The sequence below is a fragment of the Musa acuminata genome, chromosome BXJ3-4 (genome assembly GCF_036884655.1).
Source record: "Musa acuminata AAA Group cultivar baxijiao chromosome BXJ3-4, Cavendish_Baxijiao_AAA, whole genome shotgun sequence".
NCBI classification, from domain to species: domain Eukaryota; kingdom Viridiplantae; phylum Streptophyta; class Magnoliopsida; order Zingiberales; family Musaceae; genus Musa; species Musa acuminata.
Window position 1 is genome coordinate 34922738 of NC_088352.1, and position 207818 is coordinate 35130555.

The following is a 207818-nucleotide window of genomic DNA, read 5'->3' on the forward strand; positions in this document are numbered from 1 at the left end:
ACCCAATCATGAAATTGATCCTACGACAAAGTATATTGATACATCGTATGCCATTGATGCATCAATGTGGTGATGATCATAAGTTGATCGTCATGAATCACCTTTGTTCGAGATAGCTCCTTAGGCATATATTGGTGAATGTCAGAACTTCTACTTGTGCTACTAATATATTGCTCTGCATCATAATATTGCTCAGAGAAAGATGACCAACTATCACCGTATTGCTGTTACCCGTATGATTCTCCATAATACGATGGTTGTGAATATGACGAGCTTCTTTCTGCATCTACATCTTGTATGCTCTATCGCATCTGCTCAAATTCATCCACTGCCTTCCCCTTCTCTTTCCACGAAAATGTGAGAAAAAAAGAGTTTGAGATAGTTTAAGAGAGTATGAGAATGAAATGGAGTAAAATAATAGAGAAGAAGAGTTTAAAAATCTATGAGAAAGGGCTCTAATAGTCAATTTGACCATTGGAGCACTATTATCGAGCAGTAACGGTCGATTTTGACCATTACCGAGCTGTGTCGGGCGGTAACAATCAAAATTTCAACCACTACCATCCGATATAACCCCGTATAAGCATTCTGCCCGATAGAGGGCAATCCACGTATCGGTATATTGTCGGACCGGTATGTACCGCTCATACTATGTGATATCATTTGAAATTGTATACCTTGCTTTATATCACTTAATTCTTTCTTGAATTTACATATATTGGGAAATCTAGATGCGACATCATATACGCAGCGAAAGAACATAAAACAAAAAACCTCAAATTTCCCAATACGTGTTCATCATCGTGCATAGATTAATGCGCAAAACCCGCGAAATAAAAAACCACATGTGAGATAGTTGTGTTATATAGGAAGATCGTATATCCCTGAATCACTATAAATTTGTCGGAGTAGATGAATGAGGTTAAGCGTCCTCCTCTCTAGTAGTGATCGACACAATAGGGTTGCAACGACGCTCTCTTATTAGCTCTTATTGGATCTCATCCATGGGATTCAATAATTCATGAGCTTATTGAATATCCACTAAGATAGGGGCTCCAACGGATATCTCATATCTGAATCTCTACTCGTCACAACACCTACCATATGTGTATGACCCTCTAGGCCCAATATCGAGCTGGTCGTGAGTCATACCTGTCAGAACTCCTTATTGCTTAGTGAATTATTATCTCCATAATAATTCATTCGACTCATCGATTACGGATGTACTATGTCACTACGCCGTAGTCCCTATACGATACAAGGGAATCCAATCCTTTGGACCTATCTATTCTCAGTTACCGTGTACATATAGTCCCTCAATCATCTAATATCCCAGCGACCATATATCAGACATGGTGCTATCAGGCCCATACGGTTTCTCCTTGAGTCTTGCTCTAATCGGATTCTCTCGGAGAACTCTTTCTCTCTTAATCCGAATGACCTTGGCCAAGGATTTGTCTAAGCAAGAACACACGGGATATTCCTTTCATGATACCGAGAGCGGATGATCCTCTATCGACACTCAATAACCCTCGTAATGTTGGTTGCCACTCCCAATAACCGGTTGTACTAGATTTGAAACTTCAAAATCTATAAGTCTAGTATTTAAGAGTGGAGTACTTATACGGGACATTCTTTGTGTCTCAAGTCTAAGGACTAGATACACTATTGGGACTACGAAATCGTTAACTGACAATAAGGCATCGTCAACCATCTAGTATTCCATGAGCAGATCAGTCAGTGAACTCATTCTCTAATTGACACCTACATTGTATCCCTAGTGTCCCCACACGAGTAGTTATGAGACCAGCTGCATCCATTATATGGACGGGTATACAACACTTATGATCTCGATGTCCCTCTCAAGCAACCTATGATCAAGATTATTTATGATCTATGTTTAAAGGCAAATCGATCTCATTATCGTGATCTCATCACGATACGATTCTTATTGCATATATCTATGGATATCACAATATATTAAAGCAATATGTAATATAAAATAATAAAAATATCAAAATATAATAGTAATAAAATATATATCACGTCACATGTGTTATTATGATTTTTTTTTTTTACAGAATAACATTATTGGAAGGCATCTTTGCTAATGAATTGCTAAAACTTATGAAACAATTGATTTAGAGGTTAGCACACTGCAAAAAATAAACATGCTAGCTTATATGAAGGCAAAACGCAGGCATATTGGACCATAAGCTATAGAAACAAATTGTCATTTTCTAAATCTGCTCCAATTGTAGGCATCTAGCGACATCCCAACTTGGGAGAACATCCAACACTAGCCTGGACATAAAGTTTGAGACGCTTTTAAGTCAATTATTTCTGGAGAAATTCTATGATCTTGCATATTGGTATTTTTATTGCTAGATTGACCGATAGTTATAAGCTAATCTGTATGCATTGACCTTCAAAAGAATTAAGTTGTTTTGACATTCTTTTTCTTTCTTATTTTTCATCTTTCTCCTTTTTGTAGGTATTGGAATGAGGTTAGTTGTAATAGGTTCACAGGAAGATATGACCTGAGTTATGATTATGCATGCACAAGATTCCATCAAATTCTTGGAGATGCTATATTTTTGTGGCTGCCTCTCTTCAGCTGGTGGCTACAGTTATGCAAGCATCTGTTTATGTAAGCCTCGGGCCCTTATACAATCAAAGTTTTGAGCAATGTTCGTATCTTTGGTGAGTTTCTACGGAAGACCAACAATGTTGTGGTAAAATATGGAGGTATCAGTTTTTTCCTTGTTAGGATGATGGGATAGGAGAAGAAACTGCTCTAGTGAATCTCTTATTCGGGCCTTTTGTTGGCCTAATTCCATTGCAGTACATCATAAGCTCATGGGATATTCTGTCCATTCCACTAAACATCACTGTGCATTTTTTTCTTACTGAGCATGTTACCGAATATTTTTATGTTGAAGTATTTAATTTCATTTTGTTGTCTGCTAGTAACCTTGAATTAGAAATAAAGGTCAACTCAGTAGTATTGGTCCAAAAGAGACAGCAGCTTATATGATAAAACTAGAAGCCAAATTCTATTGAAATAAAAGGGTGATTTTGTTCAAACTATTTAATATTTTTCTTCATTTTATTTTTTTAAATAATATTTTTTTTTAATTTTAAAATACTTAAATTATATTTTAAAACATTTTTGTCACTTATTACAGTGTTTTGATCTCTTATAGTGTTTTAACCACCATAATAAAAATATTATAAATAATCTAAATAGATTTCTAATCTCGACCAAACTAACTATACGTGTAAAAATATAATATCATAATGATAAATTAAGAAACACGATATAATATCACTTACCATTTTTTGAATAATATTTACAGTATTTTTAATATATCAATAGAACACTATAAATATCATTGAAAAATACTATAAATGAATCAAATAAAAACACTATAATAATTTATAAAAGTAAAAAAAAACACTATAATATTTTTAAATTAAAATATTATTTTTTTAAAAAAAATAAAATATGGATATTTTTTAAAAATATTTAAAATGTAGATATTTTTTAAGAAAATCCCCCAACAAAATAAAGCCAAATAAAAAGAAGACCAATGCGTCCAGCGTCCGGTGTCCTCGCACGCACTATGGTACGTACCCGTGAACCAAGGGATCGCCAGTGGGACCACGTTCACTTGTCTCACAGTGACTGAGAGAGAGAACACGAGTGGGCTACGGCTTCACGTGGGCTCTGCAAGCACAAGAATTGTGCTAAGAACTTAAAAGCGACTCGGGAGAAGCACACTCCCATCTCCAAAGTCTTAAAAGTGTATACTGTCAATAGGAACAGTGATTGACAAGTGGTTGTGGTGATAAACCAGCGTGCTATAAACTTCGTTGACCTCACCGTCCTTTATAAGACCTGCATGTGGAGTTCTGTCTGGCCTATCGAGTGCTCTGAATTATTGGCCTAACAAGTGCTCTTCTTGGGAGCTCTCCTGCTGTATTTATTGGAGTACTGGTGTCAGTTTTGTTAGCTTGGTTTGCTTTGGGGCCGCTCATAGTTTTGTTAGCTCGAGTTGTGGCCAGTGATCGAAGGAATTATTTCTGTAATTATAGTTTCTAAGAGACTTGTCTTGGTTGGGTCTTGAATCATACTGTCTGTCTGTCTTCATCTAAGATGACCTTTGCGTTGAGCTTTTTTCCCTCCTTTTACTTGGACCAACTTCTCTGGTTTTGTCTATTGCAATGATTGCAATTAAATACGCATGTTCATGATATGCGAGAAATGTTAGGTATAATGTAGTAATTAAGAAGACCAAATCCAAACTTGACACACTCCATAGGCAAAATTTTAGCCTCTATAAGCATTATTATGCAATATTCTCTCAGAAATTAAAATTTTCTTTGTTCATATAATTTCTTTTTTTAGTCTAATTAACGTTTTTGATGCTTATTATATATGAATTGTGCTCCCATTAATTACAAAATTATAAATGATGGAGATTGGCAACAAAAATCTCAAGTCCCACTGGAGCATCTAGACATGTAAATGATGAACAAGTGGATAAGGTTTGCTTACTCGAATGCATTTCTTATTAGAATCTGATTGGGTCTTAAGTTAATTCCAGGCCATATTTTGTTTAATCCAATGTAAACAGACACTTATCATCTGTGAAACCTCAAACAGCGGTACACTTTTTAGGGCAATGCCTCATTTTGATTTAGGTGGGCCACACCGCCGTTGCATCATTTCAAATATGATATGATGTTTGCTGCACCATCGTGATGAGCTGTACCATTCACAATCTACAAGTGAGCCTGTACCAGATCCCATAGTCCATTCCCCTGTGAGTAATTTTGTCGTATCCTTTCGCAACCCAGCTGTTCACCTTCCGCTCTCTGACAAATAGGTCCCGAGTGGGTCCCGCATTTTTCCTTGTCTCCGCTAGATCAAAGGGTAGGTGGGCCACACGGGTAAGCCATGAACGGTGAGATGTGTGTTTTTTTGTTTTTTCCGGCGCCCGGTTCGACCGGGTACCGGCTACTCCCGGTCGCTCTATCAGTATACAATGGGAGCTGCTGGAGCTCTTTATTAGTCCATTGCTATTATTGCAGCGGAAGAGTCGCATTCGGATTGGAAGAGAAAGAAGAAGAAGAAGAAGAAGATGCCGATCCCTCGAATCGCCGTTGGAACTCAGGAGGAGGCGACTCACCCGGGCACGCTCAAGGCCGCCCTCGCCGAGTTCATCTCCACCCTTATCTTCGTTTTCGCTGGCCAAGGCTCCGGCATGGCCTTTAGTACGTCCCCTGTTCGCGCTTGTTCATCATCACCATGCAATGCTGGGTTTTCGTGGGATCTCATGCAGTCGTTTGCTTGTTTTCCGTGCCGCCGCAGGCAAGTTGACGGGCGGCGCAGCCACCACTCCGGCCGGCCTCATCGCGGCAGCCCTAGCGCACGCCTTCGCCCTATTCGTGGCCGTGTCCGTGGGCGCCAACATCTCTGGTGGCCACGTGAATCCGGCCGTGACCTTCGGCGTCTTCATCGGCGGCAACATCACCCTCCTCCGCAGCATCATATACTGGATCGCGCAGCTCCTCGGCTCCACCGTCGCGTGCCTCCTGCTCCGCTACTCCACCGGCGGCCTGTCCACGGGCAGCTTCGCTCTCTCCGGCGTCAGCGTGTGGGAGGCGCTCGTGCTGGAGATCGTCATGACCTTCGGCCTCGTGTACACCGTGTACGCGACGGCGGTGGACCCCAAGAAGGGTAGCCTGGGCACCATTGCGCCCATCGCCATCGGCTTCATCGTGGGCGCCAACATCCTGGCCGGCGGGGCCTTCGACGGTGCGTCCATGAACCCGGCCGTGTCCTTCGGCCCCGCCCTGGTGAGCTGGTCCTGGGACGACCACTGGGTCTACTGGGCCGGACCCCTCATCGGCGGCGGCCTCGCCGGTCTCGTCTACGAGTTTTTCTTCATCTCCCACACTCACGAGCAACTCTCCTCCGCCGACTACTGAGACGCCACCCTCTTCTTCTTGTCTACGTTGTGCACCTCCACTTCTGCGCATTCAAAAGCTGGCCGTAAAAAGCCCACCCCTTTTGCGTCCTCGTCTCTGTGGCTTCTCTTCTCCTCGTGTAATCTTGCTCCTCTGTTCCTGGATCTGGCTTTCTAATCCTGCTTTGAGTTTATCTCCATCCTCCATGGAATGTTTTCCTTTGTGTACAACGTTGAGAACAGCTAAATGCCCACTGTTTGTTGGATCTCTAATTCGCTAAAAAAATACCATATTTTTACCGTAATCTAAGACAAACAAAGCATCTACATGTGTAAAACACTTTTTGAGATCAAGAACTACTATAATCTGAAATAATTGAATCTTCTGCAGACTACAAGTAGATCACAGCAAACTTCTACATTTGCTTTGCAGTCCATAAATGAAAGTAATCATTAACAGTGGTTGTCAACGTTGTATGTTGATAATATACAGAGTTTGCACTTGAAGAAGAGAATCCAATTTCATTAGCATTGAGCCCATGGACAATATATGACCTAATCAAACTCTTCCCAACATAATCCTACATCGTGTGACAGTAATCTACTGAAGCAATAATCATTGCTACATTCCGAACTGAGTAGGCACATGCTAAAGGACACCATCTTCTTCCAGTTTCTTCGTTCTTTCTTGGACTATGTATGTCATGATTCATTCCTGTGTTATCCTGTGTGTGAATTGCATGTTCAGAGACCAGTTGCTATAGTCAAAATACTTCGAGAGATTTTTGCACAATCTCCTGGGCCTTTTCTAGTGATAGATCTTGGCCCGACTCCTTGCTACCTTTGCCTGATATCACATAAATTCGATTGGTAATTGGAATATATGTATGTTTGCCATGTCTGACACTTGCAAGTCCTGCCCACAGGCGACACAAAGCTCGACAAGAAATAATGGAGCAGTTCCTCTGTCCTACCAAGGGAATTGCTCCTTGCCGTGATTATTATGCCGAGCCCGTTTGGTACAATCCTCACAAGGTTGTAATGAGGCAATTTGTGTGCAGCTTTATGACATCCACACTGTCATTTGTCCCCGTGAAGATGGTGCCTCCACATGTGACACAGCATATGTCATGCCTCATTTCCGTGCCTGGCATATTCCATGTTGCAACTATCAGTTAAAATCTCAGTTGTTGAACTGAGATTAATTGGCAGGTCGAATTCATTCTTGTCTTGTTACTACTACAGAAAATATTGATGGTGATAACAAGAACTCAAGGTGGACAACACATCACATGGAAGCTGGCCACATACCAGCCTGGTGTATATAAGTTTACTGGAGGGATTACTGACAAGGGTTTGGCTCATCATGGACCACATACTCATTTTGATTGGTCATCTGATTCCAATTCGACCTCCTAAGATTGAAACAGAGATGATATATGAGACTGTAATTGAGCTGAATGCTTCTGTTGTTCGCAGTTGAACCTTGCAAATGCACATGTAAATGGACTACAATGTTCGTCAATATAAGATCAAGCCTATCTTTTTTGTGATGCTATATAACACATAAACCTCATGGTTCTTCTAAGCTTTGACACTCTTCTTTTGTTTTCTAATAATGTATGATAATGTCTTTTTTCCTACTTGTGAACTGTTTTATGCATGGAATGCAGATAACCATTCCAGCAACATCAATGATCCATCTGAAGATGGTGAAATGGCCCTACATTTCAGTCTCTAATCATAGCTTTCATATGCCCGTCTTGGCTTTCAAAAATCTGGTTGCTCTACACATTCATTCTATCTCCGGTGAACTGGGAATAGTAAGATGAGTCATCTTCTTTCACCCACTGTCAGAACAATCATGTAGCTTGAGCTCATAAATGCAGAAGGAGCTCTTCCTCTTTATAATGCCATGTGTTTCTGGCTTTTTATGCCTGTCTCCTACATACATTCTTCTTGAATTTTGAAGGACATAGAGTTCCAATATGTTATTGTACATATATATTTTGTTCTCCCTGATGTCTGCAATATTTGCACAAAACAGATTATATCTTATGTACACAGATTATATATATATGTATATATATATAACACTTCAAGTGCTCCTTTATCAAGCCTAGAAATTTATGGAAAGGTTTGTACAAATTCATCAATGCCAACCATAATCTGTACGTTGCCAATTGCAATGACACATCTGTAACTGAGTAAATGATCAACTCTAGGTATCTTGTTTAGGTTGTAGAACATGATATAGAAGTTTGGGATGTTTTAGCAGCAGCTGCCTCAGATGCTTTGGCATTTCAGTGAGACATGGACATATGGAGGCCAGCTTTGCTGCAGCCTTTTCTTTCACAAGAAAGTGAATCTTCTGCAATATGAAGTGCGACTAGATGTGCTGGTGGTTTTGTAACCTAGCAAGATGAAGTGCAGGTTGGTTTCCTTTGTTTTCTTATTGTATCAATCAATATATTTACTTTTGATTGGAGAACATGTATTTACTTTTGATTGGAGAACATGTATTACCATACTGGAGATTGTTCTTGCTTGAACTGTGCAGATCATGCAATAGCTGTATACTTTTGTCACTGGCGGCAATGGAATTTCTCAATAATTTATTACATTTGTAACTTGTTTGTTATCAAGATAACTTTTAGGGGCATAAAAAGGCTAGAACTAATACCAACACTTCATCACATAGACAAATGCATGAGAGTTGCTGATATCAATAGGATTGCACAGTCACAGAACAAGAATAATAACTTTGCTCCTCTGCAAACCCAGTATCAAAAGTTGTGGTTGTCATTTTTCATGACTCTCATCTTTTTGATTATTTTGCTTCAGCAGTCATACATAGGCTTGCTGTTGATTTGCAAACTTCATATACTATTTTGCTACATCAAAGTATGATAATGTAAATGCTTTTCCTAGCTTCATCATCTTTGTTATTTGCTCTGTACATTTGTGTTGCTAATAAATTTTCATTTGTTTACCAACTGTTTGTGCATAATTTTCTCCACTGTTGATACTGCATATAAATCTCCTAACTTTTCAGTTCATCCAATGAAATAGAACCCAAGAGTCAGATGGGGTGACACAGCTGAAAACATTAACTATTAGCGGCAATCACAGTAGTGAGCACCCATAAACAGAGCATGCATCCTCACTGTCAAGGTGGTCAAGCTGTTCTTCCTTGATGTATACCTAATATAATAAGCAGGAAAATAAATGGACCACTGTAAGCACAATGTAATGGCATCCCACATGCACATGTAAACACCCACCTTCAAGCAGTAGGAAAAGGTGAAATGGTCAACTCTTTCCTTCTTAGATAAGATACAGTCATGATGTTATCTCATGAATGGGTGTGAGCACATGATATATGGGACTGTATTAATGGATACATTCCATTGCTCTATCTTTATGCATAAGCTTGATGCAATCATGCATACAATTTTATACACTTGGCAAGTTTTGTTAATCCAAGAACCTGCTCTCAGATTCCTCATCTCCTCTTCCATTGACTTTCCATTGTAAGGTTCACAATGCACAACTTCCAACTCTCTCTCTCTCTCTCTCTCTCTCTCTCTCTCTCTCTCTCTCTCTCTCTCTCTGTCTCTGTCTCTGTATATATATTAAAGCATCATAGTAGCAATCCTTATAGTTGATGCAAGCCATGAATCCAGTGACTAGTGATGGAAAATGGCTCTAAAAAGATCATCGAATCCAACACCAAGTCAGTCATGCAATAAAGAGCAAATGGGATTGGTTGGTGGCATGTAAGCAAACCAAATTGGCAGACAACTACATGAACTAAGTCAAGCTATAACACCAACTCTGTCCTTTTTGAGTAATGCATTCTACACCATAAAAGAAGCCCAAAGGATAGATCAGAGACGCAGACAGTCATGACTCGTCCTATGATTTGAGTCTTCTTTTTTTTCCTTTTTACACAGCTATTCTTGTTCTGGTTTCTGTATGAACCACAATGCATATTGAACAAAAACTAATAGTAATTTTGAGACATTAGTAGTAGTAATCTTGCTTTCTCAAGAGTCTACTAAATATGTTGATAAACTAATATGTTAGAATGCTGAGCTGAGAGGATGAAAACACTATTCAGATGGCATGTTGCTATATTCCGAATGCCACAAAAGTCAACCATTCTAAGGCTGATAGATTATATTGCAGATAAAGTAAGCGATGAAACAACAACTAGTCAACCCAAGGTTGCAAGTGTTTTCGTTGAAACAATCTTCTTAAGCAAACAAACACTCTGCAAAACACAGGGGATGCATATTGCAGGATGATGAACAAGTGTAGCTGTCAGCTACCATATCATTAGCAGTCTCAAATATAATTTAGTCCTACTAGTTTTGTAGGGTGATTGGAGCTCCTTGATTCAGCTAAGTCAATCAATGGACAGATAGAAAGAGAAGATGAACTGTTGATTGAACTAATCAGATAAAAAGCAAGAGAGAAGGACAGCATTCTGCCCTTCTCTCTCCTTCCTCTTCTTTTCTCTTTTCTTTCTCGTTTCCACCTCACATTTTTACTGACTCGTCTCCACCACTTCCATCACTTGTGAGGGAAGGAAACGCATGACTTCCTTTCCTTGTTCTGCTAACCTTTTAGTCTCATGATAACCATTCTCTACCTGTGATTGTTTGGGTGGCCAACTCCTCCCAACAAAACCTGAGCTAAGTGGTGCAGACAAAGCACCAAAACAGGCCCTTTTCAGTTAGTGTTGCACAGTCCTCCTCCCCTTCTGTCCTTTTCTATTGCTCCTTCTCACTCTTTTCCTGTAACTTAAGCTCCTATGTGTGTAGCAGTACTATATATAGAGATGTGTTGTCCACCTTATTCTCTATATCGGCAACCATTTCCTCCCCTTGCGCTCTCTCTCTCTCTCTCTCGTTATCTCCACTTCCTCTGTTTTCCAGTCCTGAGAATTTAATGAAGCTGGAGGATTCAGAGGAAACCATGGGTTCCAACGCCAGTGGCAGCATCTGCAACAGCGGGTTCATCCCCGCCGTAGTCATCGTGAAGGGCAAGCGCACGAAGAGACGGAGGATACATGTGCCGCCAGTCTCATCAGCCGTGGCGGTCGACTCATCGTCGGATGCCTCGTCTGTGGAGGTCTCAGGCTGCGTCACCGAGGAGGATGAGGACATGGCCAAGTGCCTTATCCTTCTAGCTCGGGGACGTGCCTCCGATGCCGGACTTAAGGCAGAAGGCCTGGGGGGTGAAGACGGTGGCGCCGGCCGCAATCTTTACGAGTGCAGGACATGCAGCAAAAGCTTCCCGTCGTTCCAGGCACTCGGAGGGCACCGCGCAAGCCATAAAAAGCCCAAGTTGGCCATGACGACCGCGACCATGGCGGAGAACAAGAAAGCCATGGGTGACGAGGATTCGCTTCAAATAAGCATGAATTCTTTCCCCAGCATCAAGCCAAAGATCCATGAGTGCTCGATATGCGGATTGGAGTTCAACTCCGGTCAGGCACTCGGCGGCCACATGAGGCGGCACAGACCTCTGACTACTTCGACCATCCAAGGAGCAGCCAATAAGGAGAGGGCCTTCCTGTCATTAGATCTCAACCTTCCGGCACCAGCCGACGACGAGCAAGACGAGCTTCGAAGGCCAACGTCACCAGCTTTCACCTTCGTCCTCGCGGCACCGTCGGCTTTGGTGGACTGCCATTACTGAAAAGCAACTAGTGGAAGAAACGCTACCCATTCTTTTCGTCACTCCTACTCTTCCTTCTTCCATGCATTGAAATGATGTGAACTACTCGTATGTTCATGATTTAAAAGGTGTCCATAATTCATTGAATTCTTCGATGTCTATGAATCTTTAATGTGTGAATTCTTGAAGAGGATTGCATGTTTCGGCATGTGTGAGGAGATCAGGTGCCACTGCCTTTCACGCAAAGCGAAGTGAGTTCCTCTCTCTCTCTCTCTCTCTCTCTCTCTCTCTCTCTCTTCGTAAATAGTTAGCTTGGTTGGTTTGTCCACCACCAAGAAAGAGGCCGTGTGGATTAGGTTCGTCCTCCCACTAGTATTTGTCGTCCTTTGCACGATGACTACTCAACTCCTCACTAAATGCTATAGAAAATGAGTCTTCAACTGCCTCACTTTTCCTATGAGTTTGATGACAGTAGCCTCAGTAGTTAAACAAGTATTTGTCTGCATGCTTTGACTGTGTGAAGTCCAACACAAAATGTACATTTCCTGAAATCCATCATCACCCTCAAAATACACATTTTGGAGTTGTGCTTGTTGATCGAGAGTGCTAACGCATACTTGAATCACATGTATCATTTCTTTATTGTTTGAAATAATGGTAAAACATGCTCAATGGATCCTTCCATTGAGTGACCACATTGCATCATATTGGTCCACACAACTTGTAGGCCATTAGGGCATTGGACCATTATGAAGCCTTTTAGCTCAAAGACGCTCCTTTTCCCATCTCTATCTAATTTGACAGTGAAACAAAGGCATGTGAGAGTTCAGTGCCACAGCTTTCTTAATCCATCCACTTCGTCACTCCCATAACTTGACAAGTAGAACAGCTTGTGATGCCTTTAATTCAGATCAAAGGCTTTTAAGAGTGATGGGGCTTCTCCTCTCAATTCTAGCTGAAGACAGTCAGCTGCTAGTGGATGGTGCAAAGCTGTAGAGTGCTTCACACTCACAGTGAAGTCAGCTTCACTCACCAGCTAGCGGCAAGAAGTTGCTGGATACTTAAGATTGGGCCACTTTTGGTTCTCCATCATTTATAATTAGCTTTTCATTTTCTGATCCACCATAAATACAATTACTGAGTTCTATTCAGCTATTGGATTGGAGATATTTGAAAATAAATAAATAAACATGTCTTTTTTTTTGTCCTGCTTCAGTCAATCTATCCATGCTTCTAGTTTTTACTTTTGTGTGTTTCTATCCATGTGTGAATTGGTGTTAACGGAAAATATAACTCTGACCCTAACATGAGTTTTGGAAGAGAAGAGAAAAAGGGACCATCATATATAGGGAAGAAAGAGAGGTTTTCATCTGTGGAGAAGAAAGCATCGATGATTGGATAATCTAAATTAGATCCCACAAAAGACAAAGTGAAAATGAATAAATAGAAAATTCATTGGTTTCATCAAGATAGATAATAGTGTATTCCATCATGTATCTCATGAAACAAATGTAGATTCTTTGTGGATGAAGTTGACAAACCTTTATGAGAGAAAACCTTTCCAAAAAAAATTCTTTTAATTAAAAAACTTATTCACTTGAGATATAAAGATGAAAGTCGTATAATCGAGCATTTGAATTACTTCCAAGATATTGTGAATCAGTTGAGCAATCTGAAAATTTTATTAACAAATGAGTTGCAGGCATGTGTTTTCCTTCACACCTTACCAAACATTTAGAAAAAATTATTAGTAATTATTAACAATTTTCTACTAACAGTAATTTATCTATGAGTGCAATAAATTTTTTTATTCAATTAAAAAATTAAAAGAAACAAATACACTTATTACAAAAAAAAAAGAGAAAGGAAAAAAAGAGGAGGGGGAGGGGTTGTAAGCAGGGGAATCTAGATTAAGAATGAAATAGTATTATTTTAGTAAGTTGAGGCACATAAAAGAGATATTAAGAATGAAGAGATCAAGAATGAAATACTATCATTGTGATAAGTTAACGCACATGAAAAGAGAATGTAAAAAATATTGAAAAGGGAATGATTAAAAGAACATAATAAAGAAACAAAAGAAAAGAAGAAAAAAATAACTACTGCAACTGCATTTGATTATGATGTTACTATTTTAAATTATGTCACTATAGTTAATTTCATATTGTTGATTTGGCTCCTCCTTTCGTGTTATTTCTTGACATGACTTTTTTACATCTTATATGACGATTATAGTCTATATTAGTATGGGAAATGAGAATTATATATGTGAAAAATAATATTAGATTTTCAATAATGTTAAATAATATGATATGTGTTTTTAAAAATATATATCCAAAGGTTCTTGATAGATTTAACATGAGCAAATCAAAATTTGTCTGTCGTCTATTTTCATGTTATTTAAATTGAGTTTTAATAATATCTTACAAGTAAAAAAAAAGAATATATGAATATAGTGTCATATTCTTCTGCACTTGAGAGTTTGACATATGATATAGCATACATAAGGTAAGGTTTAATATTGCTCATGTAGTTAGTGTAATTAGTCGATTTGTCATAGTTATGTTAAGCATGGGTGATTTTTATTGTAGAATTTCTATTTTTGACCACTTGATATTATTTTCAAGGAAGCAGTAATTTGATAGTCAAAACTATAAAAAATATGTTCCTTTTTTCCTTTTTTTCTTCTAGTGAGTTTAAGTATATTAGTGTAATAGAAGCTTGTAAAGAACACTTATAAATGAAAAAGCATATTGAGCTCAATCAAAAAAAAATTATTGTATAATGTGACACTTAAAATGTTATCTATCTTAGTAAGAATCTAACTTTTTATTCTAGATTCAAACATATTAATGTCAGATATTATTGGATCAAAGATATTTTGGTGATAAAGTTATTACGTCTTAAGAAAACTCATAATGATGTGAATGGATCATATGACTAAATTATTATCTTAAAAAATATATTACTTGTAGAGAGATATCAAATATGAACGAACACCCATATGGTTAAGAGAGAGAGATTTATTAGATGATCTCACCCATGTGTTAAGTAGTGGGACACATAGGGCTAATTAAAAATATACCCCCAACCCAAATATGTGGGTTAAATAAGAAGATGACAAAAAAAAAAAATCTTGATACAGAAGGTAGAAGAGAAAGGTTTTCTTTAAATGAGAAGAAATCATCGGATAGCCAAAATCAAACATTTAATTGGATAGCTAAAATCACTTCTGATTATTATGATATTCTAATATGTTAATCTAAACATCACAAAGATGACTGTTTAATTGCCTTGCTCTTGTGAATCAGTATCAGGTCAGTATAAAACTATATATTTCAAATGGATATGTGTGAATTTTTTTGATCTCTTGTTGTTTCTTTAAGTTTAGCTAAAAATAAAATCTTATATAATGTGTTTTCTCTATATATCAATTTAGTCAAGGGTTGTAATGGATCTGAAGATGAGCTCCATTGTTAAATCAAGGCCTGTTTAGAATAAAATCCAATCCATCATGCCATCTGCAGCCCATTTGCAGATGTATATGAGCATAAATGATGGGAAGACATGCAAGGAATTTAAACTCCTAGCAGGAAAAATAATGATACTCTGTGGTGGAAAAGTCTTCTGAGCCAAAGTTCCAAATCTAATTGTTGGGAGCTTCACTCACTCATCTAAAGTAAGTTTAGTGTCATGTGTGGCCTTGATTTATATTCCATGATGATATTATGAATGGTCTGGATTAGTTATCAGTCATAAACAGGAAAGCAATGTAGGGGCTGACTTTGGCACTGCTACAAGTGAACATTTTTAGTCTTTACTTTGAACTTTATTCCTTTTCTTTAACATATATTGGTGACAGAATCACTGTTTTCATATTGGGATTTTCTCATAGATATGTCCTATAAAAAGCTATGCTGAGAGGTGAGTGGTTGTGCAAAGTTCTGTATCAGGTGAAGCTTTTTTCCTTTTCTTAGAGTGTCCTTTATACTTTTTTGCTCTTCCAGTTGCCATGATTCCTCTATTTTTCTTTCCAAGGCTCAGGTTTCTAAGAATATTTCCTTAATTGTGGTCTTTATGATCATATGAGGATGAAGGTGATTTAGAATTGCAACATGCAAAATATACATGCTTTACATGTGGTGTTTTGTCTTATAGTGACTCCCAATTTTTCCATATAACTTAAGTCTGTTCCTTTTCTAAAAATTAACTTGCATAGGCCACATAAAATCTATGAGTATGGATTGATTTATGAAAATGGGAGTTGTGTCTCATAAAGACATGGAGAAAGGGTGGACAAAATGCATATCGATCCGTCTCTCTACTTTGCACGCCACCCTATCAAAGAGAGTGAGAAAAGTGGTGGTATTAGCTAAAGGGAAAGTGAAATTGCACGGCAGGGTGTATGTAATCTTGTATGTGCTCCATGGATAACAAACAACCAATCTACTGTTTCGCTACAGTCGAATGCAGTGAGAAATATAGTCATCATCGCCTATCGTTTCAGATACATTATTTGCCTCGCGGTGCCTTTCCATCAAGTAATTTTCATGCGCTGCATCAGATCACGAATGGGGTTATTGGCTGTCTGTGTCACTCCTTGTTCATCATCATGTCCAAGTAGAAAAGATGTCTCCTTCGTAGTTTGGCACCAAACATGACAGCCAATTCTACCTTTATGTTGGACTCAGGGAACGGTATCCCTGCGGCTACGTAGGTATTTTTCATGCCCAAAGTACCTGACAGCTGTCTGACAAATGTCTGGGTCTTCCCTCGGAACAATCCTGTCGACAATCATCCGCAATTTGCAAGCAATGCAATGAGCCACTTGGAGTTCTGTACTCGGTCTTCTCTTTTGTGACGGATGGCCTTGAAAACGACATTCATGTTCTTCGTTGTGCTCGATCACTGACTCACGCATCTCTGGTGTGATCGTATCCAATTTACTGATGATTGAAGCACAGTTTTCTGATGCACCAAAGTCCAGGGTAGATGATTAAGACAGAGCTCAATCGAGTGTTTGGTCCTGGACATGGTCTAAAGTGGAGTTTTAGCATCATCCATAGAAAGATTGGTCCCTCTCCCTGTCAGATCGAGATTAGTGCTTTGGTGAAGAACCTTTTTAGTTTGAATCATCTTCCAAAAAACAAATTCTGGAAGGAGGCAAAGTCCGATGGTTGCAAGAATATGTAGAGCTGGACTCAGGCTTGGAAACACGAGGAGTCTCCAACTTGCAGGTCCAAGATGTAAATGTTGGATCCTAGTGAAAGATTTCCAGGTCAATCGTGCCTAACAGGTCTTGGATGCTTGTGAAAATTCTTGTGTCAGAAACCCTGTGGGTGTTCTCTCACCTAACTTTTTTGAGTTGAGTTGTTCTTTTGCTTGTCATGTGCATGGAGCCATCTCAGCATAACATTACATTCAAAATAGCAGATGGCTCAGAGGTGTGCAGTTTCCAGCTTGGTCAAGGAAGCTTCTTTTCAGAATAACTATTTCAATTAATGCTTCATGCCTCCAGAGCCAAGAGAGGGGGTGTTAATACAACCTAGCAGAATGATTGCAGCAGATTGGCTATCTTACTTATTATGGTGATGGAGTATGGTAGGTCAGAAGAAGAGGCATTTAACTCCAAAAAAAGACAAGATTTGAGGGACTATCTTTACTCTACTTGTAATATACTTCCTAAAACTCTTTGCTGGCACATTAGTGATGGTTACTACGGGCACATTTTTCTTCCAGCATTGTTGACACAAGTAGAAAGGTTCTATATAGGTTTGGAATGAAAAGAATAAATACAATCAAATCTCTTCTCTCCTGAAATCTTTGAACATGAATCTTGTACACAAAGACCCTGAGAAATTAATTCCTTGATGCCATGCAAAAAGGCGAAAAACTTGAATCATTCAAACTGACTTATTATTATTTTTCGACGGTCAGCTCTGAATAAAGCTCTTTATTATGATACAAGGGGATTGAAATGGACATTAGATTTTGCTAGAGAAATATAATATTCGAGAGGCCGTCTTCGAATCAAAGTCTTCATCTCTTTGAGCACTCCACATGATATTTTGACTGAAAAGACTTCATATATATATATATATATATATATATATATATATATATATAAACACACACACACAAAGACCTGAGAAAAATAAAATGGAAGACAACGTGAATCACACAAATCTGATTCTTTTTTGTTTTTCTGCGGTCAGCTGAATAAAATTCTCAATGAGACTTGTTACTTCTTCCATGTGATATAATGGTGATGATGGACTAGACTTGGAATTGCACCGCACTCTGTCTGCTTCCTCCCCGAGCTAGTAAACGAGGATGTTTCGTCTGCAGCTCTTATCTTGCCATGGCTTCATTGTTTCCCATTACAACGAGACGTGGAAAGAAGCTACAGGTGATAAGATGGGGACATGTCGTCATCAAAGCTGGGGAACACATCGAGCAGCCTAGAGTCCAAGCAAGTGAACCGTTGAATGATTCCCATGATACTCTTCTTGTCTTCTGCCCTTTACGTGGCAGCTTTAACCCCATGGCTCCTCATCATTGGATCTTGCCAGCAAATTGATCGGCTAAGAGCCAGGGCGAAGAACACAAGTCATATTAGCACCCGCCCATGCAACACGCGTTGGATCTATTCCCACAATTTACGCTGCTAGATTAGCTCTTGGGGCTCTCGATCTCCTCGGTCACCTGTTACTTTTGCAGCTGAAATCTGACTGTTCCTTTTGCACACCTCAACAAGTCGAATGGGGGGAGACACATCTTTAGCGGTCACAAAACCGCGTGACGTTCCCCACCTCGAGAAAAAAGAAACGGGAACAAGAACGCAAAAGTTCACGGTGGCAGTGAATCCGATTCCAAGGTGGGAGTGGAGAATTCTCCATATCTATTTCCCACACAGCATCGTCTCACACTTGCTGTTCATACGAAGTGGCAATGTTTTCTTTTCCCTTTTCCCATTTGCTACGTACACAGTTAATCGGAATAAGAAAACATGGCAGCACTCATCACCCAAACAAAAAGCACAAGAGAGAAGGAAAAGGAGGATTTGGGAGGGGGGGAGGGAGGGAAGCTGGTCACACGGATTTCAAAGAAAACGTAGCGTTTTGCAACTCGCTTCCGAAATTACAGTTGCTGCCACTCTCCAGTGATGAAGACGAGGAGGAGGAGTTCCGAAGGGAGGCCGGCAACGGCGACAGGGACCCCTCTCCGTCCTTCTCCTTCTTTGGGTTTGGGTTCAGGCTGATGGCCACAGGGGGGATCTCGGAGCTGCGGAGGTCCGGCGGCGGGTGACGCCACTGTGGGAGCGGCCCCGCCAGCAGCAGCGTCTGCAACAGCGGCCCCGCCCCCATCACCGCCTTCACCAACCGCCCTTTCTCCGGCAGGCCCCTCCTCGCGGCCGCCGCCTCGACCTCGGCCAACGCAGTCAGCGCCGGCGGCGACGCCCCGTTGCTGCTCTCGCCCACGTCCTCTGCGGCGGCAGCCGCCGCAACGTCGCTCCCGTCGTCGAAGGCAAGGGAGTGGGCGGGGTTGGTGTTGGGGTCGAGGTTGGGCTCGGGGTGGGAGGGAAGGTGGGGATGGTCGCCGTGGTGGAGGAAGAGAACAAGGAGGGCGTGGCGGGCCTCGTCGCGCTCCCGGGTGGCGACCTCGAGCAGGCGGGAGAGGTGGAGGGCCTGGGATTCCATCCTCCGGAGCTCCTCCTGGGCTGTGACGCGGGTGGACTCCAGCTCCAGGGTCGTCCGGAGGAGCACCTGCTTCAGCTCGTCTGCGGCCGTGGTTCCGCCCGCTTCCTGCGATGCATTCTGACACATCAAGTTTTTGAGAGGTGGGAAGAAAAGAGAGGAGGGCGGAGGAGATACCTGAGGCTGCTGCCAAAGAAAAGAAGCGCCGCCGGCGACAAGTGTCGGAGGGAAGCGATGGAGTTGGTCCATGCTGACGGTTATAATTTGTTGGCAGTGGAGGGTGTTGCTTGGCGTGTACTGCCTTCCCCGCCAGGGGCTATATAAAAGCCGAAGCCATTTGGTTTCTACCATGTGTGAATCATCCCGGTCCACAGTGTAGTTAGATAAGGGTCACACCTCATATGGAAAGTCGATATTTAAAATTTACATAGGCAAACATACTGTTCCTCTGCATTGCCAGGATATATACGTAAAACCCACTTCTGAAGAGAGATTCATGTCCCGATCGGTCAGACCGGAACACAACAACAGTTACCGCGTGAGAAGATTACAAATAAATACAAAATGATTTATAAGGGGCACCCATCAGTTTGTAGGCTTCAAAAGCAGCTTATAAAAACTCACTCTGCAATAAAATTGAAATAATGATGTTAATTTAGTGATTACATTGAAGCAGATTCTCCTTGTCCAACCTCAAAAACAATAAAAGAACCAAGATACAAAACAGCTGCTACAATGATTCTAGACTGATAAATACATTCACAATACTTCATTCTCTGAAACTGGCCCTTTTCCATCCAAAAAATAAAAAGAATACAATTTTGAAAGCAAAATTTGGGTGTAAACATGTATATATTGCAGTGACGTAAACTGCGGTGGAGATATAAATAGCTCCCACGCTGGAAAATTATTCAGAAATCCTGAAGGAAAACCTGCTGCTTGGAGGATCACAAGCATCATATACCAACCGCGTAACCATTTGGTGTACTGAAGCATGCATACAACAAGAACGCTTTTGCTGTCCGTTGCCAACTTTGGAAGAACAGAAGACCTTACCATCTAACTGCTGAGCCGACATTTTCAGACCACCACTGCTGAGCCATTTCATAACTGCTTAGATGACCTTTGTTCGGCATCAGCTGCTGCTGGCATCGCTTCTCCCATTCACACACTATATTATGTATATGCAACAATTATGGTTCCTCACCATCTAACACATTTTACTCCATGCTGTTCTGCATAAGCTCAAACCACTGCAGGAATAGCCAATGCAAGATAACAGTCAGACTATCAACAATATGAAGCACTATTAATTTTCCTAATTGATTTTTGCTACTAGTGATATCATGTAGTATGACTACTACACCAAATAACAGACCAAAAAGTGGAGAAAGAATGCAGCAAAGACATAACCTGTCTCAACAAATCAGCTAGTGTACGTGGAAGTGTTTCAATGTTCCTCAGTATGATATAGTATGGAAAAGGGAAAGTTTTTAGATACTTTGTAAAAGAAAGTTTCTCCCCTTCAAATGACGCTTCCTGAAAAAAAAAAATTATATACACAATAATAAGAAAAAAAAAAGAAAAAAAAAATTAGTAGCACAAAGAGATCGTCCACATACCATTAGATCCTCAATAGATTCTTGGGGGCTATCAAGAAGTATAAAGGCTATCAATCGCTTTCGATTTAAAACATCCCTTACACAGCGCTTCAAGTTTTCCTGCCATAATTGCTTTCTAGTAGTCAGGAACAGGGCTACCAAACAAGAAAGAAGAAAAGGTGATGGGGCATTATTTTCATACTAGTGCTTCATCTTTGTTATTTGCACATGAATCATGATTAGCAATATCATGTTTTTGTATCAATCCCTAGTATCTCAAACCAAGTCCAAAATAGTGGCCTACTAATTAACAATGATGCTAGGGCAATTATGGAGACAAAGCACTTTTATCACTTATTATACTACGATCTCAAACCATGTCTTCATTAGGTGGACAGATTTTCTTTTATAATTTGAACAAAGGTTTCAAGGATGAAGAAATTAATAAATGTTATTCAACCATGACAATTAACTATTCCGAATATAACACCTCGTTTTGATTCTATGATATAAATATTGTTTGTAACGAGTCGCAGGATATATATGCAAGCATACAAGTTTTATTCAACTGCATAAAAACTAATCAAGATCTGTAACTTTAAAATTCACACCTTCTCATGAAACCTTCCATCAGCTATTATCAAAACGAGCTGGTTCAGCGGGTTCTGGCCTGATGGCATGCGTGCTTTTGATACTGCAGTGTCAAGCATATCGTTCAAGTACTTTAGCAGATCAACTACTGGTTCATCAGCTATGGTGTTGTCTTGCTTGAATGACAAGCTAGAAATCATCTGTTCCAAGTAAGCATATATATGCATAAGCAACACAAGACTCATGAGGTTACTGAAACCAGTATTAAACTGATGATAACATGTGACCCACCTTAACTCCAGCTTCTCCAGTAAATGGCTGATCAAAATCGTGAAGTAACCTAATATTCCCCTTCCCACCAAAACTTGCAACTGCAAATTGGCCAACTTCTAGTTGTGACATTGCCCGACACACTGTTACCAGTGCCTCAATAGCTACACTTCCACAGTGGCTTTCAGACATACTGCGTGAATCATCAACTGCAACCACCACTTGATAATTCCTTTTATTGGGTCTGGTTCTCCTCAACCAGATCTTATCTTTCCTGAAATGGCTTGCAATGTATGGTACAACCTGGACATATCAAGAGTTAAACAAGGATCCAAAATTAACAGAAGATACAATCTATGTTTGATTAACACATAATTTTAAGGGGTAAGTGATGAATGTGACGATCTATCAAGGATGGTTAATATACACTTATTTACCTTCTTCATGTTAATGCGTTTTCCAGTCTTATAATCCCCCTGAAGCTTGCTTGCGAGAGTCGGTTCCATCACCAGGCGCAGCTGTTCGGCCAATTCCTGAGACAATCGTGTTGTGACCACTTCATATCTTTTCCATTCTGAGATAGCTTTTTGCAGCGCCTCATCAGATATTGATTCAATTCCCAAGGACCTGGATAACACCTTATCATCTGGTGATGAATCAAGTGGCAGTACTTTTTCATACATGTATGAACTTTTAAATGACACCATGTCCTCATAGAGATTATGCAAATTACATTGTTCCATTTCTTCTGCTGATGTATCACCTTCAACTGCCATGTCGGGAATCTCATCAACTTTTTCCCTGGGAATCAAATATTGTCTGGATTTAAGATTGCTCGTTTCAGAACTCTCCATCACATTACTTCGATCATTATCTTCATTCTTCAAATTGTGACTTTCATCCCCAGAAAACTTGCTGCCTTTGAAGTCGTTTTTGATTTGGTCAGATGTTGCAGCTGCAAGAGCCTGAGAAGTGCTCTTTTCAGCCTCAGACACAAATCCATATTCTTCTGCATTCTCACCAGCAAGATCCTCAACTAATTCTGACTGATGTTCCTGAGTATCAACTGACACTTTAGCTCTTTCTTTCCAGTCTTCCATGGCATCTCCTAGACTTCTGTATGGATTTGTTCTAGTTCTTTGCATGGACAAATTACTGTCCTGTGAATTCTCAGGTTTTGACTGAAATTGATCATAAGAAACCCCTGAACCATCAACAGAGTTGGGAATGGATATTTCCATTTTGGGCACTTCGTCAGATGGTAAAGACCTTGATGGAGCAATGCTACTATTCATGTCATTACTGTTGGCCCAAGAAATCTCAGCATCCATTGTGAAGTCTACTCCATGAGAATTACTTGCGGACTTCAATGATTCAGTTCCATCTGCTGGATACTCCAATGGCTCAATCTTATCTGATTCCAAAGTTTCTTTATTCGACTCTAAATTCATATTTGCAATTTCAGCTTCCTCTTGCCCTTCTTTATTCTGTGAGTTTTCATCAACTTGATTACAACTGTCATCAACATCAGTTTGTTTGGACTTTTCATCAACAACATCATTTTGCTTGGACTTTTCATCATCCTTCATTTCTTCATCAGACTCACTGGGTTCAGAATTAGCTCCATCCACGACATCTGAACCTTGCGGTTCATCCATGTCTACATCTTCAAAATCTAGTGCCTGTTCCTGAAATTGTATTCCTGTTGAATCTTCAAATGCTTGATTTTTGTCCAGCATCATGTCATCAGCATTTAAATCATCATCACTTTTTTCAGATTCCTTGTTGTCCTCAGTTAGCCTGTCACTTTCATCTCTGTCCATCTCTTCTGAATCCTCCTTAGCAAGGGCATTATCATCTTTTGCTCTGAGTTCTCTACTACTTGAATCTGTCTTCTTGACAGCAGGACCTGACTCATATTTCTCAGTTAAATTTTCAGTATTGCCATCTTCATCCCTATCCCAAGGCTTCTCATCAACTACCTGATCACCATCTGCTGTCTGTCCCATCCTAGAATCCAGGTTCAGGTCTTCCTCATCTTCAAGGTCAGTATCATTGGAATCCCCACTCATGCTAAATGTTTCAGCATCAAAATCCTCTTCCATTTCTATTCCTTTATCTTTGTCACTGGGTCCTTTGTCCAACTTATCCTGTCCTTCCTGCTGGAAATTGACAGCACAACTGTTAGAAGCTAACTATATCATAATATGCTGCAAAAACATTAAGCGCTACTACAAGTACCTTCTCGGAGGAACCAAGGAGCTGATCTTCATCCTCAATCTGATCACTTACATCATTAATGCCTTCACCCTCCCCCATACCAGTTCCACTAGCATCTTCAGATCCATTGCCAGTGGTGGTTTCTATTTCTTCTTGAGCAGTGCCAAATCCTTTAGAAAATACCAAAATAAAAATGTGGGCAAGCACATTTGTCATTTCAGCTATCTGCACAGAGTAACAAGTCAATTCAGTACACAATTGTTTAACGAAAGAAATGAAAGCTGATAAATGAAGAGACAAAAAAGCATACCGCTACATGTGCATCTAAAAACTCAGAAAGGATGCCGTCTCCAAAGGTTAGAATAAGGTCCAAAGGATCACGAAGATTCTTGAGTTGCATCTCTATGTTAGAACAAACTTCAGTTTTCCTGTTCGCAGCAGAACTTGCAAGTTTGCTCTGCAAGATAAGTTATATGTGTAAGCACAAAGGTGATGTCATGGTTCAACAAAATTGAAATTGACAATAATTTCAATCTAAGATTGTGAGCAACTAACATTGAAAATGGAGTTTAAAAGGAGAACATACCGCTGCAACAATTGTGATGCTAAGAGAATCATGAATTCTGTCTAGATGGAGATTCATCATATATAACTGAAAAAGATCTTTCCACGATGTTATATTCTCAGCAGACAATTTTTCAACAGAATTATGGTCACCATAGTATGCATACAGCTTAGCACAAACATCCATCATGAGTTCAGATGTTCTCTCATAATTTTCGCTGTAAAAAGGTTCAATATTCTTGGCATTTTCTCTACAGACGAATTGATTACTCTCATCACGCTGACAAATGAATTCCTTCATTATCATCTTGCCCTGCAAAATTTGTGCACAATTTGAAGGAATGAGCATTTCCAAATTGATTCAGAAGCACAAGCAAACAAAAAATTTTAGCCATAGAGGTACATATCTAAAAAGTAATCTTCCAAAGAAAATTGTGCATGCAAACTAGGCACAGTATCAGGACATAAAAGAAATACTTGTAGGAAGAGTTCGTCAAGTAAGATTTTACACAAAATTGAAATTAGGAAAAATGAGCGGAGCCCAAAAAGCAATTGTCATCAGAAAAAATGGTAAGTCATTAGTATAGACAATCTTTATTTATATTATTATATTCAGACAGAATCATAATAAGTCTGAATATTTAGAAATCAAATAGTTGAACATTGCATCCAGGACAGATGAAAAATCCAATGCTACAGACCTTGTTGATTAGCTCTTCAAAACGATTAAGCAAGGTTCCCTCGACAGATCTCACAACCTTTTGGAAACCCAACACTCGAGTAGCTTCTTCAAAAGCATTAATTGTTTCAAAATTGGACATAACCAATTGCTCCATTTTCTCAGAGACAAGACAGGGAACTTCTGTAGCAGTTGTCACAATCCCATCATTGCCAAGTAGGTACATGTCTAGTATTTCCTGAAATAAAGATTAACCTCAGATGAGGATGTTAACTCAAAGTATATAAGTAAAGCATGCTTGGATGCATGAGATGACTACCTTTGATTTTAAAAATCTAGGAATGAACATATCAATGACAGGACACACAGTGTCAGCTCCATCCCTAGTAATCTTGCAAGTATTCAGATGACCATCTTTTATGCTTCCAAGCAACATACTTGTATCTCTTGACATGGCAAGTAAGCTGTCAAATAGTTGCTGCCAAAAAAAGGAGTCAAACTAAACCAACATGTACATAGGACAAAACTATAAATTAATTTACTCATAACCAAGACCAAAGAAGAATTTACCTTTTGTTCCCACATGCATTTGAGTAGGAGATGTTGGTTCCTAGCTATAATGAAATCACCACTTACTTCTACAGGAAACAGGAAAATAACATAAAAATGTGCTAGAACAGAAGAATAGGAAACTATAAGTTCTCCAGCATGTTACCTTTGCTATGCAACAGAAGAAATTGCTGATGAAGTTTCTTCAGCCGCTTATATTCACTATATATAACAAATCTTTGCTCTTGTTGCATCAAAATTAAATGATCAAGAAAAGAGAGTGCTCGATTTACCTGCATAAAGGTGAGGTAGGAACACGAAAGTGAGGAACATAAAGCATGGCACCATTACAGAACAAACCTATATTACAATAACATTGCTAAATTGCCAACACACTGACCTGCTCTAAACTAAGATCTTTACTAAAACCAAGGCAAATCTCTTTAAGTTGCTGCATGCTAGCCAAGTTTCTGAAGTAGAACTGATTAGCAAACTTCCATTTCAATGCATCTTTATCATCTTCTGGCCTCTCTGAGTGGCTCTGGGAAGTGATGCTCATATTTCCTGGATATTTGTGCCAGAACTCTTGCAGGAGCAAATGTAGCATTTCATATGAAGGCTGAAGGTACAAGTCACTCAGATGGCCTGATTTGGTTCCAATCTGTATGAAACATAGAGAAAGGGGGAATACCATGATCAAACAACAGGAAAAGCTCAATAATCATGAGGAGGTGATGATAGTAGCAGGCTAATTTTCTTCTACAATATTTAACTGAATAAAGCAAATATAATTTATTCCACCTAAAAACTTCCAAGTACTCCCTTGAAAGATCAAAAACAAAAAGATAGCCAGTACCTCATTCAATACAGATCTATGCCTTGATAACCCACTCTCTTCAAGAATCTTTAGCAAATTGCTTAGTGCCCTTCTCTTTCTGAGATTTTTAGTTCCATGTTTCCAGATATGAGCAAGTTGAGCTGCATTTTGGCAAACCCTTTCGAGCGAAGACCAACCTTCCTCCCATAATTTCTTTAAGCCTTCATATGGAGTTTCAGGCATCAAAGACTGTTTGATATCTAACAAACCTGCAGCATTAGCAGCACATATTGCAAAACTTTAATTTGGCAAAAAACTCTTCAACAAACCATAATCCAAACACAGAAGAATATATGCTATCAGATATGTCATACCTCGAGCTTGTAAGAAATCAGTTTTCAGTACCAATTTAACCTTGTCACTCCAGCCATTACACCATAGGAATCTAGATGAAAAGAAGCAGATAGATTAACAATTACCTTGAATTCAATAAAATAAGTTCAAAATAGAATAATTGAGGTACAAAATAGAAAGGGAACCTTTCTGAGTTTCTGAGTTTCATGGCATCAAGAGGAAACTGCAACACATCTAGACTTGTTTCATTGCAAGTACAATTCTCAAGCCAAGCAGGAATTTTCTCTCTCTTCAATGTTACTTCTCGGTTAAGAACAACCATCAAAGGTTGTTGTAAAATATCCTGACAAAGAAAAGAGCCTGGCAGTTAGCACAGAACAATGAATCCAATTACAATAACATAAATATGATATGAATCTACAACAACAAAACCGTAAGTCCCAACTATTTGGGGTCAGGTACATGGATCTTTTGCCACTATTTATATCTCTAAGAAGTCATATATTTAGTTAAATTTAGAGTACTTAAATATTTACTTATGATTTCTATTAAAGTCGGTTTAATCTACTTTTACCTCTCCTCGTACCACTAACGTTAATCATTTCATGATAAGAATCTAGTGTTATAAAAAAAATGTTTTGTTGATGGAATAAATAGTTGTTTAGTCTATAAAAAATTCTTCTCAAAAAATAAATTGAAATAGAAGATCCTTTTCATTCAAGAAGCATGTATCTATTATATATTGGGAAATAATGATTCTAAAGCATTATTTTCAGGATCGATATACAACCCAATCAGAAATATATAATATTAATCATGGATCATAATTTCATACTGTACCGAAGTTTCGAGCATAGCTCGGTACGGTATGGTACAGAGTACCGAGCGATACACCGGGGTGTGTGTGTGTGTGTATATATATATATATATAAGTTAAAAAGAAAAAAAGGCGACGTCGCCCCCTTTTTCTACCCACATGGGGAGAAGAAATGTTGCCTCGACAACGCTTCATTTCTTCTCCCCGTGACGTCGTCAAGGCTTCTTCTCCCCGCACGAATGAGAAGTCGTCGACGACGCCGAGGCTTTGTCACCTCAAACGAGAAGAAAGCAACATCTCATCTGTAGCGTCCGACGAGGGAGGGTGGCGACGGATCGAGATCATCGAGGGAGAGTGGCGCCGGATCTCCAAGTTCTCCCTTTTCTTCTCCCTCTTATTTCTTCTCCCTTGGCTAATACCACCCGATAGCGGGTGGCGACGATCAAAATCGATCGTCACTGATCGATTTAAGGTGGTAACGGGGCGGAAACAGCCCCAATTGACAGTACCGCCCGGTAGTGGGTGGTCCGCGTATCGGTCTGTTGATGGATCAGTACGTACCCCCTGGTACGAGCAGTATTATTCAAAATTAAAATCCTTGGTATTAATAAACAACAACAATAATAAGAGATGGGCAAATTATACATTAAATTTTTGAATAAGTTTCCGCATCTTCTGCCTGGCCCTGCTGAAGCTTTCTATGGACGAGTAGTTGTGAGGATGCTCCCAATGTAAAAGCTTAAGATGCTCTTTCAAATCTTTTTCTATAGTTCTTCTACCATTCTCAATGTGCTCCAAAACTCTGAAAGTGGAGAAGAAATAGTTACAACTTGCCTTAATCTTTTAAAAAGAATAGTGGAAATCAAACTACAAAAATTATTAAGTTTTTTTCTGAACTTACAATGGCATGAATTGCACATAATAACCAAAAGCATTGTACAGGATGTTCAGATTCTCTCTCATAGCAGGACTGCCATAAATCATTTAGGAGTAAGTACTTGACAAATGTATAATAAAAAAATAATTTCCCTAAGAAATGGTATAAAGAACATTACTGACATCAGAATAATAGCTTCAAATTTATGCCTGACAATCAAACAAATGAAGATTTGCATCCCGACATCCACAAGAAGGAGAAAACAAAAAAAATATTATGTCCACACTCCACATGTACTGGGCCACTAAAGTTGCTATAAGAAATATGTGAATGATAAACAAAATGAGTGCAAGGATACCAAAGCCCACAAGCATGAACAACTCATGAAGAAATACCTCTCAAAGCTCAAGTTAAACCACTACAGCGCAGGAGCTCCAAGTTAGTAACAAACAAGTTTTACAATGACTCATAATTATCATAATCGAATCGGAAAGCGATCCAGTCAAGCCTTTGGTCACTACGTCAATGGTCGAACCAATGGATCAACTTATCAGACCGCATTTTTAATTAAAAATATTATAAAATACATAAAAATAATTTAAAATTAAATATAGTAAAACTAATAATTTAATTTAAAAATAATTTTATACAACTGAAAATAAAACTTTAATTGTATTAAAAATGATAAAAGTGCCAACATCAACTAACATTATAAACATAAACATTTATCCATATTAAAAAACATGTCACAAAATCAATGGTAGTAATAATACCAATCCAATTCAAAATCAATTATTTATTGATATAGGAGAAATAATTTATCCAATATAATTGTCACGATTTAAACAGCATATACACCAATTCTTGATCAACATGGATACCTTTTTAGTAATCAAAACAGCATTTAATAATTCAAGCCCAATTAGTCAATTCCATATTATAATCTGAATTTTTAAATTCATTTTTGCTTATTGCAATATTTGTTTTGTTCTACAAATTTAATTCTGTTTAGATAGATTTTGCAAGCTCTGACTTAATCTCTCTCATCTTCTTCTTCATCATCAATAAAGTCATTAATTATTATATCCTAATTTATTTCTCAATGACAAATAATAAGAAATATTTAATGTAATATCCTCTTAAACAAATAATAAGAAAGATTTAATTTAAGGTTATTTAAGTAATATTTTGTTATACAAAACCTGATCATATGTAACCCAGACAGTTCATGCAAGTTATCCAAAACCAACTGGGTCAATTCTGGTTTTTCAACACATCCAATCCATTAAGTGAATCAGACTGATTAATGGTCTAGTTCTGGTTTTTCCAGTCCAACCACCCGGTTTGGTCTGGTTCTAATAACTCGTGTAACGAATTCTAAGTAGGCCAAGGTTTAAACACTAGTTGGATTGATATAAAAATGATACAAACTTTGCTTAATTTCTCACGGCATGGACTACTTAACAAGCTAATTTCTGGATTATTATATGATTTACACAGAGCAATTTGACAAGTTATAGTGCCCTATATAAAATTTTACATTAAACTTTCTACTAAGCTTTACAAACTCCAACTCAGGATAACAAGAACACAAGCAGATACTCATTGATAAGTAGCTGAATATTTTCCACTGTATAATTTACATTGATTGGAAACAAATAAGGTGGAGCCAATTCATTTCATCAATGTTATATTAATCAATGAGCCCGATTTCATAAAAAGAAAAAAAAAAGAATACCCTAAATATGTAGATGGCCACTATTTACCTACGTGCCATGTCTTGTGCTAATGCAGGATGTTCGTTAGCACCAAGAGTGCCAACATTGACAGGACAGTGTAAATCATGCAGATGCACTCTATAATTCGATAGTGATTTATTAGCAACAACTAAATTCTGAAGTTCAAAACCGGTTTGTTTTAACATCACGACAAGATTCATCTAAAGGAAATGAAAATGGGTCTTATTCATGTGCAATTATGATCATTTATACCAAAGTGACAGAGTTTAGCAAATATTTTTAAGGCTATTGTTACTAATAGAGTTCAGCAAAATGTTTTAGGGTACTGCACTACTGCTCAAAATTAATTAGTTTAAAATTTTTATATTAATAACTAACACAAAACAGATTTACATATCATAATCTTATTCCTGTTGGATATAGATCAACTCAAACATTGAAGTTTGAAAGTCATTTCAAATATTTCTTTTTACATTTTTGGGATTTAAAGGGTTTAAATTTAGTAAGATTTAAGGTTTATCTAAGCATTTTGAAAAGCGTGAAAAATTACCTTGGGGATAAAAGTAATGCTTTGATCTATCTGAAGATTCTGAACTGCCATAAACATTGGAAATCACAACCTTTCATGCTTGCTACACAAGCCAATATAATAATGGAAGAAGATCTTAAAACTTTTAGAAATAAGGCTTGCTAGCTTATAAATAATGTTCCATTCCATTTTCTCTCCTATTTTTAACAAATACAAAGTGTTTTACACAATCATGTCATATTTTAGTATATTAAGACAAAAAGAGTAGCCCACCCTTACCTATGAAGCATGGACAAAATATTATGCATTACCAATTTGCAGAATATGTCTAATCTCAAAGTCAAACAAAACATAGCAGATATTACAATAAAAGAGAGATTTTTGTGTGGCAACTTCTAAAATCTATCGAGGTACACTTATATATCACAATTAAAATTAAACAATTGACATGAACTTATTCAAAAGAAAAGAAACAACTTATATCGACACATACTTCAAAAAATTCGAGAAAATAACAAGAATTTATAGTGCGAGAATATGATATCATCATTTTACTTATATTAACCGCAAAATGATGCTCAATATAAGACAACAAAATATTTTACAAACTCACGAAAAGTATCAATAGTATCCAATTTCTTACAGAATTACACAGTTTAAAAATGTACCAACATATCCCAAAAGTACCCAACACCGGCTACTGATGTGACAACTGCCTTAAAATTAAAATTTGAAAACTAGCATTTCCACACCTAAAATAGAGCATCACTTCCTGGCCCCAATATGAGAGAATGTCCATTTAACCTATTTGTTTATTTCCTATTTAGTCATATGGCTACAGTATCACAGTTCTCACCCTGTCAGAATCAAATTTGCTATCCACAAGTATCATGCTGGTTCTTTCATCATTCAACAAAGTACATAAAACAGTACACAAAATTGGGAGATGGGAGATGGTTTACAGAACTGCACCTGGAATACGCTTTCAAAACAACACCATGATTGAGCTGACCATGGAAAGCAAGAAGAAGGTTAAGACGTTTCTTGAACTCTCCAACATTGGAACTTCCAACAAAGTCCTCAATACTGCATGTTATCATTTGCTTAAAGCCAAGTTGGAATTAAGTTTTATTAAAAATGTTAATATAAGGTGTGGTGCATGCCTTTGCATAGTGAACAGTTTATCAGCCTCAGCATCACCAGATCCTCTACGATGGAGAACTGCATATAAAGGGAACCATAGCTGCACTCAACCAAGCAGAAATTCAGTAGGTAGAAATGTGTCTGACCATCGAAATACGATTCACTTAAACAAAGAATCACATATGTATCTATGTATGTCCACATGTATGTACATATGCATACACATACAGGCGCGCGCGCACAGATTTCTAACCTTTCCAGCATTGTTCTCATATTGTTCCACAACCTCATCAAGTAAAGTAGGCCAACAGTCTAATTCAAGTTTTTGCCATGAAGAGATCAAAGAATAAATTGGATGGAGCAGATCTGCAGGTAAAAAAATTAACTAATTTTACAACAATAATCAATGAGGAAAAAAAGGAAAAAAATTAAGTAGGACAAATATATTACCCGTGAGAGAAAACATGGAAGCATTTTCCTGCAAAAATTCGGCTCTGCCAACTAAAAGTTGCAGACTGAGTAAAGCCTTTAGAACAAGATTACATTTCACATGCAAAAAAGGTAATAATAGCCATAAGATATTGATTAAAGCCCCAGACGAGTAATCTTGGTCACGAAATAGGATAAAACAAATACAAATGAAGTACCTTAGACAAAGGTGTGCTAGGATGTTCTGACAAGAGTTTGTCAATAGCATGCAATAAATTCTGGAGACCAGGATGCTCTGGCCACTCTTTCAGAAAAAAATTAACCCGCTCTTGAATGACAGTGAGTGGTTTCACCATTTTATGTAATAATGAAGCATTTGAATCCTGAAAAGAGAACCAACTACAGCTTGAGATGCTAGATGAAGATAGCAGCCTAGGAGGAAAGTATCATAACAAGCATAACCTTGTATATATTGTAAGCATGAGATGATTGGGAAGCTATGCCTAATGTTTCTTCATGCTCCAAGCATACACGAAACAAGTGCTCTGGCATAAGTTTGTCATCCAAGATGGGCCTAAATACATCAAGGTCTGAAAAAGAAAAATAGCTAATAATGAACCATCTATACCATGGAATTAAAGAATTCGTAAGCATCACAGAGATCTCGCAACTGACCTTTCATAATTTTGGCCCCCAACCTATATGATTCCAAGAAGGAGCATATTTTATCTTCTTTAGCCAGAAAACAAATGCCAGGCTGATATCATTCCAGAAACAAACAGTGACAAGTCATAAGTTTATGTAAACAGATTTTGAGACATAATAATATATTGCATTCCAACAACATAGCAGTCAAATTAAAAAGGATTATCCTAAACACTGAATAACCCATGACTGACTTTATATGTTTCTTTCCGAATTAGGACAAAACAGTTGGAAGGTTAATACTGGACTTATTGTAGTAATGTCCTTTTCGTCTGATAGGACTGTAATCATTCGATAAAGATTGAGTGTTGCTACCAACTTGAGTTTCTCCATCATTTTATAAGAGTAAAATTGGACATTAGATATCGAAATTCCATAATGCAAAATCAAATACTTTTTTACTCTTTTAGCACAAAAATGAAAGTCAGTGCTATCAAGATGGTTTATAACACTGAGGCTCTAAATCTTGTTCACTGTGAAAAATATTAGGTGATAAAACTAACTATTCTAACACAAGAAAAATCCAATAAACTAGTACAGCAAGAAAAACCTCCACCTTGTAGAATCATTTTCTAGCTAGTGATAGAAGAGTATATGAGAAAGATGGGGAGAAAGAGAAATGAATGGATTTACTTTTACAACGAGACCAATTGATCCAAATAACTGATCATGAACTTTTACCAAACTCTTCAAAATGGACTCTGGAATAAGGTCCCATTCTTCATCCATATTTTCATCCTCTTTAGCAGGTTTCTTCTGAAAAGCAGAAATATTAAGAATTGGGAACCAAGGAGAACCTTAGCAAGCAATTAAGAAAAAAAAACTTGATACCATTTCGATAAACTCCTGTTCCACTTTGTTACTCTCAGATATAAGACTCCCATCAGAATCCAACTGACTGAGAGGAGATACATATTCGTCCATAATATCTTCTAGTTTAGTTAAACGTGGTCGGAACTTAAAGTATTGAGCTTCATCACCTTCCTTGGCTTTCAATTCTGATTTCATACTCATCCATAGCTTTGAGAAGTGATCAAATGTACCATTCAACAGCTTGGAAGCAAAGGAAAAAGAATCAGGTTCCTTGTTCTTAAAGCTGCTCAAAGTTTTGAATAATCAATTAAAACTAAAGAGCCTACCAGGAAGCAGTTCTCGCCCATTATTCGTGAATAGGAAATTTTATCAGCTGTTCGAATGAGAACAACATATTGAATTGTATTCTCAAGCTGTAGAGGTGAATCCTGTTACAAAGGGTGCACACTTGAGTAACACAAGAATTAAAAATGTTATTCTGGATTGACAAAACAGAAGAACCTAGAAACCTCAGTGATAGAAAAGCAAGTATATTACCACTTTCTCTGGATTAATCACACTTGAAGCATTAACTAACTTTTTCAGTAAACCAATATCAAACTCAGGTTCACTATCCTTCATATTTACAGGATTGGTCCCAGCAAGCAAGTCTCTGGGAAATTGCATAAACGAATAGACTTCATCCTGCATCGCAGAGTATTTGAAAATGTGAATAACAATTACTGGAGTACTAATTTAAATGTCACAAACTTGATAAAAAAAACCCATAAAGTAAATGTTGGACTCGGGCCTAGTAAGTATTTAAGCAAGAAAATCAGAAAAAACTAGTAATACCCAAATGAGACAACACTTATTTCTGAAATTGGTTGTTACAGAGAAATTAGAATTTAGTATATTGAAAAATTGAACCAAACACCTACCAAGATCTTCTGAATATCCTCTCCATCAAGCTTCTCCAGATAGTCTCTTTCCAGAGCACTAGATAGAGCCAGTGATAAACCCAACTTCATTTCATAAACAGCTACTTGAACTGGTTGAACTAGGTCAATATACTCTGCATACTCTTCTGATAGTCGCTCAATGAATGAGGATGATGTAGCCTGAATACATATCAATGGTTGAAGCAGAGAGCCAAAACGCCAAAACCATATAACAAATATACATATAACAAAAACAAACAAATTGAAAATCTTGGCTAAGCATGTGGTATACCTGCCAGTTGCATGCCATATCAACCATTAATGGGATATCTGTCTTGTGTTTCAGATTCTCCACCAATGCCATGCAGGATGATAGAAGCTTGCTAAAATCAGCACAAGCTGATCGTAAGTTCCGATACCTAGAAGGTTCAGGGCGAAACACAACCTGTAAAACAATAAATTGTGTAAAAGAAATGTCTTTTCAAAAAGTTGCCTTAACTATCACACTGATAATAAATCATTATACTCAACAGGAGAGACTTTTGATAGATTTTCAAGAAAGGTTCCAATGTGCAAAAAGAAAACATCTATACAACTACCCTAAAATAAAATAAGAAAGTATGTGAAAATTAAATTGGTGTTGGAGTATATATATCGCCTGAAAAAAAAATACTGCCAAGAAATTATTGGAAATATTTCTAACAATATGCCAGAAAATGTATTTTTTTGTAAAATGTGATTAGATAACTAATTTGAACATTATGGATCATAACCAGAACGATTAGTGACCCCAAAAGTATCATGATCCAGATATGTATCACGCTTAAAATGAACAAAGCTTGACTATAATTTTGAATCTTTAGTATTGACAATCAGCCACCAAAGTCGGCCAGGAACAAATGGAAACTACTAAGAATGCATACCATAGCAAACCCCATTCTCTGATAAAAGTGTCATGACGATAATGATGCAAATAATTAGCATATGGTAATATCCATGACAGCAGGCAGACTTTTAAAAGTAATTTCATCACCCATATATTCGTAGAAAGTGAATTCTACAGAGAACATTCAGCTTCTGTTTGTTGTGTTTGTTGGATGAGACAATGACAAGACATGAACAACTAACAAAAGTCTATGCGAGTTACCTTCAAGTCAAACAAAGAGTTCATAAATTTAGCTTGTGTTTTATACTATAGAAGGTAAGTTAAAAACACGACCTTTGCCCGTAATTTTTTCTCTTCCGCCTTGAACTTTTGCAATGCAAGTAATCTCTGATTTTCATCATAAATCATTAAGTTCCTTCCAGATAAGCGTTCACATTCTAGGCGGACCTGAAGATATTAAAGTAATGGCAAAGAAGAAAATTTCAAAAAAAGCCTAGTCAAGCATGGTGATCAATGAGGTGCTAAGTTACTGCACCAACCAACAATGTTGACAGGAACCTATCATTCACCAATCAGAGGCATTGGTAATAAGTGAAACAATATCACAGATGAAAATATCCAACTTGAGTAACAAACATTGAGTTAATCAATTTCTTTAAAATTTGCAAGATCCGTTTACATGTTTCGAAGAGAGTTATTTATGACGGTATAATACACATTATAGATGTCAGATACCGTGCACTGGAAGATAATTTCTACAAGATGATAAAATAGGAAAACACATTGAGCATGCTTTTAAATGTCACTGGGACAGGTATAATCCCTCTGATTCTTGCAGATCTGAGTAGCAGCATGGACTACTACAGACATCTTTCCATAAACTCATTCAGCCTGCTTAGGGCTTTTAAGAGTGGTCCACACATGGCTTTCAACCTAAACCAAATCAAAAACAAAGAAGTTACCCCTTGAGGGGCTCAGAACACTTAAGTTTGATGTTGTGCCTCATATTGTTATCTTCAAATGAAGGCAAGAAAGAACCAAGGAAGAAGAAACGAAAAAGAGGAAGACCTCAGAAATGCTAAAAGGAGGAGATATGGGATATGTCACAGTTATTTAAGTACAAAAAACAACATAGATTATCCATTTCATGGAAACAACCAAAAAATACACCAGTACCTTCATTTCAAGGTCAAGGAAGGAGATCTTATGTAACATATTTGAATGTTTGAACGAGTACTGCAACACAGGATCAGGACCATCTTGGTTTAGCAGATGAAACCGTAGCATGCCAATATGCAACCATGCACAACCGATGTTATAAAGAGAATCTGTTCAAGAATGCAATTAAAGTAAGAAAGCAAAAAAAACCATCAAAGCAAGCAAATATAAATAAAGAATATTTCTGAAGTAATACGATACTAAGACAATAAATTCTATATATTTGAATTGCATAATGTTCTCAGTTCTTGATTAGGACAGACCAGAAGATGGACTCTTGATGTAAAGTTCCCTGAGCAAAGGTTCTACAAGTGAATCCACAAGTGAAGTCAGCACAGCATGATTTGATGATGAAATGAGCGACTTCAGAATCTCTATATCTTCATGCTGGAGCAACAAATATGACAATTACAACTTAAAACTCACATCTTGATATAAATCAGGAATTAAGCTAAAACAAAAAATTTTAGAAAATCGAAACTAAGATGGGTGGATCAAGTCAAATATAGATGCAAACAATAAACGTCGCATACATTGCACATGGGGTATGGCCTCCCAAGACATAATTTAAGTTATTTCCATCTTGTTAGTATTTTATTCTGTTTTAAATCAGGTTAAAAAGAACAATAGTATATTTCAAGAACTTTGAACTTGAAGATACTTTCAATTGTTTTAGTTCTCCATCTTTTCTTAGATATTCTTGAGTGATCTCGGAGTGGATATGTAATAGTTTTGAGACTATAGAACAATACATCATTAGACCAAATCAGAAACCACCACAATTCTGAATACTACAGTACCATGAATCAAGACACTATCCTTGGATCATAGTTCGGGTAGGGGGATAATTGGACTTTTGTATTGTGTCATATATCAAGACAACATTGGATTTGCAAGCAGTCTCCTGGCATGCCAATTTATTCTTCTCATAATACTATGACTCTTGGAAACCATTAAACCGACAAATACAATGCAAATACTTAACCTGCATTCATGCTACCACAAAAATAAAAAAAGAACCAACAACCAAAAATATATCATCAGATATTAATTTAATTATGGTGTCAATGAATTTTTGATAAAACCCATTAGAAATGAATATTTTCATTTTTCTCCAGTAGAAAGACCATTAAGACAAACAAAGAAAAAACTATATAGGCACAAAAACTTTGGAGTAAGCATAATTTACTGTTTCCACAAAGTCATGATACTTTGATATGGAAATTGTTGCCAGACCAATTCACTTTATAATACATAAATAGTTTCTTTAAAACCTAAAACGAAAGGGCCTCTGTTCCAATCTTTGCATCTTACATACTGAAAGAAGCTGTCTAAAATGTGATTCATCCAAGTCATTTTAGCATTATTGTCAGATTTCCTAGAGTACCCGACCACAAGCACATGATTCCATAAATAAAAATCTTAACATGTGATGAACTTAATGAAGAGATGAAAAGACAACTGCTTTGAGTTGCAAACATAATATCAAAAAGTACAAATAATTATACAACTGCTTTGAATTGGAAACGACTTACCCTTGTACCACTTCCAAAAGCTGAACAAAGAATTGATTTGATCTTGCTAAATACATCTTTGTCAAAATATTTATAATGCACATTTATGACCTGTAACCATCATAAAGAAAAATAATGAAACATCATGTATGCAAAGCACCAAAATCAACAAAATAGATTACCTGTCTGAAAAGAGAATCAGCGACCGAGTGAAGAAAATAAACCATATCTCCTTGCAATAGTCTCGCTTGCCAAAGACTTCTCGAAGCAACTCTAAGCTTCAAACAATGAACATCATAGTCCTTAATAGACGAATTACTTTGCCTGTAAAACAGAGAATATCATGCCACTTAATATTCTAAAACAGTTAAGATCGTGTATGTAACATACAATAAAAATTCAGATTGTTGCAATCTTTACAAATTTCAAAATTCAAATAAGTAATCAAGAAAATAACTAGATGTAAATATCTCATGGACGTCACATGATAAAATGCATTTTAAGATCCAGATAGTTAGCTTGAAAATTATTGACACATCTGTGCAACAACGATATAAAAAGCAGCAAATATAATTTTATAAACTAATAGATGATTCTACAGGATCTTGTCGATTATCACTGTTCTTGATGGAAGCACAAGGAGGCAGGATTCGTCAAAATGGCTCTTTGACATCTGCATGAAAAGGTAAAAAAATGATTGAATGATAGGATAGAAATATCATATTAAGGAAAAAAACCCAAGAAACGTTAAGTACCAGGAACTGTTTCGAGCAAAAACTCCACATGGAAGTATGAAACTTGAACCACATGTCCAGAAGAAAATTGGCAAGCTCTCCATGAACTATTAAAATTTTCATGGATCAAAGAACATGAACAGAAAGTTAACTTACTGTGATAATTAAACAATTTTAGATAAGTACTGACAATGTTATGGCAAGTTCACTCACCTGAACCCATCGACTTCCATGCATCTAGAATCCACAAAATCATTTGATGAGGTGTAAAATCACTAGGTGGCCTTGATGACAAGTTCAGCGAGAAATTCAAAGCATGTACAAGTCGATCAGATGATTTAAGGAGAACCTAATGTCACAAGCAGAGAGAGAAGAAAAACAAGGGTCAACATAAGAGAGAATGAGAGATGAAGAGAGAGTTCACGAAGGAAGTCTCCAAAATGAAAACAACTAAATAGACAATTACCAGAAAATTAAAGGATTCACTAATAAAAGCTATACAATTTTGTATTCTGTTTGGCAAAATACACCACATCAAAGTGCAACAAAGAGAAAAGCAAAAGTATGACCAAGAGAAACAAAAAAAATAACAAGTAACAACAGCATAAATATCATTATAGTAAGTAAGACTTCTTGAGATAAACTACTATGTTACCAGATGCAGTCATATTAAGCTGCATATGGCATACCACAAATATGTTTACATAATTGAATGATCTTTGGTATATTTTTTACGTAAAAATCAACTTTCAACTTAACGCAAACAAGAATCCATCCAATCATCTATAGATGATGATATTTTATCTCTCAAAGAGGCAACACATTAGATTATCTGAACAGCATTTGCTTAGATTGAAAATTATGATGCAAATGGTGTGGCAATATCAATACGCAACTAGGATACTCTACTGCTTTCCAAGAAATATACAGATACACATGGCATAATGGAAAGATTAGTCGAAGGTAAGAAAAATTTGAGAAAAAAAGATAAAAATAACATCAAACAGATCTTCTGATCATGTGTGGTCTCCTCTTCTTGAAAACAATGTTGACAAATGTAGATGATGATCATCATAAGGAACTGCTTACCTGACTTATAGGAACTGTACTAGAGGGCTGCTTGACACATGTATAATGGAATGTGCATTCAAAAAGAAATCAAATTGATTCAAATTTCATACCATAGTTTGCAATACCGTACCGCTCGGAAAGGGCAGTATATACTGGTCCGATAGAGGACCGGTATGGGCAGTACATCAGTACACCTTAGTGTACCGTATGCCGATACACTCAGTACAGCTTAGTAGATACCATACCGACAGCTGATCGGTACACCAGTTCAGTACGGTATTCAGAACCTTGGTTGAAACATGCATCAGCTAAAAACTACTGGATTTTTATAAACAACAAAAAAGAGAGCTACTGAAGATTATAAAGTGAGATATTGCAACAATCATAGTCCTCAAAATGCTAAATAACTAACTCATTATAAAAATTACTGGTATCCATTCTGAAATTGAGATCTTCTAGTAGCTTCTAAACTCAATCATATGAAAAAGCACAAAAGTGTCAAAGACTTATTACAAGGCCTTATGAATGGAATACAAAGAATATTAATTGACTGAGTTGTACATGCTAAATAATTGTTGGACCAGGACAACTGTAAAACGACCCAACAAAAATCCTCCGAAACTAATCAACACTAAATTCTTAGTATTTCAAGAATAATATTAAAGTGGATACCTCCACAATTAATATGGAAGCTGGTCCATTAATATTTGTTTTTCTACCATAAATTCCTTTTCTTTTTCCAAAATTAGATATAGATCAACAAAATCTTGAACTAAGCACCATCTTAGAAACTCAACAATCAAACACACAAAGTCCACATTATGAATGCACTGGTCAGCCAAGAAAATAATTTAACATTTGATTACAATCATAAAAACTAGTTGAAAGAGTATAAGAAATATGTTTTGTCACTAAAGCAATGGGTTCCATTTATCTTCGTCTAGATTTACAAATGCAGGTCAAGACAACATGAGAAAGCAAGGAAATGAAGATAAAGTAAACTAAGACCTTACCTCATGAAGTTCAGAAGAATCTACCAGGGTACTTCTAGATAATTCATTAAACAACTCTATATCATAGGAAAAACTCATGACATCAAACAACGGAAGTGTCACCAACCAACCCTCAAAGCCAGGTTTCCTACATAAATCCTGCAAACAGAACGAGCAACAAGTAGTTGAACATCTCACTGCTGCAGCATTATCTTTTGCAGCCGAGCTAAAAACTAACTCAACATTTCTCCTTTCATGTTCAAAACGTTGTAAAAGCCCCTGTAAGAAAGAAAAAGTAAAGTAAAAAAATCCATTTTAAAATCAAAATTCTACAGAAAAAACTTCATTAGCAGATACCTGATATAACTCATCAATCTGGTTCACCATGTTGACATCATCCAGACCACCCTTATTTCCAATATATGATGACATGCAAAGGGCTAGAAACATGAAAAAAGGTAAAAAAAATTAAAGTCAAATGCAACACAATTGAGCTAACAAAAATATAACATAAATAACTCATTTACTCAAAAAGAACAGAACATGGTGAATTTCATGAAGGATCATATGAAAACTCTTCTGACACAGGATACATTATGAGAACTGCATATGACAATGTCTTGGAATGAGCAATTTTAATATGCTGCAAAAGACCAAATTCTAAAATTTTGATACCCTTCAAATATACTTATGGTGAATACCCAAAATTAGGTTTCTAAATAGCAAAATATCGCCAGTAAAACTATCGAACATTCTCAATATCACTAGAAGATAAAATGTTAAAGAAATCCATAAATGTGTTAAAGACTAAATACAATCTACTAATGGAATCTATCCACACAAAAAAAAAAAAAGCAAACCAACCAGACAAAAATCAAAGCAAAATAAATAAGAACAAGCATTGTTTCTCAACAACCAAAAATTTGTGTCCGATCATTCACATCAAGATTTAGAACTCAAATATCTTGTTGAACATCAAAAGTTGTTGGGACTTCAGCGGTGTTCCAGATTTACTCCAAACTGAGAAGTGACAACTAGAAAATACAGGTAGCAAAACTGACAAAATTATCTGGTTAAAGAGAAAGAGGGTATATATTTTGTTTCTTTCACCTTATAATAATCCAGGAATGCAAGATCAACTAATGCAGATATTCAAATTGTATATTTAAAGATAAAAGTATCATGCTACTTAAATGGCATTGGACTTTACTAAAAGCCAAGGAAATTTACTTGCGTTGCTGTACAGGCATATAAATTCTCTCATTGTGATGCTGCACAAGAAGGATCTCTTTTATCATTTCTCATGCATTAAGATAGGATACATAACATTACTTTTGTCGAAAAATATACAGTTAATTCAAGAGAAAAGAAAATCCCAACTAAGAGTATGAATGAGGGAGATGTTTTATATACAGTCTAGTATTATACTACAGGAACCTAACTAACTCGGTTTTAAAACTCAACCGTACCATGGACTGATATTTATATGTCCTACCAAGTATTGGAATTGAAATATACAGCTTGACAGCAATACAATATTGTTCAATTTTAGATTTTTAATTCAACAATACCGGGGTGTTTGTGTATATTGACTGATATATTGGTACCATACCAGTTTAATAAGTTAATGAAACTGGTATCAGACCAAGATTTTAATCTTACTACCACTTAAGATCAATGACTTGTCAAACAAGAAAAATTATAATGAAAAGTGTTGATCTAATATTCAAGGTTCACCTTACTAGTATACCGACCACCCATCAATGCGATATCTACCGAGGTATACCGACATACGGTATGTCAATATGCCTAGGCGTAACAACTTTTGACAAGTGACACATCTTTTTCAAGCTTTGTGGAGCAACTTTATGGTACATTCCGAACCTTCCTTCTGTTAATATTGAATTATTTATAAAGAATAATTTGAATTATTAAATTATTTTTTAAATAACTTAAACTTTAAGATTCAAATAAATCAAGTACTCAATCGACGGATATACTTGATTTTACCGCCAAAAAGAACGACGAGACTCCATGGGTGGTGAATCAAGATCTTCGATCCTATGTATCTATATATCAATTTGATATGTTTGTCAGATTCAATCTTGAAAATGATCCCAAAGCATAGTGTACTAATACACCATATGTCATTGATGCATCGATATGATGATGGTTGTAGTCCGATCGTCATGAACCACATATGTCCGAGACAGCTCTTGAGGCAAAGACGATCGTGGCATATATTGGTGTAGAGCATGGATTGGAGAATGTCATAACTTCTACTTCCGCCACTGATCTACTACTCTGTATCATAAGATTGATCATCGTACTGCTACTCGGAAAAATATGCAATACAGCTCGATATAGTGAACCCAATGATTTCAATAGGCGCTCAGGCGCTCGCCTAGGTACTCAGGTGAGGCGAGGACAGGCCCAAGCGCCTCTCTTTATTTCCAGGCGACGCGCTTCAAAGAGGCGTCGCCTCGACACTCGCTCGAGCCCAAGCACAAGGCGCTTCGGGCGAACGCCTGGGTTAAACCAAGCGACCGAACCAGCGTTTTAGGTCTGGTTCGATCTCTGATGCTTTAGTTGGTTCAATCGAACCAACTAAAGCATCGATATCAACGCGACTTCCCCAACCCTAACCCTGCTCACCGTTCACGCTGTCGCTGCCACTGTCACCGCTCCCGCTCCAACTGCTCACTGCTACTGTTGTCGCTGCCACTATCGCCGCTCTCGCTACTGATGCTGCTGCTCGCTGCTACTACCACTGTCGTCGCTCGTCGCTCCCGCTACCGTTGCTCGCTGCTACCGTTGCCACTGTAATCGCTCCCGCTCCCGCTGTTGTCACTGTCGCCGCTCCAACTGCTCGCTGCTACCGTTGTCGCTGTCGTCGCTCGCTGCTCCCGCTTTTCTCAATCAGCACCCTCGGTCGTCCCTTACACTTTTCTCTTCTCTTTCGACAGTATATTGTTAATATTATACTAGTAACAATATTTATATTTATTAGATTAATAATATATTATTTTAATTTTAATACTGTTAATTTTTATTTATTTGAAATTATTGTTAGGTTTCAGGATAAATGACAAGTGTACAAAGCAACTCAATATTGTCTCCAATGGCATCAAAAAAAGATCCTACATAAAAGTATAATTATCTTAAGGATCCGAAAGATCCTAATATAGCGACTTGCATGTTCTGCGATAAGACTACTAGAGGTGGTATTTTTCGTGCAAAACAACATATAGTAGGAAATTTCAAGAATGCAGCATCTTGCAAAGGTGTCTACTTGAGGTAAAAGAAAAATTACTGAGTTATATGAATGAAAAGAAGACGCAAAAGAATGAATCTTACGGGAATTTACCAGAAGACAATATTGAACATCTCAGGGATGAAGAAGAAGATAATTCTATGAGTATTAACCCAAGTGAAAAAAAAATATACAACAAAAAGGGAAAAAAAGTTATGAGTACTAAGAAGGGTAAAAAATGACCGATGGATCTATATATGTTTCAAGGATCACAGACGCAACAAGGGCAAGCAGGAGGCTCAAAATTTAGACAAAAAAATATAAGTGATGCTTGTGATAAATAAATAAGAGGAAGAACAATTCAGCACATTGCTCGCATCTTCTATCAGGCTGGTCTTCCCTTTAGTACAACTCGTTTAGACAGTTTTAAGAAAATGATTGAAGCTATTGAAAGATATGGTGCGGGATTAAAACCTCGCAGTAATTATAAGATACGAGTTTCATTGTTGTAAAAAGAGTTGCATTATACAAATGACATACTAAATGGTCATAAAGAATTATAGGCAACACATGGTTGCTTTATTATATCATATGTTTGAACTAATAGGAGGCACAGGAGTATAATTAATTTTATGATTAACTGTTCTTTACAGACTATATTTGTGAAGTCAATAGATGCTTCATCTATTGTAAAATCTGAAGAACGATATATGATTTACTTGACAAGTTCGTGGAAGAAATTGAAGAACAAAATGTCATTCAAATCATAACCGACAATGGAAGCAACTATGTATTAGTTGGAAATATTTATCTTTTGAATTTTGAATTTTTTAATTTTTTAATTTTTTTTATTATTTTATCTTCAGTTAAATGTGTTAAAACCAAGGTATGCAGTACCGAATGGTACTGCCCGGTACGGGCGGTACATACCTATCCGATGGCATACCGGTACGCGGACCGCCCGGTACCGCTACAGTGCTACAGTATTACACTATAGCACTGCTACAGTGCTATACTGTAGCAGTGCTATAGTATAAAAAATTATAAAATTGTTTGGTGCATCAGGGTGTACCGCTCGATACGCCCTGGTGTACCGCTCGGTACACCGGTACCGTACTGTACCGAGCCAACCTTGAAACACCGGTACGGTACGGTAAATTGCTTGAAAAAAAAGACCACTTATATTGGATTTCATGTGCGACACATTGTATTGATTTAATGTTGGAGAATATTGGAAAAATCTTAGACATCAAGAAAACCTTAGAAAGGATAATTTTTATTGTTGGTTTTTTTATAATCATATTAGGGCTTTGAATATGATGAGAGAATTCACAGGAAACAAAGAATTAGTGAGATATGGTGTCACCCGATTTGCTATTTCATTCTTGTCATTACAGAGCGTGCATCGTCAAAAACATAATCTAATAAACATGTTTACCTCTGAGAAATGGGTGACTAGCAAATGAGCAAAAGAAGCAAAAGGCAAAAGGGCTACTAATATCATCTTAATGGCATCATTTTGAAATCATGTAGTTTATATATTAAAGGTAATGGGCCCTCTTGTTCGAGTCCTTCGGTTGGTGGATAATGAAAAATAAGCTTGCAATGGGATATATTTATGAGGCTATGGATAAAACAAAGGAGACGATTAAAAGATCTTTAATGAAAATAAAAAAATTTATAAGAAAATTTTTACAATCATTGACGAAAGATGAAATTGTCAACTTCATCGTCCCTTACATGCAGCAGGATATTATTTGAACCCTGCTGCATGTAATGAAAATAAAGGTAATGGGCCCTCTTGTTCGAGTCCTTCGGTTGATGAATAATGAAAATAAACCTGCAATGGGATATATTTATGAGGCTATGGATAGAACAAAGGAGACGATTAAAAGGTCTTTTAATGAAAATAAAAAAAATTATGAAAAAAATTTTACAATCATTGACGAAAGATAGAATTGTCAACTTCATCGTCCCTTACATGCAGCAGGATATTATTTGAACCCTGCTGCATGTAATGAAAATAAAGGTAATGGGCCCTCTTGTTCGAGTCCTTCGGTTGATGAATAATGAAAATAAACCTGCAATGGGATATATTTATGAGGCTATGGATAGAACAAAGGAGACAATTAAAAGGTCTTTTAATGAAAATAAAAAAAATTATGAAAAAAATTTTACAATCATTGACGAAAGATAGAATTGTCAAATTCATCGTCCCTTGCATGCAGCAAGATATTATTTCAACCCTGAATTATTTTATAAGATTAAATCTGTTAGGTTTGATGTAGAAGTTTTGGATGGGTTATATCAATGCGTTGCAAGATTAGTTTCAAGCCTTGAGGTGCAAGATAAGATTATTCGTGAATTATCTTTATATAAAAATGTCGAAGGTATTTTTGGAATTCCAATAACAATTCGATCTATAGTATGTTAATAATTTGATATAATTAATTTCATCTATAGTATGTTACTATGTTCTTACTAATAATAACATAAATTTTACAACTGCATGGTGGAGCCTAATTGAAAATTTCACCCCGAATTTATAGCAATTTACTATCAAAGTACTTAGTTTGACATGTAGTGCTTCGGGTTGTGAGCAAAACTGGAGTGTCTTTGAGCATGTAAGGATTATTAAATATTTTTGTTATAATTTATTTAGATAGATGAATTAATATATTTTTAAATTATATGACATGACAAATTCACTGAAAGAGAAGAAATCGGTTGGAACATCAACGATTACACGATCTTGTTTACATAAAGTATAATCAAGCTTTGAAAGCTCATCATGATTTACAAAATATAATTGATTCAATCTCATTGTAAGATATTAATGATTCAAATGAGTGATTGGTGAGAGAAATGGATGCCAACTTGCAAGATGCCGAAGACGAGCTTGTATTTGAAGATGATAGATTGGTCTGGGGAGATGTGGCAAGAGCTTCAGGTGCTGAAGAATTACAAACATATACAAGACAGATGACAAAGAGAAAAATGAATGCAAAAACATCAAGCTCGGCTCCTGCTATTGTTGAAGACATAGAGAATGAAACATATTTTGATGAAGAGAAAGGACAAGAGGAAGAGGACGAATTCAATGAAGATGATTTGTGTGAAAATGATGATAATATTGATTATGATGAATGACTTGGATGTAAAATTTTATTATTTTAAATTTTGAAACTTTTTGTTAATGTGACATTGTGATTTTGTACTTTAGATTTTCTTAATTTAATAACATATTTTTATTTAAAATTTTAAATAATCATATTTATTAATTATATTATATATTTTTATATTTTAGCGTCTCACTTCGCTCGGGCGAGCCACTAGCGCCTCAAGCGTTTTTGGACCTTGACGCCTTTTGGCGCCTAGCGCTATTTAAATCACTGAGTGAACCCTACTAATATTAAAGTCAAATTAAGCTATATAGATAAAAACAACTTCACAATGCTTATTCTTTCAATGCTTCCACAAGTTTTTGAAAGCTTCACAAGGTAAATCCTAGTTACTAAGGTTGGTGAGGGCAATAATTTTAATGTTTCTTGTGCAATAATTTCGATAGGAAATTATCCATAGAGGCTTTGGAAAAGGTTTACTTCCTCATAGGAAACATAAGAACATTGAGATCCTACCGTCAACAACAAGTGCATTGAATCAATTATTTAGCAACTGTGCTTTGTGCAACAGCTCAGATTTCAATTCATTAAATAAGTAGACCTATTCATTTATGTCCTAGGGAAGGAAATATTCTTGTTTTGTTTAGTTTTATGCTCCAAGGACATATTCATGTTCTCTATCACAGAAAAATGAGAGGAGCACACGTAACCCAATCACCAAGGGATATTGCTATCTAGAGAACTTGTAAACCATGTGAAATAAAGCTTGAGTATGCTAACTTGACATCTTAAATCGCTAAGGGCAACACCCTTGATGGTCCTACTCTAACACTCTTCCCTGATGTTCTTTCAAAGTGTTCTTCCTTGAGTCATACTCTTCTATCTATAGGCACCTTTATATTGAATCCGCTGACACATCAATCGGATCAGTATAACTCATCATCCATCAGCATTGAAGCACCAGAGAATAATGATGACCAAACTAACATAGAATTATCCTAATGAGTAAAGTCTATAATTACAATATCAGGAATGAATCTTCTTTTTGTTTTTGTGAACTGATATTCTAAGACTTTATGCATAACTTTTATCAAATCATTTTATCAAAGGCATCCACACTTGACAAACCTGGCCTTGTAAATGGATTTCATGCACTTCCATCTCTTATAATGAAGAAAAGTATGAGATGACTTACCAACAAAATTTAACTAAAAAAGTGTTCTTGCAAAAGAAATCCAAGTCAATAAGCACCTTGTAGCGCCAGCTGTCGAATATCTAAATCGGATGATAGAACAGTCTTCATGATCACAAGATTATCTGCATGATCATTGCAAATTATTAATTTACTACATAATTGCAATTAAAAAATGTAAAGCCAAATTGTGAAAATTCATACCAGTAAAATTTAGCCTTAATAACTTGGTCCTCGTCCAGACCACATTACAAAATGTCAGAAGTTGCTGCATCTTGTAGAAGACATCAGCAGATGCTGGCAAAAATGGATGACCTCCATAGCGCCATAAGGTGGGCTTTTCCATGTGAAAAGTCCAAATTGGAATATGGTTCAGGTTATGAATCTCAACCTAACCACAAACATAGTTAATGAGAATTCCAAAATGGATTATTATTCAAGTTAAAATATCTCAGCCTATCCACAAACATAGTCAACCAATATGAATTTTTTTAAAAAATAAACATAATTATAATGCATGAAATTTACATACTAATATAGATTCCACAGCTTTTGAGAAATGAGGCTGCAATTTCATAACTTTCTTCCTCAGAAAATTCCAAGTTACTGACGACAAATCATAATCAGATGCGTTGATACTCTTCCAGAACAGCATATGATATTCAAGAAGCTCAGCATATATTAGTTGGAGTTCCTCCGACTCCACAATTACTTCAAGTACATCAGCTTCCAAGCATCTCAGAGTGTTCAGCACTGGCAACAATAAATACTGCAAAGTCTCTTCACCACATGAAGAATCCCTTTCCATAGTCCATTGCTGATAGGTAAGACTCAGCAATCTCACACAATTCATTGCATTGTGTAGATATTCATGACAATTTTTCAACATCGCCTCTGAAGCCAATCTAACTACCTCTGAAGACAACACTGGTAGGGGCCTAGCACTAATATCAATCTTATAATGAGAAATTACCTCCTTCCAACAATTGCGAATGTATTTCCAAATGGGATGATCTCTTTCTTTTTCAAGAATATTCAGAAAAGAATTAAAAAAATTGCAATATGGCTGCACCTTTGAACTGTACCATTTGAACAATAAAACATATAATGCAACATCACTTTCTGTAGCCTGCTCCAGTGACCAGTGTGCAGCAAAGAAAAGCATCTTATTGGCTAGAGCCAAGTCAAACTGTTCAATATCATTTGTAGCCTTGACATCATGCTCGCAAAGAAGATCTGGAAACAGAAGATGACGAAGCATATTTATCGGTAAAACATAAGGCTGGAATTCCTGGCTCATGCATGATGGAAGCATTCCATAACAGCTCATATTAGCTTTAAATGAAGCACATTGCGATGCCAAAAACTCCAAAAATATGCAATTTTGTCTTACACATGTCTCTCTTGAGTACCACAACAAATGTCTCAATGTGAGAGGAGCTGGCCATCCTCCTGGCAAATGCAAGGAATATCCAGACAGCTCATTGAAGCTGTACCAATCAGTATCGGACAAATAAGAGAGTTTTGCTTGCATAACCGCTTCCATTCCCTCAGCTTCACCCAAAGATGACAAGTACGTGTGCTCCCAACTTAGTTGGAGGCTCCATTTGGGCTGGTTACCCTTCATAAGTAACTGCTGGAATAGCTGAACCCAGCGTGTGAGCTCAAGAAGAGTGATACGCACACCAAGACATGATCCTGTACTTTGAACATGCATATGCGCCTTGCTCATTGCTAAAACCAACTTGCTACAAGGAATACCAGAACAAATTAAGAACCTTTTCACATCATTTACATTGATTTCCTCATCTTCTTCTTCATCAGGCAGCCAAGTTGGCTGCATTAGGAATATTTCCACTCCTCTATTACGCATAGCCCTAGAAACCTCACCGTGCTTCGGATCAACAGTAAGAAACATTTGAAATTTTGGATGGGCATGAAGTACCAAAGGTTTACCATCAGCAAGCCCACACTCATTGATTGTGATAGAACCATTGGGCTCCACCAATGAATTGATCCTGTCGAGAACCTAAGTTTGATAGACAAAAAATACAGTGTCAAACCATAAGCATAAAGAACACATTCAACACACTTCGCAAAATTAAGAAGTGAAAGTACAGCCAACAAACCGTGGGATTGCAAAGATTTGCATTCTCCAAAACAACCCATTCACCATTTTCGATGGCTTTAATCAAGATTCCAGATACCCATTCAAAATTAGCTGATGGCTTCATTGTCCCTTTTTTCTGTATATATAACAGAGTTTTTACCAACTTGTTCAAATCATTTGTTGACCATGAAACAGGTAAGTCGAACATTTCCAGATCATGCTCCAGCTGTTGAATAATCTCAACCAATAGATTGAGTGAGCTACATAAATCGTGTTTCCACAATCGCGGAAATAGCGAAGTTGGATGAGAATTGCAAATTTTCGATGCCAGAATTGCAAACCACTTCGAGAATAAATTCCTCCTTTCATTAATTAAGCCCTTCCAATCTCGCTCCAATCGTAGGCCAAAATACTCATTAACATATCGCTCAACCTGTTTGATGACATCTCTATAGCTACGAAAAGAATTGTACTGCTCAAAGCAACCAAGTAAGTCAGTGACATCAGTTCCAGAAGAAAGATTCAACTCATGTAATACATTTCCAGTGAGATGAGCAAGTAAACGAATGAGTGATGTTTTCCCTGATGAATATGGCCCAACCAAGATGCACAACCATTGCCGCTGAACACAGTGAAGAACAGCTTCTAAGTTATGCAAAATGCCTGGCAGTATATTTAGCTGGCTTTTTAATACTTTTGAAGGTTGGAAATGGTTCCTTTCAACACAAGCACTTCCCAATATCAAATAATTAGGATTGACATGCACTTTTGGAAACTGAGTAACTGATGGTTTCACCCCAAACACCTCCATGTAAAGCTTCATGACTTCATGGCGATCAGCCACAGTCCGCATCCTTTGAAGGTATACAATACTTAAAAACCTGTCCATAGAGGCTTCCTTTGAGGTATCTGCAAGTCAAACCAAACATTTCAGAATATCGTTAGCCAAAAAAATATGAATGACATGTTGCAGCACATTATAGTATTACTTTTTACTTAATTAACAATTGACAGATAAGAAAAGATCAGAAATTTTATAATTTATATAAGAAAAGATTGCACCTTCTATAATCTGGCACGATCGCATCACATCACGCAGATTGAACTCCCATGGAGAACCTTCTTGACCATACTTCCGAGAAATCATAGTATCCTCATGAAGTCGGTTATTAAAACATATAAGCTTTGTAAGAAGTGTTTCAGGAACTGATGGATATTGTGATCGACAAATGAAAAGATAATCATCAGCATCTAATTCATCAACATACACCTGTAATACCATTGTATAAAATGAATAAATTGTTGTCTTTCAAGAAAAAAACCTGTGCACATAAAGATTCACATCACAAGCAACACTGAGATGATGATTTTGTTCAGTTCATCCTACCTTGGTGAATCGATTGAGAAATGACTTGGGTAGACATTTCCTGCCACCACCCTGATGTGAGGGGTTTTGGCATGCAAAAACCCTAAATGAAGGTGGACATTTAAAGGTCAATCCCAGCTCAGGGATGAAGACCTCAGCACGATGATCTAAAATAGCATTTAAACCCTGAAATTCCACGATTTTGCATCAGCAAAGCATGATAAATGACATGACAAAAAAAAATCAATTGAATCAGATAAGGAAAGTGCCTCTAAAACAGACTGTGGAGCAAGATTAAGTTCATCCAAAAGAACCCAACTTCCCTTCTTTAAAGCCTGCAATAAAATATATAGACCTTAATAAAATAAGTTTCATACATAAAGCATCAACTTTGCCAAGAAGAAATTAGGTTCCCCAACCTCAAGAAGTATGCCATCACACCAAGAAAATTCCATTCCAGTATCCCTTTGAATAGGCAAGTCTGATCCCAAAAGATCCATCATGTCGGTCTGGAATAAGATTATGAGAAACCAGATGACAGATTTTCTGGAAAAAAAAGTAAACCACATCCACACAGGCAACAGGTATGATTTATACCTGCTCGGAAAGGTTGATTCGCACCACAGAATGTCCTGAATATTCTGCCAACGCGACTACTAAGCTAGTTTTTCCAACACCAGGACTTCCTTCCAACAACACTGGATAATGTTGTACTGTTAGCTCAATGATGTGTGAAATATAAAGAGAATAATCCTCACATAGTGGTTAGTAAATTGTCAAGACAACTACAGACCAGGCTTTGAAAGTTGCATTGCACGTAAAACCCGCAGAACATTCCTGCTCGTAGTGGGTGCCAGGAACTCAAACCCCTTATGCTTGCACTCATTACAACCTAAAATGAGACATGTCAGAGAGATCTTTCAGTTTTACCACAAAGAAAATTCCACAAAATCAGACCCAATGCATGAGATGAGAAAAACTAAACTTATTTTCATTTATAATGATTCAATATTACCTTAAAAACAAAATTCATTATCCAAACTAAAAGTTCCAATGGAGACAAGCAAAGAAATTTTCATCTGGACAGGCAATTTGACGAGCATAAAGAAGGCACTTACACTTGATTTTTTTTTCTCTTTAATCTTCTTTTTTCCATAATGACCAAAAGAATATTGGATCCAAATCTATGAATTTAGATCTAATTATCTAGGAGACTGCTATTCACAGATCCATTCAATTTTCTCATAGAATTTTCAGTTGTAGATATAATGTAGTTATTAGGCCCAGAATCCATGATTGAGAAAATTTTAATGTCTATCCAACCTTAAACTTGATTTTAGCTTTCAGTGTTTGTAAATAACTTACATTTCAACAACATGTAGTCATTATAATTCTAAGGTCAGCCGACAGATAAACCTGGACTTTCATTTGAATTGACTAAGTTGATAGATACATTAATCCACATTGAAATATAAGTTGGTAGAGATACATTAATCCAAATGGAAATACAAGTTGGTAGATGTTAACTTATATGTTAATATTTTACTGCAGCCAATTCTGAATTCAGCACTTGATATCAAGGTTTTAAATACATATTGGTATCAAAACGAACAGCTCAATACCGGAATATATACTATTCATTTTTTATTATTTTATTCAATGAGGATAAAGCACTACAGGTATATTGCTCAATATGCCAATATAATACCAGTCCAATAGATTGCCAGGCCTATATCCAAAACCCTATTTCTTGTTGCTGCTCAACTGATCTTCCAACCACAGTGACTATTGGTATTTGGGAATTACTAAGACTCTGGAACAAACGATACCTGAAAATCTTAAAGTAGTTCTTCTATAGACTCAACCTTGTTAAAAACAATTCAAGATCACAAATCGTCAAAATGAGATGAATGGCAGGCAGAGTATGCATGAAGCATTGTTTGCAGAATTCACAAATACTTTAAAAACCATAGACGGATATGAGATCCCGCTACATATACAGAAAAAAAGGCCAGTGAAGTTAAAAAAATTTATATTAAACTGGTGTTAACAGAACCTATCAATCAAGAGTCATAATGTTGTGCACTGATACTGTACTAGTGTACCCACGGTATATACCAAAGTTTGGAAAAGCAGGAAAAAACTGAATAAAAAGAAAAAAAATATACTACCTGGTAAAGGGACTATACGGTGCTGTACCGGTCATAACAGTCAGTTTATCCTGGTCTGTTGACCAGTAAGCAGTGAATACTGGTTGTACCAAATCGTACCAAGTGATATTGCAAAGTTACTATTAATATACAAATTCCTACAGTTGATCAAGAAGATGACTAGAAGCATCCAAGGAGCAATCAAACAGAGTACATTCTGAATTTTAGATCTATAAAAGCTTGGAGAACATGAAACCTAGTGCCAGCATATTAGGCAGGTCTTTCAATGTTAAGTGTCATAAAAAATATAGTCAACCTCACGGAATAGATATATTATGCCAAAAGAAGCAAGAAACCAAAACTTGACACCAAAAGAATAGAAGGCATAAGAAAAAGCGTAACATAGGAAAAGCAATTTCAAAGTTCCATGTCCACAACAGAGTCCAAATAACATTATAAAAGTATTATTTGACAAGTTGATCCAAGGCAGATGGAGATAGAGTAAAATACATGTTCAGTTAACGAGAAGTGTGAGTATGAGATCAGATGCTTTACAGCTCAACATCATGTTCTCATGATGATTTGTTATTGAGAGGACTTGTAAGTCCAAGAGCTGATGACGCAAGCCAACTCCTTATCTTTTTTATGTTGATTTAAGATTTGAGTACTATCTCCATTTGAAATATAAGGTCTTAGTTGTAACATGCCGCACAATGCATCAAGATGCATCAAACGAAAGTGAACTAGATAACTATGCTTAAAAGGAAAGATGTTTTTTTTTACTGAAGTTGGGTGCCTCACTTAGATACTAGTGCAGTAAATGCAATATAAAACATTACAAAGAAGATATTAAAGCTAACTAAACCAAAAGTGTAACTAAACCAACTATAGTTACCTATAGAAATGTAAAATGGATTGATGCCAAACTGTTCTTTTGAATCAATGTTATTGCAAGTAAGAATGCTCATCTGCTTTACACCATCACCCCAACCATAGTTTTCCAGCTTGGTAAGTTGTGAATCAACCAGCACCAATGTGCTATCAGCCATCTGTTATACCAAAAGATAACTATCTAATTACCAACAAAATTTGCTACAAAACCAACAATAATATTAAAGAACTGGAATGATGTGAATAATGATGTTGAATTCAGCAAGCAAACATCGGCCTAAAGAATTGAACATTGGTGACGTGCAAACAATTTAGACAGTCGAGAAAGCCCTGGCTTCAAAATATGGTTGATCCAGCTTTCTATAATTTAACAAAGAAGAATAGAAATGTCAAGGATGACAAAAGGATGAGAGGCAGCATGGCATTGACATCGCCAAGGAAACGTGTGGGATTGAGGCTTTTCAATAAATTTGACCACTTCAGATGGCATTTTTATAGCACATATAAACAAGAATTCAAATATGAAGCCACTTTGCACAACCAATGTTATATAACGGTGAAGCTTTAAATTATAAAATAATTTTAAAAAAGCATACAAAGAGTTAAAAATATCAGCAAACAGTATACAAGCAACAAAGAGGAGATCAGAAGCACAGTGAAAGTTCTGCAAAGAAATATATAAAATTTTGAATAATGGTCATAACTAAATCAATGTATATAGGGATGACCCAATGCATAAAGCCCCTGCCAATGCAAGAAGGGAAAATAGATGTTGACAAATGATACGATGAAAAAAAAATTTCTCATGAGAAACATTGTAACAAAGCTTACACAACGGTGTACATCTGTAATTCTCGATATCATAGGCAAAACACATCTGATTATATGCATGGACTAAAAAGATATACAACAAATATTTTATACATGGAATTGACAAAATGTAAATATATGCAGTAAACAGTCACACTTTCACCTTCAATTCTCCTACAAGAAACAACAAAGAGTCCTCTCTCAACTTCTTGGTATCATGTTTTGAAATATTTGTCCCTGTGAACAATCAAAATGCAAGATCAATCACATAGAATGCAATATTTTGCAAAGACTAGTACATAAAATGTTTCACAAGCAGTCGAAATGTGACTACTACTTAGGTACATCCATGGAATCAAATCTCAGTTGTACTGGTCAGTAAAAAGCAGTATCTTCCAGTACAATGGTTAACAAATACGTGGACTATGCAATTTTGTATATCTGACCTGCAACCGAGCTTAGTAAGAGCACTGTACAAGACCATGCAGTAATTTAAATGGTACCGAGTCTTATCAGACGATAAGCCTATAGCCCATTGTATGTATGGGATCCCTCTTTTTTGTTCTAAGTCCAAACATCTATAATTAGCTGTCCTCTCTTATTCCTCGACCAAGTCCTCCTCTGCTGCCACCGGATAAGCCTCCATCAAGTCTCAGTTTACTTCCCCTACATCCATGACAAGGTCACCTTTATCTCCATCAGGCAAACCCTCAAGTGTAAGCTTTCCTCCCCTCATATCTCTCTTGTTCTCTAACTCTTCCTATTTGTTGTGGTCCAACCAGTATCAACCCATATAAATACACAATTTCATCCTGGTAGTGGACCAAGATTTTAATCCATACCAACATGATAGAACATAATGGAATCCATAAATATATTTCATAAAGAATAGGCATATAAAATTGATCTACATAGCAACACGATGTGAAATTAATTAGCAATCACAGCGAGCAAGACAGATCAAATCATCAAACATCCAACCTAGATTGCATCAAAGCCAAAACCGGTGGTGTCAGCAACTACCCTATACCACTTCTATATCATGCTACATGAAGACAAGAACAAGAAAATGAGAACCACACACCACAAGATCTGTGGGCAGTTTCTTCATAAATATTAGAGAACCTTCCTACAAAGAGAACGACATCCATCACCAAGGAAAAGCACCAAGTCCAAAGAACATGCTGTCATCTAAATTATGAACCTTCATCTATAAGTTAAACTAAAAACCAACAAGACAAGCACATTCCATGCACAGCTGACATGAGCTATCAACAAAGCTATAATAAACAAACCTTACAAATGCTGTGTCCTGAGCTGGTTTCATGTCCTATTCAAAAGAGTAAAGCAAATAGAGAACATTATAATAAAGTTCACTAGAATGAGCATCATCAATAATATATATATATATATATATATATATATATATATATATATATATATATATATCATTATGAACAATTTAGATCTGTGTTCTCCTAAATGTTTGCACAGCAGATGATGCCAAATTATGAATGTCTGGCATAATCCTATTGTACTAAACCAAAGACAACCAAACAAACGCAATCAAGCAGAGGTCAACCAAGGATATTAGTTCATGTTCTGGACCCTGTGCTTGTCACCACTTCTACTGTGTAACACCAACAAATCAGACTCAGCTTTAGCCCTTACAATAAGCTTAAAAAAAGTGAGGTACGGTATACAATACAAGCCATGTACAGGTTTGTAGTCTTTATAGGTGTACTGGCATACAGAGTCCATAACACCTAAGGCCCTGTTAACATCAAAATCAGGTATTCCAGCTCATATATCACAATTTTAGAATCCCAAATCAAAGCATCATGAGTTAAACTGAAACAAGTTTTCTTTTTTCATTTCTTTTAAGCCCCTCAAAGAAATTGAATATTCATAATGTCTCTAATGCAACGAATAGCATTCAGTTAACCAAGGATTTTAATTTTGAATAATACCGCCTGCTATCGGACAGTATCAATCTGGCTACGATGAGGGAAGAAGAAGCGTCGAGGGAGAAGAGGGAGAAGGCGCTCGAAGAAGAGGGAGAATTGGGAGAACCTCGACGCTTTCTGATCCGACGCCGCCCTTCCTCAACGATCCCGATCCAAAAGGTAACGAAGAGGCAGCACCTTGGCTTCTTATTTTTCGCATTTGTCGCCAAAGGCCGAAGATGCCTGCGACCTTCGCCGAAGGCGTCTACGGCCTTTGACGCCTTCATTGAACACCATAGATGAGGAGGCCTTCTCCTTCGCATTTTTCAATGAGGAGGCCTTCTCATTGAACACCATTGAACAGCTCAATCCTTTTTTTTTAATATTATATATATATATATATATATATATATATATATATATATATATACACACATATACATATACATATACATATACATATATATATACATATATATATATACATACATATACATACATATATATACATACATATATATACTATATATACATATATATACATACATATATATATATATACCAAATGGTATACCCTAAAGTACCACTCGATCCGCCTGTACCGTACCTTACCGAGCAAAGCTCAAAACGCTGGTACGATACGAAATTACGAACCTTGGGCTCCATAACCTATCAAGAATAAACTGGTTGGTTAATTCAAAAGTTACAATCAAAACTAAGTGCATATCAATATGGGAACTTATCAGTATGGTCAATTTTATGAAATGGAACTCCTTTGGTACTTTCATGTCTCAAGCCACATGTTCTATATTTGCTAGATCCTTATATCAGGTTGAAAAAACAAGACGTAAAAAGAAAGCATACATAACCTAACATAGTAGTAAAAAGCATTGAAACTCTAAGCGTTTGCATAAACTGGTTGGTTAATTCAAAAGTTACAACCAAAACTGAGTGCATATCAATATGGGAACCTATCAGTATGGTCAATTTTATGAAATGGAACTCCTTTCGTACTTTCATGTCTCAAGCCACATGTTCTATATTTGCTAGATCCTTATATCAGGTTGAAAAAACAAGACATGAAAAGAAAGCATACATAACCTAACATAGTAGTAAAAAGCATTCAAACTCTAAGCGTTTGCAGGTATGACACAATTATATTAAGAAAGAAAAAGGAAAAGTACCCAAACTTAGCCCATCAAGTAAAACGAGAAATATTCCATGGAGAAAAGCATATATCGGTCCAAGATTTTGCTCAGCAACATTCACAAAAGAAACCCATGATAATAGATCTCTCACTGTAAGAGTTCTTCCAATTTGCAACTTGTTCAACCACTGACCTCAATGACAAAAAATATCAGGTATTAGATCAAATATGAAATATAGCCTGATCCAAATAAAAGCAAAGTAATCGAATAAGGTTTTTCCAGACAAAATAGGAAGATTGGAACATTAGGGATCAACTTACTAGTTCATCAATAATTCAGTAACATACATCAAGCCTCACATGTTAAAAAATGAGACAAACAAGAATAATCTCTGTTTAATTTTATGATTAAAAGCCACCATTGCCAAACAATTATGGTTAGAAAAGATTTTTGCCTCAATAAAAGAGTCTTTCCTCAGGACACATTAGAAGAAAGGTCACAATCAACTTGCAATCCAATCAAATCTCATCCAAATGAGACATGTCATCCTAACTTAATACAAAAAGAAAATGTCAAAAAATATGAGGGAGAGCAACAATCGACGCATTGCATGGGCAAGTGTATGTCAATACATCTCCAAAGAAAATAAGGAATGGTATGGGGAGAACAAACTTTGGAATCAATCAGAGAAGTGGTTAAGGCAAATATTCAACAAAAAACAAAGCCCTCAGATAAAAGAAGCTATTGTGGAAAATTTTAAGAAAATGGAAAGTTGCTATCAAGCTTCTTGAGATCCAGACCATCAAGGTACATTAATAACCAACTATAACTCAGGATGAGAAGGCGAGCAAGAGATCTGTTTGATACCATCAACTTCATACTCATAAAAGCAGGCACCACCATTTTGCAAAGGAAGGGCAGAGGCAGTAGTCTCAAAAGAAAAAAGTAAATGAGTTCCTAGACAATAAGAGAAGGAATCTCTTAAATAGTGTCGTATTTGCCCAATGTCAACAAAAATTTCAAATCCTTCCTTTGTTGACAATGTCTTTAGGCCAAATGATTAAAACTGTAATCAATATAGCATGAGGTAGAACTGTATATAAATATTTTACCAACCAGAAGCATGTCAACTAATCCTTTGGTGTTGATTAACTATCAATGTTAATGGTCAAAATGTGTGAGCTTTAAGAACATAACAATATATCAGTGCCAAATTGCCCTGATATGTATATGGTCAAAGAGGAAAATGCAATAGGTCACAAAATCCAAAGCCAAGCTTATATGTACAATTACACTGTCAGCCACATATGCACAATGACTTGAGAATAGCTTGTCAAATCAAACAAACAGCTGATTCCTCAAATCAAGACATAGAAGTTGCTATGTACCTCCCAGAAGCTTAGCATATAATTGGCAAAGCCTGACAAATCTGGCTTAATGAATCTGCACAAAAGTAAAAAAAAATAACAAAATGTCATCTCTATTGTCACTAAAGAATAGCACAAAATAAGGTAACTGGAAACAGGATGATCAGAATCAGAAATTATCATAGGGAGGAAGGAGTATATACCTCTCTACAGCAATACTTGTAAGCTCTTTTATATCACTCACAGGAGGAACCCATATCTCCGTAAAACGGTTTCGTAGTGCTGGCGATAATTCCTTCTTCCCGTAATCACCGCCAGGATTCATTGTCGCAAGAAGGAAGAAGTTTGGATGTGCCGTTATCCGCTCAAGAATAGCACCACCTTTCTCAGCCAATGACTACAAGTATATATATAAACTAAATAAATTCTGGAACCAAGATCTCAAATACGTAATTAGATTATAAAAACATGCAGGGGCCCAAATTAAAGTACTACACTCTGCTGATTTAACCATTTTTACCCATAAAATGATTTCAAAGATGATGACACCTAGTACCAGGTCAAAAACACCAACTTATATTTACCTAGTTATGTTTGTTGTAGGAAGTGACAACATTAGGCCACAGAAGAATAATGCAATATGATGTAAGCAAAGAGTGACTTGCAGCTTTTACATACAGATACATCAAGTTCCATACAGAGAGTTTACACCAAAAATTATCCTAATTATAGTAATAGACATATCATGCAAACAAGCAGCAGTCATCTGTACACCACTACTGCAATTCTACGACGCAAGAGACATTCAGGAGGTGTTCTCGCCAAAATTATATACTATCAAGACGAGATTGCAAAGCGAGAAATATAATAAATTGGATGAGAAAAACACAAAATATATGGAAGTATTTGCAATGATCAACTTTAAATATTTCTCCCTGAAAGAATTAGAATAAAATGCAGCTAAAAGTATAACAACTAAGTCAGTTATTTAATATGAATTACAACCACTCATACCTGAAATGAACAACATTTCATGAACAATACGATGAACAATATATCGCAATAGCCTGTAGTTACAACATACATGAAAGGCCTTCAGGTAAATATTATGTCTTTTTTTACTTCTAGAAGCAGTAACCCTAACTGACATGCCTTATTTCACCATGTATAGGTCTCCATTGAACATCTAAATACCATCTTAGATTATTTTAGAAATGAAAGATGGTCACAAATGAAATGCCTTGTTTCACCTTAGTAACTCTATTAAGTAATCGAGGAAGAATAGTAAAAGATGGTCACAAATGAAAGTAATTGAGAAGATCTGATGGGAAATATATCGCCATAGCCTGTAGTTACAACTTACATGAAAGGCCTTCAGGTAAATATTATGTCTTTTTTTACTTCTAGAAGCAGTAACCCTAACTGACATGCCTTATTTCACCATGTATAGGTCTCCATTGAACTTCTAAATATCATCTTAGATTATTTTCGAAATTTTTATTTTCAATAATAAAATAGTATCCCTAACTGGCATTCCTCTTGCTCCTCATTCTAGTAATACACATCTCTCTCAACATCCATGTACTGAAATATATGTTGTTCCTAGCTACCCAGTAATCAGATCTATAAAACATCATCAATCTTACAATTGTATTTTCAATTTAATCCATCGGTACACAACAATCACATAACACATTTGACATTTGAAACCCCCTTCCAATTTAATCATCCAAATTCTGTTTATGCAAATATTTACATCATTCTTTCCCTCTAAAAACTTTAACACAACTTCACTACAAAAGGGCATTATTGTCCATTAATTTTAACAAAACCCTCAAGTTTCTCTTGATATAATCTAGCCTAAAACCATCCTAAAGTTTGTCGTGTAGAATTTATTCCAACAAATACACAGGAACAAAGTTTACCGAGAAACAGAGACGAACAAAATTGAAAAAATTCATCTGAAAAAAGTTAGCACCACAAACAAGAATTCACGTAGAGAAAATGATGTAGAAACTACAGACAACATCTTTAATGAGGTAAGCTGGAGTGTTGAAGTACTGAGAGTGTCAACTAAAATAAATTTTAAAAGATCAGGTCAGTGATGTTTGGTCAGTGAATAGTAGGATATTTATATAAATATGAACTCAATGCCAAAGGAAGGCATGATAGGCCCAAGTAGGCATTTTGAACGTAATTGTGGCAATAATAAGTGTAATTCCAAATGTCGCATTCGTTACGAAACAAAGTTCAGCATTAAGTCAGCATATATAAATATAAGTAAACATACAACTGGCAAGTCAACATGGTGCATGCCTTTTTTATGCTCTGCATTTTATTATTGCAATGTGGAAATAGTTGAACAGTTGTAACCACAAAGGAAGCATAGGGAATCTAATGTTGAAGGTAAGGAGATAAGGACAAAACCTAATCAGAGTTGCAAGAATGAAGAAAGAGAGTGTCAAGAAGAAAAAGGAAAGAGCCAATAATAAGAACAACATAGGCCCCAGAACATTCAATTTTAATACCACTTCTGCTCTGATTGTTGTATTGGCGTCAAAGATCATCAGGAACCCTAAACCATCATGTCCATCAAAACAGCTTCTGGCCACATTTTGGCAAATACCAAACAGCAGATATTTGAGAAGAACACAAGACTCAGATAAGTAGAACAAAAAAAAGGAAATACTGGAAATATAGAATACAACAGAGTACCGGGCATGCAAGTCCTAGAGAACACTCAAAAGAAAGGTGCCCAATCAAGTGCCCAAATTGAAAGACAACTGTCCAATTTGCAGCAGAATATGCAGAAGAACAAACTAGCTTCTGACAAGGGTATCGTACAAAGGTTCATTTAATAAAAAAGAAGAACCATCCTAAACAAGAGAAGTTAGTTGTAATAAAGGAAAAGGCTAAGATTTCACTATCAGGTCAACAAGTAAAAGTCAATAAGCTTCACTTATAAATAAACCTAATCACAAATGATCAGTTTACCTACAAACCTGAACAAGGCCTTTTATCACATTTGTCCAAACATGATCTAAGAAAGATAAGTATTTACTAATGAAAGAATAAAATATTGGGAACAAATTGATGTTCCACTCTTGGGGTGGTGCAGTATATCTTGATATATTGTCGATAAATAAAGTGCATATGTTTCAGTACCGCAGGGTATTTTGCAAACTGGTGAGCAGTCCGACCAGATCAAACATTCTCCAAAAAAGCAGGTTTTCACGAACCTCACTTCCATGATTCCACATTCTTGTGCATCAGAGACTGGACATACTTCGTACTCAAAACTAGATTAATAGACATGGAAAGTAGGTGAATATCCAATAAACTGGTCATTTGGTTTCCAAGTTCTTTGAATAACACAAACTCATATCAGGATACTACTTTTGCCCATAACTTCTATTTAAATTTGTTTTAATTCATTCAAAGATCTCCACATACTATAATCAAGCAGATTCCTTTCAGGTTTATTGGATTCAAAGATCTCTCAAAAGCCAACTTCTGTTAATACAAATAGCACAAACATGTCATCTCGTATGAGAAAAACCTACCAGTTTCCTTTCAGGTTCTAAGACACTATTCAAACGTTCAAGAACACTGTCATCAGCCAAGGATATCTCATCCACTAGAAAAAGATCTCCATCCTTCATTGCTTGCACAAGGGGTCCATCCTGCCAAAGGAATATGGTCTGCCACTTCTGATGGAGCTGCATTAGACCCAATTTCAACTGCTCAAACACATCAAGATCTTGTGGAGCAATAGCTGCATGCAAGGTTGTCTTTACGTCATTCAAAACGTTTATAGTCAAAGAAGCTTGTGAAATGTCAGATGACAATTCCTGCATGACAAGTATAATGCATCAGCAAGCAGAAGCCATCAGTAATAAAGGTTCATAGAAAATTAAGGCACAAAGTATATGAAAATTCATACAACATCTCTGGGAAAGAAGCAAAAGAATTTGGATGTTTTGATCTGCTCAACCAGTTGTTTGAATTGATTGGCCAATTGTGAACGATCTCGTACAGGATAGAATCCCTGACAGTAAAAAACATGTCAAACAAAAAGAATTGTCACACAACAATTGCATAAATTTCATAAATTACTGTCCCTTGTAACATGCATGGAAGAACACAGAGAAAGAGGAAAGGTAAGTGAGAAGTCGAGCCCACCCCAATGAAGTCAGCAGTCTCGGTATACTGATGGCAATTTAAGATATGCAACTTCGCCTTTAGAAAAACACTTAGCAATTGGCATACAGTTGTCTTCCCACCACCAGTTTCACCAATAAGAAGAACAGGCTCACGCAATCTGTAGCAGCGCTCAACAAGAAAGAACAACCTCTGCATACTGTTAGTCCATGTGATACTGCAACAGCAGGAACAATGTATAGTATAAAATCCCAAGAATAAAAAATGATTGCCACAAATAAGAAATTAAAGAAATTAATGAGTCACCTTCCAAAGCTTTCCTTTACTCCAGGGTTTTCAGATAATGCATAAGAAGTTTCATCTTGATCTTCTTCCTATTACCCCCATAAAAAAGTCAAGTAACATTGTCTATCAGCACAAAGATGAACAAAAAAGCAAGAAATTTCTCTAGTTAAGAATTAAAAATCAGAAGTTTAATTGAGTCTGTGTTCCTTGGCATGCCTTCTGCATGTCCAGCTTCAAAGTTCTCAAGGAAATATATTCAATGTAAAACAAACCAATGGCTATATACAAAGATATAGCAAGAAGAAACAGCCCAACGCAAATTATCCTTCCAGATGAACAATAAAAAAAGATAGCATCCAACATTTTGCTTTCAACAAAACCACAATGCGATCAAAGTTGAAAAAAAGGTGTTGTAAGAACATGCAAAGATTGTTATGGATTACAAAAGGAAAGCTCATCTGCCAGATCATTATGATAATAGGTTACCTCATACAAAGCGTAATAAGAAAGAGGCAGTTACTGGTATAAACTAAGCTTGGCTATGCTTACGCACCAGCCTCCTGTGATGTAGGAGTTCACAACAAGAGGTTACATTTCACCATAGGGAGAGAAAATCAATGGGATGTTTATAAAACTAAACACAACAAAATAGAATCAAACTAGCACTAATCAGTGAGCCAAAATCTAAAACAAAATGCATTTATTTAAGAGCAGAATATAGGAAAAGCATAGACATACACTATACAACTTATCCATTATCATTCGCACACGAAGATGACGCTCCAACGTCTCTCGTACCACGTTCTTTTCATTTTCATCCCTCAGTCTTTCAGCAAGAAGAAGATACCCATCTTTTGCCAAATCCTCATAGGTCCTTCCAAACATCCTAAACCGATTTGCCCATCGAAACAAATCACGTGGTGTAATAAAACCATGCTTTCCAGAAAAAACTTTGCTGTGTTGCCGATGCAACTGCAAGTCCTTCATTACTTCAACCATTTTTGAAGCATAGCTTGCAGGAATCTTACACCTCAACTCCAAAATTTTAGTTAGTTCATCATCAGGAATTTCATCAACATGTATTTCCAAAAACCGATTGCGAAATGCTCGAGACAGCATTTTTCGCCCCCCATATAATGTAGGTGGATTTTGGGTTGCAAAAAGCATGAAATTAGGATGTGCAGGAATTGTTTCTTGAAGTTCAGGTACAAATATTTCTCTATTGTCATCCAGTAGCCGGTTTAAGGCTTCCAACACGTCTGATGGAGCAAGATTTAGCTCATCCAAAACAATCCACTGTCCATGACGCACAGCTTTTACTAAGACACCTTCTTGGAATTGAAGTTTTCCTTGGGAATCAGTTATATAAGTGCCAAAATACTCCTGTAGATCAGTATGCTCGTGATTGTTGATTCGTACAAATTCATGACCAGAAACTGAAGCAAGATAATGCACAAGGCTAGTTTTCCCACTAGAAGTTGGGCCCTGCAGAAGAACTGGGTATCTTTTAATATAAACTGCACGTGCTAGGTTACTAAGATTTTCTTTGACACTTTTAGTAAGGATATAATCCTCCAAAAAACCATCCGAATCTGGCACATCTTGACATTTCGATCTGTCAGTGAAATAATCATCAAAAGGAATATTTTTGGGTATAGTTCCTCCCAAGATGCAAGAAACTATCATTTTATGCATAATTTTTGCACTGGGGCCATCTAATAAAGTAAGAAAAAACATGCAAAACCCATCATAAAGAGCTTTCTGGAAGCCAAAGCTTTTCTTTGCCATTTTAGTATATTCCAGTGCACGAGCGAGAGACCTCAAACTGAACTGTGGCTTCTGGTTAGCCCCATCCTGCAGCCTCTCCTCTGATTCTCGTTTGGCTGCTGTGTAAAAGTTAACAATTCTTTTAGACAATTCTCTGTCGGTGTTATCCTCATCCATATATTGAGTAACAAATAGAGTCAAATCATCATTGTCCAATACATCATCTACAAAATATTCAGTAAACCTGCTTCTGAAAAAATATGGCAATTCTCGTTTTCCGGCATCCGTTGCAGGATTCATGCAAGCAAACAAGCGGAAGGATGGATGGCGTTCTACATGATCAATATCACCCCTTTCGGACAGACAAAGGGTACCCTTCTCGCTATCTAAAACACTACTAATTCTCTGTAGAGTTTCCGGAGGAGCAAGATTGACCTCATCGAGTAAAATCCAATAACCATTCCTTAGAGCAGTTATGAAAGCTCCCTCCACAAATTTAAATGAGACACCCGCAGAGGTGCCAATCTGCTTACGTGCAGCATCAAGTCTTGAAGAAAATGATTCCCACTCATGCAGAACATTTTCAGATAAAGGCCTCTTCCTCTTTGAGCCAGAAGTTATTGCGGCCTCCTTACCAGCACACTTCTGTACAAACTCAACTGATTTTTGACATGCATGTAGTAGCTTTTTCCAATTCCTTTGCATAGCATATATTTCATAGTGGCGAAGAAGGGCTTCATTATCCTATTCAATAAATTACAGATTCATCAGTTTTACAATTGTTAATTGATAGAACTAAATTAAGATAAGTGGTCAAGACCTTCTCGGAGAAGGTTCTGCAAAACAATTCCTTGAAATCTTGGTAAAGGGGAATGCATATTGAGCGTGCATCAGCGGGCTTATACCCCCCCAAAAGATCAGCAACATCACTTTGCTGGCTCAAATTCTGCACCAAGAAATATTTTTGTATAAGAATTACTAGCTAATACTAATGATAAAAGACTTAATAGAAATGGCAGATCGTCTTTTTTTTCACAGACCAACACAGTGAGTGGTTGTCCAAGTCTCATTGCCAGATTCTGCACAACTGTTGTCTTCCCAGTACCAGTTTCTCCAACTAGAAGAACAGGTTGATTGTGCTTAACAGAACAAGCAATCCTCTCAAGAACATGCAAGATACTGTGAATACCAACAAAAGGTCGACTTGGATGGAAGTTCTGGACAATAAAAAAAAGTATCAGATATAAAACCAAGAACATATATTAGATAGATATATTTTGAGTTATTGAACAAACTGCAATCTGAGTGAATGGGAGAACAACTCTTCCAACTCGTAGACCCGACCGTCCACTCTGCAATGAGCCATTGATTATAAGCAGGACAACAAGCCGTGAAACAGAAAAACAGTAAGTGCCGAATAAGATAAACCTGAATGGTGGGCTTGTTAGGAGGATAAACATTTTCCACCTCTGGTAGAGGAACACCCCAAATCTTAGCAATTTCTCTCATCATCAACAGCCTTTTTTGTGAACAAGGGAGATAAGCAGCAAAAATATCGACAGCCTAGACCACACAGAACATCCAACATAAGTTTCAAAAGTTCATATCTTATAAAAGATGTATAGAGGAAGTAACGAAGACCTCTTGGTATATATCTTGACAATCAGTACTCAACAATCCAAAATTAGAGATGGTGATCTTAATATCCAAATCTGAGATTCTCTTGCACCATTTCAAAAGATCCCTAACAAAGTCGGCAGAAAAAATGAGTTACCAGGAATGACAAGGTATTGTTTTTCAGAAAGCCAGAGAGACTAATTACCTTAATGAAAACCTAGTTAAAGCACAAGATGAATCAACCCCACCACCCTGGGTTGCCCCCAATTGGGAGGAAGCAAAAGAGCGTGCTATTTCGTAAGTATCTGCAGCATTAGAAGCATTTAATAGAAGTCCACTCAGCAGGCACAAATAAATCGAATATAGAAAACAGCCTACCGATAAGCTTCGGGATAAGTGGTTCCAAACTTGGATACCACGCATTTACAGTATCTATCATATCTACACGATTAGCAGCTTTAACCAGCACTTTCCTCCATAAGGCACTGAATGAGAGCCTTCCTATGAAACAGAACCAAAGATGTACATGAGGTAACAACTCATATCTAGCAGTTACATTCTGTAACGTGGTTGTCTCCCATAACTACACAACAACACTCATAAAAACTCATTCCTGGAAACAATTTAGTCCAAAATGAGAAGCAATCAGGCTTAGAAGATCAGACACCAATGTGAAAACAAGTTTCCAGCTACAATATAATATCTGGTCAGACTACAGTACATTACCTGTTTAAATAAATAAACACAAAACCAAACTAGAACGTAATTTAGAACTTCCAAACCAACATAAACCTAATCCACACGGAAGACTGAAAAGTCATTTGCAACATCAGTAACAGTACCAAGAAGTTATAGAGCACTTCCATATATAATGTGTGCCTGAGCCTAATCCTATCATCATTAAGAAAGGAAAAAATACCCTAGCATCGTTAAGCAAAGGAAGACAAGGTTATTAAAAGTTGTTCTCGCACAACAGGGCAGCAACATGATACTAAAGGAATTATAGAGCACTTCCATATATAACATGTGCCTGAGCCTAACCCTAGCATCATTAAGAAAGGAAAAAATTGGTTATTGCAAGTTGTTCTCCCACAACAGGGCAGTACCATGATACTAAAGACAGTCTGCCTCTACATGGCAACAACTATTGTACCAGCAACAGTAATATGAAAGAAAATATGAATAACCAAGTCGCCAATCAAGCATTACAAGATATGATAACATAATCAAACATAAGAAAGTTGGGGATCAGTGCATTATGCAAACTCCTCATTCTATATTCAGAGTACTGATCAAACATAGAACCAACAACCATAGATCCGGCACAGGAAGGTTTTACTAACAGCTTAGGACCAATTAAAAAAAAGATCAGAGATATGGCCATTTTCAAAATCAGAGAGAAAAATCGTCTACTTTAAATGCAATGTAAACTGAATGGAATTTTGAGTCTTAATGAGAGGCAATGCTTGTAATTCACTAGAAAATACCATGAATTTGAAGGCTCAGATTAAGGAATAAAACAATGGCATCTTCCTTCAGAGAGATATTGCACTCTAACAGGGTAGAGAGTTATCATTTCCTAAAAAAGTATTATCCAGTTTTATTAAAGACAATCAATGAAGATGGCGTTGAAGTCTACGAAATCAGTCAGGATAAGGAGGTTGGGCACGTGTTTATCCATGTCCCCTGGCAACCTCATGATCATCACACCTTGAAAAGCCGAATTTTATTTGTGCCATTGTTTCTAATTGAAAGAAAACCCGATTAATGCTACTTCCACAAGCCATCCATTTCTTTACACCTAAGCACAATCGTTCAAGCACCTAAAAAGTTCGAGATCTCTCCGGAATTTAAGCAACTAAAATTTGTTTCACACATTTTTCTAGAAGTGGTAGGTAACCGGTAGGCATTACCACTGTCCTAAAATAGCAGCCACCTCAATAACTACGGTAATTTAATAACCAGCAGACTACATGTAAAATAGCACCTTCAAGCATTTTGGGTAGGAAGCGACCATCATATTGGGTTTTTAGGGCCTGTATGAATTTGTATCAATTTGGGTTTATATCTAAAAGGTCCAACTCAGCTCAAAATACTAAGTAATATTTCTTAAAACAGTTAATATCATGTGAATTTCCACTTAAACATATTTTTGTAATGTTCATTTCAAGCAACATTGTCCATAGTCGCAATGGGTTCAAATTGTTTTATTCACTGTAAGACTGACACCCATTGGGTTGATGCTGGTGACAGTAGTTGCTATACTAGAGGGGAACAAATTCTTCAAAAGTGATTCTAAATGAAACCTAGATCATTGAAGTACAGTCGTGTAAAGGTCTATCAACATTTACAATTCCATTGGCAGTTTCAAGAACATAGTTAATTTCCCCCACATTTCACCCTAAAGTACTGTCAAGATGGAAGGCACAAAAGTTTCCAGAATTTGGTAAAATTCAAAAAACTAGTAATTACAAAGCAACGATGAATTGACAGATCCCTCTGCCTTTCTAGCCCATCATAGAATGCATTAGCATTAAAAAAAGGCCAGTTCATGCGACTCCGATCAATCGCCCTCAGAAAATAAATGTATATAGCCTTACCCCAACAAGCAAGGAGGATGTTTTCATTATGCATGCCCTGGTGACCAAAGTTGCACAGAAGCAGCCTAGTACTGTGGCCTAGCACACAACCTTCCAGCAATGCAGAGAATGAATAAGGAGCCTTAACCCAACAAGAAAAAAGTTTGTCCCCTGGCTTCCACCTTGGTCACTCGAGTATAAAGGATCAACCTTAATATGGCACCACAGAAAACTTTGACACAACCTAATAATTGCCAAGGGACCAGCATAAAGCTGGTTAAACATTAAACTAAAATGTTACAGATGCTGATGAGTGATAAGTAGCAAAATGCGAAACCGACTAATAATCTTTAATAAGACATCACCTATTTCCTACTCTAGTAAAAAATAACTAAAGTAACCTAAAAGTAGTCCAATAATCAGTCATACAAGAGGCAATATCACTAACAATTCCTGAACAAGGTTGTCCGCATCATCGATATAGGTCTAAATGGTACATACCAATTAATGTAAGGCAAAGGACCTGCATACGAATTTCATTGAAAAGAAGCAACCTGTTTTACCATTATTAATTGACAATAAGTTTAACAACATCACACAATACAGGTATTAAAAAGGTTTGAAAATGTAGGGATTGGTTATAATCGACATATAATGAGCACATGACATCAAATACCAGTCCAGAGGGATTGGTTGATAACACTTGGTATATATGAGATTACTAGAAGAAGAAAGAAATAACAAAGCCATAACACCAACAACTACTTGAGATTGCCTACACAAAACTTTTTCCACAATTTAGGCCTGTTCAGGTCAACATCACTAATTCACACGTAAATATGTAATTTATGTCTTTTGAAAGGGAAGAATAAAATATTACTCAAATGTATATCCACCTATACACCAAGCATGAATCAAACATACATAATTTTATATGTCAAAAAGATCTTTAAAAGCGAAATAGAAAGTTCAAACTGCAACATACAATAATCGAAAAATCTCGATTCTTATTAAATAGATAATCAAAAGCCTTATTCTAAATCAAAACCTGCATTACCTTTAATCTCATGAGAAACTTCATGCTTTGAGGTTGATATTGTCCCGAACAAACGAAAGTTTTCACTTACACTAATTGCCTGTGCAAATCAACACACATCAATGAAAAACAAATAAATTGAATGCAAGAGCCAAGTATGTATTGCCTATATATCAACATGATAAGTGAGATAATTCGAATAGACAAAATCTAATTCCTAATTTGTGGCATCAAAATGAATCACATCAACTGCGGCAAAGCTGGTACTAGAGCCTATCTAGTCTCATAATATACTGATCAAGAAGAAAATTTTTAACAAGCAACATGTACATGTGGAGCTTGCTTAAATATCTGCCACAACAGAACTACCGTATAAAAGATGATATGTCACATGTAACATGATTGAATTTATCTGTGTCTGGTTCACCAGAAATGATACAGAACTCAGAATTGGGTTTCAAAATGCCTTAAACTTGAAAAAAAGGTTGATTTCAGTAGAGAGAGATCTAAAGTCAATTAATGGGAAAGTGGGAAGGGCCAATATTTAGATTCACTTTGGTGTAGTCCACTTACATTGACACACTTGCAGAAGTTCGAGTCCATGAAACTCACTTCAAATTCCATGAGACTCACTTCAATGTTGATTTCTACCTTTGGAATGGATATGGAGTTCAAACCAAATCTATTGATTAGGACTCATATAGAGTGGAAGAAGCTTTTCTCAATATAACATAGACAAAATGCAGATAAGATACTTTATTCTATCGCAAGGAATTCAATTTCGAGTATGAGACCCACACTTGGTTCGTAGCCGACAGGTACAAATCCGATCCATGCTGGCATACTGACACACTATGTACCAAGGGACCGACCAATTTATTATAGAACAGTGATTTAAAAAGCACTAGGGGCCAAGATCCCAAAATGCTCGAGGTGCTAGGTGCTCACTCGAGCGAAGCAAAGCACTCTGACAGTGAAACTTTAGAATGGGGAGAAAATAATTGTTAAGAGGGGGTGAAGAGAACTGTAAATAGGGGGAGAAATAGTCAATGAAAATGGAACTTTTGAACGACAGCGATGGCGGCAGAGGAAACTGCGGACGATAGCAGCGATGGAAGCAGACTGTCACAAACAGTTATTGCGCACCCGCAACAACTTTGTTCAACGAACCGTTTGTCGCTCTTGCATATATGTACAGAGGCTTGGTAGCACGTTTTGCCTTGGTTTTGTGTGCTTTTACTTGTAAAAATGTAAGTTCGAACAGGTTGCAGTGCTACAGTGCGACCGCTCATCGCGCTGGGCAAAACAGCCCCAAAATGGCTCCATTTTCACGTGCCACGACATGTTTTCTGCAGACCGTTGCTGCACACGAAACTTCAACCATCTCAACACCCTGGAACCACCTGGGTGGCACCATGGGGGATGGGGCTTCGGTATAGTGTCGGGCGTTGATCAATCTTCATAAGTTCACACGTTTCTTGACGGGAACTTGCCTTCGCGTCCGACACCCGGTGAGCAATTGTTTGTGGACTTGCAACTATCCGTTTAACCTTCTAAGGTCCTTGTTTTCCTCCTTTCTCTCTTTTCTCTCATGCACCCAGAGTGCTCGCTAAATTGCTTGTAAAGCTTCCCTTTTCGCAAAACGTCGGGACTTATCCGCCGCTCGTTCTTGAACTAATCAACTTTCTCTTTTACAGGTCTTTCAGGACCTGAGTGAGGTTGTAAATTGGCTGACCCTTTGCGGACGCATATCGCAAGGGTGCGTCACGACTTAGGCAATCCCAGCTAAGTTCGAGAAGTTGGCGCAAGGGTGCTTCACGACTTAGGCAACTCAAGCTAAGTTTGTGACTTTGCCACAAGGGTGTCTCATGGCTTAGACAATTCTAGCTAAATCCGTGATAAAACGACGACGTTGTGGGCGGAGGAAGCTTTAGAGGTGTCCATCGGTGGCGAAGGAAACTACGGTCCTCTCCCTCGACGATAGAAGGAGCTGCACACAGAAGCAACGATGGCAGAAGGAAGCTACGAATGAAGGCTAGGTCGTTGGACCCGTTCGTCAACGATAGATGAAGCCTCGATCCACTGCATCTGCGGCAGAAAGCATCGACAGCAAAGCATCGACTGTGGAGGCAGAAGCTACGCTAGAGTTGATGGCTCAGGGTCGCACAGGGGTACGAGGGGTGGCTTTTGCGGGTAAGAAAGCTAACCTTAAAAGTCTAGTTCGATTGCTTCATTTGAACCGAGCGCTCGGGCGAGCGCCCAATGCTTGGGTTCAGGCAAGCACCCAGGTGGCGCCTTACTGAAGCGCGCCGCCAGGTCCACCCTTGAGGTGCTCGAGCCTCGCCTCGCACAAGCACCTAGGCGAGCGCCCAAACGCCTATTTAAACCACTGCTATAGAAGGGAGAACAAAGGAGGGAGGAAGGGAGGAGGAGAAAGATGCAGATGCAAAAGAAGAAGCATTAGTGGTAGAAGAAAAATAAGGGAGAGGTGTCGGAGGAGGAGAAGAGGAGGCGGAGATGGAGATGGGGGAGAAGCAAGACGATGGAGAAGTAATGGTTTAGTGGCAAACAACAGGCATACATGAGCGAGAAAGTGGCATGCAGGCGATAGGCAAGGACCTACAGGCAACTCCCAAAGCTTTTGAGAGGATGTTGTGTGAGATAACATAGGGTTTTTAAATAATGATAATAAAGTGGCTTGGACAGTCCGAAAAGAGACAGCCAGCAGGCTCTTGCTCGGACCGATAAGTAGTGTCAATATGAACTAATCAGACGAAATAGTATTCTTTGCTCTAGATTAAGTACCAAAGAGACAATCTTTGGCCATACAAAAAAAAAGTAGATGATTTTTAAAATATATTTTCCCTCCCTCTATTCCTTATTTTTCCCATTGTTCCCATTGTCAAGATGTTTGTGCCCACACCACAACACACAGATCCCAACCTATAGCATATACGGTGTCGATGAATAAGTTCGTGAACCAATCATAATCTTAAAGCAATTAGATGCAATTTACAGTTACAAACAATTAAATTACATGGGACACTACCTAAGATTGTACTAATACATGAGTGAGCAAATGCAAATGACATAGAATGAATATTAAACTAAAGGTGGTGGCGCCTTCTATCATAGACCTCTTCAATTTTGTTTGTTGTATATTTAAGTCCCAAAGCAACACATAGAAAGAAGGAGAATAGAAATTTGTACCTCATATATACAGAAGTGCAAACAGTCTATACCAAATAACCAATCATCACTGCAGACTTATTGTACTTTTTTTAATTATCATTGATTACCCATCTTTTGGTTTGTTTTGTGACTGATAAGTCTTGTTTCTTAATATATCTGAACTTCCAGGGTAAAGACCTCACCTCATCCCTGTGCCGGTCATAATCATTTAGTATTTCCAATATTTTGAGCCACAGTTTACACAGTATAGAGAGAGAAGCAAAGTCACTATAACATTGCATGGTGTGAGAAAAATGCCATTACAAGCAAAAGTTAGTTCATGGACACATCTTATATAGAGAAACATTGACAAATCTATCGTATTGCAAATGTATTAGAAAAATGCTTAATCATTATTGACCTTGTTGTATCCCAATACCAACCGAATATACATAAAATCAGTATTGTTGCTTTACAGTTGAAAAAAAAGGAAACATGAGAAGAACCACAAAATTCAATAATTCATCTTCGTCCTACTCGTGTCAAATCTTCCAACACCTTCATAATATTCACTTCATAAGTTCCTCATCAGAATTGAATATTTTATCATCAACACACACTGCAATATGTTTGCATTGAGGAAAACTAGTCTATGAAATAGTTTCAATTATCTAGTATCTAGCAAAAAACATGCTCCATCATCATAGATTAATATATCACTGCAACACCAGAAACTCATTATAGTCATCAACAAAAAATAAATATCCAAAGATAAAAGATAAAATATCACATTATAAGATAGAAGCTAAACACACACAATAACAAAACCAATTTATCAATTAAGATTTAGTTATCCTTACCCCATTTTGAGCATGAAAGAAAATCATTACAAATCAAAAACTCAACACATCAAAATTCTCATTAACACAGAAGCCATTTGTACATAACAGGTCCTACAACAAATTAGAAGTATCTAGCCTAGAACAAACCAGAATAGACATAAGGATCTATGCAGTCACCTTGAATTGTTAGTAGAGATATCGTAGTCCAATAAAATGAATTGATAAAATTATTATGTAGCTTTATTTAAGACAACTTTCTAGTCTGTGGATGATAATTTGCAACATTGATATGCTCAGTACTATAATTAACATGTCATCATATTTGATATTCTGCCATTCATTTGTTCAAAAATATAATGAAAAAATTAACATATATGTATGAAAATGTGTTGGAAGACCCACACAGTTTATTTCTTGAAACATTGTTAAAGTAAACAACTAGAATTTTTTTAGTTATAAATTGCGAGTATGTTCTTGTGTCGAAGATAAATTGTGATTACTGGCCTGATTCAATGTGATCACTGCTTGCTATTTATAACATTGTGCAGAACAGCATAATTGCACAAGCACGTGAATTTGCAACTAATCCACAAGATGAAGTTTTACATGAAAGGGAAATAACCACTGAGTAGGACAAAATATAAACCATTTCTTTGGAAAAAATTCACAGAGAAAAAAAATTACCTCCCCATGACCAGTTATAAAAGTAGTGGAACCTTCCAATAACGGCAATATGATTGATTGTACTTCACTTGGTGCTTTGTCTATGTCTTCAAAAGTAACCCAATATCCTTTTAGAATGGCCTATTAAAAGAACAATCATGAAGAATGTTCGAACAACATAAATAATTGTCTGCCCTAATTCTTAACATAAAACAAACCTGGGTAAGTGAACCAGGATGCCACCGAAATTCACCAGGTTGGTCAGCACAAATGTAATTCCCAATCAATGTTTTGCTATCCATTTGTTCATCAGTGTGAATGAACAAAACTAAACGATCACAAAAATTGTAGAAAAATTACCAAATCAGCAAATAGCAAATCCCATAATAGAGTATACATCAGCATCATATTCAATATCATAGATGGTGAACAAATGATACTATTTGACCTCCCCCACATCCCATCGATTTACCACCACAATTTAAAAAAGAGTATACAAGTGTGCATCTCTTCTCAGAGAATTTCAAATGCAACTGATAGCATTTTAATTACTGGGAACTTAGGACGTAAATGAAGCAAGATGATATAAGCAATCACTTGGATTTTGCACATTAATCAATTTGATTTACACACATTTGAAAGTAACGACATCTCCCTCCTTCTTTGTCCCTTATGTGGGGCTTATTATAGTTTATTCCAAAAAAGAAATTTAAATTGCAAGTAACACAAATATTATATCACATGTAATCCACATATATGCAACTACTCTGATATGATAATATACATCACAAATACCCAAGCTAATTCAGTCCAAAGCAGAAACTCTTTAAGTGCATGATGAAGTTGACATTATGTTTTTGCACGTAACTTATGATCCCAAAACCATGAATCTCTCAAATCTTGTTTCTCAGTTTGATGAATGGAAGAGTAGAACTTGAAAAACATGAATTGAGTACCTTGATTTTCACTCATCTCTGCCAACCTATTAATTAGAGCAGTTTTTCCGGCACCTGGTGGGCCATGGAGAAGTATTGGCCACTTTTGACTTACAGACATCAGAATCATCTCATAACTCCTCTTAATTGTCGAAGTCAAGACAAAGGGGCTTCCAGGCACAACAACAAAAGAACCAAGTAGAAACAGCTAAAATATAAGAAACAGCACTGTTTGCATAAAAAATTAATAATATTGCTCTGCATCCAGGAATTATGAAACACCACATACCTTGGAACCCTGTTCTGGCAACCCCACATTTTAGACTCAATCTCAAAAGAATTTGATGATGGAACTAGAAAATCACAGTCAGACTCAAGCAATTGACTAAAATTATCAATTCCAACAGAAGAGCTGTCCTTTTCTGCTTCAACTGTTTGGAAATAACATCCAGCCTTTTCTAATGAAGTGTCCTCACAGAACTCCTCAAACCTATATGCACAATTAGTAACATAAAGATGGTTACATGCTAACTATCTTGTGTATCAGCGAAAACACTTAAAAGACTTACCTAAGTAAGCATGCAAAAGCTTCATCTGAACCGAGGCCAAAATTTTCAATAGCCCTATCACTTATTTTTAGAGCAATAGAGAGAATTTGAATCCCACACCATCTTATGTCAAGTGCATTATGTAGCTGTAATGAAGCACAAACTGACAAAAGATATGAAGTCTGCTGCATGAGGTCTAAGAAACAGGTCCAATCCCATAGTTCAGAGAATACTGTAGGTTCCATCACCAAAAAACGATAGGATACACGAATTGCACCAAGCAGTTGGTTCTCACCCTGAGATTACAAAGGCAATTGTGAAGCACTGTAAATAAGAAAAATCAAACAGTCATGCTTAAAAACATCTACAAAACTATGAACCAATGAGAATCAGAAAATCAAAAAAATTGTTAAGGCATAGCACTATGTCATACCACAAATATAAGATATGTAAAATGTCAAAAAAACACACCACATTCTACCAGTTTTCATGTGATAAGAAATAACTTGTGATTTGTGAACATCATGAATGTCACAACTGAATTTATGCTGGAAAACAATATTGATAACCATAAAATCAGAAAACGAATACACTAAGCAGGCATTTCAGGTAGTGAACCACAAAGCTTTGGTCACTGGAAGTCAATGAAAATTGCTAACAAGGAATCATAGATTTTAAAAAAACAATAAGATATGCTCATATTATTGTTGGAAAAAAAAACCAATAATGTCACATCAGCCAACCTAAACAACAAAACCCAGAGCCTTGTCCCATAGTACCAAAGCATCTCAGGAAGTTCACACCAAAGAATCTTCCAAACATCCTATATTGCAAAAAGAAGAATCTTTCACATAATTAAACCAATTTAAAATACACATTTACAGGTTGAATAAAAAATACAACTAAAACTCAAGAAATTTTCACGTAAGAATGGACAATTTCATGATTGATAGAAAAACCAATATCAATTTCTAGAGACGGTGTAGAAATGCTAGCAAAAAAAAAAGATGGGAAAAGAAAATTTTCCACAAAATTCAAAGACCAACTGGAAGATAGAAAACATGAAAAATTTTTAGTGTTTTAACTTTTAAGGACAAACAACCAGTTAGCAGGTCATTCATATTTTGTACTTAAAATGACAACTATATGAGGCTTGCTAAAGCACCACAATGTAAAGTATCTAGAACTTGAAAACCAACAATGATAGCATGTAACCAACTAAAGCATTTAGCTTAGGAACAACTCAACTAGGACACTAAAACTTTATGTTTAAGAAAAGAACTGCAGTCCACAAAGCATCAAAAACAATACCTTCTCTGAGAGCTGTGAAGAAAAACCCACCAACTGAAGGCGTACGAATGGTTGAGGAGAAAATTTGAAATAATTCAAGACGCATCTACAACAGATAACATGATGATTCAGTACATCAATTGCAGATTAAAAAAGGTTGGATGCACTGACCACACCAACAACCATTGCATTAAAGTTCAACCAAATGATAGACAGCGGGGAAAACAAAATACAAAAGATCCTATTAGTTAACTTCCTGCAGTCTGCATACACATTGTAGTTATGATAGACATTTAAATGTATCATTACCTAATCAAACCTAAAATAAGTAAATAAGTCACTAAGAACGCAGATCAGAGTAGTGCAACCCTACTCTGAGATCACTAAGGATCAAAGATCAAAGTTTCTCAATGTACTGGCTCATATTTACTACTCCAAGCATGAAAGGAGCCACAGTCTGCCACTTCTCAAAAAAGTCTGCTCCAGTCCGTTATTTCTTTTTTAAAACTGCCTCTTTAAAAGAGACATGCTGCTCTGGAATAACAGATGTGAGACCCTAATCACGTCTCTCCCAACCAACGCAAGACCCCTCAAACCTCATGCCGCCGCTGCCAAACTGCCTGGTCTTCCATCCTACTCATCTCCTCCTCCACCACCACCCCTATCTATGCCGATACTCAAGTACGAACAGGACAAGTACCAGTGCAGCCTGGGACCCGTGTAGCACCAATATCCGGAACTTCAAACCTTGCTGACGATCCAACTTCAAAATGAGCATGCAGTACATATACCTCAATTTGAACTACTAAAGTTGTTCTATAACGATGATTAGTGTTTCTCATTCATATCATGTGAACCAAGTACCAACTCCATTTCATCAAGCATTGTTACTGTTGAAGGAAAATTACAAGTATCTGCTCCATGATGTGACGCCTCAATTCTAGAACAGCATTCACAGAATCAATTGCACATCCAAACCAATACAAGTTACTTTCCATGTGGCATGCCAAGATGATTTTAACATAGTAAAACTACTACATAAAAAGCGCATCAAAAGGCAAATAATTCATAATGAAAAGCACCCACATCAAAGTTCTCCAGCCAATAGATCTTTTTGTTTATCAGAATAACATCTATAAGAAACTGCTCAAGCATCTTCCTAAACAAAAATGTAGAAGGGGAGTGGTGTATAAAACAAGATGAGCTGACTACGGGCAATAAGCATATTGAGTTAGATGATGAAAAGACTGTATGTCCAATTTCCTGTGCCACTGTCTATCAGACCAAGTTGTGAAAATTGGCATTAGATTGAACCTAGTACTTGTTGGGAAATCATAGGGGGCGACATCATATGCGCAGCGGAAGAACAAGAAAACAAAAAATCCCCGATTCCCAAAAAGATGTTCATCGTCGTGCGAAGATTGGTGCGCAAAATCCGCAAAAACACAAAACTGCGTATAGAGATTGTGTTACCTAGGGAGATCGTATATCCCTGTTTCCTTGCAGATCCTTAGGAGAGGGTGAAGGAGGTCAAGCGTCCTCCTCTCTAGCGGTGATCCACACAGCAGGGTTGCGACGACGCTCCTCAAAACTCCAGGCCTACTCTGAGGGGAGAGGGAGAGGAGAATAGGAAGGGCAAGCAAAGACTCTAGCCTATGAGGCTGTGAATCCCTCCTATTTATAAAGATCCCGTGTCAAAACCCTAATGGGTCCTTTCCCTAGTGGGTATTGGATCTGCATCCAATAAGACAAGGGCTCCGTCGGATATCTCATATCCGAACCTCTACTCATCGCAATGCCTACCATATGTGTGTGACCCTCTAGGCCCAATATCGAGCTGGCCGTGAGTCATACCTGTCAGAACTCCTTCTAACTCAGTGAATTATTATCTCTGTAATAATTCACTCGACTCATCGACTACGGAAGTACTAGGCCACTACGCCGTAGTCCCCAGACGATACAGGGGAATCCAATCCATTGGACCTGTCTGTCCTCAGTTACCATGTACCTATAGTCCCTCATCCATCTAATATCCCAGAGACCGTATATCGAGCATGGTGCTGTCAGACCCATACGGTTTCTACTCGAGTCTCACTCTAATCGGATTCTCCCGGAGAACTCTTTCTCTCTCAACCCGAATGACCCTGGCCAGGGATTTGTCTGAGCAAGAACACATGGGATATTCCTCTCATGATACCGAGAGTGGATGATCCTCTATCGACACTCAATAGCCCTCGTAAGGTCGACTACCACTCCCAATGACCAGCTGTACTAGATCTGGGAACAGCCAAACCTATAAGTCTGGTATCAAAGAGTGGAGCACTCATACAGGACATCCTTGGTGTCTCAAGTCTAAGAACCAGATACACCACTAGGACTACGGAATCGTTGTCTGACAATAAGGCATCATCAACCATCCAGCATTCCGTAGCGGATCAATCAGTGAACTCATTCTCCAATGAGCACCTGTACTGTATCCCTAGTGTCCCTACACGAGCAGCTATGAGACCAGCTGCATCCATCATATGGACGGGTATACAGCACACCAGTCTATCCGGTTATCACGATGTCCCTCTCGAGTAACCTATGACCGGGATTATTTAGGATATGTGTTTAAAGGTGAATCGATCTCATTATCATGATCTCATCACGATCCGATTCCCATTGCACAAATCCAAGGACATCACAATATATATGCATTTATGCAATAGTTATAAAGTGATATACGCCAAAATATAATAAGCAAAAAGATTCTGTATCAAGTCACACGTGCCATCACTCACGTGATTGGCTTGCTGGGCACTTATGACTAGCAATCTCCCACTTGACCTAAAGCCAATCACCTATGTGTCTGATCCCCATCAGACCCCTGTGACGCTCAAAGACAATCTGAGACAATGGCTTTGTTAGTGGATCTGCAATGTTATCTTCGGATGGAACTCTTTCCACTGCTACATCTCCTCGGGTCACGATCTCTCTGATAAGGTGGAACCTCCTCAGAACATGCTTAGATTTCTGATGAGACCTAGGTTCCTTCGCTTGAGCAATTGCCCCGTTGTTGTCGCAATATAGTGAAATCGGCTCTTCACTATCCGGCACGACTCCCAAATCTGTGATGAACTTCTTCAACCAGACTCCCTCCTTTGCTGCATCTGATGCAGCAATGTACTCCGCCTCTGTGGTCGAGTCAGTAGTGGTATCTTGCTTGGAACTCTTCCAGCACACTGCTCCTCCATTCAAGGTGTACACATACCCTGAATTCGACTTGTTATCAGACTGAAAACTTGAGTCAGTGTAGCCTTCAACCTTAAGGCTATTACCTCCATATACTAGTAAAAGATCCTTAGTCCTTCTCAAGTACTTAAGGATACACTTTACTGCTTTCCAGTGCTCCAAGCCTGGATCCGCCTGATACCTGCTCGTGACACTCAGAGCATGCGCTATATCAGGCCTAGTACATAGCATGGCATACATGATAGACCCTATTGCTGAGGCATAAGGTATCATATCCATGTTCGCCCTTTCTTCTGGAGTCTTAGGGGACATACTCGTAGAAAGCGATATCCCATGTCTCATCGGTATGAGACCTCTTTTGGAATTTTCCATGCCAAACCTTTTGACAATAGTTTCTATGTACCTGGACTGGGACAAGCCAAGCATCCTTTTGGATCTATCTCTATAGATTCTAATCCCCAAGATATAAGATGCTTCTCCTAAGTCCTTCATGGAGAAGTGTCTAGATAACCAAGCCTTTACTGTGGATAGCATTCCTATGTCATTCCCAATGATGAGGATGTCATCCACATATAACACCAAAAAGCTAATAGCGCTCCCACTTACCTTTCTGTATACACAAGGCTCATCTTCGTTCTTAACGAAGTCATAAGATCTGATTGCCTCATCAAATCTTATGTTCCAACTTCGGGAAGCTTGCTTTAGTCCATAAATGGATCTAAGCAACCTACACACCTTATCTGGGCAGTTCTTGGACACGAATCTCTTAGGTTGCATCATATACACCTCCTCCTCGAGGTTCTCGTTGAGGAATGCGGTTTTCACATCCATCTGCCAGATCTCATAATCATAGTATGCTGCAATAGCCAATAGAATTCTGATGGATTTTAGCATTGCTACGGGTGAGAAAGTTTCGTCGTAGTCAACACCTTGCCTTTGACGATACCCCTTAGCCACTAGCCTTGCTTTATAGGTCTCTACCTTTCCATCTACTCCGATCTTTTTCTTAAAGATCCACTTGCAACCGATGGGTACAATACCTTCGGGTGCATCAACTAGGTTCCAAACCTTATTGGAGTACATAGAATCCATCTCAGAATTCATGGCTTCTTTCCACTTCCCGGAGTCTATACTCATAATAGCCTCCTCGTAGGTCTGAGGATCAATATCCTCTACATCCTCTGCTCTAATATGTCCCACATATCTCTCAGGAGGATGGGATACTCTATCAGACCTGCGTAAAGTTGAAACTTGTGTATTAGATACCTGAACAGACTCGGGCTGTAGAGTGGTGCTTGAGCTTGGTTCTCCAACCTCGCTCAATTCTATCATTCTCCCACTGTCTCCGTCAAGAATGTGTTCCTTCTCAAGGAACACTGCTCTCTTAGCTACAAAGACCTTTTGGTCCTCGAGATGATAGAAATAATACCCACAAGTTTCCTTGGGGTGTCCCACAAATTTGCATCGCTCTGTCCTTGATTCTAACTTATCGGGGTTGTGTCTTTTAATGTGGGTAGGGCAGCCTCAAATCTTAACAACCTTAAGATCAGGCTTCTTCCCTTTCCATATCTCATATGGTGTAGACACTACCGACTTAGTTAGAACTCTGTTCAGAAGGTAAGCTGCGGTTTCTAGGTCATATCCCTAGAATAAGATGGGTAGGTCAGCGAAATTCATCATGGACCGTACCATATCTAATAGCGTACGATTCCTCCTTCCAAAGACACCATTGAGTTGAGGTGTATAAGGAGGTGCCCATTGGGATAATATCCCATGGTCCTTGAGGAACTGAGTAAACTCTGTACTTAAGTACTCACCTCCTCGATCTGATCGAAGAGTTTTGATACTCTTTCCAGTCTGGTTCTCCACCTCATTCTTATACTCTCTGAATTTCTCAAAGGCCTCGGACTTGTACTTCATTAAGTACACATATCCATACCTTGAGAAATCATCAGTAAATGTAATGAAGTAGGAGTAACCTCCAATGGCATGAGTTGACATGGGTCCACATACATCACTATGTATGAGTTCCAACAACTCAGTGTCTCTCTCTCCAATTCCACTAAATGGAGAGTTGATCAGTTTTCCACGAATACAAGGCTCACAAGTTACATATGACACATAGTCGAATGGATCTAGATATCCATTATTTAGTAACTTTTGAATCATTCTTTCATGGATGTGACCTAGCCTACAATGCCATAGGTATGCATTGTTCACCTCATCTCGTTTCCTCTTAGACACTTATATTCATGATATGTGGAGTAGTGTCTTGCATAAACAAACCTTTATGCAATATTCCTCTCATCAATCTCCCCTCGGCTTTGCTAGAATTTATAATAAATTGTAGATGTAATAAGCAATACTGGTATCCAATACCAATGCACTATCACAAAAATCTGCCAATTGGAGATTGATCATGAATGTACCTGAAGCTTCATCAAGCTTTTGTTTCGCCCTTTCTGCAAGGTACTCTTTGCAGTTTCTCTTCCAGTGCCCATCTTTACCACAGTGGAAGCACTGGCCTTTGTCCTTTGTTGGGTCTTTCTTAGCAACCTTTGCTTTACCTTGTTTGCCCTTGCCCTTTCCCTTCTTAAGGGACCTTTCTGCTTTCCTTTTCTTTCTGGTCTCACCAGTGTAGAGAACTGGCTTCTCTTTCTTAATAGTACTCTCTGCCTCCCTCAACATATTGAGGAGCTCTGGGAGAGTCACCTCAAGCTTGTTCATATTAAAATTCATTATGAACTGTGAAAAGGAATCTGGTAGGGACTGAAGCACAATGTCCACACACAAGTTATCCTCTAGGACCATTCCTAGACCTGTGAGTTTCTCTATCCACTCAATCATCTTTAGGACATGGTTCTGAACCGGTGTCCCCTCAGTCATCCTAGCGCGGAAAAGGCTCTTGGATATCTCATATCGTTGAGTCCTTCCCTGTTCCTCAAACAATTTACGGACATGTAGGAGAATGGATCTGGCATCCATCTTTTCATGTTGTCTCTGTAACTCTGGAGTCATAGAGCCCAACATATAGCACTGAGCAAGAGTGGAGTCATCAATGTACTTCACGTAGCGAGCGATCTCATCCTCGCTTGCCCCTTCTTCGGGCGTAGGCATCACTGTATCAAGGACGTACACGATTTTCTCCGCTGTGAGAACAATTCTCAAGTTACGGAGCCAATCCGTATAATTTGGACCAGTGAGGCGGTTGACATCAAGTATGCCACGTAAGGGATTTGAAAGCGACATTTTCTGAAAATAAAGATGTAGCAAAAATGAATAACATGCAGATTTTGCAAGAAATAAACTATCAAGATATGGACTTCTATCTTAATATGCTCCCACTATTTTACTAACGAGTCACGCGACACCCTCAGCACGTGAAACGGAAGTCTCCGGCAGACTTCTAGTGGGGATCAGGATCCAATCAGCGTCTTAGTGTAACCTCGAGGGACTCGACCAATCACACTAAGCCTAAAAGGTAGACAACTCTTGCCGATCACAACTCCTTGTGATTCCCGTCCTGTTCGGCCTCCGAATCACCATGGCCTCGAGGGACTCGACCAACCATGATGCTCGGTTAAGTCAACACCTTCGTTACAAGATGAGTCTGATTTGATGATATACCCTCGAGGGACTCGACCAAGCATATCATGCCCTCAGGTCACCGGTGACATCTCTATGTCGTAAGCAAGATAGCGAATCGCGATATAGGTGAGTCTCGAGGGACTCGACCAACTCAACCTACACCGGGATTCGGTTCCTACTCATAACGATGGAAGGCCACGTGGGTCAATCTAATTGCCTCACGTTTACCGACTTAATATTATCGAGAGATGTTTCTATGATTTGGTCTCCTAATATGACATGTCACACATATACATATTTAATATATATCTACATCGCATGCAAATATATATACATATCTAGTATGTGTATAAGCAATCACACCAGATGATCATGGACCACAACCTAATATGATTAGGCCCGAGCCAGTAGGCCTAATCACTCACATCAAGATCTATGTGTGCAACGGTGCATCTCCATGCCTTGTGATCGTCCATCTCGTCCTCGTCGGTTCCGTCGACATCTTGATGCATCTCCATGCATCACGATCGTCCGTCTCGTGGGTCCCGCTATGGCTTCCACGCTCCCGCTGCGCCTCCTCATGTGATTACAACTTAATCATAGGCACGCAGGCCCGACAATAAACGAGAAATATAATGGAGGTTCGCAGACCTCAATAATAATAATCACAAGTACACACATCACACGGTTCATGATCATCCGTCCACTCATCATACATCACATGTATAAATAATCATCATCATGTAGGACTACTAGATAATAATAAATAATAATAATCAACTAAACCTTTTAATTAATTAATATTTTCTGAAATCAGGGATATATAGGGAATTTCTCAATTCCTAAGGGTATTTTCGTAATTTGGACAAAAGACAGAAACTGGAATTTCTCAAATTCCGAGGGGCAAAACTGTCTTTTTCCCAGAAAACCCTAATGCCCTTTCCCCTTTTCGCTGCTGCCGCCGCCGCCACCCTGCCGGCGGCGACCTGTGCGGCGAGGGGCGGGGCGCTGCCCTCGCCTGCGGGCGGCACGCCCGCTGGGGTCGCTGCCGCTGCAGGTGGGCGCCCCCGCGGGCGCCGCCGCCTTCGCGGGCGGTTCTGCCCGCGAGTCAGCGCCCGCAGGTGGTGCTGTCTCGCTGGCGGCCGCCCCTGCGGGGTTTTTGCCCGTGGGAGCAGCGGCCACAGGCGCCGCTGCCCTGCGGTGCCTCAGCCCGCGCTGCTGCCCCGCGGCGCCTCTACCCGCGGGCTGCCAGCCCCGCCGGCAGCAAGCCTGCTGCAAGCAGGCCGCCGGCCGGCTGCTGCAGACACAGCGCTTGCGCATGCGCCGGCGCTGTGCTGCCTGGCTGCGACTGCGGCTGCCGCTGCAGGTGGCTGCAGGCATGCAGATCGAGGGCAGCAACTGTTGCTGCCCTTCCTCGCTTTTGCGTCAACGATTTTGACGTCAATATTCTTCCTAAACACAACACACGCAGTTCAAAAACCAATCATTCGCACGAACAACCTGGCTCTGATACCACTGTTGGGAAATCATAGGGGGCGACATCATATGCGCAGCGGAAGAACAAGAAAACAAAAAATCCCCGATTCCCAAAAAGATGTTCATCGTCGTGCGAAGATTGGTGCGCAAAATCCGCAAAAACACAAAACTGCGTATAGAGATTGTGTTACCTAGGGAGATCGTATATCCCTGTTTCCTTGCAGATCCTTAGGAGAGGGTGAAGGAGGTCAAGCGTCCTCCTCTCTAGCGGTGATCCACACAGCAGGGTTGCGACGACGCTCCTCAAAACTCCAGGCCTACTCTGAGGGGAGAGGGAGAGGAGAATAGGAAGGGCAAGCAAAGACTCTAGCCTATGAGGCTGTGAATCCCTCCTATTTATAAAGATCCCGTGTCAAAACCCTAATGGGTCCTTTCCCTAGTGGGTATTGGATCTGCATCCAATAAGACAAGGGCTCCGTCGGATATCTCATATCCGAACCTCTACTCATCGCAATGCCTACCATATGTGTGTGACCCTCTAGGCCCAATATCGAGCTGGCCGTGAGTCATACCTGTCAGAACTCCTTCTAACTCAGTGAATTATTATCTCTGTAATAATTCACTCGACTCATCGACTACGGAAGTACTAGGCCACTACGCCGTAGTCCCCAGACGATACAGGGGAATCCAATCCATTGGACCTGTCTGTCCTCAGTTACCATGTACCTATAGTCCCTCATCCATCTAATATCCCAGAGACCGTATATCGAGCATGGTGCTGTCAGACCCATACGGTTTCTACTCGAGTCTCACTCTAATCGGATTCTCCCGGAGAACTCTTTCTCTCTCAACCCGAATGACCCTGGCCAGGGATTTGTCTGAGCAAGAACACATGGGATATTCCTCTCATGATACCGAGAGTGGATGATCCTCTATCGACACTCAATAGCCCTCGTAAGGTCGACTACCACTCCCAATGACCAGCTGTACTAGATCTGGGAACAGCCAAACCTATAAGTCTGGTATCAAAGAGTGGAGCACTCATACAGGACATCCTTGGTGTCTCAAGTCTAAGAACCAGATACACCACTAGGACTACGGAATCGTTGTCTGACAATAAGGCATCATCAACCATCCAGCATTCCGTAGCGGATCAATCAGTGAACTCATTCTCCAATGAGCACCTGTACTGTATCCCTAGTGTCCCTACACGAGCAGCTATGAGACCAGCTGCATCCATCATATGGACGGGTATACAGCACACCAGTCTATCCGGTTATCACGATGTCCCTCTCGAGTAACCTATGACCGGGATTATTTAGGATATGTGTTTAAAGGTGAATCGATCTCATTATCATGATCTCATCACGATCCGATTCCCATTGCACAAATCCAAGGACATCACAATATATATGCATTTATGCAATAGTTATAAAGTGATATACGCCAAAATATAATAAGCAAAAAGATTCTGTATCAAGTCACACGTGCCATCACTCACGTGATTGGCTTGCTGGGCACTTATGACTAGCAGTACTATGTGTGGATGATTGGAGTTAAGAAGGAATGGTTAACTACAAGGACAGCGGGAACAAGAAGCATACATCCATACAGAGCTACCAATGGGTCGTGGACCTCAGATGTCACACACTAGGGAATAATTTTGGGTTCCATTGAGACTTAACACAAACACCTAGTAAAGTAGAAGGGGCTATTGTGATACATGAGGCAAGAATGTTCCCTAGATATTAACACGAGCTTAAGCATTTTGGACTACATAAGAAAAAGCCCCATATTTGAAGAGCCTAAACCATGGTTCGCCTTACCGGTCCGTACCGGTGTACCGACCAGCTACCAATATGGTACATATAAAGCTATACCAAGTCATACCGAGCATACCGACACATGGTACATGAGCACATCCAATGTACCGCCCCTACTGATCCTCATTCAGACTGATACATACTGCCCATACCGAGCAGTACGTCACGGTACAGTGAACCTTGCTTCAAACTGTCTTAATATTCTTCCTAAAGACAACTAAAGGTAGTTGTCCTAATGATCAAATTTCCTCTAAAATAGCCACTAATAAAAAACTAAAACTCAAATGTCAAATCCTTGAAGCAGCATCACTCAACCTGCAAAAATTAACCTCCACTAAAGCTCAAAGTACACCAATTCGAAGCCTCAATCTGAAGATAATTACGATTCATATTGATCACCATATCATGTTAGGGAGATCCACCCTATTTTAAGAGTACGCTGACATTATGAGAGCTTCAAATGGAATAAAACACATGGTGCTCAATTTCAATCAACATGAAAGAATCTAGTTGAGGCGACAAGTGAAAATATACACTTGGCAATAGGTTGAGGGAAAGAATATAGAAACTAATATTTCATGTCAGTACCTTTGAACACAAACCAGGGATGGGGCTTGAGAATCTAAATCATTCCTGCCCAGAAACATTCAGTGCTCGACAGCGTCCATATTCCAGCTCATATGAAATGAACAGAAGCGGTAACACGTGCGCACAAACAAACAACCATTGATTGGAAAAGTGCTTCTTGTAAAACTCTGTTTCTTTGGAAAGCACTTCCTGGAATTCACTACGCTTAATCCAAGTCATTTTTATGTTTATTATGATTCTAGATCATTGTACATCGACAATCAACATTTCATGACATGCCTACAACGAAAACATGCAAACTCTAACAACTATTATAACAAAGAAATTCGCTCATTTCTATCAAGAACTAAGTCTTTCGAAAGAAGATAAAATGCACGCGACGAAATGAATAACCTCAACAAAAATGGTGCCAAGTCTAGCGCCCGACACAAGGCCAACGATGCCAGCTCATGAAGCCTCAAACCCCTCCCTCTGGTGACATAAAAATCGATCACGTGCAAATCGTCCTCTCCGACGTCGTCAGAATCCTCCTCGGACACCGACTCCAGGCAAGGGACGGCACGAAGCTTCGCCACAGCCCTGTCGGCAATCCTGCGACAGAGTGGGCGGAAACATCCGATGATCGGAATCGTGTAGGCTGGATGAAGAAACGGCTCAGCCATCGCTGCCACGACATCGTCCGCAGTGGCAGCTCCGCCCTGCGGAAGAATCAAGAACGTTACAATCAAGAACGTAGCGGTAATCAAGAACGATAGCCGAAGATAGGGAAGAGGAGGTTACCTTTTGATGGAGAGCGAATAGCTTGGGATCGGAGCGGAGAGCAGGGCAACGAGAGAGGAGCCGTTTGAAGGCGGATTCGCAGGAGAAGCTCCCGTCGTACGACATGTTTGACGACGGCGGAAACCCTGTGAGGCGGCGAAGGGAAGCAGAGGTCGAGGAATGGAAGTTAACGTTTGGAAGGTGGTCGCTGAGGCGGTGAAATCGGGGGTTTATAGCGGCCAAGGTCGGTCGCGTTTTAGGGTTTTACGCGGCAACGTAAAAGGAGATCAAAGGTGGGCTCAAAGGAAACCCCTGGCCGGAGTTCCGCGGTTCGACTCGGCTGACTCGGAAAAAAACCCCGGGCGGATCGCGGCCGAGGTTATTGGCGCCTCGCTACTGTAGGGTTTACCTGTCTTGATTAGGGCAGACACCGCACGATTCCTCCACAAAATCCAGTGGTCTAGACTGACGAGGACACGTCGGACTGTCACAAGTAAGGGGCAACCGGTGTTCCCTGAATATGCACAGACTGGTGATCTGCACTGCATGAATGCTTAAGTTAGCGGTAGCCCTATCAGAATAACACGATAATTTCTTGAATAATAATCTTGCGTTTGTTATCTTAACAAGATAACTGCATGTTGTTTCTAAGTCTTGGGCTTCTTGTTCATCTTCCATCTACGTTATTTATTTTCATTAAAATAAAAGTTTCAGGTTTTTTTCTCATGACATATTGTCATTTTAAATTCAAATTGTGCATCACATATATTAAATTATTCATTTAATTTTGATGTAAATATTTTTTTATATAATAATTTATCATCTCAAGAAAATTTCTTACCTCGATTACATTAATCGATCCGGGTCAAATACATTATTATGTCTAAGAAATATTATTTTTTAAAATACTTAAAATTATTTTTTTCTCTATAATGTGAGTATATTACAAATTTATCTATATACTCTTTGAATATTCAGTTTCATTCAATCTATAAACATAATTGGTGCATTTGTTAGACCAAATCAATTTTAAATAACATGGATCAATCTTATAATTGATCAAATAAGTCATCGATTCTATAAAATAAATATTTATTCAATTATTTATAGTCTATATAGTCTATATATCTCTAACTCATTCCATTCTACTAGAGTTATCTCAAACTCATTTCATTCTATTCCATTACATTCCATTCAGTGTTAAGTTCATAATAAACTCAATCTCTCTAAACCTCTCTAAATGGTGATAGTGAAAGATAATCCTCTAGAAACATATTTAAAAATTCATTCAGAATAATCGCAATCACTAGCTTCTTTTTTTTTTTTCATATCGGTATCAATCATATTTGTCAATATCTTATACATAACTCTTATATCATTAATGGGTTGGTGAATCATTCTTACTAAATCTCTTATTTTATGATTTTAAAATATCTTATCCTCGAGTTCTATTGCCATCATCTCTTTTGCATAAGCCAATGCCTCGATTATTTAGAGTGTCACTCAACCCATTAATTATCACATTTTGTTGATCTCAACGAGATGATGCCTCTTTACCTCAAAGAAGTCTAATCGTAAATATAAAAATATTGATACAATAATAAGAAAAATAATAATAATAATTTAATTATTAAAACTTGTAAGATGATTAAATAATATATATAGTCTATATGACTCGAGACCTAGGCTCTTATAACATTACTTGTAAAACTATACTTCTAGTTTCATTTATATTATATATGCATGATTAATATATAATACTCTATTGTAATTTGCTTATGCTATCGATGATAATATTATCTGAAAGCTACTATACTGTCCGGTATAGCTTTTCACTTATTTTTTAAAAAATGTTTTTCTGATCTAATGATAAAAAAAAGAGGTTTAAATCCACAGTAAAGTTTTCTAAATAATTCAAGCATTTTAAAAAAAACAGAACAACACAATTAAATATAATTATGTAAACAATTCTGGTAATTTGTTGGCACATCTCATCTTTTAAATCTCTTTTCAATGGTTGTTTGAGTGTTACTCAAAGAGAACTAGTAATCTTTTTCCTCAAATATATTTTTCCTTTCCCTTTAGATGTAATTTCATCTTTCTCTCGTCCTTCTTATTTTCATAATTTAACTTTTCTATTTCACAATCTTTCTAATACTGATATCATTTGTTTTATAGCGCCATCAGACATACTTTTACATGACTCAAATGTTTAAAATGGTAGAAAACATGTGAGATTATCTTTTTTCATAAAATATACATGTAACATTTTCTGAATTATTTTCATTCAATAATAAGTTAATTAGTAAGTTGAGTATATGTGATGATTGTATAATAAATATCATGGATGTCGATGAAGTAAAAATAAAAATGATTGATGGAGTGTGTATATTTTGGATGTAGTGTGTTGTAAAGATATGAAAAAATTTAATTTTTTAAGTCTTTTAAATTTTCAAGGGTTAGATTTTCAATAATCGTACCATTTGAAGTGAAGTACAATAAAGATATAAAGGAGTTGAAAATTGGTTACACGTGTAAGAGATGGTAGGTATGGATGATAGTGAGATTTGTTTACAATGTAAAAAATAAAGGATAATATTCATAGTTTCCAATACGTAAAGGTCTCTCTCCCAAATGAAATAGCACCATTGATTTGTTTACAGCTATATAACGAGGTAATTATATATTATCATTATAATTAGCTATCTTTAGTATCTTGCACTTTCAAAAGTTATATTGGGATTTCTACATTTATTTACAAAAGTAAAACATTTTGATCCCAGAATTAAAAAGTAAAAAATAAATAAAAAAATTTATTGGAACAACGAGATTAAATGTTTTATTTTTATATGCATAGGGATCTCAATGTAGCATTTAAAAGTATATATATTAAGATACTAAATATAACTAATTATAAAGGGTAATATGTAATTAGCCCCTATACAAGATACATCGGCGGGCTGATTGAAATTAGGTGTTGGACCATGAACTTATTCAATTTATATAGTTGTGATGATTCTTCGGGTCCATGATTTAATTTTTGTAGCAGGCACGAAGTGAGAAAATACTCACCGAGGTTTAATTTTTGTTGCAGAAGTGGGAAAATACTCACCAAGGTAGGTAAGTATTTTAAAGAGTCTTAATCATATTCAAATTAGTTGAGAGAGTTTTAATTAATTGAAACACCTTAGTCAATCAAGGTTTGTTCCTATAAATATATATCGAATCTTTAAAGTTTTAACGAGAGGAAGAGTCAACACATTTTAGTTGCTAGAGATAATTTTTTTCATATAATAAGTGTATAAGAAGAGTTATACTTGAGCTATGATAAGTCAAGCATCTTATAATTGATCTTATATATTAAAAAATTTAATTTTTTTCATAAGATTATGTGAGATTTGTCCATCATGTTAAATGTTATGTTAATTTTTTTTATATGTTTTGATTTTATGATTTTTATTTTTTATTATACTTTTCTCCCTCTAAACAAAAAGAGATGTATAAGCAGAAAGGAAAGCCTAAAGAAGAGATGGATGAGCGGGGAAGGAAACATAGAATATAAAAAGAGAGGGTTTAAGAGTGGAGAATTTATACGTCTTCTCATCCCTTCTATGGACTATCGAAAAGATGCGACAATGACTCTTTGTCACTATTGATATGTTATTTGATTGTCGCTATTAGAAGCTACATGAGAGAAGTAATAACATTAAATGATAGGTCAATAATTATGGGGGTAATTCAAGAGAAGCAACAATGACTCTGGAGAAAAATAGTGATGTTGAGCGAGTGATCTATGGCGTTTGCTACGCTCTTTGTCATTCCCGTGGGGCATCGAACAGAAGCAATAGTGTATCGTTGTTGTTCTTATTGGCTATAGGAGAAAATCAATGATGTTAAATGGACAATCAATGATGTTCATAGCACTCCTTATATCTCGTGCGAGCTATAGAAGAGAAGCGACAATGATTCTTGTGACTCTTGTAAACTATGGGAGAGAATCAACAACGTTCGAAGCACTCTCTTGGCAGTGAGTGCTCATGATTGTTTCGTTTATTGCTTTTATATAGTCAATTGATTTGACTCGATAAACTCAACTCGACTCATCCAAGTCGATCGATGGATTTGATCTGACCTACTAGAGCTAATTTGGACTATAAGATTATACAATTGCATTCGTAAATGTTTTTCCATCTCATTCTCTACTTTTGAAGGTATACGATCATAGAGCGTACTCGAGTTACTAAACTCGAAATAACCAACGTTTCTTGACTTGCATACTAAGTTGGCGAGGTTGATTATCGAGTAGGAGAGCGAGCAGAATAGGTTTGATGGAATTCATTCGATACCCACAAGCAATCGAAAGTAGAGTAGAAGCGTCACAAAATCAAATCAACAAGATAATGCATTAACTTAAGTATCCTCTATTCCTATTTATGTAAGTATATCGCTTATGCGACGAGAGATTACTGGATCTATTGGACGAATAACGATGATTTTTATTAGATAGTCCCGAGCTTGTATCTATTAGACTAATAACATCTCGATTTTTAGTAGATTACTGGATCCACTGGACCAATAACATCACGATTGCTACCGCAGTCTCGAGCTTCGAACTACGAGTGTAAAGATAGAATAGAAGAGCAAGACTGAATGAATATTCCAATCATTGGGTTGGGTCAAGCGGGTTGAATTTGAATCGAACCCGACTCGATTTAGATCCGGGAATGGACGACTTGAAACATATCACGCGTGTCATTCGAAATGCTCATCTTCTTTTCCCCATAAACGGAAATAATGCCTTGGAAATACAAGGAGAAACGGATTTCGCTGATTCGCGCGTCGCGCAGTCTCTTCCTCGGCCATGTGCCATTTCACAGGGTGGTTAGGAGGGTATTCGGAGATTAGGTACGTAACAATTTCTGAGATGGAGATAAACCCGACGGAGTGCTGCGCTGGGGGAAGCGAGCTATCTCTCCACTCCGCTTCGGAGCCCCAAATGGCGAAGGCCGCGACTCCTCTCGCGGCGAGAGCGAGCGCGCTTTCTCGCTCTTCTAATCCCGTCCTCGCGCACCCCCCGCCGTCCTTCCACATACTGCCCCTTGCCTTGCCCACACCTCCCCCTGTCCATCTCCCCGTACACCCATCAGTTGGTAAGCAATCTCTCCCCTCACCTCGCTTCTTCTTCTATTTTTCTTTGTTCCTGTAGGTGTGTTTGGGCTGACTCGAATTAATAGTTTGGACTATTCGGACTTGTTTACTTCGATACCTAAGGAGTATGGTTATGCTTTGAATTGGTATTTGGGTTTCTTTATTTTTCTGTTTGATTGATGTTCCGTCGAATGCATGGCTTTCCGATTTTCTTGGCTTAAAGTGTATCTTTGACCATCTCTGGTTAGGGTTTCTTGAAAACAAGAATCTCGTGCTCGAGTCTGAGTAAAATACTTTTGCCGGAATCTGAGTGTAATTGTTGTTTGATTTAGGTGTGTTGGTCACTCCTAAGTGTATGGAAGCGCTTATTTTGTTCGCGGCACTGGTTTGAGCTCTGTAGTTCCTTACTTTGTTTGAATAAAGAATCTATCGCCGTCCAAATTCTAAAGTCTTCTTAACAAAAAGAGGACATGCTACTCAAAAATGGAACCTGGTTGACGTTGGAATTATGGTGGTTAAAGGAGAAAAAACAGCACATCAGATGACCCGATGAAGGCCAAAACTTTAAAAGCATCAGTAAATAATCAACTAGAAAGGCAATGATCACACAGACATCAATTATCTTATAACATCTGGGATAAAATGATTTATCCAAAAAGCAAGGAACAAGCTAGGATAATGGTAAAACTAGGCCATTGTGTTGTTGGAGATCGGGAGGTTAATGTTGACAATGCATAATAGAAGCTGGATATGGGACTAAGCCCTGCAAGGGTATAAGTCAGGTATAAGTCAAGTAGGGTTTGGATCGTGAAGGTAAATCGATGAGTGGTCTCGAGTTGGCAAACTTCTTTCATTTTGGGTGAACCCTCGTACCCGGAGAGTATATAAGCCACTTCATATTATGGTCATGATGATCAAACTAGTGTCATATTAGTAATCTATCTCGTACTGCATAAAGAGGTGGTCTTTTCACTTAACCTTATGGAAGGTTTAGAATTTTATATACTGATTCTCATTCCATATCTTCTCTTTAACATGTTTGCTTTGTACACCATTACCACTTTTGAACCATGCATCAGTGAGGAGCTATAGCAAACCGGTCAAATTTGCTTAAGCTTTAGATTTCTGCTCCTCTTTGCCATCTAATTTCTCCTGTGCTATGTGTTTGTATGATGCAATCTGCACACACATTATTATGGTGTTACCTGGATATTAACTTGTGTTGATTCAGGAATACACATGAATTCTTTAGATGACAAATTACCTTCGAAATCTTTTCTCCTCTGTAGTTAGATATAGATGCAAATCAAGGTTGAAACCAAAAAATTATGGTATCAGAGCTCAAGCATCCAGTGTTGGGGCTGGGAACTATGGAGGAGAGAGAGAAGAAAACAGCCACAGCAATCTCATGGACGGTTCTACCAGTGAGAATTCATCTAAATAGTGAGTTGTATACTATTCATTTTTCTTGTTATTATTTATCCACCATAGTTAATGGTTCATGAAATTATTATTTTTATCTTTTACCGAGTTTGGTTGTAGTTAATGGTGCATGAAAGTTCACTAAGTAATACAATTTCGCAAAAGACAATAATTAAGCACTTCAATGGATTACATGTGTTTATCATTAAAAAAGTCCGTATGAAAACCTCTGTTTTCTTTTTGTTTGCTTCATAATGTTATTTTTGGATTTGACGTTTCTCTCCCATAGTATTGATCTAAGATGTGTGAAAAAAGTAAATAAAGCAAAAAGAAAAAAAAAGAAGGTAAGTAGCTAAAAATTTCATCTGCTTTAAAACATAAACCAAGTAGAATCTGTGAACTTTCGAAAACTTCTACCAGTATTTTTGTTTTCTGTGCTCCATAGCATATACACCTGATTTTTATGTGTAATTCACAAAAATCTTGTAAGCAATTGTACACTTCTTGATAACATTAATTGACTTTTGTATTCACTTAGGGGATACCTTTGTAGGACTTAATATCTGTCTAGACACAAGTGATAGAAGATTTACTATTTGATATTCTTTGCAATATTTAGATGAAGAAAATTGTATATTTTTTTTGAGCAACGTAGATGTAAGTTAAGAAACTAATTTATGTATGACTTAATTTGTATTTTATAACATGGCAGCCAAAAGTCTCTTTCTGGAGTCAATTACCAGCTGTCTATTGCTGGTGTCCTATTTGTTTGTGCAATAGCATTTGCACTTGTTGTTTCCTTGAAGGGTGGTCCTTCTGCTCTCAAAGCAGCGCTTGCAAAATCAGGATTTACAGCTGCATTCACACTCATATTTGTTTCAGAGATTGGAGACAAGGTGATCAATTTATAAAATAGCCACTAGACCCCTTTTTTGCTTATGTAGTTATTGCTCATGTAATATCAGCAATAATTTGTAAAACTACAATTGTCCTTTGATTCGTTCTTTTTCAAATTTATCTAGATACCGTTTTTGTTATCTTGAGTTTGAAATTAATTTGCTTTCTCAACCAAGAATTCTAGGGTTACATGCCAGTGAACTTGGTAGGCTTGTTTGAGTATATATATCAAATGTTAATGTTGTATGTCTGTTCACATAATTCTGGAATTTACATATTAATTGGTTTGCACTGTTGTATATTAACCTCATTTTTGGTCTCATAATTATGCATTCCTTGTAGTTCTTTTAATTTCTGCTAGCTTCTAGATCTCTAGTTTTGCCTATGTAATGGCTGAACCTGCTGAGAGAGTGTGTGTGTGGGATGTCTATGATGGTTCCAGTTAATCAGTTTCTTTTAATGTTTGAGTTGCTTCTATGAAACTTGAAGTCTCCTCTTGATAATTAGCTTATTTCTTAAACCGGTCAAGGAGTATTTGACAACGTCAACTGAAAGTCATTGCGTGCATGGTTGGCACATGCCGGCATTGTCCCTTAACCTTGCCTGCACACTAGGTGCAAGTGCTCATGTTCACTCATTAAGTGTGTGGCATGTGACAAAAACAACTACCAAAGCACATTTAGGTACCAAAGCCACAACAACCTGAACCTGCTGCACCATGCCATTAGGAAAATTGGCGATGAAACTGCTGCTATAAAGTATAAAGTTAACATTTTTTAAATGATTATTTAGGTTCATAATTCTTCTATCAGTCCCATCTAGTGCCAGTTCAGGTGCCTTAACTGATATTCCTGACTATACCTATGGATATCCATATGTGTTTCAACTTACATTTATAGGATGATTTACTTCTTAAATGATTATGTTATGGGCTCACATAGTTACATTTTCAAGAATTTGCATCTATAGTTGTTGTATTCTTCTTGTCTGGTTTATCTATTATGCATCTTAACTTCAAATTGACTACGTTCAGATTATGTTACTGATATACAGAAAAAAAGTGATGGACTCTACTCTTTTTTTGCAGACATTTTTTATTGCTGCATTATTGGCGATGCAATATGACAAAGCAATGGTATATTACTTGACCTGTTAATTGTGTATACATTCTTATCTAGGTGCTTACCTTGGGCTTTGAGTTAGATGCATGTGCATCCGTTTTATGATAGTGTCTGCTTCAACTTTGAGTGATCTAATGCTTAATATCAATGCAAGATGTAGAAAGGGATACCTCTTGATACTTTCAATTAAGAGAGCCTTACAGAATTTATAGGGGTACAAGTTTGACAAATGAAGAAACTAAAGCATACGAAATCAGGAAACTAATCTCCCGAAAAAAGGGGAAAATTTACAGAATCTGGAAGGTAATCTATTTGAAATAAAAAAAAATCTTCAAAATTGGGAAAGTAATATCCTCTTGATGAACGAAGAAACTAAATCATAAAAGTTAGGAAACTAATCTCCTGAAAAAGGGGAAAATTTACAAAATCTGGAAGGTAACCTCCTTGAAATTAGAAAAATAATTTCATCGAAATTGGGAAAGTAATATACTCACATAAGATGAAATAATCTCATCAATCAACACTCCTCAAGCTGGTGAGTAAATATTTTCCATTCCCAGGTTGCCAGTAATATCTTGAAAGAAACGACTTGGAAAATCTTTAGTCAGAATATTAGCGAGTTGCCGAGTTGTCTACTTATGGATACATAGGTCCTAGGAAATATAGATCATTCCATCATCAAGCTTTTCTTTAATAAAATTTCGATCTACTTCAACATGTTTTGTTCGTTCATGTGAACTAGATTTTACACAATGCTAGTAGCTGACTTATTATCACAATATAGTTTCATATTTCCGTCCCATCTTACTCCCAATTCATCAAGGATTATTTTCAACCATAATAACTCACAAATACCATGTGCCATGTCTCTGAATTCTGTCTCTGCACTAAATTGAGCAACTACCGACTTATTTTTTACTTCTCCATGTCACCAAATTTCCTCCTAAGATGGTACAATAGCTGGAGTTTGATCTTTGATCAACAACTGATCCAATCTAGCCTGATCTGTATCGGTGTAGGCTTCTACAATATTTTCAACTGCCATTTCTTCTAAATAAGATGCATTTTCCTGGAGTGAACTTCAAATATTGTAGAATTCTAGGAATGACCTCCAAATGAACCTCTTTAGGAGAACTCACTATGCTGATTACATAAGCAATATCAGGTCTTGTATAAGATAAATAGATGAGATTCCCAACGAGTCTTTGAAATCTCCCGTCTGCTGACATGTCATCTATAGCATCTCCTAACTTGTGATTTTGTTCAATAGGTGTATTAGCTGATTTGCATGCAAGTATTCCTGCTTCAATGATATATTTTTGTTAGAAAACAAGAATTCCTTTCTGAGCTATCTCAACAGCCAAAAAATATTTGAGCTTTGCCAAATCTTTGATCTCAAACTCTTTGGCTAGTAGATCTCCGAGTTTCTTAATTTCTTCAAGATCATCACCAGTAATAATTATATCATCAACTTATACAATCAAAGCTGAAATTTTACTAATCGGTGACCTTTTAATTAAAAAAGTACGATCACCTTGATTCATATCTTACATTGCCTGTGCGAATCTACCAAACCATGTTCTAGGAGATTGTTTTAGTCCATTTGATGTCTTTCTCAATTTGTAGACATTATTATTTTTAAATCCTTAATCAAATCCTGGAGATGCTTCCATATACTTCTTTCTCGAGATCACCCCATGTAAAAAAAATATTTTTAACATCTAGTTGCTGTGTAGACCAACCAAGATTAGCCGCTAAAGATAATAGTACATGTATGGTATTCATTTTTGCAATCGGAGCAATAGATCTTGTATGTTTGAGATAGCCTTTGGCTGCAAACTTAGTCTTATACCTTTCTGAAGTACTGTCAGCTTTATATTTTACCCAAATACACATAAGAGCTCGAGGATCAAGTTTTACACGATGTTGAGAATGACCATGAATAAAAGAGAAAATAAAAAATCTTTGGTGCGACATGACTAAAATCATGAAATTGAGTTTAAAAGGGAAAAAACTCTGATAAAATAGTAATTAAAGTTTTGTTTTCCAAAACCTTCGATGGTAATCGATTTATTAAATAAGTAACAGCTAATACTACTTCTCCCCTATATGTCTTAGGCATCTTTTTTGAAATAGCAATGCATATGTTACCTCAAGAAGATGACAATTCTTTCTTTTAGCAATCTTTTGCTTTGGAGTATCCATGATCATACACTTACGTTTCGCCCAGACTGGTACGAAACAGGCTGCACGTATCGGTCCGAGTGCCAACCGATATGTAGACCGTCCCCGGTTTGGTCCACCATATAAAGGGAAAGTGAGAAACCCTAAATCCCACTTCTATGTCGCCTTCACTTCTCACGTAGTCATGACCGATGTTGCAACTTCTCGCTATGACTTCCCGCCTCCATCTTCTCATTGCGACCGACGATCACTACTGGCAATCTCTGCTTGCTGCAACCTTGCTGCACATCGCCACACACAATCTTTGCCCTAATCAATGTTTGTTGTGCTGCTCGAGTCGGTATGGTACAGGCAGTATGAATGGATCTGACTGGTGATTGACACATGGATCGCCCGAGTGCTCGTCGACATGCCTCAGCATACCATGTGTTAGTACACTGGTACATATCAGTATGTATCGACTTGACAAATCATCGAGATGAATCCGGTACCTGAAATAACAAACCTTGCCCCTAATCAAGGTATGCAATACCGTATCGTACCGGTGTTTCGAGGTTGGTTCGGTACGGTACGGTACTGATGTACCGAGCGGTACACCAGGGCATACCGAGTGGTACACCTTGGTGTACCGAACAATTTTATATATTTTCTTCATTACTGTAGCACTGCTACAGTATAGCACTGTAGCGGTACCGGGCAGTCCGCGTACCGGTATGTCGTCGGGTCGGTACGTACCGCCCGTACCGGGCGGTATCGTTCGGTATTGCATACCATGCCCCTAATCACTTCTCAGGTATGCCTCTTCTCCTCTTCCACTTCCTCCTTCCTCCTACATCGCATCCTCTTCTTTCCTCTTTCTTCTTCCTCCATTGTCTCTTCCTCTTCTCCCTTTTTGTCTTCCTCTCTGAAACACTAATACCTATCGGTGTATTGTGTGTTGGTACATTGATACTAACCAATACGTATTGGTCTGACAAATCTCAGAAAGGGGTTTGGTACCTAAAACAACAAACCTTGTCCATGACAATTGATAGTCTCTTCTATTACCTGACGTATGACTTTTGATTTGAACGCCAAAGTGGGTTTGAATCATTTTATGAAATTTAATGAAGATTGAACTAAAATAAGATTTTTTTTCAAAAGATAAAGCCATGTCACTCGAGAATAATCATCAATGAAAGAAACAAACCAATGAGCTCCAAGAATATTTGGGATCCATGAGGGACCCCAAATATCATTATGAATCAATGAAAATGGATGAGATGATTTCTTATTACTTAATAGACATGAAACACCTTGTTATTTAGGCAACTGACAAACGAACATCACAAAAAAAATCATTAACATCTAAGCCTTGAAATAACAATGGGAACATGTTTTTTAATAAGGAAAAGATGGATGTCCAAGACATAGATGATGAAGCCAAATTTGACTTTTATTTAATGATTTTTTTTTTCTGAAAGATAGGATTATGGTAAATAGTTAATGCCATTACGACTGCATTATTCAAGATAGTAGAGCCCCACCTTTTCTGTGGCATATCCAATCGTCCTCCCCGTAACTTGATCCTCGAAAGTATTACAGGATTAGATAGAAAAAAAGTTACACTATTTCAAATCTCTAGTAATTTGATGAATTGACAAAAGGCATACTGATAGACTAGGCATATGCAATCGAGACTTTAAGGAAATAAGGCTGTTAGTGCAGTTATACCTTGGTCTGCCCTAGTGGTTAAACCAAGGTTTGTTGAATCACCCGAGTCGATACCGTATGGGGCGGTATGTACTGGTCCGATTCGTTATTGAGTTGCAGCTCGCTCAAGTCCTCATAGGCACGTCCTAGTGTATCATGTGTCGGTACACTGGTACAAATCAGTACGTGCTGTACCAAGCGCCAACAAATCTTTGAGATGAGTTCGACACTCGAAATTGTGGACCTTGGGTTAAACTACCATTAGCTATAACTCCCTGATTTTAGGACATGGGCTATAGGATTGAAAGTGGTAAGATGAGTCGGTCATATGGTCAGTGGCTCTTGAATCAATCACCCAAGATTCGTACCAGTAGTCTTTAGAGGCATTTAAATCATAAGAAATAAGAAACTTACTTGATTGAGCTAGAGAAACAAAAGACACCATGTTTGTTTAGTGAAGTGAGGAAACTTTGAAGCTTTTCAATCTTCTTTTTATTTAACCCCTCAATCTCAATGTTATCAGACACCAAGCTTCTATGGATAGAGGTATCCTCAGACTGAGTGTAGTTTACTTGGCCTCCTCGTTGTTCATACAATTGTTGAATTCCATTCCCACCATTCTTTTCATAGAATCGTGGTTTTCCATGTAACTGCCGACATGTCTCCTTGTTATGTCTTGGTTTCTGGTAATAAGTACACCAAAGACCATCTTTGTTGCGTGGCATTTTAGATGACTCACCTTTTCCAGGATCAATGTTAGACGTTGAACCATTATGAGTGATCAGATGACTCTTGATTGTCTAACATGACATTCCTCCTTCCTTCCTCGGTTGATGACCGAGAAGACTTCATCTAGGGGTGGTAGGGTTTTCTAAGTACTTAAATACGTTCTTGATCATATTCCACATTAATTCTAGCTAAAAATTCAAGATACTTTTTCTTTCAACAATTATTAGTTACATAGCAACATTTTTACTATGCTCCATCTTAACATTTTGGTAATAATTAAGTTCAAGCCATGATCCTTTCATAATATTGTAGTACTCAATTACAGATAAAGTACCTTGCTTTGTGGAATGAATCATGATCTTAATTTTGTAGATCTGAGCAACATCTTTGACTTTAGAATATGTTGTAGATAGAAACATGTACATTCCTAATCTCTGGATGCATTGGCTTCCAAAGCCATGTCATGATCATCGAATCTTCGTCGCCTAGGCATCGAACTTTGGGTCATCTTCGCTTGGTATTGGTCCAATTAAGTGCCTCAATTTTCCTTTTCCTTTTAGAAAAGTGGACACAAGTTGGAAGATACCTAATAGTTTCGAGCCTAAAGGAGGGATGAATTTTTTGAAGTTCACTATGGAATGGTTGAAACATGGTTTGATTAAGGGCAAAACTGGCAAAGGTTTGGGTTGAAGAAGACACGAGGAGAAAAAGAGAGATTTTGGGTCAATGAAGGTAAAAAAGAGCTTTTGGCCTGGTATCAAATAGACTCTAATTCCATGTATAAAAAGGAATACTTATACTTTCAATTAAGAGAGCCTTATAGAACTTATAAGGGTACAAGTTTCACTTGTGAAGAAACTAAAATATGCAAACTCAAGAAACTAATCTCTTGGAGAAAATTAGGAAACTAATATTTACAACGGGAAGATAATCTTCTTGAAATCTGGAAAATAATTTCTTCGAAATCGGGTAATTAAATTTCCTCACAAAAAAAGAAATAATCTCCAAAATCACCACAAGCTTTTGAAACGGATCAAAAGCTTTTTTAGTTAAGTTGCTTTTTTCCAAACAATTACCAAATTTCATAAATGATAATAATTGCTGATGCTGATGCTGATGCCTTTGTTCTCGTAGTTTCATATTTGGTGAATATGTGAATTTTTGTACCTGTATATCTTGTAATGGTTCATATTCTTTTCTTTTCTTTGATGTCCACTTGACCATCAGGTTTTATTTGGTTCGATGGCTGCTCTTTCTCTTATGACAGTCTTATCTGTGGTAATAGGACGGCTATTCAATTCTGTACCAGCCCAGTTCCAGACAAGTAAGTTCTAGATGATGGTCTGGTAAGGTCCAAAAGACCAAAATTATAATACGAATAAACAGAAGAATGTATGGTGTTTCAATGAATTGAATATTTAAATTAGAGACACATTTTCTTATAGATATTAATAAGATGCCTAAGTGACTGTAATTTACCAATGGCGTACATAGATATTTTTTTGCCAACAGATGCCTAGCATGCTACTCTTGTGATTCTTATCCATCAGTGCAATGCTTTATGGTACTTACAAACAAGCAATTTTTTTAGCACTACCCCTTGGAGAGTATGCAGCAGTGGCTCTTCTAACATTCTTTGGTTTGAAGTCAATAAAAAATGTATGGGAAATTCCATCGGATGCTAATACAAATAGCAAAGAGAAATCTGAACTTGGAGAACTTGTTGAAGCTGAGGAGCTTGTGAAGGAAAAGGTTAAGATTGCGTGAGAAGTTTATATTTTGTACTTGTTAATACATTAACTTAATCTTTTTTCAAATTTATCAGTTCTATGCCATGTTGTGCACCATGAGGGAGAGTTCACTGCCATCTATCGTTATGTTTGTTGTTATTGGAATTAACTACAATCCTTGGTATGATAAACTAATCAAATCTGATGTGCCTTTCAGTAGAGTCCATTTAGCAATAGGTCTTTGAAAGCAAGGGCTTGAACCAGGGAAACTATTTCAAATTAATTCACAGCTTGACGGATTAAATAATTAAAAGGAACACAGTTGATTAGTTAATATGATATTTGCATCTTGTTCTTCTAGGTGACATTTAAAATGACATATAAAAGCAACACAGTTGTAGCCCATGTGCTCAATTTGATAAGTTTCATGTATTCAATAGTATTATGGGAAGCAAAAAATTCTCAAATTTTATTGTTTGTTGTGGTAACTTCTTTGTCTCATTTTGTTGAATATGAAAAATGAGATTACCAATGCATGGATGGAATTTGATTTTGTTCTTACAAGAATCTTTTGCTAAATGTGCTTACTTATGTTTAACTTATTATTGTAGTTCATCTGGTAGAATGTATGATCCACATCGTAGTAGTATTTTATGATTTTACGAATTAGACTAACTTTCCTATATTATGTCACATTTTTCCTTTCAGATCATTTGCTTTTTGTCTCGAGCCTGGACATGTGCACTACATGCATTCAATGAGACTTCTCTTTTTTCTTTCTTGTATTTTGCTTTATTACCATTTGATGATTTCTCTTTTTTATTTTACATGCATATCAGCTTGTAAATATTTTCTGACTGAATGATGAGAAACGGGATATCATCATAATCCCTTTTTAATTCTGCTTGATATTTATTTTCATGAACGCATGAGGACAGACATGAAGAGTGTTTTCTCTAATCACCTTCTTTTCTGTCTCCTCCCTTTTGGTGTTCTAATTAGGTCTTTAAAGTTCTCAAAGTAAACGAGAAGAATCTATTTCTGTCATGATCCTTTCTGTGTCTCTACCATGTCGTCAACCATGAACTTGTGATTCTTCGTAATTCTAGTGGATTGCACTGGCTCTTTCCTTACAGTATGAAAGCCCTAGAAACATGTCTGACCCTATTGCTTATCAGTGCTGTAAATCTTCTTTCTTTAGAATATCTAAACCAATTTAATAAAGGTGATGATTTTGTATGAAAAGCTTTCTCCCCGACATAATCCAATTTTTTCCATCTCGAACTGACTTTACAAATGGAGGGCTGTCTGAAGTAGCTCCACACTTCTACGACTTGGAGACTGGGTCATGTGGATGCCATTCCAGAATTGAGAATACTGTAGGTTAACTTTTATGTCAACCAGAAATTTATTTTGTTGCTCTCCTCATTGTAATATAGCTTCCTAGATAACAATTTAATCAGTATAACAAATTAAGATGCTATCCTATTGGGTCATGTTAATGCTGATTGAATGTACCCTTTTCAAGAACTCATACCTGATTTTTGTTTATATAGGTAAAGAAGTAAGGCCAATCACTTTGGTGTATTCATGTGGAAAAAGTTATGATTGGTGGCTTGATCCTTTAGTACAAGTATTAACATTAATCTAATTGACATTTTTCATCCATGTGGTAATGGTGGCACTATTAATTGTTTATTTAAGTTTAGTGTTACGGTACATGGCAACTGTAAATGAAACTTATTTGATTTTATTAGCTTATTGTTAACAAATTGAAGCAAATGTTTTTGTTGACATTGTTAGGCAATTCTATACAAGTAATTGAGAAGGTTGTTTGTGCTTGATCATTACAATTACACATATTACCAATTTGTATAATGGTGAGATTCAGGAAGCTAATATTTCAATCTTATTTTCTTCATGATGGTTGTATGTTATAGTACCATGTGATATAGATCTGTTTTTAAAGTGATATAACATTTTCTATTGTTTGATGGAATCTTAATGCACTCAGGTAGCAAAAAAGCTTACGAATCCTTTTGAAGTCCTATGGAAGTCTTTCAGCCTTGTGTTCTTTGCGGTGAGCATTCTTTTGACATTTATCTTTATCTTCCTTTGTGAAGACATCGAAATCGAATGCATTTTATGAAAAAACTCAAGCGGCAGCATATTTAAACATATCATCTCAGTAAAATGTACATTGCTTGTACAAATTGTTGAAATATGTTTCTAGGAATGGGGTGACCGCTCAATGCTGGCAACAATTGCTCTTGGGGCTGCACAGGTGTGGTTGTACGAATATGCATATGATTATCTTAAATATCCAGCATATATAGCAGCAAATATCATCATTCCAAGTTCATATTTTTTATCAGTCTCCTTGGGGGGTAGCTGGTGGAGCTATTGCTGGACACCTAGTTGCCACATCTATTGCAATCGTAGGTGGAAGTTTTCTTGCCAACTACATTTCCGAGAAACTGGTAGGTCCTCATCGTTTATTTTTTATCTCACAAGTTGTCTGGTTGAATATTTAGGTTCGGATCTGGTTTGTGCTGCTAAAAGATGACATTTAATTTTCAGGTTGGTTATTTAGGTGGTGTCTTATTTCTAATTTTTGCTGCGGCTACACTTCTTGGAGTTTTCTAATAGCTGGAAAGACATGACATTTTATTCTAAATCCATTGAAGAAACATTCTGTGTTCCAACGATACAACACAAGAATAAGGGGATTGTAAGGTGAGGTATATGTTCTTCCCCATGAGTTTAATTGTTTGGTTTCATGGTCAGGTTATTAGTTCTTGTGAGTTTAAGACGTTGGTTTCACCTGAAGAAACACACTGTGAGGTAACCTGTAGAGTAATATGATATGTTACACCAATTTTACCTTTCAATATGGCCTGAGACACTGAGCTTAAGCATTGTGTTGAAACAAATGGAACTGTGACCAGAGCTTGGCGGTCCTTTCTTTTTTTAATTTTGATCTACTGAGATGTTCATGTGAAATGTATGGATTTAGTCTAATAAGAGAAGATACGTTCACTTTCTAGCACCTGTAGGGTTGTCTCGGACAGATGTTGGCTTTGAGTTGGACTAATTATCAATAGGTTACGTTGCATGGGGCTGTTTGTAGACATTGCTATGTTATTTTACTTCCGTATGTCAGATTTTCCCGGTTATTCATATGGTTTATCGTTGTCTTATATTTGACTGTGAAAACTTAAACGAATAAAAAAAAAAGAAGTCAAGCCCACTTGATATCATTTCTGATTTTGATATTTTTTCTTAGTTTATAGCATATAGTAGTAGAACCTCTTTCATCCTGTTTTCTTAGAAGTAACATGTCTAGTGGTTTTTAATTTTACTTATCTAAAGATTGTAGACTGTTTCAGATATGCATGGTCCAGCGGGTTGCAACTATACTTCAATGTGCAAATATTGGGAAAAAAGTGAAAGTTATTATTATAATGAGTGAGATGACTTTTCTTTAGAAAAATAGTAAAAAAAAGGGGGTAACTTTAAGAAGTTATTATTATAATGAGTGGATAAAAGTTTCATATTCAAAGTCATAAGGTCGTCCTTTGTTACTCTTAGATGTGTGGTCAATCATACCAAAAAGGGAAAAAAAGTATTTTACCTTAAAAAAGGTCCTCAATTTTAGTCAAATGACCTTCCTTAATTAGTTTTTATTTGAGGTATTTTTTATCATTTTGATAAAAATATCCCTTGGTTCTCCATCAGTTGTCTTCTTTGTCGTCGCCCTGGTATCTATCGTGAGTGGCGTTGTCTCTTTCCTTTTTTCTCCTTCCTTTTTTCTTTTTCCTTTCTTCTCCTCCTCCCTTTTGTTGATGTTAGTCCTTCCTCATTCCCTTCATGTAGCATCGCATTTGAGTGTCACTCTTATCATTCTTCTTTATTGCCTATGTAACATCGGTAGAATGTGGGCAAGCATATGTGCACAAGTGGTGAAGGCAATAGAGAGGTAGGACCTGTGCCGATCGAGAGGAGCGCTTGGATGTGGTGGGGACGGGGGGCTCGTCGGTAGGTGGTGGCGTAGAGGATGGCTAACTAAGCAGCAAATGAGGGAATAAGGAGGTCGTTGTGGCTGTGGCCTTGTGAGGGGGTGTGGGGGCTCATAAGGTTGTCACAATTATACCTTAAACTCTTCTCTAATTATCGCTTTGTGGGCAGTGCTATATAGGCAAAAGAGGAAGGGGATAAGGTTATCGCCATGGGCAACACTATAGAACGGTAGGATAGGAGGAGAAGGGGAAAGGGAGGAAGCAACGGGCGTTGTCACTTACGGTGAGAGCAGGAGTTGGCAATAGCACAAGTGACGATAATTGGGTGCTATTGGTGGAGGGTAGAAGGGTTTTTTTATCCAATTTATGAAAAAAGCTACTCTTAGGGTAAAAACCAAGGAGATTATTATTTGCAACCCATTTTTACTATTTATAATCTCATTTAAAAAAATTAAAGATCACTATTTGTAATCTTTTTTTTATTTATAATTTCATATTAAAATTAAATATTTCTAAGATAGGCTTTAGTAAATAAACATATATGTTCTTAATTTATAATTTAATTGTAATAAAATCTTTTCACTCGGAACTTATAACCCCATTTCTTTCTTTCTTTTTTTTCTTCTTTATCTCCTCCTTCGATTAATCATGAGGTGATATAAAATGATAAAAAAGACAACTAAATGAGATGAATTGAAGATTGAATAAGGTGAGATGAGTAGTTTTTGATATTTGTTATGATGATTTAATATTTTTAGGATTATGTCCATTATGTAATAGTCGAAAAGATATCATTTTTTGTGTCAATTATATTAACTTAAAAGATGTTATGTTTTAGACTTTTGCGAACTACGCAGGTGTGCAGGAGAGTGCATGAGCAGTGGCAAGAGCAAATGCTAGTAGAGTGGTGAGGTTGTGGGGAAAGAGAAAAAGGAAAAAAAAAGGATAAAAGTGAAATTAGAGGGGCTATAAATAATAAAATATTATTTTGTTAATTTTCAAGGCTTGTAAATAGTAAAGAGATTGTGAATAGTAAGGAGTCTCAAAATAATAAGCTCATCAAAATATTTAATATTTCTAAATTATCTATTTGTAAATTGATATAATATAATCTCTTCTTCCATCACCTTTTCCTGTTCTTCCTCGGAGGACGACATCGAGGGGGCGATGAGTGAGATCAGATGGTGTCACCCGGCGATGAGTGATATTGACAGTAAGCGACATCGATGATGAGAATAAAATAAGAAATTATGAGAAAAAAAAACCAATAATACATGGACGATAAATAATAATATAATATTTTTATTTTTTTTAAATAAATTATCAATAATAGAGCGAGGGTTGTGAATAATAATATTCAAAATTAATTAGGGAGTCATTCGTTAAAAACAACACTCAGAACTTTTTTAGGTAAAAGAATGAAAGGCATGTGAGATTAATAGCCTCCTGATATTCAAAGGAAACACTTCCTTACATTCGAATTAATTAATTGCTCAATCAATAATAGCACGTAGAAAGCTCCGTTAAACTGGTCACTATATCACAAGAAAATGCTGATACGTTGACTTTAAAGAAAAAGATAAAAAAACTTTATGGTAAAAAATTCATTCATTTCACTTAATCCAAATAAAAAGAATAAAACAGGGTTATGCTGGGAAAGATTTATTTGTCTGCAAAAGTTTTTTTTATTTGGAATTTCACTGAATCCAATTTCACATTTGGTAAAAGACTTACTTCACATTTGCAATTGCAAAACAAAAAAAAAAAATCACAAATATGTCTAAAAAAATATCAATATTTGCAAGTTTATTTTTTAAAAAATATTGGTTTATTTGTCAAAGAAAAAAGAATGCATTATAAAAAATAATTTAATATCATTAATTATATCATTTGAATTAGTATATAGTTATTAGATCTTTTATTTTGATTAACCTCTTTTTTTTTTAATTCATAAATTAATAAATTAGGGAAGAAAATATATAATTATACCTGCTAAAAAACAGATTCCTTCATAGTTAATAGGGTCCTCACCACTTATCCAATTCTCCCAGTCCTCGATTGAATTGGCATTTTGGTCTTTGATATTTTTGAACGTATAATAAAATATTTTGGAAGTAACGATAGAATTCCTTTAAAATATTAAATATAGAATAAATTAAAAAAAAAATGAAAAAGTTCTCGTGCGACAAAACCAGAAGACAAGGAAACAAAACAATTCGCAAGCCTTGGTCTTGGAATCTTCGTTTAAAGAAGCAAAAATCTGGCAACAAAAACATCACCAAAAGCGTTTTCACGGAACGAAAACATAAAACAAGGAAACAAAACAATGTTTGGAGAAGCAAAAAGTTGGCAACAGAAACATTGCCAGACCCTCGTGTCCCACGCACGGCTAATCTCCCTCTGTGTGTGCCTGTGTGAAATCCAAGTTCCTATTTCTCCCCTTACTTGGTTATGATTGTTATGATGGTGGGTTGCTTTGCCTTACAGGAGGAGACAAGAAAGACTCTTGAAGTCAGAATCAAGTCCTCTGTTGGGGAGTTTGCTCCTTTTCCCGTGGTCCGGAGGGTGAAATCTTCGCATTGTGTCGCGACGGATGATGACATGTTGGGGAATTTGGTACGCATGACATGATCCGGCCCGACCCAATCCTGTGTCTTCAGCGGACCCGAACTCGACCCAATCGTTCGCTCCACACTAATGAGCTACTCCAAATCTGAAGGCGCAACCAACCACGATTCCCTTCCTCGCTCGCACGCCCGATGCCCTGCTCTCTGTGGAGGCGCTCCGTGCAGTCCTCCCTCGCCCTCTGCCACTTCGACTCCATCCCCATCTCCCCTGGCCTTCCTCTCCTCCATCGCCGGCACTGGGCCCTGCCGTGTGAGTCCCTCCTCTCCGACAGCGAGTCCTCGTCCGCCCCCGAAGACTGCTGCTCCCACCACTACCACTACCCGAGAACCACCGAGAGGATCAGCTACCGACCGTGCAGGCTCGCCGCCTCCCGACGAAGGTACTACTTGTCAAGACAATGGTTCTGCAGGGCCGATATGATGAAGAGGATGCGGGCCAACCTCTCGCACCGGGGCTGGATTCTGGGCTCTCCGAATTCGCTCGAAGTCGAACTGTGCGAGCGCAATGTGGTCGCCCTGCTGAACGATCTGTTCGAGGGCAGCTCCGACGCGGCGCTGGCTTTCTACTTCTTTCGGCTGTCGCAATGGTACAACGGTTCGAAGCACGGCGTCCGTGCGGTTTCCACTATGGTGCACATAGCGGTCACCGGGAATATGAACCACATCGCAGTGAAGCTTCTCCGAATTATTGCTAGGAATGTTGACGAGCACAGCGACGGAGTACAGCATCAGCTGGTGTTTGGTGTACTGAGAGAAACTTGCACTAATAGGAGAGTTTTGGAAACTGTATATAGCATGCTCGTTATGTGTTACGTAGATAAAGGAATGGTCAAGATGGCTATTAGGTTGGTGGATGATATGAGGAACCTTGGCATGTACCCGACCATCCGTGTCTACAATTCTCTGATCAAGCTTCTGCTGGAATCCAAGCAGTACGAAGTTGCATGGCAAGTATTTGTGGAAATGCCTAGTAGCTCGTTTGGCTCTAACCAGTGTATCGTAAGGATCGTAAGCTTATTTATCCGGGAGCTCGGTGCTCATGGTGACTTCGACTGTGCTTGTAAATTGCTCTTTGAGATTCAGAAATACGGTGGCCAAGCCGATGTTGTTGTGTATACAACGATGATAAATGCCTTGTGCAAATGGGGGCTCCTCAAAGAGGCAGCTGCTCTATTATATAAAATGTTGCAGTTGGGCATCTCTCATGATGATGTTTTGGTTTCTTCAGTTGTCAATGGCTACTGCAAAGCTGGTAGGTTGGTGGATGCCGCACATCTTTTGAACTCTCTAAGCGGCATTCCTGATGTTTTCGTGTATAACAGCTTCATATTGATGTTATGTAAAAATGGCAATATGGTAGAAGCTTACGAGCTGTTCAAACAGATGTTTGAGGTGGGGTTGGATCCTGACTCCTTCAATTACACAGCTATTATTGATGGTTACTGTAGAGCATGTGAGCTAGATCAGGCTTTGAAGACATTTGCTCTAATGCTGAAAAGAGGGGTTGAACCAACTTGTATGACATATACAGTGTTGATAGAAAGTTACTGTGACAGAAATGATCTTTGTGGTGCAGAGTACATGCTTTCTGTGATGAAAATGGAGGGTGTGCAACCAGATGTTGTCACTTATAATACATTGATCAATGGTTACAGCAAGAAGGGTCACATGCATAGGGCATATGAGTTGAAGGATGTCATGGAAAAGGATGGTGTATCCACAGATGTGGTGACATATAATATTCTCATGCATGGCCTCATCAAGAGAGGCTATGTCAAGGAATCAAGAGAAGTCTTTAATGAACTTGTTAGAAGGGGGTTTTCTCCTGACAGAATCACATTTACCAATGTAATCGACAGTTATTCTCAAGATGGAAATTTGGAAGAAGCATTTCTCATATGGTGTAGCATGAGCAATAATGGAATAACACCTGATGTTGTCACTTGTAGTGCTCTCCTTAATTGTTTCTGCAAAAGACAGCGCATGCAAGATGCAAGTGTTTTATTTCACAAGATGTTGGATGCTGGATTGGAGCCTGACCTAATATTGTACAACACTCTCATATGCGGATTCTGTAAAGAAGGGAATATTAGTGAAGCTTGCCGTTTTATGTTCATGATGAATGAAAATGATATTTTTCCTAATAATCTTACATATGAGGCTCTGGTTTGCTGCTTTGAGAAAATTGGAGTGAAAAATGCAGCTGAAAATGCTGCCATGAAGATGCAGGAAATTTTCTTTGAAAAATATAATGATTGATTCTTGATGAATTTTAGATGTGCTTTGATGTCATTATATTGATTGGTGGAGCTTTAAAACAATTGTTTCACCTGCCATCTTCAAACTACCATGAGGGTGAAGTTCCTTAGAGAAGCTTTGGTGGACATGTCTCTATTCAAGCCAGTAAGGTTGTCAGCCAAACAAAAAGACTAAAACTGCATGGTATGTTCCGGTATTTGTCATATGCATTTGTACATTTTTTACCTGGAAATGGATTTTTCATTTTAAAAGAAGAGACAATTTTATTATCCCTTTAACTGATTTTTCTTCTCCGTTTAATTGTGTCCTAGATATGTAGCTTATTTCTTGCAAGTTCAGATCTAATATCTTCCTTTGAGTTGGTAATTCTTTTCTGAATTCAGAAGTTGGTAAAGTTATTTTTGATCTTGATTGTGGTTGGCAGGAATATACATTTGTTGTTTGTTTGAAAAGAACATAGGATACAGATCCATTTGGTAATTGCACCTATATTTATCAAACCTTTTCTCGATTCTGTGGTTCTCAGCCTTTTCTAGATTCAGTGGTTTCAACTACTTTGGGGTCATTCATGTTAGCCATCGTATAATATCTTCCATATGTTTTTTGAGGTATCTTTTTTTTTTGTCCAGACTTTTAATATAGCTTTTTCTTAAAATTTGTTGCTTCCCATTCAGGAGTATACTTCCATAGTGTGGTAAATTCCTCCCTGTGCAAAGATCGAAGACATCTTGATTTGCTACCTCAGTCACGATTTCCTTCGATTCTTCGTTGATCCACTTTCAATTCAAACGGAGGAGCTTTTACATTTAGGTGAGCTTTACATTTCACAATCACACATATATTCTCGGAAACATGAAGGTGAGATTTTACATTTAGGTTGTGTTCATAAGCTTCACAACCTTTGGTTGTTCTACTTCATCAGGTACTTCATTGGATAGTGAAGACATTTCACAATCACAAGAGACTTGCTAAGAACCAAGTAGTTGTATGGTAACCTCTTGAGTTCAAGAGTTCTGAATTGAGTACTTGCATTATTAGCTTCATCCTCTTATCATATGCAGCATTACATGATGCAGTGATGAATTGTCAAGGCTGTCCATGGCCGAGCTTCCACCAAGACACTGAGAAGATATGTGAGGAGAATACTGAGTTCAGGGTTCTGCAGAATGATACCTGTGACAGAATACTCTTCTACAGTGCATTGTGCTTGAGACTTCTTGGTAGCTTTTAATGTAGTCAACAGCAGTTCCTGAGATGGAAGAGCTTGGTTACGATGGATACTGCAACAGTATGGATTGTTACAGACATTACCTGCTCAAGGATGATCAGAGAAGGGCAGTTTCGAGGGTGAGGGAGCTGTTGAGAAGAATTGAGGTGGTGAAGTCACACAAAGGAGGAAAATAAGGCACAGAAGTGCAACTCTGCAACCTACATTGTGAACATGGTATGCTGTACCATGACTTGATCTCCCTTGTAAAGACATAAATTCATGTTTGACTTCCTTTACAATCTTATTTTTATGAACCATTATAATGTGTGGACACATTAATATGAAATGTTTCTTCCATGCATCTGTGAACACAAAAATACTCAGAATATGAGAATCATTACCAGTTTTTGGGTTCCTAGATATTTACGGGGTCTTATCTGATTCTTCTGGTTACTAGGGTGATTTGTGATGTTACAAGCACCAGCATGCTTAGCACAGATATTTATTGAGCTTGAACAGTAGCTTCATTTCTTGAACAAAAAGTCAACCAATTCCAGCATGGAAGAAATGAATCATGCCATATGCCTTCCCTTTTTGTACCACAAGGAGAAATGATGACTGCTGATGGAGTTCCAAAGGTCAAGGAAGCTTGTGATGACATGGCAGAGTGAAAGATCAAGTTTGGCTTATCGAACTAGTTAGTGCTTCAAACAGAATCCACATTTTATTAGCAGTATTTGGACATTGGAGAATAAATTTTTACAGAACCCAAATCTGATGAATTGAGAACTAGAATTACGTATTCAAAAGCTGAGTTAACAAATAAGGTGATGCAATTATTGCGGCTCCCAAATTGAAAATTGGAGATCAAGATGTGGTTTCATGTTTCGTCATAAGGGAGCAGAAGATGCGAGAGTCACCTGCCAGAAAAGAAGAGGACAACATTGGCATTCAGGTGGAGGGATTGATCAAAAGACAATATATATTTGAGAGACATGATTATATGATAAACTAAAACAATAGTGACTAAAAGCATGAAAAGATCTTATCATCTGCAGAAGATGCAAGAGTCACCTGCCAGAAAAGAAGAGGACAACATTGGCATTCAGGTGGAGGGATTGATCAAAAGACAATATATATTTGAGAGACATGATTATATGATAAACAAAAACAATAGTGACTAAAAGCATGAAAAGATCTTATGACAGTTAATGTACCTCATGCATGGATCACCTCCATATACATTGTTGAGAATGTAGCTTTCCATCCGGCAGAAGATCTGAAATAGTCTTTGCAAGCTGTGCTGCTCCATGTCGAGGAATTAGAACATCAGGATTACACCAAACAGCACATGGGTCCCCATGGCTTCGACCTAAACACCAACCTCCAGGAACTATCCTACCAGGACCCAGGCTCAAGTTTCCTTATCAAATGTGGTCAAGAACAGGATCATTCTTAGAGAACCTAGTACCAAATGCTGCACCACTTAAAGTAATGTTTTTAAGGTTATCAGCAGATGGGTTCCATCTTTGGAGGTGCACCCCATATCATACAGTGTAGGTGATGATTGACAATAGTCCTATTGAATGCAGGCGAGTTACCAAGGACAGTTTGGAAATAGTTTGTGTATGATGACAGTGTATTTGCATAGTCCATCATAAAAGTTCTTGGCAAATTGTTGGTACCCAATATGCAGTACCCTGTAAATTTCCAGCTGAGGATAACAGAAGCAGAACCTGCACCAGAATGCATAGTAACTTTTCTTGCATCTCCTCTCTCTCTTAAACATAATTAGAAGAGAAAAGCAATAGAATTGCATAATACAAACTGCATGATGAACATGCCATGACTTTGTTTATCTCAAATGAAATTATCTTCAAAACATTATTCAGATATTTTCTGAAATTGTCTGAAAAAGGAAACTTCAGCAAATGAAAGTGGATTATAATGTAACAGAAGGTTTTAGAATTACATGACAGAGGATGTTCTGTAGAAATTAAAATTTCTGGGATCTAGAATTATAATTTAATATTTAGGATTAATATTTAAATGCCTGTTGGATCAGTTTCAGTCACCCGATATTTACTGGTTTGAACAAGCACAGGTATTGAAATCTATAGCTCAATAATGATGCACTATAGTTTTTTTAATTTTTAATAATTTTATTCAATAATGCTATGTGTTATAGGTTTGTATATTCCTTGGTATAATGATACTGTACCTGTCTGATAGGTTAATGAAGCCTGAATTTTATTGAGACTTAAAACCTTCTTTGGGATGACCACTCTCAAATTTTTACTTTGTATTTGTTCTTTTGAGCAATAGGTATTTCAGGTACTTAAATAGTACTTAACATACAAGTTTACACAATCCTTCTCTAGATATTTGAAGAGCTGTCAAATAAATTTTATAGCTTTGTATTGCTCATCTCCTATGACTTCATGTATCTTATGATCTAAATCATCTACTTTGTTGTGGATAATCATTTGAAGCATTACCATGATTCTTATTTGCTTATTGCCATTTATACTATAATATGATATCTGTAAGATTGTTGCCAGGATTGATTGGAACCACCTTATAATTTTAATTGTTGCATATTCATGTGAATTTTGTACAGTTCTACAGCTTAGGTGGGTTACTTTCTTGAACTCAATTCTTGTATTCTGATTCACCTCTTCATTCCTTTCTCTCCTGAGTCCTCTTAACAAGTGGCTTAAAGAATTTTGACTAACTTTAAATGTCAACCTTTCATCATGGATGCTGAAATCCTACTCAACACGTTATACATATGGTTTTCTCAAATTATCGATTACATTTGTAAATTCGAAATTGGTCCTTGAGTTTCAACTTGTAGAAATTAATAGATTAAACTTTCAAAGCGATTTCAGTCATGTCCTATGATTAGATTTGCTGGAGTGTTGATATGGAGGTTGAGAAAGTTGCCAAAAATGGTTGGAAAGTTGTCATAAGGGTAGGAAAGCTAACTTATATGGCAAACAAATAATAGAAAAGAGGAAATTTACAAGGATAAAAGGAAGAAGGCATCAATCCTCCTTTCCTTATTGTTCGCCTATGGTTAAGTAACATATTCAAATATCAATATAAAAGTGTAATACCCTGATTTAGACTCACAATTAAAGACTAAGATTGACTTGTAAGGATCTTATGGGTGTACTATTATTAACTTTGACTTAAGTATTTTAGGTCGATGGTTTAGGCCTAACGAAGTTTACAGACCAATTATCCTATCAGGTCGGGTTGCGACAATTGGCATCAGAACCAATCTAATATTGGGGCATGGTGAAAGGCTCGAGTGGGAAAGGCCTACTCGTGAACAGTGTCAAAGGGCACATCACAACGTGTATCCACCACTGGAGTATGCCTCGCATGGTAGCTATGCTAGGCCCCAATCATGATGTCAAGCCCTTAACTAATGGAGATTATAATCCCCATCGATTTAGTCCTACACTGAAAGTGGGTAAAGACTAAGATTGACCTGTAAGCATTTAATGCGTATACTACTATTGATTTTGACTTAAGAATTTTCAATCAGTGACTCAATGAATTTAATAGATCAGTTATCCCATCAAGTTGGGTCGTGATAATTGGTATTAGAGTCGACCTACAATTGAGGCAAGATGAGATGCTCGAGTAGGAAAGGGGCTATCATGAATGGGGCCAAAGGGTCAATCACTGTGTGGAGCCATCACTGGACTATACCTCACATGTACTATACTAGGGTATGATTCTCGGTTATGCTAGGCTTTGATGAGGACGTCAAGCCTTAAGTGGGCGAGATTGTAATACTTTAATTAAGTCCCACAATGGATGTGGGCAAAGCTAAAATTAGCTTCTAATGATTTGATTAGTGTACTTCTAATAGGACTTTGACTTAAGTATTTTAGGCCAATTGTTTAAACTCAATGAAATTAATAGGTTAGTTATTCTGTTAGGCTAGGTTGTGACAAGAAGACATTGTTTAATTAATGCAAGGTTTGCAATTTTGTGCCGTACCGGAGTTTCGACGTTCGCTCGGTACGATACAAAACTATATATCGTGCGGTATACCGTTCGGTATATATATATATATACATGTATACATTGATACATTGATACATATACATACACACACACATATATATATATATATATATATATATATATATATGCATATATATATATATGCATACATATATATATGCATACATATATATATGCATACATATATATATATATATATATTTAAAAGGCGACGTTGCATCGCCTCGGCAACGTCGCCTTTTCCTTCCCCTACGTGGGGCGACGTCGCCTCGTTTATATATATATATATATATATATATATATATATATATTTATTTATTTATAAAAGGCAACTTCGCGTCGCGTCGACGACGTTGCGTCGTGTCGATGACATCGCCCACACACACACACACACACACACAGGTGGTCCGTGTACCGGTAAGCTGATGGACCGGTACATACCGCCCGTTCCAGACGGTATTATTCGAAATTGCATACCTCTTCAATGCCCATTGATAGCTTAATGTGCCATGTGCGACCACCATGGCTAGTTTCATACAGAATATTCTGACAGGGTTTGGCTGTAACACTTGAAAATTTTAAGCTACATTTTGCTACAAATTGAAGCTTAGGGACCAACTTGAATTTGGTTGATGATTCTGAGACTGCCTATATAATTTTTTCTATCTGCAAGGACATTTTTAATTTTTTGGTATGCATACTTTAAGTCGTTGTAGTCTGTCTATCTAGTCAAACATGTTACAAGTGAATAGAAAGACCATGGAGGCTGTCAAAATAATTAGAAAAGATCGATTGGTCAAGTTTATACTGGGTTTGAGCTAGATCTAGAACATGTTCTAACTTGGGACTTATGGATCTTGCAAATTTAAGAAACCATACAATCTGATCAGGAAGATGTTTGAGTTGAATGGTTATACAGAACCATTAGTGAGATTTTATGATTGGTTTTCATCCTTATATCAAACATCATTCTAGTGACAAAATTCTAGTTTGGGCAAAACTAGGCAAGAAGAACATGGTTTATGGATGGGGATTAAAATTTGACTTAATTCATAAAGAACAAGGTCTTGTTAATATAACATTCTATCAATTCTGTTTTAATCATGTAAAGATTTTCTTTATATGGCGAAGATCAAACATCTTATGCACCATATAGAAGAATAAATTGAGTTACTTTTGGGTGTAACATTAATCTGAACCTGATACCAAGCTGGACCATCAATTTATCCCATTTTTTGTGAATAGTCATTCATTCAAGTTTTGCATTAAATGATAGGCTTAAGGTTTTGCCTACTAATTCAGGTTATTCTGGATAACTCCAACTTGCTCACTTAGAAGTCAAATGTTTTGGCTCCAGAGAATAAAATTTCTGTTGCGTTATGACATTATGAACTCATGCGTTTCTTACAAATCTTAACATGAACCTCATGCTAAATGAAGCCTTTTTTTCTATGCAGATCCATCTGGGTTTATATTATTCCCTCTTGTTTTTCATTCTTTTGACCTGGTGGTATCATCTATTGGAATACTGTCAATCAGGGGTACACGTGATCCTGGACTTATTGACCCTATTGAGGATCCAATGGCTATCCTTAAAAAAGGCTATTCTGTCTTGATTATTTTGGCTGTTTTGACATTTGGTGTGGTAAGCAATAAGTAATTAATCTGTACAAATGCCTACCTAACATGTATATCTCATGCTCACTTCATCTTCCACTTTAGTATTTTTTTTCGAATTTTGTATTCTGGTTGCTCGACTATTTATTATAACCTGAGATATTAATATTTTGTTTACTTGTTTGGCTTTGATCTTTGACAGTCTACTTCATGGCTCCTTTACACCGAACAGACACCTTCTGCATAGCTAAACTTTGCCTCGTGGATTGGTAGGAACAGTTACCGCATATGCTTTTGTTTGGATCACAAAATATTACACTAATTCCAAGCATGAGGCTGTTCGTGTGTTAGCACATTCTAGTGCTATGGGTCATGGAACTAATATAATTGCCAGTGTTAGCTTGGACTAGAATCAACAGCTCTTCCTGTTCTGGTGATAAGCATAGCTATTATCACAGCATTTTGGCTGGGACATACATCAGGTTTAGTAGATGAAACTGGAAATCCAACTGGTGGTTTATTTGGCATAGCTGTAGGAACAATGGGAATGCTTAGCACTGATTGATATGTTCTCACCATGGATATGTTTGGTCCTGTAGCTGATAATGCTGGTGGTGGAATTATGGAGATGAGTCAGCAGGTACATATCATTGATGAGTATTTTTATATGGTTGATTTAACATGTGTGAGTGCTTTCTTTTTCATGTGCTTTTGTGAAATCAACTTCTATCAGCTCCTTTGAAACTTTGAGAGAGATGAGAGGTCGTACTGACGTTAAAGCATTAAATTGGTCACTTTTTATCTAATATGTTGCAGCAGTAACTTTTTTTCTTGCAGCCTGAAAGTGTTTGGGAGATCACAGATGTTTTAGATGCTGTACGCAACACTACCAAAGCTATTACTAAAGGATTTGCTATTGGTTCTGCCGCACTTGCCACCTTCCTTCTTTCCAGTGCAATCATATCCCTTTTAAACAGGTACTAATATTTATGTTCTTTAGTTTGCATAACCTTTATAAACATCCTTGCTGGTGGATTTGTAGTTTGACATTACAATTCCAGAGGTTTTTATAGGAGGCTTGTTAGGTTATATGCTTATATTTGTATTTAGTGCCTTTGCCTGCTCTGCTGTTGGAAGAACTGCACAAGAGGTTAATAATGAAGTTCGTAGACAATTTATTGAGAGGCCTGGTATAATGGTGAGTAGCCCAACATCTCATGTCAGGTAAAATTTGACGATATAAAGAGTCAGGATATTGATATAGCATGCATATCCGGGACTCCAGAGAAAGCCAGACTACATTTGCCATTGTGGCATCTGCATCATTACAAGAAATGATAAAACCTGGTGCTTGGGCAACTATATCTCCAGTGGTAATTGGTGAGTCTTAGGTTGTAAAAGTAGGCAGCATCTCAGTTGGTTCGTGCATACATTATCGTTTATTAAAGCAGAAAGTTTCGCCTGCTATTTCATGATTTGAGGTTGGTCTTTTATTCGGTTGGCAGGACTTTTCTTCAGGTTATTGGGCCACTATACGGGTCAGCAGCTTCTTGGAGCCAAAGTTGTGGCTTTGATGCTTATGTTTGCAACAGTTGTTGGTATTCTTTTGGCTCTGTTTCTAAATACTGCTGGCAGTGCTTGGGATAATTCAAAGAAATATATAGAGACTGGTGCACTTGGGAGGCAAAGCCAAAGTTCACGAAGCTAAAGTTCTTTTTCTTGCCTTTCTTTTTCAGTTTTTATTTTGTATTTTTTGCAGGCAACATGTATATAACTGAGTTTTCAATTTGTAACTAAAAACTGTATATCTTTTTCCAAGGTTATAATTGTTGTAGATGTTTTCGGAGACAGATCTTTGTTTAAACTTATAAAGACAAATAAAGAACAGAAAATCAAGATAAAAAAGCTGAAATTATAAACAAAGAAAACCTGAAATCACTAAATTTCATTCCTAGGATTTTATCAATTTTTGGTCACTTGGTTATACTTTCCAGTTAGCAGAGGTCTAACGGTGCTATTGAATTAATGTATATATGGGAGTATAATTACTGGGAGATCTGATTCTTAGCGGTTTATGGAAGAGTACCGTGCATTTGTCCCTAGATGCTGAAATCTATATTAGGTGCAAGAAATATTAAGCATATTTCTTATTTAAAAATAAGTCTTCAGGTCTGTAGGAATCATTTTTGGCAAGTTATGCTATATAGTGTTTTCAGATCTTTGAAAAATCAAGTGCTTTCAATTATGCTGTTTGAAGTGCTGAACTAAGTTTCTTATATTTACAGAGTTGGAGATCCATTCAAAGATACTTATGGTCCTTCAATACATGTTCCCATCAAGATGCTTGCCACAATCACTTTGGTCATGGCACCCCATCTTATCTAGTGATATCCCACCTTTATTTGTTCAAATATACAAAAACCCTCAATGCATTCTTTGAAATGTGGGTAGTTACTGGATTGAAAAAATAGTTGTTATTTTTCCTGATATAGAGCAAGATTGTGAGATACACTGCTTACATTCTTTACTAATACATGGATTAATCATACATACATGCCTTTTAAGGTCAAGGGTTTCAGATTTAGGTAAGATACAGATCTATTTTATTTTTTGCAGTGCATGACTGGATGTATTTAATTGATCCGTAATCACTGCTCTCATTATTGGAACAAATTTGTGATGGGTGCTGTTTTCTTATTTTCATGATGAGAAAGGATTTAAAGGTGACTTGCTTGATAGTTACTCATCATCCTGAAATTACATGAGGTTTTGTCCGGCAGGTATGCTGAAATTTGCTGGTAAGCATCCTTAATAAGCATCAACCCTTTTATAGGTTTTATATTGTTGTCATTTACATGTTGTAAGCTACTGCTACTCTCTGCAAATCCTCTTAAGTATAATGTGGATCCGGAAAGCTGTGTAAAATAATACTATCTTAATCCAGCATAAATCCAGCTTTTTTCGTTAAGTCTGCTTTTTAGGCAGACTTGAGATAGTATTTTGAATGAATAAACTTCATGACATGTAAACATTTCTCTTTCCAGGCAAAGTAGCTGGGGCCTAAATCTGCTTTTTCTCAGTCGATTGAGTGGATGATGTTTTGATGCATCAGTTTTCCTGCAATTGCTGCACCTACCGGGAACATTGTAGCAGCGTGTAATCCCAGGTAGCTTGTTTGAGCGTCTGTGTTTTGTGCAGCCTGCATGGTAAATCTGATCCTACGTTTTGTAAGATCGACAATGGGACTAACTGAAGCAAATGCTTGCTATACAAAAGGGATGAGGCATACTAATCTGCTCTGATTTCACTAACCAGCCTACTTATTCATTAGTGATGATTCAAGCAAATTTCTAAAGAAATCATTAAGGAGTTGTAATAGTGGGGTGAGAGACATTGTTACCAGAGCTTTGACGATGATACTGGGTATGCTTCAATTGTTATTCCCATATTTAATATGAAGTAATATAAGAAATTTTTATATGATTCATGTTCTTTACTTTCTGAGTTGCAACTATTTCTTTTCAAGGTCTATTTGGGATTTTGAGAAGAGAGAGATAATGAAAACTTAAAATAGGATGTTTTGTGATAAAATCTCTTCAATCCTGATAAATCACTAATCTCATAGCATCTTATTTTTCTCATCTTAATTAAAGTGTAGAAAGGTCAGGGACCTTTTCAAAAATCTACTCCTTTTATCAAGTTTGATAGGCATAATGTGATCCGATCTGACTCAATCCATAAATATTAAGATTAGTTCGGTTTGATAGGTGGAACTCAATCCGATCTTTTGCTCGTCCAAATTTAAAGACAACCACGAATCCCTTCCTTGCTTGTGCATAGGATGCTCTGCACTCTTCGGAGGCACGCTCTGAGCAATGAGTCTTGAGGTCCTCTCTCGTTTTTTTCCACTTTGAATTCATTCTAATCTCTCTAGCCCTTTCCTCTCCTCCATCGTAGGCATAGCGTCCTTTCGTGCGAGTCCCCCCTCTCCGATAGCGAGTCATCGTTCGCCCTCGAAGGTTGTTGCTCCCACCACTACCACCAGTCGAGATCAATCAAGAGGATTAGCTATTGATCGCATAGGCTCGTCACCTCGTAGCGAAGGTACTTGTTTAACAATGCTAGCTCGTCACCTCCTAGCGAAGGTAGGACAATGATGTAACAACAGTAACATGATAAAGAGGATGTCGTCCAACCTCTCAACGTTGGATTATGGATTCTTGTGTTGAATTATATGATACTATTTAATTAGATAAAATATATTATGAATATAATTGAATTTTGAGATTATTGATTAATAGAAAGGAATTTCAAATTGTCCTTTTATTTACTTTCCATGAATACACATATATAAAGATACGTAAGTATTCATATGTTTGAATACGTGATATAATTGATAGATTACATATATTAATTGATAGAAGTTGATTTTATCACGTGTTTTGAGATAACTAATTAAGTTTTATGACTGCGAAATTCTATCTCAGGATTTGATGTGATTGGACTCAATTGTTAAGTTGTTGATGTTTTGTGAGATATCGTAGTAGTTTTCTTTAGTAAGAATATGTATTATAGTATAAAGTACTTGATGATTAGAGAAAAAAATAAAAAAATAATAATTAATAATAATTAATAATTTAAGTTTTATTATATTGATTGTTAATAGTGTTTGAAAAAATATATTCTTATAATTGAATTTGTAAGCGATCCATAAAAAAAAAAATAAAAAATGATGATGCATATTTGAGTTCATTAACTTTGGCTACTTAAAGTTATTACGTTGCAGTGATGAATTGTCATGTCGATGGCCCAACTTCCACCGAGACAATGAGACCAGCAGTTCTCTCGGCCTGAGACCGAAGAGCTCGGGGACGATGGACACAGCAATGGCGTGGCTTGTGATAGTCGATGAGCAGAGAAGGACAGTTTTGAGGAACGGGGAGTTGAAAAGAATCGAGAGGTGGTGAAGTCACACGGAGGAGGAAATAAGGCACAGAAGTGCAAATCTGCAATCTAGAGTCTCATTTTTACGAACCATCATATTGTATGGACACATTCAATATGAAATGTTTCTTCCATGCATCGGAGAAGACAAAAATACACCACGAATTTGAGAATCATTACCAGTTTTTGGTTGTTCAGATATTTACAGTCTTATCTGATTCTTCTGGTTACTAAGGAGCTTTGTGATGTTACAAGATTCAGCATGCACAGAACATATACTTACAGAGCTTGAACCGTAGCTTCATTTCTTGAAGAAATAAACTCCAGCATGGAAGAAATAAACCATGTCAGATGTCTCCCCTTTTTGTACCACAAGGAGAAACGCTGGCTGCTGATGGAGTTCCAAAGGTCAAGGAAGCCTGTCATGACATGACGGAGTGAAAGATCAAGTTTGGCTTGCCATACTCTCAAGCGCTTCAAACAGAATCCACATTTTGATTAGCACTATTTGGACATTGAAGAATAAATTTCTACAGAACCCAGATCTGATAAATTGAGAACTAGAATTATGTATTCAAAAGCTGAGTTAACAAATAAGATGATGCAGCTCCCAAATTGAAGATTGGAGATCAAAATTACAAAACCAAGATGTGGTTTCATGTTTCCTCGTAAGGCCAAGGAGCAGAAGACGCAAAGAGTCACCTGCTGGAAAAGAGGATGATGTTGGCATTCAGGTTGAGTAATGGATCAAAATGACAGCATATAATTGAGAGACATCATTATATGATAAAACAAAAACAATAGCGACTAAAAGCATGAAAAGATCTTACAGCAGTTAATGTACCTCATGCATGGATCACTTCCATATACATTGTTGAGAACGTAGCTTTCCATCCGACAGAAGATCTGCAATAATCTTTGCAAGCCGTGCTGCCCCAGGTCCAGGAATCAGAACATCAGGATTACCCCAAACAGCACATGGGTCCCCACGGCTTCCACCTAAACACCAGCCTCCAGGGACTATCCTACCAGGACCCCGGCTCAAAGTTTCCTTATCAATGTGGTCAAGAACAGGATCGTTCTTAGAGAACCTTGTACCAAATGCTGCTCCAGTTATAGTCATGTTTTTAAGGTCATCCATAGTCAGCAGACGGGGTTCCTTCTTTGGAGATGCATCCCAGATCATATAGTGTAGGTGATGGTTGACAATAGTCCTATTGAATCCAGGCGAGTTACAAAGGACAGTTTGGAAATAGTTTGTGTGTGATGACAGCGTATTTGCATAGTACATCATAAGAGTTCTTGGCAAATTGTCAGTACCCAATATGCAGTACTCTATAAACTTCCGACTGAGGATAACAGAAGCAGAACCTGCACCAGCATGCATAGTAACTTTTCTTGCATCTCCTTCTCTCTTAAATTAATTGGAAGAGAAAAGCAATAAAATTGCAAAATACAAACTGCATGATGAGCATGTCATGACCTTGTTTATCTCAAACAAAATTCTCTTCAAAACATTATTCAGATATTTTCTGAAATTGTCTGAAAAAAGCAAACTTTAGCAAATGAAAGTGGATTATGGAAACAAAATATCCAGACTTCGGAGATGACAGTAGTCAGAGGACCATTACCACAAAGAACCAGTGCCTATAAAGTGATTTTACATACAAAGTACTCCAAATATAAGAAGAAACATAACAACAGAATAAGCAATTTACTTGTTGCACATCAATCCTTAATGTATCAAGAATTTCCGCTTGATTGTGATTCTCAAGAATCTTGTGTCAGATTGCTAGGTTTACTGAAAGGTAGACTAGATCTCTGGAAAGACTCAAAAACCTGGATAAACAGTCACCAGCTGCATTGACTTCCTTATATATTTGGACTCAAATATAGAGTCAAGAGATCTATCTAATCAATATATTTTATGAAAGATTCACATGTATCTAACATACACATGGATCCTAAGTACTATAGTCCAAATCATGATAAAAAAATTGTATTGCCATGCCCTAACAACCTAATCAACCTAAAATGCAATTAGAGTCTTTTCTATGAAGCTCTACAGCAACCAAATCAACCTATTAGCACAAAATCCCATGCAAAATCATCCTTGCGGTGTGACCAAGAAGCTTAAAGCCAAATTATTGACAATTCACCTTTCAAGTTTTGTATACAAATACATTATTTCTTTCCCAGTGCAAGACAACTCATTTTTACATGACGAAGTCATGCACAGAACCATTCCAACAAAATGCAACCAATATTCCATGTATTCCTACAACTCTCACCAATTCAAGTGCAAGCACTTGGATGGCCAATTTATGAAGCATGGACAGGAATAAGACTAGATAAGGATACATTGACAGGTCAAAATTTAGAAAAGTTGGAAATGACATGGTATTGACATAAGTCACATGACAGTTAATAAATGTATATTACTGTCATTTTATACATTCAACTTAGGATCTAAGATAATCATACGTGTTTTGTAAAAAGTATAACAATCATTTATATTAGTAGCAAAGACTACCCCAAACATCAGGATTAGATTATTATCATGGAATTGACATGAGTCACGTGTCAGTTAATAATTCTATGATTAGATCACTATCACGATTAGGTTACATTGTACAACTTAGAAATAAGATCATCATTCATGTGTTCTGTAAAAAGTATAACAATCATTTATAAGAGTAGCAAAGATTCACCAAAATACTCCAAATACATATATAAGAAGTCAAATGTAAAAAAAAACGTAAAGTTGTCGATATTAAACACATTATGAGAATCATATAAAATATGTCCTATATGTACAATATATTAACATAAATAAGTGTAAACAGTCTGAAAAGCCTAATATGCTCTGTACCAAGACGTGGGTAGTTTTTTAACAGTGTCGGTATTTGACAACAACAAAAAATGAAGACATTAATGTTTTCAGTGTCAATATCCGTATAGGTCAACCTGGCCATAAATGTTGACCTCACTGAAAAGAATTGATAGAGTAATTTCTTAGCATTTGTAATAATCAAAATAACCTACAAGTTATATGATTTACATGGAGCGGGGCTTGTGACATGGTACAAAATAAATCTGAGGGCTAGTAGCTTTAAGTTTCATATACAGCATCATCCTTTATGATTTTTCAGATCTGAGACTGCTTGGAGATCACAAGCTCAATGCTTGTGGAGTATATTTGTACAGAAGAATAGTTGGGGTGCAGTTTCTATAATAATCATGACAAAGGAAATAATGTTCCTAGCATTGTCAGCTTCATTAACAGGAAAAAGTTTTGACCCACCAATTACATTGTTCTTCTTCAGTATTTTCAGATTCATCCTACAAGTTGGAAGGCATGCACTACATACACGAAGTCTATGTACAAACACTAGAGCCCATGTACAGATTAAGCTTTGATTTAAATTAGTCACACTGTGAAGTTGATTTGAGTAATTTGACAAAAGAAGAGAGGTTCTCATTTGAACAGTTATACTTCCTCTTTCAAAGAGTTGACTAGATATGATTGTGTAGGATTCCATACTTGATGAGTTATTTCCTCATTTGAAGCAAGTCATTTCAAGCCAGTGCCCTTGAAATAGAATGTTAGGTTAATCCATATCTTAGACTATATGCTAATTGAGTTACTTTTGGGCACTTCTCTTTCCTCGATATTCCTCTCCCTTTTGCTTGCCTTATCTATAGTCTTTCATCTTAAATGCTATTCGAACCCAGATGCAGGAGCAATTTAGTTCATATGTTATTTGAATACATTTTATTAGTTTAGAGATATTTAGTAAATAAATAAATATAAAAAAGAAGAAATCAGATTAATTCTTAATTGAAGATTGAAAATGTTGACCGAAGATTCATCTCTTCGTGGATGGAAATTTATAAATCAAGAATATCATTAGAGGAAGATTGTTCCTCAAATCAAGTCAAAATTATTACCTTCTTCAAAGAGAACATATTATATACTTGATTTAATACGATTGTAGTCTTTTTTTTCTATATTTTTCTTTTTATTCTTATACTTGAGCCTAAAAAAAAGGAATATAACATCGTAATATATAAAAATCGAAAGATAATCAATGAATTGAGTTGGTTCTCACCTTGTGTGTGAGTGGTGTGAGGTCACAATTGTATTTCCAATGATATGATTCCATCGTTTGAGACGTGCCGTGGTACGAGACCTTCATCCTGAGAACATTCTCCTTGAGCCAGAGTGAGTCTGGTAGTTATCTTTCATTTTCTTATCATCTCTTTATTATTTTCTTTCTTTTCTCTTTTTCTATTCCTCTATTACTAGGAAAAATTTTTGTCACTACTCATTCTACATCAACTACTCTAGTTAAACCATGGCAATTACTCTCTGCAGTTACTTCCTTTTCCTCTTGTTCCACATCTGTTTTTTTGTCATTGCCTCATTAAACAACTTTTACTAGTCTACGGATTTATTATCATAGAAATAGTAATATGTTTTCCACTAAAGCTGAGAAGCTATTGGCGATAGGTTTGCTAATTTTCTGGTTGATTCTCAGTAAAGCAGGTGTTTTCTTTGTCTCTGCTATTTACTGCACATGTGAAGATCTTGCTGCATCTAACCTTTAGTAGTCTTCTTGCTAATTCCATTGACAATAAAAGTGAAAATCTGATTTTCAGGGAATAGTAATCTTTTCTGCAATTTGGACAACAAATAAATTCTAAATTTTAATTGTGTTAGTTGTGGTCCATTCATGCATCAGAAGTTAGCATATAACTTGTCTTGCAACAATTTTCTTTCATGATGGACCCAAAGTTTTGTTGAGTTTTTAGAGGTTATTCTCCTCTTTTTCTCTCTGCTTTACTACTTTCTCCTCCCGCATCCCGCATCTTTCAGTCTCTCATGATTTAGAAAGAACATCGTCTTTCTGAAGAGGAGATTTTTACATAGCTAGCTAGGAAAGTATCCTTCTATTTAGCAGCCTAAGTAATAACTCAATGTGCTGCTTTCTAATTCTCGTCAACAGATTTTTACATCAAAATCTGCAAGATCATAGGATGGATGGGCTCCATACAACAAAATCTGGGTTAACTATAATGAGGATGGGAATTTTAGGAAGATGCTTAATTATCATCATCAGGGATTGGATTGAAGATTTAAGATTATGGATGTAGTCTTATCAGTCGACTAATAAATGAAATGAAATTACTGAAATCTTATAGTACCTCTTACTCATGAATTTAGGTGTCGAAGAAAGACAATTAGACACCAAACAATGAACAGAAAAGGTGGGTACAATGACATGCTCAAAACATGTAAAGGTGGGATCGGACTTGATCCGATCAAGCCGACTTTGAGTCAAACTCCGATTCAGTTCAATCAGAGTTCGAGTTGAACTCCAAGCTGATCCCAATCCAACTGAACAAAGCTTGAATCTGAGCTCAAGGAATAGATCCAACACAGCTCAAGTCTCACTCAAGTTCAGCTCAACTCAAGTTCGAGTCGAACTTCAATTCAACTCAACCAGACTTCGACTCGAACTCCGATTCAATCCAAATCTGGTTGAACCCAACTTGAGGTCAATCCCAATCCCAAAAGTCAGATTCAACCAGCTCCAACATCAGCTCCAACCTGCAGATGATTCAATCCAAACGTCACTTGGATTGGGAGAAGGGCATGAGGTTAACCTAAAGAATCAGCTCCTTCAATCCGAGCCCTACTCAGACTGGAGGGGACTTGCTCACCAACCAGACGGCACTAAGGGGCTGGCCCTAGCCAAAGAAGGGAGTCCTAACGTGGTTAGAGCTCTACCCTCAATCTATATATTGAAGAGTCGACAGCCTCCTAATGCATAAAGTCACAACCACAAAGTTCTAGCCTTCGGCAGCCCCTTGTAGAAACTCTTCATCGAAAGCAGCAGCCCTTCTCAGCCTGCCCTAGCAAAAGCCCTTCGGCCAAGTGTAGGAAAGGGAGAGATCAGAAGAAGGTGATCTGCCTCAAGTCCTCCTCGGCAGCAGGACTTGTGAGAGAACAGCCACCGGTCTTGTTGCTGCTGCGCCTTCCTCGACTTCCAGCAGCAACCCAGTGGCATCGAGTCTTTCTTCCGTTTCAAGCAGATATCTTCTGCAAGCTCCAACTGGTTTAGAATCACGTTCTGGACGAAAGAGAGAGAGGGAGAAGAAACAAAGATAACCGAAATTAACAGCAAGCTTTCTGCCATGAGAAACCTGCACGTTGAGTGCAAGAAGTCCGAGCACCTGTGCTCCCAAAGTCTTTGCTCAGTTCCTTGTTTAAGGTACTTTGATCCCAAGCAATAAGGGTTGTTTTCTTTTTGGTTTTATAACTTTCTATAGTAAAAGACACAACTCCTATGTGAAGTCGTAAATCTACTCGGGGTAAGGTTCAATGTCGTCGAGTCCTTCCCCCATACAGATCAGGACTTGTCAGGCTGCCCTATATCTTAATGAATCAACGTAACACTATTAGAGGAGGATGAGGATGATGGAGAACATGATGACAATATCAAATACGAGAAAGAGAACAGAAATGTTAATTTGGAAAGGGAGGAAATGGAGAATTTTTTCAATCTCTAGAGGTGGAAGTAGCTGGAGGTTGACAAGGAAAGGTATTACACTAACCAAATCACAAGGCACAAACATGGTTGCTGAGTTGTGTTATTTCTTGTCCAAAAATGAAAATTATATTACATGACACGTGTGAACATGCAAGCACCGAAGAACAGTACACATCAATTTTACAAAAGCACTGCATGGTATTTTTGAGATAAACATACTACTCCAAGTTACATACTTTGATGGAACTTGATCGATACCAACCTGTGAACAACTTATATGCATTTGGCAACTCACGCTTCTGAGTAGCATAAAAAATATCTGTCCTGGAAGAGAGGTAAAGTCCAGGGTCAACAATAATGGGTCTCAGTTGCCGCGACCTGACACAATAATCTCATTTAGAATTTATATCATGAGAAAAAAAAAAAAACTTAACACATCAGACAAATACAGAAGGGGAAAATTAAATATAATAAATAGGAGGTGAAGCTTCCGTACTCTCTCCAACCAATATAACTGGAATGCTGAACAAAGTTGAGATCCCTCGGTAGGAAAGAGAATACATGAAGAAGATCTGAGAAATAACAAAAGCAAAGTCAAATAGCAAGTATTGCACCTAAAAATATGCTTAGGGCAAACTTTAGCCATTGCGAATCTTTATGTCAATAAATTGAAGAGCTTCTAAGAGAAAAAGAGAGTGACGAAATGTCAGATTATTTATGGTTTGGAGTTGCAACTCCAATTACACTGAAGCACATTCTAGCAGATTGCAGCACCTCCGCTTAAATTTGCCTAGAAAGGCACCATTTCTTGCTTGCTATAAGACTAACAGCCAGTTTTTAACACAGATCTAATAAAAAGAAATGCGATCTACAATTCTATTATGTTTATTTCCTGGTAAAAGTGGATACAGTTGCATGGTGAAATATCAAGATTTTCAAGCCAAACGAAATGTTAGTCAGACCTCATGTCATAAAAGAGGAAATTTATCATCAACTACAACCTTCGAAGTCATGTTGTGTTGAAAGATTACTGACGCAAGCAAGGTTTGGTTCTTGAATGTCCTGAGCAGTAGTAGTAGTAGGAAGAAAAGATAAGGACACGGACGCACCCCCACACAGAGAAAACCCAGAAAGGAGAGAGTGTTAAACATGGCATCAGGTGCAAAAATCCAAAATTTTCACGAGAAAACTGAATCTTCGAGGCAGGAATAGGAGCTATTCATACCATCTTGGGTCACTATAGGGTATTCGGACGCATCAAGGGTGACGAACCAATCCCAATTCGCTCCAATCCGGAGCAAGATCGCGGCGCCGTGGAGGGTGGCGGAAAGTGCAGAGGAGCCGCGAGGGTTAGCGAAATCCGGCTTCCCCACGACGTGCACGTTCCGGGCGGATCGGAAGGCCGGGACGTTCCAGGCGGCGAGGGCGAGGCGCTCGCGCTCGTCCTTCGGCGCGGCGCCGTCGAGGTGGAGGAGGTAGAGGTTCCTGGGGTGGTAGACGGCGTGGAGGAGGCGGAGGAGCCGGTCGCCGTCGCCGGCAGAGCCGGTGAGGAGGTAAGCGAGCGACGGGGGCGGCGGGGAGGAGGACAGGAGGGCGGTGGCGGTAGCGGAGGCGGATCGGACGTGGGAAGCGGCAGAGGAGGAGGGCGAGGAGGCGGAGGGGGAGGAGAAGGAGAGGATCAAGAAGAGGGAGACGAGGGAGGTGACCAGAACGCAGTAGAGGTTACGGGATTCCTTGGGGAAGCTGGGGAATGACGGAGGAGGAGGAGGAGGAGGAGGAGAAGCAGCAGCAGGAGATGCTGAAGAAGAAGAAGAAGAAGAAGACTGCATTCTTTCCTTTGAATTCCTTCTCTCTGTCTTGTTGGTTTATTCCCCTTCTTGTAACTCCTTCTTTCTACCTATTTTGAAGCCCGTGGCCTGTCAATTTGACATCATCGTGGCCTCTCCTCTCTCTTTCTCTCTCCCATCTCCCTGGGAATTTAGTAGGTGATAGCGAGGTAGGAAGTAGCAATTCCAAAAGGCAGTTAATTTCTTATATCATTATAAAATAAGTCTTTATCATCATAAAATAATCTACTTTGTCAAATAACATTACAAAACAGAGAGAGATATTTGGATGCAATGTTATGGGCAAACAAACGCCAAGGTTTCATTCGAATGCTTAAGGTATGCAATCAAATTTATGCTTGATGACATTCTCCTAACATTCTACTTGTGTGGGTTTGTTTCTATTAATCCAGCCAAAAAGAAAAATAAAAGTAATGACCAACTCTTTCGATTCCCACCTTTCTTAGAACTTGTCCTATATAATATTATAATATAGTATGGACATATAATATTATAATACTATGAATTAAACTCCTATATAACAAAAGAAAACCTCTCTTAGGGTTATAAAAAATCATGTGGCCCGTGGACCCCATTAAGCTTGACAGCTCTTAAATATCAATCAAGAAAATAATAACTGTAGTTAGTATTACTAATGATTGATTTTTTAGATGAAATCAAGAAAACTTATTAATAACTATAGTTAGGATTGCTGATGATTGATTTAGATGAAATGGTGATATATTTGTATTGCCGACGGATTGACAGTGATTTAAGTTTAAATTAGGAATAATATACCGATCGGACCTAAATCAATCTATATTTTTTTGTCTTCTTCCGATGAAACGAGTTGTTACATGAGATCCCTGCGTATATGCGAGCCGAAGGGAGAGAGAGAGGCAGGCTTTTGGGCTTCAACCAGACGGTCTGGAACTCAACTTGGGCTCACTCACCGGCATGTTTGACTCCGGCCGTCGTCCATCTCGTGCCACCGTTCTCAAGAACAGTGTGACAGCTTTTACCATCCCTCTTCTTCTCAGTGCGGTGCCATGCAGACCCTCCGTGGGAGGGAGAGACGACCCTACCAAAGGTTAAACAGTCCTCCGGTCGAACCATATGATTGATGCGGGCCCCCATATCTGGCCACTTCATGTTTTGGCGTGTCCTTCGGTGCTCTCTGAACAGGAAAAGGGAGAAAGGAAGTCATGTTTCTTCTTCCTCGATACCCAGTTTTACCGTCTCTCTCTTTCTCTTGCTTTGGTTGGTCCCATCACAGTTTATTGATCCTACCAGTTATGAGCTGCAGCATCATCTCTTGTATGGGGGCCAAAGGGGGAAAGAGAGGTGGAGGAGAGCATAACTTTTATCTACAGAAGCTTTGAACTTTCCACTCTCTTTCTTTTTCTTTCCGTCTCTCCTTTGGATCGCTTTTGTTCTCTTCTTGAGGTCATCCCTTCCTTCGATTCCCCTCTCCTTTTCTCTCCCTCTCTCTATTTATATCTCTGGTTCACATGTACAAATGCACATACAAGATGGATATTTTCTTGGAATGAGAAGGCCCAACAGCATGCACTTGTCTGCTCTGTATTGCTGGGATCAGATCGCTTTGCTGTTCCATCTGTCGATGTTGTTGCGTCTCTCCAAATTTGAGCTGAAAAAAATCCAATTTTTTTTAAAGATCGATTTCTCGTATCTGCTTTCTTGATAGTTGAACAGTTTGAGGTGAAACCCTGAAGGAGAAAGAGGAGGAATTCGAATGGCAGGGATGGATCCGTCCAAGTACGCGCACAGCCCAGCCCACAAGGCTGTGCTCGCGCGCGATTACGCCGGCCTCAAGCGCGTGCTCGCGGCGCTGCCCCGCCTCGCCGACCCCTCCTCCATCCGCACCGAGGCGGCGTCGTTCGCGGAGGAGGAGAAGGCCGAGGCTATCTCCGCCGTTGTCGACCGTCGCGATGTCCCCGACCGGGAGACGCCGCTCCACCTCGCCGTCCGCCTCGGCGACGCTGCCGCCGTCGAGATGCTAATGGCCGCTGGCGCGGACTATAGCCTGCAGAACGAGCAGGGGTGGAGCGCGCTCCAGGAGGCCATCTGTGCCCGCGAGGAGAACCTCGCCAAGATCATCATCCGCCATTACCAACTGCTCGCCTGGGCCAAGTGGTGCCGCCGGCTGCCGCGTGTGGTCGCCACCATGCGCCGGATGCGGGACTTCTACATGGAGATCACCTTCCACTTCGAGAGCTCCGTGATCCCCTTCATCTCCAGGATCGCCCCCTCCGACACCTACAAGATATGGAAGCGGGGCTCGAACCTGCGGGCCGACATGACGCTGGCCGGATTTGACGGCTTCCGGATTCAGCGCTCCGACCAGAGCATCCTCTTCCTCGGGGACGGATCGGAGGACGGGAAGGTGCCGCCGGGGTCCCTGTGCGTGATCTCTCACAAGGACAAGGTGGTGATGAGCGCTTTGAACGGAGCGGGCACGCCCCCCACGGAGGCGGAGGTCCAGCAAGAAGTCGCTGCGATGTCCCAGACGAACATTTTCCGGCCGGGGATCGACGTGACGCATGCCGTGCTACTTCCGCAGCTGACGTGGAGGAGGCAGGAGAGGTCGGAAATGGTCGGGCCGTGGAAAGCGAAGGTGTACGAAATGCATCACGTGATGGTGAGCATGAAGTCCCGGCAGGTGCCGGGAGCCATGACGGACGAGGAGTTCTTCTCGGCATGTGATGACAACGATACCGAGAGCGAAGAGTTCGAGGATGTCTTGACGGAGGAGGAGCGGAAGCAGCTGGAGAGTGCGCTCAAAGTAAAATCCCCGGACATGCTCGACCAAGTCCACTCAGATGCCTATGTTGCTCGCCGGCATAGTTGCAACGAGCCGAGGGAGAGGGCCGTCGAGGATGCTTGTAGTAGTAGCAGCAGTAGAAATAGTGAGAATAGACAAGACAGGAGAAGCTGGTTTGGTAACTGGGGAAAGAGGGGCAGCAATCACAACCAAGATGGGCAGAGGAAGGCTGTGCCTCCAAGCGTTATCCTCGTTGATTCTCCACCTGGGCATCAGAGTAGGCCCGAAAGGCGTTCGATAGAAGTCGTGAAAAGGCCTGCAACGAGCAAAGAGAGCGAGTACAGAAAAGGCTTGAGGCCTATTCTGTGGCTTTCTCCTGATTTCCCACTGCAGACGGAAGAGCTATTGCCTCTTCTCGACATTCTAGCGAACAAGGTCAAGGCAATTCGTCGACTGAGGGATCTTCTTACGACGAAGCTCCCTCCTGGAACATTTCCGGTGAAGGTATGGGTTTCTCCTACCACACATTCTTCTCATTCCATGAGTCGCTTGTGCATTATGTGAGGGTAGTCTATGAATGCATGCAGGTTGCAATTCCAGTTGTGCCTACCATCCGTGTCCTGGTTACCTTCAGCAAGTTCGAGGAGCTACAGCCATTGGAAGAGTTCTGGACACCTCCCTCAAGCCCTGAGAGCAAGACCCCAGAAACACAGGCATCAAGCTCCTGGATTCAATGGATAAAGGCGCCCTATCGTCAAGCTTATGCCGCCTCACCAGGGCCAGGTAGCCGTGTGGAGGACGTACAAGATCCGTTTGGGATTCCACCTGATTACACTTGGACTACTGCTGAAGCCAGAAGGAAGAAGACGCAGGAGGGTACGAGCAAATCGAAGCAGGTGAAGGGCCGGAATCGGTGAATGGTCGACGATCCATTCCAACAGCTGATGACAAGGTGGCCTGTCCATGCGCTAAGATTTGTTGGAATATTCTTTTGCAAGTTGAACTCTATTTCTTGGGCAGGCGGTGATTTAAAGATCTTGAAAATTTTTAGGTTCATTGTCATGTCATGCTAATGAGGAATTCTCCTCTGTTACTTCTTACTTATTGCCTCAACTCTGAAGAAGCTGGCTTAATCTCCACCATTGTCATTCCTTAAAGTAAACCCACAGGTGGGGCTCTCGAGATCCTACTTAGCCTTCACGCAGTTATTTATATGACACAACAGGAAGACATGGTGAGGACTCTTTCTATTTCTCATGGTCGTAGGGTTGGTTATCTTTTACTTTCCATGAAGTTACTAAGATCCAACAACCTAATGTCCAAAAGATTTTTCTCCACTCATCTTCCATATTGAAAGTGAGTACTGACATCAACCACTTCACAGCTCAAATCTTGATGACCCATTAAAGCTAAAGACAGCAAGATGGAACAGCTAATGTGATCTATCGATCCGAACGATGATACAAGATAACCATGAACCAGGATCTTCAAAATTACTTTGCTCCTAAACAAAACAGAGAGCTCGTATGTTTGTGCCATTGGACAAATCATTATTATGCTTATAGAACAGAAACATGATGGTCCAAAGAGTTCCAATGGATACCTGCAGTTCATCACCTTGTAGGAATGTTGAACACGATCGTGCAATGCTCAAGTGATCAACATAGTTGATTCTGGATAGTTCGATGCAAGTCTCCCAAATCTAAATCTTGTGGCTGCCTCATTGATGTGCATCTTCTCAAGCGTTACAAAATGATTGCAGACTTTTGTTGTAATCCAAGCTTTCGTGGAAAGACCTACCAGAGCAACATCACCTGCTCCTTTTATGAGAACAATAGACCTCTTGGAAGCTTTTTGACATCATACATAATAATAATAATAATACTAATTTGAGATCGACTTTTGTGGTTATTAAGATATATAAAAAAGTATATATTTAATTAAGTTTAAAATACTTAAGTATTTATTTATGATTCCTATTAAGATATTTTTAGATTTTTCTTTATTACTCTTCATCCTAATAATATTAATTATCTCACCTTTTATTACTATAGAGATCTCGTAAGTATATACTTATTTCATTTAAATGATTTTCTCTCATCTTATCCTTTATTAAAATAATATCTAATTATTTACGAATAAAAATATATTTTTTATTTTTCCTAGTAATTCCACACATTCGTCTCATCTTAACAACATAAATCTTTTGTATATATTATTTTTTAATTATTCAACAAACTTTTTGACATTATATGTTGCATAGCAAAAATTTGTTTATCTTGTAAGCATTACACCATATATTTACCAGGAAAGAGACACTAACAAAGAATCATAAACTTGAACTTTCAATGACAAATTCTAACTTTTAATTGTAAATCTTGGTATCTTCAATCACAACAAACAATATATTCCATCTCATGTACGGAGTATCAATTTATATTAGAGTGTTTTAGTTAGTGCTTATAGCAAACAATAATATATGATGATTAGTCAGAAAGAATAATACCCTTTGCAGCATACCTCTGTCATAGACAGGATAAATGCACCTGGAACATGATCCATTTTGCTAGATTTCCTGCAGAGAATTACTGAAAGAAGGTTTGTGGCAAGGATTTATTAATGTCTCATAGCAATTCAGTAACAAAATACCTTGCCTATAACAATTCATATAAAATATTCTTTCAAAATGGATGGGCAAACATATTAACATCCATGACAAGAAAGGTAAGATTTTGGCAGTTTTTGGTGTATCTCTATAGAGAGATTGCATCTCCTCATGCATAAATGTTGCAGCACTTGGCAATGAACATTGTCAGAATCCTGTAAGTCTTCCATCTTTACTTCTATGAGTATGATGGCTATATATCATCATGCTTAAAAAACGTTTTGAACAGTTACCACAGTTAATAAGCAAGCCCAACGCTTAATAGTCCAAATCATATTGAGTTGAGTTTTGCCATTAAAATACATTGACAAAATAAAATCTTAAAACCTTGTGCAAGACCAGATATGCATGTAAGTTCAAGAAATGAAGAAAAGCACTTAGGCATAAAGAATGCCAATACCCTACTTCTTGATCTGCTTAAAACAAACAAAGAACATGACAGACAGAAAGTGTAAGAAACCAAGAGAACTTGTATCTCATAAAAAGTATTGCTCCGACATTGCACATAACATAGCATTATAGTCCATTAAAAATCTTCTTCCCTGGCCTATTAGTTAACTCTCTCGACCAAGAAATCCCTGCAGGTTTCCTGGTTAGCTTTCGTTGATAAAGATATCTTTCTCTTGCATTCAAATCTCAACATCAATTACCTAGAACGAAACAGAAAAATCAGTAGTTTATATATTACCAAGTCCTTAGTCTCCTTATCAAAGATCCTTGTTCAAATTGTACCTCCACCTGAGGACCATATCACCATTTCCAAGCTATAGAAGGTATAAGAAACTAGGAAGAATTAGATGACAAGCAAGTGATTAAACAAAGAGCTTCTTACATAATGCCCATAAGGAAAATATGTTTTTGAAAATTGAGCCAACTAAAGTTTTAAATACTGATCTAATACCAATTTTGATAATTAGTCAGAGAAAGGTGAAATAAAACCAAGCAATATACCCACCTGGAACATCCAGTATCGCTGAAAATATAATAAAAATGTAGTATGCCAAGTGGTACCACATTCTATGGCCCATTACTCGTACCTTGTCAGACCATTAAATCATGATCCATATGTACCAGTCCAATCATATTTAAATTCACAGATTCATCTTTAGCCCAGTATACCTAAATAATATTTATTTAGATCATTTAAAATTCAATGTAAATGAATAATGCATCCCCAAGGTATATTCGTCATGTCAGCAGCTGTAAGTGTATATGTATGTCAAATGATGTCATAGATTAGCCCCTTACACTGGTAGATTAGTCCCAATGAAAAATCTAGAGAAGGTGAATGATCAGAGTTCCACTGGTAGGTTATAATTTATTGTAGAGCATGATAAAGTAAAGAGTTATCGGAGAATTAACAAGATGAGAATTCAAGACCTGAACATTTCATTATGTACTTTTCTCTTTACAAAAAAAATCATGTAATAATTAAAAAATGCACTAGAAAGAGCTTCCTACTATGTTAACATGTTGAATTAAATAAACATATATTAGCATGGTTGAAAAGATCCATGCAGGCAACCTCATATAATTGGGGTTTACATGTCCAATAAAACAATATAGAGAAGGTGAATGATCAGAATACCACTGGTAAGTCATAATTCATTGTGGAGCATGATAAAGTAAATTAAAAAGCTGAGAATTCAAGACCTGAACTTTTCATTATGCACTTTTCTCTTTACAAAGAAAAGTCATTTAACCAATTCAAATAAGTTTCTATCTAAGAAGAAAAATGCACTTGAAAGAGTTTCCTACTTTGTTAACATGTTGAAATTGAAAAAAAATATATTAGCATAGTTGAAAAGATCCATGCAGGCAACCTCATAAAAATGAGGCATCATGGCTTCTTCTTATTCTTCTTATTGATGTCGTTGGGGATAAAAAAAAGCTAAATTCTATACACATATGAAGAACATGATAAGTCGAAACTCTTTGTCAGCTAATATCCAAAGAGCATCATAGGTTTGCCATCTGCATGTTTTAATTATGAATTCTAGATATGCATGAGAAAGAAACAGCTATATAAGCATACCAATTGAAGAACTTCTAAAATTAAGGGATAGGCTTACATCACCACAACAATTAATATAGACACTAGAGTAGATAATTCGGTGCATATCCTCAAACTTGATAATTAATTAGTCAATTTTCCAGGAAATTAATAAGGTAAGAGAAAAGATTCTCCAATATGTAACACAAGATTGAGAAAAATTACCAGCGAACAATTTGGTCATTCCTTGGAAATTGCTGACACGCTCTCAGAAAGAGCATTTGTGACTTCAAAAATTTATCACCTTCTAAACAATAATTGGCTACATTGTTAACTTCCCCACAGGTTCATCTCCAATCCCATAATCAACACTCAGTTCCCTTAATGGAGGTATGTTCTCCATGGCGAAGATCATAACATGCGGATATAATACATTATTGTGATCAAATAGCACATATTGCACAAACACATTTGGGCTACAACTATGGCTCAGATAACAAGCTACATTCCTTGATCGTGAAACATCTATTGAGAAGTTCAGGCCTGGCAAGCATGGAAAGTTTGGTGACACATAATTGGGTAAGACATCAGAGATGTCTCCCCATTCCACCCATCTTCCTGGAAACTGGCCAGGATGCACCAAACAGTGGCCTTTTGTGGATAGGATTTCAGTTTGCTGCCTAGTTAGCACAATGCCACTAAATTCACAAACAAATTCCCCAGCCTGAATCAAATCCAATGATCTCACTCCCCACCCTGTCTCTTTTGATCGGAACACCTCCAACTGATGCCTCACACCTTTCTGGCTCACCCGGTTGGGACAATTCGGTGGGCACTGGCACAAGGTGCCACACTCATAAATTAATGGCTTCCCCCTCGATAGAATCCCATGTCTACCATATGCAAATTCTCCACCATTTTTCTGGGCACAGTAGCAGCTGGCTGAGCAATTGGAGATGCATTCACACCCATTTCCTGCATCAGCATTTGCCTTCCCTTGAAATGCTTCGACAGGAAAAACTGGACTAGTGAGATACTCAAAGAGCAATGGTTCTCGGTCATCGTCAATATCATTAAACAAAGAAACAGGAAATTTCTCCTTCCCCATCGAGATATCGAGACTCAAGTAACCGGCTGGCCTCATACTCAATGGATTCACTTTTAAATCCTCAGCAAGCTTGAGAATCCCACTGCCCATCTCTTCCTGGCCTTCAATTCTCAAAAGCTTGTACTTGTATATGCCGAACCCTGATTTGCCTACATCCATCCAGCAATTGACAATCTTGTAAAGCCCATCGTAGACATAAATCTTTCCGATGGGGCTGCGATTGGACTTTATACCACGAATGACTCGAATTTCAATACCATACTTCATGCTCCGTTCCAGTGCAAGATTTCCCCCTTCCAGCTTCTGGTCAGTGCAATGCTTAAACATGCTGGGACCGCGGCCACCATGGCCAGTGTAGACCAGCACAAGCCCACTGTCCTCGTCATCCTCGTAGCCACCAGATACAATAATGCTGGTGGCTATCGGCTCGCCGGTAGAGCTCCGGCTAGCTGGAACATAGTCAATCCCAGCCTGGCTCTGGCCATGCAAGCCGAGCACGCATAGCTCCATGCGAAAGAAGAAGACATCGCCGATGGTGATCCCGGGGATCGCGCCGATGATCCTCCTGTCTCGGTTAAGCCAGAGGTCGCGGTCGCCCATCAGGGTGGCGGCCTTGAGGTCGGCGCGGCTCCTCTTGCCCCAGATCGCCTCGAAGGCGTCGCCTTTGTTCTCGTCCCGGAGGAGGAGGGAGCGGAGAGAGTCAAACGTGCTGCGGGTCCGGCGGACAACGTCGCGGAAGTAGAGCCGGTCGCGGAGGCCGAGGGTGGAGGCGCGGACCATATCCGCCGACCGGATCTTCCGCTTCTTGCGGGCGACGACGGCGGAAGAGTTGGCGGCCCGCGTCGGCGCGAGCGTGGGGGCGGTGACGAGGGAGAGGTGGTGGTGGTCATCGCCGGAGGCAGCGGCGGCGGCAAAGAGGCGGGCGAGGCGGAGGTACTCGGCGAAGAGGGCGGCTCTCTCATCGTCGACGGCGTCGTGGTTGGGGCTAGGGCTCGGACCGGAAGTGGAGTGAAGGGGGTCGAGTAGACCGATCGGGCCGGGCAAAGCCGGGTGGTGATCGGGCGGCTCGGGTTTGGGCTCGACCTTGGGGAACGGCGCGAGGTTGAGGTTGAGGTCCGGGAACGGGGCGGGAGGCGGCGACGAGGGGGTCATCGCAGGAATGCAGCAAATCTCAGGGACCTCAACTTAATTTCGTCGAACAGGAGTGGGGAGGAGGAGAAGGAGCAGACAAGTGGCCGGCCATGGCGAGGGGCAAAACGGGAAGAAAGTGCAGGGGGAAGGACAAATGGCGAAGGGAAGGTTTTTACGTAATTTCGGTCATGATCGACGTCCGACGAGTGTGGGACGGCACTCGTGCGGCCATCGAATATCTGTCTCGGACCAACCAGCGAACACAATAACTCGAAACGTGTCTTACGCCATCGGCTTATCCTTGTGGATCCCGCAGCTTTCTCGTCGAGTGGGACCCGCCACAGCTTTCTTGTGAAACGTGGCATCCTCAGGCTCTCCCGCGAGCGCCAGATTGACCGGAGTCGTGCTCATACATGCTCACTGGTGCTGACGGGGTCACCACTTAAGTTACAACGATTTACGACTGCCGGACCCCACGCGAAATGCGGGAGAGCCGCCCTTCCATTGGTTCGGACACGTAGGCCACGTGCTTCTCGGATCAACGACTTCAGTCATGACATGGAACATGAGCATATAAATCAGCTGATGAAATGGATAGGTTATATCTCGATGCTCAAGTCAAATCACGTATTTGTTTCTGTAGAATTTAACAAAATACTATGTTGTATCACATAACAAACTTGATTGTGTGACAATATGCAGAAGCGGATGCAGACATTGTCACCTTATCCATTCACATACTATGGGATATGCCAATGCATTATCCATCTATATTTGATCCAAATTAGTCAGCTAACATTTATTAGTGCGCTTCACTTCCTAATGCGCATCAACTAATCCACTACATCAATCAATGTTGTCATCGGAAGAATAGTGCATGTAAGTTGTTCGTTTTATCATACATTCACTTAATTAACTTTATGTTAATCGGGTGTCATAATCTCGGTCTTTTCGTCCTTTTTTGTAACATACCCTAACCAACATTGTGAAAGAATTTTTTTAAGGCAATTTAACTTGTAAACACTTTGATTGTTGAATCAAGATTTTGATATTAAATCTTATCTTTATCATTTTGAAAATAAAAATCTTCCGTATTACCCTTCACTTTTAAGCCTAATAGTAAAAAGGATTGGTTAGATCAAAATCCTCCGCTCGATTGGATTAGGTGCTGATTTCATATGCGAGCCTACTAATGGTGCAGTCTATGGTCATCAGCCATAAAATTGGCTGACCATTTATCTTAATGGCCAAAGGCATTGATGCAACTTGGGCTTAAAATTACAATTTAGATTTTGGTTCGAGATTATAATAATTCCCGTTTAATGAGTGAATTAAACAATCAATCGATTTGAGTAAGACAAATTTTACTTTATATTTCAGAATAAATAATAGGAACAATAATTTGGGGCCGAATTGAACCTGGTTATAACAATAAGACATGCTGATTCTAAATTCTGATGGACCTATGAACCCAATGGGTCATCTTAAATGGGCCTGATTTAGGTTGGATCGGACCGGCCCTGTGAGTTTGGATCAAGACGGCGGAAGCTCAATCAAGCAACATTATGAACGACATAAATAACAACCTTACAGGCAGCAAAATCATGGCAAGAAAGATCAAACGTTTCAGTCAACAATAAGAGACGCAATCAATGGAAGAGAAGTCCTGGAGGTCAAATATTTTTTATGAGTTTGTATAGCCTTTATAAACTCAACTAATTTATTTAGTAAATTATGTTTTAACTTTCTTTTATTATTATCTACTCCTCTAGTATCTTAATTATTTGTAAATACATAAACTAGTAAGCTTATTTTATTTTTACTTATCCTTTATTTATATTGTAATAAAGTTTAAATGAGTAAGGAAGAGAATTAAGAATAAATTATACTCGAAGAGCTCACTATGTCTAATATTTTTGATATTTGTAACCTTCTTAGTCATAATGAGGATATATTTTAGAGTTCCTCGAATGACGTAATATTAAGTTATAGTTAATTTTTTTATTAAGGTGTCAACCAATGACTTATTAATAAATTTTAATATAAATATTATTTTTTATAATAAAATCTAAATATTATTAGTAATTATCAAAAAGCTAAACCTATCTTTTCTAATTATTTATTTTAATTATTTGTTATATAAATTTTTTAGTAGTTAAGTTTGTGATCCTTCCAACAAGTTTAGATAAGGTTTATCATACTTAATATAAATTACATATGTTGAAGTCATTTATAATAATTTAATTAAAAATATATATAGACACTAGAAGCATAGTAATATAATAAAAATTACCATAATAACAATAAAAATATATAATATATAATATTAATTTTTTTAATAAATGTTGAACTACTAATATTATTTCTATTTCACCTTTGGGTGAAATATTGATATATACAAGATTCTACAATTATAAAAGACTAATATCATTCTTGTGAAATAGTATTGCTATATTTAGGTATACAACTCTAAATTACAAAGATATCCAAAATAGTATCATACTATCATATCATATAATTATTTGAAGTATATATATTTTTAGGATTATCTAAATCTCTTAATTATGTGTGTCATTATGAATATTATTTTTGTTAATATCATTAAAGATTAATTCTATAATATAATTTTATAAATTTATTAGTCCAAGCTATTTTGGTGGTTATAAGGCTAATATAATAATATAAAATATATTTTAAATATCATATAAATGGTAAAATATTTATTATAATTTACACCCAATAAGCCTATTATCTTAGGTCACTTTGGCATCTACAAATCACATAAAACTTATGAATATAAATTATAAATAATATTTGTTTTTTAAATATAATTTATAAAAAAAAATAGTTCAATAATAATAAGATAATAATCATAATAATTATTAAGCATTAATCAGCATAAAAGAAAACTTATATGATGACTATAATCATGATAAAATAAAAATCATACCTTTATATGAAAATAAAATATTATTTTATATTTTTAATATGCATATAAATAACTACATAAATAGCCAAAATTAATAATTGAAATTTAAGTACCACAAGCAAATAAAAAAATTATCAATATTTCATGTGAGAAAAACTATAAAAGAAATTCATAATTTATATTTTTTAAAAATTCTATATGGGACCCCAAATTAGATCAATTAACTCTATTTAATTGGGCTATTCAAATTAAGTTTATAAATTTGGGATAAACATCAATTCAACTAGGTCAAGCAAAATTAGAGTTGACTAAGGTCAAAATTAAGGTTCAATCAAATGAATATTGACTGAGGTCAAAATCATAAAAAACTTAAATTCTGATTAAATTAGGTTTAAATTAGGCTGTGGTCAAAATCAAATCAAACTATTGTCGAAATCAAGTTCAATCAACAATTGAGAATTGACCAAAATTGATGCTAAATTTGAGGCTTTATCAAAATTAAAGTTTGATCAATAACCAAGTGTAATGAGTCAAATTAGGACTTTACCAAGTCAAAATTAGCCAAAAGGGTCAAAAAAATTGAGTTGATTGAATCGACCTCTATCCTAATTTTGGTACTTAGGCCAAAATCAATTAAGTTTGATCAGATGGACAAAGGGATCAAAATTGATCATAGAGGTCAAAATTGGATTTTGATCGATTATGTTAAAATTGAAATAATCTAGAGTCTAAATTTTGGTTAAAGTCAGGTCAAATTCTGATCAAACCATATATATCCCCATTTCGTCAATATCTAATTTTAATCAAATTAAGTCAAAATCGTTTTTGTGAAAATCCTTCCACTATGCAAGTCGTTGTGTGACTTCCTCACCGGTGGACCTTTTTAGTAAATTACTGGTGCTTTCTTATGAGTTGTGACTCTATTCTACGGTTAGTAGTATAGGAAGCTACCACCATTCATTGTGCCATCACATAGCTTCGCGTTTGAACATCCATTGTGGGAACACTACCACAATAAGGTTATCAATCTTGCTTGTCGGTTGCTTACTAGTGGGTGTTCCTCCACCGGCACAAGAGCTCTAGTGGCTTTTGGTGAAATAACACTATCATTTGCCACCCACCTATTCCCTTTTAAAAGCCACCGTCACAATATGCTTATGTCAAATCCCATTATCACACCTTTCATCCATCATGACATCTAGCGGCCCCTTTGTTGTTCTCTCTTCCCCATAAATTCCTTTTATAATGCCTCATTCATTACGCCGCCACCCTATCGACCTCTTTTCTATTGCACCTTGACCTAAGGTCGATAGTGTCCTTTCCTTGGCTGATGACTCGTTTCCTGTATTTGCCCAATAAAGTCATCTTTGCTCAAGTCATACATCTGCTGCGACATATAGTGATGCTTTCGCCCATTTGTCAAGCGATCATGCCCCAACCTAGTTGCCAATGCCTGTACCATGTGATGCATTGCCATTGTGCTCAATAGTAATCATTGCAAGTAGTGATGCCACCTGCGAACGAACCCCTTTGCCATTGAGGGGGTTGGTCATTATAGTGCCCAAAGCGTTATGACTAGCAACATCCAAAGTGCCACGACCAGTAGCACACTGCCTTATCAAGGCTATTACCCCCTTTGCTGCCACTATTAAGAGAGTCGACAAATGTAGCACTACCATAGTATATACAGTCATTGTATGTAATGTTGTTGCCTATATAGCCCGTGCTTATGACATGACCGATGAGCAAAGTAAGCCTCAACCTTTGATAGTGTCACCATCAATAATAAGTTATCGATGTATCCCATCGACCAAGATATGGCATCAACCTTCCATCGGTTGTTTCATCTTTATGAGCGAGGAAACCTTCATCGCTCACAAACAGGCAACTAGGGTGGACAAGATAAACAAAATGGATCGGATCACCCTTGGCAATTGAAGGGCGATAACATAAAACTAATATAATGCTTTTATGATATAAATTATTTGATTTCAAAATAGGTTTTGATATCAACTATAAGCATAAAAAAATAGTTATGTAATTATACAGAATATATTTAATGTTAGAATTTAAAATTAAATAACAATAGGTTAAATATATGATATATATATTTTATTATCATTCAGAATATCTTACTTTTAATATGCTAATATACTGTCATTCAATCCAAATTAAGCAATGATATCGATCTGTAAGGAGAACTAGACTCAGCTTCTCATCTTTTCCTATTCTTCGTAAGACTATTATAAGCGATAGAATAAAAAACTAAGAAGAAATGAGAGTTGATTTCTTATCTCTCTTCTATATATAGTTTTGAGGAAGTCCTATTTATTTATAAGCGAGAGTAGAGAGTCAATAAATAATTAGGATAGTTCTTTCTATTAAGATCATCCCAATAAAAAATCCTATCAAAATTAAATTTTTTTTTTTCTACTGATAGATAACCCAAATTAAAATCTAATCAAAATTATAATATATCTTATATAATTAAATAAGATGATAGTGATCCTAGTGAAGGTGTTGCTAAGACACGATGACTTGTCAGGTGGACTTCGCAGGAGTGCTCTTGCTTGGGATCCTAGTGAAGGTGTTGCTAAGACATGATGATGTGATAGTAGTAGGGTGGTGGAGAGAAGCCTTCGGTGAAGATTGGGTGTCAAGAGGGATGGTTCTCTTATAAAGTAAGGTGATAGTGATCTACCATTATTGGATGAGTCAAGTCAAGCCGTATCATGTCAATCATATAAGCTTTAATTAATCCCTTTTTTATATCAATTTATTCTCTACTTTTGATCTCTGATCATATAAAAGAAGAAAAGATTAGGCTTATTTGATGGTACTTGTCCTTCGTGATGTTACATGCATACTTCTTTTCCTTATCTGATAAGGACAAAAGTGCTCATTATTCATCGACAACTTACACGTGAATGCCAACATTATCACAAAAAATCAAAGGGAATGAGTGGAACTCTCGCAAACATCCAAAGAAAATAATTGAATGTGATCTACCATATTAGCCTCAGGTGAAACTCTTGCTCTCATTCACCTTATCCCCTTCATCTAAAGACTATTTAGATATGAAAGGGACCGAGCTGTCTTTCTTACAAGGAGGTTCATGCAAGTTCAACTCCTCTTCTAAGTCCCATTTGCACTTGTCTCCCGAATCCCCATCGAGGGCGAGTTTGACTCTGCATTCATCTTGACCCAATATTAAGTCGGATCATCTTTATAGTTTAGTAAGAGATCAACATTACGGAAAGAAAAAAAATAAAATTTTATGCATAAAAAATTAATACAATCTCAGAAACCATCCGCAGTGTCGTCTTCTTTCTTGAACGGGTCATTTCAAAGGAGGAAAGAAAAAGCTATTGTGACTGTACTTTATAAATAAAGTCGACCTTATCAGCTTCAATAATTAATGGCTTCTTTAAAGAAGAGAAAGACCTGCGTGATGGTACTCCTCCAATGATATTGTTAACGCTTTTTTGTTTCCAAAGAAAGTGGGAAGAATTTGTGTAACTTGAGGAGTACTTGAACGTCAAACGGTGCTGATAGATAAGTCTCTAGATTTCTTAGTAGAATGTGATAATGATACAGCTCATTGCATGCACACTCTTTTGGTCCTCCGATGGTTCCATGTGTAGTCGCTTTCAGCATGAAAACCATCTGCGTGACCCTTTGTTCGTAAGAATGATATTTTCTACGGTGTTAAAGATCTTCCTATAAGCTAAGTTAAGATTTGCGTCTCTTTTATGATCGTTCAAGCCTTGGATAAATCACCCTCTTCTCCGGTATATTTTTCAATCCTTCGATAAGTCACTTTCGTTACGACATCTGATTTTTCAATGTGATATTCAATTATTATATGATTGGATATATTAATTTTTGATCAAGTATTTTTTGTATTATTTATCTTAATAATATATTAATTTATCAAATTTATTATTTAATTTTATTATCAAAACATGTGATTCAATATATATTATTTATGCTTTTTTAGTTATAGGTACTTTTTTCACGAGATGACTATTCTTATGAAGTTGTAGGCATCCTCGAAGGACTACGCTTTGCTACAACTCAAATCAAAACAGACGCTAAATTATTGGTGGATCCTCTTTGCATGCATACAACTCCACCATGAAGAATCCTTTCGCTCATTCAGGACATTCATACTATTATGCTTTAATTTTCTAACCTTAAGGTCTCTGATGTTTTTGGTGAAGGGAATGTAGTTGTGAACTGACGAATCACTTAGATAGGGCTAACTTGATGTTTTGGTTTGCTCTAACACAAACGGTTGCACTTGCTTTTGATTTCCTTAGTTAAGTCTTTTATTGTCATGAAAATAAAAAAACTACATGTAAAGAAGAAGAAAAGTAGAGGACCGAAGGAAAGAGAAGAGAAGGGAGAAGAAAGAAAGAGAAGAGAGAAGTGGTCACACTGAGGCTAATGACTAATGAGTTAGTTCAGTTTGATCCTACGTTGAAAGTGTAGATCTTTCTTGTGAAGTTGACATAGAGGACTATTGTGAAGAGTTGGCCTGAGATTAAGGCGTAGAAAGCTTCTTGTATGTGGTGAGAGGTGAATTGATTTTGGGAAAGAAGACGATCTGCCTTATCCATGAGAGTCATAGAAGTATGATAAAGATGTATAATAGAAGTATGATGAATCCATTATTAATATAATTAATATATTGAACAGATTATGAATATCTTGGGGTTGAATTAATTATTGATTGACTTGTATGATAAATATTTTATAGAAGCTATTTAGTCTATTATTCACCCTACATTCTTATATGAAAATATATATGATTATAGCATCGTATGATAACACGAGAGTTGTTACACTGGCTCTAATATTTTTAAGAAGTATATTATTGATGAGTTAAAAAAAATGATCAAAATTAATATACATCAATTAAGCATCAATTAACCTAAAAAATTAAACTTTTAAATTATATATCAAACCAATCATTTTTTCAATTATGTGATGTGAGATTATCCTTTTAGTTCATCTCCTTTCTTCTCCTACCTATAAAGGAGGCCTATAGGTTGTCTACACTTGACTTATGTGATATATAGTTCCACCCTAGTAAGTCATGTCATATCATATCATGTCATGTGAATCATATCTTTAATCAACAGACCAATAATGGGTGTCACGATACTTATCAATCCGAGTTTCTGAGATTTAGTAAACTCTTCTTTTGAACCGCTTTATATTCAACGAAGTAAAAGGTACGTTACACACATACTTGTTTCTTTGCTTCATTCAAAGAAGAAAAGGACGTGTATGACTGGAAGAGTAATCGAATTACACGGGACAACTGCATGTCACTAGATTTGTTGGAGTGATTTCACAACCATACAATTCATCTCACATTTCTTTCCCTCCTCTGATGACTCCTTGCCTTGTAAGCAGTCATTGTCTGCTTTACAGCTTCACAAAAGGTGAGATGCGTAAACCTTTATGATGGGACCTCTGAGAGTGAAGTCAATTCAAGTCAACCAAACTACCTTTAGGAAGCTCTTTATGCCACAGCAGAATGGGCAGGTCTTTACCACTCGCCTCCACTACAGCATCAGCTTCATACTACGAAAAATGCATGGTCATATGATGTGAACAACAACCCCTAATTTAGCCGACTTGATGACGTGATGGCACGGCCGGAGAACGGAGTCCATATAGTCGATCATATTTTAGCATTCATCAAGTCAGAAAGCTTGAGCACATCGAGAGAAGGGAGACTTGGTGGTGTGTTGAGAGTCGATAGGGTTCCAAAGACCTGCTTCATTGTTGGGCGTGACTCTGGGTCGTGTTCCACGCAGCAAAGTGCCAACATGAAGACTGCAGCTACCTCGTCTGCAACCTCCGTCGTAGGAAGTGATGGACGCTGGTCTAATACATATTTCACAAGCGTGTTTTTCGGCGACGAAGGCAGTGACAGAACGGAAACGAGTTCTTCCCCATGTCCTCCTATTAGCAACTCAAGCGTGACCACTCCGAAACTGTACACATCGCATTTGGTGGTCACTCTCATCGCATAAGCAAGTTCTGCAAACAACAAACGGTAACTGAGAAAACCTTATATCGAAGAAGGATCTCCAAAAGACAGCTATGTTAGGCTACTTTGCGCCTTGATTGATTAATAACTACGTGTACAGTAAATCGACTGCTGTTTTCTTTTTCTAGATTGATGAATAATTCATGTAAATGAGCTACAAGCTGATGGACTTTAACTTGCAAAAAATGTAATACTATATGACGTCGGGGGAGAAACTTACCCGGTGCCAAGTAACCATATGTGCCGGCAAGCATGCTCCAATTTGATGAATCTGGTTTCAGGAGTCGAGCAATACCGAAGTCAGAAACACAAGCCTTGAGTTCTGAATCGAGCAGAATATTGTTGGTGGTTATATCTCGATGAACAATGGGCTGATCGCAGTCATGATGCATGTAGGACAGAGCACGAGCCACATCTTTGACGATGTTCACCCTCTTCACCCAGTCCAGTTCGGCAGCTGCTGCTTCGCTTCTGAGGAGGGATCCCAAACTTCCTCTCTCCATGTACTCGTACACCAGAAACTTGTGTCGAGCAGAGGAGCAGAATCCGTAGAGCTTGACGATATTTCGATGTCGAATTTGAGAAAGAGTATGTATCTCGTTTTGAAAGGATTGCTCATTCGATGTAGTTTCGTCTTCCTGCAGGTGAATTTTCTTCACTGCTAGCATCTGCCCGCTTGCTAATTCTGCTCTGTAAACGCTGCCATATGCACCACTTCCGATACAGTATTTTTCATTGAAATCCTCTGTGGCTGCAACGATATCCTTGTATGCATATCTTCCATCAAAGTTAAATACACAGAATGCAATGCCTTCTTTGTTGCCATTTTCTTCGTAAGGTATGGAATGTTTCTTGGTCTTCTGGAACAGTAAAAACGCTCCAAGAAAAACGAGTAGGATGAATAAGACGACCACGGAAGCAATGATAGCTGAGATAATTGCTCTGTGGTGCTTGCTTCCATCATCTTTCCTTGCAGTATAAGAAACACATGGAGGCAGGCCTTTGACGATCCCACACAAACCTTTGTTGTGGACAAACCACTTCGCTGGAGCTTTACGGAAGACTGGGCTCTCAGGCACAGCCCCCTCCAATTCATTATATGATACATCAATGATTAATAAGCTGATCAAAGCACTTAAGGAAGATGGAAGACCACCGGACAAATTATTATGTGAAAGATTCAGAATTTGCAGCATCGTAAATTTGCTGAACTGTGAGGGTATCTCACCCGTTAGTGAGTTGTGGCTGATGTCCAATGCGTCTTGAAGGTACTCCAGGCTGCTGATCTCTGCAGGAATTCCTCCGCCGAACTTGTTGCCATTAAGCTTCAGGGAGCGGAGCTTGAGACAATTGCCTATTTGAGACGGTATTCTTCCTGTCAAGCTGTTAACTGATAGATCAAGGATTTCAAGGTCGGGCATCCTTCCAAACTCTATTCGTACCTCTCCGCCGAGTCGATTGCAGCTCAGGTTCAGCTTGTAGAGATGAGGTAACCTGCCCAAGCTCTTTGGAATCTCCCCCTGTATGTAATTGGAAGAAAGGTCCAGTTCTCGTAGTCCTTTTAGCTTGCCGAATTCTGGTGGAATGGCTCCGGTGATGTTGTTATTTGAGATTGCCAGGAAGGTGAGATTGTCCCATCTTCCCCAGTCCGGTGAGAGTGCACCTGACAGCCGATTGAAGCTTAAATCCATATAAGAAAGATGTGGATACACTCCAAGATGTTGTGATACATCCCCCGTGAGTTGGTTTTGCTCCAGACGGACTCTGAGCAATCCCGTACAGTTCTTTAAGGTCTCGGGAAGTTGACCTCTTAATCTGTTGTTTCTCAGTGCGAGATACTGTAGGATTCCTCCTCTGCATATGTTTGGAAGCAAGTCACCGGAGAAGAAGTTGTCTGACATAAGAAGCGCTGTCAAACCTGTGATGTTGCTCAACTCGGGAGGCAATCGACCAGACAACCGATTTATATAGAGAGACAAGTGGTATAGATTCGTTAAGTTCCCAAAACTGGGAGGGATGAAGCCAGAGAGTTGGTTCTTCCCAAGTGTGAGATACTCCAACTTCTGAAGTCTTCCAAGCTCCTCAGGTATGAAACCTGTAAACTTATTATCTCGTAGGTGCAAGTGCAGAAGCCCGGTAAGATTGCTCAAGGATGGAGGGACAGAACCACTTAACTGATTCTTATTGAGATATAGGAACTGGAGCGCCTTCATAGATCCGATCTCGACCGGGAGTTTGCCCGTGAAGCGGTTGCCTATGAGATCAAGATATACAAGGTTGGAGAGAACCGAGATGGTTGGAGGAATGATGCCATCGAGCTGATTGTAAGGGAGGTCGAGACTGACGAGTGATCTCAGCGTTGAGAAGTTGAGAGCATCGAGTGTCCCTTGCAAGCTCATACTCTGCAGGGATATGTCGGTGATGACGGGGCGGCCTCTGTGCGTAAGGTTGCACGTAACTCCAGTCCAATTGCACGGATTAGAGCTGAGATTCCAGGATTCAAGGAATTGCTGGCCTTGAAGGGTGGACTTCCAGTGGAGTAGGGTTCTCGCTTGTGACCCGAGTGAAGCTGTCACCGAGACAAGATGAAGAGAGAGTAGCAGTAGGAGGAGAGTGGTGGAGAGGAGCCGCCAGTTGTGCAGCTGGGATGCCATAACTGCGGTCTAGCTAATTTGGAGAAGGATGTTGTACTGCGAGCTAACAAAGGGCCCCCTTATATAAAATGTATGAGATGGATGTGAACTATCGGGAACCGAGTGGGACACATTTGAGTCTCGAGCATCCTCACCAGCGGGGCTAAAGCTGGATGGTATCACCCGTTCTCATACTGTCCCCTCCGCAAAGATGTGGTGGAAGGTTAAGAACCATTCCTTTCGATCATCACCACTGATCACTTTTCATTTGTTAAAGCATAAAGTGGACTCATATTATTACTTGGAGAAATCAATGTCGTATAAGAAGAAGCACAAGAAAAACTTTGTAGCAGTTGATTTCTGAGTCAAGTCAGCTGATCTTATCAAGTTCAGCATATTCCCTTTGCCAACTGGAGTCATTTTATAATGTTAAAGAAGAATAGCTTTTGTGACATTAAAATAAGAAGAGTTTTGCTGATGATTAATTTTCTGCAGGTGCGGCCAAATGATCAAGATTCGGACCAAACCAATATTTTATTTTGTGCAGTTAAAACTATCGTCATTTATTAATGCATAAAGAGACATATGATTTCATGGCTATCGAGATCAGGTTGGGTAGAGATGACAATGGTTCATTTTAAATGAGTTGGATCCCGATTCGATTTGGTTGATCCACAGTGGATACGGAACTTGATAGTGAAACCATCAGAGCCAGGAGATTTATCGAGGCAAATGGAGGAAAGAGTATTCAAGATTTGAACGATGGGCATTATCAAGAATACCTCAACCAATGAGACTAGGCCATATGTTAGGCTTCAAAGGATAAGGATCCTACTTCCCAAAGTCATAATAGAATGAGACAAAGGCAATAATATATAATATATATTTTAATATTTTTGAATAATAAAGTATTTCAGAAATCAATAAAAATCACATAATTCAATAATATATATATATATATATATATATATTTCATTACTTCGAAAATAGATTAGACGGAGTTGTTCGAATACTTATCTAGATCTTGGACTATAAATCCGACATCAGAGAATCCTTCCTCTTTTTCTATATCATATGAGATATATAAATTAAAATCTTATATGAAATCTTACAATAAATGCATTATTTAATTTATTTTTTTCTTATAATTTTCTCTTATCTTTCTCCCTTTATTTATTTATTAATTTTAATCTCTCGATCTTGTTCTTCTTCCTATTTGACTTTTCTCTCCTTTGCTTTAACTTTTTTTTTTTCTATAATTTCTTCTTCCCTTCGTCGCCCACAATCTGTGGTTGAGTGACAGCAACGAATTTTTTTTTTTTTTTCTCCAACCTACTGATCCCATCATACTCGGAACATGATTGGCACTTTCCGTATGTCACCATGTGGCCTACACCACCACCTACGCTGCAAGGTTGCAACATCATAATCTCCTCTCCGCCTCTTTGCTATTAAGTCATCTGCCAACAGAAGCCTTAGAGTCACCGAGGCGATCAAGCTTTTTATATATAAATATATGATTTTCCTTTTCTACTGTTCACTTCATTTTATTCTTGCATTCTAGATTTTCTTTTTTTCCTAACTTTCTTGTCTTTTTCTCTTGATCGGTACTCTATCGATCCCCGTTAATTTCTCTTTCTGTCTTCTTCTTAAACTCTTTTATTTTTTATTTTTACTTCTCTTTAAGAATTGATTCGTAGTAATTATCTAGTTATCATGTTCTAGGTAGTTTTAGGCATGTTTCAAGAAATGACCCATGATTTAGAAGTTATAAGATAGTTTCTATAACTACCTCAACCATGGGTGACATAGTGGAGTGAGGTAGTTACCACTAGGTTCTATAAATAGGACCATAGTTCATGAAGTAAGATAGAAGAAGAATATACTTGGGAATATCTTGTAAGTGTTCTATGTCAATCATCTTGTTTTAAATACTACATTGATTTTCTTGATCGAAAAGATTATTTTTACTAATATCGTACTATTATGTTTTTATTATTTCCTTACTCCTTAATCCCCAATATTTATGGTATCAAAGCTAAGTTTCAATTTAAACAGGGTATTATGACTTTCAATGGTAATTTCATGTCTCAACCCCTTATTCATATCTTCTCGGGCAAATGCTATGAATTTTGGAGTATCAAGATGAAGACTCTATTCGAGTCTCAAGATCTTTGAAACTTAATAGAGAATGTATATGCGGATCCAGATGAAGAAATCACGTTGAGGGAGAATAGAAAGGACTCAAAAACATTGTTCTTCATTCAATAAGCTGTACATGAGACAATCTTCTCAAGAATTGCAGCAGCGACAACCTCAAAGCAAGCTTTGTTAATATTTAAAAATAAATTTCAAGGCTTATCAAGGGTGATTACGGTAAAACTTCAAACCTTTCGTTGTGAGTTTAAAATTTTATTCTTGAAAAACAATGAATCGATGCAAGATTTTCTTTCTTGAGTGACTGAAATTGTTAGTCAAATGAAATCTTATGGTGAACATCTTCCTGATCATATAATTGTTGCAAAATTTTTGAAAAGTTTAACTCCAAAATTTAATCATATTGTTGCTGCAATTGAGGAGTCAAAAGATTTATCTACATTTTCATTTGATGAACTACTGAGTTTCTTGCAAGCACATGAAGCAAGGTTGAACAGGTCACTTGAAAAAAGTGAAAAGAAAGCATTTCAGGTTAAGGGAGAGTCTTCTACTTCAAAAGAAGACAAAAAATCAATAGGAAGAGGACGTGACAGAGGAGGATTTCATGGTAGAGAAAATGTAAGAGGAAAAAGAAGAGGACACTTTGATGGGCATGATGAACAAAGACAATCAAATTATGATAAAAAAAATTATACGAGTGAAATTCAATATCACTATTGTAAAAAGTTTGGTCACATGAAGGTAGATTGCTAGAAAAGAGAAAAACAAGCAAGCTATGTGGAGGAAAATGAAGAAAATAGTAAGTTGTTTAGGACTCATTCACAAGTTAATGATATCTCAAATGATATTTGGTTTCTAAATAGTGGGTGTTCTAATCATGTGTCAAGCATAAAATCAATGTTTAGAAATATTGTAGAAACTCATAAGTTAAAAGTTAGACTTGGAGATTACAAGCAAATCTAAGTGAAAGGAAAATGAACAATTGAGGTGAAGACAAATCAATAGAAGGTAAAATACCTTGATAATATTTTCTTTGTTCCTACTTTATCACATAACTTGTTGAGTGTTAGTCAATTGATAGATGATGGATATTCAGTTATATTTGATGATGGTTCATGCACTATTAAAGATAAAAATATCTGGTTTGATTACGGTAAATGTTTGCATGATGCAAAACAATATGTTTCCACTTGATGATTCAAATATTGAAAAGCATGCTTTTATCACAACTCAAAAGACTGAGTTTAATTTATGACATTTAAGATATGTACACCTTAACATTAAGGGTTTAAGGTTGTTAAATAAAAAAAGAATGATTTTCGGATTGTCCAAGATTAATACACTTGATGTATGTGAATGTTTCATTTATGACAAACAAAGTAAAAAATCATTTCCTGTTTGGAAAAGCATGGAGAGCATCTAATTGTCTTGAATTAATTCATGCTGACTTATGTGGACCTATGAATACAAAATCATTTAGTAGAAGTCAATATTTTCTATTGTTTACTAATGATTATAGTCGCATGAGTTGGGTATATTTTCTGAAACTGAAATATGAAATATTTGATAATTTTTAAAAATTCAAGACACTTATACAAAGGTAAAGTGGTAGATACATAAAGATATTTCGGTCAGATAGAGATTAAATTTTTATCTAATAAGTTTAATTCTTTTTGTGAAGAAAATGATATTCGTAGAGAATTGACAATATCATACATACCAAAATAAAATAGTGTAGCTGAAAGTAAGAATCAAATTATCGTTGAAATGAGAAGAAGTTTGCTTAAAGGAAAACAACCATTTATAATTTACTGTTCACTTCCTTTTATTCTTGCAAGATAGATTTTCTTTTTCTAACTTCCTTATCTCTTTCTCTTTCTCTATCGATCCTCATTAATTTATCTTTCTGTCTTCTTCCTCACTCTTTCATTTTTTTTTTCACTTCTCTCATGAACCCTTTTTTTTTTTTTTCTTCGTTTCCTCTTCTTTCTCTCTCCTTTCTCTTTACTGTTCACATAATTTTCTCTTACGTATCTTCTTCTCTTCCTCTCACGGGTTGCACATCTCTCTCTCTTATATTTTTCTTCCAACATCCTTTCTCTCTTTTCCTCCTCGAGCATGGTTGCTTGACCGTGACCTTGCCGTCATGGTACCACCACACACCGACGACCAAATGGATGAGTATCCGATCATCATCCTATAAAGATATATCCTTACAACAACATTCAAAATCCATATCAAACAATCAATAAATTTCTTATAGGACTTTAAATTATGACTTATGAAAATCTTTAGATCTAGGTATTCATTATATTATATATTGTTAAAAATATTTATAGATCAACTCACATATTTAACTCTATAACATAGATTTGATAGTTGATTTATGATATACATGATGAGTACTTGGATATTATATGATAGTTTCATAAAATAAAATATTTGGTAGCTCATTCACCCAAATACCTCTGGCTTCATAATTTTTTTTTAATAAGCCTTCAAGGATTGCTCGGTTGGTGACTTCGATTTGACAATTGGTTTAAGAATAAGCCATCGAATTGAATTTTAGTTGGATCCTCAAAGATGTCATAAAATTCTTTGAACCTAACATTACTGAACTATATCCTATTATCAATAATCAGTGCTTTAGGAACTCTAAATTGAGAGATGACACATAAATCCCTCCACCTATCTTTCTATGATCGATGTCATAGGTTTAGCCTCTGCCCATTTGATGAAGTAGTCAGCTCCAACCATAGACATTTCCTTTAGCCTGAAGTAGATGGAAAATATCCTAAAATATCTAGCCCCCATTATGCAAAGGGCTAAGATGAATCTATCAAGGTTCATTCCATTGTTGGGAGTCTTTAAACTTGAGCATTACGTTAACATCTATCACAGTGTTAGATGTATCTTACTACATCGTACTTGGGAGTTGGCTAGTAATACCCCTGTGAAGAACTTTGAAGGCCAAGGATCTTCCCCCAATGTGCTATTCGCAAGTTGCCTCCTAAATTTTAGATAGTAGGAGAGATGCTTGGTAGGGTGTAGACATCATAGTAGTAGTCGCGACATTGATCAACTATAAAATACACCGTCAAGGATGCAATATCATGCTTGCTATCTTCATACTTTTCTTTTCTTAGTTGGATTATATGGGAGAGTTTCAATCATAAGATATTTTAAGATGTCTATAATACAAGTAGTCATTATTTGACTTTTGTTTATGCTCCCTAGAACTTTTAAGATCACCTCTTTTGATGGGCATACATGGTTTCTAGAGAATATCTTAGATAATGCATTTACTGTTATGTTGTCTCTTTAGAGGACTTGTTCAATACTGAATGATGGGATGTTAGTTATCATTTGCTTTGCCTCCATAAGATATAAGGATATGATAGAATCACGGGCCTCATATATACCATTGACTTGGTTGATAATCAATAAGGATTTACTATAAATTTTTAGGCTCTAGATCCTCATTCCTTTATTGAGTTTTAGACCCGATTGCTGATGTTGTAGAGCTATTCAGTCTAGCATTGGAGCTCCTGCGAAGCCTCTTCAACAAAAGTCTTTTTTACCATGATCGGCCAAGGCTTGAGCCTTGATGGCGATCTATGGTTTGTAAGAGATATCAAACTCGCTAAGCTCCACTACCTAGTTAAGGAGTCTCCAAGTTGCATCAGGCTTTGAGAGGATCTGATGCATTGGTTTGTTTGTCATGATAATAACATGATGAGCTTAAAAGTATAGGCAGAGATTCCTTGCTACTAGCACTAATATGTAAGTTAGCTTTTCGAAGTTATGATATCGAGTTTATATTTTATGAAGTACATGATTGTATAGTATATTAGTCTTGGACTCGATCTTTTTCCTATATTAATACTAAGCTTACAACCATCGAAGTTATTGCCAAGTATAGGCATAATTCCTCTCCAGAGAAAGGACTGGAGAGTTAAGGTGGAGTTGTCAAATAGACTTTGAGTTGGTCGAATGCCATTGGCACTATTCGATTCATTAAAAATCCTTCAATCACTTTAAAGTCTTAAAGAATAATAAACATCGATTGCTTATTGTAAATAAGAAGTGGCTCGGTGTGGTGATCCAGCCCGTTAGCTACTGAACCTCTCTTATTGAGGCTGAGAGCCGTATGTTAATGATGGTCTAGCCTTACTTAGGGTTTGCATATGTTCTCCATTAATGGATCATGAAACCTAAAAAACTTTTAAAACTCACATTGAAGGCACACTTCATAGGATTCAATGATATTTAGAATTTTTTAATAGTCACAAATGTTTTCCCTAAGTTAGAGAGATAGGTGCTTGCAACACGGCTCTTCATTAGCATGTCATCAATATATACCTTTATTTTCCATCTAATTTGGTATTAGAATATCTTGTTGATTGTTCTTTGGTAAGTTGCTCTAATATTTTTTGGCTCAAATAGTGTTACTTTGTAGCAGTACAAACCTTTGTTAATAATAAAGGCAGTGTACTCTTTATCTTCTCGCACCATCTTTATCTAATCATATCTAGAAAAAGCATCTATGAAAGTTAATAATTCATAACTAGAGGTCGAGTCGACCAATTGGTCTATTGGAAGGAGAGGAAAGTTATCCTTTAGAAAAAATCAGTATAATCAATACACATTCTTCATTTTTCATTATTTATTTTAACAATGACTAGATTTGCAAACCACTTATGATAGTAGATGTCATGAATAAAATCAACATTTAACAACTTGCTAACTTCTTCTTCGACTACTACTTGTTGATTTAGGGCAAATCTTCAAGGCTTATGACAAGTTGCTCAATATAGTGAATCGATAGTGGTTGTCTTGACGATATGTTTTGGCCGCTCAAGGTCTAAGAAAATTTCTTCCTATGGCTCCTTCTTGGAGATGAGAGGATGTTGGGGATGGATCTCTAGAGGCCATTTGTTGTATAGGGTGAGCTATTCTCTTAGACAAGTTGATCCACATCAAATAGCATTGCCTTGACTATTTGGGATCACTTCTTAGCTCTGTCACTCCTGAGCTAGTAAATTTTTTTGATGTCATGTAGTAGGTTGATACTACCGCTCATATATGATTAAGCGAGGGACACCTTATGATGGCATTATATGCAGACAGAAGGTCAACCACCAAAAACTTGATCTTCATAGTTTTTGAGCAATTGTCAGACTTGAAGATGACGTAAAGATCTATGGTCCCTAGCGAAGTGATGGAGTCCCTTAAGAACCCAGTAAAGGTTGAGGAGATCAGTTATAGATCCTTGGTAGATAGACTAATTTTTTGAAAAGCATCATAGTAGAGTATATTTATTGAGCTTCTAGTGTCGATCATGATCATTTTCATTAATGCATTAGTGATCCCAATGGAGATTACCAATGCATCATCATGTTTTGGGTATGGGTGCTTATCCTATTCCTTGAACATAATTGATTGGTCTCAATTATGATAGAATCTCTTGCATAGGATTTTTGGGTAGATGAACTTCTAGCACTCGCGATTGGCTCTCAATGATCATATTGATTTGTCGCTCAATGGGGCCTTTGGCCTCGATAATGTTTTATGAATCTTAGGTAGAAACTTATGAAGATGACTCCTTTTGATTAACTCTTCAATTTGCTCCTTTTGGGCAAAGAAATCTTTAGTATTAAGTCCATGGTCTTGATGGAAGTGACACTATTTTTTTTTTTTTTTATGTCAATGGGGCTTTCATGGGGCATGGTGCCGTAAGAGCCCTTCTTCTGGGATTTGCATGAATAACTCTATATGAGAGGTGTTAAGTGAGGTGAAATCTTATTGTGGTAATCAGTCACTTTTTGTTTATCATTTCATGGCATTTCCATAGGGTTTTGTCATCAAGATCTTTCCTCCTTTGTCATCTTTTTCAGCTCAACCTTTTTGTTTCCGGTAATTATAGACTCAAATACTATATGATGGTTTGCCTCTTATAAAAGCTCTAGGAATATGGTCGGAGACTTAGTGATGACTTAGTGATAGTTGGAGTTCGCTAATGTATGCATTGGTGAGGACAAATGGAGTTGGATTAGCAATTAAGTTAACCTCATCATTAAATTTTCTATATAACTCTCCAAGAATTCCTTCTCTTCCTATCTGATGGCTAGGAGAAAGGTGGTGGGCTTCTTTAAAAGTTGATAACTAATAAAGTTAAGCTTAAACTCTTTAGTCAATTGCCCAAATAAGAAGATTGACCCTCATAGAGCTTAACAAATTATTCACGTGCAACTCCCCCTTAAGGTTGTTAGGAAAGTTAACATATTAGTGAGTTGATGGTTCCAAATAACATCATTTGAGACATAAAAGTTATGATGTATTCCGAAGGGTCATATTTTCTCTTGTATACATTGAGTGATGGGAATTGGATGCCTTAGTGGATCAGCTCCTCATTGTTACTTTTTGTGAAAGGAGACCACAGGTATGATTCTATTTCTAGCCAATTTTCCTATTTTATCTTATTTTCCAATTACTAATCCATTTTATTTAGTTGGTCCGAACCTCAACTAAAAGTTTGGTTGATTTAGTAATCGACTCGTTGGGAAGATCTGGAATTGGTGTTGGAATAGGGATTTCAGTCAAAGGGGGAGACTATACTTGTTGTTGGGAAAAACCTATTATAGCAGAATAATTCATTTTCCCTCTTTGTGTATCAAAATGAGTTCCTCATCAAAATATCAACTTGATATCAAAAGCATATATCAACCAAAATAGCATAAACAGTAGAGCAATAAATTAATCACAAAGTGAGACTAAATTTTAATGTAGAAAACCCAATGCAGGAAAAATCATGGGACCGTAGTCCACTTCAAACTTCTACTATCACTAATAATGATAACATGTTTATAATAAGTCTTCTCTAAAATATCAAGGGGATCAAAATAACCTCAAAATCATATATCTTGGCTCAAGAATAACATATCATCATCATAAAGAGAATTTTATGTCTCACAAAGTGGGTATAGTAGAAAAGTACCTTAGAGATGGTAAATTATAAATCAGCACCGTTAGGATTATAGAGATTATTGTAAGAATTTTTCATATATAATTTGGGTTAAAACTGATAAAGTTTGGCCACTAATCGTCAAGTAGAAAAACTCAAAATCCTAATGGTCTATTTTCTCTTTCTCTCTCTGCTCTTTTCTCTCCCTGTGCATTGTCACCATTCGTTGCACGCACCGTTCGTTCGCTGGCCTCACTGTGCATATCTGATTCTTTTTCTTTTCATTTTTTTGATAAATCAGATTTGGGCTGACTGCTCAAATCATCTGGTCAAAGCCCATATATGGGTTGAACCCAACAATTCTCCCCCTCCAACTCATTTGGTGGGCTATACTAAGCCCGCTCTTCGCCTACGTACTTCAAGCTTCTCCTTAGGCAAAGACTTTGTCAACATATTTGATTAATTCTCATTGGTATACATATTTTTCAAGTGTAATTCTTTCATCTCAAGCACATCACGAATCCAGTGATATCTCACATCAATATGCTTTGATCTAGAATGATATGTTGAATTCTTGGAGAGGTGAATGACACTTTGACTATCACAGTTAATAGTATATCATTCTTATTTCAAGCCCAATCCCTATAGAAACTTTTTCATTCATAAAGCTTCATTGTAGGCTTTAATAATTACTATGTATTCTGTGGTTGATAGAGCAACATAATTCTATAACCAAGAGATTACTCCCCTTGCAAATGTCATCAAGAATATGGAAGTGGACATTTTGGAATCAATATCACATGTCATGTTTGCATTTGTGTACTCTTCTAGTACAAGTTTATCACTGCCAAAACATAAACACAACTTGGAAGTACCTCTTAGATATCTTAATATCTATTTCACTACTGCCCAATGTTCCTTATCAGGATTAGAGAGAAATCGACTGACAATTCCAACTACATAAGCTATATCTAGCCTAGTACAAACTATAGCATATATCAAACTGTCTACTACAGATGAGTAAGATACTTTGGAAATTTCTTCTTTTTCTTTCTCACTTGTAGGATATTATTTTGAACTAAGCTTGAAATGACCTACAAGTGGAGAACAAACTACTTTGGCTTTACTCATGTTGAATCTTTCAAGAACCTTTTCAACGTAAGTCTCCTAAGATAGCCAAATCATTTTTTTCTTCTTATCACGAAGAATCTTAATGCCAAGTATTTGTTTCATCGATCCTAAGTCTTCAAGAAATACAACATCTCTACTTCTAATAATCTTCTTATTCACTAGATCTCTATGTACTCAAACTCTTCATGATCATATCCTAAGAAGATACATGCTTTTGCCTTATTATTAAGCTTGGACCTCTCATCTTTAGGAATATAAACAAATACTTTACACCCAAAGACTCTCAAATGATTACAAGATATATCTTTTCCTTTTCATACTCTTTCTTTAACATCACCTTTCAGATAAACTGATGGAGAAAAATTTATAAGATTAACTATAGTTCTCACAACCTCCTCCCAAAATGACTTAGGTAACTTGGCGTAGGAAAGAATACACCTAATCCTTTTTTCAATTGTTTTATTCATCCATTCTACAACACCGTTCCGCTAAGGAGTTTTAGAAACTGTTTTCTCAAGCTTGATACCATAAACCCTGTAGTAATTCTCAAAAGGACCCCTGTACTCGCCACCATTATATGCTCGAATACACTTTAGTTTTTTGCTAGTTTCTCTTTCAACACTAATATGAAATTCTTTGAAAACATCGAGTACATGATTTTTAGATTTCAAAGCAAAAGCCCACACTTTTCTAGAATGATCATCAATAAAAGTAACAAAATAAAGAGTACCTCCAAGAGTTCTAGTTTACATAGTATAGATATCATTATGAATTAAATCAATAACATCTGATCTTCTATATGATGGATATGTATGAAAGACAACTCTATGTTTTTTTTCAACTAAGCAACGATCACAAGATTTAAGAGATGTACCTTGCAACTTTGGTAAGAATTGCTTTCTAGCAAGAGTTTGAAGTCCCTTCTCGCTGATATGACCAAGCCTATTATGCCGAAGATCTATGCTTTCACCCTTCTGAATTGCATTAATCTCTCCTTTGTGTAGCTTAGCTTCCATGACATAAAAAGAGTTAAGCTTCTTTCCTCTCGCCACAATTAGAGAACCTTTAGTGAGTTTCCATTTACTTTCACCAAAATAGTGTGTAAATCTCTCATCATCAAGTCTACCTATAGATATCAAGTTAAGATGAATATCTGGAACATGTCTAACATCTTTGAGTATCAATTTGCTCTCAATACTAATCTCCAAGCAAATATCTTCAATACCCACAATCTTAGATGTACCACTATTTCCTATTCTAACACTACCAAAATCACCAGTAGTGTAAGATCTGAAGAGATTACCATGAAAAGTAACATGAAATGAAGCACCAGAGTCAATTACCCAATTACTATCCTGAGCTGCAAGATTGACACAACCGTCATCATAAACAATAATGATATCACCTGCAACAATAACTATATTGATCTCTTTCTCATTTTTCTTCATTTTATTCTGTTCTCGCTTCCAAAACATATACTCTTTCTTCTTGTGACCTAGCTTATTATAGTGGAAATATTTGATATCTCTTCTAGACTTGGATCTTCCTTTATAACCATGTGGATTTCTACTATGACTTCTTCCACATTTTTCTTGATTTTCAGAAACAAATGCACCAGAAGAAGATTCACCTTGTTCTTTCCTTTTAGCATCTTCATTTAGCAAATTGTCTTTAACCATATCTATAGTTAGAGTTCCCTCTGGCATGGAGTTATAAATTGTCACAACATACGTTTCCCAACCTTTTGGTAAAGAGCTGAAAAGTAATAATCCTTGTATCTCATCATCTATATTTATTTTCATAGCAACTAACTTGTTTGCAAGACCCTAAAATAGACTTATGTGCTCAATAATATTACCACCATCTTTATACTTCAAATTTACAAGTCTTCTAAGGAGAAATTCTATTTCCCACTGTCTTTTTCGCAAAGTGATTTTCTAACTTTTGTCAAACAACATCAGCTCTGGTTTCATCAGAAATATGCTCATGCAAATTTATATACATCCATCTTCTAATATAAGCAATAGTTTTTCTATGTTGAACCTCTCATTCCTCATCTTCTATAGTAGAAGGTTTATTTTAACCTTGATGGGCTTATATAAATCTTTACGATAGAGCAAATCTTCCATCATACACCTCTAAGTGGAATAATTTGATAAGTTCAATTTAATCATACTATCTGACTGTTCCATTTCAATCACACAAGAAAAAAATACTAGCACCAAACGACCTGTTAAAGCGAAATAATTATTTTCTCTCTTTGTGTATCAAAATAAGTTCCTCATTAAAATACCAACTTGATATCAAAAACACATATCCACCAGAGCAGCATAAACAGTAGGATAATAAATCAATCACAAAGTGAGACCAAATTTTAACGTGGAAAATCCAATGCGGGAAAAACCACGAGACCGTAGTCCACTTCAAACTTTTACTATCACTAATAATATAACATGTTTACAATAAATCTTCTCTAAAATAACAAGATGATCATAATAACATTAAGACCATATATCTTGGCTCAATAATAGCATATAATCATCACATGGATGAATTTCATCAAAAAGAGAATTTTAGATCTCACAAAATGGGTATAACAAGAAAATACCTCATAGAGAATAAATTGTAGATTAACACCGTTAGGATTGTAAAGCTTAGTATAAGGATTCTTCACATATAATTTGGATCAAAACAAAAAAACTCAAAATCCTAATTATCTCTCTTCTCTTTCTCTCTCTGTTATTTTCTCTCATTGTGCATTGCAATCGTTCGTTGCACGCTAAAATCGTTTGCTGCCCTCAATTGTGCATGTCTCTTTCTTTTTCTTTTTATTTTTTTTAATAATTCAGATTTGGGTTGACTACCTAATCATATGGTCCAAGCCCACATATGAGTCGAACCCAACACTTAGTGAAGTTGACACATAGGACTATTATAGAGAGTTGGTCTAAGGCAAGGGTTTAGAGAGCTTCCCGTCTATGGTGAGAGGTAAGTTGATTTTGGGAAGACAGATTTATCTTATTCGTGATAATCGTATAGTAGAGAGCTCCCTGTCTATTTGCTCATATGATTATCTTTTAATTGTCAGATGTATAATAAGAAGCATGACGAATCCATTCTTAATGTAATTAATATATTAAACAGATTATGAATATCATAGGTGTGAATTGATTATTGATTGATTTGTATGATAAATATTCTATATGAATGTAACATTGTACCATCCTTGATTTTTCAAAGTTGTTACACTAGTTCTAATATCATTAAAAAGTCTATTATTGATGAGTTTCAGTTAAACTAATCAAAATTAATATACATCAATTTAACCTAAAAAATTAAACTTTTAAATTATAGATCAAACCAATCTGATTTTTTCAATTCTGTGATGTGAGATTATCCTTTTGATTCATCTCCTTTCTCCTACCTGTAAAGGAGGTTTGTCTACACTTGACTTGTGTGATGTGTAGTTCCTCTCTAGTAAGTCGTGTCATATCATATAATTTGAATCATATCTTTAATCAATAGACCGACAACGGGTGTCACGATACTTATCAATTCGAGTTTCTTGGATTTAGTAAACTCTTCAGTTGAACCCGCTTCGTATTCAACGAAAAAAAGGTACGTTTCACACATACTCGTTTCTTTATTGAAAGAAGAAAAGGACGTGTATGACTGCATGTCACTAGATTTGTTGGAGTGATTTCACAACCATACAATTCATCTCACATTTCTTTCCCTCCTCTGATGACTCCTTGCCTTGTAAGCAGTCATTGTCTGCTTTACAGCTTCACAAAAGGTGAGATGCGTAAACCTTTATGATGGGACCTCTGAGAGTGAAGTCAATTCAAGTCAACCAAACTACCTTTAGGAAGCTCTTTATGCCACAGCAGAATGGGCAGGTCTTTACCACTCGCCTCCACTACAGCATCAGCTTCATACTACGAAAAATGCATGGTCATATGATGTGAACAACAACCCCTAATTTAGCCGACTTGATGACGTGATGGCACGGCCGGAGAACGGAGTCCATATAGTCGATCATATTTTAGCATTCATCAAGTCAGAAAGCTTGAGCACATCGAGAGAAGGGAGACTTGGTGGTGTGTTGAGAGTCGATAGGGTTCCAAAGACCTGCTTCATTGTTGGGCGTGACTCTGGGTCGTGTTCCACGCAGCAAAGTGCCAACATGAAGACTGCAGCTACCTCGTCTGCAACCTCCGTCGTAGGAAGTGATGGACGCTGGTCTAATACATATTTCACAAGCGTGTTTTTCGGCGACGAAGGCAGTGACAGAACGGAAACGAGTTCTTCCCCATGTCCTCCTATTAGCAACTCAAGCGTGACCACTCCGAAACTGTACACATCGCATTTGGTGGTCACTCTCATCGCATAAGCAAGTTCTGCAAACAACAAACGGTAACTGAGAAAACCTTATATCGAAGAAGGATCTCCAAAAGACAGCTATGTTAGGCTACTTTGCGCCTTGATTGATTAATAACTACGTGTACAGTAAATCGACTGCTGTTTTCTTTTTCTAGATTGATGAATAATTCATGTAAATGAGCTACAAGCTGATGGACTTTAACTTGCAAAAAATGTAATACTATATGACGTCGGGGGAGAAACTTACCCGGTGCCAAGTAACCATATGTGCCGGCAAGCATGCTCCAATTTGATGAATCTGGTTTCAGGAGTCGAGCAATACCGAAGTCAGAAACACAAGCCTTGAGTTCTGAATCGAGCAGAATATTGTTGGTGGTTATATCTCGATGAACAATGGGCTGATCGCAGTCATGATGCATGTAGGACAGAGCACGAGCCACATCTTTGACGATGTTCACCCTCTTCACCCAGTCCAGTTCGGCAGCTGCTGCTTCGCTTCTGAGGAGGGATCCCAAACTTCCTCTCTCCATGTACTCGTACACCAGAAACTTGTGTCGAGCAGAGGAGCAGAATCCGTAGAGCTTGACGATATTTCGATGTCGAATTTGAGAAAGAGTATGTATCTCGTTTTGAAAGGATTGCTCATTCGATGTAGTTTCGTCTTCCTGCAGGTGAATTTTCTTCACTGCTAGCATCTGCCCGCTTGCTAATTCTGCTCTGTAAACGCTGCCATATGCACCACTTCCGATACAGTATTTTTCATTGAAATCCTCTGTGGCTGCAACGATATCCTTGTATGCATATCTTCCATCAAAGTTAAATACACAGAATGCAATGCCTTCTTTGTTGCCATTTTCTTCGTAAGGTATGGAATGTTTCTTGGTCTTCTGGAACAGTAAAAACGCTCCAAGAAAAACGAGTAGGATGAATAAGACGACCACGGAAGCAATGATAGCTGAGATAATTGCTCTGTGGTGCTTGCTTCCATCATCTTTCCTTGCAGTATAAGAAACACATGGAGGCAGGCCTTTGACGATCCCACACAAACCTTTGTTGTGGACAAACCACTTCGCCGGAGCTTTACGGAAGACTGGGCTCTCAGGCACAGCCCCCTCCAATTCATTATATGATACATCAATGATTAATAAGCTGATCAAAGCACTTAGTGAAGATGGAAGACCACCGGACAAATTATTATGTGAAAGATTCAGAATTTGCAGCATCGTAAATTTGCTGAACTGTGAGGGTATCTCACCCGTTAGTGAGTTGTGGCTGATGTCCAATGCGTCTTGAAGGTACTCCAGGCTGCTGATCTCCGGAGGAATTCCTCCGCCGAACTTGTTGCCATTAAGCTTTAGCGAGCGGAGCTTGAGACAATTGCCTATTTGAGACGGTATTCTTCCTGTCAAGCTGTTAACTGATAGATCAAGGATTTCAAGGTCGGGCATCCTTCCAAACTCTATTCGTACCTCTCCGCCGAGTCGATTGCAGCTCAGGTTCAGCTTGTAGAGATGAGGTAACCTGCCCAAGCTCTTTGGAATCTCCCCCTGTATGTAATTGGAAGAAAGGTCCAGTTCTCGTAGTCCTTTTAGCTTGCCGAATTCTGGTGGAATGGCTCCAGTGATGTTGTTATTTGAGATTGCCAGGAAGGTGAGATTGTCCCATCTTCCCCAGTCCGGTGAGAGTGCACCTGACAGCCGATTGAAGCTTAAATCCATATAAGAAAGATGTGGATACACTCCAAGATGTTGTGATACATCCCCCGTGAGTTGGTTTTGCTCCAGACGGACTCTGAGCAATCCCGTACAGTTCTTTAAGGTCTCGGGAAGTTGACCTCTTAATCTGTTGTTGCTCAGTGCGAGATACTGTAGGATTCCTCCTCTGCATATGTTTGGAAGCAAGTCACCGGAGAAGAAGTTGTCTGACATAAGAAGCGCTGTCAAACCTGTGATGTTGCTCAACTCGGGAGGCAATCGACCAGACAGCCGATTTATATAGAGAGACAAGTGGTATAGATTCGTTAAGTTCCCAAAACTGGGAGGGATGAAGCCAGAGAGTTGGTTCTTCCCAAGTGTGAGATACTCCAACTTCTGAAGTCTTCCAAGCTCCTCAGGTATGAAACCTGTAAACTTATTATCTCGTAGGTGCAAGTGCAGAAGCCCGGTAAGATTGCTCAAGGATGGAGGGACAGAACCACTTAACTGATTCTTATTGAGATATAGGAACTGGAGCGCCTTCATAGATCCGATCTCGACCGGGAGTTTGCCCGTGAAGCGGTTGCCTATGAGATCAAGATATACAAGGTTGGAGAGAACCGAGATGGTTGGAGGAATGATGCCATCGAGCTGATTGTAAGGGAGGTCGAGACTGGCGAGTGATCTCAGCGTTGAGAAGTTGAGAGCATCGAGTGTCCCTTGCAAGCTCATACTCTGCAGGGATATGTCGGTGATGACGGGGCGGCCTCTGTGCGTAAGGTTGCACGTAACTCCAGTCCAATTGCACGGATTAGAGCTGAGATTCCAGGATTCAAGGAATTGCCGGCCGTCAAGGGTGGACTTCCAGTGGAGAAGGGTTCTCGCTTGTGATCCGAGTGAAGCTGTCACTGAGACAAGATGAAGAGAGAGAAGCAGCAGGAGGAGGAGAGTGGTGGAGAGGAGCCGCCAGTTGTGCAGCTGGGATGCCATAACTGCGGTCTAGCTAATTTGGAGAAGGATGTTGTACTGCGAGCTAACAAAAGGGCCCCCTTATATAAAATGTATGAGATGGATGTGAACTATCGGGAACCGAGTGGGACACATTTGAGTCTCGAGCAACCTCACCAGCGGGGCTAAAGCTGGATGGTATCACCCGTTCTCATACTGTCCCCTCCGCAAAGTTGTGGTGGAAGGTTAAGAACCATTCCTTTCGATCATCACCACTGATCACTTTTCATTTGTTAAAGCATAAAGTGGACTCATATTATTACTTGGAGAAATCAATGTCATACAAGAAGAAGCACAAGAAAAACTTTGTAGCAGTAGATTTCTGAGTCAAGTCAGCTGATCTTATCAAGTTCAGCATATTCCCTTTGCCAACTGGAGTCATTTTATAATGTTAAAGAAGAATAGCTTTTGTGACATTAAAATAAGAAGAGTTTTGCTGATGATTAATTTTCTGCAGGTGCGGCCAAATGATCAAGATTCGGACCAAACCAATATTTTATTTTGTGCAGTTAAAACTATCGTCATTTATTAATGCATAAAGAGACATATGATTTCATGGCTATCGAGATCAGGTTGGGTAGAGATGACAATGGTTCATTTTAAATGAGTTGGATCCTGATTCGATTTGGTTGATCCACAGTGGATACGGAACTTGATAGTGAAACCATCAGAGCCAGGAGATTTATCGAGGCAAATGGAGGAAAGAGTATTCCAGATTTGAACGATAGGCATTATCAAGAATACCTCAACCAATGAGACTAGGCCATATGTTAGGCTTCAAAGGATAAGGATGCTACTTCCCAAAGTCATAATAGAATGAGACAAAGGCAAGGGACATGCATGATGTGTTGGTCCGGGACAATTTGGTTTTGGACATTAAAGGTGCTTAATGTGGTTTTGATGGCTGCGAATGGCAACCCCGGCATGGTAGTATTTAGTGTTGAGGTCCCCATCATTAATCCATTTAACCTTGGTGTGAGACCACCATCTAAGATTAACGTGGCGAAGGAGGGCATTATATTTGTTACGAAGACAAATAAGTGCTTAAGAGCAAAATCACATTGTTTAAGAGAGTATCTATCAGCTTGAGTGGATGCAAGAAGGTCTTGAATCCTTGAGTCTATCAAGATTATTTGAGATACTTGTTAGAGGGGAAGTGAATCAGGAAGAGCGAGACCAAGATCTAGAAATAAGATCATGGGACTTGGATGTTCAACCCAAAAATTCTGGAAGCAAAACATCTTGTTAGTAGGTTTGTGTACCGGAGAGATGAAAACAAGAATGGAGCAATGATCTAAAGCAAACTAAGGGACCCTCCCAATTGTTACATGATATTTATCTTGGGCCAGAGAAACCAAGATCCTTAACTCTCACATTTTCTAAAAATCATAGAAAGTTTAAAGAGAAATAGCAAGAGAAATGATGACCTTCGTATTTGTCTCAAGGCAAGAAAATACAAATGAAATCTCCCAGAAGAAGCCATAAAAAATCATCAAGATCTATCAAGTTCAAAGTGCTCAATATAAGTTTACTTTTCCAACAAAGAAACACTTGCATATACAATTGAGAGAATGAGAGAAGCCACGAAGAAGAGTTTTTGAATTGAAAAATGACATATATAAAATTCTTACGAGAAGATAGAATCTATATGTTGATACAATCTATTTTTTAGAGAATGAGTTAGCTAGTAAAACCCATCGAAGAGATAGCAAAGGAGTTGTATCGTCTTCCTAAAAATTTGATAGTTAGCTGAGCACGGGAAGCAAACAAATTTATTTCCTATTAAATCTAGAGAGTTCGATCTAGATAAATGTGAAAGATAATGTTGAATATGTCTTCAGATATGTTGACACTATATATTTTTTAGAGGAATTAGCTAGTAAAATCCGTTAAAAGATAAAGCAAAGGAGAAGACATAAAAGACCCTACAATAGATAATGCCTTAATGGCATAATTAGAGTTAGAAGGTTGATCATGAGTGTCGTTAAAGAGTCTTGGATGCATGCCCTTAGTAGGTGACATTATTGGAACACTAGTGAGATGAGTGACATTACATGTGACATTGAGTCATCAGTCACATGGAATCCTTTTGGATCAACAATATAGGAATCCTTGGTAACAGAAGCGATTGCCTTATTATCTAAGGCATCCAGGTTTCACCAACCATAAAGAGCCTCTAAGGGTTTGGAAGAACATTTGAGTATCTTATGACTAACACATCCACATGAGAAGTAGATATAAGGAAGGTTTTCATAGGAGATAACATGAAAGAACCCAGCATTGAGTGGGTCAATCCAAATACCATGCTTCATTTAAAGTGAGATATCTAGTTTAACACAAACACTCACATACTGTCCATGATTAAAAGCTATGAACCTTTCATCTATCTTAAGAAGGTGACCAAGGATAGACATATTGGACATAAGGCTCTCAAGCTTCCATTAGGAGGCTTGGAAAATGATGCATATAAGAGCTGTTCAAAAAAAGAGCTTGAGAGTTAGGGCATCATGGCATAAGGTGGATGAATTCACCCGAACAACCCAGGGACCATTGGTAAGGATGAAAAGAACATAATCCTTTTATGAGAAATAAAAGAGAAAGTAACTATTAAGGGTGCAAACCACGTCAAGAGTAATAAACAAATTGTTGGGCCATTGTTTTCTCTTTCTTACTTCAAGCTTTTAATTACTTTCATTAGCATGCTTTACTTCCTTATGATTGGACCAAAATATTCCTTGTTTTTATTTTCGAGTGTCCTAATCTACTTGACGTAAAAGACTTTTGACCTATCTTCTTATGCAACATGAACTATCATATCTTAACAAAAATCTTTGCCAATAAACTTAAGGGCTACTTGAACAATCTATCTCTAAAAAACAATCTGTCTTCATTTTTAAATGTAGCATTCATAATAACAACCTTGTGTCCCAAGAAATGGTTCATAAAAACCTTTATATTATGATTAAAATTGATATGAAAAAGACCTTTAATAAGCTCTCTTAATAGGTCATTATTAAAATGTTATATACTTAACTCTATTCCCAAACACTATAAGAGTGTTTTTTAGTTTTATTATACTATTATTAATAAAGTATCTTCATTAATTTAGAAATTCCTTTATACTTTAACAATGGGAACTCGAAGAGCCTTCACTTGCTTTCCTAGAACATCACCCAGCCTAAGTCTCTTGATAGGCTAAGCATTAAGGACATGCATCTTACTAGATTTAATTTATAGGACAAAAGAATCTCCTAACACTTACAATACTAATACCATCTAGGTCATAGTTGCATACACAAGGTATGGCATTGTCCAACCTTGGAACATCACTTCTTATATCTTTATCTTGCGCTAGAAATTATTTGTGCAAGTTATAGATCTCTTGAAATATGGGTTTTGCAAATTTTTGAGAGATAGATTCTTATATAAGTAAGTTTCATGCTTGCTAATTTTTTTATACTTCTCTTGCTTTAAAACTGACTTTTTTAAATATATATGCTATGGTTTTTGATGTAAAAGTTTTTGATCTTTTGGTCGATAATTTTTTTTATATTTGGTATCCCTCTTGTAAAGAAAATCTCCCTTGTTGAGTTTTTCTTGTCATGTAATGATGATTTTTTATTTTGAAACTCGATAATAAAGGTTTATCATCCTTTACACTTTAGCTAATTTCCGTCTCGTGAGAATTAGTGGTGCCGATTATGGCAACTTCTAGTTTACTAGATCAAATTTTTTGCTTATAAATTGTTACACCACTACCTTCTCACTTTGAATATATTTGTTATATTTGGTTTTTCTAACTCTAATTCATGTCATTTCATGTCAATACCAATGGGAATTTCAATATCACCCCTTCTTCTCCTACCTTACAATAGCTATACTATGTAAATCCTTTGAAACCCAACTTTGGATCTTTTCTTCCTTTGATACTTAGGCATGGTAATACCTGCTCCATGAAGGGTCAGATGTTGACTCTAAAGTCTTCTCTACTTTGAGAGCCTTGGTTGCATTCTTTGGTGGTTTTGGAAGGCTAAAAATAACTAGATCTTCAAACAATACAAAACTTCTCCCAATAGCATCATATTTAGGATGACTTTCTCTATCTTTAACTATGAGGAGGCCTATACTCCTAAGGGTTTTAGGGCAAGATCTCGATTTCTTGTTCAAGGTTATAATCTGAGTGACTTAAATTTAACTATGATGTTCCTTAAATAAAAAACAAAGATAGAAACACTGTTTTCATTTTGTGTCTCGATACTAGTGATACGTAATTTTTTGATTAAAAATATTTAAAGCATCGAAGGGTTCTCTTCTTGGCAGCAATTGTCATCCATGAAAGCATATCTAAAGTTTTACTAGATGGTACCTGTTGACTTTTATTTTATCACACATATTTATCATATTAATCGATTAGCAATTCATGCTAGAATATATCTATCTATAATTTTTTTGAAGAGGGGAGTGGCCCTTGGATCTTTTTTTGCTTATTACCTTTAATCTTTGGAGTGATTTTTTTACCCATGCATTTTGTTAATTAACTTTTTTTAGAAAAAACTTCATGTTTAGAAAAATTATAATTCGGACAACTAACTTCAGAAGAAATAGAAAGAAAATAACAAGAACAATAATAAAATAGTAGTACATATAAATGAAATCGTTCAAATAAAAAATATGATTTCAAATAAATATTTTTATTAGTTTATGAACAAGAACAACCAAATATAAAGACTTATATATCGATTATAGTATTTTTTAATAAGCTTTTCAAAACACTTTAGTTTTAACAATACTGTAATTTAGGAATTCAGTCGATTTACCTATGGATCGATTCATATGATATAATTAGGTATTGCTCTAATTATCTTGTCAGAAAAATATTTCAAGGATTATGATAAATAGGATACTCCTTGTGAAATATAAAAAAGTAATAGGTATTGGAAAAAGCCAAAAAAAAATTCAAGAATTCATCATAATCTTTTCTCTAACTGTGTGATGGCTTCAAAAATTGATGTTATTTTACATTATTTTTAACCTTCACTTACAAACTATCTTTCGAGTAAGTCAAGTCAAGTCAACCATTCAAGTTGACTATTTAATAAAACTTTTATAATAGGAGGGACATCCCAAGTCAAGTCATGTCAAGCCAACCATATAATAAAACTTTTATAATACGACAACTCAAAAGTCAAGTCAATCATATTAATTCATATAACATTTAGAGGAGAAAAACTTATATAAGGGCATATTTCAAGTCAAGTCAAATTTATCTTGTCAAGTCAAAGTCAAGTCAAGTCAAATTCTTCTGCTATAGAGGAGGGTCATGTTACAATTTAAAACAAGAGTAACTAGTGTGACATTGCAATAGTTCTCGACCACTCTCTAAAGATTATCTCAAATCAAGGCCATACCAAAACTTAAAAAATGAAAAAACAAATATTTTAGTTAAACCTGAATGAATTCCTGAGATCAACCATATTGAAAGAAGAAAAATGTGTATATAATGAGACATTTCTATGAGTAACCCATTCTACATGACATCAACCTATCATAATTTCACGTCCATGGTAGATAACGTACTTTGCGTATGCAACGAAGTGATCACTATTTCACGTCCCGTGGTTAACATCGTATTGGTTAGTTGCCACACTAATTAATTCGATTCATGGTGGCAACTCTAGAATAGGCCAACAATATGGGCCGAGTTGGACTTGGCAAAACCATGCCACTTGAGTACAGAGTTGGACTCGTCTTACATATATATATATATATATATATATATATATAAATATATATAATTCAAATTTCATAATAAATAACATACAATTAGATACGATAGGAACACACATATACATTATATTAAACATCATGATCTTAGACATATCATTACTAAGATCACAACAACATGTAATTAGTGATAAAAATATGCATACACATTAGTACACATCATAGGAACACAGCAAAGAAATCATCCAACTTTCACAACAACTATACATGATATGAACAATATTCTCAACACTCAATCACATCACAATAAACATATATAAGTATTCGTGATAGTAAACATAACAATATTCACAACAGTAATGCATAATAGTTCACAACAATAAATATATACACATCATAGTATTCACAACAAAGATATGAACATACATTAATATCACAATAAACATATATATATCAAATTTCATTACAGCAAATAACATATATAACGCTCAAAGAACTTTACCAGCAACAGAAACTTGACAAGGAAACCATGTACTACACACATATCAAACCTTTCAACTGCCAATAAAAGATGCATCGGATGGAAGCGAAGTCCACTTGGTTGATCATATTTCTCGAGTCATCAAATCAGAAAACTTCAATGCAAGGAGAGATGCCGGGCTCGGCTGCGCCGATGACTTTTCAAAGATCTGCTTCATCGTCGGGCGAGTTTCTGGGTTGATGTCAACGCAATGGATCGCCAATGTTAAAGCTGCAGCTACTTCATCTGCAACTTGGTCAACCGGAAGTGATACACGCTGGTCTAATATATCTTTCACAAACAGGCTTTGGCCGGAGGAAGATGATAGGGTAGAAATGATATCTCCTGGGTAAGTTCCCACTAGCAACTCGAGTGTGATCACCCCAAAACTATACACATCGCATTTGGTGGTCAGTCTCATTGTATAAGCGAGCTCTACAGACAAGAAGATCGATGATCAAACTTACTTGATACAGAAGTATGTCCTCTAGTTAGAAAGTTAAGAGTCAAGGCAATAGGCACATTTGCACTTTTACTGAAACAACAATCTACGTTTCTAAAATACCATAACATGTCAAGAAATCTTCGTATGGTGTTACAAAATATTAATCAAAATGTTACCTGGTGCCAAGTAACCATGCGTGCCGGCAAGCATGCTCCAGTTTGAGGTATCTGGATTCAGGAGTCGAGCAATGCCGAAGTCAGAAACACAAGCCTTGAATTCTGAATCCAGTAGAATATTGTTGCTGGTTACATCTCGATGAACGATAGGTGGAACACAATCATGATGCATGTAGGAGAGAGCACGAGCCACATCTTTGACAATATTCACCCTCTTCACCCAGTCCAATTCTGCTGCTGCTGCTTCGATTCTGAGGACGGATCCCAAACTTCCTCTCTCCACGAACTCGTACACGAGAAACTTGTAGTGAGGAGAGGAGCAGAATCCGTAAAGTTTGACAATATTGCGATGTCGAATTCGAGTAAGAGTTTCTATCTCATTCTGAAAGGGTTGCTCGTCCACCGTGTTCTCGTGTTCGGACAGGTGAATTTTCTTCACTGCTAGCACCTCTCCACTTGATAATTCTGCTCTATAAACACTGCCATATGCACCGGTTCCGATCAAGTACTTCTCATCGAAATCTTCTGTTGCTTCGATGATATCCTTGTATGCAACTTTTCCATCAAAATTCAATACAGAGAATGTACCCTGTTTGATGGGATTATTGACAGCTTGCACTGTGTGTTTCTTCCTCTTCTGGAATCGCAAAGCAATTCCGACGAGCACAAGCAAGAGAAGTAAGACGACCATAGATGCAACAATAGATAAGATAATGACTGTGTGGTGCTTACTTCCGTGGTGTTCATTTGCAGTAGATGAAGCACATGGAGGCAAACCTTTGACAACCCCACACAAACCTTTGTTGTGGACAAACCACTCTACTGGAGCTTCCTGGAAATGCTTGTTATCGGGAACTGGACCCTCCAATTCATTGTATGAGACATCGATGATGAACATGCTACGCATATCCCTAAAAGTTGATGGAAGATTACCCGTCAAGCCATTGTGTGATAGATTCAAATTTTGCAACATCAACAATTTACCGAATTGCGTTGGTATCTCCCCTGTCAATGAGTTATGGCTGATGTCGAGTGCGTCTTGAAGGTACACCAGATTGCCTATCTCAAAAGGAATGCTTCCGCTGAGGTTGTTGTTGTTAAGCTTCAGCGAATGGAGCTTCATGCAATTTCCTATCTGATATGGTATCCTTCCTATCAAGCCGTTTCTCGACAGATCAAGAAGTTCAAGGTTGGACATCCTTCCCAGCTCTGCTGGTATCTCTCCAATAAGTTGATTGTTGCTCAGGTTGAAGTTATAAAGACGAGCCAGGTTGCCCAAGCTCCTTGGGATCTCTCGTTGGAAGTAGTTTGAAGAAAGGTCCAGTACTTCCAGCTTTGATAGCTGTCCAAGTTCTGATGGTACAACTCCGGTGATATTGTTATTTGAGATTCTTAATGACTCCAGATTGTGCCATCTTCCCCAGTCTGATGAGATTGCACCCGACAATCTATTGAAGCTTAAATCCAAATACCAAAGATTGGGATATACCCCAAGGTGTTCAGATACATCCCCGGTCAGTTGATTATGATGCAGACGAACATTCTTGAGGCTCGTACAATTCTTCAATGTTGCGGGAATGGGACCTTGGAAGCTGTTGTTGCCCAGAGAGAGGAACCATAGGGCTCCTCCTTTGCATATCGCTGGAGGCAAATAACCAGAAAAGTTATTATTTCTCAATTGAAAAGTAGCCAGACCTGTAATGTTGTTCATCTCCGGAGGCAAAGGACCAGACAATTGGTTATCGTATAAGCGTAGATCGAAGAGGTTCCTTAAGATACCAAGTGATGGTGGGATTTGGCCTGAGAGATGGTTAATTTGGAGAGCCAAGTCAGTGAGTTGGTGCAGCTTTCCAATTTCTGGAGGCATAGAACCTGACAATTCATTCATCCAAAGGTAAAGGATCTCCAACTTGCTCTGATTTCCCACCGATGAAGGGATGGGACCTGTTAGGCTATTATTAGAGAGCGACAAGTGCGCCAGGTTTATTAGGTTTCCTAGTTCTCTAGGAATGAATCCCGTTAATTGATTTTGAGAGAGTTCCAACGTGATGAGGTTTGTTAAGTTTCCTAAACTAGGAGGGATGGAACCACTGAGTTGGTTTGCCCAGAGATCAAGGTAGGTCAACTTTCTAAGTCTCCCCAACTCCTCCGGGATGACACCCGACATATTATTTATTTCTAGTTGCATTTCTGTAAGCCTACTAAGGTTGCTCAGAGACGGAGGTATAGGACCACTTATCTGGTTCTCGCTAATATTTAGGAACTGAAGCGCCTTCATGGAACCAATCTCTACAGGAATTCTTCCAGTGAACCTGTTGGCAGTCAGATCAAGAGATACGAGGTTGGAGAGAGCCGAAATGGTAGGGGGAATGTTTCCGTTCAGTTGGTTGTAGCTGAGGTTGAGATTGGCAAGCGATCGGAACGCCGAGAAATTAAGAGCATCAAGTGGCCCCGCTAAGCTCATATTTGGCAGCTGTATCTCGGAGATGACCAAGCGCTCATTGCGTGCGATGTTGCATGAAACCCCAGTCCAATTGCATGGACTGGAGTCGACGTTCCAGGACGCGAGCAACTGCGGACTTCGGAGTGTGGACTTCCAATGGAGTAGAGCTCTCCCTTGGGACCCCAGCACGGAAGCTGCTCTTACAAGAACAACAAAAGGAGAGAGAAATACTAGTAGGAGTAGTGTGGTGGAGAGAGAACTTCTGCGTAGTTTACATGCCATGATCGTAATATAGCTTAAGAAAGGATTGCAGAACTTTTTGTCGTGGGTTTGGGCAAAGAGATGAGGGAACTTTTATAGGCGATACTCCCCTGTGAAAATAATGTCTTTACATTTACATCCAACAATGTCGTGTTATGCACGTTGCCTAGTAGGCTTTTACTGTCCTCATCCAATGTTCTTAGAGTGAGACTTAGTTTACAGAGTCAATAGAAAAGGGAAAAAAAAAAGATGAAGCACCAATTGGATAATTGTGGTTGTATATACTTAGTTCATAGAGTCAATAGAAAATAAAATAAAAGAAAATAAATGTGGTTGTATAATGTGGAAATATTTGTGTCTCGAAGGAAAAAAGACGAGTGATCGGAAATAGCCATTTCTTTGGTGAATCCAGTCTCTTGTTAGTGCCTATGATCATCGGTTGAAGTCTTCGTTTTGCTGTCGACATTTAATGTTGTGCCACCTCACTGTTGGATGATTGATTTGTGCGCCTGTCCAGAAGAGAAATATTCCAAGAACATTTAATGGTTGATGATTCTATTTCTCTTGAGGTTTGACACCATTGACTTGACCACATCCTAGGTATACAAATCTTTCAACGAAAAGAATTAGTCTTGTCGTCGTACGAATTAAGATGGCTGTTAATTATATTTTATTTATTTATATTTATGTGTATATATTATGATTAAATATAATGATAGAACTATTTCACAAGATAAATTACAAAGATCATTTTAAACTATATTAAATTTTTTAATATTATTATAATACATTGATAAAAGCATAACATTGATAATGTATAATTGTTATGATTCATATTGCTAATCATACTTAATATATTATTATATTTATTGACTTTTTTTAATTCATATGTGTATAAATTATTTTCAAAATTCAAAATATAATTAGATAAAATTATTTTTAAATAAATTTTATTTTATTTTATTTTATTTATTTTAATTCATTTTTATCTTATCAATTAATGGGCAAAGTGAAAATTTTTTAGATTATATTATCCTATCTAATTTGGTAAGATATATTATGGATATAATTAGATTCTAATTATGATTATTAACTAATATAAAGGAAGTCTAATTATGATAAAATTTCTTATGAGATGACTTTGATAGGTTAGACTCTTCTAATTACTTATCATAACCTTTTCTGCTCTCACCTATAAATAAATAAATACATAATATATAGATACATAGATATGTGATACATAAATGTGTAAATAGGTAAAATTATTAAAAAAAATAAATATTCTCTTATTTTCCTATAGTCATGTAAATAAGAAATTATAAATATTTTATCATATTCCTTTGTTCCTAAATCTATCCATTATAGTGGTTATGTGAAAGATAGAAAGAGAAGAGAAAACACATCTAGTTTTTCTTATAAATTGATATTATTATAATTTTTAAATTTGATGATGGTATGATTACTAATCAGATAAATATTTTTTGAACAATATTCAAAGGTACACACTATAAATTTAGAAATATATTATTATTTAATTTTAGATTAAAGTTTTTTTGGTGATAAATACGAGTGATCGGAAATAGCCATTTCTTTGGTGAATCCAGTCTCTTGTTAGTGCCTATGATCATCAGTTGAAGTCTTCGTTTTGCTGTCGACATTTAATATTGTGCCACCTCACCGTTGGATGATTGATTTGTGCGCGAAGAGAAATATTCCAAGAATATTTAATGGTTGATGATTCTATTTCTCTTTAGGTTTGACACCATTGACTTGACCACATCCTAGGTATACAAATATTTCAACGAAAAGAATTAGTCTTGTCGCCGTAAGAATTAAGATCGCTGTTACTTAATTATATTTTATTTATTTATATTTATGTGTATATATTATGATTAAATGTGACGATAGAATTATCTTGATAAGATAAATTACAAAGATCATTTTAAATTATATTAAAAAAATTAATATTATTATGATACATAGAAACATAATATTGATAATATATAATTGTTATGATTCATATTGCTAATCATACTTAATATATTATTATTATATTTATTAGATTTTTTTAATTCGTATGTGTATAAATTATTTTCAAAATTCAGAATCTAATTAGGTAAAATTATTTTTAAATAAATTTTATTTTATTTATTTTTGATTTTAAATCATTTTGTATCTTATTAATTAATGGGTAAAGTGATAGAATGTTATATTATATTACCCTATCTAATTTGGTAAGATATATTATGGATATGATTAAATTCTAATTATGATTATTAATCAATAGAAAGTAAATCTAATTATGATAAAATTCCTTATGAGATGATCTTGATAGGACAGATTCTCCTAATTACTTATCATAACATTCTTTGCTCTTAGGAACTATATACATAATATATAGATAGATAGAAATGTGATACATAAATGTGTAAATATGTAAAATTATTAAAAAATTATAAATATTATCTCATTTCCCAATAGTCACGTGAACCAGTCAATGAGAAATTATAGATATTTTATCATATTCCTTTGTCCCTAAATCTATCAATCACAGTGGTCAATAGAAAGAGAAGAAAAAACACATCTAGTTTTTCTTGCAAATTGACATTGTTATAATTTTCAAATTTGATGATGGTATGATTACTAATCAGATTTTCTGAACAATATTCAAAGGTACACATTATAAATTTAAAAATATATTATTATTTAATTTTAGATTTTGGGATTAAAATTTTTTTGTATAATAATAACATTTTATACTTACGAGATTGATAAAGAATGGATTAAGTTAACATAATCAGGTATGATGAATATTAAGAAAGAATGATGGAAAACATACTAAGTCGATGTGATTAAGCATAGTGGAAACCAATAGAAAATGGTGAAGAACACATTAGACTAACATGATCAAGCATAATGAAGCGTGACGAAGAATGATAGAGAATGCACCAGGTCAACACGAACAAGCGGGATAGAGAATGCACCAGGTCAACACGAACAAGCGGAGATTGATGGAGACCATGGTAGGCAATACTCGCCCATGAAAATATCTTTATATTGGATTTAATGAAAATATCTTTATATTGGATTTAGCAATGGGGCGGAGTGGGTGCGTGGTTAATTCTATACCGTGTTTTGCACGTTGCTCGCTAGCAATCTTCTACGCTCCTTGTCCGATGTTCTTAGACTAAGACATAGTTTCAGAGTCAAAAGAAAAGTAAAGAAAAGATGGAGCACCAATTGGATAGTTGTGGTTGTTTGTACGTTGCTGTATTAAAAATTAATGTGGATATATTAGTGTTTCTCGACAGAACAAAAAAAGAAAAAGAAAAATCCAAGAGAGCCATTTCTTTGGTGAATTCTCGACAGAAAAAAAAAAGGAAAAAGAAAAATCCGAGAGAGCCATTTCTTTTGTGAATTCTCGACAGAAAAAGAAAAAGAAAAAGAAAAATCCGAGAGAGCCTTTTCTTTGGTGAACACCGTCCCCAGTTAGTGCCTGTCGTCAGTGGAAACGTTCGTCTAGCTGTGGACATTTAATGTTGTGTCACCTCAGCGTTGGCAGAAGATGATGACCCCTTCTACATTTAACGGTTGATGGTTCTATTTCTCTTTAGTTTCACACCATCACGTCTATGTGAGAATTAAAAAAGAAAGAAGAAATTTACATTTTATTATATATTTTCTGTTCACAACTCTATTTATAGGAGGGAATGAAGGGAATCTATGATGGAATATAAAAACTTTTGATAGTTTTTATACAAGTCTTTCAAGAGAAAGACGAAGAATTAGCCTTGTCGCCATACAAATGAAGATGGCAACTGCTGCTCAATTACCTGTTTCTTTGCAGACGCAGGATCCAGCGTGTGACAACCACAACAAGCGTGAAGCCTTCAGATGCCATTTCATTGCTCTGGCATTATAACAAAGTGAACCCAATTGACGTCAGATTTAATTTATCAAGTGAATATGAATTCGTCTTGGCAATTAACCCGACGACGACGACGACGACGACGACGGCGACGACGACGACGACGACGACGACGACGGCGGCGGCGACGACGACGACGGCGGCGACGACGACGACGACGACGACGACGGCGGCGACGACGACGACGACGACGACGTCGACGATGACGAACCAATAAATAAATAATAATAATTATTATTTGTATCTGGAATCCTGTATAACTAAACTCAATGAGTCAAGGGACTTACCAACGTATGAATTTTACCGTTGAACTAGTTACTTGTGAGACCAAGCGACACGAGATGGTAAGGTAACAGTCCCATTAAGCCCCAAGTCCCTTACTTGTGATGTTGCATGCGACCCCCCGACCAACGAACGCGAGCAATTGCCCAACTTGGAGAGTGGGTGGACTTCTAGTAGAGTATAGCTCTCTCTCTCTCTCTCTCTCTCTCTCTCTCTCTGAGTGGAGCTGTTGTTAAAAGAACAAGAAAGAAAAGGAGAGAGTTGTCGTAGCGACAGTAAGGTGGTAGAGACGCAACATCTGTATCGTTGAGATGCCATTTTTATTGTGGTGATCACAGAGATAAGGAAATTGATAAGTGTTCGATAAAATGTATTACTAATTACAGAACTAAGAGGAAATTGATAAGTGCTCGATAAAATGTATTCACCTTTCATGCAAATAGTTCCTAACTCGTACTACTCATCTGCACCCACCTAACAATCTGGCAGATATTACTAATTACATGCATGTTGTGGTGGCAATGCACATAATTGTTTTGTTATTTATACATACAACTTCATCTCGATGAAGATATCTAAGGTTGATTCGAACCAGCCTAAGGGATCGGGTCCGGGTTTGATTACACGAAACTGGCCTAATGAGTTGCTTCAAGATTGACAAACCCAAATCTGCAACAACAGCAACATAGATTGGACTATAAATCCGACATCACAGAATCCTTCCTCTTTTCCTGTATCATATGAGAAATATAAATTAAAATCTCATATGAAATCTTACAATAAATGCATTATTTAATTTATTTTTTCCTTATAATTTTCTCTTATCTTTCTCCCTTTATTTATTTATTAATTTTAATCTCTCGATCTTGTTCTTCTTCCTATTTGACTTTTCTTTCCTTCGCTTTAACTTTTTTTTTCTTCTATAATTTCTCCTTCCCTTCGTCGCCCACAATCTGTGGTTGAGTGACAGCAACGAAAATTTCTTTTTTTTTGTCCAATCTATTGATCCCATCTTACTCGTAACATGATTGGCACTTTCCGTATGTCACCTGTGGCCTACACTACTACCTACGCTGCAAGGTTGCAACATCATAATCTCCTCTCCTCCTCTTTGTTATTTTGTCGCCAACAGAAGCCTTAGAGTCGCCAAGGTGATCAAGCTTTTTATATATAAATATATTATTTTTTTACTGTTCACTTCATTTTATTTTTTTCTTTCATATATAAAAAGATATATTTTTTACTGTTCACTGCCAACATGATAGACCCTTTTTTTTTTCCCTTCATTTCCTATTCTTTCTCTCGCCTTTCTCTTTACTGTTCACATACTATTCTCTTACGTTTCTTCTTCTCTTCCTATCACGGGTTCCACCTCTTTTTCTCTCTCTCTTTTTTATATATTTTCTCTCTTTTCCTCGAGCAAGGTTGCTTGACCGTGACCTTGCCGTCATCGTACCACCACACACCGACCACCAAATGGATGAGTATCCGATCATCATCCAATAAAAATATATCCTTACAACAACATTCAAAATCCATATCAAACAATCAATAAATTTCTTACAGTACTTTAAATTACGACATATGAAAATATTTAGATCTAGATATCCATTAGATTATATATCATTAAAAATATTTATAGATCAACTCACATATTTAACTCTATAACATACATCTGATAATGAATTTATGATCTAATGATCACTTGCATGTTGCATGATAGTTTCATAAAATACTTGGTAGCTCATCCATCTAAGTATCTTTAGCTTTATAAACTTTTTTCAGTAAGTCTTCATGATTATTTGGTTGGTGACTTTTATTTGACTATTCACGTAAGAATAAGACATCGAATTGAATTTCAGTTGGATCCCAGTGTCACAAAATTCTTTGAACTTGACAAACTATATTCTATTATAAAAAAATTATATTTTAAGAATATCAAATCGAGAGATGATGCATGAATCCCTCTACTTACCTTTCTGTAATCGATGTTATAGGTTTAGCCTATGCTCGTTTAATGAACTAGTCGACCCCAATCATAGACATTTTCTTTGGCCTGAAGTAAGTGGAAAATGTCTCAAAATATCTAGCCCTCATTATGCAAAGGGCCAAGATGAATCTATCGAAGTTAATTCCATTGTTGGGAGTCTTTAGACTTGAGAATTACGTTAACATCTGTCATAACATTAGATGTATCCTACGACATCTTGTTTAAGAGTTGGCTAGTAATGTCTCTACAAAAAACTTTGAAGGCCAAGGATCTTCTCCTAATGTGCTCTTCACAAGTTCCCTCTTAAATTTTGGATAGTACGAGAGATGCTTGATAAGGTGTAGACATCATAGCAGTGGTCATGACATTGATCAAGTATAAAATACACCATCAAGAATGCAATATCATACTTGTTGTCTTCATACTTTTCTTGCCTTAGATGGATTATATGGGAGAGTTCCAATCTTAAGATATTTTAGGATGTCTATAATATAAGTAGTTGCTATTTGGCTTTTGTTTATGTTCATTTGGTCTAGAACTTTTATGGTTACCCCTTTTGATGGGCATATATGGTTTCTAGAGCATATCTTTGATAATGTATCTACTGTCATATTGTCTCTTCAGGGGACTTGTTCAATATTGAATGATGGGATATCAGTTATCATTTGCTTTGCCTCTACAAGATATAAGGCCATGGTAGAATCATGGGCCTCATATACACCATTGACTTGGTTGATAATCAATAAAGGGTCACTATAAATTTTCAAGCTCTAAATCCTCATTCCTACAAAGCCTCTTCAGCAAAAGTCATTTTTACCATGGTCGGCCAAGGCTTAAGCCTTGATGGCGATCTATAATTTGTAAGAGATATCAAACTTGCTAAGCTCTACTACCCATTTAAGGAGTCTCCAAGTTGCATCAGGCTTTGAGAGGATTTGACGCATTGGTTGGTTCGTCATGATGATGACGTGATGAGCTTAAAAGTATAGGCAAAGCTTCCTTGCTGCTAGCACTAAAATGTAAGTTAGATTTTGAAATTTATAATATCAAGTTTCTACTTTATAGAGTACATGATTGGTGTAGTATATTGTGCTAGCATAAAATCTATAATCATGCTATCTATAATGCGGAAAACTTTTATACCAAGATTGAAATCAAATAAATTGGATCTAACAATATTACGATGCATACCTTTCTTGTTGTTCAGAAGAAATAAACCTTATCTGATCTACAAGCGCTCCATCGTCGGATCTGAAATATCAATCTGCAAAGATATGCAAAGAGAACTAGATCCTTCTCCTCTCTTCCTATCTTTTCATAGGACCACCTAGATTGATGGATTAGGGGATTAAGGGAGAGGGAGATTGAGAGAAAAACCTTAATCTCTCAATTGACTCAGATTGAGAGAAAAACCTTAATCTCTCAATTACTATGCGTACATGACCCCTAGAGAGGTCATGTTTATCAGATGCGCACATATGATGTCTTTAGCCCCTGGAGGTCCTGTCTATTTATAGGTGAGAGCAGAGGGTCTAGGATAAGTTATTAAGAGAGTTCCTCCCATCAAGGGTATCTCCTAAGGAATCCTACTTTAATATGGACTTCTTTTCTATTGGCCAATAACCATAATCAGAATCCAATAATATCTATAATATATCTTACCTAATTAAATAGGGCCACATAATCTAACATTCTCCCACTTGCCCAATAATTGGTAAGATACAAAAAGACTTAAAAATCAAAAATAAATAAACAAAATTTATTTAAAAATAATTTGACTCAATTGGATTCTGAAAGTTTTTGAAAAACTATATACACGCGCGTGAATTTTAGAAAATAGGCCAATAAGTCCAATAATAATAATAATACTACATTAAGTCTGACTAACAATATGAGTCATAGCGGTTGTATGCCATCAGTGTCACACTTCCTTCTATGTACCACAATGCTGTTAGCCTTTCCTAATGCAGTCCAAAATGACCCCTATAATTTGTCTTGTTAAGATAATCCTGTCATCACATTCAACCATAATATGTACATACATAATTGTAAACAGGATAGCAGAAACAAATAACTTTAAGTACGTAAGTAAAAATGTCAATTATAGTGTCCACTCAAACATACATCACCATATCCTTTATGGGTTGCTCACAAACCCAATCATAAGAACATGTTCTTTCAAAATACTTTAGACCGCAAGTCCTAAGTGAATGGATCAGCAATCAATACAGTGGAACTCAAGTAATTAATTGACATTAGATGTTTCTGGACTCATCTTCTCTAACCATCAAGTACTTTATACCATAATGCATATAGATGCAATAGTACTTGTCATTCTTAGAGAAGAAAACAACTGCAATGTCATAAAATATCTTCAACGACTTGGTAATTGAGTCTGACTACACCAAGTCCTGAGATAAAAATTTTACAGTAAAAAATTTGATTAGTGGCCTCAAAGCATGCCACAAAATCAACTTCTATTATTAATAATAATAAATTGCCCCTCTAATTGATATATATATTAACTGTAAGGTGGACTTCCTATTATCGAGGCAATTTATACAATCAGCATATGAAAAATACTATTATTTCAAGCTGATATAATTTCATACATGTGAGCATATAATCATTTGTCCCTTCTAGATATCTAATTACTTTCTCTGTAGTCCTTTAGTGTTTTTACTTCTGGGTAACTCAAATATATACCCAACATTTTAATTATAAAAACTGATATATTTTCTAACAAAGACTTGAGCATAGACTTCCAACTGTGCATATACAAAGAATATCTTATTTATCTGATTCTTTACAAGTCATTTTCAAGCATTTATTATTGACTAAAATTTTGCTTTTATGATTTACTGAACAAAGCTGTATATCAAAATCATTTCAAGACTCGGTTGATATATCATTTCTAAGACAATCTTCATAATCATTGAGGTCTATCCTTGAATTACTCAATGTTAATAATATAAGATGTCTCATTCATATCAACCATATTAAAACTCTTAATGACAAATTCTTGATTTAGTATAATAAATCAAGATCATTATTGGTAAGGCAAAATATTATCCATATATAAGACCAATATAATAAACTTGCTCCCACTAATATAAATACTTAATAGTATTTACCTTAAATCTGAAAATAATGATATCAAGAACCTTTATATATCATTATTTTGGAGCTTGTTTAAGGTCATAAATAGATTCCTGAATTTGCATACCAAACTTTATATTTCTTTTATTTTCTTTGTAAATCATGTAGAGTAACCTATATAAAGCTAGATCTTTTAAAAATATTTTCATATCATTATGATATAACTCATACTCATAATGAATAACTAATGTCATGATGATTCTTAACGAGTTTATTAAAAATCTCGTTATGATCGATACATTCTTTATGAGTAAAATTTTTAACCATAAGTCTGACCATTATATCGTTAGAAATTGTCCTTTGAGCCACATTTATATAATAAACGCTTTTACAATTATTGGACAATTCGATAAATTTATCAGACACCATTCTGGTTATTAATTTTAACTCTTCTTTTATTGTATCATATTACTTTTCAGAATCATTACTTTTCATGACCTATGACAACAATAAGGGATCTATTCTGATTCCTATATCATAATATAATTCTTGTAGATATGCAACATAATAACCATAAATGACATGATTCCTTCCTCTTTGAGATATTCTCAAAGTTGTCAATTATGATTGTTCTACAAGATCATTGTAAACTTATGATTCATAATAATTCTGCATAGACTATTATACAGAATTCAAAAATTAATTTTATTGAATCACAGTAAGTTTACGACCACCAAAAGGGAAATAATATTATAACAATTCTAGGTAAAGAACTTTAATTCCCAGAATTATAAGAACATAACATGGATTCTTAAGATTTATCAAATTGAATCATATAAGCGATAAATACAAACTAATATCGCTTTCACTTTAAAATGATTCCCTACATTGATAAATATCTCATTCTCTTTTGGTTTTATCCCAATATCTATTATTGGTAACATATGATGAAGCATCAAATTAATCCATCAATAATATCCATAATATTTGATTTGAACCATACAAAGGTTATAATTATACCTTTTTTTTATTTCAAATCAAATCTTATAGTATATTTCTTCTTCACATAACTTTATTTGCTATAAAAGTAACACTTTATTGTGAAGATATTCTTTTATGAGTTTATATAATAATTATAAACTCAGGTGGAATTACGCTTCATCCTTATTCTAATGTTACCTACTCCTTGAGTAGTACTCAAAATATTATGAGTCTTGAGCTTACAGCTTTTATCATTTATTTTGAGGATATAATCTTAAATACCTCAAATATTATCATTTTAAGATTTCAACTAATGACTTATCAGATAATTTAAATTGATCCTTAGATATTCTTATGCACAAGTTGTAAACTGTACTGAAGTCTAAGTATCATAAAATTGAGTATTTCATGCCTTTCTTGATCAGTTACCTCAATTATTTATTTCACAGAACTTTCAGTAATTATGTTATGTTCAATTAATTTGATCAAGATCTCACTCACTCAATACAACTTGTATATACTCAAGCCATTTATTTTAGAAAGTATAGAGACATTTACAAAAAAAAACATAATAAAGGAAGTGCCACAGTAATAATATAACATTAATGCTTTGAGTTTCCAAAATATGATGAACTATTGATATCATCTATATTTCACTTTTGGGTGAAATATTGACATATCTAGTGTTCACTCAAGATCTCTTACGGATGACTGATACCATTCTTGTGGAATAGTATTGTTACATTTGGGTATACAACCCTAAACTGCAAGAATATCCAAAACAGTATCATCCTATCCCATCATATAATTATTTAAAATAGATTCTCCTTTGGGATTATCTAAATCTCATAATTATATATGCCATCGTGAATATTATTTTATTTAATATCATTTAGGATTAATTCCATAATGTATTTTATAGATTATTGGTCCAGGTCACTTTGATGGCTACAGGACCAATACAAAAAGATAAAATACAATCTTAAATATCCCATGAATGACATTAATTTTATTATAATTTATATCTCATAAGCCTATCATCCCAGGCTACTTTGGTAGCTACCGGTCAGATAAAACTTAGGAAAATAAATTACAAATAATATTCACTAAATTTCTTTATCCTGACATTATGAATATAATTTTCTTTAATATCATTTAGGACTAATTTCATAATTTATTTTATAAATTATCAGTCCAGGTCACTTTGGTGGCTACAGGACCAATACAAAAATATAAAATACAATCCAAAATGTCCTATAAATGATAAGACCTTTATTATAATTCATATCACAAAAGTTTATCATCCAAGGCCACTTTGGCAACTACAAGTCAGATAAAACTTAAGGAAATGAATTACAAATAATATTCATCAAATTTCTTTAATTTATGCTAAGCAGTTCAATAATAAAATAACAACTATAATAATTATTGAACATTAATGCTAAGCAATTTCAATAATAAAATAACCATAATAATTATTGAACGTCAATAATAAAAAACCATAATAATTATTGAACTTTAATGCTAAGCAATTCAATAATAAATAACCATAATAATTATTGAACTTTAATGCTAAGTAGTTCAATAATAGAATAACCATAATAATTATTGAACTTTAATTAGCAAAAGAAAACTCATATGATAATCATGATAATATATAAATCATGTCTTCATTGCCTTCATGTGAAAAGTAAACATAATTCATAATTTTAAATATATACATGTGAATAACTAAATAAATATCCAAGAACAATAATTAGATTTTATTTATCACATGTATAATCAATAATTCATATGAGAAAACTATAAAGTAAACCATAATTTATAGTTTTTTTTTAATCAAAATTAAATCCAATCAAATAACCAAAATATAATCATGATTAAATTCAATCATAATTATAATAAATCATATTTATCATTTTTATAATTGAGAATATAACTTAAAATTCTCAATTTCATAAGAATAAAATTGTAAATATCTGATAGGATATAAACTGAAATTAAGAAATTTACGAAGGGCAGAACTATAATTTGGCAAAATTAGACCCGATGGTAAAATTGTAAATATGTTGACAGAACATAAACTGGAATTACTAAATTTGCAAAGGGCAGAATTGTAATTTTGTAAGTGGCAGCGTTGCGGCGGTTCCTGCCCGTGAGTGGCTGCTGCAAGCGCACGGCTGCCGCTTGTGCACGGCATACCCACGCGCGGTCGCTGCCACTACCTGCGCGCGACTGTCGCGGTTCCTACCCACGCTTGGCCGCAGCCTTGGCGCGGCCGCTGCCGTTGCCCACTTTCCACGGGGGCAGCAGCTGCCGCCTTCTGCGGCCATCGCCCTTTCGCAGGCGCCTTCTGCCGGCGCCACCATCATGCGTGAGGGCAGCCGCTGCTTTCCGCGGGTACAACGTTCATAGGCGGTGCGGGATGCCCGTGGTGCCGCCACCGCTCTCAAGCGAACCTATGCCTGCGCACAACCGTGATGTGTGGCTGCGGGGCGGAACACGACCTTTCGTCGACAACGATCAACAGAGATAATCATCTCAATAACATCGATGATAGTAAACAGTAAATTCATCGATCAAACATAAAATTATACATTGCTCATAATCAATAATAGAGCAAATCATATAGAAAGAAAACAGATCAATAATATCCGACGAATCATTCAAGCATCGTAAAGAACAATAATAGATCTAATATATTTGATCTCAAGAACTTGGCTCTGATACCAATTGTTAGCATAAAATCTATAATCATGCTATCTATAATGCGGAAAACTTTTATACCAAGATTGAAATCAAATAAATTGGATCTAACAATATTACGATGCATACCTTTCTTGTTGTTCAGAAGAAATAAACCTTATCTGATCTACAAGCGCTCCATCGTCGGATCTGAAATATCAATCTGCAAAGATCTGCAAAGAAAACTAGATCCTTCTCCTCTCTTCCTATCTTTTCACAGGACCACCTAGATTGATGGATTAGGGGATTAAGGGAAAGGGAGATTGAGAGAAAAACCTTAATCTCTCAATTGACTCAGATTGAGAGAAAAACCTTAATCTCTCAATTACTATGCGTACATACCCCTAGAGAGGTCCTGTTTATCAGATATGCACAGATGATGTCTTTAGCCCCTAGAGGTCCTGTCTTTTTATAGGTGAGAGCAGAGGGTCTAGGATAAGTTATTAGGAGAGTTCCTCCCATCAAGAGTATCTCCTAAGGAATCCTACTTTAATATGGACTTCTTTTCTATTGGCTAATAACCATAATCAGAATCCAATAATATCTATAATATATCTTACCTAATTAAATAGGGTCACATAATCTAACATATTGGTCTTGGACTCGGTCTTTTTCCTGGATTAATACTAAGCTTATAACCATCGAAGTTATTGCCAAGTATAGGCGTAATTCCTCTCCAAGGAAAGGACCATAGAGTTGAGGTGGAGTTGTCAGATAAGCTTGGAGCTGGTCGAATGCTATTGGTACTATTCAATCTATTAAAAATCCTTTAACCGCTTTAAAGTCTTAAAGAATAATAAATATAGATCGGCTATCCTAGATAAGAAGTGGCTCTGTGTGGTGATCCGGCTTGTTAGCTACTGAACCTCTATTATTGAGGCTGAGGGCCTCATGTTAGTGATGGTCTAGCCCTGCTTACGGTTGGTATTTGTTCTCCATTGATAGATCATAAAGCCTTAAAAAAATTTTAAACTCACATCGAAGGCACACTTCAACGACATCTGAAATTTTGTAATAATCACAAATATTTCCTTAAGTTAGAGAGATAGGTGCTTACAATAACTCTTCACTGATATGTCATCAATATATACCTTTATTTTTCAGCTAATTTAGTGTTAGAACATCTTGTTGATCATTCTTTAGTATGTTGCTCTAACATTTTTTTAGATCAAATAGTGTTACTTTGTAGTAATACAAACCTTTATTAATAATGAAGGCAGTATACTCTTCATCTTTTCATACCATCTTTATCTAATTATATCTAAAGAAAGCTTCCATGAAAGTTAATAATTCATGACTAAAGGTCGAGTTGACCAATTGGTCTATTGGAATGAGAGGAAAGTTATCTTTTAGACAAACTTTATTAAAATCAATATAATCAATATACATTCTTTATTTTTTATTATTCTTTTTAATAAGGACAAGATTTGTAAGCCACTTATGATAGTGGATGTCATGAATAAAATCAGCATTTAACAACTTGCTAACTTCTTCTTAGACTACTATTTGTTGGCTTCCAACGAGTTGCTTAATGTACTGAATCAATGTTGAGGCAATGTTGAGCCACATCTTTACTAATTCTAGGCATGTCATTTGGAGACTATGTAAAGACCTTTGAGTTGATGTGGAGAAAGTTAACAAGCTCTTTCTTCTTTTCCTTAGGTAGTGTGGCTCCAACCTTGATAATATGTTCTGGCCGCTCAAGGTCTAAGAAAATTTCTCTTATGGCTCCTTTTTGGAGATGAGGGGATATTGGAGATGGATCTCCGTAGTTCATTTGTTGTATAAGGTGAGCTATTCTTTTAGACAAGTTGATCGATATCAAATAGCATTGAGTTAACTTTTTGAGATCACTTCTTAGCTCTGTCATTCTTGAGCTAGTGAAAAATTTTGATGTCATGTAGTAAGTTGATACTACTGCTCTTATATGATTAAGCGTGGGACACCCTATGATGGCATTATATGCAGACATAATGTCAACCACCAAAACTTAGTCTTCATAGTTTTTGAGCAACTGTCAAACCTGAATATGACATAAAGATCTACAATCCCTAGCGAAGTGATGGAGTCCCTTAAGAACGTAGTAAGGGTTGAGGAGATCAGTTATAGATCCTTGGTAGATAAACTAATTTTTTAGAAAGCCTCATAGTATAGTATATATATCGAGCTTTTAGTATTGATCAGGATCCTTTTCATTAATGTATTAGTGATCCTGAGGGAGATTATCAATACGTCATCATGTTTTGGGTCTAGGTGCTTAACGTCTTATTCCTTGAACACAATTGATTGGTCTCAATTATGATAGAATCTTTTGGCTTGTGGCTCTCTTGTATAGGATTTTTGGGTAGATGAACTACTACCACTCGTGGTTGGCTCTCAACAATCATGTTGACTTACCACTCAATGGAGCCTTTGGGCCTTCAATGTTAAGTCCATGGTCTTGATGGAAGTGACAATACTTTATCATATTTCTTTTGGTTAATGGGGCTTTCATGGGGCATGGTGCAATAAGGGCCCTTTCTCTTGGATTTGCATGAATACCTCTATATGGGAGGTGTTAAGTGAGGTAAAATCCTATTAAGGAGGTAATCAATCACTTTTTGTTTATTATTTTATGGCCTTTCTAAAGGGTTTTATCACTAAGGTCTTTCCTCCTTTGTTGTCTTTTTTAATTCGGCTGGAGACTTAATGATGACTTTATAAAAGAACCATGATAGTTGGAGTCCACTAATGTACGCATTAATGAGGAAGCAATTAAGTTAACCTTATCATTAAATCTTATTATATAACTCTCCAAGGATTCCTTTTGCTTCGTAACTAGGAGAAAAGTAGTGGGCTTCTTTAGGAGTTGATAACTAATAAATTTAAGCTTAAACTCCTTAACCAATTTCCCAAATAAGAAGATTGCCTAACAAAGAGCTTGACAAATCATTCATGTGCAACTCCCACTTAAGGTTGTTAGAAAAGTTCATCAAGCGAGTTGATAGTTAAAAATAACATCATTTGAGACATAAAAATTATGATGTGTTATGAAGGGTCATGTTTTCCCTTGTATACATTGAGTAATGGGAATTGGATGCCTTAGAAAATCAGCTTGTTAGGATTGTATTGGCATTAGGAGCGAGGGTGGGGTGTGGGGGGGGGGTGGTGAATTAATAATTTCTAGAAAAAAATCAGTTTTAAAAATGTCATTCGATGAAAACCAATAATCAAAGTATGCTTGACATAGCGTAAGTGAACTAAACAATTAACTCAGAAAGTAATAGAAATGAAAAGCGAGAAGTAAATACAAACCGAGTTTATAATGGTTCGGTTATCACGACCTACATCCACTCTCAATTTCTCTTTCATCAAAACCATCGACGTTCACTAACGATCTTCTTTCAATAAACAAAGATCAACTACCCTTTTATAACTCTTTTCTCATTTTTATAGGTTTATGAAAGAACATTTACAAGTCTCACACCTCTCTTAAAATAAGCCCAAAACTTTAAAAAGGAAGAGGGGGACACTTAGTATTTTTTATAATTTTATAATTCAGAATCACAAGGCTTTTTATTCTCTTTTTATGCTTCATTATGTAGGAAAGTGTGAAATATTTATAAGGCTCAAATAACTTCAAAAATGGAGCAAAAAAGTGTCTCATCCCCGATTTTAGGGGTACTAGCGGTACTATCACTTGCACTCCTGACAATTGGCAATACTACCACTTAGTCTAAGCGATACTACTGCTAGACTACATGGGAGACTATGTACTAGTGATACTACTACCAATATAGGTAATACCACTGCTTGACATTAGTAGTACCACCGTTAGGACTTTCTACTAGTCATATGTGCCCTACAAGCCAATCATGTGAGTGATGACACATGTAAGTTGACACGCAGTCGTTTTGCTTATTATATTTTGGTATATATATATATATATATTGTGATGTCCTTGGATCTGTGCAATGGGAATTGGATCGTGATAAAATCATAATAACGAGACTGATTCGCCTTTAAACACAAATCCTAAATAATCATGATCATAAGTTACTCAAGAGAGACATCGAGATAACTGGATAGACTGGTGTGTTGTATACTCGTTCATATGATGGATATAGTTGGTCTCATAGTTACTCGTATGGAGACACTAGAGATACAATACAGGTGCTCATTGGGAAATGAGTTCACTAATTGATCCGCTTACGGAATGCTGAATTGTTGATGATGTCTTATTATCAGACAATGATTCCGTAGTCCTAGTGGTGTGTCTAATCCTTAGACTTAAGACATCAAAGATGTCATGTATAAGTGCTGCACTCTTTGATACCATACCTATAGGTTTGGATGTCCTAGACCTAGCACAGTCGATCATCGGGAGTGATAGTCAATCTTACGAGGGCTATTGAGTATCGATAGAGGATCATCCACTCTCGATGTCATGAGAGGAATGTCTCATGTGTTCTTGCTCAGACAAATCCCTAGCCATGGTCATTTGGATTGAGAGAGAAAGAGTTCTTTGAGAGAATCCGATTAGAGCGAGACTCAAGTAGAAATCGTATAAGTCTGATAACACCATGCTCGGTATATGATCTCTAGGATATTAGATAGATGATAGACTATAGGTATACGGTAACTGAGGATAAAAATGTCTAATGGATTGGATTCCCCTATATCGTCTGGGGACTGCGGCATAGTAGCCTAGTACATCCGCAATCGATGAATCGAGTGAATTATTATGGAGATAATAATTCACTAAGCCAAAAGAAGTTATAACAGGTATGACTCACGGCCAACTCGATATTGGGCCTAGAGGGTCACACACATATGGTAGGCATCGCGATGAGTAAAGGTTTGGATATGAGATATCCGCTAGAGCCCCTATCTTATTGGATATCCAATAAGCCTCTAAATTATTGGATCCTATGAATGAGATCCAATAAGAGCCTATGAGAGATTATTGGATATGGATCCACTAATCTAAGAAGCTTGGGTAGTTGGATGAAAATCCAATACCCAATAGGGGAGGATTCATTATGGTTAAGTTGATAGGGGACCTCTATAAATAGGAAAAAACTTGTGGTTCATAAGCTAAAGTTTTTTGGTTGCTTCTCCTATTCTCCTCCCCCTCTCTACCTCAAAGCAGGTCTGGAGTTTTGAGGAGCGTCATCACAGCCCTACTGTGTGGATAATCGTTAGAGATGAGGGCATTTGACCTCCTTTATCCTCTCCTAGAGATCTGTAGAGATTCAAGGATATACGATCTCCCTAGGTAATACAATATATCTCACATGTGGTTTTCCTTTTCGTGGATTTTGTGCATCAATCTTTGCACAATGACAAACATATCTTTCGGAATTGGGGATTTTGTTTTCTGTTCTTCCACTGTGCATGTGATGTTGTTTCCAAGATTTCCCAACACTTTTGGAAAACATACACTTCATATGTTCTAGCTTATAAGTAGTTCCATCGCCTGACCTAACTCAAGATCAAATGAGCTTCCCAATGGGCCAAACTCAACCTTAGATCAGGCCAAAGGGGCCCTAATTGAGTTAATATGGTTATACCCAAACCTAACTCAATTTAAGACCTAATTATGATAATTAAGACCTAAACAATTATAAGATAAGAATATAAGTTATCTGACATATCATTGGTTCATCCAAACTCCCGGAGAACTTCCGATGCATCATCCAAACCTTCGGCATATCGCTCGATCCATTGGCATGTTGACTACTGCAACCATCCGATCTCGGCGCAACATCCGATTCTTCCGGCCCAATGTTTGATTCTTCTTGCTTCATTCGTTTTGCCTTTTCTGATTGAAGTTAGTCCTGCATCACTTTTCTGAAAATGTAGATTAGATTCAACACAGCTCATCATTGATACTCTTTATAAAAAGAGACCATAAGAATGACTCTATTTATGGCTACTTTTCCTATTTTATCTCATTTTTCAATTACTGGTCCATTTTGTTTAGTTGGTCCAGACCTCAGCTAGAAGTTTGGTTGATTCATTAGTGTTGGAATAGGGATTTTAGCCGAAGGGGGAGACTGCACTTCTTGAGGTGCTGGAGCCTTAGGTTGGGCAAGACTCAGTTGCCAGACTCATAACAAGAATAGGTGGTGGAATAAATGTAGGGAATGGTGGAGTGAATGGGATCGGTGGTGCTTGTTGGGCAAGTTGGGTAAGTTGACGAAGACAAGGAGCCACAGGTTAGACTATTTTGGCCGACATTTGCACTTGCTAGACCAGGGTGCTAAAAACTTCAATGGGCACAACAATGATAGGTTGAGTTAGTTGTGAAGGGGGTTGGAGGAAACCCGAGTCTTCAAACGGTAGATAGAAAAGGTTCGGTTGGAGTATTTACGATGGAAGGTTCAATCCTGTTGACACCCAAGTTGGTTTGGGATTATTGAGATTGGGGGGTACAGCATAGGAGCATTTGGAGCCATTAGACTAGGTCCACTTAGCGGATTTGGCTTCTTGGGATTTGGTCAATTAGGACCCGTAAAGTTTTCCTTAAACACAATCAACTCTCAATCTAGCGCTAGTTTGTTACGATATATTTTGGTTGTCTAACCTATAGGTCAAATCGGATCCAACCTAGTCCCTCTTCGAGCTGACTTCAAGCGAAAAACTTGTTTCATGAAATGAGAGAAGCCGAGCTCTATAAAACTATATCACTCTCGATAAATACCCCTTCGAAACTTAAATTAATGAGTTAATAGATTGAGAAGTTAGCGAATATCTCTGGAATGTACCTAGGCACTTTTTTTTTTTTTTCTTTTTAGTGATCAATCAGAGTCATTACACCTGTTTATTGCATAGTTCATGTAATACTGGGGGCATGAAATTCGACTGAACACTCAATACTGAAGTGTCTCTATACAATAAGTACTAGTCGACATAGTTGGTTGGTTGGCACATACGCCTGATGTGTTGGTTGATTGAGGCTGATATATCAAGAAGTGGAATTGACACGTCGGTCATATCAATTTTATCATATCATATATAAAATTTTCAATTCTTAATAGTACAAGACTATCCTCTTCATCAATCTCTCTTTTATCTTACACACATATTTCTAATACAACGCCTGCTGCAATGCAACGCTTTTTGTTTTTGGCAAATAAGAAAATATTAATTACTTAAAAGAGAGTCTGACCTAAACACATATAGATTGTTTTAGTCTGCCTATATTAACTGTCCAATATGTTCTATTACATTCTCTAAAATTAGTGAATGCAATAAAAAATTTAGAACCGCATGATAAATGTATGAACGTCTAACAAGATGTTCAAATCTCTCAAGAGCAAGTTTTGCCTTCCATGATGTATTCCTTGAGCAATAAAAGGACTTTTTCAAGGATAATTGAGTTAAAACCCTCTTGCCAAGCATGGAAAAGATCTCTTTTCATTATCATATCTTCACATTGAATAGTTGATAAATCGAGGAAGAATCCACAATGCCAAGCACACTCTTTCAACATCTCTAGCAATGAAACCCACACAACTCTCACCTGCAGGGAAGAGAATTCACCAGTATTTAATTTGATAATATCGTTGATGGGTCCATCCATCTAATGGTGATGCGGTTACAAATAGGGATCATTCTGGTTGTATTGTCTAGCATAGAAAAGGTAGTAACAGCACAATGGAAGACTCATTAAAAGTATTGCATACCATATTAAAATTAATGTATTTCACATCATATTTAATGATGATTTAATAAATAACTTAAGTACTAAAGAATGAAACGATTGGTCCAATCATGAGTCATTCTGTTGGCGGTCTAGTCATGAACCGTTCTAGCCATTCTGTTGGCGGTCTAGTAATGAATTGTTCTGTTGGTGAAGACCTGATTCGAGATGACCAGATAAGCGGTCTGGAGTCTTTCGGATTGCGAGGTTCCTCTTTAGGATTGGGTCATTCGGGTGTCCTCGGGCGAAGGATTATCCTGTGGCTGTGTAGCTATGTCATGATAGCGAGGTCATCTCCTATCCGTCGATGATCCTGCATGATAAGCCGACATCAGGGGTTGCCTGACATGGTCTCTTCGAAGCCTAAGTCAGCGAAGGGGAAAAGCCAACAGTGTAAACAATATGGTTGAGTTAGTGTATAAAGAGTCCCTCCCTCAACATGAGCTGATAAGTTCCCTTTTATATATGATCACTGCGTCTTCTTACTGGTTGGTCTATAATAAGATTAGATTAATCGTATGATCATTTTTTAATTTTGATAAGATAGATCAATTATTTATTGATACAGGGTATATCGAGACACATTACAATGTCATCATGGAACTGATACTCTTAGATGTTGATATGTGGTGGTAGACGAGCTGCAGTGGGACAAAATGATCCCTATCGCTCTAGCATTAAAAAAAAAAAAAAAAAAAAGTAGTAACAGCCATAGCTTTAGCCTGGAAGACTCATTAAAGTATTGCATACCATATTAAAATTGATGTATTTCACATCATCTTTATTTATTGTAATAAAGAATGAAATATATATATATATATGTTGAATTATCATATTATTAATGATAAAGATGTGACCTCATAATGAACAGATTTTAATTTTGAATTGATTTTTAAAGCATCTTTTCTTTCACTATAAATCCATAACATAGTTCTCTCTCTCTCTCTCTCTCTCTCTCTCTCTCTCTCTCTCTCTCTCTTCAATCAAAATACTAATATTTCTATCAATAATGTATACTAAAATATAAAATAAAGAGTAACAGAGAGAAACAGAACTCGCTATAAATTATATTTCGATTTTATAACAAATCCCTCAAAGCATTTGTTGATGGATCAAGGTATTTGTCTTAATTAAAATCTAATTTCATGAAAATAAAAAAAATTAAAGATCATGATATTGATGTTATACAATGTTTTATCTGTGCATACATTAATCGATTACATGTGTTGTGGAGATCAGATGTGGACGATGCTACGCGCAACGATCTCGACGATGAGTTCCTGCGGCAACGAGCAGATCGTCCTACCACTCGAATAGAAACTAACGATATACGTAGTGATTTGTATAAACCGATAAAGATGCATATATTGTAATTGGGCTGAACTATAATTGGGCCGAGTCCAAATTAGGTCAAATGGTTTTGGGCTAACTCCGATCAGATTTATGTTCTGATGGGCAAATTACGACTTGGATTCCGAACAGTTGATACAGTTGGGTTGGGTAATGGGGAATTCTAGGTGGACTGACTCTTGAAAAAGACCAGTAGGTAAGGAAAAAGGAAAGGGACGACAAGGACGGACACAAGAGGAGTCCTCACGTGGATGCATATGGATCTGTCTCCCGTATATTGAGGAAACCACCAACCGAAAGGTGTGTGTTTTCGCCATTGATACCCATTTCATCACTCGAACGCCACGATAAAAGATCGACGACTCCTTTTAGAGAAATCAATAGGTTGTCTCCGCACGTTTGTCGTTTTGGTAATTATAGCCAATAATAGAAAAGACGGAATTAGACATCACCATCGCTCGACGTTTTGTTGCCCCGACATCAGAACCCGTGACGTGAATCGGATTAGGCGCGAACCGTCCGTTCGTCCGTGGCGCCGACACGTCGCATCGCGTCCCGTCCCTTTTGTTGCCCAACGAGTCAGGAACTCGTCCGACGCCAGCCCCAGCTGCGATCTCTCTCCTCTCGCCGCACCCACCGCTGTAACCAGCTTGGCGTCGCCGAACTACTCCCTCTCCATCGGCCCCGCTCCAGCACGACCTACCGCCGGTCCCGTGGGATCTCCACCTGCGGGACCGGCCTTGCCTCGGCCTCCACCCGCTTTTCCTCGTGTCGGGTAGAGCGGGGACGTCATCGAGCCCGCCGTCGTCTCCGGCTCCTTGGCCGGCTGACCTGGCCCGGGCGTCCAGGAACGGCTTCTCGAGGACCTCGTCCAACACTTACATCGAGCGTCGCCGTCTGCAGGGAGTGCCGGGCTGCGATTACATAACCTTTTTCGAAAATTAAATTCAGAGGAGGGGGCACAAAAGTAAATGACATTTGCCAAACGTGTTTGTGGGACCCACCACATCACCGTAGTTTAAACAAGGGTTAGAGGATAAGGTTGAAGATGCCTAATCTTTCCTTGCTGCTGCTGCTACTCCTGTCAAACTCATATCCATGGAGAATGGTACCGGCAAAATTGTTTAGTATTAGGAATGCGATTGACATGATTAATTATTGGTATCTTTAGCAATCGAAGATGCGGTCCTACTCCTGCATCATATAAATCGATCGTACACCTTCCTAAGTATTACTTTTACTTAGGCCCGGGGGGTCCTACGAAGGTACTCCACCGACTCTTGCAGGTTTCAAAGGTCGTGTGATCATTACTATTGTAATTCCAACTCCTACGATTGTGGTGCTCGAGATGGATAAGTCTCCTCCTATCTATCTACCTCCATTATTACTCCATGTTTCCTTCATAATTAAGAACGATTTAACTGCAATCCTCGGAAGCATCGAAATCATCTTTTTTACCAAATAACTCTGCCTCAAATCCATGCTATTATTTTATTACGATCTAATTTTTAGTATAATATCGATTTGGTGATAAAAGTCCGATTTTTATATGTTTATATAAATGTTTATATTAAAGTGAAGGTATGCAATATTGTTTAGCAAACTGTTTTGAGATTTAAAATTTTATTTTGAAAAAAAATACAAAATGTGTTTTTCTTAAATTTTATTGCAAATCATGTATTTTTTTCCTACAAATTTTATTTTTTTTATTTGAAAAGAAAAATATTACATAAACAAAATATGTAAAATTTTTCCATTGCTTTAGATCTCTTGTGTGAATAAACTTCGAGTATATCATGATATCATCCTCTTCCCTCTCTCTCCTCTCTCACTCAAATGAGAAGGTATTCTCTTGTGTATGACATTATCTCCAATGGAATTCTAGTGCTCTTGAGTCTCTATTTCATCAGACCTGTATCCCTTCAAGCATTATAACTATGAGCAATGCCTATAGATATTGAGTTAGAATGCAATATGGCACATTACATTTGTAGCATCCTACACTGTCACCAAGACCACTGTTTTGTTCATCGTTTGCATCTAGAATTTTGCCACTTATATTCTCTTTCAATGCACTCTTGCCCAAGCCCCCCTCGTGGGAATCTTTCCTGCAGCTCTCAACTTCCAATTCCGATTCTTCCCAAGTTGGCTTCGAGGAGATTGGATTGAGGAAGGTGCATGCATCGCTAGATAAACCATCCCGTGACTAAGTTTCCTTCCTTCCTGCACTGCTACTGCTTTCCGATTCTCGTGGAACAATAGAAACGAGACAAAATATCGCAACCGCTCTGCCAGCCCTTTCTCTCTCTAAAGAAAGATCATGTTAGCCGTCAATGACTCTTATTGGGTCACCTAGAGGGCAATGTTGAGGGCTCTAATATTAGCCTGGAGGAACAAGAAGTAA

General features: G+C 37.2%; 13 protein-coding genes across 26 annotated transcripts; 6 read left to right on the top strand and 7 right to left on the bottom strand.

Annotated features, from left to right (window-relative positions):
- Positions 1-5085: 5085 nt before the first annotated feature.
- Positions 5086-6169, top strand: LOC135635313 (probable aquaporin TIP1-1). The gene is made up of 2 exons (XM_065146298.1): positions 5086-5280; positions 5378-6169. The coding sequence occupies exons 1-2, from the start codon at positions 5148-5150 to the stop codon at positions 5995-5997; spliced, it is 753 nt and encodes a 250-aa protein (XP_065002370.1). The 5' UTR covers positions 5086-5147; the 3' UTR covers positions 5998-6169.
- A 2103-nt stretch (positions 6170-8272) lies between these two features.
- Positions 8273-11865, top strand: LOC103981854 (zinc finger protein ZAT5). The gene is made up of 2 exons (XM_009398640.3): positions 8273-8408; positions 10919-11865. Exons 1-2 carry the CDS (start codon positions 8398-8400, stop codon positions 11682-11684), a joined length of 777 nt encoding a protein of 258 aa, XP_009396915.2. The 5' UTR covers positions 8273-8397; the 3' UTR covers positions 11685-11865.
- Positions 11866-18547: 6682 nt separating this feature from the next.
- Positions 18548-19764, bottom strand: LOC103981761 (uncharacterized). Of its 2 annotated transcripts, none has more exons than XM_065146185.1 (2): positions 19538-19764; positions 18548-19480 (listed from the first exon to the last, which is right to left on the bottom strand). In XM_065146185.1, exons 1-2 carry the CDS (start codon positions 19709-19711, stop codon positions 18755-18757), a joined length of 900 nt encoding a protein of 299 aa, XP_065002257.1. In that variant the 5' UTR covers positions 19712-19764; the 3' UTR covers positions 18548-18754. The 2 variants fall into 2 exon arrangements, with proteins under 2 accessions (XP_065002257.1, XP_065002258.1); XM_065146186.1 differs by having other exon boundaries at positions 18548-19468; positions 19538-19714.
- Positions 19765-19970: 206 nt separating this feature from the next.
- LOC103981671 (midasin) lies at positions 19971-91390 on the bottom strand. Of its 5 annotated transcripts, none has more exons than XM_018828431.2 (78): positions 91131-91390; positions 90744-91048; positions 79663-79747; positions 78373-78647; positions 78093-78293; positions 77825-77973; positions 77087-77196; positions 76890-77009; positions 72214-72292; positions 68956-69078; positions 68783-68882; positions 68602-68704; positions 68389-68523; positions 68256-68312; positions 68001-68177; positions 67781-67906; positions 65932-67704; positions 65215-65282; positions 64930-65125; positions 64691-64795; positions 64311-64598; positions 60951-61144; positions 60769-60823; positions 59417-59567; positions 56450-56523; positions 55481-55634; positions 53229-53327; positions 53033-53133; positions 52855-52944; positions 52705-52770; positions 52457-52621; positions 52132-52339; positions 51089-51978; positions 49492-50988; positions 49164-49350; positions 49019-49084; positions 41750-41832; positions 41414-41671; positions 39543-39678; positions 39351-39436; positions 39195-39268; positions 38778-38919; positions 38617-38706; positions 37345-37468; positions 37040-37191; positions 36197-36310; positions 35270-35422; positions 34978-35157; positions 34595-34741; positions 34384-34485; positions 34076-34297; positions 33878-33997; positions 33215-33296; positions 33002-33129; positions 32758-32922; positions 32561-32636; positions 32364-32476; positions 32131-32210; positions 31940-32053; positions 28724-28792; positions 28468-28624; positions 27191-27348; positions 27026-27096; positions 26691-26920; positions 26235-26495; positions 26001-26127; positions 25856-25923; positions 25605-25763; positions 25308-25523; positions 24629-24919; positions 24353-24499; positions 24064-24267; positions 22260-23984; positions 21844-22125; positions 21573-21752; positions 20983-21081; positions 20774-20899; positions 19971-20613 (listed from the first exon to the last, which is right to left on the bottom strand). In XM_018828431.2, the coding sequence occupies exons 1-78, from the start codon at positions 91233-91235 to the stop codon at positions 20581-20583; spliced, it is 16221 nt and encodes a 5406-aa protein (XP_018683976.2). In that variant the 5' UTR covers positions 91236-91390; the 3' UTR covers positions 19971-20580. The 5 variants fall into 5 exon arrangements, with proteins under 5 accessions (XP_018683976.2, XP_065002256.1, XP_018683980.2 ...); XM_065146184.1 differs by having other exon boundaries at positions 25856-25920; positions 33878-34000; XM_018828435.2 differs by having other exon boundaries at positions 22260-23981; positions 33878-34000.
- Positions 91391-95904: 4514 nt separating this feature from the next.
- On the top strand, positions 95905-108947 carry LOC135637299 (GDT1-like protein 2, chloroplastic). 2 transcript variants are annotated; one of them, XM_065149956.1, is made up of 10 exons: positions 95905-96259; positions 97596-97700; positions 98392-98575; positions 99664-99711; positions 105530-105626; positions 105894-106054; positions 108047-108112; positions 108266-108316; positions 108408-108512; positions 108613-108947. In XM_065149956.1, exons 2-10 carry the CDS (start codon positions 97666-97668, stop codon positions 108676-108678), a joined length of 813 nt encoding a protein of 270 aa, XP_065006028.1. In that variant the 5' UTR covers positions 95905-96259; positions 97596-97665; the 3' UTR covers positions 108679-108947. The 2 variants fall into 2 exon arrangements, with proteins under 2 accessions (XP_065006028.1, XP_065006027.1); XM_065149955.1 differs by having other exon boundaries at positions 95908-96259; positions 97547-97700.
- Positions 108948-112765: 3818 nt separating this feature from the next.
- LOC103981410 (pentatricopeptide repeat-containing protein At2g19280-like) lies at positions 112766-125288 on the top strand. 6 transcript variants are annotated; one of them, XM_065145653.1, is made up of 9 exons: positions 112766-115120; positions 115612-115747; positions 115860-115927; positions 116014-117900; positions 121649-121836; positions 122011-122448; positions 122646-123188; positions 123314-124606; positions 124853-125288. In XM_065145653.1, exon 1 carries the CDS (start codon positions 112811-112813, stop codon positions 114935-114937), a length of 2127 nt encoding a protein of 708 aa, XP_065001725.1. In that variant the 5' UTR covers positions 112766-112810; the 3' UTR covers positions 114938-115120; positions 115612-115747; positions 115860-115927; positions 116014-117900; positions 121649-121836; positions 122011-122448; positions 122646-123188; positions 123314-124606; positions 124853-125288. The 6 variants fall into 6 exon arrangements, with proteins under 6 accessions (XP_065001725.1, XP_065001724.1, XP_065001726.1 ...); XM_065145652.1 differs by having other exon boundaries at positions 122646-122785; positions 122919-124606; XM_065145654.1 differs by having other exon boundaries at positions 116014-116381; positions 116605-117900; positions 122646-124606.
- On the top strand, positions 122386-123516 carry LOC135636406 (pyrophosphate-energized membrane proton pump 2-like). The gene is made up of 5 exons (XM_065148094.1): positions 122386-122448; positions 122646-122785; positions 122919-123032; positions 123094-123188; positions 123314-123516. The coding sequence occupies exons 1-5, from the start codon at positions 122386-122388 to the stop codon at positions 123514-123516; spliced, it is 615 nt and encodes a 204-aa protein (XP_065004166.1).
- A 1519-nt stretch (positions 125289-126807) lies between the features above and the next one.
- LOC135635004 (beta-glucuronosyltransferase GlcAT14A-like) lies at positions 126808-135280 on the bottom strand. Of its 3 annotated transcripts, none has more exons than XM_065145789.1 (5): positions 134535-135280; positions 133806-133881; positions 133572-133687; positions 127597-128123; positions 126808-127171 (listed from the first exon to the last, which is right to left on the bottom strand). In XM_065145789.1, the coding sequence occupies exons 1-4, from the start codon at positions 135136-135138 to the stop codon at positions 127609-127611; spliced, it is 1311 nt and encodes a 436-aa protein (XP_065001861.1). In that variant the 5' UTR covers positions 135139-135280; the 3' UTR covers positions 126808-127171; positions 127597-127608. The 3 variants fall into 3 exon arrangements, with proteins under 3 accessions (XP_065001861.1, XP_065001860.1, XP_065001859.1); XM_065145788.1 differs by lacking the exon at positions 126808-127171 and adding an exon at positions 127228-127454; XM_065145787.1 differs by lacking the exon at positions 126808-127171 and adding an exon at positions 127228-127457 and having other exon boundaries at positions 134535-135279.
- A 1064-nt stretch (positions 135281-136344) lies between these two features.
- Positions 136345-139059, top strand: LOC135635178 (uncharacterized). The gene is made up of 2 exons (XM_065146071.1): positions 136345-138424; positions 138508-139059. The coding sequence occupies exons 1-2, from the start codon at positions 136892-136894 to the stop codon at positions 138835-138837; spliced, it is 1863 nt and encodes a 620-aa protein (XP_065002143.1). The 5' UTR covers positions 136345-136891; the 3' UTR covers positions 138838-139059.
- A 3807-nt stretch (positions 139060-142866) lies between these two features.
- On the bottom strand, positions 142867-144985 carry LOC103981016 (histone-lysine N-methyltransferase family member SUVH2). Its single transcript, XM_009397624.3, has one exon. The coding sequence runs from the start codon at positions 144836-144838 to the stop codon at positions 142901-142903; it is 1938 nt and encodes a 645-aa protein (XP_009395899.2). The 5' UTR covers positions 144839-144985; the 3' UTR covers positions 142867-142900.
- Positions 144986-153062: 8077 nt separating this feature from the next.
- LOC135635086 (MDIS1-interacting receptor like kinase 2-like) lies at positions 153063-156597 on the bottom strand. Its single transcript, XM_065145935.1, has 2 exons — positions 154034-156597; positions 153063-153803 (listed from the first exon to the last, which is right to left on the bottom strand). Exons 1-2 carry the CDS (start codon positions 156465-156467, stop codon positions 153442-153444), a joined length of 2796 nt encoding a protein of 931 aa, XP_065002007.1. The 5' UTR covers positions 156468-156597; the 3' UTR covers positions 153063-153441.
- A 13766-nt stretch (positions 156598-170363) lies between these two features.
- Positions 170364-173802, bottom strand: LOC135635113 (MDIS1-interacting receptor like kinase 2-like). Its single transcript, XM_065145979.1, has 2 exons — positions 171329-173802; positions 170364-171098 (listed from the first exon to the last, which is right to left on the bottom strand). Exons 1-2 carry the CDS (start codon positions 173763-173765, stop codon positions 170737-170739), a joined length of 2799 nt encoding a protein of 932 aa, XP_065002051.1. The 5' UTR covers positions 173766-173802; the 3' UTR covers positions 170364-170736.
- Positions 173803-179997: 6195 nt separating this feature from the next.
- On the bottom strand, positions 179998-183626 carry LOC135635245 (MDIS1-interacting receptor like kinase 2-like). The gene is made up of 2 exons (XM_065146199.1): positions 180649-183626; positions 179998-180462 (listed from the first exon to the last, which is right to left on the bottom strand). Exons 1-2 carry the CDS (start codon positions 183371-183373, stop codon positions 180113-180115), a joined length of 3075 nt encoding a protein of 1024 aa, XP_065002271.1. The 5' UTR covers positions 183374-183626; the 3' UTR covers positions 179998-180112.
- Positions 183627-207818: the final 24192 nt, after the last annotated feature.

What these genes read in the sequence shown, in the direction of transcription:
- LOC135635313 (XM_065146298.1), top strand. Translation starts at nt 5,148, where the DNA reads ATGCCGATCCCTCGAATCGCCGTTGGAACTCAGGAGGAGGCGACTCAC. An exon ending in AGGCTCCGGCATGGCCTTTA is followed by an intron (nt 5,281 to 5,377) that starts GTACGTCCCCTG and finishes GTGCCGCCGCAG; the next exon opens with GCAAGTTGACGGGCGGCGCA.
- LOC103981761 (XM_065146185.1), bottom strand. Translation starts at nt 19,711, where the DNA reads ATGGTAGAAACCAAATGGCTTCGGCTTTTATATAGCCCCTGGCGGGGA. An exon ending in TTCTTTGGCAGCAGCCTCAG is followed by an intron (nt 19,481 to 19,537) that starts GTATCTCCTCCG and finishes TTGATGTGTCAG; the next exon opens with AATGCATCGCAGGAAGCGGG.
- LOC103981671 (XM_009398446.3), bottom strand. Translation starts at nt 91,235, where the DNA reads ATGTCGTACGACGGGAGCTTCTCCTGCGAATCCGCCTTCAAACGGCTC. An exon ending in ACTTATCCCGAAGCTTATCG is followed by an intron (nt 68,883 to 68,955) that starts GTAGGCTGTTTT and finishes CTAATGCTGCAG; the next exon opens with ATACTTACGAAATAGCACGC. An exon ending in GTAAAGGAAAGCTTTGGAAG is followed by an intron (nt 65,126 to 65,214) that starts GTGACTCATTAA and finishes CTGCTGTTGCAG; the next exon opens with TATCACATGGACTAACAGTA.
- LOC135637299 (XM_065149955.1), top strand. Translation starts at nt 95,971, where the DNA reads ATGTGCCATTTCACAGGGTGGTTAGGAGGGTATTCGGAGATTAGGTAC. An exon ending in TTTCAGAGATTGGAGACAAG is followed by an intron (nt 98,576 to 99,663) that starts GTGATCAATTTA and finishes CTTTTTTTGCAG; the next exon opens with ACATTTTTTATTGCTGCATT. An exon ending in AGGAGCTTGTGAAGGAAAAG is followed by an intron (nt 106,055 to 108,046) that starts GTTAAGATTGCG and finishes TAATGCACTCAG; the next exon opens with GTAGCAAAAAAGCTTACGAA.
- LOC103981410 (XM_065145655.1), top strand. Translation starts at nt 112,811, where the DNA reads ATGCCCTGCTCTCTGTGGAGGCGCTCCGTGCAGTCCTCCCTCGCCCTC.
- LOC135636406 (XM_065148094.1), top strand. Translation starts at nt 122,386, where the DNA reads ATGGATATGTTTGGTCCTGTAGCTGATAATGCTGGTGGTGGAATTATG. An exon ending in TTATGGAGATGAGTCAGCAG is followed by an intron (nt 122,449 to 122,645) that starts GTACATATCATT and finishes TTTTTCTTGCAG; the next exon opens with CCTGAAAGTGTTTGGGAGAT. An exon ending in TATATCTCCAGTGGTAATTG is followed by an intron (nt 123,189 to 123,313) that starts GTGAGTCTTAGG and finishes TTCGGTTGGCAG; the next exon opens with GACTTTTCTTCAGGTTATTG.
- LOC135635004 (XM_065145789.1), bottom strand. Translation starts at nt 135,138, where the DNA reads ATGCAGTCTTCTTCTTCTTCTTCTTCTTCAGCATCTCCTGCTGCTGCT. An exon ending in CCCTATAGTGACCCAAGATG is followed by an intron (nt 133,882 to 134,534) that starts GTATGAATAGCT and finishes GTTATTTCTCAG; the next exon opens with ATCTTCTTCATGTATTCTCT. An exon ending in TGCATATAAGTTGTTCACAG is followed by an intron (nt 128,124 to 133,571) that starts GTTGGTATCGAT and finishes ATGCTGGTGCAG; the next exon opens with GTTCTGCTTCTGTTATCCTC.
- LOC135635178 (XM_065146071.1), top strand. Translation starts at nt 136,892, where the DNA reads ATGGCAGGGATGGATCCGTCCAAGTACGCGCACAGCCCAGCCCACAAG. An exon ending in CTGGAACATTTCCGGTGAAG is followed by an intron (nt 138,425 to 138,507) that starts GTATGGGTTTCT and finishes GAATGCATGCAG; the next exon opens with GTTGCAATTCCAGTTGTGCC.
- LOC103981016 (XM_009397624.3), bottom strand. Translation starts at nt 144,838, where the DNA reads ATGACCCCCTCGTCGCCGCCTCCCGCCCCGTTCCCGGACCTCAACCTC.
- LOC135635086 (XM_065145935.1), bottom strand. Translation starts at nt 156,467, where the DNA reads ATGGCATCCCAGCTGCACAACTGGCGGCTCCTCTCCACCACTCTCCTC. An exon ending in ATATGGTTACTTGGCACCGG is followed by an intron (nt 153,804 to 154,033) that starts GTAAGTTTCTCC and finishes TGTTGTTTGCAG; the next exon opens with AACTTGCTTATGCGATGAGA.
- LOC135635113 (XM_065145979.1), bottom strand. Translation starts at nt 173,765, where the DNA reads ATGGCATCCCAGCTGCACAACTGGCGGCTCCTCTCCACCACTCTCCTC. An exon ending in ATATGGTTACTTGGCACCGG is followed by an intron (nt 171,099 to 171,328) that starts GTAAGTTTCTCC and finishes TGTTGTTTGCAG; the next exon opens with AACTTGCTTATGCGATGAGA.
- LOC135635245 (XM_065146199.1), bottom strand. Translation starts at nt 183,373, where the DNA reads ATGGCATGTAAACTACGCAGAAGTTCTCTCTCCACCACACTACTCCTA. An exon ending in GCATGGTTACTTGGCACCAG is followed by an intron (nt 180,463 to 180,648) that starts GTAACATTTTGA and finishes TCTTGTCTGTAG; the next exon opens with AGCTCGCTTATACAATGAGA.